The 255,000-nt window shown below is 36.7% G+C and overlaps 7 protein-coding genes, 1 long non-coding RNA gene and 1 other non-coding gene across 17 annotated transcripts in view; 8 read left to right on the forward strand and 1 right to left on the reverse strand.

Annotated features, from left to right (window-relative positions):
- prr5l (proline rich 5 like) overlaps nucleotides 1-15,307 on the forward strand; it is a 40,965-nt gene extending 25,658 nt beyond the window's left edge. Inside the window, exons 5-9 of one of the 2 annotated variants that reach the window (XM_680728.10) lie at nucleotides 4,623-4,680; nucleotides 4,798-4,889; nucleotides 4,983-5,117; nucleotides 9,511-9,631; nucleotides 13,260-15,307. In XM_680728.10, the coding sequence (XP_685820.3) occupies nucleotides 4,623-4,680; nucleotides 4,798-4,889; nucleotides 4,983-5,117; nucleotides 9,511-9,631; nucleotides 13,260-13,630 (777 nt within the window). In that variant the 3' untranslated portion in view covers nucleotides 13,631-15,307. The remainder of the gene's footprint in view (nucleotides 1-4,622; nucleotides 4,681-4,797; nucleotides 4,890-4,982; nucleotides 5,118-9,510; nucleotides 9,632-13,259) is intronic. The other variant, XM_068217546.2, reaches the window with a different exon arrangement.
- Nucleotides 15,308-30,423: 15,116 nt separating this feature from the next.
- api5 (apoptosis inhibitor 5) lies at nucleotides 30,424-51,580 on the forward strand. Of its 2 annotated transcripts, none has more exons than NM_199540.2 (14): nucleotides 30,424-30,744; nucleotides 32,182-32,343; nucleotides 32,424-32,517; nucleotides 37,461-37,526; nucleotides 37,669-37,820; nucleotides 39,918-40,124; nucleotides 43,969-44,073; nucleotides 44,276-44,365; nucleotides 44,468-44,646; nucleotides 45,539-45,632; nucleotides 47,061-47,117; nucleotides 47,199-47,287; nucleotides 47,385-47,527; nucleotides 50,507-51,580. In NM_199540.2, the coding sequence occupies exons 1-14, from the start codon at nucleotides 30,673-30,675 to the stop codon at nucleotides 50,584-50,586; spliced, it is 1,590 nt and encodes a 529-aa protein (NP_955834.2). In that variant the 5' UTR covers nucleotides 30,424-30,672; the 3' UTR covers nucleotides 50,587-51,580. The 2 variants fall into 2 exon arrangements, with proteins under 2 accessions (NP_955834.2, XP_073797833.1); XM_073941732.1 differs by having other exon boundaries at nucleotides 30,481-30,744; nucleotides 32,424-32,757; nucleotides 33,971-37,526; nucleotides 50,507-51,406.
- A 19,839-nt stretch (nucleotides 51,581-71,419) lies between these two features.
- si:ch211-147k10.6 lies at nucleotides 71,420-92,982 on the forward strand. Its single transcript, NR_120358.1, has 6 exons — nucleotides 71,420-71,467; nucleotides 73,119-73,136; nucleotides 78,403-78,498; nucleotides 81,973-82,113; nucleotides 91,594-91,689; nucleotides 91,910-92,982. It is a non-coding gene; the product is annotated as a si:ch211-147k10.6 (long non-coding RNA).
- On the forward strand, nucleotides 75,936-76,024 carry mir129-4 (microRNA mir-129-4). Its single transcript, NR_161917.1, has one exon. It is a non-coding gene; the product is annotated as a microRNA mir-129-4 (primary transcript).
- A 2,589-nt stretch (nucleotides 92,983-95,571) lies between the features above and the next one.
- Nucleotides 95,572-130,079, forward strand: hsd17b12a (hydroxysteroid (17-beta) dehydrogenase 12a). Its single transcript, NM_200881.1, is given in 11 exon segments — nucleotides 95,572-95,866; nucleotides 110,934-110,980; nucleotides 116,596-116,671; nucleotides 118,615-118,722; nucleotides 119,848-119,912; nucleotides 119,995-120,039; nucleotides 120,436-120,470; nucleotides 120,910-120,991; nucleotides 124,379-124,444; nucleotides 126,248-126,397; nucleotides 129,053-130,079. Coding segments are annotated over 11 exon segments (960 nt in total). The 5' UTR covers nucleotides 95,572-95,688; the 3' UTR covers nucleotides 129,161-130,079.
- A 3,146-nt stretch (nucleotides 130,080-133,225) lies between these two features.
- Nucleotides 133,226-199,461, forward strand: alkbh3 (alkB homolog 3, alpha-ketoglutarate dependent dioxygenase). Of its 6 annotated transcripts, none has more exons than XR_012399997.1 (11): nucleotides 133,226-133,371; nucleotides 137,607-137,699; nucleotides 140,243-140,322; nucleotides 140,396-140,430; nucleotides 140,522-140,569; nucleotides 143,605-143,711; nucleotides 148,753-148,841; nucleotides 151,341-151,550; nucleotides 155,391-155,485; nucleotides 162,627-162,756; nucleotides 198,031-199,461. XR_012399997.1 is itself a non-coding variant. In XM_009298107.5 (11 exons), the coding sequence occupies exons 2-10, from the start codon at nucleotides 137,624-137,626 to the stop codon at nucleotides 162,729-162,731; spliced, it is 849 nt and encodes a 282-aa protein (XP_009296382.1). In that variant the 5' UTR covers nucleotides 133,226-133,371; nucleotides 137,607-137,623; the 3' UTR covers nucleotides 162,732-162,756; nucleotides 198,031-199,461. The 6 variants fall into 6 exon arrangements, 5 of the variants coding, with proteins under 5 accessions (XP_009296382.1, XP_005163201.1, XP_073798465.1 ...); XM_009298107.5 differs by having other exon boundaries at nucleotides 155,387-155,485; XM_005163144.6 differs by lacking the exon at nucleotides 198,031-199,461 and adding an exon at nucleotides 137,461-137,540 and having other exon boundaries at nucleotides 155,387-155,485; nucleotides 162,627-163,230.
- si:ch1073-281m9.1 lies at nucleotides 198,213-199,461 on the forward strand. The gene has a single exon (NM_001386663.1). It carries the CDS (start codon nucleotides 198,372-198,374, stop codon nucleotides 198,738-198,740), a length of 369 nt encoding a protein of 122 aa, NP_001373592.1. The 5' UTR covers nucleotides 198,213-198,371; the 3' UTR covers nucleotides 198,741-199,461.
- A 17,186-nt stretch (nucleotides 199,462-216,647) lies between these two features.
- On the forward strand, nucleotides 216,648-237,795 carry ticrr (TopBP1-interacting, checkpoint, and replication regulator; the record flags this gene model as incomplete). Its single annotated transcript, NM_001003887.1, is given in 22 exon segments — nucleotides 216,648-217,334; nucleotides 218,534-218,786; nucleotides 222,189-222,415; nucleotides 224,815-225,043; nucleotides 225,128-225,272; nucleotides 225,391-225,527; nucleotides 225,670-225,861; nucleotides 227,153-227,292; nucleotides 227,666-227,766; nucleotides 227,863-227,950; nucleotides 228,068-228,150; nucleotides 228,240-228,467; nucleotides 228,677-228,764; nucleotides 228,854-228,929; nucleotides 229,028-229,165; nucleotides 229,296-229,386; nucleotides 229,899-229,957; nucleotides 230,028-230,162; nucleotides 230,271-230,416; nucleotides 230,513-232,535; nucleotides 232,657-232,770; nucleotides 237,272-237,795. Coding segments are annotated over 22 exon segments (5,475 nt in total).
- A 5,026-nt stretch (nucleotides 237,796-242,821) lies between these two features.
- pdia3 (protein disulfide isomerase family A, member 3) overlaps nucleotides 242,822-255,000 on the reverse strand; it is a 14,339-nt gene continuing 2,160 nt past the window's right edge. The window contains exons 3-13 of one of the 2 annotated variants that reach the window (XM_073941835.1): nucleotides 253,148-253,265; nucleotides 251,012-251,119; nucleotides 250,798-250,927; nucleotides 250,591-250,707; nucleotides 248,625-248,750; nucleotides 245,717-245,899; nucleotides 245,530-245,638; nucleotides 243,799-243,927; nucleotides 243,635-243,714; nucleotides 243,400-243,457; nucleotides 242,822-243,308 (exon numbers count right to left, since the gene is read on the reverse strand). In XM_073941835.1, the coding sequence (XP_073797936.1) occupies nucleotides 243,198-243,308; nucleotides 243,400-243,457; nucleotides 243,635-243,714; nucleotides 243,799-243,927; nucleotides 245,530-245,638; nucleotides 245,717-245,899; nucleotides 248,625-248,750; nucleotides 250,591-250,707; nucleotides 250,798-250,927; nucleotides 251,012-251,119; nucleotides 253,148-253,265 (1,269 nt within the window). In that variant the 3' untranslated portion in view covers nucleotides 242,822-243,197. The remainder of the gene's footprint in view (nucleotides 243,309-243,399; nucleotides 243,458-243,634; nucleotides 243,715-243,798; nucleotides 243,928-245,529; nucleotides 245,639-245,716; nucleotides 245,900-248,624; nucleotides 248,751-250,590; nucleotides 250,708-250,797; nucleotides 250,928-251,011; nucleotides 251,120-253,147; nucleotides 253,266-255,000) is intronic. The other variant, NM_001199737.1, reaches the window with a different exon arrangement.

Consider the following 255,000-nt stretch of genomic DNA (forward strand, 5'->3'; position numbering starts at 1 on the left):
TATGTAGATGTTGGAGTCTATTTGCAGATTTGGGTGTGTCTTGATGGTAAAATGGTTTTAAAACCCACACATGCACAGGAAGAGATGACACTTGTAGGAAACCACAAAACATCCACAAATACCAGATCTAAAATAAAAAAGAAGTAAATATTTATTTGTCAGTTTAATTCATTTTTAGAAAAACTCCACTCAAATACATAATTCATAATTCAACTCAAATACATCATTTTTGACTTTCATTTGTTTTTGTGAATTAATTACTAATTTTATAAAGCATTTATATTAAATCTTATGTTGAAATTTGTGTTACTTGAGTTGGAAACCTGTTTAAAGTGTTTTTACCGGCAATTTATTGTTTACTGCATTGATTTTGATTAGACTTGAGATTTGAGATTTGTACTTAACATTTTTTGTGACGTTCCAGTTAAACTGTATTTTGATGTTTACATTATAGTTAACGTTACTCATTTAACAGACTTATTTTTATCCAGAGTGACAAAAAAAGCAATTCATATAAAGCCGGAAATATTGGTGATGTGCAATACCGGGTTTATTACGCAATTGGATTATCTTTTTAAAATATTTTTTTTCACAAAAAAAGTATTTTCTCTCACACTCTTCTCTGAATTTCTTTAAAAATTGGACTTTCTTTCTTTCAGTTAAATCTCACAATATTCTTTGAATAATATTCTCACAATATTCTTTCTTTTTTTCCCGTAAAACGTTTTACATGTCCTTAAGTGATTTAAAACGATTTAAAACTATAAATGTTGAAATTACTTTTGTTTTTGTTTGTTTTTTTGTTTTTTTATGGGGATTTTCAAGTTTATATTTAAAGCCTGGGTAAACCTAAATGTTAATATTCTGTTATTGTTAACTGAAATGAAATGTATATTATTCATGCATATAACATCAAATTGAAACTTTAAGAAATGGCATTTACAGTGCTTAGCATATATAAGTACACCCCTTACAAATCTATCTTTAAATTCATATTTTTAATAGGAAGCTATACCATATTATATTTGTGCATATGAAATTAGATTAGTCAGTAATGAAGCCACATCTGTAGCTTATCGAACTAAATTACTTACATAAATGGTCCAAAAACTAGTACAGCCAAATCTGTGTTATAGAAAAATTCATTCATTCATTCATTTTCTTGTCGGCTTAGTCCCTTTATTAATCCAGGGTCGCCACAGCGGAATGAACCGCCAACTTATCCAGCAAGTTTTTAAGCAGCGGATGCCCTTCCAGCCGCAACCCATCTCTGCAAAACATCCACACACACATTCACACACACATTCACACACTATGGACAATTTAGCCTACCCAATTCACCTGTACCGCATGTCTTTGGACTGTGGGGGAAACCGGAGCACCCAGAGGAAACCCACGCGAACATGCAAACTCAACACAGAAACGCCAACTGAGCTGAGGTTCGAACCAGCAACCTTCTTGCTGTGAGGCGACACCACTACCTACTGCGCCACTGCCTCGCCGTTATAGAAAAATATTAAATACAAATTTAATATACAAATTTTATACAAATTTAAAATACAAATTTAAAAATAAAAAATACAAAATTTTTGCTTCTCCTGAAAAATCATATGTTTAATAAATTTGTTTTGTATAAACGCACTAAAATACATTGCCTATGTTCACTGAGAAATGGATACAAATATTCATTTTCAAAATGGGGTGTACTCTATGCTGAGCACTGTATATTATATTTCCATTTACGCAATTGGCAGATGCTTTTATTGAAATCAACGTGCAAAATAGGACAAACAAAGCAAAAAAACTCAGGTCAAACTGTGAATTTTGGGGGTTCATAAAATGCAGGTCAATAACTATCGGTGATTTAAGAGTCAAAAAAAGCATACCGATAATACTAAATCAATACCTGTAGCTCCTCACACCGCAGACTGTCATGAAAATGCTCAGAAATGCTTGTCTGTGGATTAAGCTTAAAATGTTTCATTTCCTGCAAAGTGTTTTACTTTGTAAGTACTCAGTATGTCATTAGGATCCACATGGACATGTTTTTGTTTGTTTTGTCTGTATTTGTTTTGTTTTTTCATCTCAAACCAATAATGCACAATTGGGATTCGCATCATGGCTGTGCAGCTGACAAAATCTGCAGCAACTGTGTGATGCTATCATGTCAGTATGGACCAAAATCTCTGGGGAAAATTTCCAGTACCTTGTTGAATCTATCCCACGAGGGATTAAGGCAGTTCTGAAGTCAAAAGTGGTTCAACCTGGTACTAGTAAGGTGTACCTAATAAAGTGGCCAATATATATAAATACACTTCTCTGAAGTTCTAACTTATATTGTCATGAAGTAATTTGTGTTTTCGTGTGAACAAGTTCCACTTGCATCTGCAAGTGTCATGATAAATGTTCTTCTTTATTTGAAAAGTAGGTATACTGTAAAATATATATTACTCCGCTTCTCTAAATTAATTAATTATTTGACATTAAATGTATGTACAGTATTTAAGCCAAGTATAATAAAATGATGGTAATTAAATGACCTAAAAATATACTTTTTCAGTGGAAAGTGATTTAATTAGCATAACTAGTTACACTGCTGCCATTGTGAGGGTGCACACCAACGCTCCTGTTTTTTGTTTTTTTTTTTGGTTTGACACTCTGCGTTAAAAATGGTTGACCATTGAGATTGGTGCTTTTGTTCACATGTCTTGACCTGCTGAAGTTACAGTAAAACACAACTTGGTGGTGCAAAATGGACAAGGTGAGGGCATTCCTAAAAAAAAGATGCATTGATGCAATATGAATGTGGAGCTGCTTGTGCCTGAACACAAAGAGCTGTATGGAAATCACTGATGCTTAAACGTCTCGTGAAGTGCTTTGAAATGTGCATATTTGTTTGATGTTTGACATATTTTAAACTGTAATAGGAAGACAGGGTGGGACATGGAGTACCTCCTCCCCTTTGTAAAAACAAAACATTTTGTTTTTATCACAGCTTCCAGTGTATGGCGTTAATAATATGCCAAAACAATCAGAATTTGAATTGTGTTCATTTATATTGTTAATAATCGTAATTTAATAAAACTGAATATTATATGCTATTAAAAATTGTTGCTTCTTAATTTGAAGTTCTTAAATTTAATTTGAATTTCCTAACTTGAATATTAAACATCTGAAATTTAAGACAACTGAAGTTTTTATGTCAGATTTCTAAAGACGTATTTTCAAACTTCAATTCTGAATTTATAGATTGCAGATGTTTGGTTTGTAAAAAATACAGTTTCAAGTTTTCAAAATGATTCGGAACACCAGATTCAATATTCTACAATTTAAAACCAGAAATTCAGATTGTAAAATTCAGATTCAGCAGACAGTAGGTCAGGTGTCATCAACAGGGAAGAGTAGAAGATCACCGAAAAGTCAAACTAAGAACTACCACTGCTTGATTCATGGTTATGCACAGGGTGCAAATTACGGGTGCTGGGGGCTTTAGTGGGGTCTGAAAATAGGTAAAAACGGGCGTTTTTTTTTCTACATACACCCTAATGTAAAATTAAACATGTATTTTAATAGCCACCCATAGTCGCACATAGAAGAGCACAATATTTCATGCTTTTATTGGTGCAAGAACGCACACTTCTCACCGTTTGACAAAATTAGCCAATTTATATATTAAAATAGGTCTTCTTTGAGAATCACATGTCTGCTGGGTGCAAACAGGATCTGGAAATCCTAGTAAATGCATAACTTTTAATAGCCTATATTTTAATCTAGGCTTGAAAAGTGCTTAGATTTTAGATAAAGTTATTCAAATGTAAATATTTTGCTTTCATAATGGCTGCGTCCGAAACCACCTACTACTCAGTAGGTACTGCATTTTAATTTAAACGTACTACTCGGCCATTAGAAAAGTATGTTCTATACAGTGTGAATGTGAAAGTATGAATGGAATTCGGACATACTACATCCACCATTTTGACATAGTCATGTGACGTACCTGCGTAATTTGCGTCACTTTACTCTCGTTCATGAATTCGCTCGCGGGGCATCATGGGATAGCGCAGCATGCATGGGATGCGCACTCCAGAATCTCGCTGGTAGTAGTAAGTCATCCGGGTACTTCTTACATACTGTTTTTCGAATTCTATGAATTCGGACATACTACTCGGCTCACATACTGATTTTAGCGTACTATATAGTATGGAAGTATGCGGTTTCGGACGCAGCCCAAGATTTATTTTTCCAAATAGTTACCTATTTAAATAAAATGTAAAAATATATTTTTGCTTTTGCATAAAATGTAAACTCACCGCTCATTTAAAGCAGCAGGGGAACAAATGTGACTACAAAAAGACTAACATACTGATAGCAACATCTAAAACATTATTTTTATTTCGCGAGCGCTTTAAGTCTGCCAGTTACCACTGACTTGCATTTAGTAAAACACCACAGTTACAGCTAAAAATATTTGTTATTATTCTACCAATAAAGTCACCTACTGTACATGTTTGATGGCCTGAAAGTGAGTAAATTAACAGCAAATTGTCATTTTGGGTTGAGCTGTACCTTTAACATTTAAAAAATAAACCCCATTCACTTGCATTGTACTCTTTATTTTCCAGGATCAACTCTTGAATAAGGGTCTGACGAGTATTTTAGAACAGATTCAGCTTCATGATGGTGAGTTTCATAGGTCTTATTGGTGAATTTCACACCCTGCATGTTCTTTAATGAGGTTCAATCCAGATGTGTGTAATTCAATCCTGGCTGCATTCTTCCTCCATTTCTCATGCCCAGATGAAAACCGTCTCCAAGCGCTGTCTGAGATGTGGGTGAGGTTTTTCACAGAGATCCTGCCAACTCTTCAAGCTATTTTCTACCCTGTGCAGGTATTAAAATGATCTCACCTACCATTCAAAGTAGTCGGTCGGCGTCAGGTTACAGACGCTATGGTGACTGATTTGTTTTGGCGGTGTTATTAGGGTCAGGAGTTGACTGTCAGGCAAATGGCTCTGCTAGGCTTCAGGAACATGGTTCTGTTAAAGCTTTCCTTGGAGAAGGTGCTTCAGGACTCCTCGTGTCCTTCTTCAATCACACAGATGCTGCTCATTCTGCAGGTAACTCCTCATTTGTACAATTAAGATAATGAATTATGTATTCATCTTGTTCAAGCAGTTCCAAATGTTTCTTCTGGTGAATAAAAAGAAAATATTTTGAATACTGTTTATATATAAAACGAACTTAATATTGTAACACTTTAATATTAACATGATCTTTTGATATTTTGAAGCTTTTGACATGCATAGTCATAAAAACTGTAAATTTTATGCTTGGTTTTTATCACATTATCTTCATTTGTGGAGGGTAAAATATGATTTTTTTATCTATTTATTTTTATTTTTTTATTTTTTTAATTAAATTATTTATTTTTGATGAACTATACTATCAAAAGGTTCTGAAGAATTATGTTTTGTTGAAAATAACAATATTTAGAGAGTGGATGAAAACAGCTGGCTTTTTATTTTCATAAAACTAGTTTAAATGCAACCCAGGCTCATTCTGAAAACGTAGTCCAGCAGACGTTTCTGGAGACTGCGAAATACGTCCTGGAAGGTACGTATGGCTGCATTTCATTTTTTTAAGCGAACGCTACGGAGCGGTGTGACGTCGTTCCCTTTCGCGCTTGCCGGCTGACCGCTTACCTCCGTGTGGAGGGCTTTCCCACTGCAGTCAGTTTGTCCGGTCAGCTCATCGTGTGCGTCAGCGAACTTCAGATGCAGAGAGGAGGAGTTGACAAAGGCGTCTGGGTTCGAGTCCGGGGAAGAGGGGTTCCAGAAACCAGGTAAGACAAAAACAGAATCCAAAAAATAAAGCGAACAAGTTCATAACAGGGTGAGAACGTGGTGAAATCCAAAAACGTGGTTAAAAAAAAAAAAAAACAGACGAAGGTTTTTCTTTTTCTAGACGGCATTTCTAAATTGTTGCTCGGGTTTAGGGAAGTAAGCGGGTGGGCGGGTCAATCTGTAAAACTGGTTGGGTTCAGGGAAGGAGGAGGGTGGGTCAGCCGATTGGCCGGTCGCGCAGTCAATCGTTCGCTCAGTCAGACAGCGGCCTCTGGTGGGTTGACGCGAGAACAGCGCGGGCATGAACTCGCCAGAGACGTTCGAGATACGAAAAAGTGAGCACAGCGGCCTCTCGCGGATTCGCGAAAACAAAAACTGCACAAATACATACCTCCCGGGACGTATTTTGCGGTCCCCAGAAACGTCCGCTGGACTACGTTTTCAGAATGAGCCTGGGTTGTTTAAATGTGTCTTAAATGCAAAAACTTAAATTATATTTTCTCATATTCTGCATAATTTGACAAAGATTTTTTTTTCACACATTGTGGACCCCATCATACACCCGGTGTAATAAAGCGCAAGATGTGTTTTGCGCAATTTGTTGCAATTTTCTGACCAGCGCATCCCTAATTTTCACATTTTGCGCCACGTTGCTTAAACAGCAAACCCATTTGTGCCACTTTGTGGACTCGTGAGTGTGCTGGTCTGAAAAGGAGATGTGTCAAGGTGCATTGTTGGTGTGCTGCTATTTTTAAGAACTGAAATAGACTAAGCCATTGGCCAACTAAAACCTGGTCTAATGTTCAGCTCCGAACAGTGCTTAATACACACAAGATGTACAGCAATACACAAATATCATTCATTTTCTATTTGTGTTGTCCCTTTATTGATCAATCTGTCACCTCAGCAGAATGAATCGCCAACTTATCCAGCTATGTTTTACGCAGCGGATGCCTTTCCAGCTGCAACCCAACACTGCTAAACACCTATACACTCTCGCATTCACACACGTACACCACAGCCAATTCAGTTCACCTATAACGCATGTCTTTGGACTGTGGGGGAAACTGGAGCACCCGGAGGAAACCCACATGAATACATGGGGAGAACATACAAACTCCACACAGACATGACCCAACCAGCACTTGAACCAGCAACCTTCTTGCTGTGGCGATTGGGCTACCCCCTACCCCACTGTGACGCTACACAAATATCTTTACAAAAAAATAATAAATAAATAATTTAAATGTTACAAAAAGTATTATTTTCTACATTAATATAAAAACCGCTGCCTTCATGCCTTCTTCTTGTCGAGGGGTCTTTTTTTAAGTTCATTCGTGACAATCTGCTTTTGTATAATGGTATTATTATTAGCAGTATTATTTATTATATGCATATTTAAATTTAATAAAAACAAGTTTAGATATGTCCACCTGTCGGCTTTTGAAGACATGTGCATCACTATATGGGGCATAAGAATAGGACGTGTGTTTGGATATAACTCCTAGTGTGTTTTTTTAACCACACTTCATTATTATTGCTCATTTATTTGTTTGCTGGGAATTAGAACTGAATTTGGAAATAGTTTTGAAGCTATTTTTTGCGCTTAACAAATGAAATTAAATCTGTAGGCTTATGGATGTCTTCAGTGGAGAGTGTACAACACGGTTCCTTTATCCACGAAAGTAAACAAGTAAAAAGTAACAGTAAAGTAAAGCAAAAGTAAAGAGGCCGAATGGAGGAGGCTCATTCTTTATCCTTGCACTGCAGATGCTTTGTTTAATTGTTTTCTTTATGTATTTATCTGCTTAAGTGTTCAGTTTTTCCACGTACAAATAAACGTATAACGTTTAATGCACGTTATACTCAAAACACACCCATAACCCATTAAGAGAATAACCACAACCCTGTTAAACCATGCGTTTATTTTCAGTTCTTAAATTAGCAAAAATGGATTCAGACATACCCTTAATGCTTTTGCACAATGCGCTTTAGATTTTGAGTCTAGGTCATTAAAATAGAACCCATGGTGTTTCTGGCATTTCATCTTACACCTTTCACTGACAATGTTGTCTTGCCTCCTTGGTAACCATTATTAACAATCCATTGAAAAATGTACAACTGTTATAACAGATTAAAATTGTTAATTATACTGCTATAAAAATGCAATAATATTAAAATTCTATATGGAAAGTTTGCTCAGGGTAAATTATAATTTGTGCACACTCACTCTCTCACACACACCATAATCATAATGTATTTTATACTATTTTAAAAATATGCGGTTCATTCCACTGTGGCGACCCCAGATTAATAAAGGGACTTAACTGAAAAGAAAATAAATGAATGAAAAAATGTTTGTTATATGACCTCAGCCTACGCCAAACCCTCATTTTAAACTTGTGGCAATTATTTTTAAGTCAAATTAATCAAATGTATACTTTTAAATGACTGAAATATCACATTAACTTCATACAACCAAAAAAAAACATCTTTCTTGTCTATATAAAATAAGTTTAAACTGCCAACTCTGATCTGTAAATATATTATGAAATATTGATAATTGCCATTAGGGCTGGGCGGTATGAATGTATATATCATTGTAGCACAATGAAATGTGTATCGTGAAATATTTTTTTTTTATTTTGTGTATACTGTGATATGTAAATAAGTGGGCGTGTCATACTGCCCAGTTCTAATTGTCATATATAGTTGAACTTTTAATAAAGTGTACAGATGATTATGTTGAAGTACTCTACACTTTTAAAAAATGCAATGAAAATAAACTATTTAACAAAAACTTAAATTAAAATGAATGAAAACTTTTACTAATTAATAAAAATTTTACTTAAAAAATACAATGTTACTTACAACAAAAGGGAAAAAAAGTTAACACAAACATTAATCGTTCATTCGTTTTCTTTTCGACTTAGTCCCTTTGTTAATCCAGGGTCACCACAGCGGAATGAACCGCCAACTTATCCAGCATATTTTTTACGCTATGGATGTCCTTCCAGCTGCAACCCATCTCCGGGAAACATCCTCACACACTCATTCACACTCATATACTACGGACAATTTACCCTACCCAATTCACCTGTACCGCATGTCTTTGGACTGTGGGGGAAACCGGAGCACCCGGAGGAGACCCACGCGAACACGGGGAGAACATGCAAACTCCACATAGAAACACCAACTGACCCTGAGGCTGGAACCAGCAACCTTCGTGCTATGAGGCGACAGCGCAACCTACTGCTCCACTGTGTCACCTACAACATTAATCAAATATTTGTTAGCAAAAAGTGTAATATAAATATGAGGATGCATATTGAAAGAACTGCATGAATATCCCCTGAGGGATGGTGTTAGAGAATACACATGTATCTCCTATGTACTTCTGTAACCTCGCGTGACATTTAAATTGACACCATGAAACCAAGTATTTTGACCCAGCGCTGAGTTTTAAAATATGGCTTGTTCATACAAAAGAAATCACTCCGTCTAGTTGCTGAACAGTGGGATCCAGTGTCATGCTGGAGGGGAATAATATGATGAAGCGGCAGATGCGTCATTTACTCCCACTTGTCAGCTGTGATGGGATTGAACCCAGATATTTAACCGTTCATTTACCAGCTCTTTATTGCATCCATGTTTTGTTTTCATGCAGGGCATTCATGAGCCCAACGGACCAACGCAAGAGTATTTTCTACTGGAGAGACTAGTAGAGATGGTTATATCGCCTTACCTGAGTAACTACCTCAAGAGGAGCCCGAGTGATTCTTCTTCAGGTGCTCTTTCATTTTATATTTTACTTTGCTCAATCTCTTGGTTTGGGGGTCGATTAGATGATGCTTACAATATACAATATAATATACAAATATTAATAAACCAAAACATTATATATTATATTATATTATATTATATTATATTATATTATATTATATTATATTATACTATATTATATTATATTATATTATATTATATTTTTATATAATATTATATAATATTACATTTTATTATATTGTATTGTTATATTATATTATATTATATTATATTGTTATATTATATTATATTATATTACATTGTAATATTATATTATATTACATTGTAATATTATATTACATTTTATTATATTGTATTGTTATATTATATTATATTGTTATATTATATTATAGTATAGTATACTATATTATATTATATTATATTGTAATATTATATTACATTTTATTATATTGTATTGTTATATTATATTATATTATATTGTAATATTATATTGTTATATTATATTATATCATAGTATATTATATTATTTATTACCTGTTTATTAAATTTTTTGTATTGTCTTTTTTTAGTTTTAAATACTTCAAATAACAAAATGTTTTAGTGGACAATGTTAATGTAAGGCCCCGTTTACACTAATAAGTTTTAGTAGTTTTCCTATGGTTACACCTTCTGTGCACAATACCCTGGAGTTTTCGAGCCCCGAAAACGAAGCGTTTTGAAAACGCATCTTTTCCTTGTAAGTTCAAACTTATTCATTCCTTGATATGGAAAACTCCAGAGGACAGCTTGGGTAAATCCTCAAAGGGAACAGTGTACTTTACAACATCATTTACATCACCCTGGCTTTGTTGTTTCACTATCTTAACAATAAAATAAAAACATGATATAGGGAACTGACTATTTTTATTTGGATGTTATCAGCTTAACAGACCAAATATGTTGAGGCGTTATGTAGTTACATATTTATATGACCGTCATCTTCACTATATGCATATTTATAACAAAACGGAGCCTATAACATAACTGCCTCTTTTTATTTTCATTGAAAAATAGGAAACATACCCTCTCTTTTGCTAATATCACTTTTAATAATCTATAATGACCATTATAAAAGTAAAACATACAATAAGTTTATACAATATACAGTTGAAGCCAGAATTATTAGCCCCCCTTTGTTTTTGTTTTTTTTTTTGTTTAGTTTTTTCCTTTTAAAATATTTCCCAAATGGTGTTTACCAGAGCAAGCTCATTTTTATAAGTATGTCTGATAATATTTTTTCTTCTGGAGCAATTCTTGTTTGTTTAATTTCGGCAAGAATAAAAGCTGTTTTTCATTATTTTGAAACCATTTTAAGGTCGAAATTATTAGCCCCTTTAAGCTAGATTATTTTTCGATAGTCTACAGAACAAACTTATTATGTTTAGAAATGTGTTGAAAAAATATTCTCACCGCTAAACAGAAATTGGGGAAAAAATATGTGTCAAAATATAGCTGTGTACATACACTTTTAATTTAAGAAATATGTTCTTTAAAACTAAAAACTATAGACATTTTAAAGTTATTTTCATGTATCTAAAACTATACACGGTAGTCTGTCCTGGCTGAAGGTCCCATATTACCAGTTAACCATAGATTAATGGAGAGTTATTCTCCTATTAAAGCAATGTTATTTTAAAGGATGATAATTAACCAATATTAACAAAAATAACTAGCAAAAGAAAGCCGGTGAAAAACATACCGTGTGTGATAATAAAAAGATGATCACATGGACACAGTTATTATTAATAATCTGTTCAAAGACTGGTAAAAGTGAAAGCGGCAACCGCTGCTGCTTACAAAAACATCTAGAGCTCTGAATGCAGCAGGACTGTGGATGCACAAGCACCGTTTTTATCCAGTCTATTTCAAAGAAAAAACATTTACGTTTTCAGGCACGGTTGCTTCATGCAAGGAAACGGGACTCAGGAGCTTTTAAGTTAATTTCAAGCCCTGGATTAGGTATATTAACCCCTTTTTGTGCTTGTTACCAAAACATGTTACCTGAGAACAAGTAATAGATTCAAAAGACTGAAGAGTTGTCATATAGAGACAAGTTGAGTTAAATATCATCTTTAACAACTATAGTGAGATTAGATCCAGCGGTATATCCTTGATGAACTGTCTGACGTGCGCTGCTCTCTCCTGAGGAGGTGTGCTCAAAGCACTCTCTGACTACCTGAGCACAAACCTCTGCATACGCTGCAGCGCATGCCAGAGTGTGTGGTCACGTGATGTGTGTTTTCAGCGGTGTAGTGTGGACTGAGATGTTTCAAAAGCGATAGATTAAACGTCAGTGTGGAATGTTTTCATTCTAAAACACCATTTTTAAACTAAAACATATTAGGGTAAACGGGACCTAACACAGTGGTTTCCAAAGTGCGGGACAATGAGGGTAGTCGCTTGTTCATTTCCAAAAAATCCAATAAATTTTATTAAACTGATAGAATGAACATATTTCATCCATAACCTACAGAAGATAAAAATAGAAGTAATAGTTACATTAAAAAACATCATGCAAATAAAAAGCCATCTGCCGTTCGGTTTTTTATTTTTTCCATTGAATTGTGACCCCTGGGAGAGATTACATTACATTAAAGACGCAGCAATAGCGTCTAATGCAGCAAACTGATTTTATGGCACTAGATTAAACATTGAAACATTGAAAATAAATATGGGCCACTAAACATGGAGGATAGTGTCAGAGTGGAGGTCTCCAAAATAACACTAAGATTAACCTGGGCCTATTAGTGTGTGCAAGGTTTGTACATTTATAACAACCTATAAGTATAGTGGGGGTTGCAACTTGTCACTGGCTATTTTGGTGGTCAAGGGCTGAAAAAATTGGGAACCCCTGATCTAACATATGCGATATTGAATAAAAATAATAAATACGATTTGTTAATCATATTTTAGTATCATTTGACTCATTTTTGACCAAACTAATTAGTATTTTTATGTTATTTTTGTTTTAATTGTTTATATTTGTGTCATTTTTAAATAATGCCTATATTAGTGTTTGGTTTGGTTTTTAAATTAACCCAATTAAAAATTAGACATTTTCTTGCCTCCCAGCTGAAATAAAATATTTTGTAGTAACCTACACACCTTTTTCAAGAAAATAATCTTTTTCAAGGGATTTTATAGGGAATAAATCAATATATTTATTTACATATCAAGTATTCTGTCAGATTTTGCAAAAACTTGTGGGGATAGTTCACTCATAAAATGAAAATGCTGCAATCATTTACTCACCTTTGATTTTTTTCCATACTAGTTTGAGTTTATTGTTTATTCTGTGGAACTTTAAAGAAGATATTTTGAAAAATGTTGAAACCCAGTAACCAATGACTTTCATAGTATTTGTTTTTTCTTCTGCGGCTGTCAATAGTTACAGATTTTCAACATTCTTCAAAATATTTTATGTGTTCAACAGAACAAAAAAAAATGGTATAAACCATTTCAAAGGCGCGTAAATGATGGCCGAATTTTCATTTTAAGGTGAACTATCACTTTAAGAAACCGACAGATTTATATCATTAATCTTGATCTAACAGCATCAAATCTAACCACTGTCATGATGATTTTGATCTCCAGAGGGTAACAGACTGGTTAACACTCCACACCTCGCTCAACCCGAGATTATGGTGACGCATTTTGCCCACGAGTCCTTCCTGGCACCTCTAATTGAACACGAAGGTGAAGCCTATTTGGAAAGGACTGCCGGTGTGAGACGCCACACTGTCGCCAATGTGCAATCGGACATCCAGCTCCTGACCATGAATAACAGGATGCACTCAGAGAAAGTCGAGGTCAGTGGGACATCCAGAACAACCAAGACAGAGAGCAAAAGGACACCTAAGACTCCTTTCTGCAGCGAACCTGCCTTTTTTGACTCCCTGCCAAGTGGCATGGAAATCCGGCGAGGCCAAAGCAATGCAGAGATGAAGTGTGGCTTAACTAGTTAGAAAAGCGTCACTATCTGTTCACTGCAATCTTCTAAAGTCAAGATAACTGAGACAAGCTAGGACGTGTTCCTTTAACACTAGAACCGCCATGAGGTAAAATTGACCCATTTCTGTTTTCAGATTCACACATAACAAAAAAAAAAAAACTGTAGAAACTACCACAAAAAGTTCCAGTGAAATCGAGATAAAGTTTTTTGGATGTTAATATCAGTATGCCCCTGATAAATAAAGTGATTAAGCTGAAGGAAAATGAAGTAATGAATATCAGTATGTTAGCCTAAAGGATATCTATGAGTTAGTGTGCTCCAAAACATTGACAAATGTCAATATTAAGAACATTCATTCACTTTCTTTCAGCTTAGTGCCTGAATATCAGGGGTCACCACAGCGGAATGAACCGCCAAATTTTATATCATATGTTTAATGCTACGTATGCCCTTCTAGACGCAACCCAGTACTGGGAAACACCCATACATTCTCATTCACACATACTCTATGGCCAATTTACTCAGTTCACCTTTAGCGCATGTCTTTGGACTGTGCGGGAAACCCTAGCACCCGGAGGAAACCCACATGAACACAGGGAGAACATACAAACTACACATAGATATCCCAACTAGACTCGAACCAGCGACACAGTGTGTCTGAGCCACCATGCTGACTATTAAGAACATATAACCCTCATATAAACACTCAAAGCTTGCAGTTTCTTCATCTGACCAAACAAATGCTCTTTAGCATTTGACATGCCCTGCCCCCTTCTTTGCTATTTGCACTTGTGCTCAACCAACTGTCACCGGCAGAGTTGTGATAGAAATGAAATACTATTGGCCATTTTTTTAAAGGGGGAGGAGCCCTGTCTTTACAAGACAGGCCCGTAACTCAACAAGACCACCCCTTTTTCAAATCACTATTGCCCTTATTTTTTGATGCGGAAGTGTGCTCATTTTTGCAATTGTTTTTGTTAACTTCCGATTTAGCTACCTATGGTATAAATGATAGCAGAAAACCGTCAAACGACTTGCTCTTCAAACAAGTTTGTTTACGACAAAGTAGATTATTGTAACTAGAAAATATCAGTTTGCAACAAAAATCTATGGAAGTAAATGAGACTGGAAGTCTCGAGCCAAGAATAAGGTCAATAGTTACTAGACATGCCCCTTACTGCTGATTGGCTGCAAGTGTGTTTCGGGATTCGGTCCGACACTGTGTCAAAAATATTCCTTATTAGTAGTGCAATACATCCCAATGGAATATGTCCTTAAACACACTAGAAACAATCAAATGTAAAGGTTTTAGTGGTATTTGTATTGAAAATCTAATTTAAAAGCTGTTAACATTACACTTGCATTACCAATGCAACAACTGGCGCATTTGTATTACATTCCAAAGAGCTCTTTTATCAGCATCACAGTGGAAAACTTCACCGACCTGATTTCACCAAGTAGGACATGTTCCTGGATTAATATCTGTGTTGATCCTGGAACAGCATTCCAATCAGCCAATCAGAATTAAGGGATACATTTACAGTTTAAGTTTAGGCACCTCTCCGTGGTTGTTATGCAGCATCTATTCTCCTTTTTTGGGATTTTGGGATTAATTTACAGTTATGGTTGGGTTTAGGGGTAGGGAATAGGTTTGGATTACACTTTCCAACAAAAATTATGTTCTAGGACAGTGGTGGCCAAACTCGATCCTGGAGGGCCGGTGTTCTGCATAGTTTAGCTCCAACACTAATCAAACACACCTGCTTATAGATTTATAGTGATCTTGAAGACACTAAATAGCATGTTCAGGTGTGTTTGATTAGTGTTGGAGCTAAACTATGCAGGACACCGGCCCTCCAGGATCGAGTTTGCCCACCACTGTTCTAGGATCAACATAGATGTTAATCCAGGATCGCATCGTACTTGGCAAAATCATAACGTGTGTAAAATGAAGCCATATCTGTGCTGACTGGTCCAGTTTGGCACAGAAAGGATTGGTGAGGCTAATGAACCATGTGGCTAGATAGTGGAAAAACGACAAAAAATGTATGTTATTCATACACCCTGTTAAACATTATTGAGATAAAAGCTGATTAAATATGGACCTTACACACATGTAATTTATCCATGTGATGCTTTTATTTTCGTTTTGTCAATCACAAATGTTTTGGCGCTCTATGTTGCTAGCTAATGTCTTTTACCTGCTGAAGATCAGTCACAATAGATAAACAAAGGAGATTTATGGAAGCCAAACCGGTATTATCACTCATTTTCACTGAGTGGTATGGTTTAATACAGCACAGTACAGAATTTCCATTTCAGAAGTACAAAACCAAAATATCGAATCGTACAACTTTTTTGAGACCTATTCGGAGAAAATCGTCATTTAAGCATGCAAGGGGAACAACAACACAGAAAGCACCATTTTTAAATACACATCTGAAAAACAACACCGTAATAATAATAATTTTATTATTTATTTATTATTTATTTAAGTTTAATAATAATAAAATGATGGCATGCTGCAACAAACCATGGTCCAAAGCTTGTTGTTTGTGACAAAGGGCCCCACAGCAAGCATGAGCAGTATCTGCTGCATGTCCTCAATTCTTGTCAACTGGGCCATCTAAACATGCTGAAAACTTAAGGGTGCCACTTCCTCTGTATATTTGTGTTACATTTAAAATAATGAACTTGAGTATTGGCCTGTATGGCTTTTTTCACACAAGATTGGTGTCACTCACAACTTTTTGGCGTACACCACCATGCCTACTGAGCAGTGGAAACGCAAGCCAGGGGAACCTGTATCGTATACAATACCTGACAAAAGTCTTGTCACCTATCCAAGTTTTAGGAACAACAAATAATAACTTGACTTCTAGTTGATCATTTGGTTTCAGAAGTGGCTTATATGAAAAGCAAAGGCCTCTAGATTACACTTATTTTAACAAAATAAAATATAATCATAAATTTAACTATTTAATTAGGACAGTAAGGTTTGAATTCGCTTAGACAAAAGTCTTGGCACTTACCAGACATAATGTACAGTATAAAATATAAAGTCATGCTGCAGTGGAAACAGAATGAATACTGTGTATGACTCGCATAAGCTTGGAGGACTGCATCCATACGTCTTTGCAATGACTCAAACCACTTATTAATAAAGTCATCTGAAATGGCAAATAAAGCGTTCTTGCAGTACTCCCAGAGTTCATCATTCTCTGGATACATCTTCAATGCCTTCTCCTTCATCTTACCCCAGACATGCTCATTAATGTCCATGCCTGGTAACTGGGCTGGCCAATCCTGGAGCACCTTGACCTTCTTTGCTTTCAGGAACTTTGATGTGGAGGCTGAAGTGTGAGAAGGAGCGCTCTCCTGCTGAAGAACTTGCCCTCTCCTGTGGTTTGTAATGTAATGGGCAGCACAAATGCCTTGATACCTCAGGCTGTTGATGTTGCCATCCACACTGCAGCTCTCTCGCACGCCCCCATACTGAATGTACCCAAAACCATGACTTTTCCTTCACCAAACTTGACTGGCCTCTGTGAGAATCTTGGGTCCATGGGGGTTCCAATGGGTCTTCTGCAGTATGTGTGGTGATTGGGATGCAGTTCAACAGATCATTGATCTGAAAATCATCTGCCACTTTTCCAAATGATCAAATAAAAGTCGAGATATTATTTGTTGCTCTTACAACTGAGATCAACAACAAGACTTTTATCAGGTAGTGTACACTGTACTGTACTGAGGCATAAATGATGAGTGTTGATGAGTCTGATAATGGTTTGATATCATATATATGTGAGTGTTGTATCCTGGATCTGCTCAGCATCATAGGTGATGCCCATGAATGTTTATTATTATTATTATTATTATTATTATTATTATTATTATTATTATTATTATAGACATTACTTTGTGAAGGTCTTTGGGCATGGGTCAATTTTAGCCATTGGTGGATCTAGGTAACAATCGTTGGCGGTTCTACTGTTTATATAATATGGTGTCTAACATACTGTAAAAATGTGAGTTATTTTGTGCTAAATACTTGCTCTGCCTGTTGGAGGTCTGTCTGAGGTTTATTTCTTGCCAATCAAACTGAAAGTCACACTTTTTTTCTGCCTGGTGGTAAAGAAGTGTGACAATATGCTATGGTGAGCAAGCGGTTTATAGAGGTACAGCTACAATGAGAGTAATGCCGAGTACAGACTGCACGATTTTTAAAGTAGTCGTGTCACAGATGTTTTCACACTGCATGACTATCTGGGGTAGCATTCTGTCGGTGCTGTTTTTACACTCCAGGATAAATCGACGACTGGGGGGTTCACTCTGCATGACTTGGCCTTGTTTACACCAGTGCGTTTTAGTTTTGAACGGCGTTCTAGATCTAAAAACGATCCGCGTCCACACTAGCGTTTCTGAACATATCTCCGTCCACACTATGCCACCAAAAACGTAGATCACATGACCATCCGCGCACTATGGGCATGCGTGTTCCAGTCTAAACAGGAAGCATGTGTCTCGCTCGGCATTGGTTTATTGTTAGTCAACAAACGCCAGTTTAACAATGAATGCGATGGCAAAGAAAGCAAGAGAGGTATTTTTGTAGACAGGCGACTGGGTCGAGTCGTTACTAAACGTAACAAATGAATAACTGCACAGTGGCGCCTAAAACAGACAATAGTGCAAACAACGCTCCAATTTCTGTGACCATGTGGTTGTTTACAGTGAAGGCTGGTCGGCTGTCTTCCGGTGGCGTTAAAGCCATGTGTTATAGTCATGTGATAGGGGCTTAATGAATAAGGGAAGGATACGCAATTATACAAAAGCCCCAATCAGGTAGCGAATGTCGGCAGCTCTGCCTCCGTTTTCAGATGTCTCCGTTTTCCCCCATCCACACTGAGACGGAGCAGCAGCATTTCAGAATGAAAACAGCCTCTCCAGCGTTTCCAAAACGCTCCATTTTCGGCGCTCAAAAACTCTGGCGTAGTGTAGACGTATGGCGTAACCGTAGCTAAACTTATGTGTTTTCAAACTAAAACGCTTTAGTGTAAACGTTACCTTTTTGACAACTTTGTCTCGGTCCCCGAAATATATCACAGCCAAACACATGCAAGAAGTGACATAGAAACAATGAGTGGTCACATACAGTAGTATGTATTTTCTTATTAACTACATAATGAGAAAGAAGCTTTAAGTGGGGTAGAAAATGTACTTATATTGCTCACCTGTCAAATTTCCACTAGTTTTTCCTAATTTCTTATGTCAAAATAGACTAAAAAGAAGCCATTTTAACTTCTCCCCCAACCTCCCGCTGGCCTGCAGATACCCATACTAATGGATGCTGCTCTCTCATTGGCTGCAGGTGATTGCTGATGTTATTTTCAATCAGAACACATTTCACACGGCATGATTTTGAAGCGCCGACAGCTTCAGATATTCAGCATGCCAAATATCTGGGTGTCGGCGACTCATCAGCGATTATCACGCCTTTGATAGTTCACACTGTGTGATTGTTACTTATGTGAACGAGCACTGATTTGCCTGTGATTTCAGGCATGTGTCTGTGATTTCAAATCAGGGCTAAAATCATGCAGTCTGAACTCAGCGTAAGAGTGAACAATATCGATTCAAAGGCCTAAAATGTGAACATTTCCTTTGACTCGGTTTGGAAGATTTTGCAGATAGGCATAATGTGCAGGTAAAATAATGTGTTGATTACGAGCCTGCAATAAGACGGGTAACGTTTTTTTTTCTATGTTGATTTATAGTGTGTTCACACTTGGCAGGTTTGGTTAGATTAAAACAGACTTGCTTGTTTAGTACGGTTCATCGTTTAAGCAAACAAACTGACTGAGAAAAGGACCAAAGCTTTTGATGGAACACTTTTTCCATTAAATTCTGATGTGGTTCAATGAAAATATGAGTGCAATATGGACCTAAAACATCTAGACGAACCAAAAAACAATACAGTATGTTACAAGATTAAAACAGGACAGAAAGCATTACAGTACAATATATGCTTCAGAAATGTCTCCATGAAGCATATTTTTTGCTTTCGAATGTGACAGGAAAAAATCCTCCTGCTGTTTTGACTCATTTTATAGCCTCTTCATGAGATTTTCAACTGTAAAATATCTGAAAAACATCAAGAGCATATCCCAGTAAGCATTTTTTTTATATCTTGACTACAACTAAATTGGGCTGAATTGGGATGTCGGTGATGTCAGAAATCTAATAGACATTCAATTCAGGGCCTACTCACACTATGCCATCCGTACCGTGCCCAGGCCCGTTGGAACATGTGGAACCGAGCGCTGAATCGGGCTCAAGCACGGTTCACTTGGCCGGCCCTGGCCCGGTTGGAACATGTGTGCCTGAGCGCGGTTCACTTTGGCTTTGGCACGGTACGCTTGTGTGTGAGTGCAAAACACGCCAAAGCCCGAAACTGAAAGTGAGACGTGACTTTTAAGGGGCTGTTTCATATGGATTTATTAATCATTCTTACTGTTCAGTTAACGCAAACTGCCATAGCTTATTAAATACGCAAACCCCTCACTGCACGACAGCTGCGCGCCTTCAGCAGACCTCCTCATTCCTGCAGCACGAGAGCTTTATGATTGTTTATGAGCGCCAAAAGTGGCGGATCTGTTCGGCGAAATATCTGACTGCGTGTCACCGCATCCCTAAGGACTGTTTGGCGAAATATTTGACGGCATGTCACTGCATAACACACAACTAAAAACGATATAATTAGAGAAATCTCCACCGTGCTGCTGAGTAAGAGAGAGCGCTTCTCACTGAACGGCGTAGCAGCGATGACGTAAGCGTGCCGAGGCCCGTTTGTGGTGTGAGCGCGGGCCGTCGGGGGAGACGGGACGGGGGACAAGCGTGCTTTGGCCCGGTTCGAGGCAATTGTACCTACTGTGAGTATGGCCTAAATTCAATTCAATTTATTTATAAAGCACTTTAAAACAACACAGTTGACCAAAGTGCTGACAACAAAGAGTAAAACAAACTTTACAATACAAATAAATAAACATAAAATGTCGACATCTCGCGCTGTGCTAAAAGCCAAATTGAACAAGTGGGTTTTAAGAAGAGATTTAAAAACAGTAATGGAAGAGGCTTGTCTAATATGCAACAGCAACTCATTCCACGATTTTGGTGCAGCCACAGCAAAAGCCCGATCCCCACTGAGCTTTCGACTGGTCCTGGGCACACCCAGGAGGAGCTGGTCTGCTGACCTGAGTGAACGAGAGGGTCTGTAAGGACAGAGAAGCTCAGAGAGGTAAAGGGGTGCAGTACCATTTTAGACACTTAAAAACAAATAAAAGCAGCTTAAAATGGATCCTGAAATTCACGGACAGCCAGTAAAGAGAAGATAAAACCGGGGTGATGTGCTCGTATTTGCGTTTGCCAGTTAAAAGACATGCCGCTGCATTCCGAACCAGTTGCAGTCGAGAGATAGAAGACTGACTCACCCCAAAATATAGGGCATTGCAGTAGTCCAAGCGGGAGGTTATAAAAGCATGGATTACTGTTTCAAAGTGCTTGTTCGATAAAACGTACTTCATTTTGGCCAGTTCATCTCAAGTGAAAGAAGCTAAAGTGAACAACAGACCGAATCTAGCTTTCAAGCTTTAGTTCAGGATCCATTTTAAAACCCAACTTCACAATTTCTGGCTTACAGAAAGTTTCGAGATTATTAAGGTGTAGACATCTAACAATTATCAAAAAATAAAGTATCAAATAGGCTGAAATGAATGATTACACATGCGAAGTCTGTTTTTAGACTATTGTTAGACTTTGATTTTCAGTGGCAGCTCAAATATAGCCTTGTTTCAGTGAAGACGTCTATGTTTAGATGTCTATTAGTCCTCTTTTAAGCACAGAAACAGCATTGTTTGGATGTCTGGCTCAGTAAGTTCTACCACAAGTTAAACATATGCAACAAAATTGTTCAATTATAAAGATCAGTGTACACCATAAATAAACCAAGGATTAAAAAAAGTATTTTGGTGCAAACTTAGGGTGCATTCACACTTTAATTAAAAGTAATTCTGGTACGATGGTGGTTCATATGAAAAACAATGCCATTTAACCTTGGTCTACATCAAACAAGCAGAAAAAAATTGTTTGGTGTGAACCTCAAGCGAACAAAGACTGGTCTGGACCAAACAAACCAAGACAACCAAATGACACATTTTAATATCTTTTTTTGGGGTTTTATTGGTATATACAGAAAACCTTTGTGTTGTTGTTTTGTATCTTTAGGTTCAGTTTTAATTGTTGACATTGTAAACTTTTAAGCAAATGAAGACTAAAACAAACTAAGAGACCTAAACTGTGACTGAATGACAGGTTTAGTTTAATTAAATCGCTCTATTAAATAAGTGCCATCATAACAAACTGGAGATGTAGATTTGCTTTTTAAACTGGTACTGTTTGACTGAAGTATAAATGCAAAACAGACCAAAGACATACAAATGAACCAAAAACAGGGAATGATTTAAGATCTTACAAGATGTAATCATTCAAATGACAAGATTTGACTTTGTGAAAGGAGTGTTGTAACCGCATCTTTAGCTTCAGTATGCTAGTCTAACCACTCAGCGAACTAGATCTAAATGTTTGCGTGTGAAAAAAAAAACAATTAAAATATAAGTGTGAATGCATTGTCCAGAGTTTAAGGCAAGCTGTTGGGATTTAAATCATTCCCAGGATATGAATCTTAAGCAATGGCTTAACCTTGGCACCGAGTTTTGCTCTTTAAAAAGTAGTTCCCGCACAAAAGGGTTTTCAAGACTCTCTCAAAAACACGATTGTAATATTTTTTGTGACACTAATCACAGCTTTGCTGATATACCAACACAATCTCATGGCAATTCGTAACTTTTTGATTTAGTGGCTAATTCATATGAATTCGTACGATGTAATGCGTACAATTAAGTACAATTTGCTCATCCCCCAATGACGGTTAGGTTTAGGGGTGGGGTTAGGTGCCACGCCTCCTTTTTAAAATCAATTTCATATGACTGAACTCGTACGAATTAACCACTAAACTGCGAAAACGTAAAATGCTTACGTTTTCTCGTGAGATCAGGCTGGATATACAGATATTTTGCAGTTACACGGGTGCGATATTACATTTCTTCAACCGTATGATCATAATTGGCATAATTGTGTAAATAACAAATAAAATCAACCACCGAGAGTCTCAAATAGTGAGTGAGAAATGACTTTTTTCCGCCAGTGATTTACATCTGCAGCTGACCATCCACCCTGATCTCATGAGGAATCGTAATTATTTTACGTTTTGTCAGTTTAGTGGTTAATTCGTACGAATTTGTATGAGTTCATTCATATGAAAATACAATTTTAAAAAGGAGGTGTTGAACCCAACCCCGCCACTGAACCCAACCGTCATTGGGGGAAGAGCAAAATGTACTAAATTGTACGAATGAGATCGTACTAATCATACAAATTAGCCACTAAAACAAAAAAGTTATGATTTGCCGTGAGATCGTGTTGGACAATCTGAACAACAAAAGTCGCTGCTAATTTAAAAATGTCACTTTAAAACTAGGATTTTTACATTTTTTATAACCTTTTCACTAGCTAAAATATTAATTCTTAATATCAGGGTATTATTTTACTAATTAATATCTTAGATTTGTTTAAATCAATTAAACGAAAAGTAAATCAAGTAAAAAAAAAATAAAAAATTCTTGATACCTGCAGTTGCAATTTGACTAGAAAAGTTTTTGTATTTTTCAGTGATATGTAATAGATTTGCAGGCTGCTTTGACTTAATAAGTTGCAAGATATAAATTTGATGTAAAAAGGTTTTATTACCATTTAAATGCTAATTAATAATAGCAAAAATAGAATTTCTAATAGGAACAATACCTAGTTTTGATATTTTTGTAACATCGTTTTACTAGTGGAAATTAGCGATTTATACTACTGGAAACTCAATTCTTAATATCCAAACTTACCATTTTATTTTCAGTAAATTTTATAGCAGAAATAAAAATTAAAAAATCATAACCCGGGAATGCTTTAAATTTAAAATAGTCAGTCTGCTTTTAAATATCTAATACCAGCACTGTATCACACTGTGTATAGTCGGTACTACATTTAATTAAAAAAATAATAATTTTTAGATAATTAGATATTCTTTAACTACATTACCCACAGTGCAGTTTGGTAAATTCCACCAATCAATGGGTCTCAGTGCACCAAAAGAGATATTTAGCTCCTCCCACTTCCATGAAGCACTGCATATTATGTAACCGAGTCTCTATAAGATCTTAAATTGCTTAAGTATTTATAGCATGTAAACGAAGAGTTCAGATGCAAAAAGCGTCTGAAATTTCCATCAAAAATGAACATTTTATGTTTATGTTTAGATACTTGGTCACACTTTACAATAAGGTCCATTAGTTAATGTTAATTAATGCATTTACTAACATGAACAAACAATGAAAAACACATTTACTACTGTATTTGTTCATGTTAGTTATTGAAAATACAGTAGTTCATTGTTAGTTCATGTTAACTCATCGTGCAGTAACAAATGTTAACAAGCATGGACTTGGATGTTATTAATGCATTAGTAAATGTTCAATTATGATTAATAAATGCTGTACATGTGTTGTTCGTGATTAGTTCATGTTAGTAAATGCATTAACTAATGAACGTTATTGTAAAGTGTTACCAGATACTTTACTTTAAAGACCAGGAAAATGACTTATTCCTTGTCATGAAAGTGATATTACTGAACATAAACACAGGAGACTGATAAAAACACTCATTTTAGAGGAGAATTTCAGCCGGCATTTAGAGGTTTCTGCATCTAAACTCTAATATTTTCATATTATAACGAACTTAAAATATACAACTTTTTGAATAATGTGATTGTGTCATTTGCAATGCTTCATGGGACTGGCCTTTTTCTTCGTTAAAGCTGTTAATTGTCAATTTTCACTGTGCTTTAGATCAGTTTATCTTGTGATTTACCTTGCTCCTGGGTGGTTTTCTAAATAAACCCTGTTTATGAATTGAAAATGATGGCATATCAGAAAAAAAATCGAATGTTATATTTTGTTTTGTTTTATAGAGTTGTAATAATTTTGTGATCGAATTAACGGCATTTTTGAGTGTACATGTGTGTAAATATAGTGTAAATTGTCTTGCTAATAAATTGAATGTGATTTTGAAGTCATTCTGGATGGGATTGCGTAAATGTTTCCTTGCAGTGTGGTTGGAGAGTTTCAGAAAGCATGCGCCGCTCAGGTTCCTTCATCAGATTAGCTGTTAAGGAGCTTTAGATGTTGTTTTCTAAGGCTGATCACCTCAGAAAGCCTTTGTGGCCGCGTTTCAGCATGTGAGCCCTGCCAAAGAGCTCACAGCACATGCATTAATCAAGCACATCTGACCTCTGTGAAGGTTGAGTGTTTTTCTTCAAAAATAATATATTTTAATTCATTAAAAAAAGGGTTAAAAGTACAGCAGAAGTATCGTCTGTGTTGTTATTGAAAGCCTTTTTTAATATGGAACTTTTTGTATTGTAAATTGTGTATATTTTTATACATAATTTTATGATTGAACATCAGGACCAGCAAAATGTATTAAAGTAAAAATAAAAGTGTGAAATAATTTTGTTTAAGGTAAATATTGGTTACTTTTTTTCCTCAAGTTATTCTGGGAAAAGGATTCATTGAGGAAGTTCCTCTTCTGGCTGCCACTGAAAGGAAGTAGTTAAATCTCATTTAATGTGATTAGTTAAGTCAGGTTTTCCTATTAATAACATAGGAAGTTGTACAGTCAAAGGGAACGATTGCAGGTCAAGAAATACAATAATATTTACTGGTCTTGGATGCCACCTTGTGGAAGTTTGACTTGATTACAGTACATGATAGAAATGAACTGTGTGTGTACAACTGAGATCAAAATTAAAGTACAACATTGATGAAGGACTTTTAGTTTTGGATATCACAGTAAAAAAGAAGCTGTTGTTTCCAAAATAGCCAAGGCATTTAAACATTTTTTTTTGTGGAAAACAACAGCAATGATTTGAAAATGGAGAAAAATTACAACAAAACAAAGGTAACATGAATCAAAAATCTCTCTTTTTTCGTTGGATTATTTACAGCGTTGCCAATAAAGAAGAAAAAACAAGATGAAAAATACAACAGAAATCAAACAAAAAACAAAGAAATGTCAATAGGTTATCTGACCTGAGGATGGATATATAATAGATAAAGAAATTGAGGGTGAAATAAGAAGATAATAAGCTTTAGGAGCTTATTAAGAGCTTTAATAGATTATACGTATTAAAGTTTGTGCAAATTGCATATGTTTCGAGTGCTTTCTTGTTAAGTGAGTCTAGAATTGTAAGTAATTTTGAATCTCTTGTATAAATGCTATACATACTAGCTTGCAGTTTGGAAATTTACATTCATGAATATAAAATCTACATAAAGGGGAATAAGGTTTATTATAAAGCAGACATTATCTTTTGTGTTAAAAAAATCAATATTCCATTACTATTGGCATACATTATCTTGGGCGAAGAAGTGGCGCAGTAGGTAGTGCTATCGCCTCACAGCAAGAAGGTCGCTGGTTCAAATCTCGGCTAAGTTGGCATTTATGTGTGGAGTTTGCATGTTCTCCCTTTGCGTGGGTTTCCTCCGGGTGCTCCGGTTTCCCCCACAGTCCAAAGACATGCAGCAGGTGAATTGGGTAGGCTAAATTGTCCGTAGTGTATGAGGGTGACAGGCCGGCCAGATTGTGTAAAAAAGTTGTTATCCTATGGACAAGTCTAAAATGGCTTGTTCCAAAGAGCCGACCCCGCAACCATACGGGACTAAGGCCAAAGAAGAAGAAGAAGATAGGCATACATTATCTTCTGACAAATCTTAAATATCAACGTCATCCATTGTTTACTTTTAAAAGATCCAGAAATTCAGCAGGTATGAAGACTAACCCAGATATAATAAGATTTAAGAAATCCACTTTTATACAAGAGTGCTTTACGTGCAGATATTGCGTAGCATTTTCGAGTTTAGTGAAGTGTGAGGCAGTTTTGAATCCAGCAACAGGTAAAAAAATAAATAAATGAAAAAAACTGTAGCGAAGCAGTGGCGCAGTAGATAGTGCTGTCACCTCACAGCAAGAAGGTCGCTGGTTCGAGCCTCAGCTTAGTTGGCGTTTCTGTGTGGAGTTTGCATGTTCTTGCTGCGTTCGCATGGGTTTCCTCCGGGTGCTCCGGTTTCCCCCACAGTCCAAAGACATGCGGTACAGGTGAATTGGATAGGCTAAATTGTCCGTTGTGTATGAGTGTGTGTGGGAATCTGTGTGTGGATGTTTCCCAGAGATGGGTTGCAGCTGGAAAGGCATCCGCTGTGTAAAAATGTGCTGGATAAGTTGGCAGTTCATTCCGCTGTGGCGACCCCGCATTAATAAACCGACAAGAAAATGAATGAATGAATGAAAACAAAACATTTCACCAATAGGTGTATTTAAGCTACGTGACATCATGGGACAGGAAGACTTGGACCTTCCCATATCCAGCAATGGAGGAAGGCTGGACCCAAGGATAGAAGGACCATGATCCAGGAGGAGGTATGGAACCTAGAAGAGGAAGGAAGAAGGGCAAGAGCAGTGGAGCTAGCGTCCCAGGGAGCATGGACCAAGCGGGATCTACCCAAGAGGAAGATCACATAAGGAGATCTGTGGAGATTGGAACTTTTCCACATCTCATTCATGTTAAGACTGGTGTATGACACACTCCCAACTCTGACAAACTTGCACAAGTGGGACTTAAGAGAGGTACCATTGTGCAAGCTTTGTGGGGAGAGGGGTACGATGGCACACATCCTGTCAGGGTATAAAACAGCACTTGCCCAAGGCACATACAGGTGGCGCCATATCTGACAAGGTGCTCATGGAACTCGCCAACACCCTGGAGCAAGAGAGACGCAAGAAACACCAACTTCACGAGAAAGCAACACCATCAATCAAGTTTGGAAGAGCGGGTCAAAAGCCACCAACCACAGAAACAACAAGAACCAACCTGCTGCAAAAGAAGGCCCAATATGGGAAATGAAGGTAGACTTGAGGGAAAGACTACAATTCCCTGCGGTTGTCCAGACAACCCTGAGGGCAGATGCAGTACTGTGGTCTGAAGAGGCAAAGAAGATCATTCTCATCGGACTTACAATCTCATGGGAAAAGAGTTGTGAGCAAGCGTTTGAGAGAAAGAGCGCCAAATACTAGGACTTCTTGCAAGACTGCAGGGAGAAAGGTTGGCAGGCACGGATCTTCATTCGGCTGCAGAGGTCGGCTGTAGAGGATTCCCTGCCCAGTCAGCAGTGGTGGGTAGACTACTGAAAAATCATACTCAAGTAAATGTACCACTACTTGCCTAAAAATGTAGTGCAAGTAGAGTAAAAGTATCTGTTGTAAATATTACTCAGAGTATGAGTAAATAGTAGCCCTTTCAAAAGTACTTAAGAGTAGTGAGTATTACGCAGTATAAAGCTGATGCGATTACATGTAATCTGTGCATGTGTGTGTAAACGTAACATTCTGTAGTGCATTTAGTTATTGTCCAGCAGGCACGCAACGTCATAAGACGCTAATATTAGGTTACATTTAGGTTGTGATGTCAGGTGACCAAAATTCAATGTCTAGCCAGCGTCTAAGGACAACGTTATTTTGATGTCCAATAATGGCGTCAAATGACGTTGATATTTGGTTGATTTTAGGTTGTGGTAGAAAGTGACCAAAACCCAACGTCGAGCCAACATCTTAAACCAACGTCATATTGACATCAAATACTGACATTTATTCCTCAGGTATGGCAACCAAAATCCAACATCTGATAGACGTCATAGTGGTAACATCCACACAATTTCAAGCTGTGACATCATTAGATGTTGATATTTGGTTGGTTTTAGGTTGGACATTGACGTTGGTCTGACGTTGAGTTCTGTCATCAACCCGATTTTCATTTCCAAACAAAATGCAACGTCCCCATGACGTTATGGTACAACGTCAATCTGACGTCATGTTGACGTCTTGTCCCTACTTGGTGTTTAAGGCCATTTCGGTCATCATATAGTAAACATCCATCCTCTTCTCATCAGTGACCTGCATCTAAACAGCCTGTGGGTCAATGCATTTTGGACATCATCTTGGACACTTTTAATGCGAATTGGGCATCAAGACCTGACAGTGTAAACGGGGCCATAGATATGTGATTACAAATCATGCAGGGTGACTCAAAGTTACAACACACAATTAAACACTTATTTTGCAAACTACAGAAAATGAGACAACAACTTTAATCACACTTACATGTTGTGTAGGAAGGAGAACACTAGTAAAAAAATCCAGCTTAAACCAGCCTAGGCTGGTTGGCTGGTTTTAGCTGGTTAACCAGCCTGGTTTTAGAGGGGTTTTGGCCATTTCCAGGCTGGTTTCCAGTCATTTCCAGCCTGGTCTTAGCTGGTTAGGCTGGAAAAGGACCAGCCAAATCCAGCTGACACCAGCTTGACCAGCCTGGTTTAAGCTGGACATAGCTGGTTTTGGTTGGACTCCCAGCTTAGCTAGGCTGGTCAAGCTGGTTTTAGCTGGTCATCTCCCAGCCTGACCAGCTAAGACCAGGCTGGAAATGGCTGGAAACGGCTGGAAACTAGCCTGGAAGTGGGTAAAACCAGGCTGGTCGACCAGCTAAAACCAGCCAACTAGCCTACGCTGGTTTAAGCTGGATTTTTCAGCAGGGAAGCACTTACAGGATCTGGAGGAAGAAAAAACAGGTCCTTACAAACTGTAACTGACAAAGTCCCGTACATTAGTAGTCTTTGCTGATCCTTCCTTTAATAACAAGCAACTGGCAAATCCCACACAGCAGGGTAGGTTATTGTATCAATCATCAGAAAAATGACAGGAACAAACACAGCACATGGTATGGTGTGGTATTGTGGAGAAAGCAAACTTTAACCCTTTATTCCCCACAGCTGCATGTCTATCCATCTCTCAGTGATAGTAATCTTCGCGTCATGATTAATCCCATGATCCCTCGCAGACGCGTTCACATTTTACCGGATCTGGTTGTTCATATTTGGCGATGTCCCGTATCGACGTTACACGTTCAGGCAAAAGATCCGATTAAAGGACGAATCATTTATCTGACTCTGAGTCGAAAAGAATCAATAGTTTTAAACACGGTGCACGGTGCACTTTCGGATTTAAACCTCAGCTGGATGTTTTCATTCACTTAGTGCTGTTTTACACACTGCATGGATGGCAATTTTCAAAAAAACAATAATGGGGCTCTTTAATATTCAAACAAGCATGGTGGCAGAACACAGTCCATGTCAGTGGTTTAAATTGCAGATTTCTCTGGATTTGATCATTCTTCTAAACATTTGGGATAATGTAAGTATAGCAATGATAATGAAGGTGTAGGTTATGTAGGCAGTTGTTAAATGCAGAGCTTCTCTATTAAAAACGAAAAGAAAAAACACCAGGTTTTTGCAAGTTCTGAAAAAGATGAAACCTCAGCCAGGTAAGGAAAAGTAATACAAATGTACTTCAAAAGTAATGTAACACCATTAATTAATCCATAAAAGGTGACTATATAATGCAATTAGCTACTTTTGGAGGGAGTAACTCGATATTATTATGCGTTACTTTTAAAAGTAACTTTCCACAACACGGTGACATTTCCTGGGCCTCAATTTTCATCGCCATTACACCCCCTGTACAGCAGATGACGCTATTATGTATTACCGCTGTCACTCGCGTCCCAGAAGCGCCGAAGAAACAAGCCTCCCGCCGCCGCACAGAGCAACATAGAGCTGGATATCTGCACGCGAGAGCTCCGTTTGCTTTCATAATAACATCTCACTTTGCGTCTGTGCTTTAATACCGTTACGCTTTAGAACACATTTCGAGCGGATACAGCGGAAGTATCCGACGAGAAGCCGCAAACCTGCCGATTTTCATTGAAAGCCCGCGGTGAAGTCGGACACGCTGATGGCGGCGACAGTGGAGGAGCTTTACCGTAACTATGGCATCCTCGCCGACGCCAAAGAGGATCTCAGCACGGTAAAGAGAGCATATTTTTTTACCGTATGTCCATGTAAAAATCATAGTTCATATATATATCAAGCCTGAGCGAGAATTGATTTATTCAGTGGCTATAGTACATCTAACGTTACGCGGCCTCCTCCGACGTATTAGCTTATTAGCCGCAATAGATACGTGGATTTTGAACAAAATAGACTAATTTGGCTAAAAGCAAGCCTTTGAGACAGATTTATATGCATTAAAAAATTCTATTTCTATCTGATGGAATACTACTATTAAATTGAAGGTTTACTAAAATGAAAGTGAACGCGTTTAGTGCAAGGCTAGCGCTATGCTGTTACCGTAATGTGTTCGTGAATATGAGTTTCCGCAACTCTGCGCACATTCATACTGATGAGGATAAGCTTGAATTGGGAAGGATGAGTGAATATAAAAATGGCTTTTCCCTTCTACTGGGAGCAGAACTATTTTTGTGTAATATGTATATTTAATTCTACATATTACACAACCTACATGACTACAATATCGGTCAAGTTATGCAGTTAATAAATGATTCATGTGTTACATTAAGCATTGGACGTATGCAGTGTGCATTGTTACACATCGCAATTAATATATAAAATTTTTTTAAAAATTAATATTAATCATTTGATTATAATTGTTAATATAAAAATGTATTGAAAATGAATGTATTTTTATTTTTTGTATTTATAAATAGGTAATATTATTAAAACACACAGTATATATACAGTGAGCATCGAAAGGAACCCCAGCTAAAAATGGTATTAATATGCATAAAGAAGCCAAGGAAAGATCTCCAAAAGGCATCAAATCACAGATTAGACGTTGTTATAATCTCAAAATACATAAAAAACAGTTAGATTTTATTTCCATCACTTACACTTTCAAAATAACAGGAAAAAAAAGTTTGGATATATATATATATATATATATATATATATATATATATATATATATATATATATATAAAATCAACATTACATTTTTCCTACAATTCTGTAGATGTAAAATAAAGGTTAATATTAGTAGGCTATTAATATTGTTCATCCTCAAATATATGGTAAAACAACACTAATTATATTAGGCCTATGTGTAGCTCTACTGTTGCTTAAAATGCTAAATTTTGTACAGTCTTTATGGTGGACTTGAACAGACTTTCAATTTGTCCTGTTTGTTAATTCACAGTAAAATTATGACATTAGAATATAACTATTTATAATTAAAGTTGATTAATAATGTTGTTTCTATATAAATAATAGAAGTAATAATTAATTCATGTTATTAATAATTTCAAACCTGTGTCCAGTTGTGCATAATTTGTCCAGTTTTGCACTACTAAAGTACATTTATTTAATTATGATTATTTATTGTTATTTAGTCCAGTTTTGTAGTGTATCATTAACTATATTTGTTTTGTTTATTTTTGTATTTCAGCACAAAGATGCATATCAGGTCATTCTGGATGGTGTCAAAGGAGGAGCGAAGGAGAAGCGGCTGGCTGCTCAGTTCATTCCCAAATTTTTCAGCAGTTTTCCAGAGTTGGCTGATGCAGCCATCAACGCACAGCTCGATCTGTGTGAGGATGAGGATGTTTCCGTGAGTATATCCTCATGTCTGGTATTTACATGTTGTCCGGAAAAGGAATCTCTGCATTATTACCACTTTTCTGATTTCAGATCCGAAGGCAGGCTATCAAAGAACTTCCTCGTTTCGCATCAGGAGAGAATCTACCCAGAGTTGCAGACATTCTCACACAGCTGTTGCAGACAGGTATTGTACAATGCTTTTAAATTGAGTTTTAAGGCATAGTTTTTCCCCAAAAATGAAAACACACTTCCAATCCTTTGAGATTCTTCTTAGTTAAACTTAAAAGAAGAAATCTAGAAGAATGTTGGTAACTGGTAGCTTTTGACAAACACTTTTTCAACATTTTTTAATACACATTGTTTAGTGTTAAACAAGGATAGATCAAGTGAGTAAAGGATATATGCCGAAGTATGCTAATACAGGGCTCGAAATTGCGACCATTTTGGTCGCATATGCGCCCGAAATTTTATCTATGCGACCTTAAAATATATTTGGGAGCATTTCTGCGAGTGCTTAAAATTGTTATGTGCGACCAGTTTTTACTGTAAAATTATCACCACATGCGCGGATTCGGGAGACATTCACGCAGAATGCATCTCTGCACTTGCAACGCAAAACGCAGTGCTCGGGAATGGTTTAAAACAGTTGTCATGTCAACTTGCTGCAGTAAACAAATCCAAGTCCGTAATGCGTGCCCCGCCTTCACGCTCTTCTTATTGGGCCACTGCTCTAGCACTGAACGCGAATGATTGGTTAATATCAGCTGTCAATCACTCAGTCAGCGCTTCTGGCTTGGGATGACAGAGAGAGAGCTGCTACCGCGAAAAATTGTAAAGCGCTGAAGAGGAGAATGAAGATAACACTGACAGATTTTGTTTTAGAAATCATGACATCTAAAGTTATAAATACTGAAACATCTTAGTAGTGATCATGTGCTGAATGTTAATCCACCATCTACACTTTTCCAAGAGTAGAAGACTTCCATTGGCTTCAAGTCCGCTATAAAAAGTCTGTGGGATGGAGTTTTCAGGTAACTGTTTGCCACATCTAGCACGAGAGCTTCTGTTTAATCCTTCATATAATCGCCAGATGCTGTCCGCCGTGCAAGGGGCAGCTATGTCAAATTGAACACCACGTACACTATCGCGAACGGGCTTGCATTGACTAAACTAATATCGCTACTCATAAAAATAAACCGGTATTGCTATTAACATGTATGCATATAATAAGCTACAATATGTGTCAAAAGCATTAGAGCAATATCAGACAGCACTTGTGAGAACAGCACAGTTATACCGTTAACAGATTCATTTAAGTGTGTGCAGGGCCGGTGAGCGCTCCGTGTATCTTTTGCTCACTCAGTTCTGTTATAAAAATCTATTTTCTTGTGATAACGCGATTTCGTTGAGACATATTTTCCTCACGCTTGCATTTATATATATATATATATAATTTTTTTGCTTGTTAGTTTGATTAGTGTTGATTTCAAATACAATAAATATGTTTGTATAAAACTTGTAGTAACGGTGCTCATAATTGGTGGGTGCGACTAAATTTTGGCTGATGCGCCTAAATTTTTAAAGTTAGGAGCACCGGTGCTACCAAGCAAAAAGGTTATTTTCGAGCCCTGTAATAGGACTTTTAATTTGCCAGTAACCTGGCTTAACCGCTTCCGGTAAACTGAATGCCATTTCAAAATCGGCTTGTTTAAGGTCTGATTTCTTTAAAAATTAGCGATCTCCACTGGCTGAGTGATATCTAATATAAAGTGGGTCTTAGATTGTACAAGAAGCAAGTCATTAAATTAAAATTTTCCCTGCCATGTCTTTATAACATGAGCATTTATTTTATCCCAGTATATTCAATAGAGCTTCTGCGCTAGCCTGCCGATTCTGACAGGTGTGTGCAAGTAAATGGCTTATTGTCTTGTTTTACGCTTGAGCAACTAAGGGTGCTTTCACACCTACACTTTTGTCTCGGAACGTGTCTCGTTTGCCCAGTTAGCGTGGTTCGTTTGGCATATGTGAACAGGGCAATCGCGCTCTGTTCCGCGCCAAAGTAATCGCTCTGAGATCGCTTAAATGAGGTGGTCTCGGCTCGATTGAAACGAACCCTGGAGCGGTTCGATTACATTGAGAAAGCGATCCGATCCGAGCGCGGTTATATCACAGTGTTTTATGGATATGTAATAGGCTTACGGCTATATGAAGAGAGAATTATGAGTAGGGCGGGAAGTTTTGCGAGTCTCCGGATGCCCGCAAACGAGTGATGATCTCCCGGTAATCTCGCGTCTCTCTCCCAGTCCTCAAATAGGCATCGTCGCGCACCCTTCTCACCCCTCCCCACCGTGTCTCTCCTCAGACACGTCACGCGCGCGCACCCTGTCAATCACCACCAAACCACCACCTCTCCTGACAGCTGAGCGGGACGCTGCAAAATAAACCCTGACACTGTGAGCAATGTAAGGAGAGTTTAATCGCACGTGACTTGTTTTAGCTTTTTTGGTCCGATTAGAAACTTTGCAGTGTGAAAGCGAACCGCTCCAAGAGCAAAGAGCAACAATGTAACAATTGTAATCTCTGTTTCGGAACAACTGAATCGATTCACAGGTGTGAAAGCACCCTTAATGAATGCCAAAGTCTGTTTAACTGATTGTCATTTAATGACATTACAACATCAATGCTGTAAACTGTAAAAAAAAAAAAATGCTGTTTTCCGTATAAAATGGAAAAAAACTCACAATAAAAGGTCACCGGAAGTTTATCAGTATGGAAACAACACTTGCTCGGCATATACCCTATTGACAGAATTTACCTAAAAGTAGAGCTGCACGATATTGGAAAAATCTAACATTTTGATATTTTTTGTTCTGTGATAAATATTGCGATGTGAATACAATTTCACTAGATATGTTGAATGATTATTTGGAAAGAAATGATCATTTTGATTGATAGGGATGATTTTGTTATGGAGTGTGTGGGCAATAAATATAATAAACAATCTAAAAGCATGGATAAATATCACGATGCATGGACTGTTCACGATACACAGTTTTCAGTTTTATTCATGTTATATTTTGTTTTTAAATACAAGCACCTAATCAAAGAAATTGCGATTTTTGGATGCATCAAATAGCAACTTTTTAAGCATTATGTTCTACTGCTTGGCTAGTGTCATGCTGTGTCCACACCAGACGCGGAACGCATGGATAAATCTCGCTATTCGTGCGTAAATTGCCGCATGAACATTTGAGTTTACTCGTTTCATTCGCGCATCAAACCCTGCTTCATTCGCGTGTCAAATTCACTTCAGAACAGACGCGGATTCGCGTGATGGGCAGGGCTTCTGTCTGCCTGGTGTCTCTAACTTTGTTGCTAAATGGCTAACATGGATTTTATGAAGAAAATAACAGTGTTTGTGTTTTATGAAGGCTGAAAAACAGTGTTGATACGTTTAGGACCTTGTCTTACTACACCCTTTCAGAGGTGCATCCAGCTCTGTGAGCTTATAAACTCCTCCAGAAACTGAACCTGGATGACGGAGGCTTTCAGCGGTGCTTCTGACTGAGCCAAGCCCAGTTTGATGACTTGTTGTCGGTGTCAGCTGGAAGATTTCCCCCGGGACACCATCAACAGGTTCTACGTCACGATCACGCCCCCACAAAAGCAAGCTTCTGATTGGTTAACGCGGCGCGAATGTCCGCTGAAGTTCAGATTTTCAAACTCGAGTGATTTGCGCGAAATCCACGTCAAATGCGCAAAACGCTCATATTCGCGCCACTCAATTCGCACCACGGCATTCGCGCAATTCGCGTCATTCACGCGTATCACACCATAGGATGTCTATTCGTGCGTTCGCATTGACTTAACATGTCAATTACTCGCACAACGCGTGTTCAGCGTCTGGTGTTGAACGCAGCATTAGAGATGGAGTTTTTACAGTGTGCAGTTGCAGTGGATCTTGGGTTCTGCTGTACCTTCACTGTCAGAGAAAGACTGTCCCAGTAAACTAACAAGCAGTGAATTGTGCCCAGATTGAGCCTCCCTCAACATACTATGCCACTCACTTGCATCTCACCTCCCTTACCATGGTATGCTACTCGTGCATGTGTTTCACAACAGATGTTGTCAGAAAAACATCTGTAGCCAACATCATAACCACTTAGAGTTTGAGACAGAATCATTGTCGTCTGCACAGCAATGCAATGTAAAAGTAATTAATTTTGATACTGCTATTTTCAACTTAGTCATTAAGTATGCACTAAGTAGTAAGTTTCAGTAGGCTAAAATCATGGTCACACAATTGCATTCTCTGCATTCAGTCGAAAGAGACAAAAAGCGGCTTTGCTGCACCCATGCATGTTGTAGTAAGTGCTGTGCAAAGAAAACCTGTTCATTTCAAGTCTGACAAAACTACTTCAAATTATTTAACAAAATAATCTATATGTAATTATTTCAAATAGGGCTAAATGATAAATTGCATGTGATTTCATGTGCGTTTATCTATAAAGCTGGCTCTGTAATCAGCTGTAAATCTCCACCACCTGTATTCAGATGGTGCAGTGTTTGCTACACAAAGCTGTTGTTCTCTAACAAACTCTCATCATGCAATAGTCAAATGGCAAAATAATCTTTCTGCATTTTGACAGCTGTTTTGTAGCTTCACTGTGAACTCTGGCCTTTTGTAGTAAATGTTGCCAATGTTAAACCTGTACAAAAAAACCACCTATAATTATGTTTTTACCAAAATTTATAGCTGCAGTTGTGTGTTTGAAATAAGTCCTTCTGTGAAATAATGTGGCTTCTTACATAAAGCATGGAACTTATTTCATGTTAGCGTTCTAAACAGAGACAAAGGCATTGCATCATCAGGAAAATTATTAGATGAACTTGGGAAAGCCAAATGTTGTCATGTTTATGCTAATTAATCCTGTTAAATGAAATGAAAGCAGTTTAGTCCTCTGTTTATCTTACACTATAAGGACTTCCAATAGACTGGAATTTTCTGGTTTTCTTCTGGGCAAATTTTTCATATTACAAAGCCTTTATGGTTTTCAACTAGTTGTTTCAGTTTTGGCCCAGATTTTTCTATTTCAATTCAATGCTGCATATCTTCATGTTTTCTAGACGATTCTGCTGAATTCAATCAAGTCAACACTGCTTTGATCTCCATATTCAAAATTGATGCTAAAGGTATCTGTTTTCTATCTCTTGTTTATTGTTTGAATATGATATCTGTAAATTATTTAGATAAGTTTTTTGTTTTTTTGTCTTTGGAGAAATGTTCTTAAGAACAAAATCTTAACTGAGACTCATTTGACCTCTGTTTCTGCAGGAACTTTGGGAGGTTTGTTTAGTCAGATTCTGCAGGGAGAGGATATTGTTCGAGAAAGAGCCATCAAGTTTCTTTCTACTAAGTTGAAAACAATGCCAGAAGACATAATGACAAAGGAGGTGGAGGATTACATCTTCGTTGAGACAAAAAAGGTATATGCACTGCATTTATATATATATGTGTGTTTATGTGTTTATATATATATATATATATATATATATATATATATATATATATATATATATATATATATATAATTTATATAAGGCTTGGGCGGTATAACGGTAATATGGTATACCGCAGGATCTAAAAATAGCAATTTAATAGGAGACAAGTAATAAATAATAAATATTATTTTTTTTAATGCCTACAAATGCATATGTGTGATTGTCATCACGGGACAGTGTGGATGAGAGGGGTGAGTTGAGGTGGCGAGTCGCACACCAAGTGACCTGCAGTTTGGCAGTATTTCCTGTTTCGACCGAACGAGAAGGAAGATGTGGTAAATACAAACTAGGGTTCTGCATTCCTGCTGCTGTACTGTGGGAGCCGACCAGATTTCTTGTGGTGCGGGAATAAATTTCCGAATAAAGCACAGGAGCGGTTGATTACTCTGGTGTAATTTGAAGGGGGCGGGTGTGCGGTCTAATGCTGTGTTTACACCAGACGCGGAAGGCGCAGATAAATCGCGCTATTCACACGTAAATAAGTGCTTTAACATTTGAGTTTACTCGCTTCATTCACGCGTCAACCCCCACTTCATTCGGGCGTGAAATCCGCTTCATTCGCGTGTCAAATTAACTTCAGAACAGACGCGGATTCACGTGATGGGCAGGGCTTCTGTCTGCCCGGTGACTGTGACTTCGTTGCTAAATGGCTAACATGGATTTTATTAAGAAAATAACATTGTTTATGTACTTTATGAAGGCTGAAAAACAGCGTCAATGCGTTTAGGACCGTGTCTGAGTCCACTACATGCTTTCAGAGGAGCATCCAGCTCGGTGAGCTCATAAACTCCTCCTGAAACTGAACCTGGATGACGGAGGCTTTCAGCGGTGCTTCTGACTGAGCCAAGCCCAGTTTGATGACTTGTTGTCGGTGTCGCCTGGAGGATTTCCCTCGGTACACCATCAACAGGTTCTACGTCACAATCACGCCCCCACAAGAGCAAGCTTCTGATTGGTTAACGCGGCGTGAATGTCCGCTGAAGTTCAGATTTTCGAACTAGAGAGATTCGCGCATCAAACGCGCAAACGCTCAATTTGCCTCGCGCGTTTGCATTGACTTAACATGTAAATCACTCGCGCTTGATGCGCGTTCCGCATCAGTAGTGCACGCAGCATAACAATATCGCTCCCGAGCGAGCACTTGTGCATGTGAATAAGAGAGAGCATGGTTTTGTGTGTTGCTTGGTACTGTTTCTGTGTGTGTGTTTGCGTGCATGCGTGTGTGAAAAAGAGAGAGCATCCTGCGCAGATCTCTAATATGAACAAGACAAACAGGTGACCGCAAACCTACAGTATTCAGTTTCTGAATGGTTTAGGCACAAGCCAACAGTTTGGTGACGCTGTCTGACCCTTAAGTATTTTTTATTTATTTTTTTTTTTTTTTGCACAGTAATACCGGATACCGAGGTAAAATAGGGAGGTTTGACGGTATCATAATTTGGATACCGCCAAGCCTAATATATATTTTTTATATCTTGCACACAAATGTTTAGAATGTTTATGAAGATATTCTTATTGCATTATATTCATATATTCCATAAACATATTAAGATGTTTTTGTTGAAGTTGTTGTCAGTTACTCAAAAGTGTCTATAATAAAGGGTTAAAAAAAAGTCAAATCCAGTTTAAAATGCATGTGCAAAGTTCTTAATGTACTCTTTGTATAATATAATTTCATATTTTTGAGAGGAAAACAATAGCATAATTAATAGAAATGTGTATGTATATATTAATATTTAACATTTTAATCGTTTAAACATTACTAATAATGAATTAGTCATCTTGCACCATATAATATCTATAATAATATCTGTAATCACTAACCTTGTCCTAAATAAAATATCAAGTGTCTTTGGATTAATATCAGTAATTAATTAAAAATTGAATAAACTGTTATGAGGTCACCTTTTATGAATTTGTTGTTGTTTTATGATTGTTATTTCTGCTTTGTGTTTGCACCCCCAGACTTTTTTTGCTTTGAATAATTCTCACACTTTAGCTATCGCTCACTCTTCCTCTCAGGTTCTAGAAGATGTGACGGGAGAAGAGTTTGTGTTGCTGATGCGTATCCTGTCTGGACTGAAGAGCATGCAGACTGTGAGTGGACGGCAGCAGCTGGTGGAGCTAGTGGTTGAGCAGGCCTTCCTGGAACAGGCCTTAAACCCCGCAGATACAGACAGCGTGGACCGGCTCCTGCAGTGCACACGCCAGGCTTTGCCACTCTTTTCTGTGAGTGAAACCACCGCAACGGTTACCTCAATCATGCTCAATCAAAATATTTTATTCTGTATTCTTTTTATATACTTTCCTTTACATCTGATGAAAGCTGAGATGTTTTATTTAGTTTTGAGAGTAGGCTTTTATTTTATGTTTTTTTATATTTTATCTGGACAGAAAAAAAGTATGTTATGTTAAAAAATGTTTTGGTTATATTATTTTCTTGTACAGGGCTCAGCATATAAAAATAGACCCCTCAAAAATCTCTCATTTAAATTCATATTTTCCATATGATGCTTTACAATATTAAATTTGTGCATATACATTAGGAAGTACTGAAATCTGGAGCTTATCTAACAAAATAACTTACAATGGTTCAAAAATTAGTAGCCCAAATTTATATGTTAGGGAAAACTATAAAATACAATTTTCAAAAAAATAACAATAATCAAAAGAAACCAAAAATATATGAAATGTTGTAATTTTTTTTTTTTTTTTTCAAATTTTTCATGAACTTAAATGTATTCTTTTATTTTCTAGATATGTTTGGTGACTAAAATATTATTGTAATTAATATATGTTTAATAAATCTGTTTTGTTCAAATGCACCAGTATATATTACCCATATTCACTGAGAAATGGACACAAAATATTCATTTTCAAAATGTGGTGTACAAGGGTTGTGCCGATCGAAGAATGTATCGTGTATCGACGATAGGCTAAGATATCGCTAAGACCTGAAACCTGTGACGATTTCAAAGGCGATATTTTGCTTGTTAGACATTAATGTAGACCTATTGCATATTTTAACAGCATTATTGAAGAAAATGAATACTATTATTATTTTAAACATCATCATCATTATTAATAAATTAACAACAAATAATATGACCGCTTCAGCTGTTCACATCAACATGACCTGACCGACACTTTCAACAAAAATGAATTATTTCGATCGCTCTCTCGCGCTCTCTCTCTGTCTCAGCAGCAGCAGTTGAAGCGCGAGCTGCACGTGAGGGCACAGCCACATCTCAAAGCAAATTAGTTTACAACTTTGTTGCCTAAAAATAATAGGCTAAATAGCCAGAACTGGATTTAATTAATGAACAAGTTAAATAAAACGATTTGTAAAAATAAAACAACTGAAGAAGAAAATGAAAATTCTAAAACCGGCTCAAATATTCAGGAATAAAACGTGTTGCGGTCGTTGATCATTTCAGACTCCTTTCTAATGCTGTGTTCACACCAGACGCGTCAAGCACGAGTGATTTACATGTCAAGTCAATGCAAATGCGTGAATAGACATCCTGTGGCGCGATACGCGCGAATGGTGCAGAGCGAATGACGCGAATTGCGCAGTGCAAATAGCGCGATACGTGCGAGGCGAATTAAGCGTTTGCGCGTTTGACGCGCTTAACAAGCGTTTTGCATGAATCTCTCGAGTTCGAAAATCAGAACTTCAGCGGACATTCACGCCGTGTTAACCAATCAGAAGCTTGCTCTTGTGGGGGCGTGATTGTGACGTAGAACCTGTTGATGGTGTCCCGGGGGAAATCCTCCAGGCGACACCGACAACAAGTCATCAAACTGGGCTCGGCTCAGTCAGAAGCACCGCTGAAAGCCTCCGACATCCAGGTTCAGTTTCTGGAGGAGTTTATGAGCTCACCGAGCTGGATGCTCCTCTGAAAGCATGTAGTGGACTCAGACACGGTCCTAAACGTATCGACGCTGTTTTTCAGCCTTCATAAAGTACATAAACACAGTTTTTTTCTTAATAAAATCCATGTTAGCCATTTAGCAACGAAGCTACAGTCACCGGGCAGACAGAAGCCCTGCCCATCACGCGAATCCTCGTCTGTTCTGAAGTTAATTTGACACGCGAATGAAGCGGATTTGACACCCGAATGAAGCAGATTTGACACCCGAATGAAGCAGATTTGACGCGTGAATGAAGCGGGGTTTATGAACACAGCATAACAGCACTGCTGCAAGATTCTCTCTTGCTTTCCCCAAAAAAGATATTTATCTTTTATATCCGATATTAATAGCCTATTTAAGTTTTAACAGGGCTTATAGACTATATTTTTTCAGTGAATGCATTGACTGCTCCTTCAAATACACGGAAAATATATACTTGACTTGTTTGGGTTTACTTCGATAGAATAATTAACACAGAAATGCGCCTTTTTCAGAAAATAACCTATTTATTTAATTTAAAATATGTAAGGCCTATATTTATTCTTAAAGGCTATTAAAATATATTTTATTTATTTAAACTAGCCTATATTAAATAAAATTACAATCTGTATTTTACCATTTGTTTTGGCATTAAAGAAATATTAAACAGATTGTTAACAACTTATCAAAGAACATTTTACTGAGCTCAGTGAAAAGTTTTAGGTCAAATAGGCTATTTAATATTACAGCAAAAAGCTATTGCCGACTCGCCGCAGCCATGTCTAAAATGAAACTTATCAGAAAGCAATAAAAAACACAGCCAATGCCAAGAGTAATAATTGTGTTAGATCTTAGCAAATACAAATGTGACACTGTTGATGGTTACTCTTGTGATGATTAGACCTGAAGCCACGCCACGCTCAACTGAACAAAAACATGGAAAACTTCACCGCACATTCATGTGAGGGCGGCAATCCTCCATCCGCCTCCCGTCTGAAAGAATCTTAGAGCATCCTTGTTTCTTCCGTGCTTGGATGAATATCATTTCATTAGCTATCCTATATTATATCCGTTTTGTAGCAGTCCAGCGGGCTTCGGATACCGGCATTAACCCGAAGTCACCATCAAATTCTGTCCCTCGTCCCTTGTTTGAAATAATTTGTGTCAGCGCCTATTTGGCTGTAAGAGCGCGGTGATTAGATATGGTTTAATATAATAATCAAATGTTATATATACATAAATGTAACACTGCCACGCCCCCATGCGATAGTATCGTGTATCGGCCATCTCACAGGGGGATGATATGACGATCTGAAAATTTCGTATATAGCCCAACACTATGGTGTACTCATATGCTGAGCACTGTATTTGTTGTTTTGATTCTGAATACTTAGATCTGCAAATAATTTGTCCATGTTTTTTACAAAATTATTTAAATATCTAGTCAGATGTGGTCAATTAATGCATAATATTTTATTTTCCAGTTATTTTCGGCTAGAGACATTTTTCTTTTAACTTTTGGCATGCTTGGATGAGTGAATGAATTGTAGGATAAACAGTGATGGCTTTTTAAAATACTGTTTTATCTGGAAAAAAAAGAAGAAAGTGTTGGAGTAATATATAATATATATATATATATATATATATATATATATATATATATATATATATATATATATATATATATATATATATATATATATATATATAATTTTTGTATTTGTTGTTTTTATTAAGGTTTTTGTTATTTTGATTCTGTATTCCGCGGCTTAATAATATCTCTTAATTCTAATGCGTCATCATATGTGGTCATTACAAAAATTATTATTATTATTTTTTATTATTTATTTATTTATTTTTTTTGAGAACTGAGATGTCTGAAAGGATTCTTAGTATCTGGAAAAAAATAAAGGCTTTTAATCAAGGTCCCAATATTTGTTTTAGATAATGAAAAGAATGCTAACTATATTACAGGGAAATATTTAACATTTCTTTTTTTATTATAAAGGTGTGATTATTTTCTACTTTTTCTTCAATGTTGTTTCTTTCTGGTTGCTGTGAACTTTTGTTGACCACAGACATTTTCTTTTTTGTTTTTGTGCATATTTTATTCCAAGAAAATGTTTCACCGGTAAGAGCACAAATCATAATTAAAGCCTTGTGTTCTTAAATTTCCCAGAAAAATGTGCATTCTACCCGATTCGTGACGTACTTCTGTGAATTTGTTCTGCCCAACCTCAGCCAGCTGACCAGCCCTGTGGCAGAACTGGACATCCAGCTAGAGGTTTGTACCATAAGCTGGAAGTAATGTATCAAAAAACATTTAAAGTACTTTAACAAAAAAAGAAAAATCGTCTTTTTTTTATCTAATCAATATCAGGAAGAGCGATATTGCCAAGCGTTCACAAATTATACTTTTTTTAACATTCAAAGAATGCTAAAATAAGCTAAAGATAATTGTTTAATTTATTTTTTTTGCTCTACAGGTACTGAAGCTATTAGCAGAGATGAGTCCGTATTGTGGCGACATGGACAAGCTGGAGGTCAATCTCAATATGCTGTTTGAGAAGCTCCTGGTAAAGACAAACATCAAACTTTTGACCTCACAGAGATATTTCGAAAGCTTTCTACTCGAGCCTATTCATCATCTAATGTTCTTTGTTGGCTGATGTCTTTAGGAGTTCATGCCCCTGCCGCCAGAAGAGGAGAATGGAGAGAACGCTGCGAATGAAGAGCCCAAACTGCAGTTCAGCTACGTGGAGTGTCTGCTCTTCAGTTTCCACCAGCTGGGGAAAAAACTACCCGACTTTCTCATCGACAAAGTCAGCGCAGAGAAGCTGAAGGACTTCAAGATCAGGTCCAATCTTACATTAATTGAAAAATACCATGTTTGTACAGAAAGCATTTACAATTGTATAATTACTAGGCAGGGGTTGAGTCGTTACACAAAAATATTTCTCATGGATAAGTCTATCAGTAGACTACAGCAAGTTTAATGAGTGTTTAACGACTCATTAATTAAAAGGATTGGTTCAAAACGGCTGATTTATTAAAGTGCACAAATGCTCTGTTTTAGTTTTGTTTGGAATTCGCAAAACAGGTGGAAAAAAAACAAATGGCTTGCTCGATATATACTTTAGGTTTTAGGAAACTGTTCAATGAAAACATCAGTAAATTTAAATTTTATGGCATTTTATGTCACTGCTCATATGTGAAGATTCGCAAACTTATTTTGAGAGGAGCATGTGATATAATTGACCGCAGCTGGTCTCTCATCTACAATCATTAGTTAGCCAATCAGATTAATCCAAACTCACTAGAAGTAGCCTAACAAAAAATTACTCCTGAATCTTCGTTTTTCGAAGAAACCCCCCATCCACCCCTTTTCCCCCTATTCTTCCTTTACCACGGGGAGCTCTCGAGAACTACCTGACCCTTACATGCTCAATCGACTAGGCGAGAGCCCTGGACTCGATTATCTCCAAGCTCAGGGTTTTCTCCCAGGAGGGCATGCCAAACCTGCTAATAGTATCAAGCAATATTGAGTGAAATCTTGGGAAAAAAATAAAAAATAATATACATGTAAATAAAATCAATTTTTACTGAGTGAGCAGAAGAACAGAAATGTTCTTTTTATTCTTATAAATAAACCAGTCATTTACTAAATGTGATGTTAGCTTACTTTGTTGATATAAATTGCAATTATAATCAATACTAAATGGCAGGTTATTATTTTATTTCCCCCACAGGTTACAGTACTTTGCTCGGGGTCTCCAGGTATATATTCGACAGCTGCGTGTTGCTCTGCAGGGCAAGACTGGAGATGCGTTGAAAACAGATGAGGTATGATTTAACTTTTTGCAAAGATCTATGTAAAGGTAATGCAAATCTTTCATATCCCAATTGAATTACCGTTTCCCCTGGTATAACGCCGTTACTGTTACTAATAACAATGTGTTAAAAAGTGTCATGTTGGGGGCGTTTACACAGTTTGTTGTTTTAGGGGTGTGTTGCTTCACATGAAAATTAGTTTCGGCTCTCCGCCCAATGTAACAAAGGGGCGGAGCCAAGAGCTCCCACGCTCTGTGTTTGCAACAGACAGGCTGACAGACAGAGAGAGAGAAGCTAAGCTAGAATCAGCATTCAGCCGTAAATGTACGAATCGGACACAGACCAAGCAGAGAGTACAAAATCATTTGTGTCTTTGTATAGTTTGTATTGTCTCTGTGTACAAGTGCCGAGCTTTTACACCGAGACTAATAACTACACACACTGAATTAACTTTGACTGAGGCACCGGATGCACTGCGACACGGCACACCAGACACTCTCAGTGGCGTGGCAGAAACATGAAGTGTCCCGAATTGTCGACCCATGCATTCCAGAACTCCAAACACAGGCCTCCACAAGGGCAAACACAACGATGACTTGAAGCTCCGCCGCGGAGAATATAGAATATTGATCTTGTGTTGAGCTCAATAAGCCTTTCATCTAAAAATAAAGCATGGTTGTTCCTTTAGTAATATCGCTTTGACTCACACGCTGAAAATGGCGGACGTGAAACGAGAAACAGGATATGATCGTGACTCGAGACTATCAATCAATATTAGAGGGCGGGGGGGGCGCTCTCCTACGTAAAGTTGCGGTTGGTCTGAAAACCGCTCCAATTGGTCCACCGTTTTTATGCTGTTAAATTGAAAAAAAAAAAAGGACCGTGTGTGTTTATCACCCCAATATGACGGTCTATGCACTATACTTGCACACATGTCTGTCCAAACAGCTTGAAAAGTAGATTTTTCACCATAGGTGCCCTTTAAGTCTTTTTTGTCGTCAATATATATATATATATATATATATATCCATACTTTACATATTCGGGGTCATACTTGCACTTCGACATATGTTGCAATAATTAAATGAAATTTCACATGTCAAACGGTAGGGTTGTCACACACGCAAATCAAAATGAAATCCGGTATAAGCACAATAAGTAAAAATATTTAACTTTTGTTGTATTTTTTTTTTTTGACCACACACTCCGCGACCCACTGAAAATGTTCCCGCGACCCACCAGTTGAGAATCACTGGTTTATATTTTTAAATTCCGCGCATCTCTAATAAATTCAGTGATATGTAAAAACCACCATTTGTGGGAATAAGTTCAGTGGTGATTTCACAATTCCACGTTGGAATTATTGCCAGCCATGACAGGATAAAAGATGTCGTTTGTATTTCAACACAACTTTTAATCACTTAATATTTCTCTTCACAGAACAAAATCAAAGTCGTGGCTTTGAAGATCACCAACAACATAAATGTTTTAATCAAGGTAACTTTCTGAAAGTTCATTTTCAATTTTATTTCGGATTTTGAACTTGCGTTCTTAATAGTTTTCTCTGATCTTCACCAGGATTTGTTTCATAATCCTCCATCCTACAAAAGCACAGTCACACTATCTTGGAAGCCAGTACAGAAAACCGAAGCAGCAGCAGCAATCGGGTACATCCTGCAATCAGCCTGACCATCTACATACAAACATCACCATGTTTACCCTGCTTTTTACCATTTTTATTGTTATCTCTGCATTCTCCTTCAGCCAGAAGAGGCGGTCTGGAGAGGACATTGGGGCGACAGCCACAACAAAGAAACATCCCACAAATTTGCCCAGGAGAGACGCCCGACAAATCTATAATCCACCCAGTGGCAAGTACAGCGCCAGCATCGGGAACTTCTCATATGGTGAATGTCTAATCAAATGTTCAGTAATACTTGATGAATTTACTTCTAAAGATCCACCAATTGACCAGCCAGTCATTTTTGTTTTGTTTTTAATAAGTTCATGCAAACTCAGAATTTACAAGGACTTTTATTTCAGTATGTTGACATACTTCCAACTGAAATGAAATATAGAGTGAGGGGCATGGTTTAGAAGATTGCTCTGCAGTTGTTATGAATGCCCTCAAGTTGATGTCAACAGAAAGACATTCAAATGTGAAAGCAAATGATCAGACTTTAAAGATTAACAGTTTTTTTCAGTGGATTAACATGCACTGTTCACCTTAAGAATCACGGTGTGCGTTAGCAAAATAAACAATGAATATTTTGATTTCACACAGACTTTAACACTGAAACTACAAGAATTCTAGAACAGCCACTGCAATCATTGTGACCAGTCATATAAGATTGTACCTAATGTAATTTACCAAAATGATTGACACACACACACACTCACACACACACACACACACACACACACACACATGTAGCCTACTGTACTGTCCTACTAACACATTAAGTATCACAAAGTGGAAATAACGTGCTGTTTTTCAATGACAGAAAAACACACCTTGGTAAATACTACACAACACACACAACACATACACACACTGTATTTTTGACGGCAGACACATGAAGTAAGAGAACATTTTTCTCTCGCTCGTGAACCACATCTGACAGATTATAACGACTTTAACACACACCTTTCAAAGTTTTGTGTCACAAAAACACTCCGTAATCCATTCAAAACACTATTGAAACCAACTTTAGGAGTGCAAATTACCGATTGTTACCGCTGAAACGGGAATTCTAAACATTCTACCGGAAGATGCTGGTCGCTATGGCGCCCTAAATGCAGCAGCCAAGAAAAAGGTCTATAGTGGCCCGTTTCCACTGAATGGTACGGTTCGGTTTGATACGCTTTTATGTCCGTTTCCACTGTCAAAAGGCGTACCGTACCATACCACTTTTTCTGCACTCTTTTAAAAGGGTACCAAACATGAGAAAGGGTACCAAAAGGTGGATCTAGACGTGTAGCTGAACGCTATTGATTTATAGAGTTACATCGTTTGCTTACGCAACAAGCCAGAATGAAAACAAAATACCCGCCATGTTTAAAATACACAGCAGAGAGATTACAGTGGAATTATATATACATATAATAACAAGCCATGGTCGATCCGGGCTCAAACAAACCTTGTCGTCGTTTTGATGAACAGCCACAAAGCCATGGAGTAGAGTAGAATCTACCCTGTGCCTCATAGTTTTTTTACGAGCCAGTCTGAAGTGCGAGCATTTTCGCTTTCTTGCTTGCGCTCGCCGCGCGTCTCTATCTGAAATAACAAACTTCTTGAGCTGATGATAATAACGTGCGCCTGATTATTGACATGCTTTTGAAACCCGATCCTGTCAGACACTGACAAATGCCGACTGCCTTGTTTTAATTTTTATCATCCCTTTTTGGACTAATATGAACTGGGAATGATGGAATGACTCTCTAACAGAGCTTACACGTGCTGCTGAAGACTACAGACACAGATGAGAGGTTTTCACTGACTGTAGGCTAAATGTTCTGTTGTTTTGAACCTGCTGTGTGTAGTTTTTCTGTAGTTGGTAACATATCAGAGACTTTAAGTGTCTGTATGTGTTCATATATGTTCATTTATTTATTTATAGCTATCATTGATCTGCAGTTATATGTATGTTCATAGAAAAGTTAGTATTAAACATTTATACAGAAGTATTTATTTGTGTAAAGCGTCTGTTTTGTGAGAAGTGCTTCTCATATGATATGTGAGCGACCCGTACAGCTTTATTGTAGACATTTCCTTGAGAAGAATAATGCGACTGAAACTGTCATACACCACGCCCACCAAAAGGTTTCCCTTGGTAGTGGAAAAGCAAGCCTAAAGCCTGATTTATACTTCTGCGTCAGGTGACCGGCGTAACCCACAGCGCATGCAACGTGCGTGGCTGTGCATTTATACTTCTGCGCGCTGTCTCTGTCGGTCTGCATTAACATTTCTGAAACGCTAGTTGGCAGTGGGGTGTAAATGTTCCTCTGTGTCGAGTTTCTTCGCTGCTTTTTTGCTTTTCCTGAACACTTCCGGGATGTACAAGTGGCTCAAACTCACTCATTTTGAGGCAGGAATCGGCGGACGTGCAACAACTTTAACTGTGAGGTAAACACAAAACAAAACTTTCCATCCGGAGCTCCTTCACGGTACTCCACACTTGTAAACAATCGCTCGCGCCATTCGCGCGGCTCTCGGTCCCGCCCAGACTCGTCAGCGCTACCAAGCCGACCAATCACAGAGTTTACGCTATGCGTCGTTGCGACGTGTAGTTACATTTTTTGAGAGGTGCACGTCAGTGACGGCCACGGCAAGGGCTATGCGTCAGCGCCGTAGCATACGCCGGCGTTTGACGCAGAAGTATAAATCAGCCTTAATAAAGGTGACCCGTACCGAACCGTACCGTACCAGTCAATGGAAACGAGCCATAGTACAGCACTTCAGCCACGCCGCTAGCGATCAAATATTTGTGTAAATTTGGCAAGTTGACACAACATGGAGGAGATTGATTGACAATGGTCTACAGCCAGTCAGGATGCAGAACACGATGCGCTGTAGAAAAAAAAGCATCGAAAAGTGAACCACGTTGAAGAAAACGATCACTGTATTGTTTACATCTGCGCACCAGTTACTAGACTGCTACCGAAAGTTTGTACCTCACTCGAGTCATGTAGCATTTTTATTATTTTGTTTTGTTCAGGTGTGCTTTCATGTAGCCTATTTTAAATCTTATTTTTATGTAAGAAATGTAATAATAATACGCCAGATTGCTCTTAAAACCAAAAATCAATCAGGCATGAAAAAAAATCAGGATGTGCATCACTAAATTACTGCATGTGTGTATAACTGATCTGATCTGTGCTCTCAGAACAACGAGGAGGCTTCAGGGGTGGAAGAGGAAGAGGTTTCGGAGGCAGAGGGAACAGAAGCCGAGGCCGGATTTATTAAGAGGACTGAATATGCTTCTATACTCATGCAAACACAACAATATCTCTCTGTTGACACTTTTCTCCTTCCCAGTCCAGACTGACCTCCATCCATTCGTTTGCTCATCTTTTTTTTTTTTGTTATCTTGGGTGTTTTTGGAAATCAGTTCAGTGCAGCATCTTGTCCTTAGTTGGCCGTTTGGTTACAAATGAGTGGCTTTGTGTTTTTATTTTTCTCAGTCATCTTTACGGATCAAAAGACTGCCAAGGTGTGTATCTTCTTTTCTTTTAAGGTTGTTTGTTTTGTATGGTGACCTGCATCCTTTGTATCTTTTTTAACTTTTTAATTTTTCAGCATTTTGTTGGATAAAAAATAATCACAGATTTGTAAGACGTAGAATTAATATTCTTCTGAATTTTATCAAACGTGTGCGAGTCAAATCTTACCTTTCATTCATTTTTTTTTTCAGGACATATATATTTAAGTTTGTATGACACCTATTATGCCCTGATGTATGTTTGTTAACTTGATTGTATTAAGTTAAAATATAGATCTCTTTTCCAAGATAAGTCAAATATTCCATGGTAATTGTCCCTTTAGAGTAGGATTGCCTTTTCAATCAGTTACAAAAAAAAAAAAAAAGAATCGAAGGAACCAGTTGTTTTCAAATGTTGCTTGCATAGATTTGAGTTCGCATTCGATTTCAAATGTTGTGCATGCTTAGTTTATAGGAGACATTTAAACGTTTTGATTTGACAAATCTGACACTTATGTATTACTGTTGTTGGTTTTCATTTCAAGATTTTTCACCCACATTAAAAATCTTTGCCTTTTTTCAAAATTGTCATTTGTTCATTCATGAGTAAAGTCACAAGCATTTTGTCTGATTTGAGGAAAAGAAGGAATTCTGTTTCTCTGCATTTACAATTGAATGTTTTGTTACTGAAACTTCCTGATGTCAAAGTTATTCATGACAAGATGACAATCGGCCAAAATAAAAAGATGTTTTCAGACATGTCTATATTTGTATTTAGGAAACACAATGTCACTGTTAAAAAAAGATTTGTGATTAACAAAATTTGTTATTTTCTTTACAAAAAAAAATCTTTAATTTTAAGTAATGCAAAAAAGCACAACACTACTTGGTAGAAATACACCACTAGATGGCCTTAAAGTCATAAAACTAGGAAAATGAGTTATTGAAATAATGTGTTCAATAGGAAAAAAATACTATGAAAGTCAACAGGTACAGGTTTCCAGCTTTCTCTTCTTTTGTGGAAAGAAGAAACTCTTTGGAAGTGAGCGGACAGTAAATTATGAAAGGATATTCATTTTAGAATAAAAGCTCCTGTATTCCCAAGCATAAGCTCATTTGTCTGCCATGATCTCATAACGTGACAATAACCCATCAAAGGTAGCTTGCAATGAATCCAAACAACTATTCCAATGACTCCAACCAACATCCAGCTGTGCAAGGAAACCTACAATATAACCAAAGTGAAGTCTTTCACTACACTGTAAAAAAAATCCAGATTGCCTTAAATGTTTAATCTGAATCAAATTAATCCTATGAGTCCATTGAACATATTGTTACACTGACTTAAAACAGCTTGCGCAACTTAAAAAAATTAAGTTAAAACATGATTAACTTAGTTTAATAAGTTACAATGATCTAAACGTATAAACTGTCAGGACTAACTGATCATATTTTTTTTCCAGCTAAGTGTAGCTCAGCTTTTATTCTGAATCTTGGACCTTATTCTTGAAAGTTAAAAAGACCAATAAAAAACTTTGAAGTACCAAAAGTGGCCCATGGTAAAGTTCATTTTGATACTAACTAGGCTATTTTTGTTGTCCATAAACTTTAAAAGTTCAGCTCTGCATTATTAATATTTTAACATGTTTTAATTTTTTATTATTCAGAAGGCCAAATTCTGACTGAGGAAAGTTAAATATGCTGGCCAGATTGTTATTTGCCCAATAAATGACAATAGGCTATTGTTTTATTACTTCCTTTTTTCTAATAATTATAGATATAATAAAATTGTATTTAAAAATTAGTTTTTAGTTTTTTTCATATTTCTTCATTCTATGTATTTAGCAAAAGCTTTGGTACCTCAAAAAGTGTGGTTATGATGACCATCCAGCAAGCTATTACAGCTAAAAATAGTGCTTTACCATTTAAAAGGCATCATAACCACCTGGTTGACTGTTTATCCATAGGTTATCATTATTATTTTAATTGCTTCTTACTATTTATCGTGCTTGTGTCAGTATATATATTATTCAATACGGAAATGCTTGAAGTTTCTGCCAACCTGACTCTACATCATAACTTTTCAATCCAGATGGATGGGGCAACAATTACTGCATCCAAAACGGTGAAAAGCCTTGGAGTAACGATTGATGACCAACTAAACTTCTCTGACCACATTTTTAGAACTGCTCGATCTTGCAGATTCGCACTCTATAACATCAGAAATGTCCGACCCTTCCTACCTGAACATGCAGCTCAACTCCTTGTTCAAGCTCTTGTTCTCTCCAGACTGGACTATTGCAACTCTCTACTAGCCGGGCTTCCAGCTAACTCTATCAAACCTCTTCAGCTGCTTCAGAAAGTAGCAGCACAAGTGATCTTTAATGAACCTAAACGAGCACATGTCACTCCGCTGCTCATCCGTTTGCACTGGCTGCCAGTTGCTGCTCACATCAAATTCAAAGCTCTGATGTTTGCTTACAAAGCTACTTCTGCTCTCACTTCTGCAGATTTATGTGCCCTCCAGAAACTTGCGTTCTGTGAATGAACGTCCCCTCGTGGTTCCATCCCAAAGAGGAAAGAAATCACTTTCACAAACTCTCGCATTCAATCTGCCCAGTTTGTGGAATGAACTCCCTAACTGCATTAGAACAGCAGAGTCACTCGCTGTCTTCAAGAAACGACTAAAAACTCAACTATTTAGTCTCCACTTCCCCTTCCTAATCTGCAATTGCCTCTCTGGCTTCACCGCTAACTGTATTACAAAAAAAAATTACTAATGTTTTGCCTCTTACACTATACATACCTGAAACTTGCCTACAGCACTCATTCATTGTTGCTCTTATAGTTGTGTAAATTACTTCCTTGTCCTCATTTGTACGTCGCTTAGGATAAAAGCGTCTGCTAAATGACTAAATGTAAATGTCAATACAAGATGTGGGCCAAAAAAAGTTTCAAGAAGTGCACTTAAAGGGTTAAAATGTCACAAAAATGCTGTATTTAAATCCACTTTATGAGAAAAAAGAACCACCCTGTTCATAAAGCTGGGTATGGGCCTGACATACAACTTATTTTTACAACTAAACCCACAGAGCAAAAATCTCTTTAGCCCAGCTCTGGCCCACACAATCAGCTTTTGCTTGGCCCACATGCCACAGTGAATTACGGTACAGGACTGGAGCAATCTGGCTTTAATATAAGGGCCTAGTCTCAGTCAAGTTAATAATCCATAACTCGACCTGAACTGGACCAGCATGTTTGGCCATTGTCTGGAAGCCAAATTTGGTGGGTCTCGACTGCAATGAAATTAACAAACCCATGAAGCATTGCACTTTAGGTGTGTTAATAATGGTAATGGTTAGTAACAGCTAATAATATTATAATTCGCAAAATAATAATGTGGTTGAGAAAATACATGTAATGTAGGTTCAATTCTGTTATTTTGCAACATACAGGACACAGTAGATTAATGAATCCTGATTGTTTCCTGGATTAAAATGAAGGCGCTAGATGTAAACAGGAAGATGGAAATGACTTAATATTTTTTTACTCAAAAAATAATTTCAATGTTTTTTAAATGCAGGTGAAGACAGGCCAAACATATGTGGCCCACCATTATAATTGTCATGTTTGAATAGATTACCGTTAATGACAAAAAGAAGAGCAGTTTTTTTGATATTTTTTTATTTTGTTTGTTGTTTGTTTGTTTGTTTGTTTGTTGTTTGCTTTTAGTTTTAGTTTGCATTATATATATATATATATATATATATATATATATATATATATATATATATATATATATAATGTATATAATATATATATATATATATATATATATATATATATATATATATATATATATATATATACTCATATTTTGTACGATTTGAAAATGCAACAAGGTTATAATTGTTGTAAAATGTTTGTAAATGCTGTATTTCAATGTTTACAAACTGAAAAAGAAAAAGAAAAAATATTATGGAAAAAAAAAGAATCTAAATAACCTTTATGGCCAGATTTGACTTAGTGAAGATTATTTATAAACAAATTTTCGAGAGGATCACGTGCTTATGATTGTTCACAGCTGTTCCAACTTTAGCTAATGACTAATTATCCTATCAGACGATCCTTAACTCACTATAAATAACCAGACTTTTCTCATCTCAATATCTTCGTCTTGCTCGTTCTCCCCGTGATCGCGTGGGTTTTCCCCGGGTCCTCCGGTTTCCTCCCGCAGTTCAAAAACAAGCACCCTAAACAATTGATTCCAAACATTTTAGCAAAACTCTGAGTACACCATCTCAGCATCCATATCTGACACATAGCTAAAATAAGCAGGAGGGGGAGTCATCGAGATTTACCTAAGCTTAAACTCCCATCACGCCTTGCAACGGGAGGGAGCCCACGGCTCGAGAATCTTATAAGCTCAGGGCTCTCTCCCGGGACACCACGCCAAACTAGTTTTATTATCAATCATCAGCTATATGAACTCTTGAAAGGTATAACACAATCAGGGATTGTATCAAAAACAATGGCAAATACTTGGAGGGAGCTGAAAAAAAAACATTGATGGATACATTTCTCATATGAGAAAGGGGACACATTATTGTCTGCTCAAACACAGAAACCGCCTCGTGTGACGCATTTACGGAGTAATGTCCGCCACACTCCAACAGGTTTGTCCTCCCTCAGTTTTGCTGTTGATGGAACACAAGATGGCGCTAACAGACCACAGAAAGCCAGGCTCTGTGACTCGTGACTGGGTATTTCCCAAATCAGTCAGTGTAGCTCCAGCTCCTCACGCGCTCTCTATACACGATAAAGTGGCTGAATGTGAAACCTTCTCTTTATGATCCTGATCGTGTAAAGACGTGTATTGCTTTTGGCGTTCAACAAATTCAGGCACGCCAAAACAAAGACGAGAAGCAACAGTAGGCGTCTAATAGTGATCGGCTATTTTTGTAAGACGTGATGAATCGATAGACCAATGGAGAGGTGGGCAAAAATAGGCTGAAACAACAAGCGTGCGATATCAAACAATATGTTCATGATACTGCAGTGAGCAGGTGGGGCAGTGGCGGGTTGGATGGAGAGTGGAAAAGCACCGCAGCTATTCGACTAATTAAGGTTCTTTCCATTAAGAAGTGGCACTTTTAATGCACACCAGTTCTATACAAAGCTGGTTACCTGAGGTTTGACATGTACCACAATCTGTTGTAAAGCAAGAACTTTTTTGGAGAGAGATAAATTTGTTTTAATAATACACAAGAACCAGCATATACACCTGACTGTTAATGTAAGATCGGGTGTAGCCATTTTAATTTGAATCTGTGAGGTTGTGTTGTCATCGTCTAACAAAAAGACAGCACAAAAAACTATGGAAATGGAAATGTCACACATTTACACAAAATATTCTGTAGTGTGGAGGAAAGTTACTTTTGAAAGTAATCCATAACAATATTGAGTTACTCCCCAGAAGAGTAGGGGAGAGCGGGGCACAAAGTAACACGTTTTAGTTTTGGTCAAATAATGAACAAAGTAAAGGGCAGGGCTAGACGAAATCTGCAGACGTTTTTTGCTATTTCTGCGAAGAATTTTGGTTAAAAAAAATCTGCGAATTTCTGCTGAATTATTTTGGGAGTATCCAGCGGAGTATCATAACTAAAACCTTAATATATAAAGAAAAAGTAATATATTACTGAATAAAAACTGAATAAATTCAGATTTACACATTTACTCAAGTAAATAAACAGAATTAATGATGGTCTAAAAATCTGCGGAATTCTGCACGCGCAGATTCCGTGTGGGCCTAGTAATGGGGTTAGACAAACCATAATGTTTTTTACCAACAACACACAAGCCTCTCCTACAGATGAGCTCTGGAATTATGATCGCCAGACCTGTGGTTTCTGTGCAGCATTGCCAAAAGTGCCAGGAGTAAAAATGTTACAATTTATCCCACTTGCGGGGCAAGCTGCAACAGTCAGGGGGTTGGTTGTAACACATGCATTTAAAGGCAGACTTCACACAGTTGATTTAAATTCAGTTTACTTTAAATAGTGGCTATATTTCCTCAGTAACTGGCTCATTTCTTTTTTATTTTACATAGCACAGTGTGTTTATTTATTTATTTGTTTATTGGATAAACACATTTTAATCTATTTGCATTATTATCCATTTATCCATTATTATACAATGCATTTATTTGCATTATTAACAATAACATCTTTTTTTTTTTCTTAAACAATATTTTCTATTAAAAAACATTTTCATTTAAAAAGTTCTCAACATTACACTCAAAATTTAAAAAAATATATATTTTGTTTGTTTGGTTGCTGTCCAACAGTGTGTGGCTTAATTGTAACACCCTGTTACAGCTAACCCAGCTGTGTCATGTTTTCCTCAAATCTGGCTAGCAGTCACTGTGTTTCTTCTTTCAAAATGGTTTCATCTTTTAGCCTAGAAGAAGGTAATCACAACAATATAAGATTTTAGGTTCACACTTTTACAGATTTTTTTTTTTAAATAAAAAAATATCGACTATAATAAATAACTTTTATGCTGCAAAAATGGTTTCTCCTGTGTTTCTCATCCAAATTTCGCCAATAATTGGCAGGAAGACGTTTGTGGACCCTGTGGTGAAAACCTCGAAAGCAGTTTCAACGTAGCTCTTTGGGTCAAATCAACTCACAGCAGGGGCTGATTGGGATACCACATATTGTGTACTAATTTGTTTAAATGCAATTAAAATAGTGCAACATAAACATAGATTCCTTGCATTTTCAGATGATTAAAATGAGATTCATGCCTATAGCAGGCCTTAATCAGACCTTTCTGAAATAAACAATTTCTAACTACCTTTTGTACACCTGTAATCAAAGCTGCACATCCCCCACCGTACTTCAGTGATGCCGAGTCAAAACAACACAATTGCTGGGTCATCTTTCGCAGGCAGTTTTGGATTAAATTAACCTATTATTCAAGTAAAAATAACCACTTATTGGGTAGAAAACCCTAATTTGTAGGGTTGAAAATAATAACCCAATTACTTGGGTTAATTTAACCCCTGATGTGTTCTGTCCCATATTTACCCAGCAGTAGGGTTAAAAACAACCCAATCTGGGTAGTTTTTAACCCTGTGTTTTTTAGAGTGTAGTTACTTCCAACAAAGCAACATTTCTATGGCCCATACAATCAGTTTTTGCTTGGCCCACATGCCGCAGTGAATTGACTGGACCAAGTCTGGCTTCCATACAAGGGCCAAACGTGGACCATATCTGGGCCAAGTCTCAGCCAAGTTAACCCAAAACTGGGCCTGAACTGGGCCGGATACATTGGGGTGTCATGACTGCAAGCATTTTGCTTTAGGTGTGCTGTGGTCGTGCCTTTCTCGAAAAATTATTTTTTACTCAAAGATAATTTAGATGTATTTTAAAAGTGAGTCATGATACAACAAACCTACATGGCCCACATTAAAATTTTTAACATCTGGTCCACATACTACATTTGATATCTGACCCAAGTCTTGTGTGTCATCTTAAAGATGGTACCACCTCTGTCAAATCCGGGCCATGCTTGGCCCACATGCTGCATGCCAGTGCTGGATGAATGCCTACTGTGCCAGCTTAATGCCAAATCTAGGCCAGAATTCTTTGCTACCTGGGTTTTTATGGAAAGTAATGCATTACGTTACTTTTGCTATACTTTTCTTACCCGGCTTAGGCTTGATCCCTTTCATAACTTGTAATTAACAGCTCACTGTATGACCTTCATTTACCTTAAAAAACATTTAAATAAATAATGTAGGCTAATGTTATGTTCTGAGAACTTCCTGATCCCAGAGCTATATATATGCATATACAGGTTAATGAAACTTTAAAGCAATGTGTTTGCTTCTTTTGTACTTTTTGTCCTATTAGTTCAGTAAAATCACTGTCCATTGAGACAATCTCATTTTCTCTGATGCATTCAAAATAATAAGAATGCTTCTATACCAAAAAAAAAAAAAAAACGTAAGGCTCTGCCGTATTGGATTCTGTTTGTTCCCACAGGGATTGAAGCTCGAGCTAGGGATTCAACCTGACTACTTGAATTTTAAATCAGCAATTTATTTTTTAAAGGCTAAAATGTGACTCAAATATTATTACTTAATTTTTTTTAAGTGGTTAGCATGGTCGACTCACAGCAAGAAGGTTGCTGGTTCGAGCCCCAATAGGGTGTCCCCGTATTTGTGTGGGTTTCATCTGGGCCCCCACTGTCCAAAGACTGTGGCCGTAGCGTATGTTTGCAAATGTGAGAGTGTATGAGTGTTTCCCAGTGCAGGGTTGTGTCTGGAAGGGCATCTGCTGTGTAAGACATATGCTGGATAAATTGGCGGTTTATTCCGCTGTGGAGACTCATGATAAATAAAGGGACTAAGCCGAAAGAAAATGAATAAAAATTTTTTTAAGTAATGCATTACTTTACACGTTACTTAGAAAGGTAATATTAAAAAAGTCAACTGTTTTATAGAAAAACTTTTCCCTTAACATCAGTGCTGCTGAAAATGACATGCTGAAATCTGTAGGCTACTAATCGGTCAAACAAAAAAGAAACATTTAGAGTAGTGTTTCTCAACCACGTTCCTGAAGGACCACCAGCACTGATTGTTTTGCATGTCTCCGTTGTCTGTCATACCCATTACAGCTCTTTCAGTCTCTGCTAATGAGTTGATGATCTGAATCAGGTGTGTTTGATTAAAGAGACATGGGCTGGGTCCAAAATATTATACTTCCATACTATATAGTACGCTAAAATCAGTATGCGAGCTGAGTAGTATGTCCGAATTCATCGAACTCGAAAATCAGCATGCTAGAAGTACCCGTATGACTTACTACTTCCGGCGAGATTCTGGAGTGCGCATCCCAAGCATGCTGCACTATTCCATGATGCCCTGCGAGGGAACTCATAAATGGGAGTAAAGCGACGCAATTGACGCAGGTAGGTCACGTGACCATGACAAAATGGCGGATGTAGTACGTCCGAATTCCATTCACACTTTTTTACGTTCTTACTGTATAGAACGTACTTTTCTAACGGCCGAGTAGTACGTTTAAATTCAAATGCAGTACCTACTGAGTAGTGGGCGGTTTCCGACGCAGCCATGGAAAATGTGCAGAGCTGGTGGGCCTCCAGGAACGTGGTTGACAAACACTGATTTAGAGCACTAAAGGCCGCCAAAAGTGAGTTTGTCAAAATATTTTACCTTTTACTTACTAAGTCCTTCTCTGCATGATTAAGCAGCTTTCAAACATTTTTCCGTGGTTTAGATATGGCATAAATAAACAGAACAGCATATTTAGGAGTTCATAACCCCAAATACCAGTACATATGCATTATGTGGACAGAATGGCACGATACATATTAAGACAATGTTATTTTTTCCTTGACTCACTGACTATGTTAACATGGACACCAATAATCAGATTTTAATGCGATTGAGACAATATTCTGATTAGGAATTTACCATGCGATTTTTGATTAATTTAATCAGATTAAGGTCATAATCAAACTATTTAAGACATGTGGAGTATGCTGATTTGAGTCGGATTATTAAAGTGCAGTACAGACATGTAAACACCTTAATCACACTATTACCTTTATGCATAGATATATACACTAGATATCGCATAGGAACCCTGAGCATGCGTCAATAGCGCCGCCACATTGGTACAGTGCTCCCAGGACAAATGTCAATCAACTGCACTAGTCAAGACAGTGTTATTACGTGAAGATGCAGGACTTTAGCACTGTCTACGGGTGTAGTATTGAGCAAACAAAGAAAACAAAGCACAAAGGCAGAACATTTCATAGGTAAGATTTAGTTTTTTACGTTTTTGTATGTTATGAACTTTTGTGCTAAACAGGTCACGTTATTGATGATAATAGTCACTTACTGCATTCAACATAAGGCAAAGGAGCTCCAACTCGCACTAAACACTCGGCTTATGCTAGTTTTGTTGAATAAAATCAGCAAACAATGCAAAAGAAATATGACATCGAGATGCTGCGGTGCCAGAAACTTGTATTATTGTCAGCTAGTGAAGGAGTCGTTTATAACGGAGATTCATTCACAAACGAATCGCTCCCTCCGTCAGTATGAGAAGTGAAAGCAGGAGAGGAGCTGTGTTTCAGGACACGGATTTGATCAAATTTAACAGGGAGGGTGGATAGTACATTTCCGAACACACAAACACAAGCTTTTTGTCAGGAATGCCCGTGCAGTCACTGATCTGTCGATGTAGAAAAGTAATGTAAAATTATAATTTTTGTAATAAAAAAAAAAATTGCATACTGACATCCAGGAAAACTCACAATTATAGATATATGTGTATATCTCTGGCTTTGGATGGCCATAGTCCTTCACTGTACCTAGGTCCCGTATTCATTTCAATGAAGCGCTACCCTGTTCTAAAATGGCGGCTCTATTGACGCATTCCTTCCAATAGACAACAACAGTGTAGGCGACATCTAATGTATATATCTATGACCTTCATGTAGGACTTTTCGCTGTGTTTTGTGACAGGATAGTCCACACACACACACACACACGCGGCTGTTTGACACTATTCTCCGCACCTACCAAATCAATGAATACCACAGACACCAGATGCATCCAGAAATACTTTTTTTTTTTCTTCCATTCAGCATGCGGTATGAAATTCCATTAAAGAGCCCATATTATACATGAAATAGGGTCATATCTTGGTTGTAAGGGTCTCCAACAACAGTCTAATATGCATGCAAAGTCAATAAACACTTTCATGGTCTTATAATCTGCATTTATTTTTACCTAATTATCCCAGCGACTCCTGTATGAATCGTCCAGTGATTCATTTGTTCCCAAACCCCTCCTTAGCGCAAAGCTAATCTGCGCTGATTGGACCGATGACAGTCTGTCACGATTGGTCGACTGCCTTCAGTCAGAGAATGAAATGCCCAATAGCTAATCAGCAATATAAAAGTAATCACAGTTCATACGCGCTCCATAGTGTAGGCGTGGATTTTAGCTGCCACACACACACACAAACACACACACACCTCTGGACGACAACGCTCCCGCTTCCGCCCGCACCCGCCAGGTTTTAGCCTGAACCCGACCGCTCCCGCTTATATTTAGAATTTCTTGTCCCGGTGCCCGAACCGCCCCGTTTTCTGCCCGCCGCGCCCGATCCCGCTAAAGAGCGGGGGAGAACATAACCGAAAATCACCCAGCTAAACAGTCCAGAGACAGCCAGACAGAGCTCTCTCTCTCTCTCTCTCTCTCTCTCTCTCTCTCTCATACGCGCGCACTAACACATACACACAAGCGCCAAGCAGACACACAGGCAGGCAAAGCTCTGTCTCATTCGCATAGCAATATCCACGATATTGCTAGACAGCCCATTTCCGTCCCAAATTAAACCTGTTACCGACCGCTCCCGCGATTGATTCGGAAATTTATTCCCGCGCCGCAGAAATCTGGCGCGGGGACAGCCGCGGGAATGCAGACCTCTACCACGGAGCTCCGTAAACAAACAGCACGCGTCGCGTTTTTAACGTGACTTTGCACGCGATAAGAGAATATAGCCAGTTAACCTGATACAGTACACGCGGTTACAAGTAACAAATCACAACTAAATACATTTGCAAGCTAGAGTCAACGAGGCAACTTTAATCGCACGTACTTACACTTGAGAAATGGAGGAAGAAACTCATCCTGACGTCCATTAGTAAGTTACTGATCCTTCCTTTAACAAACGCAGATGAAGTATTCTTTGTAGCATGTAGCTTCCAGAAGTTTCCAGTAGTTTCCAACTGCTTGGTTATAATGCTGAGGTTTCATGTTTGGGTAGAGACTCAATATATCCATCTGCAGTGTGACTTCAATCGACCGGCATGTTTGTGTGCGTGTGTTTGTGGGTGTGTGTGTGTGTGTGTGTGTGTGTCTGGGTTTCTGCGTCAGAGGGCGGGGCCTCAGGTTTGAAATCTCCCGGGTTTGCGCGTGCACGTGAATAACTTGGTTTCGTTCGTACGTCATGGCGAAACACCTAATGAATCGGTATCAAGGCGACTCGTTTGGCTTAAACAGATTTAAGCCTTAGCTGGATACTTCACTTCACTTAGAGCTGTGTTACACACTACATGGAGGGGAATTTTCAAAAACCCATAATATGGGCTCTTTAAAACAACACTCTTCAAGCAGTTTATAGTTGCATCCAATGTCATGGGTGCACGCATGAAATGTTCCTGAATGAAACTGTAAGTGCCAAACTGCAGTTATAGTCAACAAATCAAAAATGAAACACCCGAAATTACATGAAACTTCGGAAGAAATGTGGATAGCGCAGTGACGCAATGACAGTAATCAAATGATGTTCTATAACATGTAAAACGGGATCATGAAAGGAACATTCAAAAAGCAACTCATGTAAACGCCTTAATCTTATTACTGTCTTAATCATTCATTCATTCATTCTTTTTCTTGTCGGCTTAGTCTCTTTATTAATCAGGGGTCGCCACAGCGGAATGAACCGCCAACTTATCCAGCACATTTTTACACAGTGGATGACCTTCCAGCCGCAACCCATCTCTGGGAAACATCCACACACACACACTCATACACTACAGACAATTTAGCCTACCCAATTTACCTGTACCGCATGTCTTTGGACTGTGGGGGAAACCGGAGCACCCGGAGGAAACCCACATGAACGCATGGAGAACATGCCAACTCCACACAGAAACGCCAACTGAGCCGAGGTTGAACCAGCGACCCAGCCTCCTTCTTGCTGTGAGGCGACAGCGCTACCTACTGCGCCACTGTGTCGCCATAATACAAACACATACACAAAAAATGTCAACTAAATAATACAAACATAAGTAAACAAATGTAAAAATTTTAAGTTGTTTGCCACAAAATTGTATTTGTTTGTTTATTTTCAGATACAAAACTTGTGTGACATGTATTTTTGAACATTTTCAGGTTGTTTTTAATAAAACTGTGATAAGAACCATGATCAATTTGGCCACTATAATCATTATATGAAATGTTCAGACCGTTAGGTCTCGCCTGATGACATCTGAAATCGCCTAGGGTGAGTAAACATCAGAATAACCCGTCTTAAAATATTTCGATTTCAAGAGTCCCTAATGAATCAATTCGTAATCAGAATCATACAAGAAGTCTTTCCTATACTTTCTATTATTAATAAAAACACATAATGCATTCAACCGATTGCCACTAATTTGAACACATTTTCATTTCTTCCCAGTGTTCTACAGCAGAAGTTTCTCAGCCTGCAACGACACGCGACAGAAGTATGGCTGAAGAACTGCAAGAAAAGAATGCTATCCTTTTTCATGAAAGACTACCATCCGCCCCCTCATGTACAATGCCTGGAATAGTAACAGCACTGCCAGGCTTACTAAATATAGCAACCAGTGAGTGTTAACATGTCAACCAGGAACCCGAAAGAAGTGGTTTCCACACGTGTGGCTGTTGTGACTACACGTAACGCTAAAAATACACCATAACTCCGATAACACAATCAATAACGGTTCACTGCACAGAAGCGTCTTAGTTACGTTAACCGTACATGTAATCCATCTCTTATGCAGGCTTGTTATGTAATAGGCTCATATGTGTGTGAATGGAGGCTGGATGAAACGTGAAGGATGGAGCGAGCAAGGCAAGACTCTTGCAAGTGAGTTTGTCAATGAAATCCCAAGTTTTGGAGTCATAACTTTCCAAACCAATGCACCGATTTTAAATTAAAGAGGCTATCTTAACATGTCATGTGACAGCTTGCCCGTTCATAAATATTCACCGTCTCTATTCATGCAGACTCTTCTCTTGAGATAGTCATTGTGCCTCGGCTCTGAACCATGTGATTCTGATGGGAGGGGGAGATTCTATAAATAGCTCTATAGCTCGGCTTCCATTGACATCATTTAGGCAGGAGAGACGGAAAAATAAACAGAGAGAGAGGGCTATAAGGGAGGAGATCCTTAATCTGAGCTTGAAATTCAAACAAACCCTCATCAATTTTGATTTTCCCTCTCCACTTGCCAATAGAAACCGTTGGGGCAGTGGCCATTTCGTAGATCATCTATGTGTTTTGCTGTAGTGTGGAGATAAGGATGGGGGGGGGGGGGGGGGTATATCAAACAAAGGGGGGAAAAAAGAAATGTGTGACGAAAGCCAGAGCAAATATTGTGGATTATGTTGTTAATGGAAGATTATGGGCAAGACTAACCATGAGAGCAGAAGTGTGGCAGAGTCTGTTAACGAGGAGGATCAATGAGAAGGGTGCAAATAAACTTCTTTTAGCTTCAAGCACGTCCAACTCCAATCCAGGCTCATTCTGATTACATAGTAATATACTTTTCTGGGGAACGCCAATATATATATATATATATATTAGGGATGTAACGGTATTGTAAATACCGTCATACTGCAATATAAATTTTTTTCGATATTACCGTAGTCGCATGACTCGGTAAAACTATAGGTCTTCTGAGAAAATTTGCCCAGGCGAATGAAGCGAACGGGAGGTAGCGAAAACTACAATTCCCATCAGCCCAGGGGTGGCCATCATCCCTTGCGGTCTGTTGTTGCTACAGATACAGTAATGCGGAAATGGAGTGTGCTGCTAGAAGCGGGCATCAAAAAGAGCTGAAAATGATCCAACCTGAAGCGGGTGTTGTCGCCGCACGCGTACTGAATAGCGGTGTTGTCGCGCGCGTTCTGATCAGCTGTGTTGTCGCGCGCGTTCTGATCAGCTGTGTTGTCGCGTTAGTACTGAATAGCGGTGTTGTCGCGCGCGTTCTGATCAGCTGTGTTGTCGCGCGCGTTCTTATCAGCTGTGTTGTCGCGCTTGTACTGAATAGCGGTGTTGTTGCACGCGTTCTGATCAGCTGTGTTGTCGCGCGCGTACTGTAAAGCGGGGAGGGGGGGTTGAGCGCGCATACTCAAGAGCGGTGTTGTCGCGCGCCTACTGAAGGGCGGGACGGAGGGTGTGACACAGCACACTGTTCAGATTGATACAGACATGAGACCTCTATCTCACTCATGGCTTGTCTTCTCAAGTGGGGGAAAGACAATGCACAACGTTACCCACTGCTGTCAACCTGGGCCAAGTCATATCTCTCTGTCCCAGAAACCTCAGTCCCAAATGAGAGGGGTTTTTTTCTGTTGCAGGGGACATTGTAAATGCCCAGAGATACCAGCTTTTACCAGATTATATTTATATGATAATTTTCCTTTAAACCCATCTCTATCTAAGTGAGTGAGTGATTAAATGTTGAATGTGATGAGTTTTCAACAATACTAAATTGAAACTTTATTTTTTTACATGGTTTCATAATTTTTTGTTATTAAAATTGAAGTTCCTGTTTCAAAGCTTACAGATAGATGGCTAATTTGTATGCCATTGACACTTTTGGCACTTTTTTGGAGTATTTTCATAAGTTTTGTTTTTTCCTGTAAATGATTCAATAAATACCGTACCGTGACATTCATACCGAGGTATTACCGTACCGTGAAATTCTGATACCGTTACATCCCTAATATATATATATATATATATATATATATATATATATATATATATATATATATATATATATATATATACATACATACACACACACACACACACACACACACACACACACACACACACACTATCTCAAATATCTCTCGCGAATGCCAATTTCGCCTGCTGTTGTCACGTAAATCCACTAGAGGCCACTGTCCAAAGACCGACCAACCCCCTCCTCTTTCCCTATACTCAACCAATAGTGTTTTAAAAATCACCGATTAACTCACCCACCCCCTTCCCTAAACCTAACCACAGTGTTTTGAAAAAAAATCCAGAAAAATAAAAGTCCTTGCCTGATTTTTACCACATTTTCCAGTTTTCCCATATTCTCGCCCTGTTATTTACTTGTTTATTTTAGCTTTTGGGTTTTGTTTTTGTCCTATCCACTTTCTGGAACCATTTTTCACCCGACTCGAACCCTGTTGTCGCAGTCACCTCCGCTCCGCATCTCACGTCCGCCAACATACATGTCGAGTTAACTGGACGAACTGGTAACAGTGGGAAAGCCGTCCACATGCAAGCAGGGACGGATTAAACCAATGAGCAAGGTAAGCAGCCACTTAGGGCTAAAAGTATAAACTAGACTTTTAACTATATATAACATCGTTTTCTAACCTATTTTGTAAGGTGAGAGTAAAACAAATACAATTTTAACGTAATTAAAAATTATTTTGTATAAATTAAAATATAATTTTATTATAATAATGTAATGTTATGTAATAATAATATTATAACAAAATATAAAATCCATCATGGAGCAGTCCAGCAGACAAATTTATAAAAATATATATGTTTTTATTTTTAGTTTTATTTTTAGCATTTTAAGAAAGCTTATTACTTAAAATAGAGATTGCGACATGTCTATATTATAGGTATGTGCTGTGATGAAGAAAATATATATTTAGTTTTATGTGCCTTTCCAGAGACTATGTGACTAATTGGTTGCCAATATTGGTACTTATAGATGGTATGATGTTTCCCTTTTTACTCCTTACCTCCACCTGTTGGCTTATTTTTAAGGATTACTATAATTTCTACAACTCATTGCACATTTTTGTAAAACTTGCCTTTGACCATGTCTGTAAATGCACATTGTACAATAATTTTAATAACCATAAATAAACATGTTACAAGAAAAAAATTGAGATTGCATTAATTTAAGAGTGATATAAAAACACAGCAAAATAAATAAAAAATAAATAAAAGTAGAAAGGGTGCATATAAGGACATGGGCTCTCTTGTTGTGATTGCCAGTGGAGTTATCAGTGGGGTTTCCTATATGGGAGATTACCGCTGAACAAACTCCACCTCCCAGAAACCCCTGCGCTCATCAACTCCTGCAACAGCTGACAATAATCCGGACACTTGCACAGAGATACAGCTGCTGCTCATCTACAATGATTACAAGGAGTTAAATAAACCTCACATTCATTCACACATTGCCGAGTCTTGTTTACATTCTGTTACATAACAACACATTTTCTTTGTCTTGTTTTGCCGTGTTTTGACCCTCGCCTTATTGGTCTGTTTATCCCTGTCTGCTGCCTGCCTTCTGATCATCTGCCTGTGTTTCTGACTACGACTCTGAATAACCTGTATATATCTGTTTACTCCTGTGTTGACTATTGCTTACCTGACCTCTGTAATAAACCTGCATTTGGATCCACAAGTCTGCTCTCAGCGTCTGCCTTACAACAGAAGACTTGTCAACAATGTGTGTGACTAAATGAATGTGAGATGTATTTACAATCCTTGTAATCAGTGTAGATGAGCAGCAGCTGTATCTCTGTGCAAGTGTCCGGATTATTGTCAGCTGTTGCAGGAGTTGATGAGCGCAGGGGTTTCTGGGAGTTGGAGTTCATTCAACGGTAATCTCCCATATAGGAAACCCCACTTAACATAGCTCCACTGGCAATCCCAACACCCATGACTGGAATTGCAGGTTAGCGGTTAGCTGATAAGCGAGAAAAGGAACGACATCATACAACCCCATAACGTATGTTTTAAAGACGAAAAGCAGCCAATATGTTCCTCTGGCTACATAATTCGCGATCTCCAGAAATGTGTATAGGGCTACATTTCCAGAATGAGCCTATGTTGCCTAACTCACACCTGCTTCATAGTCACACCCCACTTACACCTGCTGCCCATGTTTGATTAGGGTTGGAGCAAAACTATACAGAGCTGCAGCATAGAGTTTGAGACATATGTGTTAAAGCAAAGCTTGAGTTCTCTGTAATTACGATGATTCTACACCCGTTTCTTTGGTTGGAGCATGTAAGGCAGGGGTGCCCAATATCAGTCCTAAGGACCAGTGTCCTGCAGATTTTAGCCAACCCAGGCTCATTGTGGAAACGTAGTCCCGCGGATGTTTCTGGAGACTGCGGAATATGTCCTGGGAGGTACGTACGGCAGCAGTTTTTGTTTTTGCGAATCCGCGAGAGGCCGCTGTTGTGCGCTGTTCTCGCGTGAACCCACCAGAGGCCGATGTCCGACTGACCGGATGATTGACTCCACGACCGGCCAATCGGCAGACCCGCCCTCCTCCTTCCCTGAAGCCAACCAATTTTACCGATTGACCCGCCCGCCCGCTCACTTCCCTAAGCCCGAGCAACAGTTTACAAAAGCCGTCCAAAAAAAGAAAAGCCCTGATTTTTTTTTCTACCATGTTTTCGGATTTCACCGCGTTCTCACCCTGTTACGAAACTCGTTCACTTAATTTTTGGGATTCTGTTTTTGTCTTACCTGATTGCTGGAACCGCTCTTCCCCGGACTCAAAACCGATCGCCGTGGTCAACTCCTCTCTGCATCTCAAGCCTGCCGATGTACACGGTGAGCTGAGAGGACAAACGGGTTGCAGTGGGAAAGCCCTCCACAAGGAGGTAAGCGGTCGGCCGGCCGGCCGGCAAGCGTGAATGGGAACAGCGTCGCACCGCCCCGTAGCGTTCGCTTGAAAAAAATTAATGCAGCCGTACGTACCTCCCGGGACGTATTCCGCCGTCTTCAGAAACGTCCGAGGGGCAACGTTTTCAGAATGAGCTTGGGTTGATTTTAGCGCCAACTTCCCTCAACACACCTGCGAGTTGGAGCTAAAGTCACCAGGACACCGGCCCTCCAGGACCGACTTTGGACACTCCTGGTTTAGTTGGTCTTTAAATGTAACACTTAAGTGCGAAAGACGCTATTGACTGGCATATTTTTAAAAGTTTTTGGATCAAACATCCTTTAGCTTAGTCCCTTATTTATTAGGGGTTGCCCAGCAAAATAAACCTCCAACTATTCCATATGTTTTACGCAGTGGATGCCCTTCCAGCTGCAACCCAGTTCTGGAAAACACCCATACACTCTCACATGTACATACACCCTCATACACTTCAAATAATTTAGTTCATTCAATTCACCTATAGCGCATGTGTTTGAACTGTGGGGGAAACCTGAGCACCCGGAGGAAACCCACATAAACACAGCGAGAACATGCAAACTCCACACAGAAATGTCAACTGGCCCAGCTGGGACTCAAACCAGCGACCTTCTTGCTGTGCGGTAAGCGTGCAAACCACTGAGCTTGATGATAATTGTATTGTTATTATTTTTTTCTTATTTATTTTATATATTTGTATATTATTTTATGTAAAAATGAATGTATGCTATATATTTCTTATATATGAAGTATTCGCATGCAAAAACCACTAAATTCCATCTGAAATTTTCCTCTAAAATTAGCATTTTTCTCAGACTCCTATATCTTGATTGAGTAATTTCCCTTTTAAGGCAAATAATATAGGTTATTTTTAGCAATTTTAACAAAAAATAACTGAACATAAACATAAGAGGCAGAGAAATATGCTCACTGAAGAAGAAAATTCTAGATGGCACTCGGATCTTTTGCATCTTCATATGTTATATAGATTTTATCAATATAATTTAATAGATTGCTTTATTGATTCTTTAAGTATAACATTACATAGCTATAATGTAATAACAATTGCAAACAAAAAATAAAATAATACATTTAATTATATACTAATCTGTTATTAACTTGACATTAAACAATATTAGAATAGAACAGTCCACTAATAATTCAAATTTTTCCAAACCTTTATTTTAGATTTCTTTTTAAAATGTATTTCTAAAATAAAATTAACAATACATTAATAATAATAAAAAGAAATATTAAAACAGATATCAAATATATTAAACATTTTCATATTTATATTAATAGGTAAAATTTTATATTAAGAATTGGGTAGGTTTAAGTGTCTTTAGGGTGTGTGTGTGAATGGGTGTGTATGGATGTTTCCCAGTAATGGGTTGCAGCTGGAAGGGCATCCGCTGTGTATAATAAATGCTGAATAAGTTGGCGGTTCATTCCATAATTCTGATTAATAAAGGGACTGAGCCGAAAAGAAAATAAATGAATTAATTAAATTTAAAATCATTGTGTTTTAACAATTATTGTTTGTAATTTTTTTATCTGTTTCAAATATTATTGAAGCCAAACCAAACAGTATATTTATTTATTGATTCATTTAATGAGTTTAGATGACATTTTATTATCCATTAAATAGTTGATGATAGGCCACTCATAATATTTAATAAGTTGTATATTTATGTTTCTCGGCTAGGCTATGTGAATTTCACTAAATGCCTGCGACTCTTGGGGCCACAGCCTCTAGACTGCTGTCCCTGTCAAATATGAGGCAAGGTGGGTTAAATGAAGAGAAGCTCTGAGCTCCAGCCCACACAGCCGAAATTGAGGTATTTTTAGATTTAGCGGAGGGTGCAAACGTCCAGCTTCATTGTCAGATCAAAGCCGCCACTTATGGCACTCTTGGCAGAACACTGATGTAGCCTATTTTGAGGCAAGCATGATGACAAATATTATATTTACGCCCTTGGTCTAAATATTTACCTATTTTCAGTTCCCCCCACACACGACTCGTCACCGCCCGCTCATTCACGATCCTCCCATTTTAGTAGCAGGAGTCCGACGACACTCCGGAACATCCCGTGAGTCGCGAAGGTAGGATTATGCTGCACGACGCGTCGTTTTATGAATAGGAGCTTCTGTTCATTCACACACTTGTAGCTAAGATGTCAGGGCGACAAAATGGCCAGGGTTCTGCTTATTTCTTGAGTTTTGATCAAATGTAAACAACACTGAGGTTGCTGTAGAGAAAACACTGCGTAAAGCTTGACGCGATGTTTAACTCTGAATTTCAGCACCACGGACAGCGACGCACGAATCACATATTTATTTTGCCCAACTGCTATTGCTCATTAAACCAGATTTATTTGTGTATTCAAATAAATGAGTGGGCTACCACTAGAAAAAAAAAGTGAAGTGCTATTTTGGGAAGGGTTTAAAAGCAGTTTTACGTGAACCTGCCACTAGTTTTAGCACCTCTTGAATGGAGTTTGGCGACACCGTGAGGCAGCACGCGCTATTTTTGCCCCTAATATTTCTACCGCACTGGTCGAATTAGTGTACTTTGTGTTCTGCACGTCCACTTTTAGTGACAAAAATTTGACAGTTTTTAAAATAACCCCTTTCCCTGACCTTTCTAACATGAAAGCTGCAATTACACCTCGTCGAACGAACCAGGCAACCCCTGCAACTTTTTCAGATGATGCGCTTAAGCAGTGCAAGAAACCCTACATGTGCAAACCATCTAACGGGGCAACAGAGCTCATAAATAGGCGAGTGGTGCACGCGTCTGCCACGGCATCCATTGGCGAATGAGTTTTTCCACGATGCCTGGCGACCGCAAGGAGTGGTTTCGCTCTCGGCAACCGGGGCTGTGGTCACTTGCAATCGTCTTTCACCTGTTTAGCCCGTTTATTTTCTCTGTTTTCTTTGCTTGCTTCGAGCCATTTTCATTAGCGGGAGGCTGTCTGCGAGCACAACAGGGACGGTTGTAATCAGCAGCCATAGACTGTGAAGTGGGAGAACCTAAACGTGACGTCAATGCCTAGTAACTGACGCAGCCCTCAAAAAGAGAGATTCTGCAAGCTTTAATTATCATCGTTTGTGTGCTGCTCTAAAGACAAAACATATTCCGATTAGGGTTGTTTGTGCGCGCGAGTCCGTGGATGTGCCTCTGAGTGTGTGTGTGTGTGAGCGAGTGCGTGCGTGCGTGTGTTTTCGTCTTTATGAGCAGCGAGTTTCCAAGCGAAAGTTGCATGGAGACACACCGCGTATAATAAAGAGGACGGTGAGCGACATAAAGGGACGAGGAGAGCGGGGACAACTTGCCATGAGAAACAGAAATATTTAGCCCGTGTGAGAGAGGGGCACTGAAGCAGTTCTTTGAAAGAAAAAAAAATCACTGCAGCGATGCATCGGAGGCGAGTCGGAACCCTTGCATGGAGTTGGAAAGGCAAAATTAATGTACATTACATGCACTCCACGTAACGCTCCTGAGCGATGTCTTTGTGAGTGTGTTTTTTTCTTACTGGGCGCTAAAAATAGCATCAGTGTTTGATCGTGGTCCAGAAATAGGCAGAGGGTATCACTTGTATAAAAAGGCTGTGCGATTCTGGGGAAACGTGGACGTGTTGCTGAGGATAGATTTGAAGGGCAGTGTTTGATTTTTCATCTGGCTTGTTGTTTTTGTGTGACTTGGTCACGTATGATGCTTGTATACTCATGTCTGTGTTTCCCCTGCTTTCAGCCAGGGCTTGCTGCACTGGTAAGTACACAATCATTGCGTCTTTTGGTTCGATTTCATGTTTGTTTGGTTTTTGCACGGTTTGTTGCATGCACGTAACGTGCCATTCCCTCCATCAAAACAGAATGCAACCATTTGTGCACTTCTCAAACAGGTGCCTTGTTGCTGTTCAACATAAAAATAAACCACTCTCTCCTCAGAGCAGGAATCTCGCGTATGGTAAATAAGTCAAGCAAAAGGCAAATCCAAACTCCTTTGTTTGACGGCGCTGTTGAGTCGTTTTTTGCCTCTTCGCTAAAGCGGAAAGTGTGAATGGAAGCCGATAACACTAAAAAGAGGCAAATCCTTCCAAAGATACGAAGGAAGATGAAGACCGAGGAGAAAACAGGCTAATAAATATATGTGGAAGACGCCGCACCAGAAGGAAAAACACCAGCAACAGCCGACGAGGGAAGCCCTGGTGTGGCGTCAAGGGGTTCCGTGCATCCAAAATCGCCCTTAAATGGTCAGCCCTGATAAAGGGAAGCCACTCGGCACGCGTTCTCTGAACGCAGCTTAAGTTTTAGGACATTTTTCGTGCCGTGTTCCCGCGTGCGTTGTTTGAACACTTCCATCAGATGCGCTCGAGACTGTGTAGCTATAGGCGGATTCACATGGATTACTCTTCCGCCCACGTCATTTTCATTATACAGTACTGCAATCGACTGTTTTCTATTGCTGTAACGCTGGTCTTGTGCCAAAACTAACGCGTTCGCGTTGCATTTGCGCAAAAATGATGTGTTGTTTTAATCAGTCATCTCTTAATAAATATCCAAGTCTGCAGCGTGCATAAAAAAATGCATCAGGGTGATTCAATTTGTCATTTAAATGTGCAAAATGTGACTCCGCTTAAATAGCCTACTTCAAACCGTACATGCCAAAGTAGTGAGTAGAGGAATGACCGCGGATCTTTGCAGAAAAAACTCATTACCTTGACCTTTTCAAAGACACAGTGGCTCTCTAGACCTATCCCAGACATAGTCAGATCTTCTTAAGTCAATTCTGGCGTTGCAATTTCAGTGGAAACACGGATTTATCCGAGTCGTGACTGCTATAGTGAGTAATATGTGCGCGTTGGCTGCGTCAGGAGATGCAGTCGCTGTGCGGTGCAGACAGAAGGGGGAGAATCGTGACTGACTGGAGACGTCCGTAAATGATGCGACCACCAAATAAAATCCTCATAATGGTGGCATCTGGGAATTTTTTTAACACCTGTTACATCTCAAGCCATGTCTTTTTTTTTTTTGCCTAGCCACCTCAACCTCCCCTTGCACCACGAAGGCGCAAGAAGAATATCAGTGATTAAGGGGAAGGGAGGGGGGGAGATCTTGGTTCGGGATGAATTTAGACTGGGGAGGGAGAGAGGGAGGGAGTGAGAGGGGGGTGTCCAGATATAGATCGTGACCCTCCCACTTCGGATAGTTTCTTGCATAGTTCCAAGAAAAGCCACTCTTGAGATTTTTGACAAATGATCGTTTGGATGCAAGACAAGAACTTCACGGGTAAGTCAACTGAAGTCACATTCTGCAGCTGGATTGAGTGTATATGGCCAAAATATGACTGATGAATCACTGAGAACCCCTCCTTGTGCTGTGTTGTCATGTCATTATTAATATTTTCACTTATGTTGTGACGGATGTTGATGAATTTGCAAAATGTCGTTGTTGTAAAGTTGGATGTAGAACATTTATGTAACGTTCTTCTGATGCCAATAGATTAGTTCCGCACTATAGTTTTGTTTTGTTTTGTTGTGCCTGCAAGCGATGTCAGATGTCATGTATAGAATTTGTTATGTTCTGCTGAGAGTTTAGAGACCCCCGTGTCCTCACTGAGTGGTATCAGCCAGTGAACTCTCTGTGGTCATGCAATCAGAAGCCTGTCATGTTGTTGTGTCGTGCTGGCGATGTGCTGCTTTGTTTTACATGCACGCTAGGAACAGACGCCTCCAAAGTGCTGCGTTTCAAAACGACCCCACATCTCTGTAATGAATGAAAATGCAACGATGCACTTGCACGCCACCCCGACACGGTGTGTGACTGCGAGAGACGTAGCGACCCGTTTTGAAACGAACTCAATAAGCGAAAAAAAATGAATTATTTATATATATGTATATACAAATATAAGACTTAATAATGTTGTTTTACATGGATTATTTCTGGTCACTTGCGCCAACTAGGATACAATTTGGTTTCCCCTTGCTTTCTTTCTTTCTTTCTATCTTTCTTTCTGTTTTATTTTTCTTTTTTTCAAAAAGGGGGGTCCCTATATGAGCAAGAAACCGATTGGTGGATGACGATTTTTTGTTTGCGCCAATAAGATCTCTCGCTGCTCTCTATTTATTGCGAGCAGATTACAGACTGCTCTCTCCTCACCAAGAGCGCTTCATCTGCTCAGTTCTCCACTATACGGCATCAGGAACCAGAGGATATATTCCATACAAGGCGAATGCTCGCTGTATCATATGTGTGTCTTTGTTTAGATGCCATTATCGCAGCGCACGGGCGACGAGAAAAGACAGCGAAAATAAACTACAAGGGAAGGAGTGAATTCAGCACCGCGGACAGCGCTCGCACGCACAATACAGGCATTTGGATGCTGGCTGCTCTCAAAGCTTCCCATGCTCGTAGAATGTGAATGAGTTGGATACAGTTCAGCCACGGAAAAGGGCTTCGCTGTCTCGCTTTTCCCGATGTCTGGACACAATAGGACTGGGGAAACCAGAGCCATGCACAAGCCACCTGGATGTCACTGTTTGATGTCACGGACTTCAGACTGCGATTTGTCTTTCGCGAATCTTTTTGCGGTCTGGGCTTGCTGTTCATAAGTATCTAGCTGGGAAGCCCTTACCCCAAAAAGCATTTGCGGAAGGCGCATTCACCGAATGATGCTCCATACGCTGCGTGGAATTAATGCTTGCATTATTATCACTAATATTATTATCATTACTAATATTATTATCACATTATTGCTGTATTTATTTTATACAAACACTTTGTTAATTTTTTTTTCAACATGTAATCACTGTATTGCGGCTCAAATGTAAAAGCCGAACTTCTCTCCCACTTGCGTCCCCAAAGTCTAACCTCCCTCCCTACCGAGAGTTATCTGGCGCCTCGATGCCAGAATATTTGCTGCCCTTATTAAGATTGCAAAAAGTCACCCAAACAAATCCACAGCTCCACCAACGAGACTCCCAGTTTGCACGTGGGGGAAAAAACACAGTGGTCCATTCGGGGCACCTCGTTAAGCCAAACAATGTTGAAATGACCCCACCCTGTTCGCAATAACATATAAGCTCTATAAACCTGCAGGACGCACACAGGTTTAAAATTAAAATATCAACCCATTGACAAAGTGCCAGTGTGTGTGTGTGCGTGTGTGTGTGCGTGTGTGTGTGTGTGTGTGTGTGTGTGTGTGTGTATGAGAACACGTCACCGTAAGGTGCCCAAAGACAACAAGGTTTCACCCAACCTCTTCGCTTTCTTTTATTTAATCTCTCTCCTTCCACACACACACACACACACACACACACACACACACACACTCGTTCTCTCTCTCACACACACGCTACCTCGATGAAATATGACACACCTACGCACACCCAGGACATGTGGACACATCGGGCGATAAAGTTTTTGTGCCATGCAGATAGCGAGTCCATTGAGAAATTCTCAACAGCTGAGAAGTGACGTGATCTGTGTCACTACAATCTTCAAGTCAGGTCCCCCAAGTACCTCGTAAGTCATTACGGTGACACTCACCTGTCCCTTGTCCTATATATGCGAGAGGAAGTGCAAATACGAATGCCCCCATTATATGCTACAGTATTTAGAAAAAGGCTCCAAAGTCCCTTAGTGACGACAACCCCAAATTCCTTCAGGTCAGACTAACATTAATTCTGTCTCATCCGTGTGTGTGTGTGTGTGTGTGTGTGTGTGTGTGTGTGTGTGTGTGTGTGTGTGTGTGTGTGTGTGTTCCTTCACACATTATTGCACTGTAACAAAGATCGATTATTTGGCTATGAAACTAGAGCAATTAAAACATCGAGACGAGCTCCACTTGATAAGGGTTAGAAAATGTGAGTAAACTGTATGGAGTCTAATATATTTTGCCCTATACGTTGCCTTTTCAATTAAAAAAAAAAAGTTGTACATATTCAATAAAACAAGTAGTGGCAAAGCTTTACAGCATGCTTATGCAATCTAAACTGTAATATCTAATAAGACAAGAGCTTGTTTTTGGGGTATTTCTATAAATTGGACGCTCACGAAAGCGGCGAAGTGAGGAGCGGAGAAGGAAGCTTGATTTACAGGTGTTCAGATCTAAAGAAACGTGCAGTCTGGTGACCCAATAAAGTTATGTCATTATAACATATTTGCCTGTAGCAATTCAAGACAAAATGTGGTTAAAAGTGTTATAATATTGCAAAAATACTATGAAGGGGAAGCGTCTACACTGTAAACAATGTATGAACAATTAGTCATGACACCATATGTTTTTAATTCATTGTAACTTATTAAACTAAGTTAATCTTGTTCTAACTTAATTTTTATAAGTTGTGCAAGATGTTTTAAGTTCGTGAAATATCATATAAGTTTAAGGGACTCATAAGGTTAACGTGACTCAGCTTAAAAATGTAAGGCAACCAGGATTTTTTTAACAGTGTACGTCAAGTACGAGCACCGTGAAAATGTGTCCTTATTTTAATAAAATTGCATCTTTTTTTCATCAATTTAATTTCTGCAAATATATTTCACGTCTTTTCTTCTCGTCTTCGGCACGAATAACTGCAGTGTGGTGAAAAATTAAATAAACTATTCTAAACTAAAAAAAAAATAGGCCAGCAATTATTCTTAACCTTTAAAGTTTACTAGTGAAATTTTATACAGGATTTATTTACGTGTATGACTTCTTGTAGCGTCCAATGCCATAAATGAAACTTTCCGTGACGTGCGTAAGTAACTTCCGTTGGTTTCTTCGGATTTAACATGAATAAATCATTTTCTCTTGCTTTACGAAGGAAACCTCGTTTGAAAAGTGCACAAGACGTGTTTTATGATTTAATGCCATAATGCAGCTTCGAGGGGCTTGTCCATGGTTTTACTTTTTTCCTCACCTTATCAACTTTCCCACAGTAGTCATTTATCACCAAACATGCTCTGTGCCTTTGTAAAAAGGTGTTACACCGTGTTACACGTTAACCCTGTTACTTATGTACAGTTTTGTGATCTTGTGTTTGTGTGTAAAGCAGGGCGAAACCTCAAGGGAGAAAATACAGGAGCTGAAAAATGATCGGCTCAAGACACCGAACGATCCCGGAGTGCAGGGTGACGTCACTGTCTTCGTAAGTTGATTCTTTACACCTCTTGCGAGAGAGGCCTTCTTTTTACGGCGTGTCTGTCAGTAAACGTTTGAAACCGCCACAGGGACATACTTTTATTGAAGACACGTCAATTTCATGTCAGTATTACAAGGCTACGATCGAAAGGCTTTTCTTTGTTATTATTATTCCTGTCAAACTGTTAACGCTTGTGTGAGGTCAGTCTGTAAACAGCTTGAAAGTCACTAAAGTGGGTGTGGCGGCTTAGTGAGTTTCAGGATCATTACATAGACGTCTTTAAGTGTTAAGTTTAAAGTATTATATGATTTGACATTTAAGGTTACACAGAATTTATTTTCTTGGTCAGTACAGCCTGTCTTTTTCTCCTAAGTGAACATAATCAATTATTATTGTTTGTATTTTATAAATTCATGCTAAATATAATGTAAAATGTTGTTATAACAAATAGTAGTGCAACGATATTCCTACTGGTATAAATGCATTTGCTACGTGCAGAGAAATTCAAGCAAGTACACACACACACACACACATACACACACATTTAAACACCTCAAATCTGTATTCAAATAAGTTATGAACAGAAAAAAAAATAGTTAAATTAAGTTTTATTTATGGCATTGGACGCTACAAGAAGTCATACACGTAAATAAACCCTGTATAAAATCTTACTAGTTAACTTTAAAGTTTAAGAATAATTGCAGGCCTGATTTTTTTTAGTTTAGAGTTGTTTATTTATTTTTTTACCACACTGAATGCAGTTATTCGTGCCAAAGACAAGAAGAAAAGACGTGATATATATTTGTAGAAATTAAATTTATGGAAAAAAAGATGCTATTTTATTAAAATAAGGAAACATTTTCACGGTGCTCGTACTTGACGTACACTGTGAAAAAAATCCAGAATTTTTTTTTTCTTATGTAAGACAGAGTAGCTTCCACTGCTAAGTCATTAGTGTACATTACTTGCATGGCAAAATGAGCACTAAAAGTGTGTGAAGCATCATGTTGAGCTAAATATAAAATTAATGTTTGTATGGGGGAAATCTGACATTTGTTTTGACTTTTCAATTGTTTTAGTTTTCTGCGTAGTTAGAGATCTCAACGCATGAGTTGCAGGAGTATTTAGAGAGTTTGGTGCATTGAAGTTTAATTTAGAATCAAGTACAAAATGTCAATGATCATTTTGGTTAACTGTTATATATATATATATATATATATATATATATATATATATATATATATATATATATATATATATATATATATTTATAATGTATCATTAAATATTTACCACTGACAGACTGAGAGATGGTATTAAAACAGGCTGGATAGTATGGAAAACGCCAAAAGATATATACTGTATATATGTATGCATGGTATGTATGTATATGAAGCTTTTTTCTGTATTTCTTTAATTTTTTTAACAATATAGTTTGATTAAGTTTTTAAACGATGTTGAACTTCCAAACAGCAGATTTTTTTACAAGACAGTGTAAAAAAGAATAGAGACAGAAATAATTTTAATACTGATTTGGTAGGGAATAGCTACAAATCACAAAACTACTGTGTACATTAGCTGTGCTTATAAAACACATTTAATTGACATTAAATTAAATTATATTTTAAGTGAGGAGAAACATGAACTTTGACATCGACTGCAACAGGCTGTTTTCAATTAACAATCACTTCAAATGTTAGATTTGACCCCTTAAAAATAAATATTTTTGTCATAACATCTAGAAAAAAATATATATAGGGTTTTTTTTCCAACCAAAGATTTAAGATACGTTCAGATCATGTACATGCACAACATGTACTGGTAGGTACTTTTTTTAGAGAGACTTCACTCATGGCTTGATGTGTTTTCATGCGCCTCTTCTTTTAAATACTGATTTCAAACACACATTTATTAAAAAACATTTATGGTTTTTAATAAATGAGCTATATAATTATTATTCGATTAACCTGGAAAGCAAAATGTATAACCCAGCATTCTTTAGTTTCAGCTCTGAGAAAATACTTTATTGTCTTGTGATACAATCATAGCAAACTTATACTTGCATTTATTATTTTTTTAAAACAAATATATTTTGGTTTAGCTCTGTATTTACACTTTTGAGTTTTTTTTTTATAATCTCTGGTCGAAATTCTTGATTTACTATATATAATCACACACAATCCCAATCCAAATCAGGCTTTAAAACCTAAAACAATTGAAAATCATTACAAACAAATCATTTGTAACTTATATACTCATGTTAAAGACACTCAAAATGAAAAATCTTTCTCGAGCACTTTGCTTTTACATATTGTTCTCATGAATTAAACTGTTTAATTTCATCTCCTCATGCACATGTCTTCATATTGTGTCACCAAATTGCATTTAATTGTTTTTATCCTCTGAAAGTGTTTGCTAAATTACATTTAAATTCGAAATCTGAAATGTTACGAATCCACGGGAACCCGAAGCCATAATGAATAACAAATAAGACTTATAGAAAGAGGATTGTTCCCATATGTGGTCCCCAGTCCCTTTTTCCCCTCTCTTTTCACACATTCCCTCTTTCCATACATGGATGAGTCAGGGAAGGTGCGAGGGATGAGTCAGATCCGGCTGGAATTTTTAGGAAAGGGGAGTGTTCGAATGTACCTAAAAGGGTGGTCCCGTCACGACCTCTCTGTCGCAGAAATATCCATTCATGCTTTCACTCGGAATGAATGCACTTTATTCATTAGCATGCAAAGGTAGTTGATGTTTGTGTATACAGGATAACTATATAGCTGTTGTATTTTACACATGTATAAAATGTTATATTTGGTAAAATACATATATTTGAATGTGACTGATGTTTTTCAACAGACTTGTTCTGTATGAACAGCCTGAAAAACATTCAAATATAAGCTTACATGTGTTAAAACTGAGCTTTTTTTAAAACCTTACTATGATTAAACCTATAGTTAGTCAAAACACATGCATTTAAAGATGAATTTGACTTGAATTAACTCTAAAATCAAACAAAAATGACTTTGCTTTAAAAACATAAGCCTGTATCTAGATTATTTTCTGTAAAAAAGAAATAAAATGATCAAATTGCACAGCCACAGTCATTAGGTTTTCATTTACTTTAGGCCACTTTGTTTTAAAACAAGGTCAGATTGAATATTTCAATAAAATACATTAATTTAAACACTTTTTCAGAATAAAAAACTAAAAATAAAAATAGATCTCAAGTATTTTTAGTAGTATGTCACAAGCAACCAAATATATTTAAACAAACTGCTTAAATGAAATGTATGAAGTATGAATTTAGTTGAATTTAGTCTAAAATAATAATATCAACATAAACAATACTCGTTTTTAAGCATTAAAACAAATGGACACTGCAGATTGTGTGCGAGTGTGGGTGGGTGTGTATTTTTGCACGCATATCTGCACATTTTGTGGAATTTCTTGGTCATTTTACGTGTCTTCTTGTAGAAAATCCGCTGCTGACTGAACGTCAAAGCAAAAAGCAGGGATGTGAATCTGAACTGACTGCACTCCTCATGAAAAGATAAAGACAGCTGAGCGAAACGGAAAGCTGATGGAGGAAAAAGCGGGAGTTGACCAATAAACGAGGTATCAACCGACACCTATTTATGCCCAAATACATCTATAGTGAATTGTGGGAGTGATGCACGCTTGAATCAGTTGTAATGCAAAACACACTTTCTGTATCATGACATCCATTCACACTTTAGCCCTCGCTGAAGGGTGAAACTCAGCAACTTGCAAATCTTGACTGATCCAATGTGTGGTTCAAGAAACAGATTTGCAAATATGGATTAAGCTATAGTTAATGCTAAAAATCCGGGAAGCATTTTGGTGCATAGAATACAACAAATGATAAGAAAAAGGTTTTTGTTTTTGAGTAAACACTGTACTGAGTCTGGTTACATTTTAAGTTGAGTCGAGCTAACATTATGAGTTGTTTTAACTTAAATTACATGAAACTGATTTAAAACCGATCGTAGAATTTAAAAACATATTTTAATAAGTTAGAGCTGGCATAAAAACATATATTGACATGACTTGTTTTTACAATTATCCAAAAATATTGATTTTTAAGCACAAATTCAGCTGAAATATCTTCAAAAATGTGAAAAAAATGTATGTTTTAAAATACAAATAAAAAGTAAATAAAGGTTTTATTCATACCACTGCTGTTCATACTGTATATATACAGATATACAGTTGAAGTCAGAATAATTTGAATTTTTTTTTCTTTTTTAAATATTTTCCAAATGATGTTTAACAGAGCAAGGAAATTTTCACAGCATGTCTGATAATAATTTTTAATCTGGAGAAAATCTTATTTGTTTTATTTCAGCAAGATTAAAAGCAGTTTTTAATTGTTTTTAAAAACCTTTTAAGGTCAAAATTATTAGCCCCTTTGAGCTAACTTTTTCTTCGATAGTCTACAGAACAAACCATCATCATACAATAACTTGCCTACTTCCTCTAACCTGCCTAGTTAACCTAATTAACCTAGTTAAGCCTTTAAATGTCACTTTCATCTGTATAGAAGTGTCTTGAAAAAATGACTAGTCAAATATTATTAACTGTCATCATGGCAAAGATAAAATAAATCAGTTATTAGAAATGAGTTATTAAAACTATTATGTTTAGAAATGTGCTGAAAAAAATCTTCACTCCGTTAAACAGAAAATGAGAAAAAAATATATAAATAGGAGACGAAAAATTCTAAATAATTCAGACTTCAACTGTATTTATATATATTTATAATCTTTAAAATAATATAAACGAGGGGTTTCATAGTGATGTGGTGACATATAAGTAGCTGACAGTTATTATGTTATAATATATTTATATTTACATTAACGCAGTCTTGCTGACTGTTTCTGACTATATAAACAGTTTATTTTCTAAATTTGCATTTATCAGTATAATCAGCACAAACAAATATTGGCTGAAAGAATCAGTAACTGTAATAAAACTTAAATAATAATAATCTAAAAAATGTATAATAATGTAAAAACTGAAAAGAATACAATGTAATGTTTTTAAACAAGCTTCACTTTTAACTGACCTTAAAATACAGTATGTATCTTATCTTGTAATACAAAAATCTAAGAGTTGATACAAAAACAAACAACTAATATTATAAACTAATGTTAAAATATAATAATAAAATAAAATAATAGAAAATACTAATAAAAATATAGACCAAATGATATAGCTTTCTACTAATAATATGTAAGTTGTTGATAAAAACATGTAAACCGTGAAAGTATGCATATGTACGTTTGTATTAGCTAAAGTGTGTGTAAATATGCACAGAATATGTGTGCATTATTTGCGTGATTATATAGGCACATGTGGAGATTTATTTGTGTATGTACATTATGGAGCACATGGTTAAGGGGTTGTGAAACGTATGAGAGAGACGGAGGACAGACGAGCCAAAGACATATACACTATTATATAGTGCAAAATATAAGAATGCAGACAGTTTAAAGTAAATGAGTTATTTTTTGACTTACTACTTTGTCTAATTAAAACATTTTTAAATAATTTATCTACATACATTTGATGCTAATTTTGTATTTAAGGGTTTGTTGATAATGACATACAGAAATAAATACATACTTATTATATTAAAGCAGTCTTGCTGACAAGAAAAATGACTCTTTATATAAATGTATAGCTATTATGTATTTTATATATATATATATATATATATATATATATATATATATATATATATATATATATATATATATATATATATATACTGTGTATGTATATATATATATATATATATATATATATATATATATATATATATATATATATATATATACATTCTTAAAAACAACAACATTTACTGAACAAATTGCTTAGAAATACTATATTTGTTGTTTTTCTATGTCTAATTTTGAGCACTACAACGGCACAGAAACAAAAGTGCCCATAAAAGATGAATTTTATTTTGTATTAAGTGGTTTCTTTTTGATTATAGGAGTATTATATTATTGATATATAATCTGTTGTTGTCAGTTGGCATTTCTGTGTGGAGTTTGCATGTTCTCCCTACGTTTGCGTGGGTTTCCTCCACAGTCCAAAGACATGCGGTAGAGGTATATTGAGTAGGCTAAAGTGTCCGTAGTGTATGAGTGTGTGTGGATGTTTCCCAGGGATGGGTTGCAGCTGGAAGGGCATCCGCTGCGTAAAAAAACGTGCTGGATAAGTTGGCGGTTCATTCCACTGTGGCGACACCGGATTAATAAGGGGACTAAGCCGAGAAGAAAATGAATGAATCTGTAGTTGATTAAAAAAAAAACTGAAATCTACAGAAACAAGTGAACTAATCTGAACTGTCTGTCAGTTTCACTTGAGATGTTGAGAATTTGTGCACATTTTAAGCTTTCGCACAAGTATTTAGATGATTGCATGAGTCCTTTTTTTTTTTCCTTTAATTATTTTATTTTTTGTGTGTGCTTTGTGTTTCTATGAAATGTAATGCCGGCAAAACACTGTATAAAGATATTAAACATAACCTCAGACAGTCACAAGCCACTTGATACTCTAGAAAACTCTAGAACTTTAGGGTTTTATATATAAAATACATGTTATACAAATATGCATTTACACATATAGATACATATATCTTTACATATAGATTTGGACAAAGATTTACAGGTTTCAGGATGCTGTTTAAACGCTGTAGCGTTAAATGTCATGCATCTGTGTTTAATTTGATATCGATAACCCATAAATGGATATATTTTGTGTAATATGTCAAATATCTGCCCAGTCTCTTTGTTTTTATGTATTCAGAGAATCATGGGGGTCTTAGGAAACATACTTGAGCATATTTGACATCATCTGTCATGAGCAGATTTTCACTGTGCAGTCCAAATCTCTCTCTGAGTGAGTGTGTGTGCGTGTGTGTGTGTGTCTGTATCCTGTGCTCACATATAACTGTGAGATGTGTACTTGTGTGATATGTTTGTGTACCCACAGAAAACGCACTGGGGATGTGTGTAATAGTTAGAATGTTTTAATCGTGTTCACAAATGTGTGTGTGTGCATGAGTCTGAGAATGCAACATCAGATGTGTGTGTTTTGTCAGTATAGAGAGTGTGTATGTGTGTGTTTTGAGTTTGTGTATCTGCAAAAATGTATTTGAAAGTGTGTACATTTTCGTAAATAGTTTAAGTTGTGAGAGTGTGTGAAACGTAGCATTTTGGAGTGTGTGTGTTAAATGTGAAGATACGCCATTCAAATGTACTGTGAGCCCCTATATGTTCCAGAATAAGGAATGTGCATGTGTGTGAGTGTGTGTTAAAGTGTGCCAGAATGCATCATGTCTTTACTTTAATCAAATTGATTGTGTGTATTACTTCTGTAAATGTTACACAATAAGAATATATCACACACACACACACACACACATTAATGTGCACATTATTATGAATGCACAGGTGTGTGTATGTGTTAGTGTGAGTTAAATGCTTTGCATTATTATTTTACAATGTGTGTGCGTTTGCAAAATCTTGTACGTACTGTAAGAGCATGTGCACAGACATATGTATAGATGTGTGTGGGTGTTTGTGTGTGTGTGTTTGACATGTTGTGTTGTTTGACATGTAAAATGTTTGCATATGAAAAAACACCAAATGTGTGTGTAAGCGTGTATCAGAAAGCTTTGCATCACAAAGCATATGTGTGTGCGGGCTTGTGTTGGAAAATGTTGCATATATGAACCCACGCATTAGTGTGTGTGTGTCTAAAGTACTGTACTAAATGGTTTGTATTACTATTTTACAGTGTGTTTGTGTGTGTTTGCAAAACTCTTGCACGCACTGTAAGAGCAGTAATATATGCATAGATGTGTGTGTTTGTGTATATGCATGTGTTTGTGCGTGTGTGTGTTAGAATATTTGTGTAAAGTATGTCCATTTTTGGTGTTTTTATGACGTGTGTGATGTTTGCATATGAAAAAATACTGAATGTGTGTGTGTGTGTGTATCAGAAAGCATTGCATCACGAAGCCTCCCTATGTGTGTGTTGGAAAATGTTACGTATATGAGCGTACGTATGAGTGTGTGTGTGTCTAAAGTACTGTACTAAATAGTTTGTATTATTATTTGACTGTGTGTTTGTGTGTGTTTCTTGTATGTACTAGATTGTGTGCATGTGTGTGTGTTAGCGTAAAGAATGTCCATTTTTGGTGTTTTTATGACGTGTGTGATGTTTGCATATGAAAAAATACTGAATGTGTGTGTGTGTGTGTATCAGAAAGCATTGCATCACGAAGCCTCCCTATGTGTGTGTTGGAAAATGTTACGTATATGAGCGTACGTATGAGTGTGTGTGTGTCTAAAGTACTGTACTAAATAGTTTGTATTATTATTTGACTGTGTGTTTGTGTGTGTTTCTTGTATGTACTAGATTGTGTGCATGTGTGTGTGTTAGCGTAAAGAATGTCCATTTTTGGTGTTTTTATGACGTGTGTGATGTTTGCATATGAAAAAATACTGAATGCGTGTGTGAGTGTGTATCAGAAAGCCTTGCATCACGAAGCCTCCCTATGTGTGTGTTGGAAAATGTTACGTATATGAGCGTACGTATGAGTGTGTGTGTGTCTAAAGGACTGTACTAAATAGTTTGTATTATTATTTGACTGTGTGTTTGTGTGTGTTTCTTGTATGTACTAGATTGTGTGCATGTGTGTGTGTTAGCGTAAAGAATGTCCATTTTTGGTGTTTTTATGACATGTGTGATGTTTGCATATGAAAAAAAACTAAAGTGTGTGTGTGTGTATGTTTGTGTTTGTGTATCATAAAGCTTTACATCACAAAGCCTCTGTGTGTGTGTTTGCGTGCAAAATGCTGTGAAATGAACGTATGTATGAGTGAGTGAGTCTATAGTACTGTATTAAATGCTTTGTATTATTATTTTACTGTGTGTGTGTGTGTGTGTGTTTGCAAAATCTTGTACGTGTTCTAAGAGCATGTGTGCAGATAAATGTACAGATATGTGTGTTTGTGTGTATGTGTGTAAGAAAACGTGTGTAAAGCATGTCAATTTTTGGTGTTTTTTATGACCTGTGATGTTTACATATAAAAAACCCTGATATGTGTGTGTGCGTGTGTATTATCTCTCTCTGTGTATGTTTGTGTGTAAAATGTTGTGAATATGAACATATGTATGAGTGTTTAAAGTACTGTATTAAATGCTTTGCATTATTATTGTACTGTGTGTGTGTGTGCGTGCATGTGTGTGTGTGTTTGCAAAATCTTATACGTACTCTAAGAGCATGTGCACAGATATATGAATAGATTTGTGTGTTTGTGTAAGAAGATGTGTGTAAAGTGTGTCCATTTCTTTGTTTCATGACATGTGTGATGCTTGCTTATAAAAAAAACCTAATGTGTGCGCTTGTGTGTGTCAGAAAGCTTTGTATCGCATCTGTGTGTGCTTGTGTTGCAAAATGCTACATATATGAGCGTACGTATGAGTGTGTGTGTGTCTAAAGTACTGTACTAAATAGTTTGTATTATTATTTGACGGTGTGTTTGTGTGTGTTTGCAAAACTCTTGTATGTACTTGATGTGTGTGTTTGTTTGCATGTGTGTGTGTTAGAGTAAAGAATGTCCATTGTTGGTGTTTTTTATGACATGTGTGATGTTTGCATATAAAAAAAAAACTAAAGTTTGTGTGTGTGTGTGTGTATGTTTGTGTTTGTGTAACATAAAGCTTTACATCACAAAGCCTCTGTGTGTGTGTTTGTGTGCAAAATGCTGTGAAATGAACGTACGTATGAGTGAGTGAGTACTGTATTAAATGCTTTGTATTATTATTTTACTGTGTGTGTGTGTGTGTGTGTGTGTGTGTGTGTTTGCAAAATCTTGTAAGTGTTTTAAGAGCATGTGTGCAGATAAATGTACAGATGTGTGTTTGTGTGTATGTGCGTAAGAAAACGTGTGTAAAGCATGTCTATTTTTGGTGTTTTTTATGACGTGTAATGTTTGCATATAAAAAATACCTGATGTGTGTGTGTGCGTGTGTATTAGAAAGCATTACATCATCACAAAATCTGTGTGTGTGTGTGTGTCAAATGTTGTGAATATGAACATATGTATGAGTGTTTAAAGTACTGTATTAAATGCTTTGTATTATTATTTTACTGTGTGTGTGTGTGTGTGTGTGTGCGTGTGTGCGTGCGTGTGTGTGTTTGCAAAATGTAAAGTACTGTATTAAATGCTTTGTATTATTATTTTACTGTGTGTGTGTGTGTGTTGCGTGCGTATGTACGTGCTCTAAGAGCATGTGCGCAGATATATGAATAGATTTGTGTGTTTGTGTGTAAGAAGATGTGTGTAAAGTTTGTCCATTTCTGTGTTTCATGACATGTGTGATGCTTGCTTATAAAAAACCTAATGTGTGTGCACATGTGTATTAGAAAGCTTTGTATCGCATCTGTGTGTGCTTGTGTTGCAAAATGCTACATATATGAGCGTACGCATGAGTGAGTGTGTCTAAAGTACTGCACTAAATGGTGTGTATTATTATTTGACAGTGTGTTTGTGTGTTCAAAACTCTTGTACGTACTGTAAAATCATGTGCGCAGTTATTATGTATAGATGTGTTTGTGTGTGTTAGAAAATTAGTGTAAAGTATGTCCATTCCTGCCTTTTTTATGACATGTGTGATGTATGCTTATGAAAAAATACCTAATGTGTGTGTGAGTGTGTATCAAAAAGCTTTCCATCATCACAAAGCCTCTGTGTGTGTGTTTGTGAGTACTGAGTACTGTATTAAATGCTTTGTATTATTATTTTACTGTGTGTGCTTGTGTGTGTGTGTGTGTGGGTGTTTGCAAAATCTTGTCATGCTCTAAGAGCATGTACACAAATGTATGTTTAGATGTGTGTGTGTGTTTGTGTGTTAGAAAATGAGTGTAAAGCATGTCCACTTTTGGTGTATTTTAATGATATGTGATGTTTGCATACCTAATGTGTGTGTGTGTGTGTGTGTGTGTGTGTGTGTGTGTGTGTGTGTCAGAAAGCATTACATTATCACAAAACATACGTATGAGTGAGTGTCTAAAGTAATGCATTAATTGCTTTGCATTAATATATTTTACCGTGTGTGTGTGTGTTTGTGCACTTATAAGTGTGTGTGTGTGTGTGTGTGTGTGTGTGTGTGTTATAAAATGTGTGTAAAGTATGTCCATTTTTATGTTTTTTTTTCACATGTGTGATGTTTGCTTATAAAAAAAAATACTGAATGTGTGGGTTAAGTGTGTATCAGAAAGCTTTGCATCACAAAGCCTCCCTCTGTGTGTGTTTGCGTTGGAAAATGTTGCATATATGAACGTGCGTATGAGTTGAAAAAAAAAAACGAATGTGTGTACGTACTGTATGAGTAAGTGTGTAAAGTTATGTATTAAATGCTTTATATTATTATTTCACTGCGTGTGTGTGCCTGCGTTTGTGAAATTTTGTACGCACTCTAAGAGCATGTGCCCAGATATATGTATACATGTGTTTGACGTCTGTGTGTTAGAAAATGTGTGTAAATCATGTACTTTTTGTGTTTTTATGGCGTGTGTGATGTTTGCATATGAAAAACTATCGCATGTGTGTATCAGAAAGCTCTACGTCCTGACAAAACCTCGCTCTGTGTGTGTGTGTGTGTGCAAAATGCTGTGAAAATGAATGTGCGTATGAGTGAGTGTCTAAAGCTATGTATTAAATGCTTTATATTATTATTTTACTGCATGTGCACGTGTGCAAAATCTTGTATGTGTGCAGATACATCTATAGATGTGTGTGAGTGTATGTGTGTTAGACAATGTGTAAAGCATGTCCATTTTTAGCGGTTTTTATGACGTGTGTGTGATGTTTGTGTAGGAAAAATACAGAATGTGTGTGTGAGTGTGTATCAGTAAGCCTTGCTTCATCACAACACATGTTTATCCGTGTGTGTGTGTGTGTGTGTGTGTGTGTGTGTGTGCGTGTGTGTGTGTGTGTGTGTGTGTGCAAAATGTTGCGAATATGAACGTACGTACGAGTAAGTGTGTGTCCAAAATACTGTATTAACTACACATGCATGTGCTTATCTTTACGTACCTAAAAACAGTGCGTGTGTGTCTGTGTTTTGTCTTTGTGTGATTATTTGGAGGCCCCAAATTTGCTTTGTGTTAAAATGGGTGTGTATGTGCGAATGTGTGCATGGATGCGGACAAAATATTAGTGTTTTATTGTATACGCACATGTGGAGGGTTAGTGTTGTGTGTACGTTAGTGAGCACATGGCCCGAGAGGTTGTTGAACGTATGCGGGAGCTATGAGAAAGAGACAGACAGGACTAATACCTGCAGTTATATACTACAAAGTATCAGAATGCTATATTTTAATAGATAACTCGTTCTTTTAATATCTTTTAAGTTTAAAAATCAATTAGTAACATTAATAATTTGCATTTCTTTCATTAAAATCCCTCTTTCAGTCTAAATTTGTGTGAATATTCAATGCTCGTTCATATCTAAGGCTTTGGTGTGTGTTTAAAATGCAATTTTTAAAATGATGTGTGCCACATTGGAGCTTTTTATATTACAAAATGTACATGACATAAATATATGGGGAATTTTGTATATATTACGGCCGTTTTTCCTTTAGCATATATTTAATTCTGAGAGAATACATGTTGTAGATGTTTAAGCAAGCAGGACTGGCGTGGAATATATGATCTTATCTGCTTTTAAATGCTAGTATCTACATGAATATTATTAATACGAACATATTTTATGAGGCGAACAATAACGGGGCATTAAAACATGACAATTTTGTGATTATGCAGCATGTGTGTGTGAGAGGCATGTGTCATGCTTGTCAGCCTTATGATAAGCATGAAAATATATATATATATATATATATATATATATATATATATATATATATATATATATATAATGTAAAAGAGAACTCCCTTAAAAATATAACAATGTTGTAAATGCTTTTTAATCACTGCTGTCATATGAAAGCACAGATCTTCATTAGTTTTGTGTGTTTTATGTCCTGTCTAGTATGGCAAAGGCCTCAGCGAGGAGGATACTGTGAGGAGAACCTATGGTTGATCATCTGAAGCTGAAGATTCACGTGTGAGAGGGGAAAATAATAAGGTATGTAAGGTTTTCTTTTTTTTAAACTTGACTAATGTGTCCTAAATAAACGTTATAAAGACGATTAATATGCTTTCACCTTATAAAGATTGCATAAACTGCTGAAAAGTGCAATAGTGAGGGTTAAAACCCTGAAATATAGATATTTACACATCAAATAATTTGTTTAGATGTTGCACGGATTAAATTTTAATACGTCTTTTATTTTTCCACTCCACAGGATAAAAAGATCTGGGAAATCTTTACCCGGGATCCTGCGCACAAGCTCGACGTCTGTTGGACTGCTCTATTTCCACCTGTAAATGGATATTCAGCAAGTTGATTTACTTTATAGGAGCAAGATAACAGTGTCAGGTATTTGCAATATTTGTCTGCACTTGTTGAGCTTTTTAATAAATCATCTGGACTTGTGTTTATGCCACATATACAACGTGTGAGCTTTAAACTGCGTGAGACATCAGAGAATGTGAAAATGATGGTGTATTAAGAGCTAGGACTAAGAAAATAAAACACTTTTGCAGGTAAAATCATCATAGATGAAAACATTAACCTGAAATGTGCAGACGAGACGCACGTGAGCGCTTGGTGTTGAGTTTTAATAATCGGCACAGAAGTGAATATTATATGAAACGTTACTTGTTCTAATTAAATAATAACATATATGTAGACTGGAATGCGTTTGTTGTGACTCTGGTAATAAGAACGCGTGCGTAAAACGAGCGCAAGAGACGTCTGCAGAAGTGTGTGTAGAAATATATGAACATTACAGGTGCCAGTTTTTTTAGGCTTGTGCTTTTTATAATTGTGTGGTCTGCATATTTATGGCGTCCTAAGAGTTTGTTTAGAGTGTTGATTTAAGCTTTAAGGGTTGAACGGAGGGTTTGTTCTGTCATGCGTTCGCTGTCCAGTGCACGTGGTGCTGAAACGCGCTGCAGCTGCTGACGTACCACACGTGGCCTACATGAGCTTAGACGTAAAGATTATGCTTTTTAAACTTATTCTTTCGCTAGATGTGTTTATTTTATTGTGTGATTATTTGATACACTGCATTAGTAGCTTTAGGACGCATTTGGAGTCTAATAAATGTGAAACATTAGTCCTACTGGGGTCAAAGGGGTACAGGAAAAGGAAGGAGCATGTTTGAAATTAAACAACGACAAATGTAGATTGAGTTAGCGTTGGGATTTCTGATGTAGATCAATGAGCATCGAAGACTGACAGCTGGAATGTGTAATGCGCTACTTGAGAGAGTGAGACGATACGTGTGTATGTGTGAGTGTGTGTGAGGGAGAGAAAGAAGGGGGGACTGTCAAAAAGAATGCTTTAAGGCTTGTTAGAGAAAATTATTATTGTAGTAAATAATGCAGTGCTATTGTAGTATTTTTTAGAGTGTTTTATTATAGTAGCTACAACAATGAAAAATAACCCAGTGCACTGTATTTGTTATTATGAATATTTTTTTTTTAATTATACGATGTATCTGCTTAGCAGTTTATATATATATATATATAAAGTTCTAAGCTTGTTTGAAGGTTAGAGCTAAACTGAATAACATGAGTTGCATGTGGTTGCTGCAGTGTGGACGATGTACGAACGTAACGTGTGGGCTCTGCACTTCTGTGTGTTAGTGTGATTTTTATTACATATAAAAATATATATATATATATTATGCGACCCTGACTAATTATTTAGGTATTTAGCTGTTTTGTTGCATAAAATAAGCTGTGTGAATAATATGGTGATGATTAAAGTACAATATGGGGTGTTAGTAATGTTGCAAAATCCTTGCTTGAGGTTTGTTGTACACATCACATTCTGTAAAATATGTTCCTCTCAAACTGCTTAATTTTGTATGCTCTGTCATTTTATTTTGTCAGTGAAAATAAAACGTTTGGCGTAATTTTAGTGTCTGCTTGCTTATTTGTCTGTTGTAAAGTGTGGGGAAATGCACAGTTTGTGACATATTTCAAACTTGTGTTTGTGTTTGGAGCTTTTCAGATATTAAAAAAAATTGACAAAGTTCTGTGAGGGAACCGCGTAGAGAGAAGCTTCCACAGCATATTACTATTCCAAATACTGACAAGAAACTGCTTTATACCGACTCCAATGTTTTTTTCTCTACTAACCAGCATGTGGTTTATGTGTTTCACGCGTTGCTTGAATTGTAGGCATATCGACGGGCTTATATTTTAGGTTAAATTTCGAGTCGTGAGTAAACCGAATGGCGACAGTGAACGTGGATGTGTTGGAGTGATCCAGTCTGTGTAGTGAATGTTAATCTGACAAGCTAGTCACGAGGAAAAAAAAGAGGACAACTGTTGACTGACACGAGTCTTAATGGCTCGAGTATCGCTTCCGTACCTGCATAGATGTGTATGTTGATTAAAAATGTGTTTCACAACAGTTTACGCTCTAATTTCACAGAATGCTCAGCTGCATACCTACTACGTGCCTGTGTGTTTACATAACCATCCCGTCTTCCTTCTTGCTCTCGCGGAGAGTTCTCGCGATATTTGCGCGCGGCTCCGTGTGGTATTTGTAGTTCATTCGGAATGATGCTGTTCAGCGTTTGAATTTGGAGCGCGCTTACATGAAATATAATGTCTAGGCCGTCTTGCCTTCTATTGGCGTCTAAGATTATACGCACTTTACTGAGTAAATGAACAAATGTTTGCTAATCCAAATACGTGTGTAGTGTGTTACCTGTTAAAATACACTACCACTACCAAATGAAAATAATGTTATGATTTGCGAACATCTTCACCTGTTCTAAACCAGTTTGAGGGTTGTGTTTTGTCAGTTAAGCGCAAAGGAGGAATGTTGGAAACATGTAACCACTGCCTTTTCAATAATTTTTACTTTTGTGTGAATTATCCCTTTAATGTAAAATATATATATATATATATATATATATATATATATATATATATATATATATATATATATATATATATATATATATGTGTGTGTGTGTGTGTGTGTGTGTGTGTGTGTGTGTGTGTGTGTGTGTGTGTGTGTGTGTGTGTGTATTTTACATATACACATAAACTGCAGATTTAAATATCTCCAATATTGCGTCTCTCCAAGGCAAAAATATCTGATAATACAGTCTTTTATTTTTAAAATGTTATGTTAACTTCTATTGATCATCATATCGATATCCATTACACTTTTCATTTTCTATATGACTTTGAGGTATCCACAAAACACTCGTAACATTTATTTTGTATCATTCGTCTCTGATACGCTGTGAGAACATGCTGGATGTGTCTTTAATTCACTATTTTGTTTTACATGTGCATTACTGAAGTCTACAAAATGTAAAATCCGAGTCATACATGTGGCTTTCGAGCTAAAATGCACCAAATAAGCATGACCGTCTCTTTTTCTTCCCTCAAAGTATGACTCATTGGTGTGACAGCGCTGGTGAATGAACGTGAATGACATTCGCGTCGACGAATGGAATCTTCCAGTCTGCTCAGCAGGGGCGGGACAACAGCAGTGCTCGTTGCCAATGAGCAACAAACTTCATTCATAAAATAGTGTGGGGGGTGATCGTTGGAAGCGTGGGTTTTGAGGTTTCGTAACCCTGACTGAAACAGAAAAACCAGTTCTGAATCACAACCAATGACATTATTTGAATGGAGGTTACCGTAATGATCGTCCAATCAGAAGAGTTTTCGGTCCGCCCCATTGAAACGGGCAACCGAATGAATGAGAATGGGCTCTTTAAGATTGACGCGCACATTAGCCAATGATCTGCAAGTAGTGATTGACGGACGCGCGTTTCAGCCAATAGGTAACGGACGTGGGCTCGCATGGGCGGCGATGGAGTATGTGGGAGGTGTGCACTTAAATCTGGATAGACTAGTATGTTAGAGGAGTTGTAGGGGTGTGATGCCACAACCTGCTTATAAAGGGGCGCACACATTGAAGCTTTAAAGCAGTGCTTAACGACTAATTTTGCAGGTCATTCACCACGCGCAGCCAGCCGTAGACATGGAGTCGTTTAACGTGGTGGAGACGCTACAGCCTGCCGAAAGAGCGCTCTTCTGGGTCGGTGCACTTATCACGGCCTCGCTGGCGTTGTATGTGGTGTACAAGACCATCACTGGATTCAGGATATGGGTGCTGGGAAACGGGGACTTACTCTCTCCCAAATTGGGAAAATGGGCAGGTAAGTTGAACGACATGAGAGCTTGTATTGGCAGATCATGGGTGGGATAAATGCAGTGCGCATTTGGCGCAGCCTTAAACTAAATAAAGGTGAACTTCGTGGATTTTGAGTGAAACTAATAATTTTGTAACTTTTTTTTTTGCGCATTTAACACCTCATTGACAGAAGCCACAAATGGGGGGTGATTGTACCACTCACGTCAATTCCTAATCGTTAAATGAGATTAAATCAAAAGACTAATTGAGACATCAGTATTTTATCGCATGGTCAACGGAGGCGACGTGTGTCTCAGGTTGACTGATTGCGCCATACATTCATATATTATGCGCAGATTGCATGTCACTCTGAGTCATTCAGGTATTTCAGTCAGACATTTTTTTTTTTTTGCTCAAAATATTCGCTTAAATATGAAATTTGACTAATTAGATAGAACATTAATTTAAAATCGGCTTGTACTTTATATTAAACGCATACTTGTAAAGATATCCAAGACGTTTTGATTTTTTTCTCTCTCTCCCGAATTTCTAGTTTTTCCTGAATCGTATGTGCTCGGCCTGACCCAGTTATCCAGTTTCCTGGCTGCGCGTGCCAATGTGTGTCCCGACAAACGCGTTTTAAACATTCCTTTGACAGTTTTGCGGGTAAAACGCGGTTTGTTTTTTCCCAGTACGTGCATTTCTGGCCGGTGCTGTCCGCTTCTTCCCCTCACTAGGGCACTGAGGTTGGTTTTGGCAACATGACGCAGTTTAAAACGCCAATCCTAATTATAATGCGGGTCCATACCACGTGCGGCATGTGAGGGGAGACTTGAGTGTGTCCTCGAATACACAAACACCGTGAGGGGAGGCGATTTCAGTCCTCACACGATTGCACTTTTAATACTGTTACTTTAAACTCCACCTCACTGTTAAAGATTGTGAAATGGCTCATCATGCCATAGTCTTTCACTGCCTAGGATGTTGCCTTGGCAGCAGGTGCACCAGTGTTCAACGCCTCTAGCGGTCGGATTGGGTATTGAAGATGTAAAGCGATTTTAGATGGGAGTTTTTTTTTTTTTTTTTGTAAATAATTTTTTTTTCTGTTTTGATTTCATCCAAAGAATGACATTTGCTTATTTTACAGCACTACTGGAAAAGTAGACTTTATACAATTCTGGTCTGAAATGCTTCACCTGTAGTGCTTATACATCATTATTAGTAGTAGTATTTTTAAATATTTTTTCATTCTCACTTGTCACTGAAATGCTCATGTCATATTTCACTCTTAAAAAGCGTAAATACTGATTGTTTCTCTGTTTAATTGTTACACAAGCAATTACATCACCTGTGAACAACGTGGCTTACTGTTGCCAGATACTGCTTATTAACATAGTTTCTACTCAGTTTTTTTTATCCCCCACAAGTTTTGAAGATTTGAAATTAGCTTTAACTAAAAATAACTTTTTAAGCGATGTATGCTGGGCAAAGTAGATTGTGATTGCAAACACTACACACCTGTAGTTCGACTCCCATTTCAATAGATTGAACACTGTACATTGAACAATGTCAATGTTTTTACAAAATCTTCCTTTTGTAGCATTTTAATATATAGTTATTATTATTAGATTAGTTGTAGCATTTATAGTGCTGCAGAGATGCGAAATGTTTTTTTTTTTAAGAAATATTTTTATTGCCAGCAGCTTAGCTAGATGCTGTGCATGAGTTTTACGGTTCTGTAGTCCAAAAACACTTTGGACAATCGCAGTTAAACAGTATATTTACTCTTTAAAAATACTCTTTTCAAAAGTTTGCATAAATGAACTGTGGTTAAAAACAAAAACAAAAAAAGGTGAACTTGCAAATAATAGTCATGTTTTACACACTTGGAAATAAAAGCACAAAAACTGTCACTGGGGTGGGATCATTTCAAAAGGCACATTTGCATAAGGGGTCCATATTGTTACTTCAATGTAGAAATGTCCCAATCAATTTTTTTTTTCCTCTCTAGTCAGTAGTTTGATTTTGCATATCTGCTGAAAGCTGATCTGATACTTCTATAATGCATAAAAAAGACTAAAGAAGAGCGAGGAAAGTGATCCAGAATGTTCCTCATTTTTGTATTAATTTCAACCTATTTTAACATTCACCAACTCTGTTAACAAACAGAGCTCTTCTGTGAGATAGCTTGAACAATCAAGTGATGCATAACATCAATTCTTCACTTGGACTTCAGTGCAACAGTAAACATATTTAAAAAATCTAATATAAAAACAAATAGTACCTCAACTTGAAATACCCAGTAGGCAATGCAAGGTTTACATATCTCAAAAATTTGCTATGGCAGTGTTGTCATCATCAACTTTATAATACATTCAGATCGCAGACATACTCATGATTTCCGTTTCAAGCTGCTTCCATTCTCTACTTTGCCAGCATTTAACCAATAGCGGCTCTGCGACAAAGTGATGTCATGTCGCACGCGTTTGTTACTGTATGAAGTCAAGAACTCTGTGCTACTGCATAACTACACTCTCAGAAATTAACGGTACGCGAGCTGTCACCGGGTCTACCTTTTTATAAGGAACACATTTGTACTTAAACGGTCCATATTGGTACCTTAAAAGATCGGGAGGTAAGGTGCGATTCCAATCGAGTCTGAAACTGCGAGATCAGGCCAGATTTACAGTCGCATGATCGGATCTGACATCCCTACTTCAAATGTAACTATTAGTACTTAAATATTTCAGCAAATGTGCAGTTTTGGCACTAATATGTACCTTTAGGGCCGGGGGTCTAATCTTGGTCCTGGACGGCCAGTGTCCAGTCAGGCCTGTACACAGGGGGGGCATTTTACCTTATTCCTGAGAGAAAAAAAATGACCAATGAAAAGGTCCGAGTCACCAAAAGCAGCCTATTAAAGTTAATTTTAATACTAATTAGGCTGTATATCCAAAATCAAACAAAGTTTTCAGAGGTAGCTTAAATAATGTGTATTAAACATCAAAATCAGTCCAAGGCACTCAAAAAAAAATGTGGGAAAAAAATAAAAAGCCTTTATTGACATGGTTGTTCCTTAAAACGGTGGCTACATTAGGTTACCCTGATGAGCTCAAGTGTTATCAAAATGTGTAGGTGCAGTTTTAAGAAATATTCATGTCTGTCAAGGCTCTGTCAGGCTTTTCAATATTTTTTTCCACATTTTTCTAAGTGCCTTAGACTGAATTTAGCTGTTTGTACTAATTAGGCTGCTGTTGGATGAATTTTCAACCGAAAGAGAGGCTAGAAGAAAATTGTGAAGCTCTTTTATGTATATATATATATATATATATATATATATATATATATATATATATATATATATATATATATATATATATATATATATATATATTTGTTTATTTATTTTAAATCTTTAGAAAATATTTTTGGTACATCAAAAATGGAGGATACAACAAGCTAATCCAGCTAAAAATAGTGCTTAAAATGCCACTTATTGGAGTATGTAAACATTATAATTAAAAAGAAAATGAGGTGAATAAGTGCAAAAAAAGTTCACATTTTGAGAAAAAAGAACCCCCCCTTTCTCCAGGCTGGCTACGGGTCTGTCTGGAGAGTTTATCTCGAACTTGCTTCAACACACCCGCCAGGAAGTTTCTAGTATATCTAGTTAGCGCTTGATTAGCTGGTTCAGGTGTGTTTGATTAGGGTTGGAGCTAAACTCTCCTGGACACTTGGCCTCCATACCGAGTTTGGACAAATGCGTACCTGCCCAGTGACTGCTCTCATACCTTTTATATTCCTAAGTGTGTTGTTATCTTAAATTTGAAGTTATGTTGGGGCATTTTTTGCATGAATATGTTATAATTTTGGTGTAATAACTTCCCACTTCTGGTAGCTTTTTGGAGTGAAATAAGACCTGCACATTGTTCTCAGCAGGTTTCATAAGCATCATCCTTTTGCACACTTGGCAACCACTCCCTTTTCCAGTAACACGTTTTGAACTTCGTACCGATCTTTCGTACATTCTGTCAGTGCCATGTCAAAAAAATAGAGGTGAAGAATGCCACTCCCTGAAACTGAAAAAGCAGGGCACCTGTTGGACCCGTTCAATTCCACGTGCACAAGCTACCTGGAGGTGACTAGGTGAAGCTAGGAGTGGGGGGGAAACTAGTTCTTGTTCCTGCCAATCCAGAACCACAGGTTTTATCAGGTTGAGCAAGACTGCATTTCCAAATCTCGAAACTCTCGCATGTTAGTGTGAGTGTAACTAATGAATCCTTGACGCGTTTGCAATCTTCACCCCACACTGCTTCTTTGTCATGTTGATTGTATGATGTCATAAATGCCATTAGATGATGCAGTTTTGAAGATCTACTCTGCTGACATTGCAGTACATTGAAGGTGAGTCATGAAGCGGAATGCATGAGAGAGGGAGAGAACCGAGCAGAAAAGCGGTTTGGTGTGTTCCCGCAGTTGTCAGGCATTCCTCGTTCCTGAGACAATTACGGGAGACCCCTGGTGTCCGTCTTCCGAACTGCACTGACATGGTAAAGGTTGCAAGGCAGTGGTTCAGTTCTAGTGCAGAGTGTTTTTGCAGCACTTAAAGGCTTTTTTGGTCCTTTATTTTTGGTCAGATGTGGCTTATCTTTCTTTCTGAATTATTAAATGATTCATATTTCAGAGCAAACCCAGATGGAATCATGAGTGTAGACAAACTTTGTCTAATCTTCAATTAGCTTGATCCTTTTTTTTTTTTTGTAAGCATTTGAGGTTCTTGATCATGTTCATGATCTGATTGATCCCGTTAATGTGTATGTGTACATTTTTACTCAAATTTGATATGATTCTTTTAAGAATTACAATTTACATTTGTTAATAAAATAAAATTCATAAGCATATTCTTATTAGCAAAAATTTTTGTCTTATGGGGGGGGGGGGTCTTATGTACAAATATAATATTGTATAGCTTCATATTAAAAATATGAATTTAAAGATAGATTTGTGAGGGCTCTACCTGTATACGCTGACTACTGCAACTGTAATTCTCTATTAAGGATGAGATTCACAAATGAATAGACAAGGATTCAAACATAAATACCTTAAATTTTATCATTTATGAATATTGTTTTATATGTGCAGCTGCTTCTCTGTTGTAATGGATATTTTGATCTATTTTGCAGTCCATTATTTAATACAGTGCTCGGCATATACATCTTTTTAAACTCATATTTTTAATAGGAAGCTATACAATATTATATTTTTGTGCACATACATTAGATTAGTCCGTACTGAAGCCAAAATAACTTGCGATAACGGTCCAAAAACTAGTACACCCAAATTTATGTTATTAAAAAATATTAAATGCAAATAAAAAAAATTTCAAAAAGAGTAAAAATGAAGAGAAGCAAAACAATTTGAAGAATTTAGTTGCAGCTTTTGTAGTTTTTTTTTTCTTGCAATGTTTTGCTTGAATTTATTTGTGTTTTCTTTCAATTTCTAAGTATGTTTATACTTAGAATAAACGTATAATAAATATAGATATAATAAATATATAAAATACAGATATATTAAATATATCTGTTTAATACATCTGTTGTTTTAAATGTACCAAAATACATATTTTGCCTATATTTACTGAGAAATTGAGGAAAATATATATATATATATTTTTTTTTACCATAATATTTTTATTTTTCGTTTTCAGTTTGTACACATTGAAATACAACATTTTACAAACATTTTACAACAATAATAACCTTGTTGCATTTACAAATTATACAAAATATAAGTATATATATATATATATATATATATATATATATATATATATATATATATATATATATATATATATATATATATATATATATATGCACATATGCACATATATACACACACATTTATTTATAATAAAAACTAAAAGCAAACAAACACAACAACAAAAATAAATAAATAAATAAAATAAAACTGCTCCTTTTTTTTTCAATTATGGTTCTCTATTCAAACATGACAATTATAATCATACTAAGTTCTAGGCAAAGCAAATGTATATTAAGTAATGTATCAATGCAGAACTATAAAGCTGGAACTGCATTATCCATCAAATATTATTCATCAACTTCTTCCTCTGTTAAGTCCACTTCTTTGATATAACTAATGAAAGGACTCCTTATGTTTTCAAATACACGTTGTTTAGCTTTTAGTATACAAGTTATTTTTTCTAATGGCAGACTTGACAACATTTGTTTTATCCATCGAGTAGCGTTCGGTCTTTGCATCTTTGTCCATAGCAAAGCTACACATCTTTTGGCATAAAGCAAGCTGAGGTCTATAAATATTTGTTCGCTTCTACTATAGTTTTAGTCCTCTGGGTATAAACCTAGCAAAAACAGCTTTGGGTCAAGGAGGATTTGTTTTGAAATATTTTTTTCACTTATAATTCTCACCGCTTCCCAAAATAGTTTAATTTTTGTGCACTGCCAAAGGAAAATAGTAATTTTCAAAATATGGGGTGTACTCTATGCTGAGCACTGTATCTGGCATAAGAGGGCCTTTGTATTGTTTCTCAACTAGCTTTTTGTGATGGTTCATGGTGCAGTGTGTATTGTGCAAACAAGGTAGGCTAGCGTTTCTCTCAGCTGAGTTGTGATGCTGACCGAGCAGTGCGAGGAAGCCAAAATTAGAGCTTCATCACCCCCCCCCCCCCCCACCCATCTCTCTCTTGTCCTCCAGTGGCTCACTTCATCCCTCCTTAGAACACTAAATGTGTTTGAGAATCACAGTTATGTAACAGAGCTGCAGTCATTCATGGGGACGGGGGCGATTGTGTCATGCAAACTTGCTTTGACATTCAAATCGCAGCTTTAAGAAACAACTTCGGGCTTATAGGCCTGATAGTTGAGCAATATTAGACATGGAAGTTTGTGAATAGCAATGTTAGCCCATTCATGCTAGCTCAAAGGGACTGTCTGATTGAAGTGTTCCCCCAGTGTGTGTGTGTGTGTGTGTGTGAGCGAGTGAATGTGGACTGCGCAACTTGTGAACGTGTGAGCCGTGAATGATGACAACTGGCTGTTGTTTTTCAAGGGAGGGCTTTGAAGAAGTGGGGGTCTTCAAAAAGAACGCTGCGTTCATGTGACTAACACGCTTGTTGCCACGTGCCTGAGCAGAGGATGCTGGGTAAAACTGCTACCCCCTCCTCCTCTCTCCGTCTAAGCCTATCTCCATCCTCCATCTCTTGCTCATCCCCATCACTAAGGACTTTCTCTCTCTCTCTCCCCCCCCCTCTCCTCCCGAAACTGTTTGTTCGCCCTCTGCGAGCCCCCCCCACCCTCCTTTTTCTCTTCTCTGTCACGACTCGGCTCCATTTATTTATTTATTTCCCGGAAAAGGAAATCTTCCATCTGCCATTTAACGTTACACTTATAAATCACATCCCATTGTGAACTGCAAACATCAAGCATAAGTTTAATTGGATCTTTTGGTCAAAATTAAATTTATTAATCAAATTAATAATAATAATAAGAGATCTGTGATAACATCAAGTGCAATGCATTCGCAATGTAAGGTTTTCCATATTGTCATAGTATTTTCACCTCAGTCATCCATGACAAGCTGCACAGCTTCAGCAGCAATGCGTCTCCGCGCTAGCAAAACAAAGCATCCTCCTCCGCACCGGTGTCTAAAAATAGGCTATGCCAGCTCTATGTTTAGATGTTTTGAATTATTTCTGCCCTTTTCTGTTCTATTTAATTTATTTTTTGCAAGAAGGACTATTGATTTTTTTTATTATTATTTTTTTTACTTTCTCTATTTTTTTTCTTTCTTTTTTTTTTTTTTTGTGAGCATGTGACTTTTTGCTGCTATTTCTGATATTGCACCCTCTCACCCCCACATCGTTTTTTTCCCTCTTCTTCAATCCACCTTTTATCCGAGTACAGATGCTATTTTGGGTGCTGAACTGCTCTGGTGTGTAGTTTTTCCTGCTGGCCATGTGACTGGCTTGTGCTATTTAAAGCATGATGCTGCTTTGGGGGGGGAGTGGGCGGAGGTGTTAGCATTCTGCAGTGCTAGCGAGCCAAGAACAGGAACTGTTCATTCATGGAGGAATAGAGAGAGAGAGAGAGGGAAAGTGATGCGACAGATTGCATACAGTAGAGGTCTGAATGTAGATGGCCCAATCTCCCCTCATACGCTGTTTTTAATTGCGTTTCACTGGTCATTTGTAGGTGGGGAGGGAGGGGGGGGTCTTGAGTATGTGAGCATCGTTTCGTTCATGAATCTTTGCTGCAAGCATAAATTCCTGTTCCATAAGTCAGTCTCTCTCTCTCTGCTCTACAATGAGCTGGGTTGCTGGGGGATGCAGAAAAAGGGATTGAGGGTGAGCGGGCAGCATCTTGTTGGTATTCAAGTGCTGCGGCTGTTCCAGACGAGGCAGCTATTTTTACTCACTCGGCTGCTTTTTTTAGCGCTGGAATATTGAGTCGGAGGAGGGCCAGTGCGCCTGTGCGGCTCTGTATTTCTGAACGTACTGTTCGTGAATGTACCCAGGCACGACTACTCGTGCCATCCCTGTTTCCGAGGGGCTTTGTTTAAATCATTCATTGGATGCTTTAACATTAACAGCAAGGTGCTACATAATTAATGCCAACCCTTCACAGCATCTTCGGCTGTCGTAATGTCATTGTGTACATTTTTTTTCTTTCTTTTTTTAAATGGTCACCAAGAAATATGACTGATTTGTTTTTTCCCTGAAATATTTGCAGTGTTCGTTATGAATTACAATATCCGTGCTCATAAAATTTGCAAAAATCCACCAATGTAAATTACCTGACAAAAGTCTTCCCCTATTTTGCACCTGGAAGGGCATCCGCTGCGAAAAACCTTGCTTGATAAGTTGGTGGTTCATTCCGGTGTGGCGACCCTGGATTAATAAAGGGACTAAGCTGACAAGAAAATGAATGAATGAATAAATGAAGTCTTCACCTATAAAAGTTTTACTTCTAGTTGATCATTTGGTATCAGAAGGGGCTTATGAAAGGCAAAGTCCTCTCATTTTACTAAAATAAAATATGATCATGCCTTAATCTCTATTTATTTTTGTTTGTTTTAATTATTTATTAGGACAGTAAGGTCTAACAAAAGTCTTGTCGTTTAACAGAATTAATGTACAGTATAGATCACAGGTGTCAAACTCAGTTCCAAAAGGGCCGCAGCTCTGCACAGTTTCGTTCCAACCCTAATTAAACACACCGGATCACACTAATTGAGTCCTTCAGGCTTGTTTGAAACCTACAGGTAAGTGTGTTGGAGCAGGGTTGGAACTAAACTGTGCAGGGCTTCGGCCCTCCAGGAATTGAAATTGACACCCCTGGTATAGAATATAAAGCTGTGGTGCAGTGGAAACAGAATGAACATTTGTGTATGACTCCCATGAGCTTGGAGGACTGCATCCATACATCTCTGCAATGACTCAAATAATAAAGTCATCTGGAATGGCAAAGAAAGCATTCTTGCAGGACTCACAGAGTTCATCAAAATTCTTTGGATTCATCTTCAATGCCTCCTCCTTCAGTTCTGGTGACTGGGTTGGCCAGTCCTGGAGCCCCTTGACCTTCTTTGCTTTTAGGAACTTTGATGTGGAGGCTGAAGTGTGAGGAGCGCTCTCCTGCTGAAGAACTTGCCCTCTCCTGTGGTTTGTAATGTAATGGGCAGCACAAATGTCTTTATCTTAGGCTTTTGATGTTACCATTCACTCTGCAGATATCTCGCACGCCCCATACTGAATGTAATCCCAAACCATGATTTTTCCTTCACCAAACTTGACTGATTTCTCTGAGAATCTTTGGTGTATATGGGTCCTGTAGGTCTACAGTATTTGTGATGATTGGCATTGTTCAACACCTTCTGGCAATTTTCCAAATGATCAACTAAAAGTCAAGTTATTGTTTGCTGCTCTTGCAACTGGGTTCGATGACAAGCCTTTTGTCAGGTAGTGTACATGTGCCCAATATGTGCGGGGTATAAAAAAAAAATACAACCGTTAATTCTCACCTTGGTAAAGTTTTGTTTTTCTACATACAAATACCATTATCCAAAATGAAAAATGTCATTTACTCACACTGGTTTCTAATTTGGTTTCTGTCAAAACCAACACAAAATATTTTTAAGATGTAGGAAACCTGCAGCCTTTGACTCGTATCGCATCTTGCTAATAATGTTCATGTTAACAAAAGACAATTCACCCCTGTTCATACCATTGGGCGTCATTGGCTTTCATAATGATGGTTGATGACAGATTGGAGTGTTTTTATGAGGTAGAGTTTGGCGTTGATGTGCAGCAAGATTTGAACAGTAATCTTTCTCAAGCAACAAAATGATTCTCAAAATGCCCCCAAGAAAATGATCTTGATTGGTCTTGGATTGTGTAAAATGTTGGTGGAGAATGACTTGACTGATGTTGTCTGTCTTTTTCTTTTTTTTTTCTTGCCACCTCTGTGTCTGACCCTATTTTTGTGTGGAATTCTGGGAATTGTCCCCCAGTCTTAAGTGTTTTCATGTCCACTCACATAATTGGGTGGTTGGAATTGCTCAAGTTGCGAAAATACCGGTTTAATATTTTGTGCAATGTGGCCCCTCTGATGACATCTTGTTTTTCAGTTTTGCTCCGTTGTCAATGTTTTTTGGAGCATGGTTGTATTAAGCCTGAAAGCTCTTTAGCGTTGTTTGTGGAATAGTTCATCAGAAAAGTAAGTGTTTGGTTCAGAACCAGAATGTTGTTCTTTTACAAAACACAATTTTGAGGAGGGTTATTTGGTTCCTCAAAGTCAGCTGTGCGACTATACAAGGGTGAGTAAATGTGTGTTTTGCCATTTTATTATTATTATTCTTTTATTAATTAATTTACTTTTAATATAGTTGGTCCCATATAAGATAAAGCAGGACACGCTTCATTCTTGGTATGAATTTGAAATGGAGCTTGTATATCACTTCTGTCTTTTGTTCCTTCTGCCTTTCGATCCAGTGCTCTCACTCTCGTTGTCGTGCTCTCTCACTTTCTACCCACATCTGACTTTGCGCAGTCTCCCATAACCCCTCCCCCCCCCCCCCCCACTCCCCCCTTCTCCCCCCTTCTCCCTCTGGTTTCTATTTTTAGCAGCCCCCAGGATCCCTCATCACCCCTCCTGTGCTGTCGTGCTCTACAGACGTCATAACCCCCCCCCCACACACCACCACCCCTTTCTCCCCCTTAGCCGTGTTCATGCCAATGACCACTGCCTGTGCTACACTTTGATCAGCCATTGCACATATTTTCTTAAAAGCAAGCTTTTTTAAAATGTATTTTATCTTTGTTTTTTGCAAAATGCGAGATTTATGGGATGTTGAGATGGGAGTTATTTCCTAAACCATTGTAATATTTCATAAAACAGTGTAAATTTCATCTGAATAACACTAAATGCTCACTCATTTGTGAGGGTTATACATTAAACACTTCAGTGTTTCTGTTTACTCACCTGTAATCCATACATGTTCAGACAGCGAGCTGGTTTTTAGGTCTAAACGATTGCTGTTGAACAAAACAAATTGACTAGTCAATTGTAAAATTAATAAAATGGCATGATTTAGCTTAATGCATTCGTAAATGTGAAGGGCGTCATCGCATGACAAAATGGAGTTGAGAAATGAGTATTCAAACATGTTTCTTTGTCTGCTATTGGTGGCTTGATCATACTGCCACTCCCTCAGGCAACACTATTGGTTGAGCTCGTGTTGTCGGTCGGAATTGAGAGATTGCACATGTTTTGAATAGGGTTGTCCCCATGCAGGAATTCGGTATCAATCGATACTGAAATTTAAAAAGTCAATTTCCTGCTAATATTTGAGTGCTGAAATGACTGGCCATGACTGTGATCGGTTCACCAAACTCACACTGAGTGTAAACCCTGATGTTACAGGGACACTGGAGCATTATAAAGTCGCTGGTTCGTCTATAAGCTGACATAAGAGTGATATGCTTATGAAAAATGTTTTTTTAAAACTTTATAATATGTGGTTACACCCCCCCCCCCATGCCCAAAAAGACATTAAAACAAGATCTATGGGGGGCAGCTCTTTAATAGTAAATAATGTCTTTCCTCTTACCTTTTTTAATATCTTAATGTATAATAAATATACATTTGACACCCCCTCCCAAACATAAAGGTTCAAATCATTGTAAATGCATAATTGCGCCCATAAATGCTAGTAAAAACTTGATTCAAGAGTCTGAAACAGGCCGCTCTAGAGCAGCAAAAGATATCTTAAGTATTTACTAAACATGAGTCTTGTAAAATAGGTGTTTATGTCTGCATGTAGCCTTAAAGAAAAATTAGATGCATAATTTGTATAGTTTGACCGACAGTAACCTCTAAAATGGTAACTAAATATCCCTCAAAACACTAAAAAACGTATACATTTTATTACTAAATGAGATTTATTTTAAATACATTCATAAGTTTGATTCACTGAAGCATATATTACTAAACTACTGTCAAAAAAGTTGAGCCCCCCCCAACCGTTGTAATGTATAATTCGCACCCTGGTTACACTCAGTTAAACAGTGGTGAGTTTGGTGAACTAATAACCTTAATGGTCAATCACAGTCATTTCTGTTGAGCACGTGAACACATTGGCAAATCAGCGTTGTTTAACAACGAGCTAAACGGTGTTTAAATGCTAGCAGGAAATGGATGTTTGTAAATTTTCAGAATCGATTTAGTACTGATTTCGTATTCTGACAACCCTAGTTTTGTAAACGCCTCTTATTATTCTTTTTGAGTTAATCAACGCAATGACTTCCCTAGAGTAGTTTTTTAAATGCATTAAGCTGACATAATTTGACATCGGCAAGGATTTCTTTAGGTAAAACTGCTGCTCTATGTGAAACTGACTTTCATAGCAAGATCCTATTAAAAGCAACAGTAAACCAAATGTTTTCCTGAACCAGTTGTCCTTGTCTGCTATTGGTTTTGGCATAGCTCCATCCCTAAACCAGGTTTTCAAGCACTGTGCAATATTGCGCCTGCTGCAGCCATGGTACAGCAGCAAAGTTTCTTGATCATTACGCTAGAATGAGTGTTTAGTTTCTAGCCATACCACCCTAGAAAATATCACATTTTCGTTCTCCAACTACATGATGTAAAATAAGGAAGTGTCTAGTTTTAAAAGGGTAAAATGATTAACTGTTTGTTTTATTTTTTCTGAAGTGAGATGCTAATAATTTAATTCAGAGTTCCCTCAACTAGTGCTGGCGGGCCAACGTTGGCCTATGGGAACCTTTGAATTGGCATGCTATCTTGCCTGAGATTGGTTTGGAGATTGTCATTTCAAATTTAATTGAACCTTTTATAGGACTGGGCGATTGTGCCTAAAATAAAAATCTTGATTTAATTGAACATTTTTAACTCTTACGATTAATGAATGTTTATTTGATTAATTTTACCCTCATAGTTTACTGTTTTGAACAGTAAATGTACTCTTATGTTACAAATGAGAGATTTTTGAATGATGGGTGCATTAGTTGATTTTAAAATGATATTTGATTTAAATGATTTTAAAAGTAAACACATTCTATCTATCTATGGTTATTTAATGAACATCAATGCTAAACTACTGAAATTAAAACACACATTGCCTAAATCGCAGCTCTCCGTGCCATCCACCCTTATCACCGCTACCAAACCGACCAATCGCAAAGCTTGTGCTACATCTTGATGTGACTTTTTTTTGAAAGAGAGAGAGATGCGCGAGTATGTGAAGGCTGTGCAGGACCACATACATGCACTTTGCAGAAGTACAAAATAAATCAAAATAAAATAATAAATATAAATCATAATATAATATGTATAAATTAGCCTTGACAGAGGGGGGTCACTTGACTCTAGGGAATGTAATTTAAAAAAAATTGACCTGGAAAAATTCTATCAATTATTATAGGTTCTGAATTTCGATTAATCGCCCTAACCTTTTGTTTCTTTTTGTTGTTAAGCTACAAAAAAAGCAATCTGAAATTAAATGTTTCAATTTAAATGGTGCTAATGAATCAAATTTTGTTTAATGTACATACGACACATGGAGGACAATGCAGAGACTTTTGTGAGCAAATAACGGCAAAGGCAGCTTCTGCTTGACTAGAGTAGTACGCGTTGAACTTCACTGTGTTATAAATGTGATTATGTATTTATTGCAATAAGTTATAATTGAAAGTTATTCTGCATTTAGTTCATGTTTTAAAGTAAAGTTTTTGTTAATTTTTTTATATATTATTGAAGGAGTTAGGCAATTACCCATGGCTACTTTAATGTAAAATAGTTTGGTATTTGTTTGTAGCCCACAGCTATTAAAGATATTCTTTTTTTTGACCATACATACAAAAATGTTTGGGCACCCCTGGTCTAATCTGATTTAATATATTATGCTAAGCTAAAAGTGCTACCGCCAGACCCAGAGATTGGCTGGATGGATTATAAATGGTAGATGAAATGGTGATGATGAACTCGACTGTTCAACATTAGCGAAGCTGTAAAATGAGCCTATTTCCAAATAAGGTGGAGCGTTCCATCAGGCAAACCAAATGTCAAGGGTAAATTTGAACATTATTTCATGTCTCCTTTATGCAAAAATTGTAGGATTTTTAGGAAGAAGGCCCATTCGTACACAAATCTAACTCAGGAATATGCAGATTGCATCGACCTGTCATTTAAATAATGTAAATTAACTGCAAATATAAAGTTGTGAGTAGCTACTGTTACAGCGTTTGTTCAAACTGTTTTGAAAATGGCTGTCAGTCTTTACATTTCATTTTTCTGGCAAATTAACTGACTAATAGCTGCTTTGAACCATTACTACTTGAAATGTATAGAAATCACATTAACGCTGCTGAAATTCCCTGACTTAAGCATCCTAGTTTGGCTAGTGAAGAATTGTTTTGATTTTTTAAAACTTGTGTGTTGGTGTACCTGTTTGACTTGAACTTATGATGAGTTAAAAAACGAGTTACCGATCTCCTGCAAAAATTAATCCTGTCTGTCTTCCTGCTTTTTTTTTTCCAGTTGTGACGGGAGCCACGGATGGGATTGGGAAATCCTATGCGGAGGAGGTAAGGGTTTCTCTTCTTATTTATCTGTTCGCTCCACGGAAAGCACAGTGACTCATCACAAGACAGAGGTTTCACTCTGAGGCCAAGAGAAGGAGGGTGACTGGAAGACTGCTGGTGGGAAAAGACCTGTTACCTCGTTTAACTTGTACAGCTAAAAGTTGTTCTCGCACTCCAAAGTTGGCCATTTCATAACCGTTTAAAGAGTATGGCGGTTTCTTACAGGTTTCCCCTCAAACATTAAGGGTGCTTTCACACCTGTGAATAGATTCAGTTGTTTCGAAACAGAGATTACAATTGTTACATTGTTGCTCTTTGCTCTTGGAGCGGTTCGCTTTCACACTGCAAAGTTTTTAATCAAACCAAAATAGCTAAAACAAGTCACGTGCGATTAAACTCTCCTTACATTGGTCAGAGTGTCAGGGTTTATTTTGTAGCGTCCCGCTAAGCTGTCAGGAGAGGTGGTGGTTTGGTGGTGATTGACAGGGTGCGCGCGCAACGTGTCTGAGGAGAGACGCGGTGGGGAGGGGTGAGAAGGGTGCGCGACAATGCCTATTTGAGGACCGGGAGGGATACGCGAGATTACCGGGAGATCATCACTCGTTTGCGGGCATCCAGAGACTCGCGAAACTTCCAGCCCTACTCATAATTCTCTCTTCGTATAGCCGTAAGCCTATTACATATCCATAAAACACTGTGATATAACCGTGCTCGGATCGGATCGCTTTCTCACTGCAATCTAATCGCTCCAGGGTTCATTTCAATCGAGCCGAGACCACCTCATTCAAGCGATCTCGGAGCGATTACTTTGGCGCGGAACAGAGCGCGATTGCCCTGTTCACATATGCCAAACGAACCGCGCTAACTGGGCAAACGAGATGCGTTCCGAAACAAAAGTGTAGGTGTGAAAGCACCCTAAAAGTGCAGTAGATGGTCTGCCATGATGCTAACCGATTAGCATAATATTTTTGAAAACACAATAGCTGCATTTCAAATCGCATAACTATGCACTTTTCTACGCCATTTTGTAGTGTAAACAGTGTAAATAGTGCGTTCACACTGAAAACTCTAAAAATTATAAGTGCACTTTTAATTACCCGGATGATGCACTCATTCAGCCGGTAAAACGAAGTGTGTAATGATGGACACTTCACGCACTCAATGACCGCAGGTTTGCTAACATAGCGAAAGGGGCGGAGCTATCAGGCGCACATGTTGGATAACTTTTATTTTGGGTGGTGAAATCAAATTTCTCCTGCGAGAGTGATAATAGCGCCTCCCGATGGTGAATGCTGTTATACTCATGGCAGGTTTTATTTGATAGTTTGCTCATTTATTTCACTGATTTGGCAACTGTCAAACGTCATCGGGTAAACTGTTTGAATTTCCGCTTGGTAAAAAAATCTTTAGTGCTCCATTTGGGACGACACTACATACATATACTACACTGTTGAGTGTGTAAGTGCTGGAGTGCATAGTGTATAGTGTGCCATTTGGGATGCAGCTAATCTCTCCCTTGCCATCCAAAGCCACGCCTACTGAAATCACGAATGCACACCTTAAAGATGACAGACAACCCATTAGATTGTCATTCGGCAGTTCGAAAACTTTACAGTACTTTATAATACTACGATTCTGAATGAATAACTGTATTATATCTAGCACCTTTTCAGTTGTGCATCAAGGAAAGCTTGTCATAATGTGCAATATTTCATGTATGCAAGGATCGCTCGTCTCACTCTCACACACTTTGTCCTTAAGTGACTAAATTACTGTATGCTAAGTGCTCGGCCGGCAGGGTGCAAGAATTACACTTATTATTAAGCCATACTTGCATGCTATTTCATTCAGACTAGCATGGTAAACGATATAGGGAGCACGTCACGATTGTTAAAAAAATCAATCAATACGAATATAAAATCAACTTCAACTCAGTAAAGCAGGTTAGGAAGAATAGCGCTATTTACTTGTGCTTTGTTGTTGAACTAGATAAAAACCTACGTTATTAATGCTGTAAAATGTACCTTATGAAATTCAAAATAGTCACATCCGTCTTTTGTTTCAAGATTTCAGTGACTGAACAGCACTTCTGTGCATATAACCCATTCGTAAAACAACACAATCTCCATCAGCTTTGCGTGAATAAAATCGTTTTAAAACGGATCATTACCTGTCTAAAAGAAATACTTCAGCCATGGTGTCATCTTTTCTCCAGCGTGCAAAAGTAACTCCAATATTGATTTAGGGTTTTAAAGTTTTGATTTGAGCATTTGTTTTTGCCACTGTCTCTCTTGTGTGCGCTTGAACGTGTGTGTGTGTGTGTGTGTGTATGCGCAAACAGCAGCTCTGCGTGAACCGATTTGCAGATGTACAAATCTACATTTGTTGACAGACAGTTTGGGCTACTTATTAGAATTATGGGAGTTATCGGCATTTAAATGAATTTTGTTTATTTTTTACATCCTTACCCAGAATATGTAAATGCATTCAGATCATTTACTTTAATAATTACTATTGGAATGTGGAGAGACTTTCAACCAGCACAACAAAAAAAAAAAGATTTTAAAGGCAATATACTGCACCTTTAAAGTTATTTTCCATTGGTCAAACAAACAAGAAGCTCCACCCAAACTCATGCTATTGGTTGAGCCACTTTTGCCGAGTTGGACTGTACTTTTTCAAACTGGATTTTTATTTTTTATTTTTAACTAAAAGCTGCATCCAAAATTGCGTACTAGAGTAGGCACTCCATTTGAATATAAATTTACTACGTAATCATTAGAAAGGTAAGTTTTATTATGAATATGAGTGGTATGAATGAAATTCGGACTGATTACATCTATTAATCATTATCACCTATGCATCAGTTGCGTCACTTCACTCCATTCATAAACTCTCTCACGTGGCCTCATGGGATAGGAAAGTGTCCATTTGGATGCACCCAACAGAATCTCTTCAGAAGTAGTAGATCATCAGGGTACTTCTCGCCTACTGTTTGTTTTGAATAGTATGAATTCAGACATGCTATGATCGCATATTATTATTATTATTATTATTATTATTATTATTATTATTATGCAATTATGAGCATGCAATTTCAGACAGATAACGTATTTATTGACTTCTGCTCAAATATTATTTTCTTTAATCTTTTGTTAAACTATTAGCCCCACCCCTAATCTCATGCCATTGGCTAAGCCAATAGCTGTTTCTCATTTCGAAGGCTGCATCCTTCGAAGCACGGACGGCCAATCAGATCACCCCAATTCGAAGGACAGCCAATCAGTATGCAAATGCATCAGCTCAGACAGTGGCCTATTGCTGACTAATTTAATTGGCTGATGCTGCTATGACGATCGCGCCAGCCCCAACTTCAGACACATCCTCTGTCTAACATTGACGCTGAATCCCCTTGTGAATGGGATGTTGGTGGCCACATACGTGGACAACAAATTGTAGCTCTTAAGTGGCTATTTAAAATACTTGGAATGTTTTATATTTTCTTACAGACATACAGTGTCATCCTGCAACTGTTTTGCAGCAAATAAAATGTCCCAATGTATTTTTAACTGTCTAAAATGGGGGGAAAAGTTGTTTTTACTCTCTGATAGTCTGATGTAAATCTGCATTAAAAAACAGTCAGGAAAATGTTATGTATATTCGGACCATGACTCCACAAATATGGACATCATTTTTCTCTAAAAGTGCATCAAATCAAAAGATGATAAATAGGTTTTTGTTGTAATTAGGTCCCAAATATCAAAGAGAAATAAAAAATGCATGGAAACACCTTGGGCCTTAAGAGGTTAATCCATACATGTACACATAAACTGTCTATAAAATCCCTCTTTAGTAAGACATGGCATACTCTTTTTGTTTTAAACATGTTTCGATAGCCAAGCAAAATAAATTTATACTTTTAATTCAAAGTTTTCTTTTAAAAGCGTCCTGCCGTTATCAGCGCGCAATGAATCTTGGGATGTTCAAGGCCGCAAAGGATCCACCGGTTGAGTCCTTCATTATCTGGGAAACGAAGGATGCATTTTGAGGCTGCGTTTAAAGGGGCCTTCTTTTTATTTTATTTTTTGTTCTAAAATGAGACTGCCTTTGTCGTGCCGCGATGATGCAGCGCACTTCTAATGCATCCATCACGCCTGGGTGTGTTTCCCGTTTTTTTTTTTGACAAGTGTGAGTGCTCCAAATCCAGGAGCAGTTTAGTTCAGGGTTGGAAGAGGTGTGGCAGATCATGGTTCAGTTGGGCTTTTTGGCGCAGTACACTTGCATTGTGAGACGCGATGTCACTTTTAATGGACTGTGTTTATGCTGCGTTATTAGTAATTCTTTCTTTTCAATAACCGCAAACTGTCATAGTTTATTAAAGATGCAAACCCCTCGTTTTACATCAGCTGCCACCTTCAGCAAACGTCCTAAAGCCTCCTTTCCACTGCACGAGACAAACGACAAGCGACAGACCGGAAGTCATTCATTTCCAATGGAGAGTAGTCCGGGAGCTGCGTGGAGTTTCGATCATCTCCGTATGCGGAAAATTCGGATCCGAATTGAGCTGCGGATCCATTAAAAATATTTGCTATTTATGCGACCGGCGGACCGGATGTGATGTATTCCAGTGTTGTCCAAGCAGGTCCGTGTGCGTGAGATGAGAAATACGACTTTATTTGGTTATTCTTTTAATCAGAAAAAGTCTTAAACATTTCTGCTCATAAACGTAAGTAATAAAGTAATACAAATATAATGTTTTATGTTGTCTCCACATTCCCTCCAATATTTTTAGCAGTCTAAGTTTCTAGTATTCATTCATTCATTCATTCATTCATTCAACCACAGAGAATTGCTTTTGCACTCCTTTATTTCAGACACTACGAGAACAGCTTCTCTCCCATGGTGCACGTCAGAACTGAAAAGTCTGTGCGACTGCCACAAGGGGGCGTATTCCGACAGTCGTGTCCAAATATCGTGTGCAGTGGAAAGGTGGCTTAATACCTGCAGCACAAGGACTTTTATGATACTATACAAGCATGAAAGTTGTCGATCTGTTTAGCAATATTAATATATAATATTACATTTGTCTGCGTGTCACGGCATCCCAAATGACCAAAAGAATATAACTAAAGAAATGTCTAATGTGCTAAGCGAGAGCACTTCTCTTCCTGTTAAACGGAACGGTCACATCATCGATGACATACTGTAAGTGTGCTTGGGTTCGAAAGGTAAAGATGCAGTGTGAGATGCGCCGGGGAAGAGGGGACAACCGCATCTTCAAGGCAACTGTGCCTAGTGAGAGTGCACCCTAAGTCGAGTTCTAGTTTACTTGAAGTTTTTAGGTTGGACACTTTAACTTAAGAAGCGTGCCAATGATTTTAGACTTTAAACGTTGTCAGTTAAATATTTTACCGTTTCTGTTTGTACTTCTAAGCTTTAGTGTTAATCTGTTGATACAGTTGTAAAGGATTTTTAGAGCTCAGTGTCCCATTTCGGTTTTAGGAACTCAACCTTGGATTTTGCCATGAAAATAACTAAAGAAGTTTGATTTCCACAAATGCTTTTCTAAAGTGTCTTTCTGTCATAAATGAGATTTTAAATGCTCCTCTATCTCTCAGCTTGCTCGACGAGGATTCTCCATGATGCTCATCAGCCGTTCCCAGGAGAAGCTTGACGACGTGGCAAAGTCTCTCGGTCAGTGCTCGGCCATCTGTATATGTGTGTGTTTTAGCAAACTGCAGTGCTCATCTCTGTGAATGACAGACAGTCTTCCTGATGTTAATGAAACGGGGCCTATTTTTAGCCCTGGCCTGAGAGGCGGGGGTGGTGGTGGTGGTAGGAGGGGCTGGTTCACTGACTGGGTGGAGAGCTGATGCAGCTTGGCAGGAGTGCACAGTCAAAGGTCCACGCTGAGCTCTGGGGGTCACATACGAAACTTCTCTGAATAAGGCTGAAGTGCTGTTTGCCATCCCTGTTCCAGTAAATGTGAATTACTTGGTGCACAGATGTTGCACAGACGTCCTCCAGGCTGACTTTTGACACTGATCTCCAAAGTGCTCTGTGGCAAAGTATTTACTGTTTAGATCAGTGGTTCTCAAACTGTGGTACATGTACCACTAGTGGTACGCGGGCTTCCTTCTAGTGGTACGCAGAGGAATGACATATGTCATGTACATGCTACATATATTTCAAAATTTATCAAAAATGATGTATATAATATGCTATATATGACATAAAGCCTATATTTCTGAGGTAAACTGCCATGTTTTTTTTAACTGTGCAGAGTTGTAGCTGCTTTACTGGGCCTACTACACTACTGTAATTCAATACTGCTAATTTTGGTGGTACTTGGAGAGACAATTTTTTTTCTGAGGTGGTACTTGATGATGAAAAAAGTTTGAGAACCACTGGTTTAGATGATTCGGATGTGACTGACAAGTTTTTGCATACTTTTTTTTTTTTTTTTTTTTTTGCTGTTTATTTAAGGTTTTTGGGATAAAAGCAATCTACAAGTCGTATACAGATGTACAATTATAATGTAATATAATAATTAAACATCATAATATATAAAATAATTTGTGTATTTTTTTTTACGCTGTTGTGCAGATATATTTTTGCATCTATACTATAGTAGATTTAGGGTACACTTAGGGTGTTGTTGTTTTATTTTAGTCTTTAAATTGCACATTACAAGTGTGAAAGGTTGTGATATTGTTAATCAGGGTTTATAACACTGATTCGACCTGAGGAAGGGTAAGGGAAGAGGTTAAGGGCGTTGTGCATTGATGCTTTTTCTGTAAAAAATTAGGTAAACACCCTACGATCAGCTCTGATAAGCATCCTATAAGCTCTTATTCCTTGTCAGGAATCATTTATCAAATATTTGGTGAGGTTTTTATACTACAAAGAGTTATTCTGAACTGTTACCCGTCTTTAATGTTGGCACATAACTGTTGAGATTAGATGGGGAGGGGGAAAAACCCCACCAATCTTCCAGTACCACAGTTGTGCTGCCAACACAGAACGGGGAGGAGGTTATGGCGATGAATGTCACAAACTAGGATGTCATTTGCGGAAACCAGTTCTCAAACCTTACATTTGCATCGATCACCCCACATTAGAAGTCACAGAGAGCAGTATCCCGTAAGCCCCCTGGACAAAAATGAAGAACTTTTGAAGCTTATTTATGAGAGCTTAAAATAACCATTCGATTGACAAAAACACACACACACACACTTGCTGCAAGACCTGAGAGGAATTTTCCTCTCATAACTCACTGGAACAGTGTTTAGACAAATGAGCCTTTGGACAATAAATTCTAATTGCTGCAGGCACCTCAAACAAGCTGAGGAGGGGAGGGGGAGATGTAGGAAGTTCCTCCGACTGGCTTTTTTTTTGTGTACACAGCGCCTCCTGCAGGTCAGAAATCTGTGTTTTGGTGCAATGGGCAAAGTCCCAGAGAAGTTATTTTTAGAACAGCAGCCATAGCAGGGATGCCTGATCTTAGACTGACTTCTCCAATGCCAATATTAGGTCGCAAACACTGTTACAGCAGTTTTATTTTTATTTATTTATTTTATTTTATTTTTTTGTCCTTGCATCTGTGTAACTTTATTTTATTTTTTCTGTAATTGCAGAAAGCACATATAAAGTGGAAACCAAAACCATTGCGGTGGACTTCAGTCAAATTGATGTCTATCCTAAAATCGAAAAGGGTCTTGCTGGACTTGAGATTGGAATTCTTGGTAAGTCACGTAACCTCTTGGACCTGAAGAGCATATTTCATATAAAAAAATAAATTGTCATTTACTCACCCATTACTTTTTAACTGTTTAAGTTTCTTTGTTTTGTTGAACATTAATGACGATATTTTAATGAGAGCTGAAAATCAGTAACCATTGACTTTCAATGGTAGTTGTGTTTTGCATTACGGAAGACCGTGGTTGCAGGTTTTCAGTTTTCTTTAAAAATATCTTCATTAGAGTCTAACAGAAAAAAAGAAACGCCTTGGAGTTAAATGGTAATTTAAAAAAAAAAATTTGGGGTAAACTATCCCTTTTACTGCCTGCTCTACCGAATGTTTGACCATATTTTGACTGTTTTAAATAATGATTGTTAGTTATTTTATATAATGGTTTACACACACGGCATTGTTAGTTTCCCAAAAAAATAAACAAACAATCCTGTTGCACAACTTCACTTGATTTTTGTTTTATTGTAAAAAAAAATAAAATAAAAAAAAGAAAGAATGTGTTAAATGAGAATCTGAAATATTTTGTTGCAAACTTAAAAAATATATATTTTATTTTGATTTAGTGTTGAGTGTCTTTTTATTTTGATTTTTTTTTTTTAAATATAAATTGGTCTTGCTCTTCATGTTTTTCTTGTTTGCATAGTATTAATTTCACTACTTTTACCATGGTATTACATACCATTTGGTCGATGTTAATATTTTAGAAATGATGGGATGTGTTGAAGAAAAGCATTGAGTGTGTTGACTAGTGACATTAGAAGTTAGTAATAAAATCTAAAATTAAGTTTTTCCTGATGGGGCAGTTAAAGGGTTCAATTAAATCAAACCCCTCAATGTTCTCTAAAGGCAAATATGCATGCATCTTTCATTCAAGATTCACAGCCAGTGTTGATGTGAAACCTTTTATTTGGTTGGTCTCATCTGTCTCTATTTATTTTCCTTTTTAACCTGAAATCGTGATTTATTATTAATTTTTTGCATGTTTGGCGCTCACATCTTATTCCTAATGCTTTGCCACCACCTAGTGGTTATTCTTAGAACATGTTTATTTCAGACCCTCTATTTGTTTTGTACTTGAACGCACCTGATTTTTCATTTTTCCTCTTTTAATTTTTAGTTAACAATGTTGGAATCTCTTATTCATACCCCGAATTCTTCCTCCACATCCCTGATTTGGAAAACGTGAGTAACCTCTAAGAAAAAAAAAAGGTTAAAATATTGGTTCCCACATTACCTAAAGCAATATTCACACATTCATTTGCAGTTCATCACCACTATGATCAACGTCAACATCACCTCAGTGTGCCAAGTAAGTAAACCAAATTGACATATTGGGCTGCTGAACTATTTCAGAAATCGTAATTTTTTTTATTCATTTATTTATTTTTTTTGTACGATTTTCGATTGAAAAATATATGTAAAGGTACCGCAATGTGATGTTTGATGTACTCTTCCTACTGCTGTACCTGTTCTCTCTCTCTCTGTTTTGCTGATCTCCACCAACGCTCCCCGTGTTCACCACCCACGCATATTCTCTCTCTCTCTCCCTCTCCCTCTCATACAGGACTAGTATATTAGTTTTATTTATTTGATTCATTTTTATCTGATTCATTTTTTTTTTCATATGTATGTATTTGATTTAGAGGTCATTTCAGAGCTTATGAATCTGTCTGACACCTATCTATCTTGTTTTTTCTTCTGCTAGATGACTCGTCTGGTGCTGCCCAGAATGGAGGCAAGGTAAGTCCAGAAACTAATAACAAAACCCCTTTCCAGCATGTGTCTGGAATCCCTTATATGACTAAAAGGAAATTCAGCACAGCTTTCTTTTTCCTCCCGAGTGTGTCCCCCTCCTGTTTTCCCCATACTCTTTGTGTGAAATTGAAAAGCAACAGTGTAGAGATTTCATTGGCTGCTTCTGGGTCATGTGCAACATATGCGGCCAATAAGGAAGCCGGGCAAATTTTTGTACAAATAGGTCCAACCCTCTGCACTTTACTGCGGCTGCATGGCAACACGCATGGAGACCATCAATAGACTGTTTTTATATTTCATTTAATAAGTACTGAAGTGGAGTACAGTGGGTGACGGGGTTGTTAGGTTTCAAACACATCATGTTTGATGTTTATTTCATATGTCTATAAGAGCAGTTGAAATTAAGTTTGTGTGTTTGTTTCAGAGCTAAAGGTGTCATCCTCAACATCTCCTCTGCCAGTGGCATGTTCCCAGTCCCACTGCTGACCATCTACTCCTCCACTAAGGCAAGTAACTTCACCACCGGAAAAATAAGAGGCTATAAATGTTCATAGAAACATTAATTTTCTTTTCGGCTTAGTCCCTTTATTAATCTGGGGTCGCCACAGCGGAATGAACCGCCAACTTATCCAGCACGTTGCGGATGCCCTTATGGGAAACATCCACACACACTCATACACTACAGACAATTTAGCCTACCCAATTCACCCGTACGGCATATCTTCGGACTTGTGGGGGAAACCGGAGCACCCGGAGGAAACCCACACGAACACAGGGAGAACATGCAAACTCCACACAGAAACGCCAACTGACCCAGCCTAGGCTCGAACCAGTGACCTTCTTGCTGTGAGGCTACAGCACTAAATACTGCGCCACTCCGTTGCCTTCATAGAAACATTTTGTTTACAATCAGGGCTTAAAATGAACACTGACCAAGGGTCCGTTCTTCGTACGTGGATTACTCAGTTAGCTGGATTTGGATATTGACGATTTGACACGATCCAGGATCGTTTCGTTCTTCAAAGCTGATCCGAGAGTTGTTGTCATGGCAACAGATCTGCTAGGTCAAACCTGATTGGGAGCAGGTTCAAATCATATAAACAGGATTAGATCGGCTCAGTTCAAGCAAAGATAATACAGAAAGTATGTACCGAGTTCTGATATTTTCTTACAGTAAAAGTTATATACACTTGGGAAAATAGTAGTTTTTAACTATATATATAAAGTTATAGTCATTAATAAAATAAATAAAGTTTTACATATTAATAAAACGTATGCAATCTGCACCCTCGAAATGAAAGTGCAAAGACTGCCACCTGGTGGTGCAAAGAGAAAACTTATTGATATGAACTTTTTAGATCGCTTTAGTACAAATTGTGTATAATAGAAATGCACAATATGTGACTTTTTTTTAAAAGCAATAATACATTTATGCAGTCATAAACATGTTTTGACAGTTAATATGCCAGTGATTTGATGCTTCACAAAAGTTGCAGACGCCTTTACCAATATCAAAATGCTTTTGGAAACAACCAGTTATTCTTTATACACCGATTAAAAAACTGTACTATAATAAAGAAAATCTTTTCTAAATGTAGAACTAAATACATTGATTTGCATTGAAATACATGATGAATACTCTTGTCTTGACAAATGAAAGTGTAAAGCCTGCAGCTCACAACAAATGTCAAGTTACTGCGTGTCATATTTAACAAGCCATTTACTGCTAATTTGATGTAATTTTGCTCACATGGATAATTGAATATTAATCAGATGATGTCATTACGCTGCTGTGCCGTCAGCCAATCGTTGCATTGCTGATCATGATTTCGAGGATCGATAGATCTGTCCTTAACAACACACGCAGTGATCTCAGATCAGTTCATCCAGACATTCTAATCTGATTCGCGAACTTGTTTGAAGAACCAAATAAGCGAGAGATCAGTTATCAAGATTAAAAGATCCAGGATCTGCCAAATCATCTTAGATCATTTAAGCGAGGTACGAAGAACGGACCCCTAGTACCAACTGGAAGTAAACATCCGGTCGCCAATTCTAACATTGTCCCAGAATGCTTTATGGTGTAAGAGTCCATCTATCAGTCCAATGACAGTTCTAACAGCATGGGTGAAGGTTAAATGTGTGCAACCCTTTTCCAGCATATCTGAAAATGAATATTTTTATTTGTTTCCAGCTCTGAATTTAATCCGACTCCCATTTCAAGTGATCATTAAAAGTTCAAATGAGTTCCTAATAAGGAACTGATCAAATTCATACATGAGGAATTCATCCTTTCATTTAATGGTTCATCGTTTACCTGAAGTCGCTGAGAGTGGGTATTCTGGTCGGTTGCACCTGCTCACGGACACAACCTCGCTAGTTCTGGTTATTAGATTGAGGATATAACTACAGTAAATTCCAGCAAGTAATATTAGGCCACCCCATGCTTGCTTCTCTGTTGGAGAAGGTAAAGTCGAGGGGTTTAAGCTGCATGACTGAGATGTTTGAACAACTGGTTTCCTTGCCAATCTTCTTCTTAGATTAGAGTTTTTCGTTGTAGTCCCTGACAATTCTCGTGGTGTCGCCGCGTGGAATTCCATAAGTGTTCTCAGGGTCTGATATTATGGAGAGACTTAGCCATCTTTACAATGATGTTAAAATATATTGAATTGCAAAAACTGGCTAATTTAACTGTATAAGTACAATCTGATGCTTCATCCATCCATCCATCCATCCATCCGATTGTCAGAAATCAACAGGTCTCCAATGCTGTGCCTATGCTCCATCCATTGAGCCTAAATGTATGAGTAATCCTGGTCATAGGCTGCGGAAACATCAACCTAAACAATCTACTAGTTGCACTGATTTCAGGAGATATTACAATTAAACATAAATGTTAAATTATTTTGTCAGGCAGAGTTCCCATGCCAATTCACAAAATTAAACAAAAATGAGCCAATTTAGAAATGTACAACATCAATTACTCAAATCACAACAAACCATCATAAACTCAAGGCAACAAAAGCTTCACAAAGACTCTTGTCTGGTCATGATTTGATATAAAGACCATTTTCCCTTCAAAGATCTTACTAAAGCCAAAACTCAGATCAGCAAGAAGTAAAATTGGGACCACTTTACCAATCACACAAAGACATTTAAAATGGTACCAAACATGAATATAGATCCACAATATGCACCCTTATTAAAAACTTGTACTGTGTGGAATGTGAGTGAGCTGCTCTGTTGGAGAAGGTAAAGTCGAGGGGCTCAAGCTGCATGACTGAGATGGTTGAACAACTGGTTTCTTTGGCGATCATCTTCTCAGATTGGAGTTTTTCGTTTTAGTCCCTGACAATTCTTGTGGTCTGGCCTCGTGGAATTCCATAAGTGTTCTCAGGGTCTGATATTATGGAGAGAATTAGCCATCTTTACAATGGTGTTAAAATATATTGAATTGCAAAAACTGGCTAATTTAACTGTATAAGTACAATCTGATTCACAGCACTGAGATCGTTCACATGAGTAGATCATCCTAATTGCTAAATTTCATCAGTACCATCAAAACCATTACTGTTATATTTTAGTATATAGTGATCTTTTCATTTTATTTATTTAAAACTTTATATAATTTAAATATAGACGTGGTTGTTGTTGTTGTTGTTGTTGTTGTTGTTGTTATTAATAAATCAATAATTGTAATTTTGGCATGCCAGAAATATTTTTAAAGTCACTAGCTATTGACAGTTGTAGCAAAATGCTAGTTTTTGACCCTGTATTTAAATTGGTCAATATTTGATTGTATTTATGTATATAGTGTAAAAATTGTTACTAAACTCAGTACCAACCAGGCTCAACAAGTGAATATGTATTGTTTTCCTGTCATCTTTTAACAGGCTTTTGTGGACTTCTTCTCACGAGGACTTCAAACAGAGTACAAGTGCAAAGGGATCATCATCCAGGTTAGAGAGACATCATTTAATGCTATTTAAACCCCGATTTTGAGGAACGTAGCATAGTGAAGCAATGGAAATTGTAGGGAATTAATTTGTTAGGAGCCTTTTTTTTTTTTTTTTTTTTTTTTTTTTTTTTAAGTATGGCTTTTTATTCTATTTCATCCCTATTAAGTTTGTTAGAACTTCAAAAATCTATTGTCTATAAGGATTTTTTTTTTTATATCGACTTGTGTCATTTGCTAAATGCATTTGTAGTCGTGGGAAACTACATACATTTGGTCATTGTGTAAGTAGTTAAATGTAGAATTTAAATGAGACTTCATATCTGTGGAATAACTAATATCAAATGTAATGTGTTCGATTAAAATGAATGAATGTATGATTGTCTAAAGCAGTGGTTCTTAATGTGGTACGTGGGCTTCCTTCTAGTGGTACGCGGAGGAATCAAATATGTCATGCTGTATATACATGCAATATATATTCCAAAAATCATCACAACTGATTTATATTTATATTTATATATGAATATTATGACATTTAGCCTATATTTTTGAGGTCCAAGCAAGATTTTCTGGTTTTGATCAATAGGCTACTGTCTGTTAATACTTTACAGGAGTTTTTTTTTTTTTTTTTTTTTTTTTTTAAAACGATGGTCTACCATTTTTAATTAACTTTTAAAAGCACATTAAACTAAATAAAACCCTGACATTTTTATTTTGTTTGTTTGTTTTTTACCTGTAAGCACAGTGCAGTGTTAATTTATAAGGTTTAATTGTGGCTGACAATAATAAATTAATAATAAATAAATTATTAATAATAGGAATTAATCTGCCTGGTTTTTGAGCTGTGCAGAGCTGGAGCTGCTTAATTAGGCCAACTACGCTACTGTACTTCAATACTGCTGATCATGGTGGTCCTATAGGAGAGAGAATTTTTTTTCTGAGGTGGTACTTGACGAAAAAAGTTTGAGATCCGCTGGTCTAAAGTGTACTTATTGCTTTGCTAAAATGGTGTTTAATTGTGGTTCAAACACATCGATCTTAGTTTAGGCCCGAATATATTTTTGAGAATATAGTAATGGCTACTGAAAATTCTGCACTGGATTACATTATTAATATATTATTATAAAATATTTATTAATTACAAATGTTATTTTATAAGTTGATTTCACAATGTCACTATTTTTAATTGCAGCTTTGGTGACTAAAAGAACCTTCAAAATAATTAATAAAATTTTACCAAGTTTATAAAAACTGGATTTATTTGTTACACATTGGTTTTTGTCATTTTAGTTTTTTTTTTTTCATTTTCTGATTTTTTTGTATATCAAAGGTTTTAATCGTATTTGATTATAACCAAGTTGTGAGTGCAATGCTAGAGTCCATGGCTAGTTTAAGTTTGTTAACAGGGTAAAAGTTTAATGCTGTATTCTGTTCTCTATTTTGCTCAATCAATAAAACTGTTAGTCACTACAAATGTTACCAAACCCAAACGTTTAAGTGCATATATTTAAAGTAAATTTGAAGTTTTTTTTTTTTTTTTTTTTTTTTTTTTAATATGGTCTCTTTAAAAAGTTGTTGTTGTTTTAATGTATTTTGTTTGATCTAAATTGATCTTGCTATAAAATAGCCACGAGTTGCTGATGTGGCATTAAACAAAAAAAAACAAGCAAATGCATATGAAAACAACAATTTACAGCTGAGGATGCTAAATGCTGGGAAAAAAAAAAAAAAAAAAAAACATTTGCCAGTTTAAACCAAAGCGCTGCATGTGCTCTTAACCAATAACACCAAATCTCTCTGTTCACAGAGTGTATTGCCTTTCTTTGTGGCTACTAAGATGACCAAGATCAGGAAGCCCACTCTGGACAAGCCCACCCCCGAGCGCTATGTAGCTGCTGAACTGAACACTGTGGGACTGCAGGACCAGACCAACGGCTATTTCCCTCACGCCGTCATGGTACGACAGGCTAAATATTCCCAACGCTTCCGATTCTTGGGCATACTTTTACTATAGTGATTGAGTGTTTCTGACTATTTTTTTTTTTGGGGGGGGGGACTCTTTAATTTTAATGAAATTATGCATGTTTTTCGCTCAAGATTTTTACTGACACCAATCACCAAAGTTTAATTCCTCATGACTAAAACAGAAGCCATGAAAGCATAATTTGGTTTGACATGTCGTGCAATGTTAAAAACTGGCTGACCAAGGAGATTAACACTTTTTTTTTTCTTTTTGTTTTCTTAAGTATCTTTAGCCGCTGAAGTTACAATAAAACATGATTTGGTAGTGCTCATACACTGTGAAAAAAAATCCTGGTTGCCTTAAGTTCAATGGACTAACTGTTAATTTGATTCCACTTTAGAACTTATGTTAAACTGACTTAAAACAGCTTGAATAACTTATTAAACCAAGTTAATCATGTTCTAACTTAATTTTATAAGTAACTATGACCTAAAACGTATGCTGTCAGAACTAATCGATCACAGAATAGTTTTTCCAGGGTGTATTTTTAAGGCTTGGTTGTGTTTTTAAGATGCAAAGCAATCTTAAATATATAGCACGGTTAATTTGAACTGATTTTAAGACTGTCTGGAAATACCTGTGCTTTTAATGCACACCTTCCAGTCAATCAGAATCAAGATATCTGTAATATAATAAGTATCACGTGCACTTTAAAGGGCACCTATGTTGAAAATCATCTTTTTAAAGTTTTTTTTGGACAGAACTGTGAAATAAATAGGATATAAATAGGGTGATTTTATTAAGACCATACATCTAAAAACAAATTATTTCCTGATATCCAAATCCCTCCTATTTTGAGGCCCACGTGACATGGAAGTGTCGTTTCTCTGCCAACTGTATGACAGCCGCGTATTAACATGTGTCTGTAGTAACGCATATAATCATATCAACAAAACAGGACATGCACAAAGCAAGTGGGATTAAAAGATCTGTTCAGCTCTCTATGATCATCAATCGTCATCAAATGTGATCATGAATGAGTTTTACACGTTCAAAACGTTTTTAAAACAGTGCATGTTTGCAAAGTATTACACCAAATTTACCGTCTTTATTTTTATTACCACAGCCGCTTGTCAGTACAATTAGAAAAGACGCTTGATTCAGATTTATTTTGTACATTAACATAACCGATATCCATACAGCAGTGGATATTAACATGTATCCGGTCACATTTGCCATGCAAAGTTAAATGTGCGCACTGTGTGTGTCTGCTGTGTGTGCGCGTGAACTTTGTAACATCATGTGTGACTCATCAAAAGGCTTGAATTAACTTCACAACAAATACATCAAATAAGCTTTTACTGTAGTATTTCACAAAAACGTCACATGAGCTCTGCTTCCTACATGTCTGTCACCAGGCTCGGATTGGCTAATCAGGAGGACCGGGAGAATTCCCGGTGGGCCGGTCCGTTTTTTGGCCGTGAGGGCCGGTGTCCCTAGCTGCTTGCACTCTCAGCAGTCACACTTTTTTCATTTATTTATGCATTTGACCATAGTCTCACTCTTTTAATTCATTATTTTGCCGCAGCTCCGCGCTTTTTATTTATTTTCTCGCAGCCCCATGAGCAGAATGCAGCCTGCAGGTTAATGATGACGTAACTATTATTCGACCACAAACAGCGGCACCTTAGTGAATATAAGAATTCGAATAATTAATATTAATGAATATTACACCTCAATGAAAATCAGATGATTCACTACATTAATAAATCTGACATAAATTGATCAGAAATCTAGAAAGGGGAGAAAAAGATTAAGCCATCAATAGACAACCTTTTACAACAGTGCTATTGTGGTCCAGTGGTCAGCATGTTGCGTTACCACACCGTAGGACCCGAGTTCGATCCTTGCCTATCTAATTTAATTCATTTTAATTTTTTCATTTTTATTGTTAAGACATATAATACTGTTTGGGTTGTTGAACATTTTAACTTCTAAAGCAGCTGTTTTCTTGAAAAAGACGTGATCGTGTCATTAGAAACTGAATTGGAAATTATGTTATTTTAATATAATCAGTCGTGAGCTAAGGTGGGCCGGTCTACAGCTTGAAACCCCAGGGCTAAAAAGGAGTCCCACTCCGACCCTGTCTGTCACTGTGCTGTTTATCTGACGCAGCCAAGGCGGAGATTGAGGAACACTTTGACAGGCACGTGGAAACATTGGCCGGGAAGAACTAGCATTAAAGGCACAGGCAACAAAAAAAAAAAGCTACATTGTGTCCAAAGCTGAAATTTTCAATATTCTGAGTATGATAAATAATCTGATGGGTGTTTTGAGCTGAAACTTTACAGATGCATTCTGCAGACACAAAGGATGCATCTTAAATCTTGAAAAAAAAGGGTAAAATAGCCCTTTAATATTATAAAAAACAGCATTCCTGCATGTATGATATCACTTTAACCATGTTAAATTTTGTTTGTGAAATATCTTTGCTTTCATTAGTTAAATCATGGGTCATTCTTATAAGCTTCATCAAACAGTGAATACTTACTTTTTTAAAAATACTTTTTTTTTTTTTTTTTTACACATTATATTTACAATATTATTGTAATGTACACGATTAACAATGTCTTAACTTTGTGTCCATAGGGCTGGGTGACCACCATTCTGGCCCCCATCGACCTGGTCCTCAACCTGGGTCTGCGCATGAACAAGGCCCAGCGTGGCGGGTACCTCAGGAGGAGAAAACTGCGATAGGACGAGGACATAGTGTGATAGACTCCAAAAGGGCCAAAATGTTTTACAGAATGCATGTACTGAGATTTGAGTCAATTAGACCTCAAATCTTTGAAGTGCTGCCTCTTAAACACACTTTTTTTTTTTTTTTTGTATGTGTGCATGTGTTTTGTGTGTGTGCGATTGTTTGTTTTTTGATTAAATATCTGGACATGCTCACGTTCCACAATGAAGTGCTAGTTAACCAAAAAGGGGGCTAGTCTTTCTTTGAGGGTGAATAAAGCATTATGTTTGGCGGAGAGGGTTTTGCGGCCACTGCTGTTGTAAGCAGAGGGGTATTTATATGGTGATGGTGTTTTTTTATTTTTATTTATTTAAATAACTTTTCTTTTTTTTATCTGGGAGCTTCTACTACTTGCACTCTTCCTGTTAACTTGTTTGCAATCGTGCCTTATCATGATAAACGGGTGCTGGCCTTATCATTAAATCTATGGTGGCTATTTTTGAATCTTGTACTGTATCAACATAAAACTGAAGGTCTGATTTGAGTGTATTTTTGTACATTAGCCTTTTCAGGCTGAAAGTTTACTTGTCAGCTTGGTTTATTTAAAACCTGGGCCTTTTTTATATATAATTGAAAACTTGGTCACGATGATTGAAAGGAGATCTAATGCACGTTTACATAAGTTTTTTTCACTCCACTGAAGATGTAAAGGTGTGGTGGAATGTCACCAGTTTGCCTAGGGAATTATCCAAAGATGGATTTGAATACCTCCATATGGTGTTGATCTCTGTATGATTATTTTCGGACCAGTGCCAGGCAGGTTAAACTTGAATGTTTTCATTCCAGACGTGTGAGAGTGGAACGCATTGTGCTGCTTTACTGATGTGTGACAATCTGAAAATGCCTGTTAATAAAAAAAAAAAAGATTTTTCTTTATTGATTTTTTTTGTGTTGGTCTTTTTTTTTTTATATAAAATGTGTGCTTCTGCATGGGTTTTAGTGTTCTGTTTCTTTCATATATTACAGTGATTAAGTGTCTGAGCTTTATTTATTTATTTATTTATTTATTTTATTAGAATATGCAAAAAGGTACATAAATTGGCATCATACAAATACAAACAAACATAATAAATCAATAACAACAAAAACAACAACAATATAGTCAGGTACTCGCGCGCGCGCGCACACGTACACGCGCGCGCGAGTACCTGACTATATTGTTGTTGTTTTTGTTGTGTGTGTGTGTGCGCGCGCACATGTAAAGATAACTTGGTGGACAAGTCAGAGTACATACACAAGGGACAATACCAGTCAATAAATGAAGCGTGTATTGCAGATATAAGTAAAACAGAAAGAAACCAGAGTAACAACAATGCTTAGTAATGTATGATTGTAATAATGACAGTAAAAAGAAAAGAAAGGACAACAGTAATAACTGACAATGATAAAAAATCACCAGTACTACACCAACTACTACAGAAAGTTATATTACAACTAGTACTGCTGCTACAGCCACAACCACGACTATTACTACTATAATGTCTACTAATACTGAAACTACTACAACTACTACAGCTTCTGCTACAACTAATATAACAACGTCTACTACTGCAATCACTGCTACTACAACATCTACATCAACAACATCAACTACACCTACAATAACTACTACTGCTTCAACGACACCTTTACTACTTCTGCTTCCACTATACCAATGACATCAACTACTACAGGAACTACTACTTCAATAATCACAATTACAATCAATACTACTACAATCAATACTACTACAACTACTACTACTAATACTACTACAACTACTACCACTACAATTACAACAACAACTACAGCAACCTTAATAATGATAATGGTATTAATACTTATAATAATGATAATGAAAAGATAACAGGAGGACAAGTCAGAACTGTAATAATAATGATAACAAAAGTAAAAGTAATACCATTAATGATAAAATTGACGAGCTTTTCTGAGCTTATTTTAAAGCTACTTTATGAGGTCTTATGCTTTAAAATTTTCAAATGCTGCTAGGTTATTAAATTATCTATTGATACGTTTTTTTGATGAACATCAAACTTTGCTGTACACTTACTAATTCAGTTCACCAAAAGATTAACCTACTTCAAAATGATTGTGAATTTGACAGTTGGTTTGAACAGAGATTTTAAAACCAGATAATAAATATAATTCATTTTTTAAAAATAAATCAAAAGGCCTACAACAAATATATTTTTTTAAATGAACCAATAAACCAAATAAAAGGAACAAACATATCAATGAAAACTAAAGTAAAATAATCTTCTAATTAAAAATAACATACAAATACTGCAAATTTAATCAACAAATAAACCATTTAAAAGAAACAAACATACATGGGCAGCAAAAAAGAATCCACTGTAAACTGTTGTTTCACACATTTGAGTCTTCTGTAAATCAGGTAAAAACATTGAATCAAGCTTTTTGGATTGGATATATAGCAAGACGTAAACAACTCTTCATTGTCCAAATTCCACACAATTTGTATTCTAACATGTCTTACCATATATATACAGTTGTAATGTAAATTGTAATGTAAATGTAAATGTAATGTGTCTTACACTCTAAAAATATGTTTGATGGTAAATCATTTTACTATTTTAGGTCCGTTAGGATTACCTAGATGATTTACATTTGCTAAATGCCAGAATAATAAGAGAATTTTTTTTTTTTAGATTTTTTGATTAATTTCTAGACAGTCAAAAGTTTACATACATTCCCTTGTTATTTGTTAGCTTTGCTTTTAAACTGTATAACTTTGGTCAAATGTTTTGGGTATCCTTCCACAAGCTTCTGACAATAGCTTGAAGGAATTTTGGCCCATTACTCCTGACAGAATTGATGTAAATGAGTCAGATTTGTTGGCTGTCCTGTTTTCAACTCTGCCCGCACATTTTCTGTAGGATTGAGATCAGGGCTTTGTGTTGGCCACTCCAAAACATTTACTCTGTTGTCCTTAAAGCACATTTTAACTAATTTGGAAGTATGCCTAAGGGTCATGGTTTGTTTGGAAGACTCATTTGTGGCCAAGTTTTAATTTCCTGGCTGATGTCTTCAGATGTTGCTTCAGTATTTCTACATAATGTTCTTTCTTCATGATGTCATCTATGCTGTAAAGTGGACCAGTCCATACTGTAGTAAAACAGCCCCACAACATGATGCTGCCGCCCCCATACTTCAGAGTTGGGATGGTGTTCATAGGCTTGTAAGCTTTCCCATTTGTCCTCTAAATGTAACACTGGTCATTATGGCCAAACAATCTTAGTTTTATCAGACCACAGGACATGTCTCCAAAAATTAGTCCTTTCCCAGTGTAATTTAGCAAACTGGAATCTTTTGTTGATTCTGGCTTGTTGATTTTCCCATGTTGTCACACAAGGAAGCAGTGTGTTTGAGGTTTTTCTTCAATACTATACTACAGTTGTGCCTCCAATTAACTCAAATGTTGTCAATTAGCCAATCAGAAACTTTCAAAACCTTGACACCATCATATCAGCTTTTCAAGAGGTATAATAATCTTATTGTATGTAAAGTTGACTTTCAAGAAAAGTTATAACAATTTCTTAAAAAATATATATCTCAATATTCTGCAATTAAGCATAACAGATACAAAATTGATAATCCTTACTTAGCTACCTAAAAGAGAAAATGTTTAGTCAAATTAACATCTGACCTTCTTTTAAATGGTTCTATGCCTTTTTATACAGTGCATGTAGTCTTCTGGTTTCAATATATATATATATATATATATATATATATATATATATATATATATATATATATATATATATATATATATATATATATATATATATATATATATACATACATACATACATACACACACACACACACAGTTGAAACCAGTTGAAATATATAACACAGGTGTTATATATTTATAACACCTTAAACCAATATACACAATTATATTGTATTGTACAGATATTTTATGACTATTGTACACGTTTATGTGTTATACATGTTTATATTGATCACTGTACTTACAGAGGAGAGTACAAACCAGTAGTAACATCTGAAGGTAGGAGGTTTTTCCGCCGGTCATTGTAGCTACCCGGACACATTTCTCCAAACACAACAACAGTGATTGTATTACTATGACACAAACGTTGAATCTTGAAGAATACATAGATCAAACGGCTTGAAACGAATGTTTGTAAGTATTAATATAGTTGATAATGTTTAGGAAAAACTGTCGCGTCATTGAAAATAGACTGACAACGTTAAAACGTGCAAACGCAAGTAGTTACACAACATACCATCAGTATATTTACATCAACAAACTTTGCTTTTAATAATAATAATAAGGCACCTATAGTGTTTGTGTGTTTAAATGTATAGTTCACCCCTAAAGGAAAATCCTGTCATCTTTTACTCACCTTTTACTTGTTTCAACCCTAATGACTTTCTTTATCCACTCAAACACAAAAGAAGATATTTTGAAGAAAGCTGAAACGATAGTATTAGTTTTTCTGCAGCGGTTACAGATTATCAGCTTTCTTTAAAATATCCTATGTGCTTAGAGTAAAGAACCCCGTAAAGTATTGATTTAAAGTTGGTTTTATATTCGCACATTCGTTCAGTGACAACGTGTTGCATGTTCCCTATATTGTACCATGGTACTTTGAATATTCGGCTTGAAATCACATGTAAGTATGACTTCAAAACAGCATTAAAACTATTTATTTGACTGTGAACAATGTTGTACTTTAAAAGCCTTTTGGCTGCTAATATAAGTACTTACAATTTCCAAAGAATTCTTTTCTGAAATTATATTATTAAGAAAGTCCAAATGTGCAAATATACAAGCAGCTTTACCTCAATCCATGAGGTTAAGGAACCAATTTTCGTTTGAAGGTGAACTATCCCTTTAATAATAACTTTCTCAAATACTACAATAAAATATGAGAGTGCTTGCTTTACTGCAATGGTTACTAAAGTGGGGGTCACGAGATGGGGGGTCGCTTGGTGATTTCCAAAATTCTCAAATATGCTATTAAACTATTAGAATTATCATATTGTAACCCCTAGTGCAATTAAAAAGAAAACGGGAGCTGGAACTGAAGATCTGTTTTAGATAATATTCACTCATCTTCAGTTTGTTTAAAACATAGAGTAATACAATTTAAAGTAGTACACAGAGACTACATTGGACCAAAGTGAAACTAGCTAAATTAAAACTAAATATAGAGCCCAATTGTGATTAGGCATGGGACGATAACTGTTTTTAAGGTATACTGTGGTTTGGAAAAGTCAAGGTTTTAAAACTCCAAGATATTCTACTATACTCTTCCTAAGGTACAGTTGAAGTCAGAATTATTAGCCCCCTTTTGATTGATTTATTTATTTATTTTATATTTCCCAAATGGTATTTAAAAGAGCAAGGAAATTTTCACAGTATGTCTGATAATATTTTTTCTTCTGGAAAATTCTTATTTGTTTTATTTCGACTAGAATAAAAGCAGTTTTGAATTTTTTAAAAACTATTTTTGGGACAAAATTATTAGCCCTTTTAAGCTAACTTTTTTTTCGATAGTGTACAGAACAAACCATCGTTATAGAGTAACTTGCCTAATTACCCTAACCTGCCTAGTTCACCTTATTAACCTAGTTAAGCCTTTAAATGTCACTTTAAGCTTTATAGAAGTTTCTTAAAAAATATCAAGTAAAATATTATTTATTGTCATCATGGCAAAGATAAAATAAATCAGTTATTAGAAATAGTTTTTTTAAAAACTATTATGCTTAGAAATGTGCTGAAACAATCTTCCCTCCATTAAATAGAAATTGAGGGGAAAAAACAGGGGTGATAATAATTCAGGAGGGCTAATAATTCTGACTTCAACTGTATGTCTAAGATTTCTTATTTATATTTTTATTTTTTAGGACAACAGTATCTCTTTCAGAAAAGATATCCAAAGATGCTTTTTTAAATTATAAAGAAATCTGTGTTTATGAAACAAAGACAGCAGAAGTTTATGATGCATTGGAATTATTTAGCCTGGCATGTTTGCTGCTCCAGAATATTTGAAATGTTTCTAAAAATGAAATATATTATGTTCATTAGGGGAGAAAAGTTTAAGTTCTTTTACCCAGACATTTATATAGAATATATTTTAGAGCAGTAATCACAATACTGGCAAACCGTGATATTTTTATCCAAGGTTATCATACCATCAGAATGTTATACTGGCCTGTGACTAGTTGTGACAAATGTAATATTGAGCCAGCTACACTACCTCATATGTTTTGGGCTTGTTCAAAATGAAAGGATGGCAGCTAATTACATTTTTCTCTGATGCATTGATTATGTATTTAGTACCTGAGGCCATATTTTCAATATTTGGTATCATACCACAGTCCTCATGTTTTAATAATAGTAGGATAAAAGTGATTGCCTTTGCTACGCTTTTAGCTAGAAGGTAAATATTGCTGAAATGGAAGGAAAATTTCCTCCAACCTTTAAGTAATGGCCTATAGAGCTTTTACATCACCTGACCTTAGAAAAAAATCAGATTTACCATAAGAGGTTGTACTGATATTTTACATATACCACCTATTTTACATCACATAAAGAAGATGAACCCCTCAGTTATTTTAGAAGAGTAGAACCTTTCTATGTTATTATGTAATAATGTACCTTTTATTTTTATTCCTTTTATATATTAGAGTGAAATATGTTTTACTTAATATTATTATTTATTTATTATTTATTTTAATATTATTCATATATTTTTGTAGAAGCCAAATATATAGACAGTTGAAGTCAGAACTAATAAACCTCCTTTGAATCTTTTTTCACAGTATGTCTGATAATATTTTTTTCTTCTGGAGAAATGCTTATTTGTTTTATTTCGACTTAAATATCTATATTATATATAATTTTAAATTTTTTGAAAAACATTTAAAAGGTCAAACTTATTGGCCCTTTTAAGCTTTTTTTTTTCGATAATCTTCAGAACAAACTATCGTTATACAGTAACTTGCCTAATTACCTTAACCTGCCCAATTAACCTAGTTAAGCCTTTAAATGTCACATAAAGGTGTATAGAAGTGTAAAATATCTAGTAAAATATTATATACTGTCATCATGGAAAAGATAAAATAATTCCGTTATTAGAAATGAGTTATTAAAACTATTATGTTTAGAAATACGGTGGTATTAGTAGGTATAGTAGGTAGTGCTGTCGCCTCACAGCAAGAAGGTTGCTTGTTCAAGCCTCAACTGGGTCAATTGGCGTTTCTGTGTGGAGTTTGCATGTTCTTCCTGCATTCACGTGGGTTTCCTCTGGGTGTTCCCCTCAAGTCCAAAGACGTGCTGTACAGGTGAATTGGGTAGTCTAAATTGTCTGTAGTGAATGAGTGTGTATGTGGATGTTTCCCAAAGATGGGTTGCGGCTGTAAGGGCATCCGCTGCATAAAAATGTGCTGGATAAGTTGGCGGTTCATTCTGCTTTGGCGATTCCAGATTAATAAAGGGACTAAGCCGAAAAGAAAATGAATGAATGAATGAATGTTTAGAAATGTGTTGAAAAAAAAAAATCTTCTCTTTGCTGAACAGAAATTGGGGGAAAAAATAAACAGGGGGGCTAATAATTCTGACTTGGTTTTGTTTGTTTGTCTGTTGTGTTAAAAAAAAAAAGAAAAAGTGAAAAGCTATTTGTACTGCATGTTTGATATCAAACGTGTTCAATAAAAATACTGTTGGAATAAAATTATCATGTTGTATCCATAACTTACAGAAGATAAAAATACTATTTAATATTTACATTAAAAAATACATGCAAATAATAAGCCATCAGCTTTTCAATTTTATTTCCATCGTATTGCGACTCCTGGTGTTATTACACTAGTTGCAGCAGATTGATTTTACGTCACAATGTTAAATTTTGACACCTTTACGGTACTCACACACATAAAAAAAAAAGGCCACGACTAAACATGGAGCATGATCTCTCAGTGGCAGCCTCCAAAATTAAACCAAGAATAGTCTTGTGCTGTAAACACTCTGCCCACCATTCTCATGAAGTGAAGTTTATATTAAATTAAACAAATGAATAATGACTATTAAAAAAAATCATATGGTTATTTGACAGTTGCAATTGTTGTGTTGTAAACATGCTCATGTTTACGTAGTTCCTATTGCTGTGTGTGCACCAATGTGTGCAGTGTTTGTATGTTTATTACCACCTCTGAGTATAGTGAGGGTTGCAGCTCACTGGAGTTGTTCTTTTGGGGGTTGCAGGCTCAAACATCTCGATAGCCCATGCTGTAGTGAGTGATTTACTGAAAACACCTGAAGATGGCAGCAAAATCCTTCTGTTGGTGAGAAAAAAATGAAGTAAATTGTGTCTAAGTTGTAAAATCCTTGTTTTTAATTTTATTTCTCAGAGACTTTTAAGCTTTAGATGAGCGATAAAAGGCAGCGAGCGAGAGTCCAGGGCTCCTGGGCCAAACCTGTTCAGAAACCACAGCGGCCATCTGGTATGCCAGTTTTCTATTATGTTTCTATTCTAATAACTGTAACGCATAATATACACTACCAGACAAAAAGTTTGGAAATTGTAAGATTTTTTATGGTTTAAAAGAAGCCAATGGGGTCTATGCACAGCTAGTGTTAGATAAACTTGAGTTGAAAGGTTAATGTGACAGTTTAATTTTATTCAACAAGGGAGCTTTTACAGCATCAATGTTGTAATTTGATTACAATACATTTAGTAAAATATACTTAAGCGTTCGTTTAGTTGTTGATCAAGCATAAAACAAGATGAAAGACTGTTTTGATGAGCCGTCGAGCACATAAACTCCATTGAAAATACTGGAGTAAAATTAACTGCCATATTTTAAAGACATGGCCGGGGGAAATGGAATTTAATGCAGTGCTTCTTGTCCAGTCTGAGACCCACTTTATATCGTATATCTGTCAGGCAGTGAAGATATCAGGAACTGATTTTTTTCTGAAGAAATCAGATCTAAAATGTGGCAATTTTGTAATGGAAAGACAGTTTTGCCTGAGGCTGGCTGGTTGAAAATGGAAGTCTGTGTGCATATACCCCATTTTGCTCATCAAGGCTGCATTTATTTGATCAAAAATGCATTAAACACTGTGAAATATTATCACAATTTTAAATAACAGTTTTCTTGGTGAATGTGGTTTCAATTTTAATTCATTTCAAGCTTTGATTCAAAGCTGAATTTTCATCATTACTCCAGTCTTGAGTGTCAGAAATCATTATATGCTGTTCTATTATGATCAGTTATTATTGGTACAAAATCACTAATTATGATTCCTACAATTAGCAGTTCTGACATTTTTTGTCTTGCTTCGTAATATCGGGGAAAACTTTTAGGATTCTAAGATAAAAAAGAAAGTTCAAAATAATATCTTCTATCTCCAATCTCTTTTTTTGTTTGCATTTTAAATGTATTCACTTTTACTCTGGAGCAATATATTGTGATGAATAAAAGTACATACATTTTTAATGGTACTCTAAAATCAGTTTTCCAATTGACAACAACAATTATAATAATAATAGGATGTAACGGTGGCACAATGGGTAGTGCTGTCGCCTCACAGCAAGAAGGTCGCTGGTTCGAGCCTCGGCTGGGTCAGTTGGCATTTCTGTGTGGAGTTTGCATGTTCTGCCCGTGTTCGCGTGGGTTTCCTCCAGGTGCTCCGGTTTCCCCCACAAATCTAAAGACATTCTCTTCAGGTGAATTGGGTAAGCTAAATTGTCCGTAGTGTATGTGTGTGAATGAGTGTGTATGAGTGTTTCCTGGTGATGGGTTGCAGCTGGAAGGGCAACAGCTGCGTAAAACATGCTGGATAAGTTGGCAGATCATTCCGCTGTGTCGACCCCTGATTATAGGGTCTAAGCCAAAAAGAAAATGAATAATGACTAATAATAATAATAATAATAATAATAAATGTTTATTCTTGAGCAGATCATAATACCAGATTGCTTGCAAAAAATCAGATTTCAACCATAAGATTTATTTAAATGTTAAACTACATTTAATAAAATAACAGTTATTTAATATTGCAGTTTTTATTTAAAAATAGTTTTTACTGTATTTCTTATCAAATAAATGCAACCTTTGTTAGCAGAATAAGATTATTATAAAGCATTTAAAATGTTGTTGTTGTTATTATTATTATTTTTTTTATTATTAATTCCAAACTTTTTACTGGTAAAGTGATTCAATAAATGATATATAGCTTGATTATTCAATAAATTAATGAATAGAAAACTCTTGTGCAGCAAAATATTAAACACTTTATTAACTTGTACATAATATATGATTTCTTTTATTAAAATAAGTGATTTTACAATAATAAAAACATATATATTTTAGATGAAATAATTACATTATTTCTTCCTAAATCACTAACAAACAGCTTGTAGAATTGTAAAAATGCTCATGAAAATTCAATTAAAATGAAAATGAAAAAATAATAATTTTAAATAAATCATATTCTGTCTAAATTAAGTGATTGTGTATGTAATTTTTGATTAACTACAAAAACTACCAAAATGTATTATTTTCAGAATTCTTTTTTCCCTTAAAAGCAAATTTGTGGAAAAGTGAATAACAAACAAAGTAATAATTATGGAAATTATTTGTGAAACACACAGACACATGAAAGAAAAAACCTATGATTAAATATCTACATACCCATTCAGTATATTCAGATAAATTGTACATGTATGATTCACAGGTACAATAGAGGGGCATGTAAAAAATTAGGTTGTGTAAAAAATGAAATTACCTATTTTGCAAATGGGGAAACTTCATTGGCGAAATCATGATAGTATTTAATCATATCATTTTTTTCTTTATTTAATTATGATTCTGTGGTTATATTATATAAACTAAACTGAACTTAAACTCTGAAAACTGCACTGACACTGTTTCAAATCACTATAATTTTCTATGTGAAGCTGCTTTGACACAATCTACATTGTAAAAGCGCTGTAGAAAAAAAGGTAAATTGAATTGAATTGAATATATTTGCGTTCTTTCAGTTCAAGATGTCCAATCAGCATCAGCATCAGGATCATGGAAATCTGGACCACAATCTTTTGAGTTCCACCAGCCAGCTGACGTAAGAAACATTTCTTTCTCAACAAGTGCCACATTTGAGTTTCTCCGATTTATCCTGTGTCTTTTTTTTCCAGCCCATCAGAAAGGTTCCTGCAGAGAAAGTGATTGAGTGAGTAACTTGGGCATTTTTAAGCAATAAAAGCTGTTGATTGACAATACATGTACTGGATCCAGCGTGTTGTTTTTCTTCTCTTTCTCAGAAATGCTGGTGACTATGAGATTAGTCAGGGGCCTTCTGGAGTATCCCGGTAAGAATAATGAATTTTAATGTGGCAGAAAACCTAAAAATTAAATATTAGGTTAATTAATTCATTTTATTTTCAGCTTTGTGCCTTTATTAATCTGGGGTGATTAGCAGCAGAATGAACACCAACAGTATATGTTTTACGCAGTGGATGCCCTTCCAGCAGCAACCCATCTCTAGGAAACATCCATATACACTCATTCACACACATAGGGCCCTATCATACACCTGGCGCAAGACGCGATGCAATTGTTGTTTGCTAGTTTCAGCTTTTGGCGCAAGAGTCATTTTGACGTTTTGCACCACGCTGTTTAAATAGCAAATGCATCTGCGCTCATATGTGAGCCCATAGGCGTTCTGGTCTAAAAAAGGATGTGTTGAGGTGCATTGCTGGCGCATTGCTATTTTGAGGAACTATAATAGATCGTTCAAGAGACCAAAACAAAGCCAGTCTAAAGTCCAGCGCAGAGCGCGTTAGTTGTGCGCCTCGCTTACACACTGCTTAATACACACAAGATGTACAGGAATAGGCAAAAATCTTTATATATATATATATAGGTTATAATAAGGATATATATAGGATATAAATATAAGGGATTAAAATATTACAAAACATATTATTTTCCAGCCTAAATAAATATAAAAAACATACTTTCATGCATTCTTCATCTTGGGAGGCTTTTTCAGTTTATTTATAACAATTTGCTTTTGTATAATGTTATTATTATTAGCAGTATTATTTATTATATCCATATTTATATTTGTTTTATTAAAAACAAACTTAGATTTGTCCACCTGTCAGGTTTTAGACCATATGGGTCACAGCATGTGTATTTGGATATAACTCTGTTTTTTGAGCACACTTCGTTATTATTGATCATTTGTTCGTTTGCTGGAAATTATAACTGAATTTAGAAATAGTTTTGAAACAAATCTTAACGCTTAACAAACAAAATTAATTATGTATAGGCTAATGGATGTCTGTGCGTTCAAGGTTTCCCTATCCACGAGAGTTAAGGTGAAAGTAAATAATGAGGAGGCTCATCTCTCATTCTCGCACTGCAGATGCTCTGTTTAACTGTTTTCTTGCTAGTTAGACGCTCAGTTTTTCCACCTACAAAGTCCGTCATGTAAATAGCAAATGCGCTATGGCGCGATGCAACTGGCTCTTAAAGGGAATGGGAGATGAGACTCTGATTAGTTTATTCTCAAAACACACCTATAACTCATTAAGAAAAAGCCCTTTTATACCATGAGCCACAGAGCAAAGCGGATATTTCCGTCACTGAAATAGCAAAAGTGGATTCTGACACGCCCTTAATGCTTTTGCCAAGGCTCAAACCAGCAACCTCCTTGCTGTGAGGCGATCATGCTACCCACTGCGCCACCTTGACACTCTAAATATTATTTATTTTGTAAAAATATTATATTATTTTGTAAAAGATACTAGTATCTATTTATATGCTACTCTTTTGCTTATTTTTAAATTAAAGTTATTATTTACCATCATGTACTGATACTTGATAGCTGATAGAATTTAGCAACTAGTGCTTCTTTCATACATTGCAATTATCATTCATTATATCCCAATTACGTTCACGTGGGTTTCCTCCGGCTGCTCCAGTTTCCCCCAAAGTCCAAAGACATGTGCTATATGTAAATTGAATAAGCTAAATTAGCCGTAATGTTTCCCAGAGTTTGGTTGCCTCTGGAAGGGCATCCGCTGCGTAAAGCATATGCTGGATAAGTTGGCTGTTCGTTCCGCTGTGGTGACCCCTGATGAATAATGGGACTATGCTAAAAAAGAAAAGTAATAAATGAATGAATATCCTAATCATTTTATTATTAGCATTTTGTAATAAGGTACTAGTACCTATTATATCGTAATCATTTTAACAAGTTTTTTTTCATTTCATATTAGCACCTATGAGAAATTATTCTCATAGTCGTAACTATTCATGCTGGGTTCAAGTGTTTCTTTATTAGACCCAAGTATCTTTTGTAACTGTTCTTATCTTTCTAATTAGTCAAATCTGCTTTTTCAAAATAAATTAAATAAAAACCTTTTATGAAATAAACGTTCAGAATGGCCACAATTAAATATGACATTTGACTAGTGAAATAAAAACTTTGGTCCCACTTTATATTAAGTGGCCTTAACTGATATGTACTTACACAAGAATTAATAGTTTGTTACAATGTACTTATTGTGTAAATACATGTATTTACTGTATACTTATGCTTGATTAAATACATGTATGTAAATACATCTGTAATTACCTTTTGTAATTACATTTGTAAATACACTGTTGCCCATCCCTTACGCCTCAACCCATCCTTAAACCTACCGATACCACCAAACCTGTCCATAACCCAACCTCTAACTAACTGAAAAGCACCACAAGTGTTCTCAAATACATTATAAACACAGTAAGTACATTGTATTTATTTATTTATTTATTTTTTTGATGCAAGTACATAGTAGTTAAGGATACTTAATATAAAGTGGGACCAAAACTTTGAACTAGTAGCATTTAAAGTAATGGTATTTAATAAATATGTACTAATACTGCTAATACTACTGTGTTAATATTAGCAGCAAATTACTAGGTACTAGTATTTATTGATAACATTTTATTTTGCTTCCTATAGAAATAAGTCATTTTTGCAAAAGTACATGCAACTAACCATAAACAGTGTATGTAATTAAAAGTGCTCATTACTTAAATATAGAGTTACTCGTACAATAAGTAAATAAGTGCTACTATCTAAAGATTAAGTAGTATCTAATGATAGGTGCTAGTATGTAAAACAATAATGACTAAGAAAAAAATACTGGTCACAATTCAAAAAAATTCCATTGAAAACTTAGCATCTCTCAATGAGAGATCCTCAAATCTATGGCTAATATCTGAAATGTGTTAATACCAATATAAATGTGTCAATACCAGTCACTAATAAATAAGTTCTAGTCTATCTGAAATACAGTATAAGTAATTTTTATAGCATTTAGGTAATACTGTTTACTGTTCTGTCCAGACTGCGACTTATACCGGGGTTTCTGCTGCAGGAGGAGGCCGACTGGATGTTTAGCAAATTACTTGCTGAACTACCCTGGTCACAAAAGACTAACTATAGGATGATGGGTAAGCATGTTAAAGTACTGTGCTGTACTGTACTGTACTGTACTGTAAATTGCCTTACCCCAACTCTACCTGTGAACCCAACTTTCACAGGAAACCTGTAGCAAAAAAATGTATGTCCAAAGACCTTATTAAGTATGATTTTTAATTATTTGACTTATGAAAACACAGGGTACGTCCTTTTAAATCAACACAACAGTGTAATGCTAGGTCATATCCATGTCATTTTACAAATGTGTGTCCTTGTAAACCACATAAAGCAGTTCAAACACACACTCAAACAACCAGCCAAAAGTTTTAGAATAGTTTTTTTAAAAGAAGTCTCTTCTGCTCACCAATTGTCTGTTTCCTCGTTCTGCAAACAGAAATCGAACTTCCGACCCACAGAGACTAATTGTAAACAAAGTAGCATTCGGTACCATTATCGCAGTAATTGTCACTCAACATGGTGAGTGCAAAATATATCTATTAATCTGATAATCCATATTGTTTGCAAATATTTTTAAAATGTAGTGAAATTGCAGCTGGCCTCTTTATGGTCCTTCTTGGCTTGAATTGTTTACTTGCTGCGCCACTTTACCATGTCACACTTGCTCTCTGATTCATTGCTGAGGGCTCTCTTCAGTCGACGTTCTGATGGCAATTGGACATGTTGAATCGGGCCAACGAGCTCAGACATTATCCTGATGAGAGGTGACATGTGCAACCGAAGTCACAGAAATAAGTTAAATATTTAATACATGATGCTTTTGTGGCTATGAGATAATGTAAATGCAGATGAGAAAACTGTTGCACAATCCAACTGTTTAAAAAATAATAATTTGTATGAATTTAGGTCTTCTGAGCTGAAACAATCACTTTATAAATTAATTTTATTTATTAATTAATCTCTTTTACGCTTAGTCCCTTTATTAATCTGGGGTCGCCACAGCTTAATGAACCGCCAACATATCAAGCATATGTTTTACGCAGCGGATGCACTTCCAACTGCAATCACTGGGAAACATCCATTCATACACATGCACTACAGACAATTTTAGCTTACCCAATTCACCTATACCACATGTCTTTGGATTATGGGGGAAACTGGAGCACCCGGAGGAATCCCACACTCCACTCAGAAACGCAAACTGACCCAGCCGGGACTCAAACCAGCAATCTTCTTGCTGTGTGGTGATTGTGCCACCCATTGCGCCACCGTGCTGCGGATATATTTTGGTGTTATTTAAAATTTAGTGTTTTTGAAATGCAAGCATTGATCAGTCTAAAAACTGCATCATATATACCTAACATTAAAGAACAAACCTCACTGGTTCTGTATGACACACAATATTGAGATTCCTCGAGCAAGCATGCTTAAGCTTCCTTGACCTAATTTGCTGTAAATGACATTCATTAATTAATGCTTATATGTGAATTAAAGTGGAAATCTTTCAAATTTTTTAATAAATTAAAATTTTAATGTTAAAATATTAATTTTAATGTAACTTTATTTTGGGGTCGATTAAGCTTGAAATTAAATTGACTAGCCTTTCTTATCAAAACTCTTTCATTCATTTTCTTGTCCGCTTAGTCCCTTTATTAATCCGGGGTCGCCACAGCGGAATGAACCGCCAACTCATCCAGCAAGTTTTTTTTACGCAGCGGATGCCCTTCCAGCCGCAACCCATCTCTGGGAAACATCCCCACACACATTCACACACACTACGGACAATTTAGCCTACCCAATTCACCTGTACCTCATGTCTTTGGACTGTGGGGGAAACCGGAGCACCCGGAGGAAACCCACACGAAGCCAGGGAGAACATGCAAACTCCACACAGAAACACCAACTGAGCCCAGGTTCGAACCAGCGACCTTCTTGCTGTGAGGCGACAGCACTACCTACTCTGCCACTGCCTCACCCTATCAAAACTCTTGATGTTTCTTAATTTTTTTAAAGAAATTTTTAGCGTGCTTCATGCATTTGAGTGGACTTGACAAACCAACTGTAGGTAACACACTCTTTTCCTCTCCATATGCACCAGACACTTTCTTATAAGCACCTCGCACTTCTTGGAAAACACTGTGCAATTCTGAGTGTGTTTTATACAGGTGAATGGGCTTTACAAACCACCTGTAGGACACACTCTGTCCTCTCTGTATGCTCGTCGAATAAGTCACCAAATTTTGACTTGTTATATCATTTTCATTTCTTTCATCAAGAAGTAAAAGCAACCCCTCAATATATATTCCTCAAAAACCATTGCTAAACAGGTTTAAATCAAGCCATTCAGACACAACCTGCATTCGTAAATCACAGTTAAAATGGTTCAAAAGCAGTTCCCAGTTTTGTATAAGGACATATTTTGAGGCTTGGTTGAAATATGAAGAACAGGTTGAATCTGACCGAATACCATAACAGGAGTATGAAAATAATCTTGCTTTTTAACATGCATGATGACGTTACGTGTTTGTTTTCCTCAACGCATGTTCACAAAGTGGTCTTCCCACAATCACTCACTGTTTCCAGTCCTATTTCATCAGTAAATTGGCAGGAATGCCACTGCCTCCACTTCTCTCATCTGTTTACCTTCTCCAGAGCTGACAGCATTTGAAAAAGTCCCAAATATACCAAATGTTCAAACATTTGCTTTGGCCCAGGAGCAGGTCAGGTTTGAATCTGACTGTTCGAGATTCATTTTGACAAATATATTCAAGCTTTCGGGCCTTATTTGGCATGCTGAAGATGAAGGTTTTTTTTGTTACTAAATGTTAAATGAATATTTCTAAATTAGGCAATTGAAGAGATCAGATTCAAAGCTACTAAATGGAACCACAATGTTGTGCATCTTTAGTAAATATGAAGATCACATAGTTCTTTAGAGGTTGATTTAGTTTTAAATCAAGATTTGTAGCATTTTTAAAGGTATAGTGAAAAAAGCAAAGTTCTGTTTTCTTGACTCAACCATGACCAGTTTGATAAGGTATTTTGAAGAATGTTGGAAACCGGCAAGCAGTGACATCCATAGTAGAAAAAATCTAAGTTATAACTATTGAAGACAGTGGTTTGCACTTTCCAGCATTCTTCAAAATATTTTCTTTCGTGTTCAACAGATTGAAACAACTCAAACTGGCAATCTGAGTAAAAATGGGTTTAACAGTTTAACATTTAAAGCAGTTTTAAAACTGTATTTTAACTGTTGTTTTAAACAGTTGCACATTTCAGTTTCACATTTCATCATAATTAAAAAAATAAAATTGGATAATGCAAAAAGAATACTGGGTTTGTAAAAAAAAAAAACAATGGCTAAAGTGACATTTCTGTGAAAAAGAAAAAAGAATTGTTTGCTATCTAATCCGCTTGTTAAGTGTGACGTCACGCGAAGCGGCTTCCGGGTCCAAGCGCTCTATTCAACTGAATGGGGAGACTCATGAAATGGTAATAATAAACGTTTACAAAGCGATTTAATACTTTCGAAAATAACGATCGCAGTATATATGTCCATGCCTAATATCCGATGTCAGAAAGTGATTCATTTTTTTTTAAATTGTTACATTTTTGCCATTTGTTATGCAGCAGGCCCAGAGATTGCTGTGTACACTATGATTTTACATAAAATTAACTTTAATGTGTGATAGGAATAAAACGTGATCATAAACGAATGATTTCTCCACTCAAATGAATGGCGACTTGGACCCGGAAACAGTATTACATACGTCATCACTTAACAAGCGGATAGCCTTATTATTACAAGTTCAAAGCACACGAAAAGTGACAAAATTAAAAAGCATTTATTAACATGGGCTATAATTTAAAAAAGACATCACTTTGAGGAGTACCGACACAGAAGCACCTTTCATTTGATTATTACCAATCTTGTACGACCTCCACTGCCTCCCAGTTGCATATCGCATTAAATTCAAAATTCTCCTCCTTGCATTTAGATCCCTAAATAGCCTAGCTCCCTCCTATCTCTGCAACATCCTTGTCCCCTACACCCCTACTCGTTCATTACATTCCGCTGACTCTGGCTTTCTCGCTGTCCCTCGGTACCGCCTCTCTTCAATGGGGGGCAGATCATTTAGTGTTATTGCACCCAAACTCTGAAACTGGCTAACACGCTCACTCCGCTCTGCTAATAACATCTTTGAATTCAAATCCTTAAGACTCACTTATTTTCTAAATGCTTCTCTTCTGACCTGCCAAACTGACTACTTCATCTGATCCACCTCCACTCTGCTCATTTGTCTCCTAGGTCTTGTTTGTGTAATTCCAGTTTGTTATATTTGACTTCTTGTAGGCCTATGTTTGTTTATACAACAGTTCTGTCTGGTTCTTGAATCTCATTGGCTGATAGCCGTGATATATTTAAGTAATATCAGCACCCGTACAGCCTCTTTACCCTTTGTGTATTACTCCGCCCACATACAGCCAGCAACAATCAGACACTACAGATGTAAAGTTTAAAAGATGCTTGCTCAGCTATTTAACTGTCAGCTTATGATTTGAATCCAAGGTGGAAGAAAGTAGTTCCTCATACAAAAGGGTTTTTGAGACTCTCCATGTTTGATTTTGTTTTTATATACACAATTATGCCGTCAAACTGTTGTATAAACGCAATATCACACTCGTAGCAGTGCGATATGGCTGTATATCGGCACTGGTGGGAGGCGTGCGTTGGCACGAGGCCCACACTCGTAGCAGTGTGATATGGCTGTATATCGGCACTGGTGGGGGCACTAAGGCACTAGGCCTGCGGCCTTGTGCCAACGCACGCCTCCCACCAGTGCCGATATACAGCCATATCACACTGCTACGAGTGTGATATTGCTCATTTATCTTTTGGTCTCATTCCTTGTAAAGTGTCCTTGAGCTTTGGAAAGGCGCTATATAAATAAAAATTATTATTATTATTATTATTGTTACCTTTTAAAAATATTGAACCTGAACATATAAGAAATTAGATTAAAAAAAAGAGTCTCACATATTTAGATTGTTTAGAATCTGCACTTATCAGTTACATTTTTTTAAAACCTTAACCGTTATTGTTTTGTTCTTCAGGGGATGCATATGAGGAGCCCAGGCTGACCTGTTGGTATGGAGAGCTGCCATATACATATTCACGATCCACTATGGAAGCAAACGCTCAGGTATTGTTACTTGTCTTAATGCTACATTTATTTATGTACTCTTTTTATGTTAGCAAAAACTGATGTCTCTTTTTATATTTCTGTTTTTGAGTGAAATAAAAAAAAAAAAATTGGCTTCAAGTGGAGTTTCAAGCCTTAGACCGGCCCACCTCAGTTCACGACTAACTATATTAAAATAAAGTTCAGAAATTCAGTTTCTAATGACACTATCATGTCTTTTTCAAGAAAACAGCTGCTTTAGAACTTCAAATGTTAAACAACCTTACAGTTTTGTATGTCTTAACAATAAAAATGAAAAAAAAAAAAAAAACTAACTCAGGTGAGAATCAAACACAGGTCGACGGCGAAGCAACCCAACGTGCTGACCGCTGGACCACAACGGCACTGTTAAGACTTGTGTGGCCGGAATAATACTTAATCCTCATCATTACCCTGCAGGCAAAAGTTTACTCATGGGGCTGCGAGACAATAAATAAGAATAGCAGAGCTGCGGCAAAATAATGGATAAAAAGAGTGAGGCTATGGTCAAATAAATAAATAAATGATAAAAGGGGCGACTGCTGCTTTCTCCGTTCGCCATGCTGGAGAGGAACAGTCTGCGCAAATAGAGCGCAGAGTGGGTGTCCTTGACTACAGCTCTCCTCTGATTGGCTGAAAGGTACGAGTTACCCTGCCTCTGGCAGGAAAGTCTCAAAAATACACACACACGTATGCAGGGGGAGTCGTACGTGAAAGAGGATTTGCACATTCTCATTCAGGATGAACTCGCAAGTTTTAAACATTCAAAACTTTTTGTACACTCCTATACATTTGCAAATGGTGTTTTGCATTTGTGAAACGTATTTTATGAAAATGTATTTTTATTTTGAGCACGTGAAATTTTTTCGTGAATATAAATAAATATTTTACGCATGTGAATTTGGGTTTATGCACGTGAATTTGGCTACGCATGTGTAAATCGTGTCTTTTGCATGAATTACTTTTGAGTCTTATCTGTCTCCATATTATTAGCCCCCCTTTTAGTTTTTTTAAATGTTTTTAAAATTTCTCAAATGATGCTTAACAGGGCAAGAAGATTTTCACAGTATGTCTGATAATATTTTTTTTTTCTGGAAAAAGTCTTATTTGTTTTAATTCAGCTAGAATAAAAGCAGTTATTAATTTTTTAAACACCATTTTAAGGACAAAATTATTAGCCCCTTTAAGCTATCTATTTTTTAGATAGTCTACAAAACAAGCCATCATTATACAATAACTTGCCTAATTACCCTAACCTGCCTAGTTAACCTAATTAACCTAGTTAAGCCTTTAAATGTCACTTTAAGCTGTATAGAAGTGTCTTGAAAAATATCTAGTCAAATATTATTTACTGTCATCATGGCGAAGACCAAATAAATCAGTTATTAGAAATGAGTTAATAAAACTATTATGATCAGAAATGTGATGAAAAAAATCTTCTTTGCGTTAAACAGAAAATGGGAAAAAAATAAACAAGGGGTCTAATAATTCAGAGGGGCTAATAATTCTGACTTCAACTGTACTTTACATGCCAATTTGCACTTAACAGCTGTACATAACGTTGTATATAGTAATATACCCATACATACACTTGTCAGTTTCTATATTTGCAATCACTACTTGCTACTACTATTTTAAAATATATTTCAGGGCTCAACAATAAGGACTGCCCGGTGGCCCGGGGCCAGCATGTGAGATGCTCGGGACATTAGACAGGATCGTTACTGGCCCGATCGGGCCTTGTCACTAAAGTTTAATTTGCCTGTGACTTTTTGTCAATTGCGTGCAAATACAGTCTGAGAATTGAGAAACTGTTTGTTCAAGCCTTCAAATGAAAAACAGTTTTTTCAAACCTTCAAATGCTACCTTCTCGGTTCTTCTTATCTGATTGGATGTTGTGAGCACATTATTTTTTCCCCTATTAACCAGTACAGCGAAGAGACTGCAACATGGCGGTAACATCAAATGATTATGCTAAAGGGAAAACATTTGTTTCTAAGGTCTTGGAAGCAGACATTTACGAGGGTGCACCACGACTAAAAAAAATAAATGATGTTTTGTACAGTTTGCCGTCAGTTTGGCAGGTCAGCCATCTTTTGTTTCAAAACACTTAGAATTTTTCTCATTATACATTAATTAACATTTTTAAATATTTAAATTCTAGATTTACAAACATTTTGACATGTTTTTTTTTTTTTTATTTGTGGTTAAGAAATATCTATTAACTCTTTTTTTGGTGGGGCCAGTGAAAATATTGGCAGGGCATGTAAAAAATCTGAACCATTGGTACGATTGGGCCAGTAGAAAAAAACCTTAGCGTTGAACCCTGTATTTGTTATGTGTCTTTTGTCCTGTCTCTGTCATTCTGTTGCACTTTAGAAGCGCTGTCAAGAAAACAAACCCTTGTATGTGTGAATATACCTGGCAATAAAGCTCTTTCTGATTCTGATTAGTTTCTTATTTTATATTGTCTTTTTACAGTGGCATCCTGTTCTCGCTACTCTGCGTTTGGCTGTTGAGCAGAAAAGTGCTCACAAGTTTAACTCATTGCTGTGTAATCTGTATCGGGATGGTAAAGACAGCATTGGTTGGCACAGTGACAGCGAGCCGTCTTTAGGACCCCAGCCCATCATCGCCTCTCTGAGTCTGGGAGATACTAGAGTGTTCAGCCTTCGAAAGCAGCCGCTTCCTGTATGTCCTTTTTCTTAACCTCCTGCCACAATTCATGTTAGGGATTTAATAATATGTATAGTAGTGTTTTCTATAACACTGCACAATATATTATGGCTGCAAACGAAATGGCATTATTTCTCACAATAGTTGTGAGAAAGGAAGTTTTAAGGGCTTACGAAATAAAAAATAAAGTGGGTTATAGATGAAGACATCGACATGGCCATAAATGTTAGAAAATGTAATCATTTTACTATTATAATTGTCCAAGTGCTTTTCTTTTTCTAATGGTAATAATATTTGTAGTTATTATTATTTTTATATAATAGTTTTATAATAATATCACTATTTTATAATAGTATTATAATTAAATAATAGTTTTGTTTGCAGTGAAATATATAGCTAAAATAATATTTTTAGTATAGTCTTTTTTTATATATCTTTTTTATAGATCAAATAAATCAGTTATTAGAAATGAGTTAATAAAACTATTATGATCAGAAATGTGATGAAAAAATCTTCTTTGCGTTAAACAAAAAATGGGAAAAAAATAAAAAAGGGGTCTAATAATTCAGAGGGGCTAATAATTCTGACTTCAACTGTACTTTACATGCCAATTTGCACATAACAGCTGTACATAACGTTGTATATAGTAATATACCCATACATACACTTGTCAGTTTCTATATTTGCAATCACTATTTGCTTCTATTTTTAAATATATTTCAGGGCTCAACAATAAGGACTGCCCGTTGGCCCGGGGCCAGCATGTGAGATGTTTCTATAACATGGCCATAAATGTTAGAAAATGTAATAATTTTACTATTATAATTGTCCAAGTGCTCTTCTTTTTCTAATGGTAATAATATTTGTAGTTATTATTATTATTATATAATAGTTTTATAATAATAATACTATTTTATAATAGTATTATAATTAAATAATAGTTTTGTTTGCAGTGAAATTTATAGTTTTACAGTCACAATCTCAATTCTTTAACTGCCCCACCAAGAAAAACAAAATGTTTATTGCATTTGTTCACGCTCAATGCATTTTTTAAACACATCTCATAGTTTACATGAAACTTCTTTGAAACTTTTAGTAGAAAAGATCATTTTCTACTAAATGGTTGATATGTCGTTTATGGTATAGCATGAAAAAATCTGAAAATATGAAGTGTAAGACCAATTTATTAAAAAAAAAAAAAAAACATTTTTTAACCAGTTAAACTCTGCGGACCCGGTACATGAATACATTTATAAATCACTAAGCAGCCCCAGATAGCACAGACAGCTGTCATCTCTTACCTTATGCTGTGCGCTTCAGGGCCATTCTCCTCTGTTTTTGAGGTGATGTGCATAAGTAATCCTTTCATATGTCTGACGTGGTGCAAACACAGTGAATTATGTTTGATCAAACAAAAGTATAGTGAAATATCAAGACAATGATCGATCCCTGTGGCTTATACAGCACCTCTCATCAGTTGGAATACAATAACTTTTGCATAGATTATGGTAGAGACATTGTTCTTTTTCCTATGATTACAGACATGTGCAGGAAACACCAAAATTAATTACAGCACGCTAGACCACACAGAACCTAAAAGGTACACTTTCAAATTAGAGTTGAAAAAAATTTTTTTTTGAAAAATACAAAAAGCGCCTCTTTTTTTTTTAGGTGTTTATTATAACACAGACAACATATACAGATATTTTTAACACTTTCAATAGTGTCTTATGAAAATTCAAATGGTTTTCTTTAAAATGATACCAAATTTTTGCATTTGCACCTCTGCATGTGGATTTGGGAAGCTTTTTAATTTGGGTAGGCAAAATCCAGGCGGAAATCCCAAAATAACAGCAGAGTTTAACTGGTTAATACTAAATTATCTTTATTTTTTGAAGTAAGAAAAATTAGGTTTGAAAAATAGCAACACATTGTGCCAAACACGTCCTGTGTCTTATTGCGCTGGGTGCATCATAGTGCCTTGCATCACCGGGAGATGCAATCTCAGCTTGCATCATTAAGGCTGCATCCAGATACTGTCGGATTTCCTTAGATTATGCATCACAGCAATATGGCTACAGTACCATATTGGTTATAGGCTGATATTAAAGTTAATAGTATTAAAAAATATATCATTTTAATAGCAATGTTAAATGTAATGTTAAGAAAATCTGACTTATCTATACTATGTTGATGTAGTTATGCCTAAAATCATAAATGAACTACCATTTAAAATGTATTTATTTAAGTATTTTATTTTCAGTGGTGTAAAGTAACTAATTACAAACACTCAAATTACTGTAATTGAGTAGTTTTTCTCAGGAATTGTAATTTAGTAAGTAGTTTTAAAAATGTGTGCTTTTACTTCCCTTTGAGTACTTTTTTAGTGCAGAAATCAGTACTTTTACTCCACCACTTTCCTTTAACCTAAAGTCACTACTTTATTTTTTCTTGTCTATGGGGATTATAAAAATCAGTCCTGTGATTCCTGTCCAATCAAATCTCACCTAGAAGGTTTATCGCCTTTTAATGAACTACCTCAAAATAGGGCTGATCCAAAGAAATATATTAATGCGATTCAAATAATAAAATACATGAATTAATGTTTACTTTAAACTAGTTATAAATATATATTAATATTGTTTAATTATAATGATTAAATTATTATTTTTTTTTGTCAAATAATTTTGTGGCTAAAAAGTATCGGTTCAGGCACCGTTTTGGCACCGGTACCATTTTAAAAGTATCGATTTAGCACCTGTATTGAAATTACCCCAAACGATACCCAACCCTACCTCAAAACATTTGCGCTTTACAGTTGCAGCAAACTGTTTGCAAGCAATAAAAGTGTTCAAGATGTCCAAAATCTTTACATGCATTGACCCAGAGACTGTTAAGATGCATGTCACTGATGAGAAGATGACAGATGTTTACTGTATGATGATCGAAATGGCCTTAAACATCCAGCAGGCACAAGATGTCAACATGATGTCAGAATGAAGTTGTACCCCAATGTCATGGAGATGTCACATTTTGTTTTCCATGAAAATCATGGAAGTATCAGCATGTGATGCCAAAATGACGTTGGATGTTTGCTCGACATTGGATTTTGGTCACTTTCCAACACCAATCCTAAAGTCAACCAAATATCAACGTCATTTGATGTTGTTATTGAACAAATAACGTTGTCCTTAGATGCTGGCTAGTCAATCTAACCTAATGTCAATGTCTTATGATGTTGTGTGCCTGCTGGACAATAACTCGATGCACTACAGAATGTTACGTTTACACACATGCACAAAATACATGTAAACGCATCAGCTTTTAGAAGCGTAATACTCACTACTCACTATTCTTTAGTACTTTTGAAAGGGCTACTATTTACTCATACTCTGAGTAATATTTACAACAGATACTTTTACTCTACTCACACTACATTTTTACTCTTTCCACCACTGTTTATTTTTAATTAGTTGTTAAATTCAAAATTAGCCTTTTTAATTTTTCGGCCATACAGTGAAAATAAATACTGACTTGTTATTACGAGCAATAATTTTAAAATACAATTTAATATACGTAGTTTTAAAATGTAGATATTAATCATTTTTATTAGAAATGTTCCTATTTTTTTAGCCCGTACTAAAATAAATCAGAGCGTGTTTGCTTTTGACATCTGGTTATGTTTCCATTATGTGTTTCCTTTTTGGTTTGAATAGAAAAAAAATTTGTAAAAAAAAAAAAAATACTTTGACCTGGTTTCCAACAGGTGGCTAAATGTTTTGTCTGCTCAGGCTTGTTTGAAGAATGGATGTTTGTGTAAGGTTATTGTAGATGCTGTGTTTGTGTTCCAGGAAGATAAAGGAGATTTCACCTATGTGGAGCGCATACGCGTCCCGCTGGCCCATGGCACACTACTGCTGATGGAGGGCTGCACGCAGGCGGACTGGCAGGTACTTTACTTTCGGCTGCTATGAAGGAAATATCTGCAGTCATGATGATTTTGTACAGATATGAATAGATTTTCTAATGGAGGTAAAAATATCTTTCAGTGTTTTAGTGTTCATGCTTTTGCATTCTTTCGCAAAAATGTTTCATTGAAAGCATAGTGTCTCATGAAAAACACAATTTTTTTTTTGAGGATTTCACAGATGTATTACCCAAAATATATCATTGTAAACCCAAAATATTTTTTCACAAAAAAGTTTCACGAAAGAATCCAAAGTTTCTGAGTGGAACTATTACGCCCCAAGTCTAGGGGAAACAAAAAGGGCATAATAAACGAAGGAAAAACAAATGTGTTGGGGTTGTGGATTTCCCAAACTAAACAAAACTTAAAGCAAAAGATTCCCTTCGGTCGACAACCAAACTCACACACTCAATTGAGAGTATATATGAAGATATTTATTATAGAAAAATAGGGTTTATATATATATGAGCATTTCGTCAGGGTGACCACAGGCCAAAATAACAAACAAAAGAATCTATAAAATAAATCCACTAAATTACCTATTACTATTTAAATAAAAAATACAAGAATCTAACCTTACTCCCTAACATAAACAAAGTCAAACTCTCAAAAAATATTCAAGCATAGGATGGTTATCAATACAAAGTTGGTTGGTGTTTGATCGTCGGCCGAAGGGGTGAGGGAAACCCAGGAGCTCCACTCCAAACACTGAACGCAGCAGAAATGAGCTCCCCGATCCCTGCCGGAAGCTCCCTTATATACAGGCCTCGAAGACCAGCAGCCAATCAGAGCAGGGAATCACTCCGGCTTGGGAGCCTATAAGACAACAGAAAAACAGCAAGAAGGCGGGACAAAAGAAAAAGAGTACAATCCGCAATAATAAACAAATAATTAAACTTCAGTCGTAACAGGAACCCAAAGATTTAGTGAGAGTGCAGAGTTTCCTAGAGCAATGCAAATAATTTGTGAAAAAAAAATGCAGATGGGAAAACACAAACATTTACTTTACTGTAATGATTGCTGGGTTTCACTTACAGGCATGGGCCGTTATAAGTTCCTGACGGTATGATAACCTTGGATAAAAATATCCCAGTTTCATTTACTGTATCATGGTATTGTGATTACTAATGTAAAGTAGTTTTTTTTTTAAATATCTGGGTAAGAAACAGCATTTTTTCCTCATTGAACTTAAAATATTTTATTTTAGGAAGCTTTTACATTTACATTTAGTCATTTAGCAGACGCTTTTATCCAAAGCAACTTACAAATGAGGACAAGGAAGCAATTTACACAACTATAAGAGCACAAGTGAATAAGTGCTGTAGGCAAGTTTCAGGTATGTAAAGTGTAGTTTTATAATATTTTGGAACCGTAAACATGTCAGGTTTGATAATTCAAACAAATAATTGACTTCTGCTGTCGCCATTAGTTTCAAAAACAGATTTCTTTACAAAACATAAAAAACATTTTAAAAAAAAACTTACATATACCTTAAGAGCAGTAAAATAATTTTTTTGCGGTTTTTAAATTTTGAGTTTTCCAAACCGCTGTAAACCATGACACTGGTTCTCGTCCCATGCCTTGTTCCACTCAATCGATGTGTTGGGACAACATGAAGGAATTAAGTTAAATTATTAGTTATTACAAACGTAAGTACATTGAACATAAAACCATTAAGTTGTTATAAAAAAACTAAATTATTGTATTGTTTCAGCTTATTTTATATAAGTAGTTTAAACAAACAGCAACCTTAATTGTCTGAGTTGGAGAACGAGAGGGTTTCTGAGCGGAGCACAAATATTTGGGAAAAAGAGTGCAAAGTTTCTAAGGGAAACGCAAATTCATTTCATTTCATTTTTTTGTTGGCTTAGTTCCTTTATTAATCCGGGGTTGCCACAGCGGAATGAACCTCCAACTTATCCAGCAAGTTTTTACGCAGCAGATGCCCTTCCAGCCGCAACCCGTCTCTGGGAAACATTAACACACACACATTCACACACACACTCATACACTACGGACGATTTAGCCTACCCCATTCACCTGTACCGCATGTCTTTGGACTGTGGACTTGCTGTGAGGCGACAGCACTACCTACTGCGCCACTGCTTCACCCGGAAACGCAAATATTTAGCAAAAAAAAAAAACTACTGTTTTTGAGGGAAAATAAAATAATTAGCAAATAAATACAACATTTATGGTTTTAGGTGAGCGCAAATATTTAGCAAAAGAGTGCAAAGTTTCTGAGGAGAATGCAAATATTTAGCACAAAAATTTTTTTAGGAAAACGCAAATATTTAGCAAAAGAATGTGAAGTTTCTAAATGAAACAAATATTTTTCAAAAAACTGCATAGTTTTGTTTATGAGGGGAATGCTTTATGAGGGAAATGCTTGTTTATGAGGGGAATTTAGAAAAAAAAATTAAGGGAAACGCAAATATTTTGCAGAAGAGTTTAAAGTTTCTGTGAAGAACGCAAATATTTAACAAAAGAATGCAGTATTTCTGAGGAAATACCAGGGAATACAAATATTTAGCAAAAGAATTCAGCTTTTCTGAGGGAAATATTTGCAGCAAATATTTTGAAAAGAATGCAGAGTTTCATTTATGAGAGATTTTTTATTTTTTTTTAAAGAACAAAACATTTTGAAGCCATTGCTAATATTTAGCAAAAGAATGTGAAGTTTCTGAGGAGAATGTAAATATTTAGCAAAAAAGCAACCTTTTTGAGGGGAAGGCAAATATTTAGTAAAACAATACAGTCATGTAGAAATTTTGTGAGAGAATGCAAACACTGCAAGAAAATGTATAGATTCTCTCACAAAAAACAGCATTGCTTTAGGAAACTCAAAAACAGAAAAGCATATAAACCTTTTAAAATGTCTTTATTTTTTAACAATTTTGCCGTTTCATCAGGTTACACTTTAAAAAATATGGTAAATAACAGTTTCCATATTTTGTGTTCTGTCTACTTATGGTTATAAATTTTATAATAAGACCTTGATCTCTGCTCTGTCGACTTTTGATGTTAAAAAATCAACTCTACAGTTTAACAAAATTACATTTATTGACTGTTCTAGTACTTTGAAATAATATAATGTATAAAAACTAATATATAAATAAACAAGTCTGTAAACAGAAAATGCACTGCAGTTTAGTGCTAGGTTTTTGCAGCTTAAAATACAACACCAACCCAGACAATATATCACTTCAAACTATTAAAAATGTTCATAAAGTCACAAAAAAATAAAAACATGAATCACAAAATACGGAAAACTGTTAACTTACGGATATTTTTTTTGTGTAGATGTTAATAATTAGAAAGAATATTAAATATGCAACACATTAAATATTGTTTTTATATTTTTTGAAGATGCCACTGTCTTGATCAGTAAATCAAATCATTCTGGAAATCATTTGAACTAATTCACAAGATCTGTGACTGAATGTACCTTCACAGTTTAATGGGACTGTAAGAACTGGCAGGAACTCTTGTTTAGTCTAATAAGAGCAGTTAATAACAGTGTTATGCATCCTGATGAAAAGACAGACTGTGAAGAAAGGATGAAATTCATATCGGATCAGAGGGTTGAGTAGAGACTGTTCCTTTGTTTTGGCAACAGCACTTTTTGGAAAAGGGGTCACACATGGTTAGGATGATCAGGAACAGTCACACTGCCTTTGAGAGTACAAACGCTGTTTTCTACGTATGTGTAATAGTGTGAAGGGGGAACGTGAACTTGTTTCTTCACAGCATAGAGAAGCAGACAGTGTTTCCAAGAAACACTTTGCACACCATACAAATGTAAAAAAAAAAAATGTTTTAATAACAGTTTTATAATTTAATTGAAAATAATATCTGTTATTCATTAAAAAAATGAACATTTGTAGTTTAATTTGCTTGTTTATTTACTTTACTTGGCATTTTTTATATCATGAAAACTAAAGTTTTGTATTACCTTAACAATAATTTCATTAATGATTACATTTAACATTTTTGTACATTTAGTTTTGTTTAAACAAGCTATTGTGCAATTTCTTAACTGGAATTTTACAGGTTGTAGTATTTTTTAACTGTTATAGCTTGTTTTTTTGTAATTTTATAGATAATAATGTGTCTTATTGGGTTATTCTATGAATTTTCATAGTTCCATGTAACCGTTTATTTATTTTTGCTTATTATTTTGTAATTTTACTGTACAGTTTTGGGATTTTTGTGTGTTATTTTAGTATCATCAAATAATTCCATAAAAAAACTTCAATAATCATGATTACATTAAAAGCAGTTGCACTTGTAGTTTTGTTTAAACAGATGGTTTTGCATTTTTGTTTTTTTATTTGTCAAGAATTTCATATTTTCAAATTTTATTTAATATTTGTTGTCATTTCTTTTAAGATGTTTTTTGTAGAATTTCCTTTGAGCTTTACAAGAAGTCAATCATCAAATCAAGATGAGTAAATAACTTTTTTTGTCAAATAAAATAAAATAAAAAAACTAGCACTGGTCAAAAATCAGTAAATCATAGATGAGTTGATTTTGAAAATACATATCTTTGTTATTATGCATTATAATGTCTTAAAAAACAAGCTAGAAGTTATTTTTGTCCTGTTTATGAGTTGTTTTTGGATTCCGACTAAAAGACGAACCGCAGACCTTTGGTGAGGCACAAAGGAGGAAGAAAGGTCAAGAACATTTTATGGTGACATCTGCAAACTGTTTAAAAAAGGTCACTCGCGGATTGTGCCAAAAAGCTTTCAGTCGATCTTATTAGGTTTCCGTAACTCACATTGACCTGTCAAAATAAAGCTAAAACTAAACTAAACCCACATGTATGGATGTTTGCAGTAGCCTTTAAATATTTAAAGGCTTTGAAAGCTGTTACATAATCGTTTTCTGGATCAAAATATAACCGGACACCAATTCAACATAGTAGTGGCAACGTAAACACACTGCTTTTGCTCAGTCAAGCTAAATTCTTCATCATCCTCGGATCCAAACAAACATGACAATGCGTATTTGTATGTTTAAATTATTTAATACAATTCATGCATCTTGCAAAGCGCACACTGGCCGTCAAAAGTTTGGGATTAAGTAGGATTTTTTAACTTTTTTAAAAGAAGATAATTTATTCTGCTGACCGAAGCTGCATTAGATTGGTCAATAATACAGTATACAATTGTTAAATAACATTAGAATTTAAAACAATAGAATTATTATTGCATTATTGAATAATCTCTCAGATTATATAAATTTCAGATTATATAAATTTCTGTGATTCAAAGCTGAATTTTCAGCATAATTACTCTCTGTCGTCAGTGTCAGATAATGATCCTTCAGAAATCATTCTTATTTGCTGATTAGCTGCTCTATTGTGATCAGTTATTATTGGTACACAATCATCAATAATTATATTTTCTCATAATTATCGATGTTAAAAAAAACAATTCTCCCCTGCTTCAAAGTTTTGTGGAAACTGTGATACATTTTACTTTTAAAGGGCACCTATGATGAAAATCTACTTTTGTAAGCTGTTCAGACAGAACTGTGTGTAGGTACAGTGTGTACACTGTCATATTGAAATGATAGAAACACAATAAGTCTCTTTTTAAATATTTCCTGACTGGGACAAAAATTCCAGTGATTTTGAGGCCCACTGCAACGTGTGCGGTTTTCCCTTCCCACCAATTGATTGACAGACGCCACGTTTCTATAACAACATGTATACACACATCCGCTGAACATTTTTTTTTGCAAATTAACTGGGATTAAAATATTTTCTACCTCTGTGATTTTATAAGTTTAAAAACAGAGTATGTTTGTAACGAAGACAGTAAAATCGCTACGTAATTCTTAGTTAATATAATCACCATGGCGCCATGTGTGTGCGTGCGTGTGCGTGCATGTGTACGTATTGCAAACAGCATTTGTGGTAGACTCATCATTTCAGAATGGCTTGAATAAACTACACCCCAAATATGTTAAATAAACTTAGTATTTTCTACTAATTAGCTGTATTTCAGCTTCGTCTGTGTCTGTCACTGACTGCTGTTTATCTGATGTAACATGATGAGGAGGAACGGTGGGCGGGGAGACCGAGCTCATTTTCATTTAAAGCCACAGGCTACAAAAACAGCTACAATGAGCTGAAACTTTACAGACAAATTCTTGAGACACCAAAGGCTTATCTTACATCTTGTAAAAGGGGTAAAACAGTTGATCTTTAATAATTCTTCAAAAACTAGTACACCTAAATTTATAGGTCATAGAAAAATATTAAATACAAATGTAAAAAAAGAGGCAAAGTCAAGAGAAGCAAAACAATGGAAAAATGTTGTAGAAATTTTGTAGGTTGTAATTTATTTAGCAATATTTAACTTGAATTTAATTGTATTGTCTTTCGATTTCTAAATATGTTTGGTGACAAATGTTATTTTAATAAATGTATCTGTTAATTACATCTGTTTTGTTGAAATACACCAAAATACATTCACTGACAAATGGATACAAATATTTATTTTAATAATGGGGTGTACTCAATTATGCTGAGCACCGTACACTACTTAACTTTTGTTATTTTTTACAGCCTATAATACAGATTAAAAACACAACCACAAGTATGTGTGGATGAGAAAGTCATATGATGAACTGCACAACTCACAAACAACCTTTTTCACAAGCAGAAAAACATAATAATTTATAGAAGGTGCTGAGTGTCGTTCATACAACCACTAAACACCATCATAGTAACATACATAAACTTAAAGTTACGTCATTAACACTTTTTACTAACATTAGATGTAACATAAAACTCTAATGAAAGTAACACTATAAAGAACCACAGTAATGTTAAGAAAAATGCATAAAAATTGAAGCGTGATGCAGGGAATTTTGGGATTTATGGTTATTTACCATACATATATATATATATATATATATATATATATATATATATATATATATATATATATATATATATATATATATATATATATATATATATATATAAAGAAAGAAAGCTTACTATTAAATATGCTATGGATTTTTATTGTGGCATTTTTACAATTGAAATTATGGACTTTTTGTTGTTGTTGACAATATTGATGTTTAATTATATGCTTTTTTGACAGCACCAGGTGGCAAAGGAGTACCATGACCGTGGGCCACGAATAAACCTCACTTTCCGCACCATATATCCAGAACCACAGCGTAGCGGTGGGAGATTTGTGACATAATCGCTGAGAGAAGAAATCAGAAGAGGTCTGTGATTGAGGCACACACCTTTTTGTTCAGTTTCTATATTTATTGAGATGTGAATGTTCACGTTCATGTAAATAAATAGTTTGGCTGTAATAGCATTGTTATAATTTTCTTACAGCAGTTGCTTTTGTTATCAAAAACATTCACAGGTATTACTTGTTTACGACTTTTGGAGTATATACGTCAAATAAACAGTGCCTTGTGGCCTATATATCAGTTATAGTCCACCAAAGGCTGTTTTTAGGGATAATTTGTTGTCTAAATGTTGCATGTTCTGCAACTTTTTCATTTATTGCTTGTAGTAAATAAACCTTAATTACAAACATTTGTTCAATGCCATTATGGGGTTTGTTAGAGTACCGCTCGGAAGTTTGTTTTTGTCAAGAAGTTTTATTAATTTTTTTGCTCTTATTTAATTTAAAGCACTGTAAACCTTGCTTTATATTTAATTTCAAATAAAAGCAATCTCATTAACTTAGTTTATGTGCATTCATTCCGTGCTGAAGTTGCAATCTTATGAGATTTCAACTGTTAGAAAGTGTTCACAGCCTCGTTAAACCTTTAATCAAAATTTCGATTAATTGAACATTTTAACTCGATTACAATTATTTATTTTATTTATTTATTTTGCCCTCATAATTCACTGACAGGTTTTGTACAGTAAATATGCTCATATTTACTGAATCATCAACACCGAAACTTGAATTATGGAAGATGGGATTGAATGAGGATATATCGGATGAATGGAGACAAGTCTGTAAAAATTCTCAGAAACAGTTAGGGAGCGTTAACTTAAAACTACTTCAATATAACTGGTTGATGCAGACTTACATAATTCCTGTCAAACTAAATAGGTTTAATAAAAATATTCCTGATACACCACAGGAAAGGACACCAAGTGCTGGAGACTATGTGGGTCTCAGGAGCCTAATCACTGGCATATTTTTTGGGAATGTCCAGTAATAAAACAATTTTGGGTAGAAGTACATAAAGTAATAGAAAACATACTTAATATCACACTACCCTTTCAATTCATAGTTATTTATTTTGGAAGCTCTGATATCCAAATATGTAAATCTGATAAAAACTTACTTGATATTATAATAATCGCAGGCAAAAAAAAGCAATTACAAGACACTGGTTACTTCCTGAATCCCCAACAACCCAAGAATGGCTAGAGATAGTATATAATATTTATGTGATTATGTGAAAAAATTACATTCTCCCTTCGACTCCAAATTAACGCATTTAGAAACATCTGGTCCAAGTGGACTGATTACGTTAGATTGCTCCATCCAATCTTCATAGAAATATACAAATATTACTACCCAATTCCCATCCACATAACAAACATTTTTCAATTTACGACCCACTGCACTCCCCCTCTTAATCCTCTCTTTAAATTAGGAATTCACAGTTGATAATAACCTAAAGTTGATTGAATAAATAAAATTTGACCCTCTCTGACCTATGTATATTTAGTATTGATATTTTTATGTTAGCATTTTATTGTTATTTTCATATATTGTATTTGATGAAACTTTTATTTATTTATTTTTTATTATTATTGTTACTTTAGAGTTTGTAAAAAATGTTTAGCAGTGGTAAATGTACTCTTATAAGTGGAATCATTGTACTGTGTTTATTGCTACTACAAATTAAAAAAAAAAAAAAAAAAATATATATATATATATATATATATATATATATATATATATATATATATATATATATATATATATATATATTCCTGAGACATGCTTTAAATGCAGAGAGGCTCAGGGTTCATTTGTGCATTGTGTTTGGGAATGCAACGTTATTAGAGACTTTTGGGTGGAAGTGATTATTATTACAAAGATGATTGTACCCTTGAATATTCCACTAGATGCAAAAATGATTTTGTTACATTTATACCCAAAGAACCTTAAACTAAATCTTCAGCAAAACAAATTCATAGATTATGCTATATTACAAGCTAAAAGAATGATAGCTCTTAGCTGTAAAAGACCTGATCCACCATCTATTGGAACTTAGATTAATGCCATGGCACAGTGTATGGCCATGGAAAAAGTAACATATTTTATTAGAAACAAAATGGATGAATATAAAGAAATATGGAAGCCATTTAATTACTACATTAACAACAATAATATTGGTCGTTTGTCATAAAATATATAATATTTTGTCATTTCATTTTAATTATTCTCAGGCACGTGATCATTCTTTCATTATTACTGTATGTTTTAACCTGCTTTCTTTTGCTTAAAGTTATTTTGTTAATATAGTTTAATTATCATATTTTACAATAATATTGCTTTAATATGAGATTAACTCCCCATTTATGTGTAGTAACTGCCAGGACAGATTACTGTACATATTTTAGATAGATGACAATAGATCTTTTTAAGTGTAGTTTTTTTTAAAAATAGAAAAGTTTTGTTGAATAAAAAGTGAATGTATACAGCTAGGCCTATATATTTGCTTGTTTTGACACATTTAAAATGTGTGACTAAGAAATAATTATTTCTTTTTGATGTGGTTAGAGATCAATTTGGTAAAGTGTAGTGTTTTATTTTAATTTTTTTGTTTGTGTGTTTCGTTTTGTTTTGTTGGATAATGTAACTTTTATGTGTAAAGTACAGTTATGTATACTTGGTTTTTGGGTACCTAACAATAGTTGTTCTGCATTTAAATTGTCTCTTGTAAGAGAATTCTTTGTATTTGTATAGGGGAGAAAAAAGGGATGTTCTTTTGTTGGGGTGGGAAATAGTTGCGACGAAATGGAATTGTGTTTTTCTGTTACCCATCTTGCATAATCAAAAACAATAATCACATTGTTCAAAAAATAAATAAATTAAAAAAAAATAATAATAAATAAATATATATATATATATATATATATATATATATATATATATATATATATATATATATATATATATATATATATATATATATATATATAAATATATGCGCTCATATTACAAGTGAGAGATTTTTAAATGAAGGGTGCATTGCGTCATTTTAAAATAATCGAAGGAAACACACACTATAAACTATCTATGATCATTTATTGAACATCAACGCGAACAACTAAAATTAAAACACACATTGTCTAAAACAAACAGTCATTGTTTTCTCACGAAAAAGTGAAAAAATCTTTCACTTTTGGAAACAAAATAAATTATTTTAATGTCACTTTTATTAATAATTTTCATATTAAAAGTAGAAAATAAGCAGTATCTCTTCTAAATTAAATAACTCTTGTATATCCTGTAAATAAGTGCATTTCTTGCATTTCGTTAACAAATATTTAAACGTAAATAATAATTTTAATGTAATGGACAACATCTCATCTCAAGGCATCTCTGGCGCAGCTTCCAGTCATCGTCAATGTAGTGCAAAGTAAGGCTCAGGAATGGGTCCATCATCCTACTTGACCAGAGATCAGATCTTACCTGTCAACTTTGGGATGTAAAAATACAGGATATGTAACTAAACCAAATGACCCCAAACTCCTTAATTGTATATAATGTAATGTAAAAATAAAATGTAATGTATAATGTAAATGTTGGAAACATTTCAAATATGTTTAGGAAAATAGCTTCAAATGATAGAACACAAACATTACAAAATATTGAAATATTTATTGTCAGGGTTCTGCCACTCTGGTCTTGTAAATTCTTGTTTTGGTGGCAGAATCCGGACACTAGTCATGTCTAGTCCTGTTGTGCTCGGCTCGAGTTTTCTTGGGTTGAGCACTTGTTTCTGTCTCTATGTGCGCGCGCGCCATCGTGGGTGTACACAGAGTGTGCGCGCTCCTGCTAGATGCGGCCGCGCCCGCGCTCTGCGTCGCTCAGACGCGTGCGCTCTAGGGTTGTAACGGTATGAATTTTTTACGGTATGATAATCCTCTAAAACAATACCACGGTTTGAGGGTTTCGCGGTATACGGTATGTTACAAATGTTACAAAATAATAGAACAGTGAAGCAAATTTGACTTTTTCCAAATAATATATTTTCAGTTACTATAAACAACACCACTTACAATGAACAAATAAAAAAATAAGAAATAAATAATGTGTCAAAGTCCAAATAAAGTCCAAATAAATATGGTGCAAATCCTCAGTAAAAAAATAGATATAAATATTTACTATACTATAAATAGTTACATAACGAAACTAGATTCAATATGGAACATCCTTAGGTTGTATGTGCCAGCATGGATATGGTTGTCTGTGGATATGGATTTGGATATGGTTTTCTGCAATGCAGACAAACAGCTGCACCTTCATTTGCGTCTTTTGAAAACAGCAAGAGCAGCAGTTCGTCTTTGCTGTGTCACTGTTTTGTCATGTTTCTGTGCTGCTGTGCATGCAAAAGTACTTAGTATGAAAATTATTTCATGCAAAACTTTTTTTTTTTTTGCGTTTTATTTAGCCGCACATAAATGTATGCCTATCTCTCATTCCGTGTTGTTCAAAAAGCTCATTGTTGGTCCACAAACAAAAGCGAAACCTATGCTTATTGGTTGTGATATAGCGAGTTTGAACCAATCTGGGCATGGAGGAGGGATAATGCATCAATGTATCATGTCTGGTTTGTCCGGAGACACAGTGACGAGCGTTTCTTTGTCAAATCAGCGTTGTCAAATTTTGATGACGTAACCGCACTGATTCCGGAGCCTCTGAAAGTCCGCGAATGTTATGTGATACAGCACTGGAAAGCTGAGATTCTCTTCTTTATGCCAATCTTTGAATTGTATGAGTCGGATCAGCGGATCAAAAGTTATTAAACATTTAAGAGCAATACTTATTTTTAGCCGCGGGCGGCTGTCTCGGTCTTTAAGGGTTAAAACCGTTGATATGCAATTGTTCATGGTATGATAATCGTGCACGTTCAAATCGCGGTATTACCGGTATATTGTTACAACCCTAGTGCGCTCTTGTACTCTTGTTTGTGTTTTCGTCTGTCAGCAGCGTGGTGTTTCATTCCCAGCGTCTCAGTCTAGTTGGTTTCGGTTTTGGTCAGCGCTGGGATGAAGCATGCACGCTGCGTGTGTGAGCGCACGGTGAGTGTTTTCATTCATCGTGTGCTCGTGTCTTGCGTCTGTTGTCAAAGCACGTGTCTCTGTGTTTACATTGTGGTCACGTGCTTTTGTCGTGTGCTTCAGTGTTGTGCTTGTGTTGTCATGAGAATGCGGTTAATGAGTTCTCTCATTGGCTGCATGTTCTTGTCCTGTTTCATGTGAGCACATGTCTTGTCTCTGTCATGCGCTCTCCCGTCTATTGTCTAGTCCCACCCTCCTTGTTAACCCATTATTAGTTAATTGTGTTCACCTGTTTGTGTGTTAATTTTCTACTGCTTATAATCTCCTCGTGTCTTCTGTTCTGTGCCAGTTTGTCGTTGATACTCCCTCTGTGTTCCTGTTCCAGTCGTGTCTTGCCAGCCCAGCCAAGTTTGTCTGTTTGTCTTATAGTTATGTTTTTCCTCCCTCTGGGTAGTTTGTTTTGCCTTTTTGTTTTATTTGTACTTTATAATTAATAAAACCCTTATTTGTTGCAATTGAGTCCTCGCTCCTTCTCCCCTTACCCGACCGTGACACTTACAGAAATTGAATCAAGTCATGAAATCTTGTTCAGTTTCTATTCACTGTATTTAAATATTGATAAGTTACTTGAGTTATTTAGTAAAGAGAAGTGAATCTCTTGTTTTAAAACACTGTATTGTTTGCTAACAGAGCTGGCACTTCAAGAATGCACAGATCTATTATGAAAAAATAAGTTACTTTTGTAATCGTAATTTGTACTTTTGTACTTTTTGTTTGTGCTCAATTATTTGTGTTTAAAATAAAAGACGCAGGATGGAAATTTGTACATTTCATTAAGTGTATTTGTCTGTTTACACCCAAATCCCAAAGTGTCCACTTTCACTCTTTTTTCAAATCGCGTGTGCAGAAGCTGATCTGAGAACCATGTCTTTATACAGAGCGAGTCCGTCAGCGTTTGCATAGGAAGGGTGATGGTCGAAGCACAGGTTTAATGGAAAGGAAGTGAATGCGGCTGTTTTAATGTTAATTCCTACGTGCTTTCAAGCCAAAGTCATGCGAAAGGATAATTTGAAAAGGAAAAATAAGGGAAAATACTTAAACGGGATGACAGTGGGATAGAATGGCAAAAACAGGAGAATCCTGGCAAAAACGGGTGGGTTGACAGGTATGGATCGGATGTGACTGCAAAGTGTGGCTCTAAATCCTTTAAAGGTTGATTTATATGGAACAAAATCAATGCCTAAAGTCTTGAATTAAAAAGCTTGTTGAATATCACAAACTGAAAAAAATAATACACCGTATTAACAAGTTCTTGCATTTTAATGACTTGAATTCCAGGGTTTGTATTTTTAGGTCCTGAAATTTAACAAATCTGTTTATTTAAGCTTTGAATATTTCAACGAAAAATATTTCAAACACGTTTTCATACTTAAAAATTCAATAATTCATATTTAATTTTCAGATTTCACTTACAAAATATTCAATACCCTTTAAAAATACGATGTATAATATTCAAAAGGTCATTTTCAGTTCATTTTATTTCAGTTCAAATATTCGCTTCCATAAATTCAGTGGATCAAATTCGACTGTTAAAATTCAACATTACATCCGGGAACTGCAGGAAAAGCAATAGATTGCAGATTGAAGATCGCCAGCTGCTCTAGCTTTCACCAGCAGGTGGAGATGGAATAATGTAAGATTTTTAACCCAGTAAACAGGCGAGAAAAAGGCTATTAAAGGCACAATAGTAGCATTTATTTATAGCACCTATCCCAATCCTGACATAGCTGCGTTTAAATAACTGAAGACGCCCCTTTAATGCATTCGCACGTTATGTTAAATTATTTTAAATTACACGCCCCATCCATAACCAACCTTAAATCATACCTGAACTCTCTGTTTAACATTTCCAAGTAAACTGTTTTGTGTGACATCCTCATAAAATCTCTCTGCTTTTGAATATCTTTGTTCGTAATTGTTCTTAGCCCTGTCAATGTTTATCTATTTTGTATTATTATAATATTTCCTCTCCTGTTTCTCTTACGTTTATATTCTTTAGCTGTCAATATAATACTTCGCGTCTATGGAAGAAAGAGTCAATAAAGATAGACAATGTGTAACATCATATTCATCAAAAGACGGTTTATGTGCAAGTAACTGCACCAGTCCGAGCAGGGAGCGAGCCGGCATGGGAGACAAGCTCCGTTAAGATTGCAGAACAACGTCTGTCGCTGGATCCGAGAACTGAGATTTACGCGATCACCAGCTGGCTTCTGTTACATAAGGGCAAATATAGATGACTAAAACCTCATTTACTCATTTTACTCATACTTTTTATCATTTATAATGTCCAAAGCATTGATATTAATATTAAATGCTACTATTGTGCCTTTAATAGCCTTTTTCTCGCCTGTTTACTGGGTTAAAAATCTTACATTATTCCATCTCCACCTGCTGGTGAAAGCTAGAGCAGCTGGCGATCTTCAATCTGCAATCTATTGCTTTTCCTGCAGTTCCCGGATGTAATGTTGAATTTTAACAGTCGAATTTGATCCACTGAATTTATGGAAGCGAATATTTGAACTGAAATAAAATGAACTGAAAATGACCTTTTGAATATTATACATCGTATTTTTAAAGGGTATTGAATATTTTGTAAGTGAAATCTGAAAATTGAATATGAATTATTGAATTTTTAAGTATGAAAACGTGTTTGAAATATTTTTCGTTGAAATATTCAAAGCTTAAATAAACAGATTTGTTAAATTTCAGGACCTAAAAATACAAACCCTGGAATTCAAGTCATTAAAATGCAAGAACTTGTTAATACGGTGTATTATTTTTTTCAGTTTGTGATATTCAACAAGCTTTTTAATTCAAGACTTTTGGCATTGATTTTGTTCCATAGATTTATACTTCTGTGTCTAGTGATCAGCATGACCCATGATGCCTGCCTTGCACAAAGCCGTGCATTTATACTTCAGCGTGTTGTTTGTGTTGCTCTGCAATAACACTTCCGAAACGCTACTTGGCAGGGGGGTTTTATGTTCCTCTGTGTCAAGTTTCTTCGTGGGGGGTTTTGTTTATTCTGAATGCTACCTTAGGGCAAATTCACACTATGCTATCCGCACGATGTTATGCACCAGGCCCGTTTCCTAGATTGTTTCCTAGATTGTCCGGTCACAAAATCCAACACGAGGTTATAGTTTGGTTGTAACTGTTAGTGCTAACTTGTTTACACTCGGTGCAATAGTTTGTTTGATACGAATAAAATACGAACTGAATAAACAAAGAGCACTGATCGCTCACTTACCAAATCTGTAGAGACAGGACAATCACCAGCAACTACTAGAGCCGCGTCTTTATTTAGAGGAGACTACAAGCGAATCCGGATCTCAGCGTTTGCAGATGAGAACAGCTCTCAGGTAAACAATGTTCCTCCTTAGACACGTAAGTTATTGTTGTCGCGCATCGCGTACACTGTAATCCACGCGTGAGTCCAGCTGAGCTCTCACAGAGAGAAAATGAAAACAAAACTTAACTGCAGCAAACTATAAAAGCAACACTTCACGCTTGTTTTGCCAAAACAATGTGGCGTCTCTGCCATCTACACTCTGACAGTAATGAATATTAATGAAGTTGCACAATAGAGCGCGCTGATTGGTTTGAACCAAGCCTTACTCATGCATTAATGCAACACACTGTAAGACGTAAGAAAACACACTCTGGCACAGACGCCCAGTCTGCACGCTGGAATACACGCTATTATGTCATGACCGTGACGCAGCTACAAAAATTCGTTTCAAACCGGAAGTATGAATTTGCTTGAAATAACGCAAAAACAACCAATTTACACTTTTTAGTCAAATATAGGTGTCCTAATAGTGTTTTTAGCAAAACAGCTCAAAAAATGTGTTTTGGTGTTTCGTGACCCTTTAAAGGTTACTTTACTTTCTTTATTGTAAACAAGTTGAAAAACAGGTTGATGAAAACCACATCAGCATTCACATTAAACACATTACAGAAAAAAACGGGCAACACAAATACATTCAATGTCATCATATATATCACATTAAAAACTCGATTGAAAACCCCTTTACGTACTTAGAACCCAGTATTTAACTGTAATGGCCTACATTACAGTTGGCCTAACTGTAGTGATTTCTGCAGTTGTCTTATCATGAGATTGAAAATTTCTCTGTTTTTGAATTATTATTAAAGTCCTTGCTGTAAGACGGGCAACAGAAGCGGTCCATCACCAGTTTCCAGCATGTTATTCCTGACAAGTGCCAATTCAGCATGTTTACTCACCAAAAACAAGCTCCACAGGGGTGACACACTCATCTGACAAAACAAGACCAAGTGTCTGTTGATCTCACAATTGCAGCTACCCGTGTCACTTTTGGTCTTTCCAAGACATTTGTTTTACACAACAGTTTGTTTTCTCTGTGCAGTTAGCTGGTAAAAGAAATGCACTTCACTCCAGGCCTCATTATTGATGAGTCATGTGTGTTGCTGATTAAGAACTGAATGACTTTCTCTGTGTCCACCATCATCAACATCAAAAGACGAGCACCATGTTAGCTCGTGGCAGTTGAGGAAATTATGGAAGTTTTTTCCTAACAAAATTAAAATGAAAATTCAGATGCTTAAAAGATCAAATGATAAATCAAATGCTCAAACTATAAATCAAATGCTCAAACCGACATTGCAAATGATAAATCAAATCCTCAAACCGACTCCTCAAATGATAAATCAAATCCTCAAACTGACATCGCAAATGATAAATCAAATCCTCAAACTGACATCGCAAATGGTGAATCAAATGCTCAAACAACTCTGCAAATGGTGAATCAAATCCTTAAACGACTCCGCAAATGGTGAATCAAATGCTCAAACTGACATCGCAAATGGTGAATCAAATCCTCAAACTGACATCGCAAATGATAAATCAAATCCTCAAACTGACATCGCAAATGGTGAATCAAATGCTCAAACAACCCTGCAAATGGTGAATCAAATCCTTAAACGACTCCGCAAATGGTGAATCAAATGCTCAAACTGACATCGCAAATGGTGAATCAAATCCTCAAACTGACATCGCAAATGATAAATCAAATCCTCAAACTGACATCGCAAATGGTGAATCAAATGCTCAAACAACTCTGCAAATGGTGAATCAAATCCTTAAACGACTCCGCAAATGGTGAATCAAATGCTCAAACTGACATCGCAAATGATAAATCAAATCCTCAAACTGACATCGCAAATGATAAATCAAATCCTCAAACCGACTCCTCAAATGATAAATCAAATCCTCAAACTGACATCGCAAATGATAAATCAAATCCTCAAACCGACTCCTCAAATGATAAATCAAATCCTCAAACTGACATCGCAAATGATAAATCAAATCCTCAAACTGACATCGCAAATGGTGAATCAAATGCTCAAACAACTCTGCAAATGGTGAATCAAATCCTTAAACGACTCCGCAAATGGTGAATCAAATGCTCAAACTGACATCGCAAGTGGTGAATCAAATCCTCAAACTGACATCGCAAATGATAAATCAAATTCTCAAACTGACATCGCAAATGGTGAATCAAATCCTCAAACTGACATCGCAAATGGTGAATCAAATCCTCAAACTGACATCGCAAATGATAAATCAAATCCTCAAACTGACTTCGCAAATGATAAATCAAATCCTCAAACTGACATCGCAAATGATAAATCAAATCCTCAAACTGACATCGCAAATGGTGAATCAAATGCTCAAACTGACATCGCAAATGATAAATCAAATCCTCAAACTGACATCGCAAATGGTGAATCAAATGCTCAAACAACTCTGCAAATGGTGAATCAAATCCTTAAACGACTCCGCAAATGGTGAATCAAATGCTCAAACTGACATCGCAAATGGTGAATCAAATCCTCAAACTGACATCGCAAATGATAAATCAAATCCTCAAACTGACTTCGCAAATGATAAATCAAATCCTCAAACTGACATCGCAAATGATAAATCAAATCCTCAAACTGACATCGCAAATGGTGAATCAAATGCTCAAACTGACATCGCAAATGATAAATCAAATCCTCAAACTGACATCGCAAATGGTGAATCAAATGCTCAAACAACTCTGCAAATGGTGAATCAAATCCTTAAACGACTCCGCAAATGGTGAATCAAATGCTCAAACTGACATCGCAAATGGTGAATCAAATCCTCAAACTGACATCGCAAATGATAAATCAAATCCTCAAACTGACATCGCAAATGGTGAATCAAATGCTCAAACAACCCTGCAAATGGTGAATCAAATCCTTAAACGACTCCGCAAATGGTGAATCAAATGCTCAAACTGACATCGCAAATGGTGAATCAAATCCTCAAACTGACATCGCAAATGGTGAATCAAATGCTCAAACAACTCTGCAAATGGTGAATCAAATCCTTAAACGACTCCGCAAATGGTGAATCAAATGCTCAAACTGACATCGCAAATGATAAATCAAATCCTCAAACTGACATCGCAAATGATAAATCAAATCCTCAAACCGACTCCTCAAATGATAAATCAAATCCTCAAACTGACATCGCAAATGATAAATCAAATCCTCAAACTGACATCGCAAATGGTGAATCAAATCCTCAAACTGACATCGCAAATGGTGAATCAAATGCTCAAACAACTCTGCAAATGGTGAATCAAATCCTTAAACGACTCCGCAAATGGTGAATCAAATGCTCAAACTGACATCGCAAATGATAAATCAAATCCTCAAACTGACATCGCAAATGATAAATCAAATCCTCAAACCGACTCCTCAAATGATAAATCAAATCCTCAAACTGACATCGCAAATGATAAATCAAATCCTCAAACTGACATCGCAAATGGTGAATCAAATGCTCAAACAACTCTGCAAATGGTGAATCAAATCCTTAAACGACTCCGCAAATGGTGAATCAAATGCTCAAACTGACATCGCAAATGGTGAATCAAATCCTCAAACTGACATTGCAAATGATAAATCAAATGCAAATGAGGTGTCAATCAACCAGCATAGGCGGAGCTTTAAGGCGGAAGAGTTTGTTGTTGACAACTACCGGTAGCGCTACGACTTACTTAGGAAATACTAGAGATGCTCTCAAAGATAATGCACTTGTTTCAGACACAGTTGTTGTATAACATGCGATTCTTGAGTCAGATTGCATATTCATTCTCTGAAGTTCACAGCTCAACAGGTCAGAGATGAAACTGTTATGTCACATAATAAAAATATCCCTACATATGGGAACAGCTTCAGACAATAGCAGACGTTTTGGCAGGGCAGATATTATCCAGAAAACTTTGAGAATGTTTAGAAACTGCAAACCGTAAATCTCTTGTTCCTGCTTGGGACTTGCAGTGATTTGTCGGAGCTATTTAATTTGAGTTACTTGGTGTTCCTTGCTGCTCGGTTGGCAAAGCAGCACCTTTCAGAGTTTCCCCATAAAGACTGGCCTGCGCATGGAAATGGGGCTTCTGTTCTGGAATGCAGGGACTCGTGCTGTGTTATGGGATCACAGACTATTATTTTTCCACTACAATTAAGTTTGTTGTAAGTTTTATTCCCAGAGTGTGCAGGGAGATCTGTTAGATTAGAGTATACGGCGTGAACGAGGTGAACTATTTTGGTGCGCAAGTGTTCTTAGAGCTTTGTATGATTACAGTCGGACCATTGAAGTCACATGGAATGTTTTGGTTCCTTTTCTGGATTTTGGATACTCTTAAATTGGTACCATTGCTGTCTGCGAAGGTTCAGAGAGCTCTTGGATTTCATCCAAAATATATTGTGTTCCAAAAATGAAAGTGAAGGTCTTGGGATTGGAACAACATCAATTTTATTTTTTATTTTTTGTGTGTTTAATTTGAATAAAAGTTAACCCCTGTGCACTGTTCAAATTGTCTACCCTTTTGTTATGTTAGGGATTAAAACATCAGCTAATTTAAACTGCTGTAAAAATGCACAATATTAATATTTTTTCTAATTTTTTTTTGCATAAATCAGTTAATCAACCTCAGTCCTGATTAAAACTACTAAATTGTCTTAAAAAATTACAAAATTTTAACTCTTTAATTGCCAAATTCACAAATGATGTCACTGATTTGGTGAAAAAAACACACACACACAAAATGATTTGTTTTCAATATAAAAAGTAATTGTGGACTGGAACAGCTCTGGATTAGTAACACCATTGGCTTTGCATTGTTATTGTTGATTTTTTTTCCTCCATAATTTACTGTTGGTGGCTGTTTTATCCCATTGACCTCCATTATAACCACATTTGATAGTGCATAAATACACATTCTTTGTTTTTATTTGCTCCATGTAGTTTTGAGAGCTAAGATGCATCTTTTCGTTTTCTCAGACACATCAAGGTGTGTAAAGGTCACTCTCACGCACTCACAGCCACACCTACACACACACACACACACACACACACTTTAAATTACTGTTAAACTCCATATAAAATCCAGAAACTAAGCTTTTTTTTTTGCAAAGGCCTATCTAAACGCTTAATGGTGCCAACTGATGATCAACAGTAAAAATTACAAATTGTACCTCTTCCCAACAGGGAAAACCACCAACAATCAAAATTGCATGATTATATAGTTTCATGGTTTCGTAATCAAAAAAATGTGGTTATAATGGAAGGCATTGGGGCAAAAACAGCCACCAACAGTAAATTAGGGAGGAAAAAAAGAAAATCGATCAAAAACAATGCATCAAAGGCATTTTGAATAGGGTATATGCCGAGCTAGTGCTGTTCCCATGCTGATACACTTCCGGTGAGCTGTTATTGTGAACTTTTTACCATTTTATACGGTTCCTTATGCAGCATCGATTTTGTAATGTCATTAAAATACATTCAGTTAAATAAACTTTAGCATTTACTGTTTACTCGCAGGCGCCCGTCAGAATCGGCAGGCTAACGCAGAAGCTCCATTGAATATACTGGGGTAAAATAAATGCTCATATTATAAAGACGTGGCGGGGTAACACGTAATTTAATGCAGTGCTTCTTGTACAATCTGAGACCCACTTTAAATCGGATATCACTCAGCTAGTGGAGATCGCGGATTTTTAAAGAAAACAGACCTTAAACGCACCGGATTTTGCATTGGCATTCAATTCGCCGGAAGCGTTTAACCCAGGTTACTGGCAAATTAAAAGTCCTATTAGCATGCTTCGGCATACATGACCCCGTTCAAAAATAGTGTATTGTCCACATTCATGTAGTTGTGGCATACAGATAAAAGTGCAATAACACTTTAAACAACTGGGGTGTTTTGTAAAGCAGTATTCCATTGTTAAGAGTTACAAAAATTCAATAAATCTTAACCTAAAAATTTAAGTAATCAAATTAAACCTAACGCCAAATTTATTAGGCACTGCCAAATTAGACCGGGCAACGTTTTATCAGTCTTCTAATGTGCAACTTTGGTGAGCCTGTGCAAATTTTAGCCTCAGTTTCCTGTTCTTAGCTGATAGGAGCGTCAACCGGTTTGGTCTTCTGCTGCTGTAGGCCATCTGTTTCAAGGTTTGACATGTTGTGTGTTCAGAGATGCTCTTCTGCACACCTTGATTGTAACGAGTGGTTATTTGAGTTACTGTTGCCTTTCTATCAGCTCAAGCCAGTATGGCCATTCTCCTCTGACCTCTGGCATCAACAAGACATTTGCGCCCACAGACTTGTCGCTTACTGGATATTTTCTTTTTTTTCAGACCTTTCTCTGTAAATCCTAGAGATGGTTGTGCATAAAAATCCCAGTAGATCAGCAGTTTCTGAAATACTCAGATCAGCCCGTCTGGCACCAACAATCATCAAGTCACTTAAATCACCTTTCTTCCCCATTCTGATGCTCGGTTTGAGCTGCAGCAGATCGTCTTAACCATGGCTGCGTCCGACACTGCATACTTCCATACTATATAGTATGCTAAAATAAGTATGCGGCCAAGTAGTATGTTCAAATGCATAGATATTATTTATATTAGATATATAATCTGAAAATCAGTATGCGAGAAGTACCCTGAAGACTTTAGCGAGATTCTGAAGTGCGCATTCCATGCCCGCTGCGCTATCCCATGATGCCCCGCCATCCCATGATACTGAGTAGTAGGCGGTTTTGGACGCAGCCCATGTCTTTATACAAGCCTAAATGCATTAAGATGCTGCCATGTCATTGGCTGATTAGAAATGTGCGTTAATAGGCAGTTGGACAGGTGTACCTAATAAAGTAAATGTAAATGTTACTGATATCATGGTAAATTGCCCAGCCCTAGAGAATACATGTTACATCAAATGGCTTTTTGCTGCGCAATATGTGACTTTTCATTGTTATTATTTAACATAAGTTATATTACGCTTCTCTATTAAGTGTTGTCTCGATGTGAAATCACTGTCGGCAGTTTAGCGTTGAGCGAATCTGTGAATGAACGTTAAGACAGGCCCCTGCAGAGACTGTCCAAAGGGCATGTGCAGGATACATTTTTTGAAGAGCGGGGGAGTGGGGTGGGGGTGGGGGGATGGTTGGGGTTGTTGTTGTTGTTGTTGTTGTTGTTGTCGTCGTCGTCGTCGTCGTCGTTGTCGTTGACGCGCGCACTTACTGAAGAGCGGTGTTGTTGCGCATGTTCTGATCAGCGGTGTTGTCGGTCGCATACTCAAGAGCGGTGTTATCGCGCGCCTACTGAAGGGCGGTAGTGAGGGGGGGGGGTGTCGCGGGGGCACTTTTGATCATTTTGGAAGGGCACTTTCTATCCAAGACTAAAAAGGGCATGTGCACTGCACAGGTTGAGCCCTATGTGTGCACGTGCCTGCGTTACGAAGTAAAGTAGAGATTTCTCATGCTAATGGAGCAGGGAGCAATGTGATCCTGTCAATCAGAACATGCAGAGCGCGGTGGGTCATGAGGACTGGGATTGAGAACCATTGGCGTAGTGTGATTTCTGAAATCAATTGTTCTGGGAAACCTGTTTTTATTTATTATTTCTCCCTTTTATTAGGGTTAAATGAGCGTTTGGATTGTTATGATCATAGACTGGTTGTTTTCACAGACGGCAGCCACACAACTGTGTACATGATTACAAAGTCCTCAACTTTTAGTTCTCCCTGGCCAACCTTTGCTTGAACTTCACGAAGACACGTTTCCACTCCTCCTGATTCCCCGATCACAGATCTGCGTCACGAGTCTAGACACATACAGCTAACAGCCGCATGCACAGCATCGGCACAAATCCATTAGAGACTGCAGTGTTGTCTGTTAATGTCGAGGCCTATAGTCTGTCCCTAGTTTTCTCATTCCCAACTATACTATGACTCAGGCCTTTGCCTGTTTTAGGGGAAAACTCCTCCTTTTCCCAGCAGAACTCTTGAAGAAAAACAACATCCCTTCCAAGTACATTGCACTGGCCATGACATATCAAGATCAGGATAAAATGTACTCGCTGAATACAGCATGTAACCCAGCTAATTAAGCATGCCTTCGATTACTTACAGGAAGATGAACTGAATTTAGCTTGGTGGAATACAGTTTTAGCCCTTGATGTTATCTTATTTGATGTATCTTATTTCTCACTGCATAGATGTAAGGATGTTGAATATCATTCATTTTATTTTATTTTTTATTTTTCAGGAATAATATGTCAAAATTAAGTGAGTTTTTCCTTAAAACAAGCAAAATAATCTGCCAATGGGGTAAGCAAAATAATCTTGTTTTTCCTCTTGGCATAATATTATTTTGCTTACCCCATTGGCAGGTTATTTTGCTTGTTTTAAGGAAAAACTCACTTAATTTTGACATATTATTCCTGAAAACAAGACCATATGTTTTGCTTGTCTAGAAAATTCTTCTTGATTCAATAGTCTTTAGATATTTGGACTAGATACAAGACAAGAAATCTAAGTAAGACAGTCATTTTTTGCAGTGTACCAGACATGAACATTATTGAGCATGTCTGGGGTAAGATGAAGGAGGCATTGAAGATGAATCCAAAGAATGGCTATATTTGCCATTTCAGACGACTTTATTAATAAGTTATTTGCAGAGATGTATAGATGCAGTCCTCCAAGATCATGGTAGTCATACACAATATTCATTCTGTTTCCACTGAACCATGACTTTATATTCTATACTGTACATCATTTCTGTTAAATGACAAGACTTTTGTCTAAGCATAGTCAGACCTTACTGTCCTATATTTTGTCTTGGTAAAATAAGCGCAATTCAGAGACCTTTGCCTTTTATATAAGCTGTGAAATCAACTAGAAGTCAAGTTGTTATTTGTTGTGTGTAAAACTTGCATAGGTGAGAAAAGTTTTGTCAGTAAGTTTATTGTGTGATCCAGCATCACACAATAGTCTAAAGCAGTGGTTCTCAAAGTGGGGGTCGGGACCCCCTGAGGGGTCGCGGAGCAATGAAGGGGGGTCGCCTGGTGATTTCCAAAAATCTATTTATTTTTATTAACCCATAAGAATTAACATATTTTATCCATAACTATACTGAAAATAAAAATAGTCGTTTATAGTTACTATATACTATATAGTTACTATTGACCTTATTCTAAAATGCGGAAGTGCGCCTGTTTTCGCGATTGTCTTAGAACTTCCGATTCAGTCGCCTATGGGAGAAATGACTAGGAATAATAAACGGCAGAAAATGGCCAAACTACTTGCTCAACAAACAAATGTTTGCATGACTATACAGACCAAGTAGCATAATATAATAAGAAAATATTAAATTGCAACATCAAGCAGCGTAACGAGCAGTTGTTAACGTCAAAAAATGAATGGAGGTGAATGTGACCGGAAGTCGCGAGACAAAAAGATTCAAATGTCAGCGCCCGCTCGACAGCTGAGAATAAGGTGAATAGTAGCTTATAGTTACTAGTTCTATTGGATTGCGACCCATGGGGTAATTACATTATATTAAAGGCAGCAATAGCGTCAGATGCATTTTGATTTTATAACATCAGGTTATACTTTCTGGCACATTTAAAGCACTGACACAAATTTAATTGGTGTGTCTGCTTCATTGCATGCAAGGTTTCTGTATTTATAACCACCTCAGAGGATATTGGGGGTCGCGAGTCACTGGCATTGTTATTTTGGGGGTCGCGGGCTGAAAAGTTTGGGAACCCCTGGTCTAAAGCAGTGGTTCTCAAACTGTGGTACGCAGGCTTCCTTCTAGTGCAGGGGTCAGCAACCCGCAGCTCTTTAGCGCTGCCCTTGTGGCTCCCTGGAGCTTTTTCAAAAATGTGTGAAAAAGTAAAAAGATGGGGGAGGTTAATATATTTTTTTTGTTTTAATATGATTTCTATAGGAGGACAAACATTTTTAATTTTTTTCAAATGCTGTAAAAGTGTGTAGAATTAATCATTTCAACATTTCTGTCAACGAAGATTTGCGTCATAACCTGCGACACGTTTCTATCAGCAGGGCGGGATGCCAGGCAGGTGGCTGTTGTAAACAAACCGGGAGATAATAAAGCATGGAAAACCGTTCACAGATGGTGACTACATGAAGGAGTCATTCATCAACATATTAGAACACCTATTTGCAGACTTCAAAAACAAAACCAAGATAATACAAAAAAGTAAAGATATACCTCTCTCCGCTAAGACAGTGAAGAAAAGGGCTATTAAAACGGCAGGTAACATCACCGATCAGCAAACCAAGGACATTAATTCAGTGCCAGCATACTCAATTGGCTGTGATGTGACCGATATTCAACGCGCTTTTATGCATGTGAACTCTGATGGGCCGCTAGAAGAAATGATCAAATTATACCACTGAAAGACCAGAGGCTGTGCTGAAGTGTTTAAATGACAACGGAATAAACACCAACCACCTGATTTCAGTGGCTATTTCATCATGAAGGCTCATTATGTATTTGTAGTCAACTTATAGTAGGCTAATATAGATACATACAGCATGTGTTTGCTTGATTTTAAGGTTTATATAAGGCTTTACATTTTTTGCGGCTCCAGACATATTTTTTTTTTTTGTTTTTTTTTTTTGGTCCAATATGGCTCTTTCAACATTTTGGGTTGCCGACCCCTGTGGTACGTGGAGGAATCGCTGAATAATTAAAGTAAAAAAATGAACACACTTTTAACTCTTAAATGCGTGCGATAACATCAATGTGATCTGTAAACGGATTTAAATAGGCTAAACCTTTTGTTTTATTTTAAATTTTCTAATGTTTGTTATGTATTCTATCGTTTGATTTTTTTTTTTCTCCCCATATTTACAACTGTTGTTAAGGGGAAAACCCGTATTTTTATATCCCAATGTTGACAGGCATAGTTTAATCACTTGCTTCTCTGACACACATAGCCTACACTAACGCTCATTTAGAAGATCTAATTTGTAATTTACATATGTAAATCCCAGTTATATATTCAAAATACAAGTTACTGTTTTCAAAGAAATACAAATAAGTCATATATACATGCAACATATATTTAAAAATGTATCAAAAAGAGTTTATATAAGAATATGATGACATACGGTGTAGCCTATATTTATTTGCTGGTGTTGATGAATAGGCTACTGTATGATAATACTTTACATTTAAGTACAGCAGTTTTCTGTTTACTTCTTAAGAACAGTGCCATGTTTTATTCACTTTTAAAAACACATTTTAACTTAAACATTGGCGTTTTATTGATCTTTTTTTCTTTACCTGTTAGCACAGTACAGTGTTGATGTTTAAAGTGGCTGACAATAATAAATATTCATTATCATAAGAATTAATCTGCCACTTTAGCTGAGCTTTAGCTGCTTAATTAGGCCTACTATATATTTCAATACCAGTTATAATTATGGTACATGGAGAGACATTTTTTTTAAGGTGGAACCACTGGTTTAAATATAATACTAGCGATTATCTTAAATCATGTTACAGTATTATGCTAAAACATTAGTTTGAAGGAGGTCGGCATAAAAAGGGGGTAATAAATAGGGATGTAACAGTATTGTAAATACCGTCATACCGCAATAGTAATTTTTTTCAATATTACCGTAGGCGCATGACTCGATAAAACTATATTTCTGAGAAAAGTTTGCTTAGGTGAATAAAGCAAATGGGAGGTAGCGGGAACTACAATTCCCATCAGCCTAAGCGTGGCCATCATCCTTTGCGGTCTGTTGTCACTACAGATCCAGTAATGCGGAAATGGAGTGTGTTGCAAGTAGCGGGGAAGAAAAAGAGCTGGAAATGATCGAACCTAAAGCGAGTTTTAAATCGGATGTGTGGAAGCATTTTGGTTTCTTTCTAAAAAGATACGAAAAGGAGAAAAGGTAACAGACAAAGAAAAAAAACAATATGCAGGCACTGCCAGACTGTAGTGAAATATAAGTCGGGTAATTCGACTAAAAACAGTCATGGGGACTGCAGAACACAGCACACTTATTAGATTGATGCAGACATTGACTTGTACCGCAATGAGACCTCTATCTCACTCATGGCTTGTCCTCTCAAGAGGTGGAAAGACAATGCACAACGTTACCCACTGCTGTCAACCATGGCTAAATCAAATCTCTCTGTCCCAGAAACCTCAGTCCCAAATGAGAGGGTTGTTTTCTGTTGCAGGGGACATGCCCAGAGATCCCAGCTTTTACCAGATTAAAGTTATATGATAATTTTCCTTAAAAAAACCATCTCTATCTAAGTGAGTGAGTGATTAAATGTTGAATGTGATGAGTTTTCAACACTACTAAATTGAAACTTTATTTGTTTTATATGGTTTAATAGTTTTTTGTTATTAAAATTGAAAAATTGAAGTTCCTGTTTCGAAAGTTACAGATAGATGGCTAATTTGTATGTCATTGATATGTTCAGTGCTAAGGTAAATAAACACTTTTGGCACTTTTTTTCGAGTCTGTTCATTAGTTTTGTTTTCCTGTAAATTGCTCAATAAATACCGTACCGTGCCATTCATACCAAGGTATTACCGTACCGTGAAATTCTGATACCGTTACATCCCTAGTAATAAAACAAAAATACAAATTCACAACATTAAAATTAATAGACGCTTTTAATATTCTTACACACATTGTGACACATTTGAGCTGATTGTAAAATAAATAACCTGTTGGGCTACCAGAAGCAATGTTTACATGCTATCCGTTACGGGAATGTTTTGGTCCGTAATGGAGAAGTCAGTATGTTGCCTCTGCTAATTTTGGATGTCATGTTGTGCAAGTGGCCTTCATGGGAATGTGTCTGTGTTGTGCTATAAATATATCCCTTTTTGGCCCCATAAAGTATTCTAGGCCAAGTCGGGGGGCTCTGGTGGTGTTTTCAGCTAATCTCATCGTGTTAACACACATGCTTCTTAATGCGAAGGCTAATTTGTTTATCGTCCATGTATCATCAAGAGAGCCAAATCTACTGACACTGAGCCAACATGTGGCTTTATATGGTTACAGTAAGTTATCGTTTAATGTGATTTAATAGCTTAATGTGTGACCAGAGCGACGTAGTGGCACAGTAGGTAGTGCTGTCGCCTTAGCAAGAAGGTCGCTGATTGGAACCTCGACCAAGATGGTGTTTCTGTGAGGAGTTTGCATGTTCTCCCTGCGTCCGTATGGGTTTTCTCCGGGTGCTCCGGTTTCCCCCACAGTCCAAAGACATGCGGTACAGGTGATTTGGGTAGGCTAAATTGTCCATAGTGTATGAGTGTGTGTGTGGATGTTTCCCAGAGATTGGTTGCGGCTGGAAGGGCATCCGCTGCGTAAAAACCTGCTGGATAAGTTGGCGGTTCATTCCGCTGTGGCGACCCCAGATCAATAAAGAGACTAAGCCGACAAGAAAATGAATGAATGAATGTGTGACCAGTTTAGTCACACGTCTGGTATTTGCTATGGATATGACAGGCTAAAAGAATCTCTCAGTACTCCCCTTTAGATCCCAATGTCTTCGATTTTCTTTTGTGTGTGTGTGTGTGTGTGTGTGTGTGTGTGTGTGTGTGTGTGTGTGTGTGTGTGTGTGTGTGTGTGTGTGTGTGTGTGTGTGTGTGCGTGCATGCGTGCGCACGTGTTCTATAAAGACGTGTCTCCTTTTTTGACTCCTATACCTCCTTATAACATTTATGGAGTAACTTGTGCCAGTGCAAACTCAGTAAACAGAGTTTACTAAGTTAAGTTTTACAAACTAATTTCAAGAGGAGCATGTGATATGATTGACTGCAGCTGGCCACTCATCTACACTTATTAGCTACCCAATCAGATCGATCCAAACTCACTATAAGTAGCCTAGTTAGAACTACTCCCCTATTTTACAATAACTCCCTTAATTCCTCCCTTAATTTACAATTATCATGTTTACAAGGCTTTTTGCACTATACTGGTCTTTATCTGCACAACTCTGGTTTCTGTGCACTCATTTGCTATATGCCCTTAATGTCATTGTATGTCATTGTATTGTTTACAATTTTATTATATTTTTTAGAACACATTTTAGGTACGATGTATATACTGTAAATTTTCTTTTTCTTAAAACTCTACTATTTTTTATATTTATTTTTTATATTAATGTTAAGCACCTTGGGTCTTAGAGTAACGCAATTTCGATTCTCTATATGTCTTGTACATGTGGCTGAATTGACAATAAAGCTGACTTTGACTTTGACTTATCTTCGTTTTTACGAAGGAACCCCGTATCCACCCCTTCTCCTCCTTTCCTCCTTTACCAGGGGAGCTCTCGAGAACCACCTGATCTCGTACTGCCCTCACATGGACCAGGCGGGAGCTCTGTCACCGAACTATCACCGAACTAAGGGTTCTCTCGCAGGACAGCGTGCCTAACTTGCTAACAAGTTGTAAAAGTGTGAACTCTTGAAAGACACAAAGCGAATAATTGTTCAGGTTGTTCAGGAGTGTATGAGTGTGTGTATGAATGAGTGTGTGGATGTTTCCCTGAGATGGGTTGCAGCTGGAAAGGCATCCGCTGAGTAAAAACTATGCTGGATAAGTTGGCGGTTCCTTCCGCTGTGGCGACCCTGGATTAATAAAGGGACTAAGCCGACAAGAAAATGAATGAATGAATATTATATATCCAGTCAAGCAGGAGGGAGGGGGGTTTATCAAAAATATAACCCACTTGACTCTTATCAGCAACACCATCGAAATGTTTTCATAGGGCCCATATTGGTTTGCGGCGCCTCTGCAGTCAAGTATATATCGGTTAACCCAGAAATTATTTATACTTTTGACAAATTTTGACTTTTTTTTTTTTGGCCAGAAATCACACAGGCTTCTCCAAAAAGATAATAAGACTATGTACAAGAGACATCACTGGGTAAAATTCCAAAAATTCTTAGCATTTACATACATTTGAACAAAAAGTGGTCCGTACAAAATGAATCATGTAACAATAAAAAGCTGAGAAAAAGAAACAATTGTACACATTCATGCAATGTGATTTTGTAGACAATATAGTATTCGCAATGAAACTGCAAACATAAATCGAACCCTTACGCTCCATTCACACGGGGCTTCAGCATCAACACTTGACTGAAGTTGGGGCTAACGCGATCGTCATAGCAGCGTCAGCCAATAAAATTCAGTCAGCAGTAGGCCACTGTCTAGCTAGTGTATTTGCATACAGCGATCTGATTAGCTACAGCGCCGACCAACGTATCCGCCGACCAACGTATCCACAGTGCAGTTCAGCAACGCCTGATGTCACTCATTTAAAGTGAATGGGAAGCGTTGATGCTGACACCCGTGTGAATGGGGAAAGTCCATGTAAAATCAAAAGATCTTTGGGTTTTACCAATTTGTTTCTGCATTTGGAGTCCCGGTCCTTCTCTAATGATATCAGCAACAATATTCTTAACCATGCACCTCTTACCATTAAGACCCCGATATTCTTTAACTAAAATTGGAAATAAGTACTGAAATTACGTCATTTTGAACTTAATCTGGGCAAAACAAAGTTCTTTTCGAATTTGTTTTGGCAGTTCGAAACCGCTCAGCAAATCAAACTTTTGTTTGTTGTGAAACGCAAACACCTTTAAGCAGAACATCTTTAAATAAATAATTGTTTATTATTAATGTACAACAATCAAGACATAAAATGACGAAGTAAAACATAATCAACAATGAAAATGTAAATGAAAAAGCTTATTTATTGACTATCTTAGTTTTTTTTTACTTTAAAATAACAAACACTATACATTTCTAAATTTAGGATAAAACACTGCTTAATTTATTCAATTATTTAGTTATTTAATTTTTGTTACCTTTTATTTCTTTAGTTTTACTTTCCAAAATTAATCCTCGTTGCACTTCATGAGTTTACAATTATAAGAAAGCTTGTTAACAAGTTTTTAATGTTTAATGAAGGAATTAGTATGTTTTTTATTTTGTTATTTCATCTTCATTTACAAGTAGCAGGGTATTTACAGCTAATGCATGTTTCTGTCCGTTCGCATCCCATCCCATTGTGCCCCTTGGTGGCATAGTCGCTATGCTGTTATACCTAAAAACGTAATCCCTTATTGCAGCATTCGTAATGGTCATTTTGAAGTGTCACCCACTGTATCATTGGTCCGTTGCATTTATATCGGTGGGTTTGTTCTGGAACTCATCCTTCTTTGGCGTGCATTAACTTCTGCGCATAATTTTAATCATTTTAAAGAGGTCAAACAGGACAACAACATTAACATCAACGTCTGAATGTAATTTTTTTAGAATTTCTCTTGGCTCTCAAACAAAACAGTTTATTCTTCCATTTCATTTGAAGTCTACTGAGGCCTTTAGTTTTAGGTAAACAAAAAGACCAGCCCCCTTCTCAATATTTTGTTTCAATTGAAGGTACATCAACATACTAAAATAAGAGTCTTAGCAACTTGTGTGTTAATGTTCATGCTGAGTTTCACTGAGGGTTCATGCTTATAAATCCACCAACAATTGTGGAAAAACTGAACATAGTTGTACGATTATATTTAATCGTGAATCTTTTGCTTTTGACATTGACTGGATGTCTGAGCTGCAAGATGAACTATCCACTGTTAAGTTCAGGATTACCCAGCTGTCGGGTGCTGTATTTATTTAAAGAATTTGAAATACCAGCAGCTGTTGCTGATCAAGCAGGTACAAAGGAGTTATGGCTAAAATATAACTCATCTTTTTGACTACATATCATTGTTTTCACGTAGATGGAGACCAATGTATGTCTATGACTATGGTCACACTTTAGTTTGGGCACCAACGACCCTTATGTTAAATAACCATTAACTATAATTGCCTCGAATAAGCGTTCAATTTGCTGCTTAATAACGCTTAGTAAGATGTTGATAAGTTTAGGTTTGGGGTAGGATTAAGGAATCTGAATCACAATAAATAGGCCCACAGGGAATCTGCAATTTAAGTATGTTTTTACTTAATATGCTCTCAATTCATCGCCAGCAAAATTTTGCTACAAAATTATACACAGTCTTCGGCGCTTCTGGACACTGTTAACATAGGGCTTCTTTTTGGCACATTACAGTTTTAACTGCCACTTGTGGATGTTACTATTGTGGTACTTGATAAAGATTTGCCAAAGTAGTCCTGAGCCCATGTGGGGATATAGCTTATAGATGAATGATGATTCTTGATGCAGTGCCGCCTGACGGATCGGCGGGTCTAAATGACAGGAAAGGATGTATTTTAACAAATGAAAGGAAGTTGACAAAACAAAACATGAAAAGTTTTGTGTTCATATTGTCTGTGATGAAATACAAAGTAAATTTGGAAATCACTACTTTCTTTTTATGTATCTATATATTTTTATATTAAATGAGAAGCGCAAGTGGTACTAAAGCCTGGTTTATACTTCTGCGTCAAGTGACCGGCACAACTCACGGCGCAGGCAACGCGCGCAGCTGTGCATTTATACTTCTGCGCGCTGTCTCCGTTGGTCTGCATTAACACTTCCGAAACGCTAGTGGGCAGTGAGGTGTAAATGTTCCTCTGTGTCGAGTTTCTTCGCTTCTGTTTTGCTATTCTGAACACTTCCTGGATGTACAAGTGACTCAAACTCGCTCATTTTGAGGCAGGAACCCGCGGACGTGCAACAACTTTAACCATGAGGTAAACACAGAACAAAACTTTCCATCCGGAGCTCCTTCACGGGACTCCACACTTGATACAATCGCTCGCGCCATTCGCGCGGCTTTCGGTCCCGCCCAGACTCGTCGGCGCTAGCAAGCCGACCAATCACAGAGCTTGCGCTACGTGTTGTTGCGACGTGTAGTTAAAATTTTTGAGAGGTGCACGTCAGTGACGGCGATGGCCACGGCGAAGGGCTATGCGTCAGCGGCGTAGCCTACGCCGGTGTTTGACGCAGAAGTATAAATCAGCCTTAATAAGTTTGGTATTGTAAACCCTAAATAAAAGTTAACAAATAAAATTTTAATTAATTAAAAATAATAATAAAAGTGTTTTTTTTTACCTTGTGTCTTATGTTTTTACTTACTGTGCTCTCAATTAATTCCCTGCAAATTCACAAAATCTTGTTACAAAATTATGCGCAATCTACACCGCTTCTGGACACTGTTAACATAGGGCTTCCTTTTAGCAAAGTGCCTATATAATTGCCATTTGTGGATGTAACTATTGTGGTACTTGATAAAGGTTAGCAAAAGGGTCCCACTTTATATTAAGTGGCCTTAACTAATACATACATAATTACATAGGAATTAATAGTTTGTTACAATGTACTTATTGTGTAAATACATGTATTTACTGTATACTTACGCTTGATTAAACACATGTATGTAATTACATCTGTAATGAACTTTTGTAATTACATTTGTAAATACACTGTTGACCATCCCTTACACCTTAACCCACCCTTAAACCTACCCATGCCACCAAACCTGCCCAAAACCCAACCTCTATCCCAACTCAAAAGCACCACAAGTGTTCTCAAATACATTATGAACACAGTAAGTACATTGTATTTATTTTTTTGATGTAAGTACATAGTAGTTAGGGACACTTAATATAAAGTGGGACCCACAAATGAAATAAAGTTGGCCAGACAAAACATAAAAAATTGTGTGTTCAAGAAAATACAAGACAGCATAAATTTGGAATCACTACTTTTTTTTTTTATTATTATATGAGAAACACACATGGTTCTAATAAGATTGGCCTTGTAAATCTTAAATAAAAGTTAACATATTTTTAATATTTTGTAATATTTTTTTTTTACTTAATGTGCTCTTAATTCATTTCCCACGAAACAACAATAGCAAATAGCAAAAAAGGTCTGCAGATTCTGACTGACCCTGACTATTTGTACTAATTAGCAGTCAATCTTCAAGTAATATTCTGCGAATAAGCAAGTTAATAGTGATAATTGGTCTCTAAATGAAAGTGTTTACATTTTCCGCTGTTATTAATGTGACTTAATCATATAAACAGATCTTAACGAGTTTATTATTTAGTATATCAATTATTATCAGGTATATCTCTTCTGTCTTCTATTGCTTAGTCCAGAAACAAGCTATTAATCAAATTTACAATGTGGTCCTGCAACATGTGGTTTGTGTAGTTGTCCTTAACATCATCACATGATGTCACCTGACTGATATTACCAGCATTGGTGGATGAACGCGTATGTCTGCAAGTGCCTGAGAGCTGGCTTCTCCGGCCATAAATAGAGGTAACTAGATTTTACGGGAACCCCTTGACGTTTGAAATATGGGACGTGTAGGAGTGTGAGGTGGCACCATTGAGGTTTCCTGTTTTGCTTTTAAAGGGTCATCCTCCGGTTCAATGACAAAACGGTAGCTGTCATGGTGGATTATGTCATAATGTCCAGCCCCTAGTATTATGCACTGCCTCCAAAGGCCACGTACTGTATGCCTTATTGGTCTTGGTACACACACACACAGTTCAGTATTTCATAGGAGTGGAAACAACTGATTTACGTCCTCCGATTACGATTTTAAAGATGGTAAGTCAAGGGGAAGGGGAGTAACATTAGTTTTGGGTGAAACGCATAAGCAAACACACAATATCAACAAGTGAGGGACAAAATAACAAGACTAACTAAATGCAATAGAGTGAGTTTATTTACAGAGATAGTGATAATAATAAACGCAAAAATATGTGTATAGAAAGAACATTAAATATTTACAAAGATACATTGAAATGTGCAGATGACAAATGGGGCACAAGACGTTTGACCAGATAGATGGGAGAGATGGATAGATGAGACGCGGGCGGCGTCCAAACAATAGAAATAAATAAAGCAAAACAATCTATTGGCCCAACATCTACCCTAACTATCCAAAATAAAAATACAGCAGTTATTGAAAAGAAATCTTCGCATCTATTACGTACTACCTAACCTACTTTAATATATGATGAGAAAACAAAAGCACAGTGGGTGGAGCGGGAGAGAGGTAGAGAGAAAGTCAAGCAACACAGGAATGTATAGGGGTTTAACACCTCCATTCATTTATTCATTTTCCTTTGGCTTAGTCTATTTCACAAGTCACCACAGCAGAATGAACCGACAACTATTCTGGCATATGTTTTACACAACCGATGCACTTCCAGCCGCAACCCAGTACTTGTAAAAACCCATTCAGACACTCACTCATACACTGCGGCCAAATTAGTTTATTCAATTCACCGATACCACGTGTCTTTAGACTGGGGGAAGCCAGAGCACCCAGAGGGCAGTATGGAGAAAAAAAGAAGTGTTTTCTAACTTAACTTTGACTTGTATTTCATTGCAGACAATGCAACAACACTTTATTTAAAGTGTTCTTTATGATGGTTTTATTTAATTTAATTTAATTTTTTATTTTATGGGAATGGGCTTATTTCTTTACACTGTATTAAACTGCTTTTATGGTTCACTTCCATTTATAAATCTTGTTGTCTCTCCTGAGTCTTACAGTAGCTGTATGACCAAAAAGTCTTACCAGACATGTCTGACATGGAGATTTATATAGGGTAAATGATGAACCTGAATGGCACTAGAAGAGTGTGAGAGGGTATGAGGAAAGTGAGATGCTGATGAAAGCATAACTCATTACTGTGGTGAGATCATGGTCATGGCACTATGAAGTTAGATACTTGTCATATACATATCACTGAGCTTACAGCACCTCTAGTAAAAGAAAAAAGTTCATAAAGTCATCTCGTCTCTCTCTCTCTCTCTCTCTCTCTCTCTCTCTCTCTCTCTCTCTATCTATCTCTGTATATATATATATATATATATATATATATATATATATATATATATATATATATATATATATATATATATATATATATATACAGTTGAAGTCAGAATTATTAGCCACCCTGAATTATTTGCGTCCCTGTTTACTTTTTTCCCCCAATTTCTGTTTTATGGAGGGAAGATTGTTTCAGCACATTTCTAAGCATAATAGTTTTAAAAACTTATTTCTAATAACTGATTTATTTTATCTTTGTCATGATGACAGTAAATAATATTTTACTTGATATTTTTCCAGACACTTCTATACAGCTTAAAATGACATTTAAAGGCTTAACTAGGTTAATTAGGTTAACTAGGGAGGTTAGGGTAATTAGGCAAGCTATTGTATAACGATGGTTTGATCTGTAGACTATCGAAAAAAAAATTAGCTTAAAGGGGCTAATAATTTTGTCCCAAAAATGGTTTCTAAAAAACTAATAACTGCTTTTATTCTAGCCAAAATAAAACAAATAAGAGTTCCTCCAGAAGAAAAAATATTATCAGACATACTGTGAAAATGTCATTGCTCTGTTAAACATCATTTGGGAAATATTTAAAAAAGAAAACAAAAATCAAAAGGGGGCTAATAATTCTGACTTCAACTGTGTATATATATATATATATATATATATATATATATATATATATATATATATATATATATATATATATATATATATATATATATATATATATATATATATAAACCTTTATATTTCATATGAATTTTTTTATTAATTCTATACAGTATGTTTCTTCTTTGTTTTAATTTTTTATCTCTAATCAAGTCTAGGTCACATTAGACATTTTTACATTGCTTTTGGTATAATTATTAAGCAGATTTGCAGTTTTTTTTGTAATTACAAAATTGTATGACTGTAAAATTCTAATATACCTTATATAGTATGTAAAATATAGCTTAAGTTCACGTATTTTGGCTTATTTTTATATATAGTATTTTTCTTCTGCATATATTTTTAGCATATTGTGAATAACAGGAATTGCACAAAATAGCCAGATTTATTTTCAACTGAGAGCATGTGATTCATTTTAATTAGCATAATGTTCAAGTTTCAAACTTCTTAAAAAAAGTGATTCTAAAAAGTTAATAAATAAATTTTCAAATCTATTTTATGTGATATTTATTTTTGATTAACGATGAAACGTACAGTAATATAATTATTGAAACAAATTTTTAAATCTTACAAATTGCAGTCTATATCAAGGGTGCCCAAACATTTTCATATTTAGAGTTAAAACCAATTATCATTAAGAGCCATGGGCTGAAAGTAAATATACCAAACTATATTACACTAAAGTTGCTTTATAGCTAATCTATATCAAAATATGTATAAATACATAGAAAGTTATTACTTTAAATTGTATAATTAAATTCATTCAATTGAAACCTTTATTTCCCTTACCTTTTTGAGGCTAAGCAATAAAACAAACCAACAAAAATTACATTTAATTAGAAGTTGCTGTCTCTAAACCATGCCCATCATTCTCCCTCTCTTGTCAGATGGGATGGTAGGCTAAATCAAAGGTTACCCTGAGCCAACTTTGGCCCACAGGCTCTAGTTTGGGCATCTTTGGTCTGTATGTTCAGTTCATGGCAGTTTGATGTGATCTTAACATATTCCATTAACAATAAAACATGTTTCATTGTAAAAAAAAAAATAGTCATGTAAATTAAAAGTCTAAAACACCTTCAGTTCACAACCGTACTTTGGTACTGGCTTGTATTTTATTCGACATTTTACATCATATTAACATCTACATTTATATATTTAAATTTGTTTACAAATAAAATGGCCAGCATTTATTCAATACAAATGTGAGTCATATTAATCAGCACAAAGTTAAAAAAAATCTTTCAAAAACAGTCCTAAAATAAAGAAAAAAAATATTATTTTATTGTGATCTTAACATATTAACAATAAAACATGTTTCATTATTTAATTAAATTAAAAAGTCTTGTTAGTTTCCTAGAACTGGTTTGCAGCTGGAAGCACATGTGCTGTTTAAAACATATGCTGGAATAGTTGGTGGTTCATTCTGCTGTGGCAACCCCTGATGAATAAGGGACTAACCTGAAGGAAAATGAATAAATGATTAAAAAAGTATTTTTAATTAAAAGTCTAAAATACTTTCAGTTCATAGCTGGACTTTTTTTTTTAAATTTATATATATATATATATATATATATATATATATATATATATATATATATATATATATATATATATATATATATATATGTGTGTGTGTGTGTGTGTGTGTGTGTGTGTGTGTGTGTGTGTGTGCGTGCGTGCGTGCGTGCGTGCGTGCGTGCGTGCGTGCGTGCGTGCGTGCGTGCGTGTGTTTTGATTTGTTATGAGCAGCACATTGGTCAACCTCTGGTTGTATTAAATAGTGCTATATAAATAAAATTGACATTGACATTGTTTTACGAATAAAATGGCCAGCATTTATCAGTAAAAAAAAAAAAAGTGATTCAATTTAATTAGCACAAAGTTTATAACATCTCTGTTACATTAACAATAAAAACATGTTTAATTTTTTAATTAATTTTTTTTTATTATAATTTTTTTTTGTTTTCCTTTTTTTATTGACAATTCTCAATCAGAGAGGTATTACAAGTGAGGGAAAGAAAAACCACGACACATTACTTTCACAGTGTAAAAAAAATACTGAGTGGTAATTAAACACATTCCTTACTCCCTGAACCATATTGAGATTGAAATAAAGTAAACAACAACAACAAAAAAGGAACAAACAAACCAAAAAGAAAAAAAATACATAATAATAATAATAATAGTAATAATAATAATTATAATAAATATAGCTGCAAGCAGCAATTAAGGGGCCAAGCACTTTTGGCCAAAAGGTGGCGCTGCTCCAGAAGTTTTTGAGTACTTTCAGGGCATGGGGTTGAAGATGCATACCATTTTTTGTAATGATATGTGAATATGTTGGTAAAATATTGCATTTTTGGCCAAAAATCTAAATGTGCTATGCCTAAAATGGCTGACCTGTGAAAATCAGACATCATTCGGCTCGACATGCTCTGCCGGATGTAATGAGACCAGTTTTATGAGTTTCGGAAGAAAGGTTGAGACGTTATAAACCAAAAAAGCACATTTTTTGTATCTTTGGACAGGGGGCGGTGTCCATTTTCACAAGTTCTACGTTAAATTTGATCGCAAGTTAAATGAAAATGGTTGGTCTAATCAACTTGGATTCCATAACTTTTGGTTGACATGGTCTGTAGATCATACATAATAATAATAATAATAATTACAAATTTACAAATGACACCTAAGTACGCCATTAGCGTTAAATGTATAATATCACACAATTTTTTTTTTTAATACACTCTTAGATAAGTTTGTATCAGTCAAAAGCAAGAGGGGGAAAAAGAAGAAAAACAGACAGATACAGACAGGGTTAAATGCAATATGGGATATACAAAGCTTTTTTTTAAAAAATACAACAGAAAAGGTTGCCAAGCTGTATAGAAATCCTCTGTTTTGCCATTAATTGTACATCTAATTTTTTCTATTTGAATGAACTGTAACAGGTCATACATCCAATGAAAGTAGTTTGGCGGAGAAGGTTTTTTCCAGTTTAATATGATAATTCTTTTAGCAATTATTAAGCAAAAGGCTAATCCATTTGACTGCAAAGATGATAACAATACATTTGTAGGACTGAGTCCAAACAGTGCCACTAAAGGACACGGTTCAATTTTTAGAAGAAAAATATCAGATATTGATTTAAAGATTGATGTCCAAAAAGAAATGAACTCTGGACAAAGCCAAAAGGTATGGTAGAGTCGCTAGAGCTTGTTAGCATGGGATCAATTTCTCAATTTCTGGGTTTATTTTAGATAGTTTATCTTTTTCGTTTATCTTTTTTATCTTTCTAAATTCTGTGTAATAGTTTAAACTGTATCAATGAATGGCGAGCACAGATAGAAGTAATACTGTATGTACACGACGAAGAACTTATGACCATTCATCGTCTGAAAAAGCATGGTTGACATCTGATTGCCAGTCTAGCTTTATTTTAGACGAGGATGAAGAATCTGACAATATATTGAATGAGAAAATTGTTTTATGTATGTTGGAAATAGCACCCTTGGAGATTTTTATTTCTAAGATCTGATCAATCTGCTGGTTAAGAGGAGTATGGGGGAAGTGAGAAAATGTATTTCTAATAAATTCACGAGTCTGCAAATACCTAAAGAAGTGAGTTTTTAGTAGACTGATTTTTTCTAAAAGATAAGGTTACAAAAGTGTTCTCGTGAAAGAGATCATTAATATTTACTAGGGATGTAACGGTATCATAATTTCATGGTACGATAATACCTTGGTATGAATGGCACGGTACGGTATTTATTGAATAATTTAAGGAAAAACAAAACTAATGTAAAGACTCGAAAAAAGTGCCAAAAGTGTTTATTTACCTTAGCACTGAACATATCAATGACATACAAATTAGCCATCTATCTGTAAGTTTCGAAACAGGAACTTCAATTTTTTTAATTTTAATAACAAAAAACTATTAAACCATATAAAACAAATAAAGTTTAAATTTAGTAGTGTTGAAAACTCATCACATTCAACATTTAATCACTCACTCACTTAGATAGAGATGGGTTTTTTAAGGAAAATTATCATATAACTATAATCTGGTAAAAGCTGGGGTCTCTGGGCATGTCCCCTGCAACAGAAAAAAACCCCTCTCATTTGGGACTGGGGTTTCTGGGAAAGAGAGATATGATTTAGCCAAGGTTGAAAGCAGTGGGTAACGTTGTGCATTGTCTTTCCACCACTTGAGAGGACAAGTCATGAGTGAGATAGAGGTCTCATTGCGGTACAAGTCAATGTCTGCATCAATCTAATAAGTGTGCTGTGTTCTGCAGCCCCCATGACTGTTTTTAGTCGAATTCCCAGACTTATATTTCACCACAGTCTGGCAGTGCCTGCATATTGTTTTATTCTTTGTCTGTCACCTTTTCTCCTTTCTCGTATCTTTTTAGAAAGAAACCGAAATGCTTCCACACATCCGATTTAAAACTCGCTTTAGGTTCGATCATTTCCAGCTCTTTTTCTTCCCCGCTACTAGCAGCACCCTCCATTTCCGCATTACTGGATCTGTAGTGACAACAGACCGCAAAGGATGATGGCCACGCCTAGGCTGATGGGAATTGTAGTTCCCGCTACCTCCCATTTGCTTCATTCGCCTGAGCAAACTTTTCTCAGAAATATAGTTTTATTGAGTCATCCGCCTATGGTAATATTGAAAAAAATTACTATTGCGGTATGACGGTATTTACAATACTGTTACATCCATCTGATGTAGAAGGCAAAAAAGAAGGATTTTTATATATAGGAGACAAACACGACATTGCCTGAAAAGCGAAATGTTTTCTAAATAGTTTCCAAATTCTTCGGCTACAGGGGGTTAGAAGAAAAACGAGAATATTTAATAGACACATGTTTCATTATTTAATTAAATTAAAATATCTTGTTAGTTTCCCAGTACTGGGTTGCAGCTGAAAGGCCATCATTCGGGATAGTTGGTAGTTCATTCCACTGTGGGGACCCCTGATGAATAAGGGACTAACCTGAAGAAAAATGAATGAATGAAAAACTCTTGTTAATTACGAGTCTAATCTACCTTCACCTAATTTTTATATATTTTATTCTACATATATATCATCATCTACATTATTATTTTAATTAGCACAAAGTTCACAATCTATTTATTCAAAAGCAGTCCTAAAATAAACAAGTATTAATCACTTTGATGTGATCTTAACATGTTGCCTTCTAAACTATCTTATGTTTATCTCTTCTCTGCCCATGACCTCTCACTCTCCTTTTTTCTGTTCCTATCCATGCGTTTACTTCTCTCTGTTAGAGCTGCACGTATTTTCTTCTCTCCTTCCCCTCCCTCGCTCTCTCCGGCTGGCATTTATTTCAAGGATCTGATTCGGGGGGACTGGAATGACAGCCGGAACCGTGACTGTTCACAGTGGGTGGGCGGAGCCAGAGCCGAGTGGGGAGGGTGAAACGGTATAAAAGCCCAAGCTGGTTCATCCCTGTCACTTGCACGCTCTGAACGCACAGAAATACAAGACAGAAGGAACCAAGAAACACTGCTTCTAGAGCTCGATAGAGTCTGTCAAGAAGAACAAGGTTGATCTGGAGAATAGCAAAACCTCTCAGAATCCAACCACCCAAGTCTTGGCATCCAGACAGATGGCTGCACGCCCAATGGAGACAGTGGGTTTCGCTGTTCTACCAGCACACATCTTGGCATCGGCCATGGAGGAGTTTCCTCAGCAGCTCCCCGTCCCCAAGTGCCTCGCTCGGGGTCGAAACCGTCCAAGGCGGCCTAGAGATGCCCGCTTCAAAACCCAGCCGGTCACTTTTGCAGAGATAGCAGAAGTGGAGGAGGAAGGAGCTTCGCCTCTGGAGGAAGAAAGAGCGAGACGGTCCTTCCTTCAGTCGCTGGAGAGTCTGAGGAGAAGCACACAGACCTTACAGCATGCAGGATCCACACAGAGCTGCCGCACTACTTCTGCACAAGCCAGTCTGGACTCCAGTGACTCAGATTCAACACCCTGAGAGCCAAAAGGAGGAGGACGGGACTGTAATTCAATGTATTTCGCACATATCTTCCTGTTAAATTCCTCATTCACATTCATTAACCTGTTGTAGTTGCCTATTCTACATGGGCAGAGTAACACTTGTGCTCTTCTTTTGCAAGAGGAGAGTTGTAGCATGCTGGAGGATTTCAGAAACTGCTTACTTTAATGCTTGCGCAAATTCCTTTCGTTTTTCAGTATCGTATGAGACTCGAGGTCTCATTTATAACAAACTTGACAAGAAAATGAGGACGTACTGGGTCTGATTCCATTTTAATATCTCTTGTGCCTGCTTATGATTGCACAGACGAATAGGTTTTCCACTGCTGGGCAGAATGTATAATATGTATAATGTCATATTTTATTGTAATTCAGTGCTGAGCTCATGAGCTCTGATGCATAGCAGTGTATTTTTACAGACAAGGTTTTAAACCCTGATGTCCAAATCTGCCAGACTGCTGAATTTACTAATGAACTCAGTGATGAGGAGCAAATTATTGTGCTTTTACAAATGTATCTTATATTTATTTTGATATAACATAGTGATTTTAGAGGATTGCTCTGTTGACACTGTGGACTTGTAAAGTCACTATCACTGTATGTCCGAAAATAAGGCTTTATACTTCGATTTGACTTTAATATCTTTGTTAATGTTTCATACTTTCTTTTGTAGTTATTAAAATAAAGTTTATAACGTAGGATTGATTGTCTTGTTTGTCTTTTTTTAAGACATTATTGAGTGTAGATGCTGTTATGGAAATATGTAATTGTGCTGAAAGTGTGGCAAAAATGTCCAAATTTGAAAAGAGTAATGACAGAACATTGGGTAACACTTTACATCAAAGATGTGTTTGTAAACTTTTATTATGAAACTTTTATAATCATAATATGACATGAATATGAATGCGATTTAATGCTTGTTATCAGTGGTGTAGTCCTAAAAAAAAAAGGTGGTGTACTACTTCCCACTTAATCCCAATTTTAAAAGTAGGCAAAGAAACGATGACAGTCAATGTTTCCTTGATTCATTAGCTCTCTCTCTCTCTCTCTCTCTCTCTCTCTCTCTCTCTCTCTCTCTCTCTCTCTCTCTCTCTCTCTCTATATATATATATATATATATATATATATATATATATATATATATATGCAGATTTTCCAACAATCTATCAATAAACACACCTTGTGCTCACAGCTGTGTTTGCTGACTAAATGAAAAACGAGTTGAAAACAGAGGAGCGGAAGTCTGCCGCCGTTTTTTTAATCAAATTTAAATGTGACTGAGGCGGTTATTTAGTGATGTACAGTTCATGAGGTAATCGCAAAAAAATGTTTTAGGGGGGCCGAATGGAAAATATAGAAGTGCTAAAGTGGCACCCATGCTGTTTTTTAATTTTACTTGAAAGTTTCAGCGAGATATCATTCAGTTGATTTGTTGTGATCTTCGAAAAACTCTCACGAAATGCTTTCAAGGCTGCTGCGGTCGTCAGGGGGTGGAAAATGGCGCAAATTAACGTTAAACAAATGCACCAATTGCAACAAATTAAGATGCAAATTAAAAAATACATTTGGTAGACAGTTAAAGGACACGCGAAGGCACAAAAATCAACAAAACAAGTGAGTATACCGAGGGTATACGCAGGTATTGATCCTCAGAAGTGGAACAGCTCATGGAAAAAAGTAGGCATACTGAGTATATGTGCGTATAGCAAGGACTACACCACTGCTTGTTATGACAACTGTCCTACAGTGTCATTCACTCAGTTACTGTATGTCAATTTAAATGCAAAGATGTCATTGTTTGACATGTCTTTGTCATAAAATAAACTTGACGTTATCAAGACAACATAACCTGCCATTAGCGGTGTAAAGTAACTAATTACAAATACTCAAATTACTGTAATTGAGTAGTTTTTCTTAAGTAGTTTTATAAATGTGTCCGAATAGATGTCCGAAATCGTTACTCGTCAATCGTTAAGATGATGGATTTTTACTGTATGATGACCGAAATGGCCTTAAACACCCAGGAGGCAAAAGATTTCAACATGATGTCAGATTGATGTTGTACTCCAACGTCATGGGGACGTTGCATTTTGTTTGAAAATGAAACAGAACTCAAATGTTGACGTCAGAACTCAACGTCAGGCCAACATCAATGTCCAACCTAAAATCAACCAAACATCATTCATCCATTCATTTTCTTGTTGGCTCAGTCCATTTTTCAATACGGGGTCGCCACCGCGGAATGAACCACCAATTTATACAGCAAGTTTTTATGCAGCGTATGCCCTTCCAGCTGCAACTCATCTCTGGGAAACATTCACACACACACTCATACACTGCAGACAGTTTAGCCTACCTAATTCACCTGTACCACATGTCTTGGGACTGTGGGGGAAACCGGAGCACACCCACGCGAAGGCAGGGAGGACATGCAAACTCCACACAAAAACAACTGAGCCAAGGTTCGAACCAGCGACCTTCTTGCTGTGAGGCGACAGCACTACCTACTGCGCCACTGCCTCGCCATATCAACCAAACATCAACCTCTAATGATGTTACAGCTTGACGTTGTGTGGACGTTAACCAAAATTTATATTAGTATGACAACAACCCAAAATTTAACCTATATCTAAGTAATTAGCCGTCATTATTGGACATCAAAATAACTGTCCTTAGATGCTGGCTAGAAATTGAATTTTGGTCACTTGACATCACAGCCTAAATCTAACCTAATATTAACTTCTTATGACGTTGTGTGCTTGCTGGGCAATATCTAAATGCACTACAGAATGTTACGTTTGCACACTTCTACAGAATACATGTAAATGCATCAGCTTTTTACAGTGTGATACTCACTACTCACTACTCTTGTGTACTTTTGAAAGGGCTACTTTTTACTTCTACTTTGAGTAATATTTACAACAGGTACTTTTACTCTAATCGCACTACATTTTTAGGCAAGTAATGATACTTTTACTTAAGTATGATTTTTCAGTACTCTTTCCACCACCGCCTGCTATAAATCTGTGACAAACTCGACTGTTATGAGGCCATTGCAATTGGAAAAGACATAAAACAGAAGATTTGCTCATATTTTTTATGTTGGCTTTGTCCCTTTTCTAGATGCTCTGATAAAGAAATTGGAATTAAAGTGAAAACCAAAGTTTGGTTTTGACTGTGTATTAAGTTCTGTTAAAGGGTCCTATTTAGCCTATGCTTGGGCATAAATAAATAAAAAAACATCTATAAGATAAGATATACACAGTTAGGTCCATAAATATTAGGACATTGACACAATTTTTACATTTTTGGCTCTATACACAAACACAATGGATTTGAAATGACATCTTGGTTGTTTCATTTCAAATCCATTGTGTTTTTGTATAGAGCCAAAAATGTAAAAATTGGGTCAATGTCTTAATATTTACGGACCTAACTGTGTATATCTTATCTTATAGATGTTTTTTTTTTATGCCCAAGCATAGGCTAAATAGGACCCTTTAACATCCAAATCAGGTGACCGCTGTAGGAATTACAACAGTGTGGCTCCCACTAGTTAAGGGTCCAAATATAATTGGACAAAATATTAATCATAAATCAAACTTTCACTTTTTAATACTTGGTTGCAAATCCTTTGCAGTCCATTACAGCCTGAAGTCTGGATCACATATACATCAGGGTTTCATTCCTGGTGGTGCTCTGCCAGGCCTCTACCACAACTGTCTTCAATTTCTGTTTGTTCTTGGGTCATTTTCCAATCAGTTTTGTCTTCAGCAAGTGACATGTATGTTCAATCAGATTCAGTTCAGGTGAATGACTTGGCCTTTGCATCACATTCCACTTCTTTCCCTTCAAAAACTCTTTGGTTGCTTTAGCAGTATGCTTTGGGTCATTCTTCATCTGCTCTGTGAAACACACTCCAATAAGTTCTGAAGCATTTTGGCTTACTATGAGCAGAAAATATTGCCTGAAACACTTCAGAACTCATCCTGCTGCTTTTGTCAGCAGTCTCATCATCAATAAATACAAGAGAACCAGTTCCGTTAACAGCTATACATTCGCAGCCCATGTCACTGCTACCACTATGCTTCACTGCTTAGGACATGAGCAGTTCCTTCCCTTCTCCACAGTCTTCTCTTCCATCACTCTGATACAAGTTGACTTGGATCTCATCTGTCCATAGAATGTTGTTCCAGAACTGTGAAGGCTTTTTAAAAACTCTAATCTGACCTTCTTGTTTTTGAGGCTCATCAATGGTTTAGATCTTGTGGTGAACCCTCTGTATTCACTCTGGTGTAGTCTTCTCTTGACTGTTGACTTTGACACACATACACCTACCTCCTGGAGATTGTTTTTGATCCGGCCAACTGTTGTGAAGGGTTTTTCCTTCACCAGGGAAAGAATCCTTCGGTCTACAGTTGAAGTCAGACTTGTTAGCCCCCCTGAATTATTAGCCCTCTTGTTTATTTTTTTCCCCCAATTTCTGTTTAACGGAGTGAAGATTGTTTCAACACATTTCTAAACATAGTAGTTTTAATAACGCATTCCTAATAAATGATTTATTTTATCTTTGCCATGATGACAGTAAATAATATTTGACTGGATATTTTTCAAGACACTTTTATACAGCTTAAAGTGACATTTAAAAGCTTAACTAGGTTAATTAGGTTAACTTAGGGTAATTAGGCAAGTTATTGCATAATGATGGTTTGTTCTGTAGACTATCGAAAAAATAGAGCTTAAAGGGGCTAATAATTTTTTCGAGTAGGACTTAATCCAGAAGAAAAAATATTATCAGACATACTGTGAAACCTAGGCAGCATCATCGACCAGCAGGGTGGAACTGATAAAGACGTTAAGGCAAGAATCGGCAAAGCAAGAGCTGCTTTCATCCAGCTTAAGAACATTTGGGCTTCGAGAGAACTTACCATGACCACGAAGATCCGCCTGTTTAACTCTAATGTGAAATCAGTATTGTTGTGCGGGGTAGAGACCCTCCAGAATAACCAAAGCTTCCACCCGCAAGATCCAAACATTCGTCAACACCTGTCTCAGAAAGATTCTGCACATTCGCTGGCCTGACACGATCAGTAACACCGACCTATGGAGAAGGACCTGTCAACCTCCGATAGAAACAGAAATCTGGAAGCGAAGATGGGGTTGGATAGGGCACACCCTACGCAAACCACCAACTAGCATCACCAGACAGGCTCTCAGATGGAACCCCCAACGGGAAGCGGGAGAGAGGCCGTCCAAGAAACACCTGGCGACGCGACCTCGACGCAGACATCACAAGGATGGGTTACACCTGGGGACAAGTAGAAAGAATGGCCCAGGACAGGAACCTCCGGAGATCTACCTTTGGCGGCCCATGCCCCGGAAGGGGTGGAGGGCATAAGTAAGTATACTGTGAAAATATCCCTGCTCTGTTAAATATCACTCCGTCTTCATATGTGTATATATATATATATATATATATATATATATATATATATATATATATATATATATATATATATATTGTTGGAATTTATAATCAATTCCATGCGTGTTCAATACAAACTCAGGAGGCGGAGATCAATTAAAAAAATATTAGTAATTTATTAAATACAAATGAATATTTCGATTAGGGCCCTGGGTCGCACAAATGTGTCCTAATGCTATCCAACAGAACACACCAGGCGCTCATCGAGTGTTTTCTTAAGTTTAGAGACCCAGTTTATATACACAGAAGAAGGAGAAGGCAGGTTGTCAGCTTTTCTGCACCATCTCTAGTTGCTCTTTTCTGCGCGGAAGAACTGGACCAGTTAAATGCACATGCTTAGAGACCTCCATAGGCTCCAACATGCTTTCATAAATGGTTACACAGGAAAACAGGCGAGAGACGCATGTTATTTTTATTGTTTCGGCTGCATGTTTCTTGTCCAAGATAGCTCTTTCTGCAAAATGCCTCATTAGTATGCAAAATACATCTCCTCAAACGCCAGTTTCGGTTAGCATTATAATTTGACAGAGCATACAAAATATAGTATGGAATATTAAAATATATGTAATAAAGAATGACTGTAAGGTAAATGATTTAACATCTCTTTAGGCAAAGCCTACACAACAAACTACATTCACTTCTGAGAAATGAGAAAAAAAACGAATTATGTTTTCTACTATATATATATATATATATATATATATATATATATATATATATATATATATATATATATATATATATATATATAAACAAAAGAATGTCTTAATATACAACAATCGTTGTTTTCCAGGGTTTTCCAGTAAATCGGCCCGAATCCCGCCTATAGAAATTTTAACTGTTTGAGGGTGGTGTGAGGTAAAATAATAATGTTGCAGCTGTAATTTGCTTTGTGGTGTCTGTGCATATAGTTGAGAAAACTTTTGACCAATATTCTCTCATCATGATCTTGGACCAGGCTGCATCCTGAGCAGATGCTGTGGTGGTCATGAAGGAGTGGAGAGCACGTGACCGATTCCTGACCTACTCACACCTGCAGCTTTTCTACAATGGACGTCCACTGTTCTCCAGCCTCCGGCGCCTAGACTGCACCTCTGCGCAAGAAGTTTGGCCAGGGGAGAAATGGTCTTGCACAACTGAGCCTGATTTTTCTCAAGGCTTTTTTTTCTTCACTTTCGTCAATTGGTTAAGTTTGTTCCTCGCCACTGGCTTGCTTGATTTGGGACTTGTAGAGATGCGCATCAATGAATTTGCTCTTTAGTGTTTAGACTTTCAGCAGTAAAAATGAACCCCACTGAACTAAACTGAACTCTAAAAACTGGACTGATACAGTTTCAATACTAAAGCTTCTATGTTAAGCTGCGTCGACACAATCTACATTTTAAAAACGCTATAGAAATAAACACGAATTGAATTGAATATTTATCTTGGTATTTATCATATTAGTTGATGTATATGACGACTGATGCACTGTACTAAGCTAAGCCTAAGGACACAAATCAATCACAACAGTTTTTTTCGAAAGGCAAGCCTTCATCAAACCCAGAACAAAACGAGACGTTGTCCCTGGCTGAGGGAGAAAGGAATTGTAATAATATAGACAATAATGCATTTTCAAACCACCAAGCATGAAAGAATGTTCTAGTACAGCCTAAAAACAACATCAACCCTTTAAAATGAGTAAAACAGGACCCCCTTATATTTGTATGGCTTCTTTCACTAGTGATCGCCCATTATCACAGATGACAGCATGTGTTTACATTTTGTCCAACAACAAAAACAAGTTTCATCTCTCTCTCTGGACCTCCTCGATGTCTGATATCTATAAGCCAATACAGATGGCATGTAAAAATAGCATCTCTCTCTGACTCGCCTTCTGATCTGGTTACATTGTAAAAAATTAGGCCTCTCCGTGCCACTGGGGATTCTGCAGTGTTGTGAAAGACTATGACACTAAAACACTGAGTTTATTTGTGTTTCAAGGATTACTCTTTTACCCACTGAGCCTGTCCGCTTCATAGCTTCTGACTTGGCAGACAATGCTTCAGCTGATTATTATTAATAAGTTAATGTTTTTATTCATTATTTTCATTTAATCCTTCTGATGCGCAACAATAGTGACGGTTTTAACATAGTTTTCTGTTCTCTTTTACTATTGGTCAGACAAACATATGGCCCTGCCCCCAAACTCAAGTGTGTTTACATACACTCTCTTCAGTTGGGCTAAACAATTTGATTGACTATTATGAGGTAATTGCTGTAAAATGTCTGTGTTGCAATTGTGCATACATCAACTCGCAATTTTGACTGACTGCTTGCCTGTATATGCCTTTTAATGACTCTCGATTTGTCATTAGCCTTTGATTTGCATTAAAGAGCCCATATTATACATAAAATAGGGTCATATCTTGGTTGTAAGGGTCTCCAACAACAGTCTAATATGCATGCTAGGTCAAAAAACACTTTCATGGTTTTATAATCTGCATTTTTTTACCTAATTATCCCAGCGACTCCCGTATGAATCGTCCAGTGATTCATTTGTTCCCAAACCCCTCCTTAGCGCGAAGCTAATCTGCGCTGATTGGACCGATGACAGTCTGTTGCGATTGGTTGACTGCCTTCAGTCAGAGTGTGAAATGCCCAACAGCTAATCAGCAATATAAAAGTAATCACAGTTCATACACGCTCGATAGTGTAGGCGTGGATTTTAGCTGCCAGTGGGTGAATGTAAATACAGACGATGGACTTGAAAATACAGACGACAAACTATTTTATTGAGCAAAAACTCCAAAAACAGTTGAGGAGATCTTCTAGCTTGTCTCACTCTGCTCTTTTCACAGACACACACACAAACACACATTGTCCTCGTCCTTCACACACACACACTAAAACTTAACCCTGCTCCGGATGACAATGCGCGCGCGCACACACAAACACCTCCAGACGACAGCGTGCGCACACAGACACACACACACTACCCTCCTCCACGGAGCTCTGTAAACAAAGCAGCATGAGTCGCGTTTTTAACGTGGTTTTGCACCCGATATGAGAATATAGCGAGTTCCTCATACAGTACACGCGGTTACAAGTAACAAGTCACAGCTAAATACATTTGCAAGCTAGAGTCAACGAGGCAACTTTAATCGCACGTACTTACACTTGAGAAATGGAGGAAGAAACCCATCCTGACATGTGTCCATCAGTAAGTTACTCTTTACTGATCCTTCTTTTAACAAACGCTGATGAAGTATTCTTTGTAGCATGTAGTTTCCAGAAGTTTCCAGTAGTTTCCAACTGCTTGGCTATAATGCTGAGGTTTCATCTTTGGGTAGAGACTCAATAATATCCATCTGCAGTGTAACTTCAATCGACCGGCATGTTTGTGTGTGTGTGTGTTTGTGGGTGTGTGTGTCTGGGTTTCTGTGTTAGAGGGCGGGGCCGCAGGTTTCAAATCTCCCGGGTTTGCGCGTGCACGTGAATAACTTGGCTTCGTTGTCACGTCATGGCAAAACACCTAATGACTCCCCTGCTGTAAAATCCAGTTAAACCAGCCTAGGCTGGTTGGCTGGTTTTAGCTGGTCGAGCAGGCTGGTTTTAGAGGGGTTTTGGCCATTTCCAGGCTGGTTTCCAGCCATTTCCAGCCTGGTCTTAGCTGGTCAGGCTGGGAGATGACCAGCTAAAACAAGCTTGACCAGCCTAGCCAGGCTGGGAGCCCAACCAAAACCAGCTATGTCCAGCTTAAACCAGGCTGGTCAAGCTGGTTTTAGCTGGATTTAGCTCGTCATTTTCCAGCCTGACCAGCTAAGACCAGGCTGGAAATAGCTGGAAACCAGCCTGGAAATGGCCAAAACCCCTCTAAAACCAGCCTGGTTGACCAGCTAAAACCAGCCAACCAGCCTAGGCTGGTTTAAGCTGGATTTTTCAGCAGGGTCGTTATCAAGGCGACTCATTTGAAGCACAATGAGTCGACTCTTTTATAGATGAATCAACAGTTTTAAACGCTGTGCACTAACAGATTTAAGCCTTAGCTGGTTACTTCACTTCACTTAGAGCTGTGTTACAAACTACATGGAAGGGCATTTTCAAAAACCCATAATATGGGCTCTTTAAGTGAATCATCAAGGACCACGTTTTCACCTTCTGAAGAAATGAAATTCACTTGCATCTCCGATGGCCTGCAGGTTGAGCAAATTATCAACAGATTTTCATTTCTGGGTGAACCTAGGAAATATCCTTGTTCATCTCCCCTGTCTGCAGCCGAAGAGCCTCAGTAACCTACTTTGCGTGGAGTGGTTGCCGTGGTGATTGTGAGGTCAATGAAATATGATGTTTTGAAATTGCTGGCAAAACAAACTTTGTTCATTTCCAACCAGACTGTCTCGTCTCCTCCTACTCGTTCTCTCTCTCCCATAATTAATCTATTCACATTTCAGCCTTGCTGCTTTCAACAAAGCAAAATACCCCCTTTATGCAGTGCATATTTATTTCATCATTTTATAAACGTCCAAATATAAACGTGACACTGCAGATTTATCCGAATTTTGGAGTGCAACACGGTGAGTAATGTGCGCTGAACAAAACAGCCTTCAATTAAAAACATCATGTTCCCAGCAGGCATGTGGACTGGGCCCACGGTTCTTGGTTATATAACCGTTTGTTCTTATCGTATATTCCTTGTCGATAGGAGATCTGACGCGTCAAGGAAACCATCAGGAATAATAGACTCCTTCTAAGACTATTAAATTAGCGCAACTGATTTGAACACATCCTCTTTGTGTTTATGTCTTCAGAGCACAAAAATATGTAGGCCATCATTTTCTACGATGGCACTGTTGACCCGGCTAAAATAATTGAAGTGAGTGGGCTCGAAACGTGACTGAATCATTCGATGAAAAACACTGACTCATGTTTACAGAGCAGCATTTATTAAATGGATTGCAAGTGACAAGCTGAGCTGATGGGTATGAAAGATTAAATCCTCAGGGATATTTGACTGTTTGCTCAATATGACTTTTAACAGAAGATTGTTTGCCAAACGATATAAACGTCAGGTCTTTTACACTGAGTTTAATATGTATTCACCTCAATTTGGCTTTTTGTTCTTCTTTGCAACACTAATCTATTCAAGAATCTCTGGTATTAATCTCGAAAAGTACCGGTTTGCTGAATCTCTGACCTACATTCTCATGAAGCAGAACCCTTTTGGGCTTTGGGTCGGAACCAAAAAGCACATAACTGGAAGCACTGGGTTGCCCTTGTTTCTCCAGTGTCTGTTTTTCTCGTTGAGTTGATGGTGATAAGTCTTGAAATGACTGAATGAGTCCAGGGTAGCCTATTTACACACATTTCCTCAAAGCATCAATGAAGGCGTTTGGCAAATGATGACATGCATATAATTATTAATATATGGGTCAGCAGATCAATGCTGTGAGTGTGATGCATGGTTCTATATCAGGGTCGGAAATTAAAGAGGGATGGTGGCAAAAATGACCTACATATTCAAGAAAAGGTGGCAAAACACAGGTGAGATTTTTTTTGCATTCTCAGTATTACAATCTACTACCAAAACTTTGCTGACGACACTCAGATCTACTTAACCTTACTGCCTAATTACCTAAGCCCCATTGAAACCCTCTGCCAATGCATTGATGAAATTAACATTCGGATGGCAAAACTTTCTTCAGTTAAACAAAGAGAAGTTAAAGAAAACTGCATTTGGGAGCAGAGATTAGGTTATCAAGGAGAATGCCTACCTTGGCTCTAAGGCCCCATTTACACTAGTGTGTTTTAGTTTTAAAACAGCGTTTTAGATCTAAAACGATCCGCATCCACACTAGCGTTTCTGAGCATATCTTCGTCCACACTATGCTACCAAAAGCGTATATCACGTGACCATTCGCTCGGCATTTGGTTTATTGTTAGTCAACAAACACCGGTTGAAATGAACGCGATGACAAAGCAAGAGAGGTATTTTTGTGGACAGACGACAAGGTCGAGTTGTTACTAAACGCAACAAATCAATAACTGCACAATGGTGCCTAAAACAGACAATAGTGCAAACAACGCTCCCATTTCTGTGTCCATGTTGTTGTTTACAGTGAAGGCTGGTCTGCTGTCTTCCGGTAGCATTAAGCCATGTGTTATAGTCATGTGATAGGGGCTTGACGAATAAGGGAAGGATACGCAATGACACAAAAGCCCCAATCAGGTAGCGAATGTAGGCAGCCCCGCCTCCATTTTTTATGTCTCTGTTTTCCCCATAGACCAGGGGTGTCCAAACTCGGTCCTGGAGGGCCAGTGTCCTGCAGATTTTAGCTCCAACTTGCCTCAACACACCTGCAAGGATGTTTCTAGAAAGCCTAGTAAAAGCTTGATTAGCTAGCCCAGGTGTGTCTGATTGGGGTTGGAACTAAACTTTGCAGGACACCGGCCCTCCAGGACCGAGTTTGGACATGCCTGCCATAGACGGTAAAATATATGGACGTAGTATCCGTGACTAAAGGTTTCTAAAGAGCGCAAAAGAAGCCCCAGGTAGGCGCGGCCAACCGTCGCCATTTTGTTCGCGCGTAATCACACCCATGGCGGGATACCAAACAAGGGCAAAGAGGCAGAGAGTGAGCGGAGCTACAGACACCTGCTGGCATTTAGCTTGGACCTGGTTCAGACACACTTTACTTTGGGAGAACGCTTAATACTTTATCACCTGTGACTCGTTTGTATTCTGACCACTTGTGCTTGGTTGTTCACTATATCAATAAAGCGTTTAGACTTTTAAAAACACTGCTGTAATACACTGAGCCACTAAACATTGTTCTTATGATGTTTTTCAACAGGAGGAAAACGTGAATTACTTCCAAACACTTCAGATCATAGTCTGTGTTAGTTACTGTAAGACTATTGATGAAATCCAGCATAACACTGTATGATAACGCTTCACATGACGGTTCTAGAGCCTACAGCTAATCAATCTGACAGATTCTGAAGTGCATTACAGCTCTAATTATAAATATAAATGATAAATGATCTTAAATAATACAAATACATGTATAGAGATGGTATACAAGTATATAACTTTACTTACATGGGAAACGGAGGCCACGTGAATGGTTTGTGAGCATAATTAAGTGCACTCAGCATGCCATGCCATCTAATAATTGTAGGAAACAAGTCTAAAAGGCAGTTGACTGTGTAAAGCCACATAAGACTACACAGAAATACAATAAATATGCCGAGATCAGTGGCTAATCTGCAGGATTCAGCTGAGGTGACGTGACGGCGACCAACGAGACCTAGCTGTCACTCAAGTGGCCACTCCCTTAATTATGCAAACTTAATATAACTTAATATAAAGGAAACGGATGAGTTATAAAAAAATTCACCCCCCTCACAGTTGTTATGAAGGGTAATATTAGCTGTATTAACCAAAATCTGTTTTTGTACCAGGCTGTAAACACCTTTTTTTCTGCTGTAAAGTTGGCCATTCTAACAGTGGGCTCAATTGAAATTTGCTCTGTTTTGGAGCCAGGAGCGGCCAGGACTAGCCGAATTTCGGATGAATTGCAGTTTTAGTTACTTCCGTATTGGCTTCCTGAGGGAGAGCGGGAGGTGGCCGCTTGGTTTTCCCCCATCCACACTGAGATGGAGCAGCAGCGTTTTAGAATGAAAACAGCCTCTCCAGCGTTTACAAAACGCTCTGTTTTTTGGCGCTCAAAAACTCTGGCGTAGTGTAGATGGATAATAATAAAAAATAAAAATTATCATTATAATAACAAATAATTATTACAACATGAAGGCCAGTAATCAGTGATAATGACTTTTTGTCATTGCAATTAATCCCTAAAATGAGTTCTTATCCAACTGGGATTTTATTTATTTATTGTTTGTTATTGGTATAACATTGATTGACTAAAATAATTCAAGTGTTTGACTTAAACGACAACACAGAAACAAATGACACATTTTTAAAAAGTGTCCCTAAAAAGCCTGAATGCCTTCCCTAGGTAGGCATCCAGGTGGCATCCAAAACTGATTCCCAAGCCATCTCAGCTGACTTCTCTCGATGTGGAGGAGCAGCGGCTCTACTCCGAGCTCCTCCCATGCAGGTGACAAAGCTCCTTACCCTATCTATAAGGGTGCGCCCTGCCACCCTGTGAAGGAAACTCATTTCGGCAACTCATAATCATAGGTGAGAATAGGAACATAGATTGACCAGTAAATCGAGAGCTTTGACTTTTGGCTCAGCTCCTTCTGTTCAGACAACTGACCAGTACATCGACCGCATTATTACTGCAGTCAATGCCCACTTCCCTCACTTGTGAACAAAACCTCAAACTACTTTAACTCCTCCCCCCGGGGTATTCCTCCAACCTGGAGATGGTAAACTACCTTTTCCTGGTGGAGAACCATCACATCATGCTCCTTCTACTTATGCTCTGGATAGTTGCAATGAGGTTTTCAGTCTCATCAGGTTTTTCTAACATCTCTGAAATGAATTTTAAATTGAAAATGTTTATCAAAAACCATCTCGTGTCCCTGATTATGACTAGGAACTTCTTTTAATGCGCTGCTGACATTTTCATGTTGTGTACTGACACAGCGATAACCTAGTTTGAGAGTTTTGTATGTGCCAAAGCAAACACATCTGCTCTCCAGTGGCTTGCTAGGATGTGTCGTTCCTATTTTATCCTGCCCTTTACCCTGTAAGTTACTGGCCAGAACAGGGGAAAATTTGTGCCTCACTGAAAATGATCAAATCTGGTATCTCTGAACTACTTAAGGATAATTCGTTTAAATGTTTGACTAAATGATCAAAAGTTTATATCATGCTCGTAAATATAAAAAGGGAGTTTGCTGTTATTCTGAAGATTTTATGAAATTGTATGTCTCCAGATTTGTTTTTGTGGATGGAGAATCATTAAAAGCAATCCATTATTGTACATTTTTAAACAAAGTATCTTGGTTAACCAGTTATTCTCTGCTGTTATATTTGAGATATTCAAGAGATGGTTTTGATATTGCTCATTTTTTATTATAATCGCACTTTTAGAACACAGAACATACAAGGGCAATAATAGCATTATATTGACATCAAAATAAATACAATATAAAAAGAAAAGAAAAAAATTACAATTATTCATTCATTCATTCATTCATTTTCTTGTTGGCTTAGTCCCTTTATTAATCTGGGGTTGCCACTGTGGAATGAACCGCCAACTTACCCAGCATGTTATTACGCAGCGGATGCCCTTCCAGCCGCAACCCATCTCTGGGAAAAATTACAATTATTCAAAGATGAACTTTAAGTCTTAAAGATAATTAACAGTTCCTTTTGCTTTTTTTTTGCTTTTATCATACATAGGTAATGACCTTTATCTATTTTAAAGTGAGTAAAATTCATTTTTTTTCACTGCCCATTAACATTTATTAATAAAAAAAATTCCATAAATTATGAGCAAATTAACAATACACCAAATTTGAAGTTAACTGTATTCTCGTAAAAACTTATTTTTTTGAACTCCAATGCAATATTTTTTAACTCTGCCTAACTCGTGTTGTAAAGTACTTGAGTAAATGGACTTCGTTACTTTACTTAAGTATATATATATATGTACTTTTTTCAGCACACTTCTAAACATATATATATATATATATATATATATATATATATATATATATATATATATATATATATATATATATATATATATATATCTTCTTAAAAGTCTTGTTCCAGTTGACATCTTATAATTGTGATCTCTAAAAACCAATGGCTGAAGTAACACTGAAAATCCGATCCAATTCAATCCTTCCAATTTAAGACTAAATTCTAAATTTGTATTTTGAACTATTTTATTTTCTAATAATTTTCTAAGCTCGGAGGGAATACCATTAATTACCACCATATACTCTTTGACAGGTACAGTTGAAGTCAGAATTTTTAGCCCCCCTGAATTATTAGCCCCCTTGTTTATTTTTTCCCCAATTTCTCTTTAACGGAGAAAATACTTTTTTCAGCACACTTCTAAACATAAGAAAATAATTCATTTCTAATAACTGATTTATTTGATCTTTGCCATGATGACAGTAAATAATATTTGACTAGATATTTTTCAAGACACTTTTATACAGCTTAAAGTGACATTTAAAGGCTTAACTAGGTTAATAAGGTTAACTAGGCAGGTTAGCGTAATTAGGCAAGTTATTGTATACCGATGGTTTGTTTTGTAGACTATCGAAAAAATAGATAGCTTAAAGGGGCTAATAATTTTGACTTTAAAATTGTTTTTAAAAACTAAAAACTGCTTTTATTCTAGCCAAACTAAAGCAAATAAGACTTTCTTCAAAAGAAAAAAAACATTATCAGACATGCTGTGAACATTTCCTTACTCAATTAAACATAATTTGGGAAATATTTTAAAAACGAAAAAAATAAAAATAAAATAGTTTCAAAGGCGGGCTAATAATTCTGACTTCATATAAAGGGACAATTTTTCTAGAAACTCTAAATACGTAAGCAAATGACCATTTGATGTTGCTATTTTGATGTGGAATACAAAGTCACCATCTAGATAAAAGTAAACCACTGTTTTCACTGTGATTTTGTTTTTACTAATACTATTGTACTTATGACTCATTTATATGAGATACAGCAGTGGTTCTCAAACTGTGGTACGTGTACCACCAGTGGTACGCAGGCTTCCCTCTAGTGGTACACGGAGGATTCGCTGAATAAATAAAGTTAAAAAAATAAAAACACTTTTAACCTTTTGATGCGAACAATAAGCCCGATGTGATCAGTAAAAGCCTGATTTTAATAGGGTAACCCTTTTATTTTATTTTAAATTTTTTAATGTTTGTTATGTATTCTATCATGTGAAGCTAATCTCCGCCCCATATATGTAATGGTTGTTGGGGCGTATCCTCTATTTTTATGTCCCAATGTTGACAGGTATAGTTTAATCACTTGCTTTTCTGACACACACAGCCTACTCTAACGCATATTAAGCAGATCTTATTTCTAAAAATTCTTTAAATATGTAAATTAATTTAATATATTAAAAATACAAGTTAATGTTTATATTTCAAAGATATAAAAAAGTACATGCATCATATATTTTAAAATTTATCAAAGAGTTTATATATGAATATGATGACATATAGCCTATATTTATGAGGTCCAAAGTACATTTCCATGTTTTGATGAATAAGTGACTTTATGATAATACTTTACATTTAAGTACAGCAGTTTTCTTTTTACTTTTAAGAACTGTCATTTTAATTAATTTTCAAAATCACAATTTAATTTAAACGTTAACATTTAATTTTTTTTACCTGTGAGCACAGTACGGTGTTAATGTTCAAACTATTTATAATGTTTAAAGTGGCTGACAATAAATATTCATAACAATAAGAATTAATCTGGCACGTTTTTGAACTGTGCAGAGCTGGAGCTGGAGCTGCACATACTTAGCTTAATTAGGCCTACTACACTACTGTATTTCAATACTGGTCATTATGATGGTACATGGAGAGAAAAAAAAAATCTGAGGTGGTACTTGATGAAAAAAGTTTGAGAACCACTGAGATACAGAATGGAACATATTTAAACATGCAGTGCATTTTTAATTGAAGCATTGTGTTATTTTACACTGCTCAAACTGTGTTACTGCTCAAAAAAGTGCTACTGTGGTATTCAAGGTCATTTGTTAATAGACGACAGATTGTTGAGACGCTCACATTTTTAAGCTTTACATAAATAAACTGTTTCAAAGTTGTCCCTTTGACTTCGACTGCTGTCCAGTAGATGCCAGTAATACATTAACAATGCACTGCGTTCTACACAGGAGAAGAAGCTCTTTTTATTGATGTGTCTGTGGACCAATCACAGAGCGAGACGCTATTGACGTCTTTGTATTTTTATGTTGCTTGAACTCCCTGGTCCAATCAGACGTAAAGAAATGAATGACGTTTTTAAAGTTCATGCGCTCCAGCCAATCGCATACCGCGAATTCTGAAGCGCGAAGAGTTCAAGGCAAGCGCAGTGGACGATGGCTAACGGAAAACCCTGAAGTGTGATAAACAACTTTTAAAAATGCTATTTTTACATATATTCCGTTACTTTTAACCGTATATATAATCAGTGGTTCATTTTAAACTGTTTCGGGTTGTTTTATCTCAACAGCGACAAGTATCATGACTCGTGTTGAGAACGATAACGTCCGTGTGCGTTCGCTGGCACCAGCTGCTTGTGAGATGTAGCTTGCTTAACGTTAGCGTTCAATGACATTTTAAATAACGTGACGTCACACTGTGGGGCAGTTTTTTATTTTTAGAAGTATAAAGTTGTGACTTTTCGTCGCTGGAGACTGTATTATTGTGCATGGCAGCTCTTTAAACACAGTTATGGCCTCTCAGAATGTCGTTTTTGCTATCGACGTGGATTATCGATCCGAAGGGACCAAAAACACGAGTAATACCTATCAAGACCACCTCAAACAATGGATACTAAGAGTTCTGCTCAGTTTGGGACACAGATATGGTCTGGAAAAAGTTCGATGGGGGTATAAATTCTTCAATTCGAGAACTGTGAAAAGCGCAACACTTATAACCAGGGGATCTGATTTCAAGGAGCTTCAGGAGAAGGTGTTCAGTGACTTTGAAGAAGAACTCCATGTCAAGTTCACGACTGAAGGAAAATCTCCTAGAAGTCAGGAAAAGTCTCATAAACTGAAACCCAGCCCGGCTTGTTGTGTTCAAAATGCATTGAAAGAGATTCTTCTGGACTTCCAGTGGGACAGACCTGATTTAACATCACCCACCAAAGTGACGCTGAGACCAAGAAGGTCGAGTAGAAGTGGCAGAAACATCCCCTTGCAGGACTGTGACATGCTAAGTGTTGACAAAAATGTCCTTTTTGTCGTGTCTGAATGTCCACGGTCCAAAGCAGAGCTGGAAGACTACTTGTCCATGCGTAGAGAAGACAGTAGACATCATAAAGACATAAATGAGCAGATGCTGCCCAAAGGTCTCATAGATATGCTTATGCAACGAAACGTTGTGCTTCACTGGGCTGATTCAGGTGTTTTCAAGGTAAATTGGGCTCGTGTAAAGTTCATTTTAAAAATTCTATCTTTTACTTACACTTTAAATAAGGGCTGCACAATATTGGGAAAAAATCTTCAGTGTATATATTCCCATATGAATACAAATTCACCAGATGACTCTATTGGGAAAGAATACAAGATGGTTTTAAAGGGATTGAATCTGCATAAAATTAAGTTAAAAAAGAAAAGCATAGATAAATAATATAGAGCAATGATACAAAATGAATAACCAGTGCTTTATGGTTTTCTGTGAGTCAACAGTATTTGAGTACAAAAAGTGAATAATTTAAAACAACACTGTTTTATCTTCTGTGGTTAAATATATACAATTAACTTAGTCTTTAAATTACAAGCATTATGGTTGTTTTGCGCCCATATGTTTAAATTTGCTGGAGGCCTGGAAAAGATTTGGAAAAACAGGAAAGCCCACAAAGTTTTGAAAAAGTCAAACAAATAACTGTATTCTTGAATATAGGTTAGTTGTCTTGCCTTCTATTCTGTCCATGGCCAGTCACATACTCTCACATTATTAGTGCGGTGTAAGCATTATCTAAATCAATATATAAATTGAAACTAAATAGATTTCTTCATGTTTTACAATATGCTGTAATAAGTTTGAACATGCGTTGTTTTTCTTTTACCACTCATGTAGATTTGCATGAAACTTTAGGTCATGAAAATGTGCTTGAAAGTCTTGGAAAAATCATGGAAAAGTCATGAAATTTTAGTAGTAAAAATGTGAACCCTGGCTGTTTTTAGAACAGGCCCGCGGGCACCATCTTGGTGACCCCTGCTTTAGAGTTTCCACATTTTTCTGAACTCTAGTGTGGTTAACTTTAATCAAGACTTGATATTGCAGATCCTGCAATGTGACTATTGTGGATGTGCAAACTGCAGTATTGATACTGAAATAATATGTGGTGTAGCCCTACTTTACATGTTTTAGGGTTTTTTGTACGCAAAATAATCATTTAGCAAAACGTTAAAAACCGATAGCCATTGACTTTCATAGTTTTTCATAGGATGTCAATGAATATGAATTTCCAGTGTGTTCAACAGAAAAAAAGTGTTTGGATTCGCTTAAGGGTCGTTTAGGTCTTCATTTATGGGTGAACTATCCCCTTTATGCTCCAATTTTTTAAATGACTGTTCATTTTCTCTTTTTTTTTTTTTTTTCCAAACCAGGCTGATCATGTGGCGAAGGACTACACTGGCATAGAGACTCTGATGGAACGTCTTGGGCTGGTTGGTGGACAGGTGGTGCCAATGTTGTCTCCTTGTTTACCACTGATGGACCAGCATCCTAAAATGAACTCTTTACTGGCTTTGGGAGTGGATGCATTTCCAATAGATTCCACAAATAGCTACCTTCACTTGTCTAAAAGAATGCAGCAACAATTGTTTCCTCCACTAGGAGCATCTTTTTCCTGGATTGCAGGTAAACGTATAAAATTGGTATAGTATTTTTAAAATAGTATTTTTTATAGGGATGCTCTGATTGATCAGCCGGAGATTGGTATCGGCTGATATGATAATCACTTTTAATGATCGTATCAGTAGTCGCTGAGCTGAGGTTCGTTCTTCGTACGAGGATTGCTCAGTTAGCTTGATTTGGGTATTGACGACACGATCCAGGATTGTTTCGTTCTTCAAAACTAATCAAAGAGTTGTTGTCATAGCAACAGTTCCGGTAGCTCAAACCTGGTCTGGAGCAGGCTCATTTCATATAAACAAGATTAGATCTGCCCAGTTCAAGCAAAGAAAATACTAAAAGTATGTACTAAATTCTGATATTTTCTTACAGAAGTAGTTATATACACTTGAAAAAATAGTAAATATCTATATATATATATATATATATATATATATATATATATATATGTAGGACATTGAAGGTGTTTTTTAACCTTACATACATATCATCTTGTTGTTTGGGACTTTAAAAAGTGAAATATAACCGTTCTCAGCCCATAATATGAGCTCTTTAATAAAGCTTATGCAATCTGCACCCCTGAAATGAAAGTTCAAAGACTGTCACCTGGTGGTGCAAAGAAAAAACTTATTGATATTAACTTTTTAGATCACTTTAGTACATTTTGTATGATAATAGACATGCACAATATGTGACTTTTTTAAGAGCAATAATACATTTATGCAGTCATAAACATGTTTTGACAGCTAATATAACGGTGATTTGATGCTTTAAAAGTTGCAGACACCTTTACCAATATCAAAATGCTTTTGTAAACATCCAGTTATTCTTTACACCGACTACAAAACCGGCTACAATAATAATATTTTGGCTACTATAATAAAGAAAATCCGCTCTAACAGTAAAACTACATAAATTGCTCTAGACACATGAAAGGGCCAAGCATGCAGCCCACAACAAGGTGTAAAGTTATTGCGTGTCATATTTAACAAACGGTTGACTACAAATATTATGTAATTTAGCTCATATATGGATAATTTAATATTAATCAGATGATGTCATTACGCTGCTGTGCCTTCAGCCAATCGTTGCATTGCTGATCATGATTTCGTGGATCGATAGCAATACATGCAGCGATCTCGGATCAGTTCATCCAGACATTTTAATCTGATTCACGACATTGTTTGAAGAACCAAATTAGCCAGAGATCAGTCATCAAGATTTAAAGATCCAGGATCTGCCAAATCATCTTAGATTATTTAAGCGAACTACGAAGAACAGACCCCAGGTCGATCTCATGAACCGATCACAAATGTTGTTTAAGCACTTGCAAGCAGAGAAAGATGCACATGCACACCCGAGTTATACATACAACAGCTACAACACATGAGGAGTTAAATTATGTGTGGGGGCATGACCAATCACTGCTCTCATGTCACAGCAGCTAATAGATGTGCTGTAAGCTCTGTTAATACAGTTTACTGATGCGACTTGTGCGAGTGATGCTTTCTTTGTTGCAACCATTGTATTTCCAGTATTTTGAGCTGCTGTGATGCAAGCAGAGCGACCTCTGCTATACAGGAGGGGCTAGATCTAGTGTCTCATCCAACCGTATGACCTCTGCCAGAAGCTCTGCTAGTCTTATACATATTTATACAGGCTCTGTGGCACCCGCAAATTAGTTAAAGTACCCCGGGAATCATCGTGACGAGAGTGAATGAGCAAGAGAACAGATCACAGTGATGTTGTAACTTGTAAGCATTATGTTTGTTAGGTTAAACAAATAAATCAGTAAAGATATTGTGAGTATAAATCCCCCCTAGCTGCTGTGAGGCTCTCCGGATTTGCTGTCAATAGTTGGAGATGAGCAAAATAATTGAATGACCTTTCATGTATCTAGGACTTTTTACATATAAGGACTGAAAATTCTGTGTTTCACTATAGTTCAAAGTTCACTAAAACCTGGCTGGAAATATTAGATAAATTCAAACAACTTAAAAACTTATATTTTTAACATGAACATTTAATAATATAACTTCTTGTAATTTCCTTATTGCAATAAACAGTAGTTTATAGAACTATTTATTTTATTAAGAAGAAATGGATTTGTAAGTGTGCATTTTAAGTTGTTGTGCATCAAATATGTGCCCTAAATTTTGTTTTGGACATGTTGAATTCTTCTTTCATTATTTGCAATGTTTTCAAATTGCATTATTAGTAAATATCTTAAGTTTTATACTTAGAGGGAAAATGTGGTTTATGTATTATAAAGCTTAAAGCATCAGAATCGGTACTCGGTATTGGCCGGTCACCATAACAAGGTATTAATACTCGGTATTGGCTAAATCCTGATCTGAGCATCCTTAATTTTTTGTATTAATATATATGTAATTAATGTGTAATAAGTATTCAATAATATTACCATATTCATTGTGTGTTTACAGTTAAAAAAAAATAGTAAAAAAAAAGGGATAGTTTATCCAAAAAAGAAAATTTAGTCATCCTCAGGATGTATCAAATCTTTATGAATTTTTTTTCCTGATGAACCTAAACTAAGATATTTAGTTAGATGTTGAAAACTGGTAGCCATGCTTAGTTTGAAAAAACAAATGCTTTCAAAGTCGATGTTTACCAGTTTCAAATATTTTTCCGTTCATTGTTACTTATTTTGTGTTTAACCAAGGAAATAAACATAAACAACAAGTGGAGGGTTAAAAAATTATGCCAGAATTTTCATTTTTAAGTGAAGTAAACCGTTTATATTAGCACGCATACATTATTGATCAAAAGGGATTGTGTGTCTTTATTGTTTACAAAACTTTACAAAATCCTCCCCCAAATCTTGATGATATATATTTTGATCTTTATGTCAGAGACAAAAATCATTAAAGCAGTAACATTTTTTGTTAAATTGTTGTATTCCATTTTTAGCAAGAGGTGTTTGTAAATTTTTACCTAGATTGAAAATACAAATCTTTTAAAGGACTCTATACATCACAGTAGAGCCACAAAATGCTAATTTGTTGTTGTTTAAAACCTTTATGCTATGCTTCTATTTTTATAAACCACTAAGCTTTGCCTGTTTGGTAGCAAGAAGGTTTAAATAATTTCATATGTATTAAAATTTTGTCTGGTCACTTATTCTATCATATATTTTTAATAATTACCAGTCTGAATAAATATGTTTAATATTTTTCAAAACTATTTATGTTCTGCAGAATAATCACAACACATTTTTGAATCATTGATATCCTATATTTGAAATCCTGTCTATGAATATAAAATCAGTTTTTTTTTAAAGGGAGGTTTATATGGTCTTTGAACCTCAACTAACTTTAAAATAAAGTTTGCTTGTTTTTTACTAACATTTTCCACATTGTCATTGATTTCTAAATCTTTTTGTGGCAGATGGCACCAAGCGTTCCTGTAACGTGACATTGGAGCCAGTTTCATACAGGCAGAGATCTTTGCGTGCTCCTGTGGATGTGCTTCTCAAAGGTGTCCTGCAGAGTTTGGACATTTTGTCCCTTTCACATTCAGCCATTGAGACCTGGATACTGCAGTGTCCAGATGCGGAACTGGGTCAGGAGGCTTTTCAGCATTTAAAGCAGTTGTCCACTGGAGGACATGCTATGGTAAAATCACATCTAATATGCTGTTTTATCTGATGGTTCCAGCTAGGGGGAGTCTTGGGTACTTTACCATCCGATTTCAAAATGATTCTTAACCTGCATTTTTCCTCTTTCTTCTGCTGTACATTTTCATCTTTACATTTTAATCAGAGTTTCTATGCTTTTGTTTAATGATTGGAATCTCTGTAATGCCATTAAAAAAAATATTTTATTGAAATTATTTTGGATAACAGCTTTGAGAGTAAAATATAAAGAACAATTAGAGGAGCAAAGTCATATTGCCAAAAAAGAGAGTATTACACATTTTTTCTTGTTTGTTTCATTTATGTTGCATATATATAAATGCGCAAAGTAGGGCTGCACAATATGAAAAAAAACTGACATTGCGATACACTTTCACCAGATGGCTGAAAGTGTCTCTTTTTGGAAATAATTCATAATTTTAGACTGATTGGGATGATTTGGTAGTTTAGTGCATTTGCATGAAATAAAATAAACTAAATCTCACTAGCATTAACAAATACAGTGAAGCAAAGATGCAAATGAAATGCAGAGTTTTCTGAGAGTCTCGCAGGCGAAATAACAATAAACCAATGTAAAATATTACTATATAGTCTACATCAGATGAATACAATGAATCTTTCTTAAAGTTAAAGCATTATAATTGCTTGCCTGAATGTTTTAAACTGGGTTGAAAGGCTCAGAGACCTTGAAAACAAATGCAAGTGATAAACGTGTTGGTTAATTTTTTGTAAAATTTTTCAGCGAATCCACAAATCATGTATGTTTTCAGCTGTAGAAAATCCCAACTCGACATTGCAGATCCTGCAATGTGACTATTGCGGATGGGCAGGTTGTGATATCGATGCTGAAAGGATATATTGTGCAACCATAATGCACAGTCAAATGTATTAACCCTTATGTGGAATTGTAATTCGGCAGCCAATGTATGTGCGCCTATCAAAACTTTTTGTTTTGTTTAAACCTCATGCCCACATAAGCCCACATCATTGCAATCTAAGTGGAATATAGAATCAATTCTGAACTTTTATAAATCAATTCAGAATTGTTTGAGAGTTTAATTGCATCAATTTGTTTTTCTCATCAACCCCTAGTTTCAGCTCTGAAGCATAATTATCACATGCAGATATTTAATCTACCTAAATAATAATAACTTGCAATGGTGTAGCATTTGCTACAAAACTTTACCACACAGAGACTGTTATTTTAGGCCTTCAGTCCATGACTATTTCTAGTATTTTGTTTGAATCTGTAATGCTAGATTCACACCGAATGCAAATGTAAGTATTTATGAAAGTAATTTACATACAAAGTCAATGCAATAGTGGCAAATTTCTGCCAAATGGTTTGAATGACAAACTGTGAGGGGCTTTGTGGAATTTGCTTCAGCAATAGCCCCTTTTTACACAGTGATACCGGTAAATATCTGGAAAATGTCCGGAACGACTTTACCGGTAAATTCAAAAAAAGCACTGTTCACACAGGCGAGGACGTTGCGGAAATTTTCCGGAAAAGAGCATTCACACATCCATTCCAAAATACTGGTAAATTCTGACATCATAAACCACAAATGAGCTTTAAACGGCTGCGCTTGTATTTGTAAACATTTGACTAAATTACAAACTCTGTGGATGATCAATATTGTGAACAACTTTCGCAGGATCACTTTCGCATGTTGAGATGTTCATAATATGTGCGTGTGCTGGCGCTCACAGGCTGTTTCACAGGCACACGCAAAGCTTGAAGGTAAACAAACAACGGCTTATCATAAGCATCTCATCGATGATTATTTACACAGTTGGCATTAAGAAGAACATATAAACGTGATCTGACTAACTTCTAGCAGCTAAATGTGTCTGGAAAAATATTCAAAGGCTTTTATTCGCACAAACCGCGCAGACGTAAATGCGTCTAACTGTTGTGATTGGCTAAAGCAGACGTCTCACGTCAGCACGTTCTAGATATGCACGCGCTTATTACGGCAATCTTCCTTCTGCATTCACACAGCGCAGCATTCCGGCAAATTGCCGGTAATGTTACAACTTCTCTTTCCGGAAAATAGCCAGAACAAATTTACCGGTATTTTCAAAAAGGACCTGTTCACACATACAACCTTTCGGAAAGGTCTGTATGTGTGAAAGGGGCTTATGTCTTCTGTCTAAAATCCAAATTTAAACTCAAATCAAGTTTAACTGAACTCATGTGAGGCTGAAAACATCCCACGAGCAAGCGATGCAATGTGCAAATTCACTTTGCATTTGGTGTGAACACAGCATAATTGTTTATGTGCAAAGCTAAATGCGAGGCAGATTTATGATACAGACAGGTTGTATTATCATAAAGCAAATCTTACAAAATTCTGTCTTTTCTACCGTACACAGCTTGCAGAAGTAAGTGAAGGAGATGTGGTGTGTTCAGCGGTGCTATCGGTGCTGTCATCCTGCACAGCTCAGATCACTGTCCTTCAGCCTCTGCTTGCTCAGGAAGGCCAGCTTTTGCCCGCAGACCTTGTTTCCTTGGACACCACAGACATTTCCGGTGACTTACCTGATGTAGTCAGCAGTGTTCTCAGTGTCATGTATGACATCATGGAGGAGGATGACTGCTCAGGTGATTTCATCTGAATTCATTCTTTTTGTACTGTGCCAAAATATATTTGGACACGTATCTTTACAATGTTCTTGTGGTTTCTAGATCACGAAAAGATGCCTTTGGTTCCTGACTGGGCCAATCAGGAGCTCAAACAGGAGTCTTCTTCAAGGAGTATTGGAATGGTGGAGGGATGGTTTCCACTCTCTGACCAATCAGGAATTAGCTGCCACTTAATGGAATCAATGAGGTTTGGAATCTTTCAGTCAGATGTTTCAAACCTTTTTTGCTTTCAAAGGGTTTGGCCACACCAGTTTGTGTCAGAACTGCATAACATAAGTACTCAAAGATTTGTTTTACACCCACAGGCTCCTGCATGCGGCTCCTGAGGAAAAGGAGAAGGGAGAGGAGTACTCGGATACTCAGCAGGAGATCACCAGCAGTCTCTCAGAGTTCTATCAGAGCAGCACAGCTGGGTCCAGTGGTAGTCTCAGGTCCAAAAAGCGTAAGGACAAATTGGATGTTATTGATGCACTGAAAACATTTTTGCGTTGTTGCGCATTTCAGTAATGTGCGCATCTTTTAAAAACAATAATTTCTAATGTGTTTGTTTACAATGATTTCATTGCAATCTGCCTTTTTTTTAGGGGGTACACAATGCACGCCAGTAAGACAGAAGATGAAGACCATGAGTCGTTCTCTACAGATGCTGAATTTTGCCCGCTTGAATGTGAAAGCTCAGAAGACTCAGGGGGACAGTGGCTCTGCTGGATCTGGTAAAGGGACTGAAAAGGGAGGGAAAAAATCATCCGGGGATCGAACCAAGCCTGGCCTCTTGCGTGAGTATAGGGTCATTTTTTCGAGGGGGAAAATAAATTCACAAATAAGGAACATTTTGTAGATGGTGATCGTGCTATGAAAATGAATCTACTTTGCTTTCACCTAGAGTTAGGGATTGAATTGTAATAGTAAAACTATACTGTTCTTGCATCACTGTGTTTGTAATGAAAAAGCCTCCATGGGTCAGTTTTTGTTGCTCATTTAAATGATCTAAGATGATCCTGGATCTTTTGATCTTTATAGCTGACCTCTGGCTAATTTGGTTTTTCAAACAAGTTTGTGGATCATCTTAAAACGTCTGGATGAAGAACAGATCGATCAATCAGAAATCATGATCAGCAATGCAATGATTGGTCTACGGCACAGCAGTGTTACGACACCATCTGATTAATATTCAATCCATGTTTTGCAAAATTGCTTAAAACGGCTTAAAGTATTCCGGATTCCTGATCTCCGGTGTGCGGCCGTGAGGGAAAAAAATTTTTTTTAGAGCCTGTGCATGCGGTTTAATTAGAGAAGCTCAAAATAACCGCTAACCAAAAGGGTGCATTTGTAACCGACTAATAGTATCAGTTAAGCGATTAAAAAATATACTTTATATATGCATAAAGTTTGGCTGCATAAGGGGCAACTGTTCAATGGTTTACTAACGGCCGCGACTGTTTTACGGCAGCTTACATAAGACCCACAAAAGAGCACCGCGCTTCTTTTTTATTATGTTGCCAAGGACTACATTTATGAATATAACGTTTAGACATGATACAGCAAGTTCAAGTTGAGCCATGAGCCTCGTTGGAAAACCTGTATTACATCGCCCATCTGGGAACATTTTGGATTCATGGCGAACGAGAAAGGTGATCCAATAATTTGGATGAAGCTTTTTGTAGGACTTGTTTAAAAAAAAAAAAAAGAAAAACGTTAAATGGACAAACACGTCAAGTTTCCAGAGCCATCTGGAGCCATCCATATGCGGAGCCAGCTCAGGTCATGTCATCTTCAGAATGCAAACGCCCAGCTAGTCAGCCAGGTATGGCAGGCCTTTTAAAAATGACCAAATACAAAAGAGAAAGTGATAAGTCTTTGCTTACAACCCAGAAAAATAGAAAAAATAAGTCGATCCATCACTTCAGACACTGAGGAAAAAGCTGATGCTTATTAAATATTAAAATATTTTTTAAATATTAGCATATCTTGCATGCAAACCCATTATAGGAGACTTTCAAAAGTTGGGAACCTGTAAAACAATAGAGTTAATGATTACATTTTTCAAATGTATGTGCTCTCAAACAGACTTCAGCAGTGAGGAAGAGCTGCTTTCCCACCTGGGACTCACTTACCAGAAAGCTGTGGAAAATAGAACCATGTCTGTTCCCTCTCAAGTCCAGGATTTGCTTTCAGTTGTGAAATCATTCCTCAAAAGTAACGCGGAAGTAAGTGATTTTCTGACTCCCCTTCACATCGAGATCACAGCTGTTTACCTGCAAACACTCTGTACTTTATTCATGTATATAAGCTTTGTTCCCCAAAGATTGTTGTCAAATCTGCTTATTTGCTGTTATTTTGAGTATAAAATGTTGTTAACTATTTTTATTTAAATAAATGGTTTAATTGAATGGCATTATTGAAGCCTTTCCAGAGATTTATGCTGATGTTTTTTTTAATATGGCAGTAAAAAATAACAATAAGCAATTAAGGTTAATAATAATTATTAAAAGACATTCAGGCAGGCTAATCACTTTCATGCAAAAAAGAAGACTTTCTTGTTGAGTGTTCTTTTAATCTTGATTTAACTTTTTTTTGCAGGCTTCATTACTGAATTTAGTGCAGAAGCATGTTCTGAAATCCTGCCAGTCTATTCGTCAGCATTACGGAAATTCTTCAGATGATGAAAGCAAAATCAGAGAGTACGTATTAAATGCAATGAATGTCTAAATAAATGAACTAACAGTGAACTTTTAAAATGTATGAAACATGGCGACAAAACCTTTATCTTTGCGCAGATGCCAGCTGCAAGCAGTTCTCAGACTTGAGTTGTGCAAACAAACAGAACAAGAAGATGAAGAGGTTGTGGAGCAAAGAGTGGAAGACGTAAGGCGACCGCTAACCTTAAAAATATCATATCAAAATATACCAATGAATTAAAGGGATTATTGCCCTTATTCTGTATAAAATAAAATCGTAACCATTTTCTTTTGATCGTTTAAGGTGGCTGACATGCTACGGATTATCTCTCGGAGTAAAGATGCTGTTTACTTATCCAGATTCATGCAAGAAGAAGTTCTGCCGTTGTACGTTATCAGTGATTTAGAAATATTCATTCAAAATCGAATTGTCTTTAAAGTATGATTCATAAAATCCATGATTTGATACCTTTCAGGTACATGAACAGCATTCCTAAGGTCCTGGCAGATGTGTACCACAGTTTAGGAACTCAGTTGCCTGAGGCACTTGTTGCTGTACTGCCTTCTGACTTCTTTAGTGATGAGTCTTTGGCTAAGGACAGTGTTTCTGTGAGTCTCTCATCTTTCTCTGCCACACAAAGCAACATATCCAGTGTTGGCGATCATTTGGAGGAACTCCGCAATCGCTCTGCTAAGAAGAGAAGGTGATTGTCATGCAAAACAACACTTATATGAAGTGCTTTTTACATTAGTAAGAATGGGAGCGGTTCATGTGAAAACAAAAACATGACCACAGAATCCTGAAACAACCAACTCGACAATTTTGTGAACCGTCAAACCATTAATAAGTATATATACTTCAAATATACTTCCAATACTTCATTAAATAAATTTCTTTCTCTTATTTTCGTAGACAGAGCATGATCACACGCCATAAAAGCATGACTGAGGCTCCTCAGGCACTGCGACAGATAGAAATTCCAAGAAAGTCCACACGTCTGGTTAGACATTTTCTTTTTGCTTTGATATTATTGATTTTCTGGCTTCAGGAGTGTCAAAATACTAACATAACCTTTGTTGGGATATATAGGCAAAGCCAAAACTCTGTGTTCCAATAGAGAAAACTGCTGTGGAACAGCCACCACTACCTAAGCAACCAGTTCAAGGTAACTAATTTATCCCATTTTAAGATGCTCAGGAATTTATTGAGTTCTGTTAAATGTTTAATTTTTTAATTTTAATTTTATTTTTTTTACATTCACAGAGGTAACTAAGGTAAGGAGAAATCTTTTCAACCAAGTGACTGTATCACCCTCAAAGAAATCCAAAATGCCACGTAGCCAGTCTGTCTCAGCAGTAGAGGGAATCAAGAAACGCAAGCGTTCAGATGTGGACAATGATGGTAATTTAAAATTTAGTTTTTAAAGTTTAATTTTTTTTTTTTTTTTGAGAGAGAGAGAGAGAGAGAATGATTGGAAAATAAATCCCCTCCACAGTGCATGTACTTAAATCTTAAAATCTTTGAATTTCAGATCGGCACACTCTATTGACAAAGAAAGTATCTGAGACTCCCCTGCATAAGCAGGTTTCAAGTCGCTTACTGCACAGGCAAAGGACTGGCAGGTGAGGCCTATGACCTACATTCATTGTTATAATTGTTATATTTTAATGTCTATTTTGCATTTATTTAATTATCTTTTCACAACTCTTTAGATTTAGAACTGTTTATAGCAGAGTATGTGAGGAGTTATGACCATATACATGAGATTAAAAGAAGGAAAAATAAATGTCTAAGTAAATTAAAATAAGAATAAAGAATTTATAATAGGACTAATGGTGGCATTTATATGTCAGATAATCCAGAAAAGTAAACCAGAACCAGAACGATATTAATTGGATAATAAGTACATATCAGTATTTAAAGAGATCTGATTAAATCAGCAGAAGTCTATAAGGTCCAACCAAAATTGTCGTTCTCTAAATGAAAACTGGTCTCTATGCATTTTGGTTGTGGTATATTACAAAATGGTGTGTTCAGCATGTAGGATATCCATATGTATTGTATTAACTTTTTTATGCGAGACATCCTGTTTGAAATTTTATTTCCTGTGTTTCTCCTGCCCTCTTTCTGACAGAAAGTCCGGAGAGTCTGATGTGTGCATTATTGAGGAATCTCCTATCAAACCAGTTGCTGGTAAGTGCCTTAAGATGTTAATATTGAAAAATCACTTATAGAACTGCACTAATAAATCATTTGTTCTCAGACTTGCGGAGAAGCCCAAGAATTAAAAGCCTTACCAGGAGACATTCAAGTGTGTTTTATTCAAGCTCTCAACCTCGTTCTCGAAATCTAGACCGTGTCGTCTCCTCCTCGCAACTCTCCCACTCTGAGGGTAAAGGTGAGCAGGAAACAGTGTTTCAGTGGCACAGGGAAAATCATGATTTACATCATGTTGCAATGTGGTATGTTGTGGCATGGTTAAAGTTGCATTGTCTTCATTTCGCAGGTAAATTCAGTGTTAGTTCTGTTAGGTCACCAGTTCGGCTTCTTTTTGGAGCCACCCAGTCCCCTGGTCGTCTGCGTCACACTACAGTGTCCTCTTTAGAAGATCAAGCCAGTAAAGGGTTGCCACTTAGGTGTTTATCTTTTGAGGTAATTTCTAATTTGGTTTACAGTTAGTTCAGATAACCTGAAATACAGTTGGTGTTTGTGATCCTTTTGTATTAAAAAGGTCCATTTATTTTTCAGAATCAAAATAAAACTCCACAGAAGTTAAGGTCTGATGCACTGGCATCTGCAGTTGGCTGCAGAACCCCTCAGTCCCCAAGAACTCCAAACCGGACAGTTGGAGATAATGGTATGGCTCTCCGAGGAAGCCCCTTTCAGTCCCCTGCTGCAAAGAGTATAGTGGTAGAGACACCCATGAAAAGCCCACTGAAGGGGATACTCAAGACTCCGATTAAAAAAAGCCTCTTGGATTGTGTTTCTCCAAATGGTGCTTGGCTGAGGAGCCCAGGTTGTAAAACACCAAAGAAGTGTGTGACATGGTCTCCATCGCCACGGAAACCTGTGCCAGAAAACCAGGTCAATGTGCCAGATTCTCCGGTGTTTGCAAAAAGACACTCACCAAGGCTGGTTACACCTGGCAAAAATAGCAGCCCAGAGGAAAAAATTGTTTTTAAAACGCCTGACAAGGTGCCCCAAAGGAAATCTAAGACATCTCCTGAAATTATTCTCAGGAGACTTGAAATTCCTGTAAATATTGACCCTGAAACATGTAAGTCTATTACGAGGTCAGGAAAGATAAGAACACTGAGCTTACCTTACAAAACAAGTAAAGGGTCAGATGAGTTTTTACCTCAGTCTGAATCCGGGTCCTTTCCTTTTTGCAATTCTCCATTGAAACCAAATATACAAAAAACAATACAAAGCCCCATCCCAACACACAGAATGTGCACTCGCTCTGGTAACACACCCGTGAAAGAGTCTTGTTCACCCTCTAGCAACTCTCAGGGCATAACAGGTACTAGCCCTTCACCTCGTAAAAGTCTGTCTTCGACTGTAGCAAAATCAAGTCCATCACCATCCTTTGGTCCATCTAGATCGGGTGTCAGCAATCAAAATAATTCATCCATCAGTAATGTGGAAAAGCATACAGATGATAATGAATTAATTGTGCAAAACAAGGCCAACGATGAAAAAGCAGAAGAGGCATCATCTTCTGACTCCCAGCAGTTTGATTGCTCTGAATTCAGCATTACAACAGATGATGAAAGCATTGACATATCAGAGGCCGCAGTGGTGAAGACCCAGCTTGTTGGAGGCATCAAGATGAATATTGCATTCTCAAGGAAACCCTCTAAATCAGACGTTTTTGAATTTGAGGGCAAACAAACTACCTCGACTGGTACACCATTAACTCGAAGTTACGGCTTCCGCCAAACTCCAGACCGCCGCCAGCGGGAAGCAGAAGCACGCCTAGGATATTCTTCAGGAAAACCGAAGATCTCCACGCCAAGAACAAGGAGAACTCCTGCATGTGGAAAGCAGTCTTCTCCTCAACCACTTACCTACGAAGTAGAGATGGAAATGCAGGCCTCAGGCCTCCCTAAACTAAAGTTAAGACGGACTGATTCTTTTAATGCAGGTGATTTACCTAGTAGTGCAACCAAGGGCATAACCTCGCATCTTGTGCACCGTAACAAGACAAATATGAAGGCGCCACAAATTGACAGCCCTCTTGTACAGTGTTCTAGACATCCTGGCTGCATTTCTCCATCCCTCTGCAGTCGAGCAACCCCTGCCAAAGGTACACCTGGGAAAGGAGTGCAGACATACATATGCCAGTCCATCACTCCCACACACCATCCCACAAGCAGTCAATCCCCACTAGCATCTCCTCTGACTCCATCCCCTCAAAGCAGAGGATGGCCAACGCCAGAAAACCTAAATAGCTGGCCCCGCAAGAAAAGAGCTCGGATCGAGACTTGCGGTAACAAAGAGCAGGTCATCAAAGGTGTTCCTCTGCTAGAAAAGACTGGAGTTATTGAGGACCCAGAGCTTGAAGGTATTTTCCGAATTCAAGGGGTGGAAGAACTCAAGGAGTCGCTGAGCACCCCTATTAGTCAAAGAAAACTGGGTTTGAGATCCAGCCAGGTGATGGACCATCAGGGATCTCCTGAAGGAATGGACTGGACTGAAACTATGGCACAAATGTGTGATGCTAAAGACTCTACAAAGACTGAACAGTTTGCATGGATGGGCAGAAAAGGTATAGTAAAACTTTGGTGCAGTACATAGCATGTTTCTTTTTAATGTTATATTTATATTTAATGTTTATTTGTTTATTTTAATTAATTTTTTACAAATGCCATGACTCGGATGTTTTGCAGTGGACACTCCGAAAGTAAAGAAACAAGTGTCTGCCAGTGGAATCTTCGCTCTCACTCAGTCACCACTCTTATACAAAAAATCAGCTGTAATCAAGGAAGCAACACAATTTAGTGGTAAGAAAGTGGTGTATGTTAAATAGTGTTTTACCTAAATTGATTGTAATTACTCACTCTGATATGGTTCCAAACCACCAAGACTTTTTTTTTTTTTTACATCTTCTGAACAGAACATAAGGTATTTTAGATTAAATCCGAGAGCTCTCTGGTCCTCCATAGACAGCAGTGATCCCACCTCATTCAAAGTCCAGAAAGATACTAAATAATTGTCAAAACAGTGCATGAGTCTTCATTGAAAAACTTTAAAGCTACAAAAACACTTTAGTTTCTTCTTCTCATTGTCAGTTAGAGGTGCAACAATTAACCGGTTTCACTATTAACCGCGCTTTAATTAGTCACGGTTAATTAATCGTGAAGGTTTCTCAACACTGCGTTTGTCAACAAAACGGCTACAGCTAAACTTTGTCATATGTGCGCTAGTTTAAACGTCTGAGCTTGTAAACTGAGGCTAATACCCACGCACACTGGATTAACTATGGCTCTTAACTAATAAGGGCTGTTCACATGTTGTGTCTTTTGTGCACAAAAGTTTATTTCTTTTCGTGTACGCATATTGGAAGTGACGTGCACACGGTGCGCACATGGAAATGACTGTTCAGCTTTATAAAATGATGCTTAGAATTGACCCTTCACTAAGCTACACCCAAAAACCATCACACACCAATCGTGGCTTGGCAACCGTAGAAACGCACGGGAGCTCTGTCAAGTTTGTCAAGAGCGAGGCAAACAAGCCACAGTATTGTGCACATGAATTGTGCAAATCTGATACCTGGTATCCTACATTTTTGGACTGGGTGGTGGATTTGTTTTTCCCTTTACAAAACCTAAAACCCAAGGGGGAAAATGCCAGCGTGAATCAAGCTGTGTGAGGGGCTGTGAAAGCAGCACAATTCAGTCATATTTCCATCTGTTTCAAGCCATGAGTATTTGGATTACATATTAACAGAACAAAATGGAGATATGATCACAAACTGAGCACTTGCAATCAATATACTTCACACACAGCTGTTTTTTTTTCCAGTAATTTATAACCCTCATGTCCATTTCAGAGCGACAATTCACTAATGTTTTTGTTGGTCTTTTGTTGGTCTTTTGGAGATTTAGTTTCATTGGTGACGATGTTATAGTAGAATAATATTTGCTTTTATATTTAGTGTTGGATTAATATTTGCTGGTAGGGAAAATCTATTTGTTCACTTCTGCTATTTATACTTTGATTTTTATTTTAATTTATTTATTGTTTCCACTTAACTTCAAATTAGAAAAGAAACAGTATAAATGGCACACAAACATTCATTCATTTTCTTCTCGGCTTAGTCCCTTTATTAATCCAGGTTGCCACAGCGGAATGAACCGCCAACTTATCCAGCGTGTTTTTACGCAGTGGATGCCCTTCCATCTGCAACCTGTAATATTTGGTACAAATCCATCAATTTCCCCTTTTTGGCTGCTCTTGCTATGATTGATGTAGAAGCACTGTCCATGCGTGTTTCCTTGTCGGTTAGTTACGCTATATTTCATTGCACAACAATTAATCTATCAGGCTTTTTGGCTAAAAATAGTGAAATCACGGTTTAGTTTGTTATTAGATTATTTTTACATTTCACCTCTTCTGCTGTGCATGAGCTAAGCTGTTGAATGGTCAGCGTATGAGGCGGCTAGGCTAAGCTAGCTTCAATTTTGATTAAGTTATTTTCTAATCGGTCGCCTATTATGTGGTGAATATACACCTATAATGCATTCTTTTTTTTTTTTTTTTGTCTGGTTTTCTTGGATATCTCACTTGTTCGCCAAAAATGACTAATTATATCGCTGGCAATGTCTGACACTGGCGCATATTGACATTGTAATAGATGTGCCAGACACGAAAGCTTGACAGGCGTAACAACAGTAAGCAGGGCGGAGCTTAGTGAAGGGTCAGTTATCACAATATGATGCTCAGATTTACATTTAACAAAAACTGTTTATTTATTTATTCATTGTTCTCTCATTTATTTTCAGTGTAAAATTGTTTGTTTATGTGGCAAAAACCTTTACACTTTTTTTTAAGTCCAAAGAGAAATGGACAATAGTTTGTTTTTTTTACTATTATTTTTTGAGCTGTATTATTTAGTTACTGAGCAGCAAAAAACAACACTTTCAAGTGTTTTGAAAATAAATGAACGCACAATAATCACGATAAACCGTTATTATTTCTTAGACTATAATCGTACAACCAAATCAACCCAAATTTATAATCGATGCATCCCTAGTGGGTCTGGGTGCATCCCTAGGGTGTGCGCTCATGAGTGCTGTGCACTGATGTATACTTCGGATGCTTGCATGCGACATTCTCGTTTTGAAAAGAAGCACAGGAGCATCTGATCTAATATGTACGCAGTGCAACATTACTCTGGTTAACGCACCACCTATACTGACAGAAGAAGAAACTCTTTAATAAGGTTATTTTTGTTTTATGTGCACACAAAAGTATTGTAAATACAGTAAGATTGAACCGCTGAAGGAAAAGTGTTTTGAGTGTTTTCTGGCATCACTTTTGAACAAGTTGGCACCTTTGCTGTCTATAGAGTAGGGCTGCACGGTATTGGAAAAATCTAGCATTGTGATATTATTCTTTTATTTTTGCGATATGAATACAATTTCACCAGATAACTTAATATCTCTATTTAGAAAGATTTATTCTGTTAGATGGATTGGTAAGATTCTGCAGTGAGAGTACATCCCAGTAAAATCTACTTTTCAGGGTCCCCTCACACATTTTCAATGTAGTATGTGCTATTTGCAGTGCATTTCTCTATTTGCATGTGTTGTGAGTATTTTCATACATGACGATCTATTAATACAATCAAGAAAAAGATGCAAATGAAAGAAAGTGTTTCTCCAGTCTAACTGTATTCAAGTACCGCAACCAAATGATAAAAATAAAACTAATTCAATAAACTTGATAGTTGAGGGCACAAAAATGGTACTTTTAATAACTTCTTATCAGGGCTGTGCAATTAATCGAATCAATTAATTGGCTTCTAACGATTATGAAAAACCATTAATCGAGATAAACGATTATTCCATCATTTCCTGCCCCCTTTCCAGTTGTACACATTTGTTACTCTTTAAAGCGTGAAAGATTGCATTCTTATGTATGTATGTGTGTGTGTGTGCGGCGCGCAGACACAGTCAGAAGCATGCGGTCAGCATTTGGTCTCATTAGCACACTGTGACGAGCAGAGCGCACACATCTAAAATGATCTTAATGTGAGCGCTTTAATGGTCGAATAGGTGTCAAAACGAGGTGTTCAGTGATTTCATATTAACCTTCATTTGTGTAATAAACAAACGAGTTTAGAATAAATGACACGTTCCTGCTGCCGCCTGTTTTTATCATTAATCTAACAACAAAAGGAGAAAATCTCTCACTGCTCTTGACTGAAGGACTTTTGCAGCTAAAGTGTTTTACTTGCAGTGATTTTGCTTGAAGCACAGTTTTTTCATATTTTTATTCTATTGTATTTATTTCTCTTTCCTTTGCAGGGAGGAAAATAACTATATATGCAGTTGAAGTCAGAATTATTAGCTCTCCTGAATATTAGCAACTCTTTTCCCCCAATTTCTGTTTAATTTTTTTTTCTATACATTTCTAAACATAATAGTTTTAATCACTTCTAATAACTAATTTTTTTTTATCTTTGCTGTAATGACAGCACATAATATTTTACTGGATATTTTTTTAAAATAGAAGCATTCAAATTCAAAGTGTGATTCAAAGGCCTAATTAGGGTAATTAGGCAAGTCATTATATAACAGTTTCTTCTGCAGACATCAAAAAATATTTTTGTATTTTAATAATATTGACCCTAAAAGAGGTTTTAAAACATTTAAACCTGCTTTTATTCTAGCCAAAATAAAACAAATTAAACTTTCTCCAAAAGAAAACATATTAGAGGAAATGCTGTGAAAAATGTCTTGCTGTTAAACATAAGTTTGGAAATATTTATTTAAAAAACAAATTCTCAGGAGCGCTAATAATTTTGACTTCTTCAGCTGATAATCGTTTTGAATAATCGTGATTACAATTATGACCAAAATAATCAAGATTATGATTTTTCCCAAAATCGAGCAGCCCTACCTCTTCTACCTGAATGTTTCTAAAATCTTTATACAATCACAGGTATCAAAGGCATGTACAAACGATAGATTATGATACAAACTCAACATTGCGTATCCTGCGATGTGACTATTGTGAATGATCACATTGCCATATGGATGCTGACTCAATTGTGCAGCCCTTCTATGGAGGATCAGAGAGCTCTGAGGTTTCATCTACTTAATTTGTGTTGAGGAGACAAATCTCGGGAATGTAACATAATTCATTTGTACATTTCGTTTTTGGGTGAACTTTAAAAAGATCATCTGCTTTGTGCTTGTTTTTTGGAAATGTGGAAATCTGACCTTTTATTTGCATCAAATTAGTTTTGTAACATTTTTTTTTTTCTCCAAACAGGATCCAAGTCTGAGCTGGAAATCTCTCCTCTTTGCCAGCCGAGAAGGCGAAGGACGCCTAGCAGGACATACAGCCGAAAGAAACTTTTGGACTAGGTCTGTCTTTAAAAGTACTTTTGGTTTCCCTTTTGGAAAATCCTATTTTTAAACGACAGTTTTATCTTCTGTTTGTTTTAGCTCATCTTTATTCTTATTTGCTTGTATAATAATGCATCAACCATCCTTGTATATTTTGTATTTAGTGTATTATAGAGGTCTGCAGCGGTTAATTACAGTTTAACAGAAGATTGAACTGGTCTGACCTCGACATTAATTGTGAAAATAAGGTGGAGACTTTTCCTTTTTTCAGTTTTATGAAGTTGAGCTTTAATTGCTTTCGTTTGTTCAGTTTGTTTGCGTTTTATTTGTGCTGATTTTTTTTAAATGTGGCATGGATTTTAACGTTCGGCAGCTCACAGCATCTATCATAATGTGAAATAAATGTAAATGTTAAACAGATTATTTTAATAAAGACGTTGTTCTTATGCCTACATTATTACATTATTGTTGATGGCGCACTAATGGAGTGGCAGCAGTGTGTGCTCTTCTGCAGTAGGTCAACGGCAGGTTTCCATTATCTTTTATCAGGTGTTCTCTGCCATGAACAAGGCATTTTTCCCAACAAACCTGCTGTTCACTGCGTAGTTTAGTTAAGTTCATTCTCCTTAAATGGTGTTATGTGAAAATTCTGGGCTTCAGATCACTCTGACCATGTCTACATTTATTGAGTGGTTGGCTGATGACAGCAGTTGAACAGGTGTACCTTATAAAGTGGCCTTTTGCTGCATTCACAAATAAACTCAGAAGGATTAGGGCATAGACATGTTCTGTTAAATAAATGTCTGTGCTTGTGTCTCACTCTGAACCCCTGTGTAGAGTGCTCCATCTGGTGGTTTACAAGAGCACCATGTTGATCTCCATCCAGCTGCAGACCCGCAGACGTTTCAGGCACACACGATCTAGGCAAACCATGTGCTTATGACGGATATTAATGTTATTAACGTCTCCTCAGACATCGTCATCAATATAATTGTATGTTGTTAATAAATATTGGACAAAATAAAATAAGAGTATACTTTCTCACAAATATTGTGATCAAGAGGAGCAAATGGGGAGCGTTGTTCCTGATCGCCATCAATATAATACACTGAACAGTTTTCTATCAGCCATCATAGATGATCAGCCTTTATTATCTCACAGAGTGAATATAGCAGATACTCGTTTGCTGGCCTTGCTGAACCATCTAAATTGGACAGGTTTAATAGTCAATAATACATCTTGATATGTAATACAAATCTTTTTACATGTAATAAATGTATGACATATTAATATTCTGCTCAAGTAATTTTAATTTCCCACATTAAATACTATAGTAATTTAAAGTTAGCAATATATTGTTTTTAAACCATAAAGTATTGGTAATTTGTTGTAATTAAAGTTGCAACAAAATAAGCATTACAAATTAGCTGTTAATAATAATAATATATAATATATATAATATATATTAAATCATTTTAATCTGACATTATTGTTTGCTTTTTATTTTTTACAACAAAGTGATATTAACCAAGGATGATAATATTAAGATCCTGAATTAGTTTATTAAACTTAATCCTACAATTAGAGGATCTATTATGTTCTTTGTGTGAATGTGGGCACGTGAAGTCATAAGTATTTTACCAACTATTTTAACTTGCGTAATTTAGTTCAGAAACAGCGGAGATGTTAAAATGATCGTTATGATTTGATAATGATATAATGACTGATATTGGGAAACCATATTTGTGAAATTCAATAGGTGGCGATAATTCTCCTAAGAAGTTAGTTAGTTAGCATATATGATTAGCCTAGTTCGTGTGTGCCTGAAGCGTGTGTGGTTCTGCGGGTCTGCAGCTGTCTATATCTCGCTTTAAGAGCAATACCATGAGTTAAACTGGACTGACGCGGTTGCAATTTACTTGAACTTTTATGTTAAGCTGCTTTGACACGATCTACATTGTAAAAGTTTCATTAATAATCTAATAGGTGCTAAAACATCATTGGATGATGGTGTCTGGTTTTTTGAGATGTGCCAATGCACTCAGAAGTGGGCACCAACAGCAAAAACACTGCATGGCGATTTGTGTCAGTTAGACCAGTGTTTCTCAACTGCGGAACTGGGGTCCGTTCTTCGTACGTGGATTACTCAGTTAGCTGGATTTGGATATTGACGATTTGACACGATCCAGGATCGTTTCGTTCTTCAAAGCTGATCCGAGAGTTGTTGTCATAGCAACAGTTCTGCTAGGTCAAACCTGATCGGGAGCAGGTTCAATTCACATAAACAGGATTAGATCGGCTCAGTTCAAGCAAAGATAGTACAGAAAGTATGTACCGAGTTCTGATATTTTCTTACAGTAGTAGTTATATACACTTGGGAAAATGGTACATAATTTTTAAATTTATATATAAAGTTATAGTCATTAATAAAATAAATAAAGTTATATATATTAATAAAACGTATACAATCTGCACCCTCGAAATGAAAGTACAAAGACTGCCACCTGGTGCAAAGCGAAAACTTATTGATATGAACTTTTTAGATCACTTTAGAACAAATTGTGTATAATAGAAATGCACAATATGTGACTTTTTTTTTTAAAAGCAATAATACATTTATGCAGTAATAAACATGTTTTGATAGTTAATATGCCAGTGATTTGATGCCTCACAAAAGTTGCAGACACCTTTACCAATATGAAAATGCTTTTGTAAACAACCAGTTATTCTTTATACACCGATTAAAAACCAGCTACTATAATAAGAAAATCTTTTCTAAATGTAGAACTAAATACATTGATATGCATTGAAATACATGATGAATACTCGTCTTGACAAATGAAAGTGTAAAGCCTGCAGCTCACAACAAATGTGTAAAGTTCTTGCGTGTCATATTTAACAAACCATTTACTGCTAATTTGATGTAATTTTGCTCACATGGATAATTGAATATTAATCAGATGATGTCATTACGCTGCCGTCAGCCAATCGTTGCATTGCTGATCATGATTTCGAGGATCGATAGATCTGTCCTTCATAACACACGCAGCAATCTTAGATCAGTTTATCCAGACATTCTAATCTGATTCGCGAACTTGTTTGAAGAACCAAATTAGCGAAAGATCAGTTATCGAGATGAAAAGATCCAGGATCTGCCAAATCATCTTAGATCATTTAAGCGAGGTACGAAGAACGGACCCCTGGAGGACTAACCAACATCATGTTTTGGATGTCTCCTTTGTCTGGCACACCCATTACAGCTCCTCCTGTCTCTACTAATGAGCTGATGATCTGAATCAGGTGTGTCCCAAATCGCATTATTCTACACCATTTTGTAGTATAAATAGCGTACCTAGTGCATTCACACACATTGAAAAGTCTAAAACAAGTCAAAAACTGGATTCCTGGAGGGCCGCAGCTCTGCAGTTTTGCTCCATCCCTAATCAATCACAGCTGATGCAACTAATCAAGGTGTGCAAGATTACTAGAGACTATTAAACAGGTGTGAGTCGGAGCTGGTTTGAGCTAAACAGTGCCGAGCTGCAGCCCTCCAGGAATAGAGTTTGAGACTATAACTCTAAAATGAATAAGCACACTTTTAATGTCTGGATAATGTCCTTATTCAACGGTTACATAAAAGTATGGAACGCTGGACACTTCATACACTCAACGACCATTGCTTTGCACCTCTTTAAGTAGGTCTCGGTACGCTTATTTGGTCTGCACTAGAGTACGATTGCTGCATACTCACCTGCCCAATCGAACCGCACCAAAAGGGACAACGAACTCTAGTGCGATTCAAACTAAATAAAGCAGGTGTGAAAGCACCATAATATTAAGGTATGACAACAACATTTTGCTAACAATGGACATTGACAGTAAAAATAATCAGCAGAAGGGGCAGAGCTTTCAGGCAGTGATGTTGGATAACAGACACTGCTCACTGCAGAGCCAATGAGGGAGAGCTTGAGCTCCAACTCCTCCTCCTATAAGCTGCTTTAAAGCAAACACCCACCACTAACCCCCAGTGACATCACTTGTAGAAGTGCAAGGAAGTAGGAGCTGGAGCTCAGCTCTGCAGTGAGCACCACTTGGGATCCCTGGTTACAAATATGCTCATGGCAGGTATTTTTTGGTAGTTTGGTCATTTATTTGGCAACCATGAAACATCCTCAGAGAAATCTGAGAAACTTTTGCTGCTTAGTAAAGAAAAAAAAATCGTTAGTGTTCCATTTTGGGACAACACTACATACATAGACAATGTGGAAGTGCACTAGTGCAAAGTGTGCCATTTGGGATGCCACTTCCAGAAATTGTGTAGAGCTAGGGGTCCTCCAGAAACATGGTTGAGAAACACTAAGTTAGACGAGTGGTCCCTCAATTAAAGCTGCTTTAATGTTTGTTTGTTTTTACATTGTAGCATCACCATGTGGTCAGACCACACAACCTTTAGAGCGACCTCAGATCCAGCTCATACTGCATGCTGAAATTGGTGGCATCTTGTTCTGTCCAAGAGTAATGGAGATATTTTTTTTAAGTGTGTGACTACACCACCTGAGTTTAGATTGAGCAAAAATAATCTAGGAGCAAACAAAAAGCATTTATTAAAAAAAAAAAAAGTAAAAAATTATATATATATATATATATATCCACAAAAAAGGGCGATTGTGGGCAAGCCTGGGTGATGGTCCAGATGGGGTGGATACTACAATCAGGCAAGTCTCTCCTAAGCTCGCCCAATCTGTTTTAAGGCAGAAAAAGTGGCCTTTGTACTTTTCTAATTACAATAAGATTTTAGCACTTGAACACTTGAACCCTTCAAATTTGAGATGACCAAGCACAATTCATGGTTTCCGCTACATTCATTCTTCCATGGCGGGGCGCCACACCAAAATTCATCCCGCCACGGCTGCATTACAGATCTTATTCAAAACATTTTATTATTTAAGAGCGATTTATAAAATAGCACCAAAACGTATTAAAAGGCAAGTGAATTATAACAGCGCAAACTTTTCTGTAACCGTAGCAGTGCTGTGCGTCATTTGTTTAACCCTTTAAAGTTACGTGCTGACTGGCCAGCAAACTCGACGTATAGCCGTTTCACTTTACTTCGGAACGCATTATTAACGCTTTGTAGGTCTATTAGAGACTTTCATAAATATTCCTAGCAAATCGAATGAATGCTGGAGACATAAACACACTAAATCGCACTTCAGCAGCGTTTATTTAAGAGCGCACAAGAAGATCTGCGCGCTCTCGAAGCGGCTTATATTTGAGGGGGCGTGCAAGAAGTTGTGCACGAGCAGAGGAAATAGGCGCGCAAGCAAAGAGATCTGCATGCTGTAGACTATAATTAAATGCGATCTCGACGTTAATACTGCGCTCACAATGACACAGGTAGATATGTGTAAAAAAAAAAAAAAAAAGGCCTATCGCCACAGCTGAAAAATAAATCCTAGAGGAAACACAGCAATTATAGGTTTTGTGGGCCTTTTATTTCAGAATCCTTCCAAACATACAAAAAAAAAAAAAAAAATGGTACAAAAGAAAAACTCACCAAATCCCCCTACCCTTTTCCACGAGAAAGAAATATAGAATTGGTCTCAAAAGTGCATCTCTCCAAGGTACAGACAGTGTAGAGTAAAAAATAAAAATAAAAAAACAAATCTCATTTTGACAGATCTGTACCTCTTCTTCCTCATATCTAAAAATCACAGTCTGGCCGTCACAAACTTCCACAGCGTCCAAGAGCAGCAGGCCGACATTGTGACACTTGCTTCACTAAAGATTGGGATATAATTTACGACTCCTGCAGAAATTTTCCTCCCAGGCTGCTGCGCTGCGTTTGATTACAACTCGCTCTTCTTCTTTTTTGATTTCTTCTTGTCCTCTTGAACGACCACTGTGTTTGTGGCCTCTCTCTTCAGGTAGGAAATGAAGTCGCTCACTTCACGACCTCCCTGAAAGCCAAACAAGATTTGATTACAAGTTTTTGTAGAGTGAAGCTGAGATTTTAGAAAATAATAATACTAATAATAATAATCATCAGACCTCATATTTCTTTGGATTCTGTTTACGGCCAGCTGGGGAGAAATAGATTGTGGGGAACCTAAAAATACAGGAATAATTCAAGCAAGTTAAAACATTGAAAAATTCTTTAACTAATTGATATTTCATCAGTTTTATACAATTGTATTAATAAACCTGCACTGATGTTAATTAAAACACAAATGAGACTGCAGTTTTTTACCAATCCAAACAGAAGGGGTGATGATGCATTACATACCCGCTAACTTCATACGGAGAGGGGACATCATTAGCGGTGGCATCCATTTTTGCAATGACGATATTTGGATCTTCGGAAAGCTATGAAATGGATATAAAATAAACAATTGTAATAATTGTCAACATTTCATGGCAAATAACACAACGAGGAGCTGTAAAAATCACCTTCTCTCCCAGTTCTTTATATTTGGGCTCCAGGCTCTTGCAGTGTCCACACCAGGGGGCATAAAACTCGATGAGAACGTCTTTACTGTCATCGTTTACAATCGAGTCAAAGTTCTCAGCCACAAGAACCTGGAATAAAGATAAAAGTTGCAGGAACCAAAGGCAAGTTTTAAAATTAGATACACGAGTAGAGTAGGGATCACCAAACTTGTTCCTAAAGGGCCGGTGTCCAGCAGATTTAAGCTCCAACCCTAATCAAACACACCTGAACTAGCTAATCAAGGTCTTACTAGGTATACTTGAAACACCCAGGCAGGTGTGTTGAGACAAGTTGGAGCTAAACCCTGCGGGGACACCGGCCCTCCAGGACTGAGATTGGTGACCCCTGGAGTAGAGCAAATATAATGTGCATCAGTGGTATATTTAGAGTAGGGATGCTCATAACTGGTTAACCGAAAGGTTACGTTTAACCAAATAAATGGTATCAGTTTAAAAAAAATTCTAATTGTTTAAGTTTGGCTGCATAAACGTGCAACACATATTTGTTAACTCATGGAATGGTAACACGTGCCTACAGACGTATTTTGCCAAAGAAGCAAAATGAAAGGAGGATATTGCTGGTCAGTTTGACACAGAGTTGATGCCAAACCAGCGCTGATGCTGATAGCCTCTGTCCTGGAGCCACATCATAAACACCTCCGTTTACTGGCACAACTGGAGAATGATGCAGCAAAACAAAACTTTGACTTGTGAGCTGCTTTAGAAAAAAGCAGCTCACAAGTCAGAGTCTGAACGTTCTCTCCATCACAGCACATTTACTAGAATTTTGATCATTTATTGTATAACCAACAAACCAACGTTTTTCTATTTGAAAAATTATTAATACAGCGTTTCCTCTAGGATTTTTTTTCAGCTGTGGCGGTGGGCCTTTTTTCCCCCCACAGATCTACCAACTACCTGTGACCTTGTGAGGGCAGTATTAAAGTCGAGATTGCATTTTATTATAATAACAAATTATTTCGTATAATTATTGTTAGTTTCGCTAGTGTGTTTTTGTTGTTGTTTTTACTTTATTTTATGTTATTGTTTAATTTAATGTTTTATCATATGTAAATGTAATTTATTTGTGCGTCATTCTGATTATTACAGTTTTTATTTATTACTACCATCAACCATTTCAACTTTCTTTACGTAACATCAAAATGAGACATGTTTTGACAAAATTTGTGACAATTATACGTTGTTTGGATGGGGGGTGGGTTGTTTTTGTATTTTTATTTTATTATTATTATTTATTGTTATTATCTGTCTTTGCTAATTGTAAAAAAAAAATAAAAAATTTACAAAAAAAAATCCTGATATTCTTTGTATTCTCACATTCTACACAATGTTATAAATTTTGTCAATTAAAAGTAATAAAAAAATAAAAAATTAATTTAATAATAATCTGATCAGTTAATGGTTAATATTCAGCTTTCGTTTATCAAAATTAATCAAAATGAGCATCCCAAATTTAGAGCAATAATCATCTGAAGACATTCAAATTTAAATATCTATGACTAGTTGTAGTTTGCGTTACAGTAATCTGTTAATAATGTAGTGAAAGTTCTACAAAACCCTCATTTCACCGTAGACACCATATTTACAACTGATGCACTTTCCATGTACAATATTTCCGTTATTTGAATCAATTATAATCAAAAATGGAAAAACTCAAATCCTCTGACGCACCTTCACAGGGCCATCGTTGTTCTCAGGAACGGGCTCAGATTTAAGGTAACGCTTCAGGTTTCCATCAAAATAATCCTGCAGGAACCTCTCCAAGGCCTTTCCATCACGACTGAAAAAACAAAAAGGAAGGGTTTTTTTCCCCACCCAACAGAAGACCTTGCTCTAGGCAGTAAATAAAAAGACTTACGAGAACTCCTCCTTCATGACGTATTTGTCTCCTTTGGCTGTTCGAATGCCAACGAGAGGAAGTTCTCCACTGCTGCCGTCCAGACCCAGTTCAGACACATCATGGCTGAAGCGGTTCTTATTGGCCACAGCGAAACTCAGTTTCTTCCCCTGATCCAGGAAACCCTTGGCCACTTTCATTACCCTGGTGAAACACACACCAACACATCAGATGACAATCTAAACACTTCCTCTTCAATCAGAAATATTAATAAACACAAATAATGATTTTGCTAACATTTAGAGCCAAACAAGAATTAGTAGCAGTGCTTTAAAACTGTTTGTATGAATAGTTGTAATCAGTTTTCCATTTGGATCAAAGGGTGCTTTCACATCTGTAGTTTGCATCGTTTGGTCCGGACCAAGGGCAATAAGTGATACATTGTTGCATTTTCTGCTGTCTTTGGGTCGTTTTCACACCACACTGCTGGCTTTGGTCTGAACCAGTTGAAACAAACCAAAATGCAGTCATCTGACAAAATCCACATCTCTCATTGGCCAGATGTTGTTAAACATATTTTCTAAACTGCTTGTTGATTGGTTAGAATTCATGTGCGGGAAAATGCCAATGAACTGCCGCAAGTAAACTAAACCGGCAGACACAAAATGTGGCTTTTTACTATGGAGGGACGACTGCGCTGACTGATTGTATGCCTGCTTTAGACAAACTATACATTTCGAGAGTGAAGCACGACCAAGCTGGAAAACATTGTTTAATGCATCACTCGTCACAGAGGCGTGAATTAATTTAACTAAACTGCAACATGGTCATCTTGCGGAAATATTACCAACGATCCATCAGGTGATGTTTTCCCTCTCTCTCTCTCTCTGTTGGTAAAGCGCTGTCAACAAATATTTTTCCTCCATATCCCATAATGCACAGCGCATCGGCCTACTGCAGCTGGATTAGTCCAAAAGGCGCAGTACTTTTTGCGATTGGACCTGTTTTAGTACTGATCATATTCTCACCACAAACGAACCGCTCCAGGGTTCGTAAGAAAGCTTACCTAGACCACTTCTTCAAGTAGGTCTCGGTAAGTTTATTTGGTCTGCACTCGAGTACGATTGCTGCATACTCACCTGCCCAAACAAACCGCACCAAAAGGGACAACGAACTCGTGCGATTCAATCGAACTAAATAAAGCAGGTGTGAAAGCACCATAATATTAAGGTAGGACAACAACATTTTACTAACAATGGACATTGACAGTAAAAATAATAAATTTCAGTGGTGTAAAGTAACAAATTAGAAATACTCCAATTACTGCAATTGAGCAGTTTTTTCTCAGAAATTATAATTTACTGAGTAGTTTTAACAATAATGTGTACTTCTACTTTTCCTTGAGTACATTTAAAGTGCTGTATCACTACTTTTACTCCCCTATTATCCTTCAACCTGCAGTCAACCATTAATTCAGAGTAGAAACATCAGTTCTGTGATTCAGTCCTGTGATTCCTGTCCAATCAAATCGCACATAGAAAGTAAATTCGTATCATACCAACACAACCTCAAGACATGGACGCTTTATAAATGCAGCAAACCTTTTGGAGCATTAAAAATGTCCAAGATGATGTCCAAAATCTTTACACCCAATGACCCAGAGATTGTTTATGAACTACTGATGAGAAAATGAAGGAGGTTTACTGTATGATGACTAAAAATCGCCAAACAGCCATAAACAAATCACTAAATGGAATAAATGAAGAATGGAAGAAAGTACCAAACAAAGGAAGGAAGGACTGAACTAATGAAGGAAGAAACGACTAAATGAATGAAAAGATTCAACGAAGGAATGATCGAATGAATAAAGGAACAAAGAACCAAATAAAGGAAACAAAAAAAAAAGAATAAAGGGAGGAAGGAATGAAGGAAAGAACACACAAATGAAGGATTAAAATCAGGAAGATTACCAAATGCACTACAGAATGTTACGTTTACACATACCTGGACAAACTGCATGTAAACGCATCAAGTTTTAAAGTATTACTCGCTACTCTGGAGTACTTTTAAAAGGGCTACTTTTTACTCCTACTTTGAGTAATATTTACAACTGATACTTTTACTCTACTTGCAATTTTGGGCAAGTAATGGTACTTCTACTCGAGTATGATTTGTCAGTACTCTTTTCACCACTGATCAATTTTAGTTGCGACTAAAAATGCTGTATGATTTATACCAGGCCATAAGGTGGCGATGTCACTTTGTAAAGAAACACTGAGCTTGCAAACATGTGATCTTATAGGATATATATGCCGAAGTATGCTAATAGGACTTTTAATTTGCCAGTATCCTGGGTTAAGCGCTTCTGGTGAACTGTATGCCATTGCAAAATCGACGCGTTTAAGATCTGGTTTCTTTAAAAATCAGCGATCTCCACTGGCTGAGCGATATCCGATGTAAAGTGGGTCTCAGATTGTACAAGAAGCACTGCCTTAAACGACATTTTTCCCCGCCATGTCTTTGTGCATTTATTTTACCCCAGTATCTTCAATGGAGCTTGAGCTAGCCTGCCATTCTGAGTGTGATGTTTCCACATTGTCGGTTGCCTGGCTAACAGTTTCTCCATAGCTGGCTAAGCAGAAGTGCAAAAACAAAAAGGCCTAAAAACGAAATGCCCTATTATCATCATCAATGTTATCATTTACAATACACTTGCATTATCAAGGCACCGACTGACGCATTTGTATTACATTCCAGAGAGCTCATTTATCAGCACCACAGTGGAAAATGAAGCCATATCTGTGCTGACTGACCCAAATTAGCATGGTAGTGGAAAACAGCTAAACAGTCACAAATGACACATTTGTATGCACCTTAATAGCAGGTGAAAACAGGACCTGAGGAAACATTCGACAAAACCAGGTTTTACCTATTCCTCCAGTAGTTCGAGCCCTTGGGGTTCTTCTCATAATCCACATCATAGTAGGCCACTAACAAGTCTTTGCCTTTCAGCTGGTCTTTGTTGTCCTCAGTCATGTGGGCACAGATGCCAAAACTAGCAGATGGTGAAAAAAAAACGTTGATATTACCAGATTATCTGACCTCCAAATTTTACATCAGAATACATGCTGATTTTATAGTGTTAGCTCAATAAAGTCATCTGTAACTCCTCATCATTTACTTACACTCAAGTGTTCAAAACAGAGTTTCTGTTTAACACAAAACAAGATATTCTGAAGAATGTTTGACAAAAGCAGCACGGACATCCATAGTTAAAATGAAAAAAAAAAAAAATGTCAATACATTCAAAATCAAAGTTAATAGCCCCTTTCACACAGTGATATCGGTAAATATCCAGAAAATTACCGGAACAACTTTACAAGTAAGTTCAAAAAAGCGCTGTTGACACAGACGCAGACGTTACGGAATTTTTACGGAAAAGTGATGGGTCGTTTATGAACGATTCGTTCATTTTAAACGAATCTTCAATATGACTCAGGAAGTACGAGTCATCTCAGGGAGTGATTCGTTCATCCGCGCGTTCGCACATTTGTGCAAGTGGTATCTTTCATTTCAAGTCTTTTGAGTTGTTCATCGCGGAAAGCCAGAAGCCAATCATATGCGTTTAGAGCCGGAAAAAGAATTGATCCATTCATCTAGAGTCATCTATCGGGTCTGAGTCACTCGTTCCTCACGGGCCAATCATATGCGTTTAAAGCCGGAAAAAGAATTGAATTGAAAGGTGAACTAATTATCATGCCTCCTATTGACTCAGACTGTGTACAATGGTTAACATTATATGTGACTGTCAGCGTAACGTGAACGAACGATTGACATGAGCACTGGTAAACATTGATTTATTATTTTCTCCTCCTTATACTATTCTATTTATGACTTATTTGTCGTGTGATCAACCTTTTCGGCTAGTTGTAGATGTGTTTGGAAGCAATTCGTAACATCTTAATAATATTTTGGCAAATTGAACCAAATGAACGAAATGACTCAAAAAAAGATTTGTTCATCTCGATGAACGAGACTCAAAGATCCAAGTCAGTAAAATGATCCGAACTTCCCATCACTACCATTCACACATTCATTAAAAAAACACTGGTAAATTCTGACATCATTAACCAGAAACGAGCTCTAAACGGCTGGGCTTGTATTTGTAATCATTTGACTACATTACAAACTCTGTGGATGGATAAGTAATGAGAACAACTTCGATAAAAACATACAGAGAAACACTTTCGCATGTCGAGATGTACATGATATGTGTGTGTGCTGGCGCTCACGAGGACACGCGCCATGCCGAGCAACTGAAGGAAGCAGAGCTTGAAGGTAAACAAACAACGGCTTATCATAAGCATCTTATCGATAATTATTTACACGGTTGGCATTAAGATGAACATATAAATGTTATCTGACTAACTTCTAGCAGCTAAATGTGTCTGGAAAAATATTCAAAGGATTTTATTTTTATAAACCATGTGGAGGTGAATGCGTCTGACTGTTCTGATTGGCTAAAGCAGACGTCTCACGTCAGCACGTTCTAGACGTACACGCGCCGTTTCCGGCAATCTTCCTTCTGCATTCACACAGCGCAGCAATGCGACAAATTACCGGTAATGTTACAACTTCTCTTTTCGAAAAATAGCCAGAACGAATTTACCGGTATTTCAAAAAGGTCCTGTTCACACATACATACCTTTCCAGAAAATTGCCGGTAATTTTCCGGAAAGGTCTGTATGTGTGAAAGGGGCTAATGGCTGCTTCTTTCCAGCATCGTCCTTTGTTGTTAACATAATTTTTTAATGGTTTGCATCAATTGAGAGTGAGTAAATGATGACAGAACTATAAATTGAGTCATTTTAACATTGCATAAAGTTGAAACGTACATGTTGTCCTGAATGAACTTCTTGATCTTTGCGCTTGTGAATTTGTCTTCTGTGAACAACACGCTGCTGTCTTCAAATTTGTTGCTCAGTTGCGGTGACCGGAACAAAATAATACCTCTGCAAAATTAAGAAAATAAACAATACAAAGTTAAATTTCTGCTCAAAACTACAACGAATATCACTTTAACACAAATAAAAGCTACATACTCTCCATCAATGCCATGTTTCTTTAACAGATCCTCATTGTTAGTGTGGGCGAAGCGGTAGGACTCTCTCAAAGCACTGGCTGCCTTCAGAAACTCTCCCTGAGCGGCACTTCCTCCGTCAGCGAAGAAGCCTGAACACACAGATTACCATTAAATCAAATACAGAAAGAGTGCTGATGGAAAAGCAATACTGAGGTCTAAAATGAAGTCCTCACCCACAACACTAGCATCACGATCTCCAATGTACTTCTCAAAATCAGCTTCATTTTTGAGTTCCACCGAAGCTGGACCAGCCTGCTTTTTCAGATGGCTAACAATTCCATCTGTTAGAGTAATGAAGAAAAGAAAATAGGGTCATGTCAGTCCTTAAGTTGTACAAGACATTTTAGTGCTAAAACTAGCATCTTAACCAGGGAGAGGAGACTTATTCACTACTAAACAATCAAAATCCACAGAGTAACCTAAAATGGCTGCTGCCAGCAATCCACCTCGAAAAGAAAACGTTTAGAACACGTTTGACCACAATAAGCTTTTAATAAGTTTATAGGTTTTACACCAAATTGTATTAAAATCATTTAAAATTATATTTATATTTAAAAACTTAATTTGATTGTGGCAAGATTTTTATTTTTAAAATTTATTTGAATAAGGCAATTAAATAAACCTCTCTTAGAGAGCCCAGTCCTCCCAATTAACCAATCGCTGTTTGCATACTTGACAATCATACTGACGCAGTAGATGGAAACAAGATCAACCCATCCTGGGGTCCGTTCTTCGTACCTCGCTTAAATGATCTAAGATGATTTGGCAGATCCTGGATCTGTTCATCTTGATAACTGATCTCTGGCTAATTTGGTTCTTCAAACAAGGTCGTGAATCAGATTAAAATGTCTGGAGATCGCTGCGTGTTGTGAAGGACTGATCTATCGATCGTCAAAATCATGATCAGCAATGAAACGATTGCCTCATGACGTAATGCGTAATGACATCATCTGATTAATATTCAATTATCCATGCGAGCTAAGTTACATAAAATTCATAGGAAACGGTTTGTTAAATATGATACGCAATAACTTTACACCTTGTTGTGGGCTGCATGCTTGGCCCTTTCATGTGTCTAAAGCAATTTATTTAGTTTTACAGTTAGAGCGCATTTTCTTTATTAAAGTAGTATTATTGTAGCACATTTTTTTTTATTGGTGTAAAGAATAACGGGATGTTTACAAAAGCATTTTGATATTGGTAAAGGCATCTGCAACTTTTATGAAGCATCAAATCACTGGCATATTAGCTGTCAAAACATAATTATGACTACATAAATGTATTATTGCTTTAAAAAAAAGTCACATATTGTGCATTATCATACACGTATTGTATTAAAGCGATCCAAAAAGTTCATTTCAATAAGTTTTTTCATTGCACCACTAGGTATATATATATATATATATATATATATATATATATATATATATATATATATATATCTTAAATATTTACTATTTTCCCAAGTGTATATAACTACTACTGTAAGAAAATATCAGAAGTAAATACTTTCAGTATTACCTTTCAGTATTATGACTGACCCGATTTAATCCTTTTTGTATGATATGAACCTGCTCCCGACGAGGTTTGAGCTACCAGAACTGTTGCTATGACAACAAATCTCGGACCAGTTTTGAAGAACGAAACTATCCTGGATCATGTCAAATCGTCGATAATCAAATCCAGCTAACTGAGTAATCCACATACGAGAACGGACCCCTGGTCTCGTTTCTGTGTTCTGACGCAAGTAATTTAAAGTAAATGCAAATGGCGCAAATGGCTTTCCAGTGTTAGCTGAAGACTTGACTCTCTTCCCAAGTAAAAGTTTGTCTCAGCAACTGTCAAACTCCCATCTAAAAACTTTTATTGACATTTAGGAGATCAATGCTATTGTATTATTTATCTTCCCATTATAGTATAGTTTTCACTTCTTAAATGCATATACTGTAGCAGTTATAAACACTGCATTATTAATTATTTAGACTTATCAAAATTTAATCAAATAACAACCTTCCCCCCGCCCTTTCAAAGTGACTTTCTTCACTTCCTGGTCACATAAAATGCCTTTAGGGCAAGCGCATCAGTAGGCGTCTCCTTTTTGTTCTGAATTCATCCATACATCAATCTTCCTTCATTTTGTTAGCAACACCCATCTTTCAACAATCCTATCAGTTCTCAAACAACAAAGTCATGCACCACCTCCTTTTTTTCCCAGAATGAGGACCAATTGAAATGTATATAGGTCACAATAGCTGAAAAAAAGGACAATCTTAAGTTCTGTTTCATGCGCTTTTGAAATAAGAACATACCTGCAGTCCTGGGACCATCATAGCCTCCAGAGTCCTCACCGTCTCTGAAAATCTTCAGGGTTGGGTATCCGCTTACACCATATTTACCGCACACTTTGGAATTGGCGGTACAGTCCACCTAGATTATAGCAGAAATTAATATTAATAGCAATCCTCCACTAACCTTCATGAAAAACTAGTACATGTAAATTATACATTAATTATGTTCAAAAATAGGGCAACACAGTGGCGCAGTAGGTAGTGCTGCCGCCTCACAGCAAGAAGGTCGCTGGTTCGAGCCTCGGCTCAGTTGGAGTTTCTGTGTGGAGTTTGCATGTTCTCCCTGCGTTCGCATGGGTTTCCTCTGGGTGCTCCGGTTTCCCCCACAGTCCAAAGACATGCGGTACAGGTGAATTGGGTAAGCTAAATTGTCCGTAGTGTGAGTGTGTGTGTGTGTGTGTGTGAATGAGTGTGTGTGGATGTTTCCCAGAGATGGGTTGCGGCTGGAAGGGCATCCGCTGTGGCAACCCCGGATTAATAAAGGGACTAAGCCAACAAGAAACTGAATGTTCAAAAAGTGCAAACTGAATACAGACACTTGTGTGCATGCGACCGACATTTAATTAAACACTAACCCCCAGTTTCACAAACAAGGTTTAAGGCTATTCAAGATTAAATTGCATGTTTGAGCTGTCTCAACTCAAAAAACCTTGCGGTGAGATGTTTTAAAATATGTCAGTGTCATTTTTTGTTCCCAGGTACACACCAGTAATATATATATCCAAGGCCATTTTTATAAATGTGACTTAAATAGCCTAATTTAACTAAGACCTAGTCCCGGCTTAATCTAAGTCCTGTTTGTGAAACTGGGCCTAAAAGTGTTTTAGTGCATGTCTGAATAACTTGCTTAAGTAGGATTTGTCCACGTTCTTACACTGTAAAACCCAACAGTCAACTTCATCAAATGAAATGAGTGTAGTCAACTCAGCTTACTGAAACTTAATTCAACTCATTTGAAGAGTTTAAACTCAGTGTTGAACGTAATGAGTTAATTAAATATCTCAATACTTAAATGAAGTTCACAGTACTCATATAGATTAGTTTAACTCAAATAGTTTGTTGCAATCGATTTCCTCAAACGGTCTGAGTTGCCTTAACTTATTGGGTTTCACAGTACTCAGTTAGTTTGAGCTCTCTTCATTTATTGGGGTTTAGTGTGCTCAAATTGCTTCATTTACTCAAATGGATTAAGTTTACAGAACTCATTAGAATTAGAACTTAAATTGTTTGTTGCAATCGGTTTCCTCAAATGATTTGAGTTACCTTAACGTTTTGGGTTTTACAGTGTATATGTACTTTAAATAGTTTCTATTGCACATAAAATGGAGGTAAAGTTCACTGATTAATTTAATTAAAAGCATTTTTAATTAACTGACTTGTGTCATGCTACAATTGTTTGTTGAGAAAACTAATTACACTTTATTGTTAAGCAGTCCACTTCAGAATGCACCATAAGTCTATACTATAAGCACAGATATACTTTAAGCAAAATCGAACAACAAAATCATGTGACCATTTCAAATGAAAACGGTTTTGTTATTTTTTTGTAAACAACACTGGCTCCATTTTCTATTAGATTCAATGCTGTAAATTTGCTTGCTTTACATCATGGGTGTCAAACTCAGTTCCCATAGGGCCGCAGCCCTGCACAGTTTAGTTCTATTCCTGCTCCAACACACTTCCCTGTAGCTTTCAAACAAACCTGAAGGACTCAATTAGTTTGATCAGGTGTTTTCAATTAGGGTTGGACCTAAACTGTGCAGAGCTGTGGCCCTCAAGGAACGGTGTTTAACACCTGTGCTTTAAAGCAATCA

This window comes from Danio rerio, chromosome 25, assembly GCF_049306965.1.
Source record: "Danio rerio strain Tuebingen ecotype United States chromosome 25, GRCz12tu, whole genome shotgun sequence".
NCBI classification, from domain to species: Eukaryota; Metazoa; Chordata; class Actinopteri; order Cypriniformes; family Danionidae; genus Danio; species Danio rerio.

Coding starts and splice junctions, on each gene's coding strand:
- api5 (NM_199540.2), top strand. CDS start 30,673: ATGGCGGCGACAGTGGAGGAGCTTTACCGTAACTATGGCATCCTCGCC. Junction 32,518..37,460: donor CACACAGCTGTTGCAGACAG/GTATTGTACAAT, acceptor CATGTTTTCTAG/ACGATTCTGCTGAATTCAAT. Junction 37,821..39,917: donor TCTTCGTTGAGACAAAAAAG/GTATATGCACTG, acceptor TCTTCCTCTCAG/GTTCTAGAAGATGTGACGGG.
- alkbh3 (XM_009298107.5), top strand. CDS start 137,624: ATGAGCGATAAAAGGCAGCGAGCGAGAGTCCAGGGCTCCTGGGCCAAA. Junction 140,431..140,521: donor CCTGCAGAGAAAGTGATTGA/GTGAGTAACTTG, acceptor TCTCTTTCTCAG/AAATGCTGGTGACTATGAGA. Junction 155,486..162,626: donor GCACGCAGGCGGACTGGCAG/GTACTTTACTTT, acceptor CTTTTTTGACAG/CACCAGGTGGCAAAGGAGTA.
- si:ch1073-281m9.1 (NM_001386663.1), top strand. CDS start 198,372: ATGGCTGCACGCCCAATGGAGACAGTGGGTTTCGCTGTTCTACCAGCA.